General features: G+C 48.0%; 1 pseudogene; it reads left to right on the forward strand.

The window, feature by feature from the left end:
- The first annotated feature begins 26009 nt into the window (after positions 1–26009).
- On the forward strand, positions 26010–161466 carry LOC144806831 (uncharacterized; annotated as a pseudogene).
- Positions 161467–288358: the final 126892 nt, after the last annotated feature.

A 288358-nucleotide genomic window follows, 5' to 3' on the forward strand; every position in this document is an offset into this window, starting at 1 on the left:
TCAGCTGCACCAGTCGGAGACGCGCCGGAATCGCAACTTCTTTAGGGGAGGATATTGCAGCTTGCCAGTCCTCGTCGTCCAACTCCAGACCATCACCAATCCACGCATCTCTTAGCTGTATAAGGAGGTCCGAACGGGCATTAATACGTTTTTTATATATGAGAGAGATAGTGCTGTCAGGGACATGCCCATCCAGCACTCTATCCTCCAGGGGTGAAGACTCAGGAATCGTAGTCCCAACAGGGAAGACCGACTCGAGTGCGTGGCGGACCTGAAGATATCGAAAATATTCCCTGTCACTCAACTTATAATCCCCTTTCAGTTCGTCAAAAGTTTTGACTCTGCTGGTGGCCCAAAGATCGCCTACTTTGCTGATACCGATAAGGTCCCAACTATCGAATCCCTTCGATGACCACAGACCACCCAATCTCTCAGCAGCATACAGGGGAGTTGCCCAAGTCAGTTTATCCGTCCAGCCCGTGGCCGATGTTGCACTGCCCCATACCCGTACCGCCACAGCAGTGGGGCCCGTCAGATTCCTCCTGGCGGTTCTGGAATAGAGCGCTCTATTGTAATCACCCCCCGGCAGTTGCCACCTGTCCATCTCATAGGCGGGATTCGGGATTCGGGACAGGACCATACATGGCGTGATTGATAGCACTCAACTGAGATGCCCAGTAATAACGTTTGACATCAGGCAAAGCTATACCACCGTCATACCACGGCAAAGTCAATTTTGCCAATGCTATGCGGGGCCGCCCGCCCCAAACCAACTTCCTCTGGAGGCCCTCAATTTCACGGAAATAGCTGGCCGGAACCAGATCGAGCGTATTCTGAATGGCATTCAGGAACCGGGGAAGAGACATCATTTTAAACAAGGCCGCTCTTCCCAAAGGGGACAGAGGCAATCCACACCACGCTGCAGCATCCGACCTAAGCCGGACAAGCGGAGGTAGTAAATTCCGCTCATAGCGCACCGTGGGGTCCATAGAAATGTAGATCCCCAAGTACTTGAAGCCAACTTCGGAAACAGGTATAGGGCAAATGCGGGGCAGAGAAGGTTGTCCACCCCTAAGTGGGTAAATGCAGGACTTAGCCCAATTGATAGCCAAACCAGAGTTCCTCCCGAAAGAACTCAGGATGTCAAACAGAACACCCAACGACTTACGGGGAGAAGTGAGATACAACAATATATCATCGGCATAAAGCGACACACGATCCTCGAAGGCGGGGGACCACCGTATGCCCTTGAGCGAGGGCTCCCAACGGATTCCAAGGGGTTCAAGAGAAAGTGCAAAAAGGAGAGGCGACAAAGGGCAGCCCTGCCTCGTGCCGCGCCCAAGAACAAAAGGTTCCGAGGCCCTTCCGTTGACCACCACCTGAGCCAGCGGTTGCTCATATAAAAGTCTAACCCACCCAATGAACTTAGGGCCAAAGCCAAACTTGGCAAGGGCAGCCCACAGATATGGCCATTCCACCGTGTCGAAGGCCACCGAGGCGTCAAGTGAGACCAAGATGGCCGCCTCCTCAAGAGACCCCGCCCTTGCCAAGACACCATGAAGACGTCGAAGATTCAACGCGGTATTGCGGTGGGGTATAAAACCAGACTGATCCGGGTGTACCAAATCGCCGATCACCGTAATCAGCCGGCTCGCCAAGAGCTTTGCAAGGATCTTGGGCTCGACATTAAAAAGCGAGATCGGCCGATATGACGAACAGAGTTCACGAGGCTTGCCATCCTTGTGGATGACCACAATGGACGCCAGTCTCTGGTCCCGGGGAAGAAGCCCGAGATCTCGCGATGCCAAGAACATCCGGCGAAGATACGGCGCCATTTTGTCAGGGCTCAGCTTATACAGCTCGACCGGTATGCCGTTCGGGCCTGAAGCCTTGCCCGAACGAAGCGAACGGATAGCGAGCGCTACTTCATCGGTGGAAAAATCTGCCTCCATAAGCTCCTTGTCTGAGTCCGACAGACTAGGCAACGCTATATCGCGGAGCAACAAGTGCGAGTCCTCCTCCGGTCTGCCAGAGACCGGCGCGTAAACCTTCTGAAAGTGCTGGGCAAAGACCTCCACTATCTCGACCGGGTCCACCACTCGCACGCCATCCACTCTCTCAATAACAGGCACCACCCGACTCAATCTATCCCTCTTGTCCAGCCAAGCAATCAATTTTCCCGCCTTGTCACCCACATAACACAGACGACCTTGCTGCTCACGATTCAGTCACCAGAGCTCTGTATTCAGACTGTTTAAGTACCAAGGAGTGCAAGTCCTCAGGCGTAGTCCCAGACCCCATCCGTTCCTCCAACTCAGTGATGTCATTTTCCAGGCCCACCACTTCCATAGTTCTGCGCTTCCTCTCGCTGGCAATCAAAGATAGAGTCTGACCCCGGACCACAGTGTTGTATGCCTCCCATAAGAAACAGGGGAGGACACCGACCCTACATTTTCGGCAAAGTAGAGATCCATACACTTAACCACTTCCGTACCAATGTTGGGGTTGCGAAGATGCCATGGATTAATTGGAGAGACCCGACCCCCGGACTCTAGCCGCACGTCAATAGTGAGCCAGAGTGGGGAGTGGTCTGAGATCCCTCTAGCCAAATGCCTAATTTCCCTCACAGAGACCATCTGTGCCGCTGGTACAAGTATGTAATCGAGTCTCGAGAGACTACCATGCGCTCCGAATAGAAGTTATACTGGAGCTGTCCAGGGTGCAGCTGCCTCCAACAATCTGCTAAACCCAACGTGTACAAAAAATTCCCCAGCCATAGCTGCGACGTGGGGAGGGTTCTGCGAGGGCTACGATCCTCTTCCCCACTGACAACTGAATTAAAATCGCCACCCACTACCAACAGACCATCGGGGAGCCCCAGGACCACCCCGCCCAAATCAGAAAACGTGGTGGATTGTAGACCAGGGGGAACATACACAGACAAAATGGAGATCGTCTTCCCCTCCCAACGGCCCACAACAGCGGCATAGCGGCCCCTATCATCCAAAACCATGTCATCTATTTCGAGGGGGAGGGAGTTTCTAACCAGGATGCCCGCCCCCCTCGACCCAGTAGTAAAGCCAGAGTGGGCCACCAAACGGTAGCCCCGTCTATTCAACGCATGGCACGTATTTCCTACGAGATGAGTCTCCTGGAGTAAAACGATATCCGGGGAGTGTCGCTTCAAATACTGCAAAACTATCCCCCGTTTTATCCTATCCCCGAGACCATTAACGTTCCAGCTCAGCACCCTCAGCCCCCTACCCCCCATCCCAGAAATGAACAAACAGTCCCCCCGCCACGAAACAGGCACATAGGATAAAATACTGACCAAATCGTAGCCTCGAAACAAACAAACAAGAAAAGACCCCTCCACCACCCCCCAAGAACCCCTCAACACACATCCCCCCACCCTGCACCCCTGCGGTAGACCAAAAAGCCACCCCAACTTGCAGTGTGCCTGTCGCCCCATTTAACTAACCTACAAGAAGAGAGAGAAAGAAGTCCCCTGAGGAGGAAGAGTCCCGAATCCCCCTACCCCCGGGTATCAACACCATACAAACATAGCTATCACAGAGCCACTGCAGAGCGTCCATAAACTGGCTCGCCGGCGCAGACTCACTACTCCTGTTCTTCCAAGCCACCCTCGGCGCCCCTTGAACTCTCCGGGCTGGCAAGGTGCGTCGTCAAAGTGTCCAACCAGTCACTGGACCCCTCAGGGCGGTCGAAAAAGAATGTACGTTCGTTATGTTCAATCCTCAGGCGGGCTGGAAAAAGCATGGCGTACTTCAGTCCCATATCCCTGAGACCTCTTTTCACCCCCGTAAAGCCCATACATTGCTTCTGTACCACCTGTGTAAAGTCCGGGTAAAAACTGATCGACACATTCTCAAACTTAGTGGGACCATTGGCAAGCGAGGCCTGCAGGATAGCGTCTCTGTCTCGGAAATTAAAAATCCTGGCTATTATAGGCCTCGGAGCGGCTCCAAGCTTGGGCTTCCCACCTGGAATTCTATGAGCACGTTCCACCGCAAAAAGATTACTAAGACCCTTTGGTACCAAATGGTTCCGAACAAGGTCTTCCACCAGAAGATCCGCAGGCACGTCTGTGGAGTTCTCCGGAACACCTACGATGCGAATGTTGTTGCGCCTGGCCCGGCTCTCGAAATCATCCAGCCGACGGGCAAACAAGTCTCTGGCCGTTCGAAGATTGCGGACTTCGGCTTGGAGATCCGAGACGTCCGAAGTCAAGCTTGCGGTCTTGATGTCCAGGGATTTGACCCGCTCATTGGTTTTCCCCAAGTCCGTCCTGATAAGGTTGACCTCGATTGCCACCATGTCTAACTTAGTAGCTAAAGTTTCATACTGCTGGCCCATAGCAGTCCGGACACTGGCAATAGCGTCCATAACATCCTGTAAAGTCGGATCATCAGTCGCGGGCGGACCGTCAATGGTCTCCTCAGGGATCTTGCTTGCTCGGCCTGTGGATCCCTTTGGGCGAGTAAAGCGATCTATGGTCTGAGAGTGGGCAACCCCTCCTCGGGTGGCCTCTGGTGTTGCGCTTCTCAGCATCCGCCCTGCCCGCCATGATGAGCAACGAGCTCCGGCGGGACCTTTGGGATCTGGTCAGAATGATTCCCTCCGTGGCAGGCCTGCAGAGATTCGAGATGTCGAGGATCAACGGCCAGTGTGGGATTGACGACTAGACCAGGGCAGCAGTGTCGATCAGCAGCGAGTCAGCGCCAACAATGACCAAGAGCAAAACCGAAAGTACCACAGGGGCAGCGGAAGTATCTCTCCAGCCGTTGTTGTTCACTTGCCACCTGGGTACCTCGGAAACTCAAGCCCCCGGATAGCCTTCGATACAGGCCCCTTCCCCCCTTTCTTGTGAATCACCACAGTTATGGAAGACTTTCATGATTCTGGAATCACACCAAGAGTCATTACGATGGAAAATAACGCTGTTAAAGACCCTGAAGCACTGAACGTCTGAACTGGCTATCCCTGCTCTCCTCTGAATCCATGCAATAACGCTTAGTGAAGGTGTGGAGGAGGGAAGCCCATGTTACCTCACAGTAAATCTCAGCCACAGGAACACCCCTGACAAGTGCTGATGCAGAGGACTCTGCTCTTGGGGACTGAGCGCAGATTCTCTCAGTCAGTTCCTTTGTGATGCACAAGATGATGCAATGACATAAGGTCCTCTTCTGGGCAGAGGTGCCCTTCTTGCAGCCTCTACAGTCCACACCTAGGGTCAATATAAAAATAGACTTCCTTTTGGGGCTCTTACTGAGATGTTCATGCCCTTACGTGCCCGCATTGCTGCTCTGCTGTTTGTGCTGCTGCCTGGGCCCTTGTTGGGATATTGTGGCACCACCACAGGACTCCGTATTATTTCTTCTCTGCTCCTGAACACGGACCGCGGACTGCCTGGACTCCATGTCCCACAGGGCAGTGCGATCTTGCGTGAGGAGCAGCGCCAGCCAGTCACCGGGTCTATAAAACTCTCTGGGGGGATCCAACAGCGCGGGACGCGAGTGGGCCAAGGGCGGGCCCGTCCTTGCCCGTCAAAGCCCGGAGGAGGCTGGGCTGGGCCCCCCCTCTAACAAGTGGCCCTACATTATACCACCTCTATAACGACCTTCAGGTACAGATTTTAATTATAACTTTCTGTTGATTCGTGTGAAGCGGGATTGGTACTTAACGTCGTGGTGGAGTGATGTTCTGATGCATTTATAACGAGGGAAGAATCATTACTATGCCATGAGATAGAACTAACAGAGAGGCGTCTGTCTCTAGACCCCCTTTCTCATTCAAGGCGAACCTCATTAGGATTACATATTCCAGCAGGTATCTCCCAAAACTTAACCCAATCCTGCTTATCACCTTAAAACTTAGGGACACTACCAGTGGTCTCGGATGTGTTGGCCCTTGTACATGATGAGCCGCCAGCACTACAAATGGATATCTCTAACGGGCCAAGCATAGCCTCTAGAACCCGGACTTCCAATTCTTCTATTGGGGGCACAAAGGCTAAGCCGAAGGCAAAGGCATCCGTGAACCGTAAGAAGGGTAAGGGTCCATCAAAACAAAAACTTCAAAAGGAATCCGAGTGTGACTCCCAGACCAATACAGCGGTAAAGAGTTGCTCTGTAAGTACTCAGACCATGGATGTTTCATTGTCTACACAATTCTGCCCCAAGGAGGACGGCACAGCCATTAATATGACAGTATTGGACACTGCCCTTGGTCGGATCAGGGAATCTATAGACAAAAATGTTGCTTCATTGGACGGCCGTTTAAAGCTTCTGGAAGGTACATTGATTGATTTGTCTGGGCGCCTGGAGTCTTGTTCCATTTCCGAGATCTCTTTGGTGCCCAGTGAGGGGCAGAGCTCTGGCAATGCCCCATACCATCAACTTTCACTATCGGCCTCGGCCACATCAGAGAAACTGCTGGCAATGGCAATGACCCTGGCGATCGAGGAACTGTTGAGCAAAATACAGGGTGTAGGCACAAATAACATACCGCCCAGTTGCTTAGGGTGTCTAGGGAGCACATCAAATGGTGGAAATAAAGCCAACCCCCATATGGCGGACATCTCACAACCAGCCGTACAATCTGGGAGGGGTGTTGGACATACGAGTCATCTTAATTTAGATTATAATAAAGCACCATCTGATATAGCACCCGTTATTAATCAAAGACTGCCCAACCCCGAGATCACATATAGAGTAAGGGGCAGGGTAAATGAAGAAGGCCTGACCTTGAATCTACCTCCAGAAGCCACACCATATACAATAATATTGGCAAATGTACCACAATCCACATTCAAATCCATTGAATCCTGGGAGACTTTAGATAATTAGTCTCTTTGCAGGCTCGGGTCTAAAATTGGCTTAACTGATGCCCTATTTAGCGAATTTAAAATGGCAAGGAGAGTGGGATGGGCGGGGAAATGTGATAAGAGACTCCCGGGTGATTGCATAGTCCTCACTTTTAGAACACCAAGTTTAACACAAGAAATTTTGAGCCTACAGGGTTCCCTCTATGTGACCAATCATGGAATAAATGTACTCCCGTTGGGTTACTTGTATCCCCCCACTAACTACCTCCGACATGCAGGACAGAAGATGCAACTCCCAGCCCATTTCATGAATAACATGCACCACACTCAATTTAGCATACCTTTGACTAATAGATTTGAGGCCCTTTCTTCCCTGGAAGATAAAGATTGACTCAGTAACATTAATAGCAATAGGGTACAATGTCAATCAATAGGAACAATCTCGCAATGTACAGCTTTACTTGTAAATACTGAACAACCCGACATTAGGGAAAGAAATGCCGCTAATCATTGTAACAACTGTAATACTCAGAGTGAAATAACTCAGTCGAAGGCCAGCATTTCTTATAGTGAAACACCAAATAGCTCTGGTGGCCCCAACGTAGTCCCTGCCCCCACTGATTGTATATCACAGTCTGGCCCTAGACTGAAAGAAATAGAGATCCTGTTCTGGAATGTGGCAGGTCTTAAAGCTAAACTGTCCAATGCTGCCTGGCTGGAATTCATCCATAATTTTGACCTTATAAGTATTTAAGAAACTTGGTCTGATAACATCTTACATATTAATGGTTTTAAGACATTTTCCAGTTCAGCGCTGCCATCAAGTAAGGGAAGGAATAAGGGCGGCCTTTGCATCTATGTGTCCTACAGGTAAAATGCTCACAAGATAGACCTCATGAAGTCTAAAACCTGTTATCAGGTGTTAAAAATCAACTTAGATAATAAGTATTATTTAGTCTTGTCAAATTTTGATAATAATATACCAATTGCGGACACAAGACAAATCTTGGCGGGGATTTTAATTGTGGACCGTGCCCACATACAATGGGAGATGTTTGTGGTATAGACCCAGATGATGCAAATGATGCGTCCCATTTCTTGCACACTGCTTCTGGAGAATCATTTAATTTGCTAAAATATTCTATGGATTTGGGATTTGCAAATAGTGTGTGTTCGTCCCTAATTCCTTTTAATAGTACCTTTAACGGACGTGGCTTGTTTTCAGCCATAGACCATATACTGGTATCAAATAGATATGCGGACAGACTACACTATTTTAAAGTACATCCTGTTGCTTTTAGCGATCATTAACCGATTAGCGTCCTTTTAAAACTCCCTGCCAAAGCATTAACAAGTAAAACACTGGCAGCACACCTGGCAGGAGATGTTGCTATTGATAGACAAAATGGTTACACAGTCAAATGGGCGGCTGTAAATCAATCTGAACTTTGTAAGCACCTCTTAACCATCTGCAAAGATGATTTTACAGCTTATCTCGATGAAAACACTAACAAAACAGATATTCTTAGTTCTTTTGGGAAAATAATTCAGACTATACAAAATAGACTACAGGCAAAAAGTAAGGAATGGGCTGACAAGAGAAGCGGTTGGTTTGATGCCAAATGTTCCCAAACCCATGCAGCCTTGATAACCTCCTTACATAAACCCATAAAAGATCGAGCAGATATAAAAAGGGCAAGATTAGCCTATAAGACATCTCTTAAGGAACGCAAGGCAAACATAAAGTCCGAATTATGGCAAGATCTAAAACGAGCATCAGCCTTGAAAGAAACAAAAGGTTTCTGGAAGGCAGTGAATGCCCCTTTCCTTGCCTCGGGTAACCTGCTTAGTATCGAAATAGAGGTGGATAAATGGGTGTCCCATTTTTCTGGCCTTTATAATAATCAGGTGGATCAGCAGAACGAGGCGGCCATACGTTTAATCCCTCCAAACCATCTTCCTATTGAAATCAACGAAAGTATGGAGGGCAAAGCCCCAGGCCCCAATAGCATACCAGTGGACTTATTTAAATCAGATCCACTGAAATGGGGACCCCTGTTAGCCCTGGTCTTAAAAGCTTGCTTGGCCCTGGGATTTACAGCCACTTGGACGAAATCGATACTGGTCCCTATTTACAAGAAGGGGAATCGTGACGATCCGTCCTGCAATAGACCAATCTCATTACTAGATTCTTTTGCAAAGGTGGCTGGGCGTGTTGTTTTAAACCGCCTCCAGTTATGGGCAGAGGAAAACTGTATCATTTCTGAATTACAGTATGCCTTCCTGCCAAGGTGTGGGAACCATCGAACAATGCTTAAACCTGAACTTACTGGTTGGAAAGTATTTAAAAAGGCTAAAAGGGGGAATTTATTTTTATGCTTTGTTGATTTGAGTTCAGCCTTTGACTGTGTTAACCATCAGAAGCTATGGAGCATTTAGGCGCCATGGGGGTTGATCAACCCATTCTTAACTTTTTAAAACAGTCTTATTTAGATGCTAGGGCCCGGGTGCGCTATGGAAGGGGTGGTGAACTCAGTAAGACCCTATTGGTAAAGAAGGGGGTGAGGCAGGGGTGCGTGTTGGCACCCCTCCTGTTCACTCTTTATATTAATAACCTGGGAGCAAAATTATGTAGTGATTATCAGGACTTGCCATGCATAAACGGACGGCCAATAAGAGCTTTATTATATGCAGATGATGCCGTCCTATTGGCTCGTACCCCCATTGGCCAACAAAATGTAATTACCAGCTTTTCTGCCTATATGCTAGATCTTGACCTTCGTGTCAATATAAATAAAACATTTACAATGAAATGCTGTAAGCCCAGTACCAAGTGCCTGTGAATTCTTTTTTTGAAGACAGGAAACTCGAATTCACGGCTCATTTTTCCTACTTGGGCAATGTATTTGAAAAAAGGGGTCTGTGGTCTAAAGCTATTGAATCCAGGAAGTTATTATTTTGTAAAGCCACTGGTGCCATAATTAATTTTGCCAGGAAATTGGGGAGGTGCCCAGTTGCAGATTTAATAACAATCTATAAAGCCAAATGCATTCCTGTTGCCATGTATGGAGCAGGCATCTGGGGTCATGCCAATGCTGAGTGCCTGCAAATAGTTGAAAATAGGTTCCTGAGATATCTTTTAGCTGGACCCAGTAATACAGCCGCATTCGTATGCCATGCTGAGCTGGGGTTGCCTTATCTCCTAGACTCGATTAAACTGCAGCCCATCTTGTTGTGGCATAAAGTTTGGACTGGCACTTCTACTGGCTTGAACAGGGACCTGATCAATGATTGTCTGTCCCTTGATGGGGCCGATCGAATTTCCTGGTTGACCTATGTCAAACATTTTTTAGAGAGTCTAGGCGATCCTGAGTATTTCTCCAACCCTGACAGCTTGGACAATGTTACTAGAAATAGTTCAAAATCACTATGTCTGGACTATTTGGAGTCCATTAATCTATCTAGCAACATTGTAAAACCGTCAGTGAGTGCACACCAACTACTCTTGACTCAACCAGGAATACAACCATACTTATTAAACACTGCAGGAGCCTATGATAGATTGTTATTGACCTGCCTACGCCTTGGCAGCTTTCACACTAGGGTTACCTTCCCAAAAACAAATGACTGGTCCCGCACCCTATGTTTATGCCCGTGTGATAACATCTCTGCTCAGTCGACAATTCATGTTATTTTTTTTGCAAGTTTTGCTCTATGCCCAGGAAAAAATTGATTTTACCAATTTTAACGAGTTATGGCTTGAGACAATGCCGCCCGCCCTTCTAAAGCTGCAATATTTGAATGACAGATCTGTGACTGATCACATTGTTACATACTTGAAAGGGGTGGTTAGACAACGGCTGACAATGGATGGTCCCACTCCTTCTTAAAATTTCGTTTGAATTTTTATTTTGTATATATACATGAAATGCATGTTTTATTATTATGTATTGTGCTTTTATGGTTTAACATCTTCTTAAATCAAATAAAGCGTATTCCGATCTGATCTGATTTCGCCTCCTTTGGAGGTAGAAGGTGGGAAGGGTGACAGATCACCTCAGATGGAAAGAGGTCACCACCTTGGGAAGGAGAGGCGATACAGTTCTGAGGAATAATTCCTCCAGGAAGAAGCATGTGAAGGGTGGCTGCACGTTCAGTGCCTGTAACTCACTGATGCGCTGCAACGGAGTGATGCTATAAAGAGAACAAAGGTATACCCAAACTGCTAGACCAGGAACATGGGGGAACAGCAGATAACAAGTAGCAAGGCTTCGCTGTAGACTGATTTCTGAAAAATACCAACCCGATGACTGTGTGAATGACGCCGCTCTCCACGAGTGGTCAATTTACCAGAAATGTACAGTTTTAGCATTTGACAATTTGGAAAATACAGTTCAAAAGCAATGATAGAACAATCACACTTGATTCAATCTATTCACAGAATTTAGCAAATTAAATCAGCTATAATAGTGAAATAAAGTGCTCAAGATGTGAGCAGGTGCTCATGTGAATAAAGAAGTGAGGGGTACATTGAGACAAAGTGAAAACGTATGACTCGACTCCCCGAGTGACTTACAGGCGCTATAGACACTCCATTTTCATTCTGTGGTTTGCAAACTGTCTTCGTTCATAATAAGTTTACAGCGAAGCATTGTTGTTTGTTGTATATCACCAAAATAATAGCAATAAAATACGGTGTACAGGATCAATAACCATAGCTGGCATTTGTGGAAGGGCTCAGAAATGTGAAGACAAGTCCATTGACGCATAAGAAAGGGAATAGGTGCAAAGATATGTGCCAGTCCCTTCCAAATCTGACTATGATTGGAGATTGCATGCACATCGTCTACTGCACATCTCTCCAGGACCAGCGACGGAGAGAAAGAAGAGCCTTCGAAGGGTCCACGTTATGATTGACAGGTCAGACGATGTATGAGTTTTACCTTCCAGAATAGACTGACTAGGTGGAGGGGCAACAAGCTGATAAAATTATATCGACCACCTCCATTGGCAGCTGGAAGGAGCTCCGATGCCCCTTTCAATCTGCAGACATGAAGATGGAGGCTCTGCAGGGGGAGGTGCGGGTCCTGCCCCTCTCCATCTCCAGACTTTCCAATCTGCCTTTCAGAGTGGACCTTGAGAAAGAAGCTCCACTCTATAGAGGGTGGCACAAAGAGAGGCGCAGATGGTCCACATACAACAGCCTTTTGACCAGTCATGGGTGGTAAGAATTGCTTTGCACCAGTCATGGTGAATGTTCCTGAAAACTGGGGGAATTAAGGATATAGGAAGAAAGGTGTAGTGAAGTGGAAAACTCTACCTCAACCGAAATGTGTCCCCCAACATTTCCCATAGTGTAAACTGGAGGGCACAGAATTGTGGACAATGGGCGTTATCACAAGTTGCAAATCGGTCCACCTGAGGAGGATCCACAGGGCTAACACGTTCTTCACCAGAATCCAAAAGGAGATGCTGCTCGTGGTTGGCAAGATGAAGCCAACTCAGGCTGAGAGCTGACCAGATGGTTGGCACCTAGCCAGGTCCCGTGCTGGTGCAAGTAGAACCCAGAGACTGACACTTTTGTGCCTCAAGAATTTCACTTTTTTGATGTTCCAGCGGCACAATGTACCACTGAATATTTATAAGGCCACGTGAAGCTTTTCATGGCCTTATAAATATATGTGCCCCTTCCACGCTGAACACTGCATGAAACGTGAGTTCCGTGGGTGTTACTGTGGGTGCTCCCACACAACACTCATGGAACCTGACGCATTCTCAGATTTACGAGAAATTGTGAACCTGGGAATACGTCAGAATCTAAAGCCACCCCAGGGGGTGCATTAGGGAGGCACAACAAGGAGATTTATTTTTATTTCTCCCTGTGCTTTTCTTTTTCTATTAGTGTTGCATTCTGCTGCACACACAGAAAAATGGAAATTGCCTTTTGTGATTGACTTTGTGCAGGAAGGTCTCCCTTCCTGCACAAAATCAATCAACCCTGCAACGCAGGCACCCTTGCATTGCACCATGGTGAAAGGCTGCCTGTATTGGCGCACGGCAGCCCACTGTGCGCCTGCGCTGGGGAAAAGGACAGGAATGCGCTGTATCACATAGATACGCGCATTCCTGCCCTTTTGTTCTGACGTCGAGCAATGCAGCAAGATTCCTTGTGGTGCTGCCCTACCCAAAACCTCATAAATGAGGCCCAGAGTCTCTGAGCTTCCTGGCTGAAGAGGAGAGACCTCCAGCAGGACGGCGTTGGATCGACTGAATCCAGTCAAGCGTGAACTAGAAAAAGAAGAGATCACATTCTTTGGCCACATTTACACCGACACAAGATGTTTGGAAGAAAGAGCCCGACTACCCGTAGAATCATGAGACGACCATGAGCCAGACCACCCGTAGGATCATGAGACCACCATGAGCCGGACCACCCATAGGATCATGAGACCACCATGAGCTAGACGACCTGTAGGATCTTCAGACCACCATGAGCCGGACCACCCGTAGGATCATGAGACCACCATGAGCCAGACCACCCGTAGGATCATGAGACCGCCATGAGCCAGACCACCCATAGGATCATGAGACCACCATGAGCCAGACCACCCGTAGGATCATGAGACCACCATGAGCCGGACCACCCGTAGGATCATGAGACCACCATGAGCCAGACCACCCCTAGGATCATGAGACCACCCTGAGCCAGACCACCCGTAGGATCATGAGACCACCGTGAGCCAGACCACCCGTAGAATCATGAGACCACCATGAGCCAGACCACCCGTAGGATCATGAGACCACCATGAGCCAGACCACCCGTAGGATCATGAGACCACCGTGAGACAGACCACCTGTAGGATCAATGACCACCATGAGCCAGACCACCCGCAGGATCATGAGACCACCATGAGCCAGACCACCCGTAGGATCAATGACCACCATGAGCCAGACCACCCGCAGGATCATGAGACCACCATGAGCCAGACCACCCGTAGGATCATGAGACCACCGTGAGACAGACCACCCATAGGATCAATGACCACCATGAGCCAGACCACCCGCAGGATCATGAGCCCACCATGAGCCAGACCACCCGTAGGATCAATGACCACCATGAGCCAGACCACCCGCAGGATCATGAGACCACCATGAGCCAGACCACCCGTAGGATCATGAGACCACGATGAGCCAGACCAGATTACCCCCCGCCCATAGGACCATGAGACCACCATGAGCCAGACCACCCGTAGGATCATGAGACCACCATGAGCCAGACCACCCATAGGATCATGAGACCACCATGAGCCAGACCACCCGTAGGATCATGAGACCACCATGAGCCAGACCACCCAGAGGATCATGAGACGACCATGAGCCAGACCACCCGTAGGATCATGAGACCACCATGAGCCAGGCTACACGTAGGATCATGAGACCACCATGAGCCGGACCACCTATAGGATCATGAGACAACCATGAGCTAGACGACCCGTAGGATCTTCAGACCACCATGAGCCAGACCACCCGTAGGATCATGAGACCACCATGAGCCAGACCAACCCTAGGATCATGAGATCACCATGAGCTAGACGACCCGTAGGATCTTCAGACCACCATGAGCCAGACCACCCGTAGGATCATGAGACCACCATGAGCCAGACCACCCGCAGGATCATGAGACCACCATGAGCCGGACCACCCATAGGATCATGAGACCACCATGAGCTAGACGAGCCGTAGGATCTTCAGACCACCATGAGCCAGACCACCCATAGGATCATGAGACCACCCTGAGCCAGACCACCCGTAGGATCATGAGCCCACCATGAGCCAGACCACCCGTAGGATCATGAGACCACTACGAGCCAGACCACCCGTAGGATCATGAGCGCACCATGAGCCAGACCACCCGTAGGATCATGAGAGCACCATGAGCCAGACCACCCGTAGGATAATGAGACCACCATGAGCCAGACCACCCGTAGGATCATGAGACCACCATGAGCCAGACCACCCGTAGGATCATGAGACCACCATGAGCCAGACCACCCGTAGGATCATGAGCGCACCATGAGCCAGACCACCCGTAGGATAATGAGACCACCATGAGCCAGACCACCCGTAGGATCATGAGACCACCATGAGCCAGACCACCCGTAGGATCATGAGACCATCCTGAGCCCGACCACCCGTAGGATCATGAGACCACCATGAGCCAGACCACCCGTAGGATCATGAGACCACCCTGAGCCAGACCACCCGTAGGATCATGAGACCACCTTGAGCCAGACCACCCCTAGGATCATGAGACCACCATGAGCCAGACCACCCGTAGGATCATGAGACCACCATGAACCAGACCACCCCTAGGATCCTGAGACCACCATGAGCCAGACCACCCGTAGGATCATGAGACCACCATGAGCCAGACCACCCGTAGGATCATGAGACCACCATGAGCCAGACCACCCGTAGGATCATGAGACCACCATGAGCCAGGCCACCCGTAGGATCATGAGACCACCATGAGCCAGACCACCCGTAGGATCATGAGACCACCATGAACCAGACCACCCCTAGGATCATGAGACCACCATGAGCCAGACCACCCGTAGGATCATGAGCCCACCGTGAGCCACCCGTAGGATCATGAGACCACCATGAACCAGACCACCCCTAGGATCCTGAGACCACCATGAGCCAGACCACCCGTAGGATCATGAGACCACCATGAGCCAGACCACCCGTAGGATCATGAGACCACCATGAGCCAGGCCACCCGTAGGATCATGAGACCACCATGAGCCAGACCACCGGTAGGATCATGAGACCACCATGAGCCAGACCACCCGTAGGATCATGAGACCACCATGATCCAGACCACCCCTAGGATCATGAGACCACCATGAGCCAGAGCACCCGTAGGATCAGGAGACCACCGTGAGCCAGACCACCCGTAGGATCATGAGACCACCCTGAGCCAGACCACCCGCACCATGAGCCAGACCACCCGTAGGATCATGAGACCACCATGAGCCAGACCACCCGTAGGATCATGAGACCACCCTGAGCCAGACCACCCGTAGGATCATGAGACCACCATGAGCCAGACCACCCGTAGGAGCATGAGACCACCATGAGCCAGACCACCCGTAGGATCATGAGACCACCATGAGCCAGACCACCCGTAGGATCATGAGACCACCATGAGCCAGATCACCCGTAGGAGCATGAGACCACCATGAGCCAGACCACCCGTAGGATCATGAGACCACCATGAGCCAGACCACCCGTAGGATCATGAGACCACCATGAGCCAGACCACCCGTAGGATCATGAGACCACCATGAGCCAGACCACCCGTAGGATCATGAGACCTCCATAGCGTTTGAGCAAGAAACAACAGCTAAGACGCAGACATTCGCTGTATCAGAAGTCCACAGTGGTGGGTCGAGGAGATGCGGTCATGGAGTGACTCACGCGTATCCTCTTCCTCTAGCATTCTCTTTTTTGTGTTTTCTTTCTTTTCATTTCTCTCCTTCCAGTCTGTTTTTTTTCTTTCCCCACCCGGCCCGATGGTCCTAAATTCTTTAATTTATCAAAGAAGGGGTATAATGTTGATTAGAGCTTAATTTGAGCCGGTGGTTGCAGGTGGGGCCCATCTGCACTCTCGTTTTTGAGGCCGGCACTTATTTTCCCTCATCAGACTTTTACCCATAACAAGGGAGTGAAAAACACACGAGCGGGAAGAAAGAGGAAGAGAAAGATGAAAAAAGTGACAAAAGCCGAAAGTAGGGACTTACAGGAGTGAGATAAAGGAGCCAAGAGTGTCAGGGGTGGATGAAAGAGCCATGGGGTGGAATCAAGAGTGAGATAAAGGAGCCAAGAGTGTCTGGGGGTGGATTAAAGAGCCATGGGGTGGAATCAAGAGTGAGATAAAGGAGCCAAGAGTGTCTGGGGGTGGATTAAAGAGCCATGGGGTGGAATCAAGAGTGAGATAAAGGAGCCAAGAGTGTCAGGGGTGGATTAAAGAGCCATGAGGTGGGATCAAGAGTGAGATAAAGGAGCCGAGATTGTCTGGGGTGGATTAAAGAGCCATGACGTGGAATTAAGAGTGAGATAAAGGAGCCGAGAGTGGCTGGCGGTGGATTAAAGAGCCATGAGGTGGAATCAAGAGTGAGATAAAGGAGTCCAGAGTGTCTGGGGCTGGATTGAAGAGCCATGAGGTGGAATCAAGATTGAGATAAAGGAGCCGGGAGTGTCTGGGGTGGATTAAAGAGCCACGAGGTGGAATCAAGAGTGAGATAAAGGAGCTGAGAGTGTCTGGGGGTGGATTAAACAGCCACGAGGTGGAATCAAGAGTGAGATAAAGGAGCCAAGATTGTCTGTGTGGGTGAAATACCCCCTCCGTCCTCAGACCCCATCCACTGAGTGAGAGGCCCCTGTATGGGTGAAATACCCCCTCTGTCCTCAGACCCCATCCACTGAGTGAGAGACCCCTGTGTGGGTGAAATACCCCCTCTGCCCTCAGACCCCCTCCACTGAGTGAGAGACCCCTGTGTGGGTGAAACACCCCATCCATCCTCAGACCCCATAAACTTAATGAGAGACCCCTGTGTGGATGAAATACCCCCTCTGTTAGAATCAGAGGTCTCTGGTTGGCACAGGTATGCACTTGCGACAAGCAGAGGCCTCCTCCTCTAGTGTGGGCAAGGGAACTACTCCTTCGAATAACCCCTGCTCACCCTCTAGGTTGCGTGGCGCGAGCAGACAAGGCTAATCTTCAGGGCGATAGTTAGTTAAGCATTTATGATCACATACAGTAAACCCACTGACCCACCACAAATGGACACCAGTTGTTTAAGTTGTATCAAAAATACATAGACTTTATATAAAAAATACTTCAGATGCAGAGTTATCACAAGACCATATAACGTTTAGCGATTTGAGGGCCACCAGATTTAAATAGGCAATTGTTCTTTAAATGTTCGTTGTTCAGCAAGGTACGATGACAGGGAAAACAGAACGTTGCGGACCCTGGATCCGATATGAACTTGAGACAGAGTTCAAGTGTACCTTGCTTGTGGATGTCGGAGGCGTTTCAGGCGCAGCTACTGGTGAAGGCGGGCCCGGGACAAGGCCGACGGTTCTCCAGAGGATCTCTCCGGCTCGGAGCCCCCTCGAGGTGCGAGGCGGGTGAGCAGGACTGTGGAGGGTTGTGGCGATCCGGGGTCTGATGCAGCTCACGGGGTGAGGCGCCGTTCAGGCCTGCGGGGCGTACTACTTCTTAGCATGCCAAGTCATACCTGTGGATCTGTGAGGGGCCTCGCGTTCTCGGGCAGACGGATGCAGCACCAGGCTTCCAGTACCACTGTACGGGGAGGCCTTTCTTGAGGTGCGGCACGAGCCTTGGTATACAGGAGGGCAAAGCGAGACAGTCGGGTACGTTACGACGTACGGACCGTCCGAGGCTATCAGATGCATTCCGTGCAGATTTGGGCGGGAGAAGATGAGAGGCGCACAATGTGCTCCGTAGCAGGCGAGGTGACAGTAGAGCGGGCGGCCCAGTACTGAAGCGAAGAGCGACTCAGGGATGTGCGGGGCTCTCTGCGGCGGGGCGACCAGGCTCCGAGCTGTCACGACCTTAGGAGGGGCGAAGGCACCCGAGTCACAACTCCAGCGAGGGAATAAGAACTTAAGGCCCAACAGGAGACGGGCACAGGCAGAATGGAACCCAATGGTCCTGGGGTTCCGGTCAGGGGGCAAGCTCATGATCAAGCCCTTGGAGATCGTTTCAGGCACAAGTCTACAAAGTCCTCTCTGGTCTTTTCCTCTCCGTTCTCAGCAAGGCACCACTGCAGGACAGTCTTACAGGATACAGACTGGTTTCCGTCCTTCAGCTTCTCTTGGTCCTTCTAGTCAGGCAGAGGTTCATTGTGGTCAAAACTGGATCTGTTTTGTAAGGAGCGGAGCTCCTATATTTATACTGCATTTCTTTTGTCTTTGTAGGCCAGGGGGCCTGAGCCTAGTTCAACCCGGTTTTGGAGTACTCTGTTTACAGGAAGCTGCCGTCTTCTTTCAGGGTGCAGGGCAGAGACATCAGATACTCCGTAGGAGGTGGAGCCAGCATTGTGGTGGTGGAGCACAACCCTATTCAGAGTCAAGGACTACTCCGCCCACCCATCCTGGTGTAAGCACCCCATTCACCACCTGGTAACCCCGACTGTCCCCGGGAATCTCCCAGCCCTGTCACTCACACAATCCCAGACAGCAGATACACATCCTGGCAGAGGCGGGCTGAAATAGTTAGGCGAGCAAATGCTAACTTTCTAAAAGTAGCATTTGCAAACACAGGATATTAAAATAAACCTTACTAAAGGAAGTATTTTATTATTCTGAGTTCAAGCATACTAAACTCGCCGTGCCACCGTGTTCCCTGAGCCTGCTGGGACTATAGCGTGTAATAATTGCGGCAGCCCATCTTGGCCTAAGAGAACAGGCAGCCCTCCAATAGTGAAGAATGAAAAGGGCAGTAATTCACTACTAGGACATGCCACACACTAGGCTTGTCCTACCTTACACTTACAATGCACCCTGCCCGTAGGCCTACCATAGGGGTGACTGATATGAAGGTTAGGGAAGGTTTAGGGACTGGCAAGTGTGGGCACTTGCACAGTCAGCGTGACAGTACCAGACTGTACGCAGGGTCTGCAATGGCGGACCCGAGACACATGTTACAAGGCCGCTTCTGTGGGGGGAGCAACCAGCGCTGCAAGCCCACTAGCGGCATTTGTATCTACAAGCCCCGGCACTCCTCGTGCACGTTACTGGGGACTGACAGTAAACCAAATAAGCCAATCGTGGAATTCAATTACGGATACACTTCACATTGGGAGCACTTGCACTGCGGCACGGATTGGCCGTGGCGCAGTGCCCTGAGCATCGAATACCAGCATAACCTCTGAGGCACATCAGCAAAAAGTGGAAGGGAGACTCACGCCAAGGTGCCAGGTCTAACACCCTCGGTCCTCAGACCCCATCCACTGAGTGAGAGACCCCTGTGTGGGTGAAATACTCCCTCCATCCTCAGACCCCATCCACTGAGTGAGAGACCCCTGTGTGGGTGAAACACCCCCTCCATCCTCAGACCCCATCCACTGAGTGAGAGACCCCTGTGTGGGTGAAATACCCCCTCTGTCCTCATACCCCATGTACTGAGTGAGAGACCCCTGTGTGGGTGAAATACCCCCTCTGTCCTCAGACCCCATCCACTGAGTGAGAGACCCCTGTGTGGGTGGAACACCCCTCTATCCTCAGACCCCATTCACTGAGTGAGAGACCGCTGTGTGGGTGAAATACCCTCTCCGTCCTCAGACCCCATCCACTGAGTGAGACCCCTGTGTGGGTGAAACACACCCTCCATCCTCAGACCCCATGCACTGAGTGAGAGACCCCTGTGTGGGTGAAACACACCCTCCGTCCTCAGACCCCATGCACTGAGTGAGAGACCCCTGTGTGGGTGAAATACTCCCTCTGTCCTCACACCCCCTCCATTGAGTGAGAGACCCCTGTGTGGGTGAAACAACCCCTCCATCCTCAGACCCCATGCACTGAGTGAGAGACCCCTGTGTGGGTGAAATATCCCCTCTGTCCTCAGACCCCATGCACTGAGTGAGAGACCGCTGTGTGGGTGAAATATCCCCTCTGTCCTCAGACCCCATGCACTGAGTGAGAGCCCGCTGTGTGGGTGAAATACCCCCTCCGTCCTCAGACCCCATCCACTGAGTGAGAGACCCCTGTGTGGGTGAAATACCCCCTCCGTCCTCAGACCCCATGCACTGAGTGAGAGACCCCTGTGTGGGTGAAATACCCCCTCATCCTCAGACCCCATCCACTGAGTGAGAGATCCCTGTGTGGGTGAAATACCCCCTCCTTTAGACCCCATCCATTGAGTGAGAGACCCCTGTGTGGGTGAAATACCCCCTCCGTCCTCAGACCCGATCCACTAAGTGAGAGACCCCTGTGTGGGTGAAATACCCCCTCCATCAGACCCCATCCACTGAGTCAGAGGCCCCTGTGTGGGTGAAATACCCCCTCTGTCCTCAGACCCCATGCACTGAGTGAGAGACCCCTGTGTGGGTGAATTACCCCCTCCATCAGACCCCATCCACTGAGTGAGAGACCCCTGTGGGTGAAATAACCCCTCCTTCCTCAGACCCCATCCACTGAGAGAGAGAGACCCCTGTGTGGGTGAAATACCCCCTCCATCACACCTCATCCTCTGAGCGAGAGACCCCTGTTTGGGTGAAACACCTCCTCCGTCCTCAAACCCCACCCCATCTGAGCGAGAGAACACTGTGGGTGAAAAACCCCATCCATCAGACCCCATCCACTGAGTGAGAGACCCCTGTGGGTGAAATATCCCCTCCATCAGACCCCATCCACTGAGTGAGAGACCCCTGTTTGGGTGAAACACCTCCTCCGTCCTCAAACCCCATCCACTGAGTGAGAGACCCGTGTGTGGGTGAAATACCCTCTCCGTCCTCAGACCCCATCCACTGAGTGAGAGACCCCTGTGAGGGTGAAATACCCCCTCCTTCAGATCCCATCCATTGAGTGAGAGGCCCCTGTGTGGGTGAAATACCCCCTCCTTCCTCAGATCCCATCCACTGAGTGAGAGACCCCTGTGTTGATGGAATACCCCCTCCATCCTCAGACCCCATCCACTGAGTGAGAGACCCCTGTGTGTGTGAAATACCCCCTCCGTCCTCAGACCCCATCCAGTGAGTGAGAGACCCCTGTGTGGGTGAAATACCCCCTCCGTCCTCAGACCCCATCCACTGAGTGAGAGACCCCTTTGTGGGTGAAATACCCCCTCCGTCCTCAGACCCCGTCCACTGAGTGAGAGACCCCTGTGTGGGTGAAATACCCCCTCCGTCCTCAGACCCCATCCACTGAGTGAGATACCCCTGTGAGGGTGAAATACCCCCTCCTTCAGACCCCATCCATTGAGTGAGAGACCCCTGTGTGGGTGAAATACCCCCTCCATCCTCAGACCCCCTCCACTGAGTGAGAGACCCCTTTGTGGGTGAATTAACCCCTCCATCAGACCCCATCCACTGAGTGAAATACCCCTGTATGGGTGAAATACCCCCTCCTTTAGACCCCATCCATTGAGTGAGAGGCCCTGTGTGGGTGAAATACCCCCTCCGTCCTCAGACCTCATCCACTGAGTGAGAGACCCCTGTGTGGGTGAAATACCCCGTCTGTCCTCAGACCCCATCCACTGAGTGAGAGACCCCTGTGTGGGTGAAATACCCTCTCCATCAGACCCCATCCACTGAGTGAGAGACCCCTGTGTGGGTGAAATACCCCCTCTTTCCTCAGACCCCATCCACTGAGTGAGAAACCCCTGTGTGGGTGAAATACCCCCTCCGTCCTCAGCACCCCATCCACTGAGGGAGAGACCCCTGTGTGGGTGAAATACCCTCTCTGTCCTCAGACCCCATCCACTGAGTGAGAAACCCCTCTGTGGGTGAAATACCCTCTCCATCAGACCCCATCCACTGAGTGAGAGACCCCTGTGTGGGTGAAATACCCCTTCTGACCTCAGACCCCATCCACTGAGTGAGAAACCCCTGTGTGGGTGAAATACCCCCTCCGTCCTCAGACCCCATCCACTGAGTGAGAGACCCCTGTGTGGGTGAAATACCCCCTCCGTCCTCAGACTCCATCCACTGAGTGAGAGACCCCTGTGTGGGTCACACCTGATGGTTCTGTCTCATGACTTTATTGTGACTACAATCTGCTTCTTTCCTTGTTTTATGAGTGAGCCACTGAAGGGGGAGGTGAACAAGAAAGCAGCAGAGAAATGCAAACCCTGATGTGGTGCAAAGCAGCGGGAGAGTGTTGATTGTCGGAGGTAGTCATTGCGGCGCAGTCCGGCCCGCATAATCGCTGCTCCTCGAGAGGTATCAGTTTTATTCAAAGTGTACTTTACATTTTATTAATAGCGCTAGCGCAATGCCACTGCTGCCGTTCATAATACTTTCAGTGCCAGTTTGTGACCTGAGTTGTTTTTACTAAATAGTAAAAGGTTGTGCTGCTTATTCACAGCGAAACCCTCTTCTATGCAGTCCCGGCTATGTTTTTGCTTACTGGAGTGGCATCGTTCAATAAGAATGGAAAATATCTTCAATTTGTAGCGTTTCTTAAAAAGTAAAAATTTCTTTAATTGCAAATTGTCCTTGATTTATGTGTGGTACGACGTTCCCGTCGTGCGCTCTCTTTCATCATGTAACTAGCGTGTGTGACAGAGCTTTTTTTTTTACAAGACATGCGAATACATTGTAGGTGTCTTATTCCATTGTTGTAAAGACAGAGGCCTCATTTGTCACAATTGTCTAAGCTATTCAGCTAAGTTGTGCCAATGTAGCTTTGTTTTTAGACTGAATTAATCTATTTAGTAAACAGGTTCTCTTGGTTTCTTCTAGCGAACTTAATTCAGCACAGCTCACGTGCTCAGTATCTATGTTGTAGCTCTCCTTGACAGCAACTCTGAAAACAAATGTGTGCAGGGCCCTTCTGTTCATCTGGGCAGTGTGCGGGCTCTGCATTCACATCATAATGTTATGCAATTATTTCATAACCTATTGCAGAGGCCTGCTTGGGAATTGTTTAGCAGTGATACGAGTGTATTTAATACCGAACCTCTCATGTTTTGCACATACTCCGGTTCTTAGCTACATGACTGCGTTTTTGTCTAAACTATTGCATTTTATTTTCCATGGGCTGTTTCTTTAGTACATTGTAGCATCTTGAGGTCACCTAAAAGCGATCATGGGAGTTCTGTACTTCGTTTTCATGTTACACCTGACCTAGCGCTGTCATCCGTACTGGAGTGTGCACGTGCCCTGCTCTCCACATGCAGCCTGAGCAGAATATTGCTTGTAAGACCTGAACTCTTCTGTTTTTATAAATGACCAAACAAAAACCTTTTTTAAAAAGCAGTATGAAGACGGAAAAGGGAGAAATGGTCCCTTAAAAAAACCATGCTTGGACGCGTTACAGTTCACATTTAATGGTTCTAAAAATGATTTCTTAATTACCATGATTGATCATCTGTGTGCAATTTATATCCCATGAAGTTTTAAAACACATTCCTTTTGCTAGAAGGCCCCCTTCCAGAAACATTAATCTTAGAAAGGGGCTGTAGGTTAGTAAGTTTGCAATTCAGGGGCTACGCAGAAGCTTCAACGTCTTTCCAAAGCTTATTACTGTTTTAAAGGGTGTAATTTCTGATATTTAGCTTTTTCCATGGACTTACGTGTTTGGTTTTATTTCAGGGGGAAAATGTCTCTGTCACTGAGAGCTTCAGTCATGCGGCTGTCTCCGGTTAGTGCCTTTCTTTCCATTTCTGCTACTTTGCTGCAGTTTTAAAACCTTGTTAGAGTTTCTTGTTGCTCAAATGGGGGTAATTTCTGATATTTATCTGTTTCCCTAATCTTCATTACTTAATTTTGCCCGCCCCAAGACAGTGTTACTCATAGTCATTGAAATGTCACTCATACTTTCACTGAAATGATGAAAATGTCACACATAGCAATCTGAAACCTTGGTAGCTATGGCTTGGGGATTCACGGCCCTGCAAATATAAAGAATCACCCCCAGGAACATTAGAAATGCTGCTCAGCCTCATTGCAACAACTGTGTCTACATTGAACACATTGAATGAAATACAAGTCCTCATTTCAATTCACTCCTGAATATCATGTCTGTTCCTTTGCAGAAGTTAAAAAAATTAACAAATTGCTGGTATTTCACTGAGGGGGGGGGCAGAGCTGGCATGAGGGGCTGAATCTGAGGCTCCTCAAGAGCACACCATGCAACGGTGAGGCCTGTCATGGACTGCGAGTGTCTAAACACCCATGTCTGTGTCTTTGCAGGCCCCAATATTTGTTTCCCATAAGACCCATGTCTGTGTGTTTACAGGCGCCAATGCTTGTTTCCCATAACACGCATGTCTGTGTCTTTACAGGAACCAATGCTTGTTTCCCATAACACCCATGCCTGTGTGTTTACAGCGCCAATGCTTGTTTCCCTTAAGACCCATGTCTGTGTTTACAGGCGCCAATGCTTGTTTCCCATAACACCCACGTCTGGGTCTTAGCAGGCGCCAATGCTTGTTTCCCATGACACCTATGTCTGGGTCTTTGAAGGCACCAATGCTTGTTTCCCATAACACCCACATCTGGGTCTTTGCAGGTGCCAATGCTTGTTTCCCATAACACCCATGTCTGTGTCTTTACAGGCGCCAATGCTTGTTTCCCACACGAGGCCCTGTCCTTGGACTGCGAGTGTTTTGTGTCTTTGCAGGCGCCAGTGCTTGTTTCCCTGCTGGAGGCGGCGGTTCTGTCAGCGGCCACCAGAGGTCGCTCCTCGCCTGCTGATGAAACCATTGAGCTGCACATTGAATGGGAGGGAGAAGGGTTTCCTCTTCCGGGTCAGCGGCGGCAGAGATAGCACCAGCAGCGGTGGTGACATTACTTCCGGCCTCTCCTTGTGTGTGCAGCCTGCTGCCGAGGAGGAAGGAGCCCTTTCTGTCTGTGCAGCGACCTTTATCTACAGACCCCCACAGACCCCAGATCACCACCTGCCCCTGCCCCATCAGACCCCAAATTTGACCCCCTCAGACCCCAGATCTGCCCCCCTTAGATCCCAAATCTGCCCCTGCCCCCTCAGACCCCAGACCTGCCCCTGCCCCCCTCAGACCCCTGCCCCCCTCAGACCCCAGATCTGCCCTGCCCCCTCAGACCCCTGCCCCCCTCAGACCCCAGATCTGCCCCTGCACCCTCAGACCCCAGATCTGCCCCTGCCCCCTCAGACCCCTGCCCCCCTCAGACCCAAGATCTGCCCCTGCCCCCTCAAACCCCTGCCCCCCTCAGACCCCAGATCTGCCCCTGCCCCCCTCAGACCCCAAATCTGCCCCAGCCCCCCTCTGACCCCTGCCCCCCTCAGACCCCAAATCTGCCTCTGCCCCCCTCAGACCCCTGCCCACCTCAGACCCCTGCCCCACTCAGACCCCAGATCTGCCCCTGCCCCCCTCAGACCCCAGATCTACCCCTGCCCCCCTCAGACCCCAGATCTGCCCCTGCCCCTCAGACCCCAGATCTGCCCCTGCCCCCCTCAGACCCCAGATCTGCCCCTGCCCCCCTCAGACCCCAGATCTGCCCCTGCCCCCCTCAGACCCCAGATCTGCCACACTATTTTGGATGAGCCACAAGTCTTTGTTGAAGGTGAGTTTTTGAAGTGGGTTATCCAGTCAGTTTCGGTATCGCGTTTTTTTGGGGTTTCATGAATGCTTCGTGTGACGTGGAGGCAGTCAGAGGTAAAACAGGCAAATGTGTTGTATGAAAACAAAAATGGGAAGCGGTACGACAGGGGCAAAATCTATGGGAGTCCAGCCCGTATGTAGCGTCTAGCGGAGGATAGTAAACTGTCACAAATTACTACCGGCATGGAGGGCAGATATTAATAAAACCTGTGGGACATGTTCCGTATAAGAAACATACTAGAGTCTTGAGGATGTTGTCAAACATTACCACCTATTTGGTGGTTTAATATGGGTAACCACTCTACGACATACCTGCTGGATATGTTAACCAGTATGCAGTTTGAGACAGTGGGATGACAAACATTTTTATTGATTCAGTTTTGCTATATCTGAAGGGCTGGTTTACATTTAAATGCCTGAGTCCTAGATTTTAGTGTATTTTGGCATGGCTGTTGGTTTAAAATGCGACTGGGTCCCAAGCTTGGTTAGATATTACTTTCCTCCTCTTTTATTTTTATTTTCGTTGACAGTTTTAAAACTAGGTTACAAAAGGAGCCAAGACACTGGACCTCTGGCTGTGTGTGTACACAGACACGCTATTCTTAGAAGATCTTCCTGTTGGGAGTACCTCCATTTATTCAAGGTATTTTGTCCTGTCCTGAGTCCTTAAATGAGAATCCTTTTAACCACTGTACAAAAGGATGCCTTAGTCCAATAAAATCCTAGGAAAAATTGTCGCTTTCTAGGCGGAAACCCGATGGTACTACAGGGAGTTCCGTAGGTGCCAAATTTATATCAAAGCAACTATGGGAAAAGAAATATAATATTGTTGGTAAGAAAGCTGTCTATTAAAGGATGAGATGGGTTGTAAGGTCTCTTGTTTTAAAATTATCTGACTGTAATAGATCACCTCCTTCTCCCTGCTAGGAACCAGGCAGACCTTTTGAACGTTTACAGAGTATTGGGGCACACTAATCTTTAAGTGATGAGCAGTGTGCTCTTTGATACACAATACATTACAGTAAGTATCTGAGGACAAATGGGGTATACTATTGGTTTTCCCCCCTTTGCTTTCTTATAAGCCTAGGGATTATGGTGGCACAGATTAACAATTTGTGTTTTATTTTGTGCCTTAGTGAGCCTTATAGGATGAACACATTAGTATGACCTTGATGTTTGATGACACTATCTTTTCTGGATATAAGGTGGCACGTGTGTACGGTATCACACTTGACTTATGTACTGTATAACGTTTGCATCTGTTCGGTCCAATTAATGTCTATATATAAAGAATGTGTGTCGCTTTGGGCTAGTAACCGATGGACTTTTCCATCCATGCTTTTTCCAGGTCTTCCCAGGGTGTTTGAGAACTTTTTGGTGTGATAATCTGCAGGTCCTGATGAAGGTGGCCTTATTATCTCCGTATGCCACGAAACGCGTTGACCGTGTCCTTTTTCAAACCTAATCATGAGCAGTAGCCCAATATAGGGCCATTGAGACTAGAACCAACTAGGGGAGTTTTGGATGCGTAATGAATGTAATGTATATATGTGTGTGAGTGGTTTGTGTGGGTTGTTCTCTACCTGGGGATGAATAGATTATGTTTGTAGATTTTTATTTCTGCATATAATATGAATATGTATTTTTTATAAAGATTACAAATGAATTAAATCAATGAATCAAGACATAGTAAAAATAAATAAAAAAGTTGAAATGATTATGTTGTAATATGCTATTGCAATCACTAGCCCAGTATAAAATATATTTTGAAGTAGTAAGTAATACCATCTAGGTCGTGAGGGAGTTTTTCTGTGGTTAATTGTTGTTTTCCCCTATTCTCCCTGGCCTTGTCAAAGTATTTTTTATGGAGGGGGTCCCAGTACTTGTTGCATCGCATCCCTTATAAAGGCTTGAGGACTGTGACCCTCTGCAAGAAGGATGTTGTCGGTAGCTGATAAATGCGGGCAGAATATTGCCTTAAATTTGTGTGTATATCGCCCTCGATTAGTATTTTTACAATCTGAACACTAACTGGAGGATTTACATGTCAATCAGATTTTCAGACTGTATGTATTATTCAGGCTGATTCACCAACAGAAGTTCTCGAAGAATCTGGCGCACTATTTTCACTTCAGCTGGTCTGTCCACCAGCGCCGTCATCTAAGTCCTGTTCCGCAGAAGTATCCGTAGTTTGCAGGGCATTTTCTTTAGTTAATCAAATTCCTTTCTTACTTTTTAAAGTGAGTAATAGAGTTCAACCTTTCTCTTCCTTCTTTACACTAACCTCAGCGTCTTGTCCTGTTTTGCTTTTCTGATTAGTACACGCACTTTTCTGTGGTTTTCGGTCCGCCCACTCCTCTTGGCCCAAAAAGAATGAGAAGTAATGCTATTAGAATACAGATGCCAGTCTGGCTGTTATATTTTTGTACGGTCCGTTAAATTTTATCCACCTTGGCTGGACTTCTGAGTTGATGGAAATCCAGTCCTTTTCTTTTTGTGTTACTGTCTTTTTCGTCTTTTTATCTCCTTTCTAGTCTCTGGTTTAGTTTTTTCCTACCTCAATATTTAAAAGTGAGGAGTATTGTGCAAAAAGGTTTGCAGCTGATGGTTCACCAAGAATATATTAAATTGTTTATGCCTGGTCGGTCTAGGTCTTTTTTTGGAATTATATAACTGAGTGGAGGGTGACCAATGACCGATTTTTCCCTCTAAGCTCCTTTTTGTTTACTTAGTTTTTTCCTCACCAGAACCCTCAGTCTTATTTTTTGTTGTGAGCTGCGGTGTGATGGCTCGTGACCCCAAGGTGTGACGCCCACAGAAGTGTATGTTTCAAAATCATTTTAGGTGGCTCCTGTTCATACTCTTGAACAAGGATTGCTGCAGCCTCAGGCGCATAGCCAAAGCCGCTGCTTCTCGGTTCAGCATGATTGAAGAAAACTGTTTTAAGATTTCCCATTCATTTAATTCCTAGATCTCGGGAGGGTGCAGCCTTGTACTCATTTGTTCTTGCCTTAGTACATCGGTGTTGGAACTGGGGTCACCAGCTCCCCGAGGGTAGCATGGCACGAGCGGGTAGGCATCCGAAAGCTTCTGTGTAAAGCGACCATACAGCAACGCAACCACTGAGACAGAAAAATGGGCACGCAAAAAGTGACGCCACTCCAGTGATCTGGTGTAAAAACTCAAGTCAACTTTATTAAGATAGAGCAGGATCAGGGTATTAGGAATTCATCATAAAATTAGCTTCATAGCTCTCCTTCCAGACACCTGTGTGTCAACACTTGGCATTAAACTTCAGTTGCATAAATATTAGATATTCCATAAGTATTAAATATTGGATAAATACATTTTCAGTAAAACACAGGCCTGACCTATGCCTTGCCTTTGGTCAGCACCTGCATCAGAAACTTTAAGGAGACAACCAAAATGATAGATCATCTTATTACTCCCCAAGCAAAGCTGAGTGTCTCAGAACAGCAACATGTAAATAAATCACTGTAGGCTTCTGATAAATATAGCACTGCGTGGAAGTAAACATGTCATTAGGAATAAACAACCTCGAGGGTAGGTATAACCATTTCCTTAATCACTCCTAGTAGGAATAAGCATTGAGCAGGTTAACAGTTGAAGGAAAACTTTTCATTAGTTATGCATCAACCTTCCGATCAATATGCATTTCACCATATTATACATCAACACATTTCATTAGAGGCCAAGCATTTTATTAGCAGCAACCTTTTTACCCTACAGACTAAATTATCATCTAAGAGGGCATCAGCAGACCCCTAACTAGGGTAGAATAACCATCCTACTAGGTACGAACTAACATCTCACCACCCCCCCTGACTAAACAGGCCATTAACACTCAGGCAGGAAGGACCATCCCCTAAGCGTAGGTAAAACGTTTCCTTAGTCAGGAATAAACATTTCAGGGAATAGGAGTAACCCTTCCTCTGGAACAAAAATTGAGCTTTCGTTGACATTCAACAACTTCCCTATTTCATTAGGTATACTCTTGTTTGCAGGTGAGAATCAACATTCCATAGAGCCCACCTCTGCAAGAAATTCATGAGAATCATTTAGGCATGTTTCATGTAGAACTACACCTAACCTCCTATAGGCATTCAGGGGGTGTAACATTGAACAGGAGCCACCCTATTTCATTAAAGGTAGAATATTCAATTTCCTGTTGTGAACATTTCATAAGTGTATTATGTACATTTCTTTTAAATACAAAGCATTTCATTAAGCTACAAATACACTATGCGAAAAGGGCCTACATTTCAATAATCCCAAACAAGCCATGCATAAGGCTACAGTAATTGGCATTTAACAGTCTTCCAGGCAGGGGTTAATTCTCACCAAATAATGCCCTCACGGTGTTTAGGGGTCCTGGCCCAGGTCAGGGGACTCTCTGGGGCCAATTAGGGCCAACGTGGACCAGACACCAGGTTTCCCAGGGAGGGGCGAACTCGGGCCTTCCCCGGCCTTCCGCCCTCCTCCCCGGGGATTACCTTAACTTCTTCGGCCGCTCGGGGCCCTTGCGTAGGTTGGGCTGCAGATGAGGACTTCAACCCTCCGTTAGGCCCTACCCGGCCCAGTGATTCGGTGGGGCCGGTTGCAGGCCACAGGCAGTCCAGACGAGCCCCGCGCCGGTTGGAGGGGGGCTTCCAGGCTCCTCCAGAGCCCTCGGACGGTGTTGTTGCTGGTTCCCGGGCTTCAGTATCCTCCGGGGCCCAGAACCAGTCAGGTCACGGCCACGTGGGGGGTGCGGAGCCGGCCGCCAATGGCAGTGCGGCCGGCTAGGGCACAATCTCCCAGGCCAATGGAAATGCGGCGGGTGGGGTCCTGACGCGCCCCCGTCACATGATGCAGGGCTTCGGGGCCTGTCAGGTCTAGCGCAGCCTGAGAGAAATTCCGGCGGCCCTCTTCTAGCACCGGGGGCCGCCGGAACGACATACCCCACGGGGGAGCCTCCTCAACCCAGTCGCCGGACCGGGGCAGCGATGAGGGCCGCAGCAGGTCTCCGCGATGGCAGCAGACAGCGCCTCGCAGATATAGTGCCTCAGGGTCACCAGGTCGCTCGGCAGCACCACACAGGACGTCGATGTCAGCGCTTCGCCAGAGACAGAAGGTGAGCGCTTGGGCAGAGTGTAGTGCCTTGCAGGCAATAAGGTGCTTGAAGAGAAGCGCGCTTCGGGATTCTAGCGCTTCACAGAGGGCTACAGTGCCTGAGTCTTTAATAGCTCAGTCAGCTCAGGGCACAGCGCGGGAAAGCAGTCCACAGCACTTGGGGGGCCTCAGCAGGCTAGGCAGGACACAAAGCAGAGCAGCACTCAGCAATCTCAGCACTACTCGAGGCAGCAACTTCCTCTGGCACCTCAGCGCTCCTCACAGGGACAGCAGGAGAGCGCTGGGAGAGCAGGGCTGACAACACGATCAGCACAGGGTGCTAGCGCTTGGTAGTTTCCTTCGAAGCGCTTTCCCAGCACAGTTCACAGCAGGCATTCACCACAGCGCTGAGCAGACACAAAAGTCTCCAGAACCACAGCGCTTCGCAAGGAGGCTGATCACAGCAGTCCAGGCACAGGTCACAGTGCTTTTTAGGCGCAGGCAGTCTTTAGCACTTTGTAAGGGTTCTAGCTAGGGATGCAGCAGGACAGCCGTCCCAATAATAATTCAGTTCAGCGCCTGGCAGTACCGGTAGTTTAGTCAGGGAGAGCTAAACACAGCTCAGGCAGAATATGTAGTTCAGTAGAGCCAACAGGACAGACCACATGTCTGTGGCAAACCAGAAAGAGGGATCCCAGATGGCGTCAGGGGGCACAAGGAGCAACACAGCGCCAATACCTGGGTGGTTCTTCAAATGTCCTGTGGTGATTCAGTCTCTTCTGGGCGCTGTATGTTCTGGCGCCCTTGTAATTAGCAGTTGGTTTCTTGTTTCCTTGAAGGGGGTTAAGTTGGTGGCTGGTGTTAGATCTCCTCAGCCAATCTCCTCAAGTGGTCCCTGGGGGTTCCCTGCCGCAGGGCTAGATCAGAGGGGGGGTACAGGATACCTCAACACTTGAAAGGCAACACCTAGGCCCTGTCTCTTCCAGTATCATAAGTCCCTGTCCTGACCCTCACTGCCTATCCTCCTGCGTAGGTTCTTCCCCAGGTCTCTGACAGGAAAGTTTCCCTCCTTCTCCTTTTATAGTGCCAGTTGACAGTTGGTAGTGGCAGTTGGTGTCACCTCACCTCTTCCAGAAGGTTCCAGAGGCTTCCAGGAGGTTCCACCACTCTACCTATGGGCAGGCTGGCAGGCTAAGATGGATACATTGCCTGAGGGTTCCAGCCAGCCCCTGGCTACTAGAATGCGCCAACGTAGACCTCGCTGCAGCAGCAGAGGTCAGTGGCGGCCATGTTAGGGGTAGGAAGTACCTGTACTTTAACACTAGTTTTACACTACACAGGCCTTTCTCCACTACACAAGGCCTACACACTGTTGTTTCAATAGGGGCATTCTAAATTAAAAGGGGTAAAAAGCAAAAAATTTCTGGGGAAAGGGCCAAGTCCCACAATCGGGTAGTACCGCTTATGACGGCGTGCCATGGGTAGTACGGTTGATACTTCATCTCATTCCTAGATCTAGGGCTGGTGCAGCATTGTACTCATTTGTTCTTGCCTTAGTACATCGGGTAGTACCTCCCATGAAGGCGTGCCATGAGTAGTACGGTTGATACTTCATCTCATTCCTAGATCTAGGGCAGCCTTGTACTCATTTGTTCTTGCCTTAGTAGCTCGGGAAGTACCGCCCATGACGGCGTGCCATGGGTAGTACGTTTGATACCTCATCTCATTCCTAGATCTAGGGAGGGTGCAGCCTTGTACTCATTTGTACTTTCCTTAGTACATCAGGTAGTACCACCAATGAGGGTGTGCCTTGCGTAGCAGTGTAGATACTTTCCCAGGTGTTGTACGCCTCTGACGATGGCACCATTCCAAGGGGACGTCTCATCGCCACAGTGCTGCTCCTCTGGTTGGTGTTGCAAGCGATCCAGAAGGCAGTTTTGTTGCTTTTTACGGGCACTTTGCCCGTAGTGGTGCTTATAGTCCGTGGACAGATTGCTTGTATGGAACCCTGTGTCTGTGGTACAGATCCCACTCGACCCGCTCGGCCTGCTTTGTTCTGCAATACATATTGTCTGAGTCACCTATATAGGACACTGTTTGTACCGAGCCAGTACGGTATCAGGTGATCCCACATTAGCGAACCCTGTCTGACATTCTGAGGTATGTGGGGGGTAAGTGACCAACAAACCAATCTTGTGAACTGGACGGGTGAAAGAGTCCACCGGGTCGTGATATGCGTGGGGCTGAGTAGGAATGGCTGCATCTCTATTGGAGTGGAAAGCATAGTACCGGCATCTATAGGATCAAAGTTCACCCATGAATAAAACATTTCAAAGGCATACACTGCATGTGCATGTACAACAAATGTTACTGCACCCCTGTGCTCAGAGTTGCCTCTGTTTTCACAATGTTGTGTAACTTCTGCCCTGTAATTGACTCCGATCAAACCAGGAGCTTCATGTTTAAAGAACCCTTTCAACTAACGAAAGATCCAATGTGCAAATACCACAGATTTGTTTGGATTAGTAGTTTTGTGCTGAAAAATTCCCCTAATTGTTCGCTCTGGAAAAAAAATCTACCTGAAAGGTTTGTTGACTGCTCACATTGACCCCTTAAATGCTGGCCCTTCTCTCTCCCCTCCCGCACGTGCTGAGCAATTTCTTTTAACGTATTTTGGGTAGTTTGTGCTTAGGGTACATAACTTTTTTTCACAAAAGGTACCCATGGCAAATTTGGCACCCTCTTATGTCTAACATCCAGGGGATTGTAAAGGTACCCAGGGTTTTTCGATTCCCCTGGAGGGGACCCAGAAATATAGCAAACTGTTTACATTTTTTGAAAAACTAGGGAAAAAGTGCTCCAGAGAAAACTGTTTTTTTCCTATAAATGACTTTGTTGTACATTTGCTGTGCTAAGGTCACCATCTTCCCAGCTTGTAGGGACAAAAACAGCTTTTTTTTACAACAGTTTTAGCCCATTTTGCCTATTTTTTGTGCTCTCAACTTTATTCCAGTTTTTGGTGGACTCCACTGTGAAACCCAGGGGGGGTCCAGGAAAGGTGCAGATTTATGAAAGTAGACACAACTCAGAATTCAGAAAGGGGTCATACGTGTAGATCCCTCAAGATTTTCCCAAAGATGCTGACTGTTGAAATAACGAAATATTGAAAATGAGTAGGACAAAAATGCCGTTTGTGACAACATTTTCATCTGTGAATATCTGTCACACTGGCCAATTTACAAAACTGTTATTTGTACATCTCTAAATTAGAGGGTGCCCATACTAGAATATGATTCAGAGGACGAGTCTGGCTGAGGTGTTCTGGTTGGTCTGGAGTTTGTGTAGCAGGGTTTTGTTGATTCCGGCGTAGAGGGCGTTGCCGTTGTCCAGTCTGCTCGTTATGAGTGCATGGGTGACGGTCTTTCTGCATTTTGTGAGGATTCACTTTAAGGTCTTGCAGAGGATGTGGAGGGAGTTGAAGCAGGTGGAGGCGACGGCGTTGATCTGGCGGGTCAAGGTTTGCTATCTATGACGATCCTGAGATTCTTCGCATGGGTGGTGAGGGTAGATGTTCGTCCTATCTTTAGTAGCCAGCAGGTGGAGTCCCACGCTGACGTGCTTTTACCGAAGATCACGGTTTAAGTCTGTCAGTGTTTTAGACAGTTGATCTTCACCCAGAGGGCAATTCCAGTCATACAGGAATAAAACTTAATCCGGGCACTGGGCGTCTTGGCCATGAGAGACAGTTGTGTGTCAGTGTAGGAGAGGACCTTGATGTTATGAGAGTGGATGATTCTAGCTAAAGGGAATATGTATGCATTGAAGAGAGTCAGGCTCGAGGAAGATCTGCGTGGAACTCAGCAGACAAGGTCACCTGCATGCAACGTGTACGGTGACAGGATGTCTGACTTGGTTCTTCCAGTCAGGTAGAAGCAGATCCATTGGAGTGCGTCTCGTTGGATTCTGATCTGGAGGCGTTGGATAAGGATGGGGTGGGAGACTGTCTCAAACTCTACAGAGAGGACCAGGAGAATGATATCACCATGTCTCTTGTGTCCAGAGTCATGCAGATGTCATCCATGGCGGGGATGTGGACAGTTTTCAAGCTGTGGTTGGGGCTCAAAGCAGACTGAGTGGTTTTGAGGAGCTGGTGGTCCTTGAGGTATTCAACAAAGTGTCTGTTGACCATTTTCTCCAGGACGTAAACCGAGAATGGTAGCAGGGGGATCGGCCTGTGGTTGGTGAGCGCTTAAGGGTTTGAGGGGGTTTCTTCAGCAGTGGGAGGACAGTGGTGTCTTTCTCTCAATCAGTTCTTCCTCGGGGTCTGTAGTAAGATCGAGAGATCCACCCCTAGGCACCACCAACTCTGAATGCTGTATTAGCGCAGAGTATTGGAGTGGCCAGGCAAGGGAAAGGGGTTTAGGAGATAGGAACTGCGAGGAGCGAGATTTCAAAAAGAGAACACACATAATATTCAGATGGAACTTGAGTTTTGAGTTCCCCATGAAACTTCCCCCGCTTTTGAAGGATTAGGTTTTTTACCCTGTTTGGTGAACTTAGAAGAACTCTCTCTCTCTCTCTCTATTCTGCTTTTTTGAGGGTTTCTGCTTCTATACTGGCTCTCTTAAACTAAGGCTGTAAGATAAAGGTGATAAGGTGAAGTCACTTGTTCAACGCTAACCTTTTAACACCTTAGCTACACCCGATTCTAGACACTGCTACAAGGATACATTCCGCAAAGAGTTTCATTAAACATTTCTCTCCCTCTTCTTCAATATTTCAATGCCCCAGGTTAAGTCATCTGGCTGCGAAAGATAGTTATATGAACTGAACAATAATATTCATGAATCATGTTCTTTACTCTTCAGTCAAACGGGTTTGTCTCTATGGAGCTGCCTTCCCTGGAATTGTTTTGACTAATAATGATCTTTAGTGGTAGCACAAGAAATCAGGTTACATTTTGTCTCTTACTTCGAGTAAGAACCAAAACTATGACGAGGCTTGAAATGCCAAGGAATCAGCTCTCTCTGCCTCTATCAGCCCTCACTAGGGGGGCATCCACTCTGTCCCAAGTGATGGCTGGATCACTCACAGCGTGAGCGTACTCACCACCAAAGAGCTCAGCTGAAGAAACGTTGGCCAACAAACTCCGTCAATAAAATTGAGTAATCCAGTTTATCGCGGGAGCTCAGGAAAGAAGGGATTACTCCGATCATTTCCTGGAGTAGTAATTGTAAGTGAGAGCACTGTTCCAGTCCTTGTCAGTGAGGCTGTTCTTGTTTTTGCGGGCTGGTCTGGTGGGGGTGTGTGTGTTGGACCAGGATGCTGAACTTGATGAGGGCCTGGTCTGTCCAGGAGACTGGTGAGGGCTCCTCGAATCTGATGTTGTTAAAGGTGGTGAAAATAGGATTCAGGAGTCCAGTGACTTGGTTTGGTCCCTGTACTCTTTGGGTTAGACCCATGTTTGCAAAGTCTTATTTATAGTTGGAGTTGTCGTAGCCTTCCAGATAGAACTTCTTGTCTCCGAGTTGGATGATATTGCTAGTGTCCAGGGCTAGTGGTGTGACGATGTCCGTTATGGAGCCAGCGATTTTTGTGTGCGGTCCTGGTGGTCTGCAGATGAAAATGCCGCTTAGGGTGAAGTTGGCTGTGATGTTGTGTCTTTGGAGGTGGTGCCGCTAATGGAGTTCTTGTGGATGATGGTGATTCCGCCTCTGAGCTTGTGAAGTCTGTCTTGCCTGGTGATCTTACACCTGGGGGAGGTGGTGGCTGCGGAGATGCCAGGTGCTGATGTAGGGTTCAGCCAGGTTTCTGTGAGGAAAAGAAGGTCAGTGTTTTGTTGTGCAGTAGGTCCCAGATCTCTGTGGCTTGGTTGGTGAATGAGCAGATGTTGATGAACTTGCATTTGTGTGCGGAGTGTTGTGTGACTAGTTGCGAGACTGTGTGTTTGAGAGAGTGGGGTGTTGGTTGCTGCTGGTGCGGATGCGGTGAGTGTTGGGTGTGGGTAAGTGCATGAAAACTTGCAGGAAGCGCAAGAGAACGCTCCCTCGATGTTGTGTGGGGCAGTGAGGCACCAGCATGTGGAAGGGTGGCTGGGATTAAGGGTGCGGAGGGTCGCAGTAGGCAGTAGTGGGAATGGACAAGACCAGGGTTCCTGTCACTGGGCATCGTCCATGCATGGATGGGCGCAGACTGGCTTGCCTTTGGCATGCCTTCAGGACATATGGCCATGTCTGAACTGGGGTGGCGGAGTGAGCTAAAGAATGATGATGGAATAAACCCAGATCAGTTGACTGGGGCTGAGTGCTAGCAATGTTCAACACTCCGTCCATCATCCCCTTTGGTATCGCTTTGTTGGCCCTAAGTTGGCAGGGTATGCCCAGACGTGGGTCCCGTGCTCACTTTGCCACTGAATTCAAGCTAGCCTGGCTGATGACGGCTGATTAACCAGAAACCGGTCCTAGGATGCTTGCTTCCGGTCCAGGGAAGACATGGCTTGGCAGTTCGGGCTGGACTGTTCCCATGAGGCACAGGGTCAGACTGATTTGCATATGGCCATGTCTGCACTGAGGTGGCGTAGTGAGCTAAAGAATGATGATGGACAATGGGAAGATGCATAAGATCCCCTCACCCTTTAAACTTATATTAAGGAAAGAAACCAGTGGCTGTCTGTGGCATCAGTTGCATGACAGCTACTGCAAGACAGTCCGGCTCAAGACCATCTTGAGTGTTTTTAAAGCATGGAGTGCTTCACGGACAGCATGTGGCATTGGTAGATTATCATTCCACACATCCTTAAATAATAATTTTACTCTCCCAGAAGTATTTAGAGACACTTGTATGGGAAAATGCAAGAGAGCGGAAGTAAATAGAATTGTCTGTTCCTTTTCCCCCACTGATCTTCGATCCTTCGAAGAACTGAAAGAAGATTTTACTTTGAATTGGTGGGATTTTTTAAAATTTCTTCAAATTAGAGATCTTCTTGAACGGAAAGGAGGGGGACAGGCTAAATTTGGGAAAGTTTAAATTAATAAAAGGATAATCCAAAATAAAGTGAGCAGCCCTCCCAGATGATATGGACAAACCTCCCAAAAATGAAAGGTGAAGGTTGGAGTGTCCGACGAGACATTTTTTATGCTCATGAGTTATTGCATTCGGTTTTGATATCTGCTAGGTCACAGGCACAGTTTTATAAAACGTGTTTCTTTTTGTATGATACACCTGACAAAATCTCGAAATGGGGTTGAGGGAAGGGAACATGTTGTCCTCACTGTGCACTCTGTAATGCAGAGAGGGTTCATATTTTTGCATCATGTCAGGTTTTGCAGAAATGTAATAAAGATATCATAAAGTTTTTATCAGAAGTGTTAAAAACTGAAATAACACATAGTGGCTGATTCTGATGCGGGTTGGAAAGGATTCCCACCCAGGGCCTGATTTTGATGCGGGTTGGAAAGCATTCCCACCCAGGGACTGATTCTGATGCGGGTTGGAAAGCATTCCCACCAGGGCCTGATTCTTATGCGGGTTGGAAAGCATTCCCACCCAGGGCCTGATTCTGATGCGGTTAGGAACATGTGCTCAACCAAATCGTATCTGGAAGCATCCGGATGCATCGTACTTGGTCGGTCGAACTCTCACGATACGAGTGGGTCGGAAACCATTTGCAACCCGATTCGGTCGGGAAGTGTGTAATCCTGCTCGGGACTTTTGAGACTAATCGGCGTAGGGCAGGGCATAAACTGATTTTTATTCCTATGGCGGTTTTACGAATGTGTATTGCGGCTGCCTGGGTGGATGCTAATGCACCGACATTTCAACAATGGCTTGGTAAGTAGTTAGCAATGTCTAGAAACAGCCATATATAGGCGAAAAGGGAGGAATCCGCGTAATAAAGGTATGAAAATCTGGGACCCTCCACGTGTCTGGATTCAAACTCAAAGTGGAGATTGAAGATGAGTAAGAATTTGCACTTTATTGAATCTGCAAAAATCACATTAGGATAAATCTTCTTCTCCGGGATTATTTTAGTCTTTTTTAGTAAATTCTATTGTAATTCGAAATTTGAGATGGAAGCAGTTTATTGCCTTGCATGAAATAATGTAAAGAACTTTGGGAAGTAGGTGATGTATTAACTCTTACTCCTATGTGAGAAAATATATTTCCTAGGCAATTAATAGATAATAATAACAGTACTACATGGAGGACTCAACAGAAACCAGGGAATCAATGTCTAAAAATTGCAGTATATTTAATTATGAATTATAACAATAATACAGTGATATACAAAAATGAATCAAAACAAAACATCAAATCCATTTATCTGAAACAATACATTAAGATCTTCAATTAAAAACCTATGTAGAAAAAAAGGTAAAATACAGTAGTAATTATCGACGCGCGTTTCGGCGTAGCAAACGCCTTCTTCAGGAAATTACCACACCTGTAATAAAATAGAAATATTATGAGGAAAATAAAAAAAACATTTATGTAAACATAGCATTTCCCAACATAGTATCAATACACATGGTCCAATGAATTCATTTACCTAGTATGTTCTTTATAAAGGAATTAATGTTTCCGTATTGCTATACATTAAAACATAATTACTATGAAGACATAATCCCGTTTTCAAGAGCACCGCTATAAGTTATTTGTATATAAACAGCGCAGATGCATATCATATGCCTGTCTATTTTGAGTAAAACATTGCATCACCAAAGGGAAGGGGAAAACAAGTAAGACACCAGAAGAATTGATGCTTTTCCCTTGTAAACTTAATTGTATGGTGTAAGAACATGCAAAACTGAGGTGGTCTTGCACTGTTAAGTGAACATGATAAATTTCTGAAAGGAATGAATTTCTGAAAGAAGTACAAAGATGAACTTAGAAATGAGATACTGGAAAGTACTCAACAACATGTATTAAATCTCTTCTTACAGTATTGTAAGGGTCAACTTACTTAAAAACTTGGAAACACAGCAAGGTATAGATGGCTTTGTTATATTATCTGAAGGGATGTAATTCTCAATAGGTATGATTCTGGAAAGCACAACATAATATTATTTAGAGAGGCGTTTAATAAGTGTAACAAAATAAAGGCGACCACTCTAGCTATCATATTTTGTCATGTGACTTACTTGAGAGGCTGTTCTATACCAATAATCCGTTTCAGTGATATCTTCAAAAATTACACGATAAAGATAGAAAGAGGTCATGAATAAAGACCACGTTGTCTTTGTGAAGAAATAAAATAAAATGAGCTATTATCTAATCGTTTGATGATTCATGGGCCCTGAATACCATATACGATACCTGATTTTTACACTGCTATGGAGCCATGGTTGTTAAAAACATAAAAAATGGCTCGAATGGGAACTACCTTAACGGGGAAGTACCCCGTTATAATTCCTCAACTATAGCATAAGGAATCATTCAGCTATATAATAGGTAATCACTCTATGGAGCATAATTTATATTAGTGAGTGAATCTATATGCGGCAGGCGTTGTATAAATTGATAAAAGACATCTGAGCCCTAACCGAAGTTTCAATTGTTAAACAAACACCGCCACTGGCCAAATGGATAAGAAACTTCCGACTGATGTTAGCTATTGGTATGTTAAAACTCATAAGTCTTCTATGAAGTAGTCCATCTCTTATGAACCTTACTTCATGTCGGGACAGATATTTAAAACACAATAAGAGAACTCAATACATAAACTAATTATGATTGTCCACGAAGAGTATTGATTTACCTTTAAATGTATAAACGGACAGGCGTCACGGAGCTAGAACGGGTGTTTTAATAATTTGAATACACCGTCATGGAACTTGGAATACAACTGATGGTCCAAATAATTAATGCCGGTACAGATGGATGAATCAGTCACGGCATCGGTATAAAGACTTGCTACTAAAATAACAACATAAAAAGAAAAACGGGCCACAGCCACTGATAGAGAATGGCAGAAATGATTATGTACCTATGTTTACAGCGCGACGAGCATAGAGAGGCACACAGCTCAAAATACCTTTTTTCTGATGCTTACTGCAACATAGCTCCGATCGTCGAACTTCCAGCGTCTGACGTCACGAACGGAAGTGGTCTGTTAACCAAATCCAGGTGATTTCAGGCTATATATAGTCCGCTTTCAGTGTCTATTGGTAGATTAAACGATAAAACGAAAAACATGCCTAATTTAAGTGTATAATGTACCAACAATGGTCGGGACCGAAAAACTAATATATAAATAGAATATAATTGTAAAACAGAGCCTGCAGTGCTCTATAAATATTTTTATTTTGACGGGTGTGTTTTGTGTCTATAGGGCATAGACATAGAAAAAGGACAAACGAGAACAAACCAAAACGAAAAAAGGATATTAATCATCTAGTCAAACATTACAAAATATTGTCAAAAGATGAAGATACCAAACAGATCACTTGGATCTTAACACAGAAGAAAATACTCCTAATCTAAAAATTATAGGAATTCATGATCAAATAATGGCATTCTCCCAAGGAGTATCACTGATCAAACCATTCTTATGGGTGTCTAGAGAGAATATCCAGAATACTTCTCGTTTCTTTCGGACTTTGAGACCTCCTTTATGGTCTGGAATTCTGATTTTTTCCAATATTCTCCATTGGAAATCGTCAGGTTTGTATTCCATTTCCAAGAAATGTTTCACCATTGGTGCTAAGATCTTTTTAGTTCTAATTGCTGACCGATGTTCTGTCAGTCTTGTCTGAATAGATCGAGATGTCTTTTCTATATATCCTTGTGCACAGGGGCATAGGATAAAGTAAATGATGTTGGACGTTTTACGATTCCACATTCCTGTGGCTTTACTTGTATAACCATTATAGGTAAAAACTCCACCTTTTATAATGGTGTCACATGATTTACATGTGGACCATCTTATAGTGCCTCTTACTGGTGTAGTGCTGTCTATGGATTTCTGTATGTAGTTACCGTTCGTGGTTTTATCTTGAAACCTGGAACGCACTACCAGATCTTTGACGTGCTTGTTCCGCCGATGGGCAAACAAAGATTTCAATAATTTCCGGTTGTCTGTTGGATTACTATTCAAAATGTGCCAATTACTGTTGATGATTTGTTGATTTTTTGCATCCAAGGTGGAATGTCTGGTCACGCATACAAGTTGCGAATTCGGGGGGTTGTCTCTAGATTTTAAAAGGCGGTCTCTATCGAAGAATCTGGCTCGCTTATAGGAGTCCCTGATTAATCGATGTGGATACCCATGATCGAGGAATTTTTTTCTCATAATGGCTGCTTGTCTATTTTACTTTGAATTCGCGGGATTTTTTTTTTAATTCAAATGAGAGATCTTCTTGAACAGAAAGGAGAGGAACAGGCTAAATTTTGGAAAGTTAAAATTATTGAAAGGATAACCCAAAATAAAGTAAGCGGCCCTCCCAGATGATATGGACAAACCTCCAAAAAATGAAAGGTGAAGGTAGGAGTGTCCGACGAGACATTTTTTATGCTCATGACTTATTGCAGTCGGTTTTGATATCTGCTAGGTAACAGGCACAGTTTAATAAAAATGTGTTTCTTTTTGTATTATACACCTGACAAAATCTCGAAATGGGGTTGAGGGAAGGGAACATGTTGTCCTCACTGTGCACTCTGTAATGCAGAGAGGGTTCATATTTTTGCATCATGTCAGGTTTTGCAGAAATGTAATAAAGATATCATAAAGTTTTTATCAGAAGTGTTAAAAACTGAAATAACACATAGGGGCTGATTCTGATGCGGGTTGGAAAGCATTCCCACCCAGGGCCTGATTCTGATGCGGGTTGCAAGGCATTCCCACCCAGGGCCTGATTCTGATGCGGTTAGGAACATGTGCTCAACCAAATCGTATCTGGAAGCATCCGGATACATCGTACTTGGTCGGTCGGACTCTCCCGATACGAGTGGGTCGGAAACCATTTTCAACCCGATTCAGTCGGGATGCATTTCCAACCCGCATCAGAATCAGCCCCTGAGTGTGTAATCCTGCTCGGGACTTTTGAGACAAATCGGCGTAGGGCAGGGCATGAACTGATTTTTATTCCTATGGTGGTTTTACGAATGTGTATTGCGGCTGCCTGGGTGGATGCTAATGCACCGACCTTTTCAACAATGGCTTGGTAAGTAGTTAGCAATGTCTAGAAACAGCCATATATAGGCAAAAAGGGAGGAATCAGTGTATGAAATTCTGGGACCCTCCACGTGTCTGGATTCAAACTCAAAGTGGAGATTGAAGATGAGTAAGAATTTGCACTTTATTGAATCTGCACAAATAACATTAGGATAAATCTTCTTTTCCGGGATTATTTTAGTCTTTTTCGTAAATTCTATTGTAAATTTGAGATGGAAGCAGTTTATTGCCTTACATGAAATAATGTAAAGAACTTTGGGAAGTAGGTGATGTATTAACTCTTACTCCTGTCTGCGTGGCGGAGGGGTGGGGTGAAAAATGCAAAATGATTATAGATTCACCTTGTCAAGGGACGCTATTCGATACATTAAAGGGGCTGAAAGATGCGAAATGGATCAGGACATTTCCCTCATTTCCCTCATTCTGAGGTCGGATGAACACGTGCATCGTGTGTAGCGCCTCGAGTCTGGGGTGTGAGATTAAAGCGCCTCGGTCCAAGCCACAGTCCTGCCCCCGGGGGGCGCCTCTGGGCAGGTCCAGGGGAGCAGTGTCTCTCTTCGGGGCCTGTGCATAGCGCCCGAGGCTCAGGGCGGAGTCAGAGGCGCTGGATGGGGTGGAATGAACTCTGGGCTCCCCTGTCCTGAATGAAAATCCTTCACCGAGAGGCCTGTCCAGAGGAGGGGCAGAGGAGGAGAGGCCTGTCCAGGGGAGCAGGTGAGGTGAGGCCTGTCCAGAGGAGGTGCAGAGCAGGAGAGGCCTGTGCAGAGGTGGGGGAGAGGAGGTGAGGCCTGTCCAGCGGAAGGCAGAGGGGTGAGGCCTGTCCAGGGGTACAGAGGAGGAGAGGCCTGTCCAGGGGTACAGAAGAGGAGAGGCCTGTCCAGGGGAGGGGAGGCCTGTCCAGAGGAGGGGCAGAGGAGGAGTGGCCTGTCCACGGGCGCAGAGGAGGGGAGGCCTGTCCAGGGGAGCAGTGTCTCTCTTCGGGGCCTATGCATAGCGCCCCGAGGCTCAGGGCAGAGTCAGAGGTGCTGGATGGGGTGGAATGAACTCTGGGCTCCTCTTTCCTTAATGAGAATCCTTCACCGAGAGGCCTGTCCAGAGGAGGAGCTGCCTGTCCAGAGGAGGAGCAGAGGAATTGAGGCCTGTCCAGAGGTGCAGAGGAGGAGAAGCCGGTCCAGGGATAAGAGGAGGAGAGGCCTGTCCAGGGGGCAAAGGAGGTGAGGCCTGTCCAGGAGTGCAGCGGAGGAGAGGCCTGTCCAGGGGTGCAGAGGAGGAGAGGCCTGTCCAGAGGAGGAGAGGAGGAAAGGCCTGTCCAGGGGCAGAGGAGGAATTCCTGTCCAGGAGTGCAGCGGAGGTGAGGCCTGTCCAGGGGGCAGAGGAAGTGAGGCCTGTCCAGGGGTGCAGAGGAGGAGAGGCCTGTCCAGGGGGCAGACGAGGGTAGGCCTATCCAGGGGGGCAGAGGAGGAGAGACCTGACCAGGGGTGCAGAGGAGGTGAGACCTGTCCAGGGGTACTGAGGAGGTGAGGCCTGTCCAGGGGTGCATGGGAGGTGAGGCCTGTCCAGGGGTGCAGAGGAGGTGAGGCCTGTCCAGGGGTGCAGATGAGGTGAGGCCTGTCCAGAGGTTCAAAGTAGGTGAGGCCTGTCCAGGGGTGCGGAGGAGGAGAGGCCTGTCCAGAGGAGGGGCAGAGGAGGAGAGGCCTGTCCAGAGGAGGCGATACAAAAGGGGATGATGAACGGAGCGCTTGAACAAATCAAACACTCACCCCCAGTCAACTGATCTGGGTTTAATCCATCACCATTCTTTAGTTCACTCAGCCACCCCAGTTCAGACATGGCCATATGCAAATCAGTCTGACCCTGTGCCTTGTGGGAACAGTCCAGCCCGAACTGCCAAGCCATGTCTTCCCTGGACCAGAAACAAGCATCCTGGGACCGGTTTCGGATTCATAATCCTCATCAGCCAGGCTATCTTGAATCCAGTGGCCAAGTGTACAAGGGACTCACGTCTGAGCATACCCTGCCACACTTAGGGCGAACAAAGCGATACAAAAGGGGATGATGAACGGAGCGCTTGAACAAATCAAACACTCATCCCCAGTCAACTGATCTGGGTTTAATCCATCACCATTCTTTAGTTCACTCAGCCACCCCAGTTCAGACATGGCCATATGCAAATCAGTCTGACCCTGTGCCTTGTGGGAACAGTCCAGCCCGAACTGCCAAGCCAGGTCTTCCCTGGACCGGAAACAAGCATCCTGGGACCGGTTTCGGATTCATAATCCTCATCAGCCAGGCTATCTTGAATCCAGTGGCCAAGTGAACAAGGGACTCGCGTCTGAGCATACCCTGCCACACTTAGGGCGAACAAAGCGATACAAAAGGGGATGATGAACGGAGCGCTTGAACAAATCAAACACTCACCCCCAGTCAACTGATCTGGGTTTAATCCATCACCATTCTTTAGTTCACTCAGCCACCCCAGTTCAGACATGGCCATATGCAAATCAGTCTGACCCTGTGCCTTGTGGGAACAGTCCAGCCCGAACTGCCAAGCCATGTCTTCCCTGGACCGGAAACAAGCATCCTGGGACCGGTTTCGGATTCATAATCCTCATCAGCCAGGCTATCTTGAATCCAGTGGCCAAGTGAACAAGGGACTCACGTCTGACCATACCCTGCCACACTTAGGGCGAACAAAGCGATACAAAAGGGGATGATGAACGGAGCGCTTGAACAAATCAAACACTCACCCCATGTCAACTGATCTGGGTTTAATCCATCACCATTCTTTAGTTCAATCAGCCACCCCAGTTCAGACATGGCCATATGCAAATCAGTCTGACCCTGTGCCTTGTGGGAACAGTCTAGCCCGAACTGCCAAGCCATGTCTTCCCTGGACCGGAAACAAGCATTCTGGGACCGGCTTGGGATTCATAATCCTCATCAGCCAGGCTATCTTGAACCCAGTGGCCAAGTGAACAAGGGACTCACGTCTGAGCATACCCTGCCACACTTAGGGCGAACAAAGCGATACAAAAGGGGATGATGAACGGAGCGCTTGAACAAATCAAACACTCATCCCCAGTCAACTGATCTGGGTTTAATCCATCGCCATTCTTTAGTTCACTCAGCCACCCCAGTTCAGACATGGCCATATGCAAATCAGTCTGACCCTGTGCCTTGTGGGAACAGTCCAGCCCGAACTGCCAAGCCATGTCTTCCCTGGACCGGAAACAAGCATCCTGGGATCGGTTTCGGATTCATAATCCTCATCAGCCAGGCTATCTTGAATCCAGTGGCCAAGTGAACAAGGGACTCACGTCTGAGCATACCCTGCCACACTTAGGGTGAACAAAGCGATACAAAAGGGGATGATGAACGGAGCGCTTGAACAAATCAAACACTCACCCCCAGTCAACTGATCTGGGTTTAATCCATCACCATTCTTTAGTTCACTCAGCCACCCCAGTTCAGACATGGCCATATGCAAATCAGTCTGACCCTGTGCCTTGTGGGAACAGTCCAGCCCGAACTGCCAAGCCATGTCTTCCCTGGACCGGAAACAAGCATCCTGGGACCGGTTTCGGATTCATAATCCTCATCAGCCAGGCTATCTTGAATCCAGTGGCCAAGTGAACAAGGGACTCACCTCTGAGCATACCCTGCCACACTTAGGGCGAACAAAGCGATACAAAAGGGGATGATGAACGGAGCGCTTGAACAAATCAAACACTCACCCCCAGTCAACTGATCTGGGTTTAATCCATCACCATTCTTTAGTTCACTCAGCCACCCCAGTTCAGACATGGACATATGCAAATCAGTCTGACCCTGTGCCTTGTGGGAACAGTCCAGCCCGAACTGCCAAGCCATGTCTTCCCTGGACCGGAAACAAGCATCCTGGGACCGGTTTCGGATTCATAATCCTCATCAGCCAGGCTATCTTGAATCCAGTGGCCAAGTGAACAAGGGACTCACGTCTGAGCATACCCTGCCACACTTAGGGCGAACAAAGCGATACAAAAGGGGATGATGAACGGAGCGCTTGAACAAATCAAACACTCACCCCTAGTCAACTGATCTGGGTTTAATCCATCACCATTCTTTAGTTCACTCAGCCACACCAGTTCAGACATGGCCATATGCAAATCAGTCTGACCCTGTGCCTTGTGGGAACAGTCCAGCCCGAACTGCCAAGCCATGTCTTCCCTGGACCGGAAACAAGCATCCTGGGACCGGTTTCGGATTCATAATCCTCATCAGCCAGGCTATCTTGAATCCAGTGGCCAAGTGAACAAGGGACTCACGTCTGAGCATACCCTGCCACACTTAGGGCGAACAAAGCGATACAAAAGGGGATGATGATCGGAGCGCTTGAACAAATCAAACACTCACCCCCAGTCAACTGATCTGGGTTTAATCCATCACCATTCTTTAGTTCACTCAGCCACCCCAGTTCAGACATGGCCATATGCAAATCAGTCTGACCCTGTGCCTTGTCGGAACAGTCCAGCCGGGCTGAAGACGGCTGGAATGCCAGAAACCGGTCCTCGGAAGCTTGTTTCCGGTCCAGGGAAGACATGGCTTGGCAGTTCGGGCTGGACTGTTCCCATGAGGCACAGGGTCAGACTGATTTGCATATAGCCATGTCAGAACTGGGGTGGCAGAGTGGGCTAAAGAACGGTGATGGATTAAACCCAGATCTTTTGACTGGGTGTGAGTGCTTGATTGATTCAGAAGCTCCGTCCATTACCACCCCCTTTTGTACCGCTTTTGGCCGCTATAAGTGTGGCAGGGTATGCTCAGACGTGAGTCCCTTGCTCACTTTGCCACTGGATTCAAGGAAGCCGGGCTGAAGACGGCTGAAATGCCAGAAACCGGTCCTCGGAAGCTTGTTTCCGGTCCAGGGAAGACATGGCTTGGCAGTTCGGGCTGGACTGTTCCCATGAGGCACAGGGTCAGACTGATTTGCATATAGCCATGTCAGAACTGGGGTGGCAGAGTGGGCTAAAGAACGGTGATGGATTAAACCCAGATCTTTTGACTGGGTGTGAGTGCTTGATTGATTCAGATGCTCCGTCCATCACCACCCCCTTTTGTACCGCTTTTGGCCGCCATAAGTGTGGCAGGGTATGCTCAGACGTGAGTCCCTTGCTCTCTTTGCCACTGGATTCAAGCAAGCTGGGCTGAAGACGGCTGGAATGCCAGAAACCGGTCCTCGAAAGCTTGTTTCCGGTCCAGGGAAGACATGGCTTGGCAGTTCGGGCTGGACTGTTCCCATGAGGCACAGGGTCAGACTGATTTGCATATAGCCATGTCAGAACTGGGGTGGCAGAGTGGGCTAAAGAACGTGATGGATTAAACCCAGATCTTTTGACTGGGTGTGAGTGCTTGATTGATTCAGATGCTCCGTCCATCACCACCCCATTTTGTACCGCTTTTGACAGCCATAAGTGTGGCAGGGTATGCTCAGACGTGAGTCCCTTGCTCACTTTGCCACTGGATTCAAGCAAGCCGGGCTGAAGACGGCTGGAATGCCAGAAACCGGTCCTCGGAAGCTTGTTTCCGGTCCAGGGAAGACAAGGCTTGGCATTTCGGGCTGGACTGTTCCCATGAGGCACAGGGTCAGACTGATTTGCATATAGCCATGTCAGAACTGGGGTGGCAGAGTGGGCTAAAGAACGGTGATGGATTAAACCCAGATCTTTTGACTGGGTGTGAGTGCTTGATTGATTCAGATGGTCCGTCCATTACCACCCCCTTTTGTACCGCTTTTGGCCGCCATAAGTGTGGCAGGGTATGCTCAGACGTGAGTCCCTTGCTCACTTTGCCACTGGATTCAAGCAAGCCGGGCTGAAGACGGCTGGAATGCCAGAAACCGGTCCTCGGAAGCTTGTTTCCGGTCCAGGGAAGACATGGCTTGGCAGTTCGGGCTGGACTGTTCCCATGAGGCACAGGGTCAGACTGATTTGCATATAGCCATGTCAGAACTGGGGTGGCAGAGTGGGCTAAAGAACGGTGATGGATTAAACCCAGATCTTTTGACTGGGTGTGAGTGCTTGATTGATTCAGATGCTCCGTCCATCACCACCCCCTTTTGTACCGTGTCCAGAGGAGGGGCAGAGGAGGAGAGGCCTGTCCAGAGGTGCAGAGGAGGCGAGGCCTGTCCAGGGGTGGAGAGGAGGAGAGACCTGTCCAGGGGGGCATAGGAGGAGAGGCCTGTCCAGGGGTGCAGAGGAGGTGAAGCCTGTCCAAGGGTGCGAAGGAGGTGAGGCCTGTCCAGGGGTGCAGAGGAGGAGAGGCCTGTCCAGGGGTGCAGAGGAGGTGAGGCCTGTCCTGGGGGGCATAGGAGGAGAGGCCTGTCCAGGGGTGCAGAGGAGGGGAGGGCTGTCCAGAGGAGGAGAGGGCTGTCCAGGGGTGCAGAGGAGGTAAGGCCTGTCCAGGGGTGCAGAGGAGGAGAGGCCTGTCCAGGGGTGCAGAGGAGGAGAGGCCTGTCCAGGGGTCAGAGGAGGAGAGGCCTGTCCAGGGGTGCAGAGGAGGAGAGGCCTGTCCAGGGGTACAGAGGAGGAGAGGCCTGTCCATGGGTGCAGAGGGGTACAGAGGAGGAGAGGGGTGCAGAGGAGGAGAGGCCTGTCCAGGGGTGCAGAGGAGAGGCCTGTCCAGGGAAGGGGCAGAGGAGGTGAGGCCTGTCCAGGGGTGCAGAGGAGGAGTGGTCTGTCAAGGGGGAGCAGAGGAGGTAAGGCCTGTCCTGTGGAGCAGAGGAGGAGAGGCCTGACCAGGGGTGCAGAGGAGGTGAGGCCTGTCCAGGAGTGCAGAGGAGGAGAGGCCTCTCCAGGGGTGCAGACGAGGAGAGGCCTGCCCAGGGGTGCAGAGGAGGAGAGGCCTGTCCAGGGATGCAGAGGAGGAGAGGCCTGTCCAGGGGTGCAGAGGAGGAGAGGCCTGTCCTGGGGTAGAGAGGAGAGGCCTGTCCAGGGAAGGGGCAGAGGAGGTGAGGCCTGCCCAGGGGGAGCAGAGGAGGTAAGGCCTGTCCAGGAGTGCAGAGGAGGAGAGGCCTGTCCAGGGGTGCAGAGGAGGTGAGGCCTGTCCAGGGGGTGCAGAGGAGGTAAGGCCTGTCCAGGGGGTGCAGAGGAGGTGAGGCATGTCAGGGGGTGCAGAGGAGGTGAGGCCTGTCCAGGGGTCAGAGGAGGAGAGGCCTGTTTATGGGTGCAGAAGAGGAGAGGCCTCTCTAGGGGTGCAGAGGCGGTGAGGCCTCTCCAGGGGTGCAGAGGTGGTGAGGCCTGTCCAGGGGTGCAGTGGAGGTGAGGCCTATCTAGGGCTGCAGAGGCGTTGAGGCCTATCTAGGGCTGCAGAGGAGGTAAGGCCTCTCCAGGGGTGCAGTGGAGGTGAGAGGAGGTGAGACCTGTCCAGGGGGTTGGGGAGGAGGTCAGGCCTGTCCAGGGGAACAGTGTCTCTATTCGGGGCCTGTGCATAGCGCCCCAAGGCTCAGGGCGGAGTCAGAGGCGCTGTTTGGGGTGGAATGAACTCTGGGCTCCTTTGTCCTTAATGAGAATCCTTCACCGAGAGGCCTGTCCAGGGGAGCAGAGGAGGTGAGGCCTGTCCAGGTGTGCAAAGGAGGTGAGGCCTGTCCAGGTGTGCAGAGGAGGTGAGGCCAGTCCAGGGGTGCAGAGGGGGTGAGGCCAGTCCAGGGGAGCAGAGGAGGTGAGGCCTGTCCAGAGGTGCAGAGGAGGTGAGGCCTGTCCAGGGGGTGCAGAGGAGGTGAGGCCTGTCCAGGGGTGCAGAGGAGGAGAGGCCTGTCCAGAGGAGGGGCAGAGGAGGAGAGGCCTGTCCAGAGGTGCAGAGGAGGTGAGGCCTGTCCAGGGGTGGAGAGGAGGAGAGGCCTGTCCAGGGGGGCATAGGAGGAGAGGCCTGTCCAGGGGTGTAGAGGAGGTGAAGCCTGTCCAAGGGTGCGAAGGAGGTGAGGCCTGTCCAGGGGTGCAGACGAGGAGAGGCCTGTCCAGGGGTGCAGAGGAGGAGAGGCCTGTCCAGGGGGCAGATGAGGGGAGGCCTGTCCAGGGGGGGCAGAGGAGGAGAGACCTGTCCAGGGGTGCAGAGGAGGTGAGACCTGTCCAGGGGTACTGAGGAGGTGAGGCCTGTCCAGGGGTGCATGGGAGGTGAGGCCTGTCCAGGGGTGCTGAGGACGTGAGGCCTGTCCAGGGGTGCAGATGAGGTGAGGCCTGTCCAGAGGTGCAAAGGAGGTGAGGCCTGTCCAGGGGTGCAGAGGAGGAGAGGCCTGTCCAGAGGAGGGGCAGAGGAGGAGAGGCCTGTCCAGAGGTGCAGAGGAGGTGAGGCCTGTCCAGGGGTGGAGAGGAGGGGAGGCCTGTCCAGGGGGGCATAGGAGGAGAGGCCTGTCCAGGGGTGCAGAGGAGGTGAGGCCTGTCCAGGGGGGCAAAAGAGGAGAGGCCTGTCCAGGGGTGCAGAGGAGGAGAGGGCTGTCCAGAGGAGGAGAGGCCTGTCCAGGGGTGCAGAGGAGGTGAGGCCTGTCCAGGGGTGCAGAGGAGGAGAAGCCTGTCCAGGGGTGCAGAGGGGGAGAGGCCTGTCCAGAGGTCAGAGGAGGAGAGGCCTGTCCAGGGGTGCAGAGGAGGAGAGGCCTGACCAGGGGTACAGAGGAGGAGAGGCCTGTCCGTGGGTGCAGAGGGGTACAGACGAGGAGAAGCCTGTCCATGGGGGTGCAGAGGAGGAGAGGGGTGCAGAGGAGGAGAGGCCTGTCCAGGGATGCAGAGGAGAGGCCTGTCCAGGGAAGGGGTGGAGGAGGTGAGGCCTGTCCACGGGTGCAGATGAGGAGTGGCCTGTCCAGTGGGAGCAGAGGAGGTAAGGCCTGTCCTGGGGTGCAGAGGAGGAGAGGCCTGTCCAGGGGTGCAGAGGAGGTGAGGCCTGTCCAGGAGTGCAGAGGAGGAGAGGCCTGTCCAGGGGTGCAGACGAGGAGAGGCCTGTCCAGGGGTGCAGAGGAGGAGAGGCCTGTCCAGGGGTGCAGAGGAGGAGAGGCCTGTCCTGGGGTACAGAGGAGAGGCCTGTCCAGGGAAGGGGCAGAGGAGGTGAGGCCTGTCCAGGGGTGCAGAGGAGGAGTGGCCTGTCCAGGGGGAGCAGAGGAGGTAAGGCCGGTCCTGGGGTGCAGAGGAAGAGAGGCCTGTCCAGGGGTGCAGAGGAGGTGAGGCCTGTCCAGGAGTGAAGAGGAGGGGAGGCCTGTCCAGGGGTGCAGAGGAGGAGAGGCCTGTCCAGGGGTGCAGAAGAGGAGAGGCCTGTCCATGGGGGTGCAGAGGAGGAGAGGCCTGTCCAGGGATGCAGAGGAGAGGCCGGTCCAGGGAAAGAGCAGAGGGGGTGAGGCCTGTCCAGGGGTGCAGAGGACGAGTGGCCTGTCCAGGGGAAGCAGAGGAGGTAAGGCCTGTCCTGGGGTGCAGAGGAGGAGAGGCCTGTCAAGGGGTGCAGAGGAGGTGAGGCCTGCCCAAGGGTGCAGAGGAGGAGAGGCCTGTCCAGGGGAGCAAATGAGATAAGGCCTGTCCAGGAGTGCAGAGGAGGAGAGGCCTGTCCAGGGGTGCAGAGGAGGTGAGGCCTGTCCAGGGGGTGCAGAGGAGGTGAGGCCTGTCCAGAGGTGCAGAGGAGGTGAGGCCTGTCCAGGTGTGCAGAGGAGGTGAGGCCTGTCCAGGTGTGCAGAGGAGGTGAGGCCTGTCCAGGGGAGCAGAGGAGGTGAGGCCTGTCCAGGGGTGCAGAGGAGGTGAGGCCTGTCCAGGGGAGCAGAGGAGGTGAGGCCTGTCCAGGGGAGCAGAGGAGGAGAGGCCTGTTCAGAGGTGCAGAGGAGGTGAGGCCTGTCCAGGGGGTGCAGAGGAGGCAAGGCCTCTCTAGGGGAGCAGAGGAGGAGATGCCTGTACTCGGGTGCAGGGGAGGTGAGACCTGTCCAGGGGTGCATGGAAGGTGAGGCCTGTCCAGGGGTGCAGATGAGGTGAGGCCTGTCCAGGTTTGCACGGGAGGTGAGGCCTGTCTAGGGGTGCAGACGAGGTGAGGCCTGTCTAGGGGTGCAGAGGAGGTGAAGCCTGTCCAAGGGTGCGAAGGAGGTCAGGCCTGTCCAGGGGTGCAGAGGAGGAGAGGCCTGTCCAGGGGTGCAGAGGAGGTGAGGCCTGTCCAGGGAAGCAGAGGAGGTGAGGCCTGTCCAGGGGAGCAGAGGAGGTGAGGCCTGTCCAGGGGAGCAGAGGAGGTGAGGCCTGTCCAGGGGAGCAGAGGAGGAGAGGCCTGTTCAGAGGTGCAGAAGAGGTGAGGCCTGTCCAGGGGGTGCAGAGGAGGCAAGGCCTCTCTAGGGGAGCAGAGGAGGTGAGGCCTGTCCAGCGGGGCATAGGAGGAGAGGCCTGTCCAGGGGTGCAGAGGAGGAGAGGGCTGTCCAGAGGAGGAGAGGCCTGTCCAGGGGTGCAGAGGAGGTGAGGCCTGTCCAGGAGTGCAGAGGAGGAGAGGCCTGTCCAGGGGTGCAGAGGAGGTGAGGCCTGTCCAGGAGTGCAGAGGAGGAGAGGCCTGTCCAGGGGTGCAGACGAGGAGAGGCCTGTCCAGGGGTGCGGAGGAGGAGAGGCCTGTCCAGGGGTGCAGAGGAGGAGAGGCCTGTCCTGGGGTACAGAGGAGAGGCCTGTCCAGGGAAGGGGCAGAGGAGGTGAGGCCTGTCCAGGGGTGCAGAGGAGGAGTGGCCTGTCCAGGGGGAGCAGAGGAGGTAAGGCCGGTCCTGGGGTGCAGAGGAAGAGAGGCCTGTCCAGGGGTGCAGAGGAGGTGAGGCCTGTCCAGGAGTGCAGAGGAGGGGAGGCCTGTCCAGGAGTGCAGAGGAGGAGAGGCCTGTCCAGGGGTGCAGAAGAGGAGAGGCCTGTCCATGGGGGTGCAGAGGAGGAGAGGCCTGTCCAGGGATGCAGAGGAGAGGCCGGTCCAGGGAAAGAGCAGAGGGGGTGAGGCCTGTCCAGGGGTGCAGAGGACGAGTGGCCTGTCCAGGGGAAGCAGAGGAGGTAAGGCCTGTCCTGGGGTGCAGAGGAGGAGAGGCCTGTCAAGGGGTGCAGAGGAGGTGAGGCCTGCCCAAGGGTGCAGAGGAGGAGAGGCCTGTCCAGGGGAGCAAATGAGATAAGGCCTGTCCAGGAGTGCAGAGGAGGAGAGGCCTGTCCAGGGGTGCAGAGGAGGTGAGGCCTGTCCAGGGGGTGCAGAGGAGGTGAGGCCTGTCCAGAGGTGCAGAGGAGGTGAGGCCTGTCCAGGTGTGCAGAGGAGGTGAGGCCTGTCCAGGTGTGCAGAGGAGGTGAGGCCTGTCCAGGGGAGCAGAGGAGGTGAGGCCTGTCCAGGGGTGCAGAGGAGGTGAGGCCTGTCCAGGGGAGCAGAGGAGGTGAGGCCTGTCCAGGGGAGCAGAGGAGGAGAGGCCTGTTCAGAGGTGCAGAGGAGGTGAGGCCTGTCCAGGGGGTGCAGAGGAGGCAAGGCCTCTCTAGGGGAGCAGAGGAGGAGATGCCTGTACTCGGGTGCAGGGGAGGTGAGACCTGTCCAGGGGTGCATGGAAGGTGAGGCCTGTCCAGGGGTGCAGATGAGGTGAGGCCTGTCCAGGTTTGCACGGGAGGTGAGGCCTGTCTAGGGGTGCAGACGAGGTGAGGCCTGTCTAGGGGTGCAGAGGAGGTGAAGCCTGTCCAAGGGTGCGAAGGAGGTCAGGCCTGTCCAGGGGTGCAGAGGAGGAGAGGCCTGTCCAGGGGTGCAGAGGAGGTGAGGCCTGTCCAGGGAAGCAGAGGAGGTGAGGCCTGTCCAGGGGAGCAGAGGAGGTGAGGCCTGTCCAGGGGAGCAGAGGAGGTGAGGCCTGTCCAGGGGAGCAGAGGAGGAGAGGCCTGTTCAGAGGTGCAGAAGAGGTGAGGCCTGTCCAGGGGGTGCAGAGGAGGCAAGGCCTCTCTAGGGGAGCAGAGGAGGTGAGGCCTGTCCAGCGGGGCATAGGAGGAGAGGCCTGTCCAGGGGTGCAGAGGAGGAGAGGGCTGTCCAGAGGAGGAGAGGCCTGTCCAGGGGTGCAGAGGAGGTGAGGCCTGTCCAGGAGTGCAGAGGAGGAGAGGCCTGTCCAGGGGTGCAGAGGAGGTGAGGCCTGTCCAGGGGTCAGAGGAGGTGAGGCCTGTCCAGGAGTGCAGAGGAGGGGAGGCCTGTCCTGGGGTGCAGAGGAGGAGAGGCCTGTCCAGGGGTGCAGAGGAGGAGAGGCCTGCCCAGGGGTGCAGAAGAGGAGAGGCCTGTCCATGGGGGTGCAGAGGAGGAGAGGCCTGTCCAGGGATGCAGAGGAGAGGCCTGTCCAGGGAAAGAGCAGAGGGGGTGAGGCCTGTCCAGGGGTGCAGAGGACGAGTGGCCTGTCCAGGGGAAGCAGAGGAGGTAAGGCCTGTCCTGGGGTGCAGAGGAGGAGAGGCCTGTCAAGGGGTGCAGAGGAGGTGAGGCCTGCCCAAGGGTGCAGAGGAGGAGAGGCCTGTCGAGGGGGAGCAAAGGAGATAAGGCCTGTCCAGGAGTGCAGAGGAGGAGAGGCCTGTCCAGGGGTGCAGAGGAGGTGAGGCCTGTCCAGGGGGTGCAGAGGAGGTGAGGCCTGTCCAGAGGTGCAGAGGAGGTGAGGCCTGTCCATGTGTGCAGAGGAGGTGAGGCCTGTCCAGGTGTGCAGAGGAGGTGAGGCCTGTCCAGGGGAGCAGAGGAGGTGAGGCCTGTCCAGGGGAGCAGAGGAGGTGAGGCCTGTCCAGGGGAGCAGAGGAGGTGAGGCTTGTCCAGGGGAGCAGAGGAGGAGAGGCCTGTTCAGAGGTGCAGAGGAGGTGAGGCCTGTCCAGGGGGTGCAGAGGAGGCAAGGCCTCTCTAGGAGAGCAGAGGAGGAGATGCCTGTCCTCGGGTGCAGGGGAGGTGAGACCTGTCCAGGGGTGCATGGAAGGTGAGGCCTGTCCAGGGGTGCAGATGAGGTGAGGCCTGTCCAGGTTTGCACGGGAGGTGAGGCCTGTCTAGGGGTGCAGACGAGGTGAGGCCTGTCTAGGGGTGCAGAGGAGGTGAAGCCTGTCCAAGGGTGCGAAGGAGTTCAGGCCTGTCCAGGGGTGCAGAGGAGGAGAGGCCTGTCCAGGGGTGCAGAGGAGGTGAGGCCTGTCCAGGGGAGCAGAGGAGGTGAGGCCTGTCCAGGGGAGCAGAGGAGGAGAGGCCTGTTCAGAGGTGCAGAAGAGGTGAGGCCTGTCCAGGGGGTGCAGAGGAGGCAAGGCCTCTCTAGGGGAGCAGAGGAGGTGAGGCCTGTCCAGCGGGGTATAGGAGGAGAGGCCTGTCCAGGGGTGCAGAGGAGGAGAGGGCTGTCCAGAGGAGGAGAGGCCTGTCCAGGGGTGCAGAGGAGGTGAGGCCTGTCCAGGAGTGCAGAGGAGGAGAGGCCTGTCCAGGAGTGCAGAGGAGGATAGGCCTGTCCAGGGGTGCAGAGGAGGTGAGGCCTGTCCAGGGGTCAGAGGAGGAGAGGCCTGTCCAGGAGTGCAGAGGAGGAGAGGCCTGTCCAGGGTTGCAGAGGAGGAGAGGCCTGTCCAGGGTTGCAGAGGAGGAGAGGCCTGTCCAGGGGAGGAGAGGCCTGTCCAGGGGTGCAGAGGAGGAGAGGCCTGTCCAGGGGTGCAGAGGAGGAGAGGCCTGTCCAGGGGGTGCAGAGGAGGACAGGCCTGTCCAGGGGTGCAGAGGAGGCGAGGCCTGTCCAGAGGTACACAGGATGTGAGGCCTGTCCAGGGGTGCAGCGGTGGTGAGGCATGTCCAGGGGTGCAGAGGAGGAGATGTCTGTCCAGGGGGCAGAGGAGAAGAGGCCTGTCCAGGGGAGTAGAGGAGGTGAGGCCCGTCCAGTGGTGCAGCGATGGTGAGGCATGTCCATGGGTGCAAAGGAGGGGAGGCATGTCCAGGGGTGCAGAGATGGTGAGGCTTTCCAGGGGTTCAGAGGAGGTGAGGCCTGTCCATGGGTGCAGAGGAGGAGGGGCCTGTCCAGAGGTGAAGAGGAGGTGATGCCTGTCCAGAGGTACACAGGATGTGAGGCCTGTCCAGGGGTGCAGCGGTGGTGAGGCATGTCCAGGGGTGCAGAGGAGGAGATGTCTGTCCAGGGGGCAGAGGAGAAGAGGCCTGTCCAGGGGAGTAGAGGAGGTGAGGCCTGTCCAGGGGTGTAGAGGAGGTGATGCCTGTCCAGAGGTACACAGGAGGTGAGGCCTGTCCAGGGGTGCAGCGGTGGTGAGGCATGTCCAGGGGTGCAGAGGAGGAGTGGTCTGTCCAGGGTGCGGAGGAGGAGAGGTCTGTCCAGGGTGCAGAGGAGGAGAGGCTTGTCCAGGGGTGCAGAGGAGGTGAGGCCTGTCCAGGGGGCAGAGGAGGTGAGGCCTGTCCAGGGGGCAGAGGAGGAGAGGCCTGTCCAGGGTTGCAGAGGAGGGGATGCCTGTTCAGGGGTACAGAGGGGGAGAGGCCTGTCCAGGGGAGCAGAGGAGGTGAGGCCTGTCCAGGGGTGCAGAGGAGGTGAGGCATGTCCAGGGGCGGAGTGGTGTAGAGGAGGAGAGGCCTGTCCAGGGGTGCAGAGGAGGTGAGGCATGTCCAGGGGTGGAGGGTTGCAGAGGAGGTGAGGCCTGTCCAGGGGTGCAGAGGAGGTGAGGCATGTCCTGGGGTGCAGAGAAGGGGAGGCCTGTCCTGGGGTGGAGGGGTGCAGAGGAGGCGAGGCCTTTCCTTTTTGGGATGGGGTTGCAAAGGAGGTGAAAATCACCTGTTCTACAAGTTCCCAAATGCTGAAAGTTATCAATCCCAGCTTCATCTAGCAAAGACCTGAGTCTAGTCCTGATTCTATCAAGAATGGATTTCTGCCTCCCTTTATACGAAGGCATATCTAAATGTTCAAGGCATGTGGGCTGCTGAATTCATATCTGTGCATACATCGCCGCCTAGTGTTGGGTCCGGATGATTGCACATTGTTGTCCTGGAAGAGTCTTCGAAGTATCACGAGATAGGTGGCTCCTCCCTTGGACTACAGTGCGCATGGGCATCCTCTCCATCCCCAGATTGTTTTTTTCCGCCATTGGGTTCGGATGTACGTTCCAGCACTCCAAGTTCGGAATCGAAATAAATGTTTTCAAAAAGGCCAAAAGGCCTTCGGATTCGTCGGTATTGTTTTCGATCGGTACCGATAGGCTTTCTTCGCCATTTGCTTGCACTCCGGTCGTCGAATCGGGCCGTTAGGCCTTCTCGACGCCACGTGGACCGACGATCGATGGAACGAAGTCCATTCAAATATTGCCCGCAGTGCAACTCCAAGTTCCCGCACACACATAAGCATCCCGTGTGCAACAAATGTTTATCACCAGATCATAATGAACATAATTGCCTAGCTTGTGCCCAGTTCCGGTCCAAAAAGACGATCCGAATCGGCGGGCGGCAAGGCAAGAAATGCAGAGGTCGGCACCGGAGTATCTTCGACGATGAGGAAGAACTAGTTGACGCCGAAAACTCGTATCTAGAGGAAGATCAATACTCCGAGCACGACTCAGAATATTATATCGACGAGGATGAACGAATCATCGATGTCGAAGAATACTATCAAGACATCGTAGCTATCGAAGACGACTCCGATTACAACAGGGGGTGAACCGTGAGTACACCGCCCCATACATACACTACACCAATATCAGAGACTCAGGTCGAGGCATCGCGAACAGGCCTTAGCCAAGATCTAAATACTGGGTTCGAGGCATGTGGGCTGCTGAATTCATATCTGTGCATAGATCGCCGCCTAGTGTTGGGTCCGGATGATTGCACATTGTTGTCCTGGAAGAGCTTCAAAGTATCACGAGATAGGTGGCTCCTCCCTCGAACTACAGTGCGCATGGGCATCCTCTCCATCATCAGATTGTTTTTTCTGCCATTGGGTTCGGATGTAATTTCCAGCACTCCAAGTTCGGAATCAACAAAACTTTTCTAAAGGCCAAAAGGCCTTCGGATCCGTCGGTATTGTTAAGCGCTCGGTACCGATACACTTCTTCAACATCTGTTGCACTCCGGTCGTCCAATCGGGCCGTTAGGCCTTCTCGACGCCACGTGGACCGACCGTCGATGGACCGAAGTCCATTCAAATACTGCCCGCAGTGCAACTCAAAGTTCCCGAACACAGATAAGCATCCAGTGTGCAACAAATGTCTATCTCCAGATCATAATGAAGATAGTTGCCTCGCCTGTGCCCAGTTTCGGTCCATAAAGACGATCCGAAATCGACGGGCGGCGAGGCAAGAAATGCAGAGGTCGGCACCAGAGCCCGAGAATATCTTCGACGATGAGGAAGACCTAGTTAACGCCGAAGACTCGGATCAAGACGATGAACAATACACGGAGCACGACTCCGAATATTACCTCGACGAGGACGAACAAATCCTCGATCTCGAGGAATACGATCAAGACATCGTAGCTGTCGGAGACGACTCCGATGACGACGAGGGGCGAACCGTGAGTACACCGCCCCATATAGACACTACACCGATATCAGAGACTCAGGTCGAGGCATCGCCAGCAGGCCTTAGCCAAGATCAACATACTGGTTCTATAGCCCCGCCATACCGCCCGGCTAAGTGTAGGAAGGTGGATATCTGACTATGGTTGCCCCCAACTTTTTTGCCTGGTGTTTTGCTGGTTTCTCGACTTAGTTGACCTAGGGCCCTGCTATTCAGGACCCCAGGCCCACTGCTCTCTCTGTAAAATGGATTCCATGTACCCTAGGTACATACCTAATTGGATATTGAGTCACCTTATCAGCCCCTGTACAGTATACCTTAGGTACCCAGGGCATAGGTGCACACAGGGCCTACCAGGGGCTGCAGCATGTATTATGCCACCCCTGGATGGCCATCCAAAACAGACACAACTGGCTGCTTGACAGCTGGGAGCAAGGTGGTGTAATCACCCCTGCTTTAGATATAGTATACCTATATCTAAACCTAAAATGGCCACACAGATCTCCTATCAGTCACTCCTATGGCAGGCCTTAACAATCCTGGAGGCAGAGTGCTTCGAATCGTGTGAGATAGTGCTCTGGCATGAGCTGAGCCTGTCTGCGGCCTTCGGGATCTATCCCTTAGCCGTTTCCATGATAGCGTCAGACCATATACTCTTAAGTGTCTTATAATCCTCGCGGTTATGGTAACTTTGGTCTGACATTATCTAAACATGTCGTGTAAGGTGTCATACACTTTGGAATACTACCCCCTCGCCAGTTCTGGCGACGGGGGTAGCATTCCACCCCTCTAGAGGGAGAAGACATGTTGGTAGCTGTAACCCCGGTTAAAGTTGAACACAGCCTCAGCTCTACAAAATGGATGCTGCCACCGAGACACAAGTCTGCCCTCCTGCTGCTGGGAGTCCTTCCAGCGAGGAAGGCCTGGACAAAGGGTTTCCTGTCAGGGGCGGTGCCAGAACCATCCCAGACAGGATTTTGTGTATCCCAGGTAGGCAGGGCTGAAAGGAAGGTGACTGCAAGTGGCACCCCGGTGCTCACTGTGCATATGCCGGCTCAAACCAGTTCCAGAGGCACACCAGCCCCTGAGCTGGGGAGAGACCGGACAAAGGAGAGGGGTGTAACCACCCCCCTCCTGGTCCCACCCATGGGCAGGACCTAGTCGCGTGGCAGCCCCTTTTTTTAGAATAAAGATAGGAGCAGGCCCCCTTCCCAAATTGGATAATCTTGAAACTTGAACTACTTTCCACGAAAGGAACTCTTGACTTTCTCTGAAGACTCTCCCTTGTGGCTAAGGAGTAGCCACCCTGCACCAGCAGGCACCATCAAAGCGCTTGCGGTTTGCTGGACGTCCATCCTCCGGATCAAGACTGACCAGCTCGACGAGACCCGGATTCCCTGCCATCTCTGACCTCTACCTGCATCATCAGCCCAGCTGAGATTCGTGGGTGTGACGAGACCCGAGGGACCGGCCATCTTCAAGACCTGCACGACGCTTCACCAGCACGACCACCGAGGGACCCTCGAGTGAGTGCACTGGGGTTTGAGAAGCTCCAACCCTGAGCAGCTCCAGCACCGAAGTCCAGCCCCCCAGCATCCAGGAGATTTGCGTGGGGCCCTTCTGCTTCCTCGCTGCTTGCCACGTTGTCCGGTCACTTGCCCGTTGGCTAGTGGCCCTCCTGACGACGTACCACGACGATTTCACCGCTGGTCTAGGTCCCCTAGACTGGCCCTTGCTCCTTGTTCAACAAGGAGTGCCCTGGACCCTCCTGGTCCACTCCAGACGCCATCTTGACTCCACCGCGTGGGCTTGCCTTTGCCAAGGTTTGTTGCTCCTATCCTGGATCCAGCATCGCCGACAGCAGACACCATCGTGGGACAGCTCGCACCTCCAGCCTGGTCGCCGACAACGCTTCCTGGCCCGTGTGCCTGCAGAGTCCAGCGTCACCCACTCACCTGATCGCGGCAACTTCATCCGGTGCCATCCTGGTGCCCACACAATCACTGGCTAGTGATTAAGAACTGAGTCCCCTCTGCTTTCAGGTCGTCCTCTTCACTGATCCAGCCTTGGATCACACCGAACTTCTTCACTGGTCGCCTGCCAGCAACATCTTCTTTCAGGCTCCATAGACTACAACGAGGATTCCCGACGTCATTTGAACCCTATGCAGCCGCAGCCCCTGGGCTAGGTAACTCGAGCATTTTGGTGCTCCAGCACAGGTTCACTATCCTAGTGTCCAGATCCTTTTTCGTTTTTAGTCTACCTAGTCGGATTCGTCCGGAAACAGTAACTTTAGAATTGCTAGCATCCATAGACTTTGTCCTGCATCCCGCGTAAGAGTTCCCACTCTGCACCCGGGTTCCCTAGGCCTCCTGCTCCTAACCTGAGGGTTCAGTAAGGTAGTCCTAGCGGTCCTAAAGCCCCTGGATCGTGTTACTTACCTGCTAGTATTTCACATTCCACTTTTAGAGTATATGGTTTTTCGTGCCCCTCGGGCATTTGTGTAAATTGTGCGACTTGCAGTATTTTTGTAAGAGTTTTGTGTTGTGTTTAGCTCCCTGACTCATAAAGAGTTCAGGGTAGTCTTGTTATAAATAAATATACTTTATTTTCATAACAACTTATGTGGTGTCCTTTCACTTGGTGTTCAAGGGGTATATGTGATGGTAAAACAGCTTGCTTAACGCGCCCTCTAGAGTTTAGCCTAAAGACTGCTCTTGTCCATGCTACTAGGATAGCTGGTCTATCAGGTTGACTTACAACCAATCATCAATAAGGGTTGTTTGGTATGATACAAAGTGATCACTAGAATAGTGAGCACTATATATCAGGCCAACTTCTCACATTGGTGAGCAGCGGTTGGGATTTGAGCTTGCTGTTGTTTTACCACACGTATCCTAAGAATATCATTTGAAAGATCACATAAGTACCAAGGTACATATAACTTAGCTTAGAATACTCTGAGTTCTACTGAACCAGCTGTTGTAGTGTAACAGGGCTTAGCACACCCTAACTACAACTCTAGCAAGGGATCAGTAGGTAAACCCATAGTGTAGGTAGGTGCATCACTTACACCACACTAGAAGCATGTCTACCCATGGGGAGTCTTCAGAGACTCCCCTAGTGGTTAGTGACCCTCCACAGGTCCTTTCCAGATATGCAGCTCTCAGTTTCCAGGAGATGAGACAATTGTGTACCTCCAGGAAATCGAAACAGGGTTCTAACCCTACCACTCCTTTTCTGTTAGGTCTCTTAGAGACATATGATGCTAGAAAAGCTTCTCATACAGAGGGGAGCATGCCAGCCTTAGAGGGTACCCTTGGTGATCCAGACCTCCTTGACACTGAAAATGTAGCTGAGGAGGAGGATGAAGAGGATCCTTCTGGGGATGAGGCAGACAACAGGCCTGAGCTAGTCAGCAGACTTACTAGGGCCAACTTAGACCTACATAGGGAAGGATCTGGGGGACCTCCAGTACTGACCGTAAGCAGGCCTAACTTTGGAGTTCGAAGAGATAGATCTCATTCTAGGGACTCCAATAGATCTGTGCACTCTCATGCCTCTTCCCAGAGGAGAATGACTTCTCCCCAGAGGAGAATGACTTCCCCTCAGAGAAGAGAACATGAAGCAAGGATGAAACAGGCTAATCTGAGGATCCAGAGGGAAGAACTTGCCCTTGCCAAGGAGAAGCTTGCCTTTGCTAGAGAGCAACAGTTGTGTGGGGTAGTCCCCACTGGTGGCAGCATTATCCCTAGAGATAAAGACAGGAGTTTAGACACTAGACACCTGAGTAAAATACTGCCCCCCTTTATACAAGGGGATGACATCCACAAGTGGATGACTGCTTTGGAGAGGGCCTGCACTGTCCAGTGCATCCCCCAGAGTCAGTGGGCAGCTATATTGTGGCTCTCCTTTGAAGGTAACGGTAGAGATAAGCTCCTCACTACTAGAGCTGAGGATGCTAACAATTACCAAGTCCTGAAAAATACACTGAATGATGGGTTTGGCTTAACAACTGAGCAGTACAGGTTGCTGTTCAGGGACACCCGGAAAATTCAGTCTCAGGATTGGGCTGACTTTGTTTATTGTGCCACTAAGGCTTTGGAATGCTGGTTACTGGGTAGTAAGGTTACTGATTACCAAGGATTGTATAATCTAATTATGAGAGAGCAAGTCTTAAATAATTGTCAGAACCAGTTATTACACCAGCACCTGGTAGACTCTGATATGACCTCTCCACAAGAATTGGGTAAGAGGGCAGACAAATGGGTCAGAACCAGGATTAGGCCTAAGAACCAAGGTGGTGACCAGAAGAAGGAATCAACCAAGCCTCAAGAGAAGGGTGGGAATAAATCTACAGATCAAACCACATCAGGGCCCCAAAAATCCTCTGAGGGGGGTGGGTCCCAGAATCCTTCCAATACCCAGAAGAAACCTTATTGCTATACCTGCAAACAGGTAGGCCATTTGAAAACTGACAGCAGTTGCCCAAGGGCCAACAACAATAAGGAAAACATACCCCCAAGTAACACTTCCAAGCCTCCTGTTACTACTAGTAGTAATCCCCCAGGTGGTGGGAGTGCCCCCAAGAATTTGGGTGGATTCACTTTGGGAGTTCCTGGGGACTCTGGCCTAACCAGGTCCCCTAACTCAGATACTCTTGTCTGTGAGACTGGCATGGGGTTTGCCAACTTCACTGATTGTCCCAACACTTTGGGCAAGTACAGACAGGAGCCCCTCCTCAATGGTCTGAAAGTTGAGGCCTATAGAGATACAGGGGCTAGCATCACCATGGTGACTGAGAGCCTAGTCCCCTCAAGGCAACGTATACCTGGTGCCACATACCAGGTGACCAACATTGATGGAGTGCAGAGAGATCATCCCATAGCAGTGGTAAATCTCAGCTGGGGAGGTGTCACTGGCCCCAAGAGAGTGGCAGTGTCATCAAACTTGCCTGTAGATTGCCTACTGGGGAATGATTTAGAGATCTCAGCCTGGGCTGAGGTAGAGCAAGAAACCCATTTTAAAATGGTAAACCTCCATGGTAAGGTTAGTGGGGCAGTGATAGCCACAGCCCCAGTTCAAGATGTCCTCCCTGAACAGGTCAGGAGGGCTGAGCCAGTCACAGCCCAATCTCAGACAAATTCCTTCCCAGAACAGGTTGGCAAGGCTGTGATGGTAACATCCCATACCCAAACTGAGTCCCTTCCTGAAAAGGTTGGTAGAGTTGTGATGGCCACAGCTCAAACTCAGACAGATAATAGTGTTGTGAAGCCTGAAACTATGGATCACTCCACTCAGACAGAGAGCATTGAGGAGGAAGAGAAATCTCCCTCCCACCAGACTTTAGGAAAGGATCAGCCTCCTCAGGGAACTGATCTGACCCCTTGTGAAGAAACTGCCCCAGAGGTAGTCAGGCCTAGCCTGGCAGAACCCCTGATGTCAGTGGACCCTTCCAAGGTGGGACCCAGTCTGGAGCAGGTAACCTGCCCCTCTCTACCCTGCCTCAGTCAGCCCAGGGCTGTAGAGGTCATGGAGGCCAGTGGTGGACCCCAAAGGGCCCCCTGTCCAAAAGAACTCCCCAATCAGCAGATTAAGGGCACTGAAGCTAGTAGACCTAGCCAAGTGAAAATAAAACAAACTCCTGAGGGAGCCCCCTTAAAAACAGTTAGGGACCTCCCACAGATGGACACTGTTGAGCACAGCCAAACCTGGGACCTAAGGGCCCCAAACCTGACCTGTCCCTCCAGTAAGCCAAACAGAGGGACCCAGCCTCCAGCTTTAGGTAGCCAGAGGTTGACCCTGAGAGCTCAACACAACTCAGTCTTGGAAAGAAAGGCCTCTATGGTGGATAATGATTGGAGGAAGCTGAGCCCAAAATTAGTGGAGCCTCACTTCAGTACTCCATCTCAGCACCAGCCTTTTACTTTGCCAAAGCACACCACAGGTAGAGATTCCCTATGGTGGAGACCCGCAGATACCCTTAGGGTGAGGGATTGCTTAGTGGACCATGAGATAGGGGGTAACCATGCCAGTGCATATACCACCTCATATGGCCACTCAGGCAATATAGGCTTACCTGGTCAAGGATAGCCTTATCTCCTTTCGTTTGGGGGGGGGGGGGGGTATGTAGGAAGGTGGATATCTGACTATGGTTGCCCCCAACTTTTTTGTCTGGTGTTTTGCTGGTTTCTCGACTTAGTTGACCTAGGGCCCTGCTATTCAGGACCCCAGGCCCACAGCTCTCTCTGTAAAATGGATTCCATGTACCCTAGGTACATACCTAATTGGATACTGAGTCACCTTATCAGTCCCTGTACAGTGTACCTTAGGTATCCAGGGCACAGGTGCACACAGGGCCTACCAGGGGCTGCAGCATGTATTATGCCACCCCTGGATGGCCATCCAAAACAGACACAACTGGCTGCTTGACAGCTGGGAGCAAGGTGGTGTAATCACCCCTGCTTTAGATATAGTACGCCTATATATGTGGAGAAGTGTGGCTCAGGGGTTAGAGGCAGCAGACCCGGAAGCTGAGATCGGTCCTGGACCAGGGTTCAATTCCCCGCCTCGGCGGGTCTTGGCCTAAAAAAAAACATTCCACGGACTCGATAATTCTCGCCCCGGTGCCTCCTCGAATCACGGGTTCACACTCTGCGACTCTGGGCAATAGCTTGCTTAATCTCCACAACGGCCCCTCGCGGCGGGATGCCTGACTTTCACCTTGTGGATACCCTGCTATCTCACAGGGGAATACCAGGAAGGGTTCCCTAAGCAAGCGCCGGGAAACCCACTGCGGGTAGCTGTGCGCTATATAAGCTCAACTACATTTACATTTACATTTACATATCTAAACCTAAAATGGGCACACAGATCTCCTATCAGTCACTCCTATGGCAGGCCTTAACAATCCTGGAGGCAGAGTGCTTGGAATCGTGTGAGATAGTGATCTGGCATGAGCTGAGCCTGTCTGCGGCCTTCGGGATCTATCCCTTAGCCATTTCCATGATAGCGTCAGACCATATTCTCTTAAGTGCCTTATAGTCCTCGCGGTTATGGTAACTTTGGTTTGACATTATCTAAACATGTCATGTAAGGTGTCATACGCTTTGGAATACTACCCCCTCGCCAGTTCTGGTGACGGGGGTAGCATTCCACCCCTCTAGAGGGAGAAGACATGTTGGTAGCTGTAACCCCGGTTAAAGTTGAACACAGCCTCAGCTCCACAAAACGGATGCTGCCACCGAGACACAAGTCTGACCTCCTGCTGCTGGGAGACCTTCCAGCGAGGGAGGCCTGGACAAAGGGTTTCCTGTCAGGGGCGGTGCCAGCACCATCCCAGACAGGATTTTGTGTATCCCAGGTAGGCAGGGCTGAAAGGAAGGTGACTGCAAGTGGCACCCCGGTGCTCACTGTGCATAGGCCGGCTCAAACCAGTTCCTGGGGCACACCAGCCCCTGAGCTGGGGAGAGACCGGACAAAGGAGAGGGGTGTAACCACCCCCCTCCTGGTCCCACCCATGGGCAGGACCTAGTCACGTGCCAGCCCCTTTTCTTAGGATAAAGGTAGGAGCGGCCCCCCTTCCCAAAGGGGATAATCTTGAATCTTGAAACCCTTTCCACGAAAGGAACTCTTGACTTTCTCTGAAGACTCTCCCTTGTGGCTAAGGAGTAGCCACCCTGCACCAAGCAGGCACCATCTAAGCGCTTGCGGTTTGCTGAACGTCCATCCTCCGGATCAAGACTGACCAGCTCGACGAGACCCGGATTCCCTGCCATCTCTGACCTCTACCTGCATCATCAGCCCAGCTGAGATTCGTGTGTGCGATGAGACCTGTGGGACCGGCCATCTTCAAGACCTGCACGACGCTTAACCAGCATGACCACAGAGGGACCCTCGAGTGAGTGCACTGGGGTTTGAGAAGCCCTAACCCTAAGCAGCTCCAGCACCGAAGTCCAGCCCCCCAGCATCCACGAGATCTGCGTGGGGCCCTTCTGCTTACCTGCTGCTACCACGTTGTCCGGTTACTGGCCCGTTGGCTAGTGACCCTCCTGACGACGTACCTCGACGTTTTCACCGTTGGTCTAGGTCCCCTAGACTGGCCCTTGCTTCCTGTTCAACAAGAAGTACCCTGGACCCTCCTGGTCCACTCCAGACGCCATCTTGACTCGACTGCGTGGGCTTGCCTTTGCCAAGGTTTGTTGCTCCTATCCAGGATCCAGCAGTGCCGACAGCAGACACCATCGTGGGACAGCTCGCACCTCCAGCCTGGTCGCCCTCAACGCTTCCTGGCCCGTGTGACTGCAGAGTCCAGTGTCACCCACTCACCTGAACCTGGCGACTTCATCCGGTGGCATCCTGGTGCCCACACAATCACTGGCTAGTGATTAGGAACTGAGTCCCCTCTGCTTTCAGGTCGTCCTCTTCACCGATCCAGGCTTGGATCCACCCGAACTTCTTCACTGGTCGCCTGCCAGCAACTTCTTCTTTCAGGCTCCATAGACTTCAACGAGGATCTCCGACGTCATTTGAACCCTATGCAACCGCAGCCCCTGGGCTAGGTAACTCGAGCATTTCGGTGCTCCAGCACAGGTTCACTATCCTAGTGTCCAGATCCTTTTTCGTTTTCAGTCTACCTAGTCGGATTCGTCCGGAAACTGTAACTTTACATTTGCTAGCATCCATAGACTTTGTCCCGCATCCCGCGTAAGAGTTCCCACTCTGCACCCGGGTTCCCTAGGCCTCCTGCTCCTAACCTGAGGGTTCAGTAAGGTAGTCCTAGCGGTTCTAAAGCCTCTGGGCAGTGTTACTTACCTGCTAGTATTTCGCATTCCACTTTTGTAGTATATGGTTTTTCGTGCCCCTCGGGCATTTGTGTAAATTGTGCAACTTAAAGTATTTTCGTAAGAGTTTTGTATTGTGCTTAGCTCCCTGACTCATAAAGAGTTCAGGGTAGTCTTGTTATAAATAAATAACCTTTATTTTCATAACAACTTGTGTGGTGTCCTTTCACTTGGTGTTCAAGGGGTATATGTGATGGTAAAACAGCTGGCTTAACACGCCCTCTAGAGTTGAGCCTAAGACTGCTCGTATCCACGCTACTAGGATAGCTGGTCTATAAGGTTGACTTACAACCAATCATCAATAAGGGTTGTTTGGACTGATGCACAGTGATCACTAGAATAGTGAGCACTGCACATCAGGCCAACTTCTCACAATACATGACTCTCATAGAGAGCCTCAATCATTTATTTTAGTTTCTGAAAGTCATAACTCCTTGCTATGACATCAAAACAGTTGATAACAAAACTGGTTACCCACTGCTGTGTTGTCATATAGGCCTCGCGGCCAGTGGACAGAGCTCGCTGGCAGTCGGTCAGCACAGCGCTGCTTGTCTGCTCCGACTGACAGCCGAGAGCACAGCTGCAGGAGGGGGAAGGGAGGCAGGGACGGTAGTGGGTTTCCGTTAAGAATAGCAGGTAAGATATTTATTTTTCACATTTGCGTCAGTGAGGAGACGGTCTGTTGTGTGTAGCTCTCCCATTATCTTCTGCCCATGTGCAGTAGTTGAAATCAGGACAAATGATTTTGGGGGCCATACATAACATACAATTCTAGACGGGTAAAAGGTGAATTATGGGGATGTTTTTCACCTCTCATAGTCTATTTGATGTCACTAAGACCCCTCAGTGAAAAACACCCCCCAACATTCACTGTTACCCATCTATAATTCTATATGTAATTAACTGAAGGTGAAAGGCCAAGAAAGTTACAGACTATTTTGTTTTTTAGCCATGACTCTGACCCTGACCCCATTAAGTGTAGGATCACAGTTTCCATACTTTATTTTGCACTTCGATCCCTGATTTCACAGCTGTATCCTGCTCGGTGCCCTGGACTGGCATGGGGTCTCCTCTGCTCGTGAACCTTTGAAAAAATACAGACTGACCCCCTTCATGTCAATGAAATGCTGAGTTCTCCCACACAGTGTGATCTAAAATAATGCTGTTTGCTACCACACATTGTAACTTAGGGTAATGTAATCCTCTTACCACTATACATTGTTATGCGCTGTGATGCTGTGCACAGCCACATATTGCAATGTTGTGTACAACCACACATACTGGAATGTGATGTTGTGTGGTTATACTATTGTGCACACTGACACACATTGCAATAAAATGTAATGCTTCTCTTACCAAAATCCCTTCCCCTCCATCCTTCACCGACTTCCGCCTTGCTGCTTCATATTGCTTTCAGTAAAGCTTGGTTTTGTTTTGTGAGCTAAATTGTTAGTAATGGTTTGGATTTCATCATTTTTGCTATAATTTTTACAAAAATATTTGCTTTGCTCCATTTAAATGATTTCACCTTTTTAACATGTTTTCTTTGCTGAGATATTAAGACCCCTTGCTTCTTTCCACAGTCTTTATGGAACGGCTCCTCTTTCACCACCTGTGGCTCCGCCTTTTATCCTTTGTTTTGTAACCATCTTCTGCTTTCCATCCTTTATTTTATTCCCACCCCTGGTTGTTCGTCATCTGGACTTGTTATGATTCCAGTCAACCTGTGCACATTTCTGAGCCTGTTTGTTAAGTTTCAGGATGTCAAAATTAAATTTATGGAAATCAGTCATTGCCCCTGTGTGCTCATTGTGATATGTTCTAAATGCTGTAAAATGTTATCAGTGTAACACTCTCTTTGATTGGAGCTTAATGCAAAAACTTTTTTTGCTTCAAATAAAGACAACTTGAAAAACGAAACACCTCAGAAGACTCTGCCTACCCAGACCACGCCCACCATACAATGCTGAGTGACATGTTTGGCATTTTCTTAAACACGATTAGTCCTTTTTGCTGTGTTACAGAACCTGTGACTTGACTGTGTTGTGCGGCTTAGCGCTTCAGCGTGCACCTGGATTCACTGATGACCTCATAATAGTTATTCAGGTCCCATAATCCTACGCATAGTTCGGTTTTGGGGCATAATCCCTGCAATACCCCTCCCAGGTAGAAGTACTGGAAAGTATGCCGCAGTTACAATAATAACAGACATTAAAAGTGCAAACAGAAACACATAAACACAATTTGAAAACCGCCACAGTCTAACCTAAAAATGTCCTAATGCACTCAAAGACATTAAGAGCAGAAAAGATGTGTCAGTAGCCTTAGCAGGATGAAATCAGCTGCGTCCGTGCAGCTGCCATGTTTAAATATCCCACCTAGAAGAGGGCGTGGCTAAGGCATATCGGACGCTGAAAACATGGGGCCAAAGTAAACTAAATGTAGCCCAGCAGCTCCCCTCCCAGGTGGAGTTACTGGAAAAGAATGCTGCATTTAAAATAATAATAGAAGAGGGTCCTTCAGGGCTGAAGCACAACTTGTGCCACCCCAGAGATACCTCACCAAGACTATACAAACTGCCACTGCAGGCTGTGTTTCTTGGTGCAGAGAAAAGCAGCGTCAACATGGTACACAGTCATGTGTGCCATGCCCACTGTTAGACCTGTCTGGCCCTTTGCGTAGTCCCTCCTATTATTTATTTTTTTTGTCCCCTTTTTGCCCCTCATGCCTTTATATCTTTTGTGTCCACTAAATTTTTATGGTGTTGGTCTGGGGGATAGATGCTCTTTTGCCCTCATAAGTTTTCACTTCAGGCCAAGAGGCCTTTCCTGACAGGAATTAATACAGATCCACAAAATGGTGGCTTCTAACTGTCACAACTGACACACCTGAGGCCTGTCCCATAGGATAGAGTAGGGCATTCCAGAACCTTCTGGTCCCTTCTGGACCTCTGAGGGTCAGCCTATAAAAGGCGGAATGCTGGGCAACCATTTTGTCTTGTTAGTGAGGAGCAGCTGGAGTATAGGTTAAGGGTCTGGTAAGGGAAGGGATAGGATCTTCACAGGGTAGCTTACCTCTCAAGGGTTGCCCCTTCTAGGATTCAACCCCCCTCCAACTCTGTAGGTCTGACCCAGTTAGTTACATCCTGCTGACCCTGGACAGGGGGATTCCAGCCCAGGAGGGTGTGAGGTGTAAAACCAAGTCTTTACCCACCCTTGTCCAGTATGAAGGGATAGAGCAATTTGCAGGAGTTAAAGGATTGGAGGCTTTACCCCTGATCAGTTCTTCCTTGGTGTAAAACCGGGACCCCATTGCTTGTGGGAGAGAGCGCAGCCAGAGTCATCTCTTCCCACCTGTGGAATCTGAGGTGGGAGATCAGGCGCTGCCGCGAAGTTGGTGTGAAGCGGAGTGTGACGCTGGCTGTATTCTGGCAGCGCGCTTCTGCACAGACTCTCGGCGGTGATCACTGTCCTTACAGGAGGGGCCTAGGACCGAGCAGGCCCAGAGGTGAGCCACTTCCCGTGCTGTCAAGGGGAGCAGCCGCCGTCCCGAGCCGCTACTCTCCCGCGCGTGCGCAGGAGCGCTGCCGGAGAGTGAGTTGACTGAGGTAGACCGAGACGGGGAGCGGGCCCCACACGGAGCGTGAATTTAGCGCGAACTCCTCCCGGGGCTGGCAGGTGCAATCTGGAAACCAGCCCCGAGGTACGCGCTGGTAGAGGTCAGCGGAGGCCCCAGAAGTCGGAGCGCAAGCCGGAGAGAGAGGCACGTTTACTGACACAAGTAAGAGGAGTGGGGAAATTGCGATATGCCTAGACTTTCCCCCCCTTTTCATTCAGCAAAGTGATTAGGAGCACCAGAACTCGGGGTAAAAGTTCAATTCTGGTATCCCAAAGGATTCCCTTACAGAATTCAAAAGAGGCGGAATAAGAGAACGTTTCAGAACTGAGAAGGGTCAACGGAAGAACACTGTTAACTTACTGGGGAGCAGTCTGGGTAGAATGCCTGTGGTTCTTTAGAGAATTGTCAAATCGAACTTGTTACATCTAAGGCTCACTCATTAGATATTGTATTCGCCTGCTATAAAAAAATCTGATATGGGAAAGTGGTCCTAACAAATCTGTTTACTTCTATCTAGAGAGAATTTGACCACAGGAAACCATCAGGCAGAGAATCCATTGGGGGGAAGGAGGGAATTGCAGTGTTGCTGTAAGAGTTGGCTTTGTTAACCGTGAGACCCCATACTAAGGTACCTGGTGACTGATAAGGAAGTAATTCCTATGAATGTTTCAGTGCTGACGATTTAAACACTGCTCCCTGGAGACTAATGTAATGTGCTGTTAAGCTGAGAGGCTGATTAGTGAAATAGTTTGGCAACTGTTGAGAGATTAATAATTTACCTACTTGACATATGGTATTGAACTGCGTTTACTGAAGATTGAGAATAGACAAAAGAGCAAAGTATATTTTTATAAAACAGTTCATATTTTTAAACAAACTTTGGTGTAGTGTCATTTTTGAGTGTTATTGCATTAAATTACTGCTGGGTGGTGTGCAACCTTTACACATGTGTCTCTGTTGATATTGTCTTACCCTAGGCCAGGCTACCCTAGGTGACCTGACATCATTAGGTTCCAACACCCACATACACTGAATGAGATGTAGGTAAGTCACCACAACTGCAGGCCTTATATCTCTAAGGCAGGGTGCACTATATCACAGATGTGGACATATCTGTGTTAGAATGCGTGGTGTGGAAGGGCAACTCCCTCCTACAAATGAGTGCGCTGTTTTTCAATGAAACTCTTGGGTTTCTTCTCCACTTTTTCAAAATTCATACTCAAATTATTCCATATATAACAAATTTGTAATCCATGTTGGTTTTACAATTGATTTGTAGTTTTATTTCACAGTTTCATGTAGGATAATATGCCAATTATCAATACATCTTATATTCCCAATGCATTTCGGGTCTCATACTTCGGACCCTTCATCAGGGGACTAGAAAATGAAAGGAAACAGGACCAATTAATTCACTGTCCATAATATACACATTCTATATAACGTTTTAAGTACTCAAACTCAATTACAGTTCTCCAACATAGAATCAGTGCATAACTCCTCCGTTCTACTGTGTGAATGCAATACAGTTTCCCTTTCCTAATAACGAGCTTTAAGATATGAATCTATTTTATACAAACACATGAACTAATAGTGCGCGCGCTCATGGCTATACTGAACATCACAACCCTCCAAACGTTTTCCTCTTCTACTTACATTCGACCATCCGGTCTGCTACATAGAATGTACTGGCGTCTCAGCGTTGCAGTATTACGCGCCAAAAGTCAAGAGCTATCTATCGACTACAGTTCCGTCCACGTGATGGGAACATCTTCCAATCACGGCAGAGTGTTACTCCGGTCATGTGACTGGGTCCGTTCTGGCTTCACGGACATGAAAATAAATGAAACAACTCGTTATTTATGTGTATTGCGGGAATTATACTCCGAGTCGAAATCACTACCTTATGTTTTATCATGACAATAAGAATGTATTAAAGAAATAAAAAGAAATAAAAATCAACAACAATATACTCAAAGTGAATTGAGTCATTAAAGTTCAAATAACGCTTCAAGGCTCACGGATATACTACAAGTCCATAGTTGCGATTTATAGAAAACATGAATGTTCAATTCTATCGTTAAGCCCCATAGGATGGGCCGAATTAAGTTTTTTGATCCAATAGTATTCACATCTGAGTCTTTGCTTGGTGGGATCCAGGTCGCTGCGTGGGACAATTCTCTCTAAGACCATGTATATTAGTTGGGAAATTTGATGACGTGCTTCAAGCCAATGGCATGCAATGGTAGATTTGGAGTTCATGAGTCTGATGTTGCTCTTATGTTCAGTTATACGTGTTTTTACTTTTCTCTCGGTTTGTCCTACATAGGTTTTGCCACACGGACATTTGATGACATACACGCAGTTCATTGTATCACATGTACTGTTATGTTTCAATTCAATAAGATGCCCTTTAGTGGGGTGAGTAAATTGGTTTCCAGTGATCACATTTCCACAATGGATGCAGTTTTGGCATTTTTGCATGCCTTTAAAGGTTTTTGTGAGTTTCTTCGGTGTGTTCAACATTTCTTTTATGTTTTTCGATCTTTGAAATGCGAAAGTTATTTTTTCGTTATACAGGTCTTTCAAATCCGGCTCTTGCTGGATGAGTCTCCAATGTCTGTTCACTATTTTTTTAATTTTAGGTGCATCTGTAGAGAATTTAAGTACACAAACAGTTTTAGTCTCCTGAATTTTAACTGTTTCTCTTAACATGCTGGTTCGAGATTGATTAGCCACTCTTTCAATGGATGTTTGCAGTACATCATTAGGATATCCTCTTGCTTGATATTTCTTTACTTGTTCTTGCAAAATTTTTGACAACTCATCTTAATTTGAGGTTATTCTTTTCATTCTTATAAATTGAGAAGTCGGTAAGTGCTTTTTCAACGCCATAGGATGAAAACTTTGAAACAGTAAAGATGAATTTTTATCTGTTGTCTTAATGTGTACCTTAGTCTCAATGCTGTTGTTAATGATCGATACTTTCACATCAAGGAATGCAATACTTTGTTCATCTATGGCGTGGGTGAATTGTATGCGTTCATTGCACGCATTGAGTGCAATGATATTGTTTTCAAGGTCTTCTTTAACGCCTCTCCATATTATGAATAAATCATCAATGTACCTTTTGTACATAATCAAATGGTCTGTCCATTGCAAATTTTTCAGAATGTGGTCAGTTTCGAACTTGTTCATAAAGATATTTGCGTATGAGGGCGCCCCCCCAAAGCCCATAGATGTCCCGCTACTTTGGTTGTAGTATTTTCCATCCCATTCAAAATAACTGCAAAACAATGCGAATTCCATGAGTTGTATGATTAGTCATTTTTGTTCTTCTTGAAGATCACTGTTTATAAGACTCCATTCTAATGCCTCTAAGCCCTCATTGTGGGGGATAGAGGTATAGAGGGCGGTTACATCAATGGTACACAGTAGGTAAGTTTCATCCATCTTAAGCTCAATCTTTTTCAATAAGTTCAAAAAAGCTGTCGTGTCTTTGATGTACGTGGCTGAATTTTTTACAATCGGTTGCAAAAACCTATCAATGAATTTCCCTATGGGCTCAGAGATTGACCCACACGCAGAGACGATGGGTCTAAATGGCGGATTTTGCAAATTTTTGTGTATTTTGGGTGTCATATACAACTTAGGTCGTCTGGGATATTTTATCTCAAAAAACTGTTTGGTTTTGTCATTAATCCACTTCATCTCATGAGCGTGGTTGATGATCTTTTGTAGAATTTGCTGGTATTCTTGAGTCGGGTCCGATTCTAGTGGAAGATATATATCAGGATTATTCACATGATCATTGACACTTTTGATGTAAAAGTCCGTGTCCATGACTACAAGGGCCCCTCCCTTGTCTGCCTTTTGAAAAGTCAATTGTTCGTTATTGGTTAAATTTTTCAAGGTATTCCATTCACTGGTTGTGAGGTTGCTTTTTTTAGGTTTGCTATACGTAATTTTTTGCACATCTGTTAGTACTGATCTCTCAAACGCTTCAATGGTTTTGTGGGTAAATGGAGCACAAAATGAACTTTTTGGTCGAAATTCTTTCTCCCAAGTTTTTTCAGCTTGAACTTCAGTTGCATCTTTAAAGAAGTATCTTAATTTCAAAGATCTAAAAAATTTAAATAGTGCAATGTCTGTTTCTGCTGAATTGGAGGAGTATGTAGGTACAAATGTCATTCCTTTATTGAGAATCTTAGTTTCAGCTTGTGTAAGTTGTTTGGATGAAATATTCACAATTAGTTGGTTTTCGCTTTCTGACTCCTGGTCCTTTCTGCTATGTTTTTTTCTGTTTCTGCTTCCTCGTCTAGTGGGTCTATAGTTATCGGTGGAGCGTTTGCCGCAGGGCTGATCTCTAAAAAACTCACTTGCGGAGTCACATTACTAGTGGATGGTTTTTCAGTGGGAATTGTGGTTTTCGTGATCGGTCTCCTCGTAGATGCTATCTCTGAATCAGATACTACACTTTCTTGAGATGAAGATGTGGTGGGTTTTTTTGATTGTTGCTGCTGGGGTTGCCATTTCTTTTGATTGTAAATATCGGCCCAAGTATACACCTCTTCCAATTTGTAGTCTAAAGTGTCTCTGCGGTATTTACGCACCTTTCGTTCATTTACTTCTTTAGCATACTTGTCTAATTTACTGTTCACATCTTCTAAAGTTGTTTGTAGATCTGCAATTGTACTAATTTGTGTTTTCAACAACTTAATTTCTTCTTCAATTTCTGTTAATGCTTTTGACAGTTCTTCCACTATAAGCAGGATCAGATCCAACGAACATTTATTTAAAATTTGATACCACCGTTCAATGAATTTTTTACTATTTTTACACAACATGGGCTTGAGGGCTATCCGGAGGCCTCTAGGTATTCGTTGATTTTTATGATAATGGATAAGCGTGGTGGCGTGCATCCTCTGGTTTATTTCTTTTTTGCTCAAATATTCAAATTGTCGTATTAGCTGTGCTGTAGTGGTTTTTTGAGGAGTGAATTGTCTGGTCTCCTGGATCAGATCATAAATTTCTTTTGCTGTTTCTGCAGTGAAAGCTAACGTTTCCGCTTTATTGGTGGTGATTAATGCAATCTCGTCTAGTTGCATATTTGTACGCTGGTGCTACCTAGGATCAGTAGGGCAGAAAATGAATAACTGTAAATTTGTTATCCTGGTGCACTCTGTAATGATACAGCTTTAGTCAACGTGTGTTGTAGGGATTCTTAGTTAGCGCAACTCATGTCACAAGGCGTCCTGCCCTTGTCTTACAATAATAGAATGCGTGGTGTGGAAGGGCAACTCCCTCCTACAAATGAGTGCGCTGTTTTTCAATGAAACTCTTGGGTTTCTTCTCCACTTTTTCAAAATTCATACTCAAATTATTCCATATATAACAAATTTGTAATCCATGTTGGTTTTACAATTGATTTGTAGTTTTATTTCACAGTTTCATGTAGGATAATATGCCAATTATCAATACATCTTATATTCCCAATGCATTTCGGGTCTCATACATCGGACCCTTCATCAGGGGACTAGAAAATGAAAGGAAACAGGACCAATTAATTCACTGTCCATAATATACACATTCTATATAACGTTTTAAGTACTCAAACTCAATTACAGTTCTCCAACATAGAATCAGTGCATAACTCCTCCGTTCTACTGTGTGAATGCAATACAGTTTCCCTTTCCTAATAACGAGCTTTAAGATATGAATCTATTTTATACAAACACATGAACTAATAGTGCGCGCGCTCATGGCTATACTGAACATCACAACCCTCCAAACGTTTTCCTCTTCTACTTACATTCGACCATCCGGTCTGCTACATAGAATGTACTGGCGTCTCAGCGTTGCAGTATTACGCGCCAAAAGTCAAGAGCTATCTATCGACTACAGTTCCGTCCACGTGATCGGAACATCTTCCAATCACGGCAGAGTGTTACTCCGGTCATGTGACTGGGTCCGTTCTGGCTTCACGGACATGAAAATAAATGAAACAACTCGTTATTTATGTGTATTGCGGGAATTATACTCCGAGTCGAAATCACTACCTTATGTTTTATCATGACAATAAGAATGTATTAAAGAAATAAAAAGAAATAAAAATCAACAACAATATACTCAAAGTGAATTGAGTCATTAAAGTTCAAATAACGCTTCAAGGCTCACGGATATACTACAAGTCCATAGTTGCGATTTATAGAAAACATGAATGTTCAATTCTATCGTTAAGCCCCATAGGATGGGCCGAATTAAGTTTTTTGATCCAATAGTATTCACATCTGAGTCTTTGCTTGGTGGGATCCAGGTCGCTGCGTGGGACAATTCTCTCTAAGACCATGTATATTAGTTGGGAAATTTGATGACGTGCTTCAAGCCAATGGCATGCAATGGTAGATTTGGTGTTTATGAGTCTGATGTTGCTCTTATGTTCAGTTATACGTGTTTTTACTTTTCTCTCGGTTTGTCCTACATAGGTTTTGCCACACGGACATTTGATGACATACACGCAGTTCATTGTATCACATGTACTGTTATGTTTCAATTCAATAAGATGCCCTTTAGTGGGGTGAGTAAATTGGTTTCCAGTGATCACATTTCCACAATGGATGCAGTTTTGGCATTTTTGCATGCCTTTAAAGGTTTTTGTGAGTTTCTTCGGTGTGTTCAACATTTCTTTTATGTTTTTCGATCTTTGAAATGCGAAAGTTATTTTTTCGTTATACAGGTCTTTCAAATCCGGCTCTTGCTGGATGAGTCTCCAATGTCTGTTCACTATTTTTTTAATTTTAGGTGCATCTGTAGAGAATTTAAGTACACAAACAGTTTTAGTCTCCTGAATTTTAACTGTTTCTCTTAACATGCTGGTTCGAGATTGATTAGCCACTCTTTCAATGGATGTTTGCAGTACATCATTAGGATATCCTCTTGCTTGATATTTCTTTACTTGTTCTTGCAAAATTTTTGACAACTCATCTTCATTTGAGGTTATTCTTTTCATTCTTATAAATTGAGAAGTCGGTAAGTGCTTTTTCAACGCCATAGGATGAAAACTTTGAAACAGTAAAGATGAATTTTTATCTGTTGTCTTAATGTGTACCTTAGTCTCAATGCTGTTGTTAATGATCGATACTTTCACATCAACGAATGCAATACTTTGTTCATCTATGGTGTGGGTGAATTTTATGCGTTCATTGCACGCATTGAGTGCAATGATATTGTTTTCCAGGTCTTCTTTAACGCCTCTCCATATTATGAATAAATCATCAATGTACCTTTTGTACATAATCAAATGGTCTGTCCATTGCAAATTTTTCAGAATGTGGTCAGTTTCGAACTTGTTCATAAAGATATTTGCGTATGAGGGCGCCCCCCCAAAGCCCATAGATGTCCCGCTACTTTGGTTGTAGTATTTTCCATCCCATTCAAAATAACTGCAAAACAATGCGAATTCCATGAGTTGTATGATTAGTCATTTTTGTTCTTCTTGAAGATCACTGTTTATAAGACTCCATTCTAATGCCTCTAAGCCCTCATTGTGGGGGATAGAGGTATAGAGGGCGGTTACATCAATGGTACACAGTAGGTAAGTTTCATCCATCTTAAGCTCAATCTTTTTCAATAAGTTCAAAAAAGCTGTCGTGTCTTTGATGTACGTGGCTGAATTTTTTACAATCGGTTGCAAAAACCTATCAATGAATTTCCCTATGGGCTCAGAGATTGACCCACACGCAGAGACGATGGGTCTAAATGGCGGATTTTGCAAATTTTTGTGTATTTTGGGTGTCATATACAACTTAGGTCGTCTGGGATATTTTATCTCAAAAAACTGTTTGGTTTTGTCATTAATCCACTTCATCTCATGAGCGTGGTTGATGATCTTTTGTAGAATTTGCTGGTATTCTTGAGTCGGGTCCGATTCTAGTGGAAGATATATATCAGGATTATTCACATGATCATTGACACTTTTGATGTAAAAGTCCGTGTCCATGACTACAAGGGCCCCTCCCTTGTCTGCCTTTTGAAAAGTCAATTGTTCGTTATTGGTTAAATTTTTCAAGGTATTCCATTCACTGGTTGTGAGGTTGCTTTTTTTAGGTTTGCTATACGTAATTTTTTGCACATCTGTTAGTACTGATCTCTCAAACGCTTCAATGGTTTTGTGGGTAAATGGAGCACAAAATGAACTTTTTGGTCGAAATTCTTTCTCCCAAGTTTTTTCAGCTTGAACTTCAGTTGCATCTTTAAAGAAGTATCTTAATTTCAAAGATCTAAAAAATTTAAATAGTGCAATGGTCTTAGAGAGAATTGTCCCACGCAGCGACCTGGATCCCACCAAGCAAAGACTCAGATGTGAATACTATTGGATCAAAAAACTTAATTCGGCCCATCCTATGGGGCTTAACGATAGAATTGAACATTCATGTTTTCTATAAATCGCAACTATGGACTTGTAGTATATCCGTGAGCCTTGAAGCGTTATTTGAACTTTAATGACTCAATTCACTTTGAGTATATTGTTGTTGATTTTTATTTCTTTTTATTTCTTTAATACATTCTTATTGTCATGATAAAACATAAGGTAGTGATTTCGACTCGGAGTATAATTCCCGCAATACACATAAATAACGAGTTGTTTCATTTATTTTCATGTCCGTGAAGCCAGAACGGACCCAGTCACATGACCGGAGTAACACTCTGCCGTGATTGGAAGATGTTCCGATCACGTGGACGGAACTGTAGTCGATAGATAGCTCTTGACTTTTGGCGCGTAATACTGCAACGCTGAGACGCCAGTACATTCTATGTAGCAGACCGGATGGTCGAATGTAAGTAGAAGAGGAAAACGTTTGGAGGGTTGTGATGTTCAGTATAGCCATGAGCGCGCGCACTATTAGTTCATGTGTTTGTATAAAATAGATTCATATCTTAAAGCTCGTTATTAGGAAAGGGAAACTGTATTGCATTCACACAGTAGAACGGAGGAGTTATGCACTGATTCTATGTTGGAGAACTGTAATTGAGTTTGAGTACTTAAAACGTTATATAGAATGTGTATATTATGGACAGTGAATTAATTGGTCCTGTTTCCTTTCATTTTCTAGTCCCCTGATGAAGGGTCCGATGTATGAGACCCGAAATGCATTGGGAATATAAGATGTATTGATAATTGGCATATTATCCTACATGAAACTGTGAAATAAAACTACAAATCAATTGTAAAACCAACATGGATTACAAATTTGTTATATATGGAATAATTTGAGTATGAATTTTGAAAAAGTGGAGAAGAAACCCAAGAGTTTCATTGAAAAACAGCGCACTCATTTGTAGGAGGGAGTTGCCCTTCCACACCACGCATTCTATTATTGTAAGACAAGGGCAGGACGCCTTGTGACATGAGTTGCGCTAACTAAGAATCCCTACAACACACGTTGACTAAAGCTGTATCATTACAGAGTGCACCAGGATAACAAATTTACAGACATATCTGTGTTAGCAGATATGACCCTACAATATCTAAGTCCATTCTTGGATATTTTAAGTGCCCAAGGAAGCCATAGAGAGTGCATGGGCTGAATACTTGCCATTACGAGTTTCCAAGCTCCATGATGGCTTCACTGTACCCTAAGATGTTTGGTACCAAACATCTCGTCTTAATTAATCTTCACTGATGCTAGTGAGGGATTTATTAATAAATGCACACAAGATACCCTTTAGAGGGTCCCCTGAAAACCTACGAAGCACTGGTGTGGCCTCTGACTAGTCCTGGCCAGCCTGAAACCAACAGACACGTTTCTGACCTCATGGGGTGAAGGCCAATACTCTCAGAGGCCAAGAACAAACCCTGCTCCAGACGGAGGTGCTTCACACCTCCTCCATGGCCCTGAGTCTGCCTTTGAAATGCAAACCAGACATCCCCAGGTAGGGTAGGATGCCAACCTCCCTGTACTGCTCCACATTTGGCGGGAGGACAGGCGAGAAAATTAGTTAGATTGGGAAGTGTGCCCACAGTCAGCCAGCACTACCCCTAAGGTAAGGCAGGGATGTGGACATGCCTTTTCCAATTCCTCTATTTTGGGATGGCAATAATCAAGCTATCAGGGCTAGGGTAGTGCCCCTTACCACAGGAAGTGGTCACTTGCAGGGCGTAGCCAACCTAAAGGTAGGTTGCCCTTTGACTACTACCTATCTCTCCCTTTAACACCCCTAAATGTAGTACTGAGGTGGCATGCCTGGACTCTGAACTCAGATTCAATGGACACAGAGAAGAAAAGGACACAGAAGGGCTGCTGACCCAAGGGCTGAAGCAGTGCTGCAGAACACTGGTGCCAAACACAGCCTGCCGCCTTAGGACTCAACAATTGTGGCCTGTTGTCTCGCCCTGCAACTGTGAGGCCTCCAAAGAATCCCGGTGTCAGAATGTGAACCGGTTACGCGCTGGCTGCACCTCTAGCGCGAACCAGGAAGTGCAGGGGTTGGAGGACTACAATCCCCGGCTTACAGTGCGAGTCACGTCCCACGTGACCGCGGGATGACGTCGAAGGCAGGGTAAATGGCGGCGGCCGAAGGAAGACGTTGCCAACTATTCTGAAGCCTGCGGTGATTTCAGACTTCTCCTGCGAACTGCAATTAAAGGTGATAAGAGTGCATTTTGCACACATTGTGGTACCGCATTTCTCCTGAGTGAGAAGCAGAGTGTTTCGTGCCTCGTCATTCTCCCCTGCTTCTCCTACTCTGTTGGACGAGTCCGGCTGTTTTAGGCTCTTGCAGAGGAGGCTACCGGAAGCAGGGATTACCTGGCGGATATGCTTTCCTTTGTTGGCGGGGACCGGCATGATACGGTCCCTTGTAGAGGATCGCTTACAGTCTTTTGGGGGCATTATTTGGCCAGTTCTAGATCCTGCTTGCAGAAACCAGTCCCGTTTCAATCAGGATCAGGTTCTTGATATCTGGTTCAAGAACTTGCCTAGACTTTCTTTTGGACTATTGGTTTACCAAACGGAAGGGTCACACTGGTACTTTGTGTTACGTTTTCTTCATGCCCAGGATATAGTGGAGTCTCAACGTACCTGGGCTTATTTCTATGCCGGGCATTTTGCAAGACTGTGAAGGAAGTTGGCCCAACTTTTTTTACCTTTGCTATTGGTTGTTCTTTGTTTTCTATATATTTCCAGAACAGAGAGTTCAACGAAGGGGGTGCGGTTCTCAGTGCTGTTCACTCATGGCCAAAACTGCCTGTACCTATGGGTAGGGGATTCATGGGTTTTATTTTAAGCATACTAAAAATAGGTATCGATTAGATAGAAGTGTTTACATTGTATGCTCTCTGTTTTCTTTCCAATAGTTTCAGGTTGAGGAACATGTAATCATCCTGCTCTCTCCTGGCATCGCTCCCTAACTTCTTTATTAATTCAGGTAGGGTGTGAGATGTAATACAATTGGAATAAGGAAACATATCTTATTAATACTGTGTAGGACTATTGAAGTATAATTCCTCATCGTGTTTCCTGTGTCATCCTCAGATCTCTCTCCCAGCTGTTCCTACCCTTTCCTTCCCCCGTTTGATGATTCCAACAGTCTGTGAGTATCTCAGACTTGGGATTATTGAGAGGTGAGCCCCCATAGAGCATCAATACCACTCTGAGGATTCTGGAAGGAAGAGCCTGACAGGCGGTACCGTTCCCCTGCAGCTGTAGGCACTAAACTGCAGAATCCAGTTGTACCTACTTGCTGCTCGCTGGCGACTCCAATGCAGCATCTGAACCAAAAGTGGTACACCAGCTCTGGAGGGTCAGATCTGTTTTCCCACCAAGCTTTGAGACATCAGTACTTACCGGAGCCGTGCCACACCAAAACCTGGGGTACCGGACCCTCTGCAGCAATCATCGGGACGAAGAGTCCAATCCAGACTCCAACTGCCCATGAAGCAAGCACCTATTGAGGGACATCAAGATGCATGAGACCCACTGTCCCAAAATCGGCTGCGCCTGACCACAAGGACATCTTGACACGAGCCCCCATCATGACCTATCTATTCTGCACCCAGCCCGCCCAGAGAAGTAGCTATGCTCCTGTGGTTCTGAGGCCCTTGCAACTTGATCCCTTGAGTGGGACCCCCCGGACTTACCTGTAAGTCTCTTTGTGGAGTGTGTTTTCAGATGCTCCCCTTCTTCGTAGTGCACCAGCTACCAGCACTCTGCTTCCAGCCAAATCTGGAAACCTACCGAAAATACGCTGGTGTAACATTGGGCTGGGCCTTGCTACTTATCTAATATAAGAAAGTGAACCTTGAGATCCAACTATATGATTTTATTTTAATTTTTCTAGTTTCTCCTGTTCACTTCAATGGTGCGTAATGGTGATTGATTTTGCAAACTTTGAAAATTCATATTTTAAAAAGTACTTACTTTATAACAAAGTTCTTGGTCTTATAAATGACACTAAAATCGATGTTATTTTGGAAATTGATCATGGATTTATTCTTGAGTGTGTGTGTCATTTATTGCCTTTGTGAGTACAGCAAATTCTTAGCACTACCTTCTGATAAGCCTAGCTGCTCCCCCACAATACCACAAATAGAGTGTTAGTGTTATCGGCTTTTGCCTCTGTGTACCAATCTGGGACTCACTGGACTCTCTGCACAGTGTACTTCTTTTAGTGCACTATATACCTGCTGTTAGACCTGTCTGCATCTGGGGATACTCTAACCAACATTATTTATTTTTTGTCCCCCTTAGCCTCCCAGAGTTTCTGTTTTTATTTTTTATACATGTCCACCAGGATTTTTCAGTGCTGTCAGGGGGCTAGGTGTTCCTTGGTTATGACGCCATTTTTCCCTCATAACCTGTGAGGCCTAGTTATGCCCCTTGAAAATCTAGGGACACCCAGAAACCTAAAATGGTGTCCACCAACTGCCATAATGGACACTACTGGAGAACAGGCCTATAGGCTAACATGAGGAACTTTCTAGAAGCATCCAGTGACTTCTGCAGGTCTCAGGCCACCCTATAAAAGGCCAGTGACCCGCAGCCATTTTGGAGTAGTAGTAGTAGTCAGGAGTGACCAGTGAGGAGAGAGGCGACTTGTGGAGGAGGATTGCGCACCAGAGGTGACCAGATCGACCTGTGGGCCGGCTGTCGCGTGTTGGGAAGTGCCCCCTTTCAGGCTGACCGAACCCCACTGTCACACCAGCCATAAAGTGTGACCAGAGACTTTGTATTCAGTTTGAAGAACCGGGTCGTGTTGGGAGAAGACCCTCATTATTGCAGCCAAGCGGAATCAGCTGTGGTGCATACCTGCTCAAAGCGCCGTCAGCCAAGCCTGTCCCACATGCGTTTGCAGGGACCAGTTGTCCGTGAGAGGATTGAGGGAAACGTCACTGGAAGTGAGGCGGAGCCCAGCTGATCACCTGCGAGGCGTGTGTGGAGAGCCCAGCTGATCGCCTGTGAAGCGGAGAAGGACGCCGTCGCGTCAGAAGAGGTGCGCCAAGCCGGAACCGGTAAGAAGCACCCCGCGCGTCGGAGGAGGCGGGCGCAAGGCGGAGTCAGGAAGGGCCGGCCGCGTCACCAGAGGGGCGCCGCGGCGGAGTCCCAGTCAGCGGGAACATCGAAGGAGGCAGAAGCGCCTCATCGGACGCCTCGGTGGAGCGCCTCGGACTGGGGTAGGCTTCCCTGTCTCCTCACGCCCACGTCGACTGCTGGAAGACACCACCGACACCGCGTGAAGCAGGCAACGCCAGCTAGCTCGCCTTCAACCCAAAAGTAAGCCGGGAAGTGAGGGAGCGGGAGGCGGCTGTGCCGGCACTCGGTAACCCCGGTGACTGGAAAACAAACGTGGTTACGAAGCGCTGAGGCCTTCCAAATAGACCTTGGGGGAACTTGACTCCTGGCCGCTGATTCCAGACACAAACCGCTAGGTTTAAGTACTTGTGCCAGTGGTTGAGGGACTGGGCCAGAGAAATACATTAAAGTTTGGAACTCCCTGTCAGGATCTCTACAAGCCATTAAACCCCTGGAGTTAGATTCACTATCAGAGCGGTGTAGCCACTAAGTAAACAAAAGGGGAAGCCGTATTAACACCTCTTGTCTCCTGTTTAGCTTTTTAGTGGGCTGTGACCTCTGAGAACAGCGCTGTTGGGGGTAAGAGACTGACGTGCTGGAACAGATCTCTGAGAACAGAAGGGTAATGAAATGTACATGCCAGGTCTGTAATGTAAATGTGTAACCTGTATAGTGAATATTCCTTGCTGTGATATCTGCTGGAAGAAGTAATTTTGTGGGAGTGATAATCATTTATTACAAGGGAACTGTACCTATGAATTAGTCTTCCTAGAGTGTGAAATATACTAAGGTTGGTGTAACATATGTGCGATGTTGCTAAGCTAATTGTAAACCTATTTTGCATAAGAAACAGAGTCATATTATTTTTATAAAAGGTACTGGTATTTTTCAAAAATTGGTGTTGAGTCTTTTATTTTAGTGGTCAATCACTGAGTTACTGTGAGTGGGTCTTGTAAGCACTTAACCAACGCCTTGAGTTTAGCTGTGTCCACTACTGTGCCAGGCTACCCTATGTAGTCTAGGATCCCCTAGGTCTAACATAATTGGTGTTTCAGCGGTGGGATTGCGGATTTGTGCTTACACTCACTTAGTAGTAACGCAGTCCTTACCACGGGACGACACCTGGAGTTTTCTCCCTGCGGCCTTCCTAATCTGAATTTTGTTTTTTCTAAATTTACTCCTGGTGGTGGGTGGAGGTGACCCTCAGAGTTTCCTATCCTTGTAACTTACTTTGGGGTGGCTGTCCACACTCTTCACTGTCAAGATGGAATTCGAAATGTCAGAGCTGGAGACCTATACTGTGGCACAGCTCAAGGATTTCTGTCAGGAAAGGGGAGTGTTCATTAGGCGAGGGGCCAAAAGAGAAGAGCTCCGTACTAGTCTGCGAGCCTGGGTGGAAGCGCACACGGAGGGAACGGTAGAGGAGGAGGAATCGGACAGAGGTACTGTCATTGATAGGACTGCGGAATGTCCCCCGGGGGTGGGTGAGATGTCAATCAGCCCCAAGGCAACCTCAAGGGAGGGCAGCAGTGTGTCATCGAGAGGGTTGTCAGAAACCGAGTTAGCTGACAGGAGAGAGGAAAGACTGTTAAGATGGGAAATAGCAAAGATGGAGTTGGAAGAAAGGAGGGAGGGGAGGAGGTTGGAACACGAGTTCAAGCTACGAGAGCTCGAATTCCAGGCCCCTAACATCACTCCAAATGGTGGCAGCGAAACCAAGGTGAACACCAGAGAACCCAGACCCTATTTACCCAAAGATGTCATGGCAACCTATGTACCAGGTGATGATATTGCAAAATGGCTAGCCGCCTATGAGGTCTCATTGAGGGCCCATGGGATCTTGGAGGCCCACTGGGGGGGTAGGTTATACAAATACATGCCACCTGCTGGCAGGGATACCTTATTGGCCCTGGAGCAGAGTGAGCAAACCTACTACCCTGCCATGAAGGTGGCGCTGATAAGGAAGTTTGGGCTAACCCCTGAGAAGTATAGGCAGAAGTTCCGGGGAAGCCACAAACTGGGCACGCAGAACTGGGTGGACTTTTTGGACTATGCCCGAAAGGCCTTAGAGGGTTGGGTGAAAGGCAGCGAGGTAGGGGACTATGAAGGTTTATATGACCTCATACTCAAGGAACACCTACTCGAGAAATGTCTTCCCGAGCTACGACAGCATCTGGTGGACAGCAAGCTGACCAGCCCCAGGAAGCTTGCTGAGGAGGCGGACATCTGGGTTAGTACCCGGGTGTCATCTAGGGGGACTTAAGGGGATTCCCAGAAGTCTGGACAGGGCACCCCCCAGAAGAAAGAGGGCGGGGATAATAGGAGGGAGTTCTCAAAAGGTCCACAAAATACTTCACAAGGAAGGGGCAGAGGATTCATCCCTAAGAGTAACCCCCCTCGCAACCCTAATCCTGGCCCAAGCCAGCAGCCAAGGGTTGTTCATTGTTTTGAGTGTGGTGGTGTGGGACACTATAAAGGAGATGTGAGATGCCCAAAAAGACCACCCCCTCCCACTGGAGGAAAAACCCCGGGAATAACTAGTGTAGTGCTCGGGGAGGGGATGCCTTTGGGTAACGGAGGGGAGCGGGCGGGTGTCACTTTAGTGTCCCTGGGAGATAAGGAGATGGTTCCAAAGACCCAACTGCCCTCTAATACTACTAAGTATGAGCAGTGGGTCACCATCAACGGCCGTAGAGGGGAGGCTCTGAGAGACACAGGAGCCAGTATGACTATGGTAAGGAGTCAGCTGGTGTCTCCAGAGCAGGTCATCCCAGATGTACTCCATCCCGCCGTGATGGCTGACGGCAGATTGGGCCAATACCCTGTGGCCGAGGTTCCCTTTGAGTGGGGAGGGGTTGCAGGTCCACTTCGAGTTGCCGTAAGCCCTGCCGTGCCTGTTGACTGCCTGTTAGGGAATGATATGGAGCACAATGCTTGGAGGAGGGTGGAGTACCAGACTCACTCTGAGATGCTGGGACCCCCTGACTGGACTTGTGTCAGCACAAGGTCCGCGACTGCCCGAAGGGGGAGTTCACTTACGCTGGAGCCTGGAACAATGGCCCAGCCGGCTGCCAGAGAGGAGAAGGACAGGAGGCTGGAGGACCCTGCCTCGACATCTTCACCTCGTGAGACAGACGGGCCACCTGCGGAGGTGGATCTGGAGTCCACAGGGGAGAATGTTGCTTCCCTGGAGAACCTACCCATCCCTACTGAATGGCATGTGGAGGGAGGTCCTTCCCGGGAAGAGTTCTGCAAAGCTCAGAAGGAGTGTCCTACTCTCGAGGGGCTGCGGCAACAGGCCAAAGCCCAGGCAGCAGGGAACATTGTAGGGAGCTACCAGATTTACTGGGAGGATGGACTCCTCTACAGTGAGCCCAAGGCACCCGGACATGGTTCATCCAGGGCCTTGGTGGTCCCTCAATGCTTTAGAGCCTTTCTTTTGGAACTGGCTCATGAGATACCATTGGCAGGACACCTAGGACAGGACAAGACCTTTGCCCGGCTTGTCCCCCACTTCTACTGGCCTCGAATGAAAGTGGCGTCTGATACATATTGTCGGACGTGTGTGTCTTGCCAAGCCAGTGGGAAAACAGGGGTGAAGCTAAAAGCTCCCCTGGAACCACTACCTGTCGTTAGCACCCCCTTTGAGAGGGTGGGCATCGACATTGTAGGGCCATTGGATCCACCAACTTCAGCTGGTCACCGGTTCATCCTGGTTTTAGTGGATCATGCCACCCGGTACCCAGAGGCAATACCTTTGAGGACCATCACTGCACCTGCAGTGGCAAGGGCCCTGATGGGGATCTTCACCCGAGTGGGTTTCCCCAAGGAGGTTGTGTCCGACAGGGGGACTAACTTCCTTTCAGCATACATGCGGGCTATGTGGAAGGAGTGCGGCGTTACCTATCGGTTTACCACTCCTTACCACCCACAAACCAATGGTCTTGTGGAAAGGTTTAACAAAACCTTGAAAGGTATGATAAGGAGTCTACCTGAGAGCCTGCGGAGGAAATGGGACGTCCTCCTACCCTGTCTCTTGTTTTCCTACAGGGAAGTGCCACAGAAGGGAGTGGGCTTCAGCCCCTTCGAACTTTTGTACGGGCACCCTGTACGGGGACCTCTCAGCCTGGTGAAAGCTGGATGGGAACAGACTCCCAGGAAACTTCCCCAGGACGTGGTGAGCTACATGCTGGCCTTCCGGAGCCAAATGGCTAAGTTGTGGAAGCAAGCTTCAGACAACTTGGAGGCCAGCCAAGCAGTTATGAAGGAGTGGTATGACCACAACGCTCACCCGGTGGAACTGGAGCCTGGACAAAAAGTGTGGGTGATGGAACCTGGAGAGCTAAATGCCCTCCAGGACCGTTGGACAGGCCCCTTTGAGGTATTGGAGAAAAAGGGTAAATCCACCTACCTGGTGGATCTTAAGACCCCGAGGCAGCCCCACAGGGTGCTGCATGCCAATCGCCTCAAGCCACATCATGAGAGGCCCGAGGTTGTCTTAATGATGGTGACCGATGGAGCAGAGGAAGAGGAAAGCGAACCTCTCCCTGATCTCCTCTCGTCCCAAGAAAAGGATGGGTCGGTGGAGGGAGTGATTCTCTCGCCATCCCTGACTCCTGAACAGCAGAGTGATTGCCGCCAGATTCTGGAGCAATTTTCTTCTCTGTTCTCCCTTGTCCCGGGTAGGACCCACCTGTGTACCCATGACGTGGACACAGGAGACAGCCCACCTGTGAAGTCTAAGATCTACCGGCTGTCAGACAAGGTGAAGGCCAGCATTAAAAGTGAAGTCACCAAGATGCTGGAGCTAGGAGTGATTGAACCTTCTAGTAGCCCTTGGTCTAGCCCGGTGGTTTTGGTACCAAAAGCTGCCCCACCAGGCACCACACCCGAATTGAGATTCTGTGTGGACTACCGAGGCTTAAATTCAGTAACCAAGACTGATGCACATCCCATCCCACGGGCGGATGAGCTTATCGACCGGCTGGGAGCTGCCCAATACTTAAGTACCTTTGACCTAACTTCAGGGTACTGGCAGATTTCCCTTACCGAGGGGGCGAAGGAAAGGTCAGCCTTCTCTACACCTCAGGGACACTACCAATTTCGTGTGATGCCCTTTGGGCTCAAGAACGCCCCTGCCACTTTTCAGCGGCTGGTGAACAGGGTCCTTTCTGGTATGGAAGCTTTTTCTGCTGCTTACCTGGACGACATTGCTGTCTTCAGTAGCAGCTGGGAGGACCATTTGCAGCACTTGCAAGCTGTTCTTCATGCCCTGCAACAGGCTGGCTTGACAATCAAGGCCAGCAAGTGTCAGATTGGGCAGGGGTCGGTGGTGTACCTAGGCCACTTGGTGGGCAAAGGGTCGGTGCAGCCCCTCCAGGCAAAGATTGAGGCTATCATAGCCTGGGAGCCCCCCAAGACTCAAACTGAGGTCCGAGCCTTCCTGGGCCTCACTGGATACTACCGTCGCTTCGTGAAGGGGTATGGCACCATCGTGGCACCCCTCACTGAACTTACTTCCAAGAAACAACCCCGACGGGTAGTCTGGACAGAGGCTTGCCAGCGAGCCTTCATGACCTTGAAGCAAGCATTGTGTTCCGCTCCCATTCTCAAGGCCCCTGATTTTGCTAGAGAATTCATTGTCCAAACAGATGCGTCAGAACATGGCATTGGGGCAGTGTTATCGCAGCTAAATGATGAGGGCTTGGATCAACCCGTGGTCTTCCTGTCTAGGAGACTACTCCCCCGGGAGAGGAGGTGGAGTACAATTGAGCGAGAAGCCTTTGCGGTGGTTTGGGCACTGAAGAAGCTGCGGCCATACTTGTTTGGCTCGCACTTCCTGGTTCAGACTGACCACCGCCCCCTTCGTTGGCTAATGCAAATGAAGGGGGAGAATCCCAAGTTGTTAAGGTGGTCCATCTCCCTACAGGGAATGGACTTTAGGGTGGAACACCGGCCTGGATCGGACCATGCCAATGCAGACGGTCTATCCAGGTATTTCCGCCTTAGTGATGAGAACTCCCAAGGGATTGGGTAGCTCTCCCCACTTTCAGCTGGGGGGGACGCGTATTAGACCTGTCTGCATCTGGGGATACTCTAACCAACATTATTTATTTTTTGTCCCCCTTAGCCTCCCAGAGTTTCTGTTTTTATTTTTTATACATGTCCACCAGGATTTTTCAGTGCTGTCAGGGGGCTAGGTGTTCCTTGGTTATGACGCCATTTTTCCCTCATAACCTGTGAGGCCTAGTTATGCCCCTTGAAAATCTAGGGACACCCAGAAACCTAAAATGGTGTCCACCAACTGCCATAACGGACACTACTGGAGAACAGGCCTATATGCTAACATGAGGAACTTTCTAGAAGCATCCAGTGACTTCTGCAGGTCTCAGGCCACCCTATAAAAGGCCAGTGACCAGCAGCCATTTTGGAGTAGTAGTAGTAGTCAGGAGTGACCAGTGAGGAGAGAGGCGACTTGTGGAGGAGGATTGCGCACCAGAGGTGACCAGATCGACCTGTGGGCCGGCTGTCGCGTGTTGGGAAGTGCCCCCTTTCAGGCTGACCGAACCCCACTGTCACACCAGCCATAAAGTGTGACCAGAGACTTTGTATTCAGTTTGAAGAACCGGGTCGTGTTGGGAGAAGACCCTCGTTATTGCAGCCAAGCGGAATCAGCTGTGGTGCATACCTGCTCAAAGCGCCGTCAGCCAAGCCTGTCCCACATGCGTTTGCAGGGACCAGTTGTCCGTGAGAGGATTGAGGGAAACGTCACTGGAAGTGAGGCGGAGCCCAGCTGATCGCCTGCGAGGCGTGTGTGGAGAGCCCAGCTGATCGCCTGTGAAGCGGAGAAGGACGCCGTCGCGTCAGAAGAGGTGCGCCAAGCCGGAACCGGTAAGAAGCACCCCGCGCGTCGGAGGAGGCGGGCGCAAGGCGGAGTCAGGAAGGGCCGGCCGCGTCACCAGAGGTGCGCCGCGGCGGAGTCCCAGTCAGCGGGAACATCGAAGGAGGCAGAAGCGCCGCATCGGACGCCTCGGTGGAGCGCCTCGGACTGGGGTAGGCTTCCCTGTCTCCTCACGCCCACGTCGACTGCTGGAAGACACCACCGACACCGCGTGAAGCAGGCAATGCCAGCTAGCTCGCCTTCAACCCAAAAGTAAGCCGGGAAGTGAGGGAGCGGGAGGCGGCTGTGCCGGCACTCGGTAACCCCGGTGACTGGAAAACAAACGTGGTTACGAAGCGCTGAGGCCTTCCAAATAGACCTTGGGGGAACTTGACTCCTGGCCGCTGATTCCAGACACGAACCGCTAGGTTTAAGTACTTGTGCCAGTGGTTGAGGGACTGGGCCAGAGAAATACATTAAAGTTTGGAACTCCCTGTCAGGATCTCTACAAGCCATTAAACCCCTGGAGTTAGATTCACTATCAGAGCGGTGTAGCCACTAAGTAAACAAAAGGTGAAGCCGTATTAACACCTCTTGTCTCCTGTTTAGCTTTTTAGTGGGCTGTGACCTCTGAGAACAGCGCTGTTGGGGGTAAGAGACTGACGTGCTGGAACAGATCTCTGAGAACAGAAGGGTAATGAAATGTACATGCCAGGTCTGTAATGTAAATGTGTAACCTGTATAGTGAATATTCCTTGCTGTGATATCTGCTGGAAGAAGTAATTTTGTGGGAGTGATAATCATTTATTACAAGGGAACTGTACCTATGAATTAGTCTTCCTAGAGTGTGAAATATACTAAGGTTGGTGTAACATATGTGCGATGTTGCTAAGCTAATTGTAAACCTATTTTGCATAAGAAACAGAGTCATATTATTTTTATAAAAGGTACTGGTATTTTTCCAAAATTGGTGTTGAGTCTTTTATTTTAGTGGTCAATCACTGAGTTACTGTGAGTGGGTCTTGTAAGCACTTAACCAACGCCTTGAGTTTAGCTGTGTCCACTACTGTGCCAGGCTACCCTATGTAGTCTAGGATCCCCTAGGTCTAACACCTGCTTTCTACAGTATCCCAGCCTGCTCCCATTCATTAACCCCGGATCACGACCGTCAATGATTCTCAGACTATCGCTACCTATGTAGGGCCTTGGTTACATGGGGAGAAGTCATGAATCGCTTCCCTTAGGAAGTCACAGAAGACCCATGTTGTGCAGCAGCTTTGGGCAGAGCCGCTCTGTGGGAACAGGGCCTTCCCTCTTCCCCAAGTGCAGATGCAGCATGAGTGGGTTGTGGCCAGAGTATGTATGGGCTAAGTACTCCGAGTGTGTGCCTAGGTCGGCCATTGAGGGGGCTGCTGAAAGACCGTCTAATCACGCATGGAGGTCATGAACTGGAGAGTATAAGGAATACTCCCGCCTCTGGCCATGCTAGAACCGCCAGACGTCCAGCAGGACCCAATCTATCATCTATTGCAGAAAAGAGGAATCTAAACTCCGGGCAGGAGAGTTTAGGATTAGGGGGTGGACCCAGCCCTGCCAAGTGTCACACATCCAGTGTGACACTAATGCATTTTAAGTAACATTACCGCATGTGAAATGATTGTCACGCAAATCAGTGTTCTTAAAAGCCGAGTGTATTACCGGTATTTGAGGTTCATAGAGTCTGATATTTCGTTAGGTTACAGAAACGCCAGCTGTCACTGTCAAGCCTGACTGAAGCTCTGAGAGTCTGCGGCAGCCGCCGCCTGTGGCTTGTGCGCTGTTCCAGCAGGCTGGGGTTCAGCTGATCTAACAGCGGGGCCGCCTGGACAGAATGGAGGTGGAGGTCCCTCCTCCTGTGAGGTTAGTGAAACTCTGCTATCACCTCACGTCTGACTGTTCGTGGTCAGTGGGAGAGACACTGAGGGCCAAGGCTCCTCAGCTGCATCCTGGGCCAGTGCTGCTCTTCAATGTTTTGAAGCAAACACACCAGGGCAGGATGCAAATCAAGTAAACCCCCTGTGCCTTAAACACACATCTGGCCTGGTGTGGTATGAGCTAGAGTAAAGCGCTCTGAAGCCTCCAGTGAGCGGTGAGGCGCCTCCAGGGCACACAGGGAGGCTTGCTCCTCGTGCTCCGGGCCTGTGCAGCGCCTTGGACGGCTCTGCCTCACTTCTAGGCACACCCGGATTTACTGCTCCTGCTTCCGGTGTGCTCGGTGTCGCGCGAGATTCTGCGCACGCGCAGTCCGGTATACGCGGGCCGTATCAACGTGCTGGGCATGCGCAGTGCAATGGTTTGGGAGTGTCTCATGATCAGCACATGCGCAGTAGGTGTCTCGTGTTCTGCACATGCGCAGTACAGCAGAGCCGGTTTGTTTCCGGAAGCTCCTCTGCAGCCCTCTCTCTGCTCCCGGGATCAGGATAAGGGCGCGGGCTTGGAAACTAAAATCCGGGGCCACATGAAACGCACCTCGAGCCCCGCCTCGGGCCCGGTAATGACTCTGCTTTCTGATATGAGCTGCCCTGGGGCCCAAAGCGCCCCCTCTAAGCCCGGGGCCTGCTCCATGCGATGACCCCCCCAGGACCCCCAGAGCAGGAGTCCATGGAGGGAAGCGTCCTCCTCACCGAGGAAGGCCGGGGACACTCAGGGGGTGAGGCCTGCAGGGCTGGGGGTCACCTGGAGCGCACACTGAGTCCAGACAGGGCAGCTCTTCCATGGGCTCCCTTCCATGGCCGTCTTTGGGCCCCCCCAGCACTGCCCTTGCAGGCCCCGGCCTCAGAGGTGGCAGCATCAATGCCAGGCACCCCAGGGCAGCTCCACTCTTCTGTTTTTGTTGCTGTCAATTCTTCATTAAATGAATAGTGAATATAAATGTGTTCTTCGCATGCTCCCCCGCTGCCCCTTGCACTTAGGTGAATTGACGTTCATGTTACTTTGCCTCCTAATGCCCCCCCCCCTCTAGCTGTGTCTGGCCGCTGCTCCAAAGCACACATTCTGCCCCCGAACAAGCAACGCAGAGACACAGGGTCTGTCAGCCCCTGCCCAAATAGCATAGTACCCACACCATCAGTGCTTACTCCGCCCTGCGCACATACACTTACGTACCAAGGAAACCATGAGACATATTTGTGGGAAAGCAGTGATGCAGGTTTATTTCGTACAACACAGCTACTGATAGGTGGGTCATCTTACAGGCGATCCAATGCGGCAGCCTCTCGCTGACCTGCATGCCCAAGGAGCCATCTTGCACGGCGAGTCGATGCTCAGACGGTGCAGTACATTATCACTTTATTTCGTTAGACTCCCGCCCCCCCTGTCAGGGCGGGGAGCTGAGGCACACCCCCGGTCGGTTCAGGCCCCCCGACCGCCCGAAGGACTAACGGGGCGCCGACGCTGTTTCATGAAACCCCCTCGGCTCCAGGTTCTTGGCTCGGGCACCCTACTGTGCCAGGCAGAGGTATTTAGACTGTATCCTTCTGCCGCAGAGGTACCCCTACTGTCCATCTGCTTCCAGATCGCCCTGTACTCCGCCACAGCTCTGGAGGAGGCCCCCATCGATGACAGAGCCCCCCACCCACCTAGCTACTTTTGGTTGCTGTTTAGTGCACCTTTAACATAGTACCCTTCCGCTTTGGGATGCGTGATGCTATCAAATGATAAAGTGGGCTATTAGTTCGATATTTTAAGTAAGCACCGGCGCAGACAAAGACAACTGGATTTCTTACGGTGCCTGCACTTATATATGGAGTGAACAGGCTGACAAGCTGTGTCCCTTCGTTTTCCCCAGGAACCCGATGGTACTGCCGTTCACATATTCGCATTGCTATCACATGTGTCTCCACCCTGATTGGCACAGGGAGGTCTAAGGAATTTATAGGGAGTGCCACTGATTCCCTCCCTATTGTCTATGTACATTGCACTTTGGGTGTGTGATTTAGTCTCACATCCTAACTCGACCCTTACCGTTCTACCCAGGAACCCCTCATCCCAGGCCTCCCAACTGAACTCCATGTTCCCCTCCTTTAAGGGCACTACCAATACAATACTGCTCTTCCTATTATCTGCGGAAGGCCTTATCCTTCTAGCAAGTTCTATTTACCATGACCTTGGGGGTGACTTCCCATAGCGTTCTTGGTTAGAGAGTCTGCCATTTAAACAGTATTATCTGTCTACTTGTTCTTGATACTCTTCGTACCTGTATGTCACCTTTTCTCAACACACACTGTTTGCTACCCCTTCCTCGTGTTTGCTTTTGGTACCTGGACAAGTGCCACGCTTACTTCCTTACATTTGTTCTTGTGTATACTTGTACTTTTTGACTCATGCACTCTATGTCAGTTTTTCCCCCTGTGGAGCACCATTTGGAGTGACTGTATTGGTGACTGGTCCTACCGGAAGAAGAATGGTCACACCTGGCATGTTTTCCTGTAGATTGTATCATTGCTATATGGCAATGAGCTTATTTACAGGAGCTTCCTGCCGCTACATCGCTGAGCTAATCTGGTTGATACCCCGAACATTGTTGCTCCTCCAGCACAATCCAAGCTTATTGCTCATGGCTATGCGCCCCTTTCACTAGTGCAACGTAGTTAGGCACCCCCAAAACCTGTGGATCCGGCAAAACCCTTCCTCGTGGCGGCTGCACACTCAGAAGACTCAGGAGTAACCCTGACACATCTCGTGCCATGCTTACTTCCTGCCAATTCAGCCACTAGAAGCAGCGAGGTCTGTGTCACTGAGGGAGTAAGAAAGATACCTAAGCCTACCTAGAGGGCTTAGATCAAGGCATGTATGGGAAATTGGATCACAAGATCCCGATTTTTAACTGTGTTTGAAATGTTATAGGTTATACCGTTAGTTCTGACCGAAAGCACATCAGTGCATCCAATACAACGACATTTGCGGCGCTTTAAACAACAGCGTCCCAGCTCTTCAGACCCCATGTAAGTGCGCATTAGCAGATTTCGTGCCAAATCGGAACCCTGGCTGTAAATTCAATTTTATTTACCAGCAGAAACATACATAGTTCCAATGCCCGAGGACTATGATATAAGGACGAGGTGTTTGTTTCAACTTACTAGTATACATTCTACTGTAAAGTGACCTAATAGCAAATTTTTCGACGACCCATATTTCCGCTAGTTTGCTGGTCACCTATGCTACTGACCGAGGCAGCCACTATTACATAGAATTGTACAGGCCTGAGTCCCCGAGTCCCCGAGTGCCAGCGTTGTTAACCATCGTTAACCATCGTTGCGCCTTGCAAGCAGTTCTAACTCCAGGGACTGAGTGATTCGACAGGTCTTGTACCTCACATCTGTAACACGTACTAACGGGGTAAACTTCCCGCATAGCTTGCCGAAACCGAACTGTTACACCCAATACTTACGTCAGAACGAGACACCTACCCAGTGAAGAGAATGACAAATCTACCATGAACCTCACTGGAAGACCGCAGGCGGGTGGCGCCTCGCTCGCGGCAGGGACGCGGCCCTGAGCCCTTGTGTGGTGCAGTCTCACTATGCAAACTGAGAAATTTGCTGAGGTATGGTGCAGAGCATAATGTCTTGGTTTCTGGTATTTTATTTGTATTTATTTGCTGAGTTTTATATAGCGCGAGCTAGATTCGGATCGGTATCAGAGCGCTTTACATATCACCAGTTACCTTGCATGGGGATGCACATTCATTAGGCACGAGGGGATTAAGTGATTTGCCCAGGATCACAGGATGATGGCCGAGACTCGAACCCAGATCCCCAGGTCCGAGGTCGGCACCCTAGCCGTTAGGCCAACTCCTATCTAGCAGCCAGGCCTTAACCCGCCGTCCCCTACTCTACGTGCTAAGTCACAGTTGCTTCTTACTGCTGTACCTCGGTGAGGGCTCACCGCTCACCTGGCCTAGGCCATAATTCCGAAAACACTGACCGCAGTGTTCTGTCAGGCCTAGTAATGGTAAAACTGTGCTGCAGTGCCACCAGGTGGCCTGACTAGCTCAAGGCACCAATGCAATGCTCGACCCTTTTGGCGAAGAACGAACTTGTGAGTTGTTCATCCTGCCTACCTGTACAATCTTCGTTATTTCAATAGTATGGAAACCCTTGCTGTTATGGTAGGACGACTCTACTTGGAAGTTGAACTGTATTCACAGAAATGGGGAAAACACAAACAATCATGTCCAATACCGATCTCGTAAATGCCAGCAGGCTGTACTGCTGAGAGTTACAAACCATTTTTGTAATAATTTATGGTTTACCTTGATACTCAAAATATGCATTGCTGCCCCGTGACTCAATGTCGCGTGTGGCTATATTTATTCAATCCTGGGTAACTATCTAGCGCGTTCAATACTGGGAATTTTTTTTTTTTTTTTTTTATGTGCATCAATGATCAAATCTACAAGTTGTAGAATGCCAGAATACTATTAGCTAAACAGTCATGGTTACTGAAACACGATAAGGTGAAAGGGGTGAATCCACCTGTTTGAGGTCTTTCTTGCAACTATTAAATGCCCTCGAACCGAGTCCAACCTGTCAAAGTGCTGAGGAACGATAACTCGCTGGGAAGGTTATTTGCGTGCCCAGCACTGCTTCTACCTGCCCCCACCCAAACGGCTATATTAAGACAACGAAAATTGATTGCGATGGCAGGGGCGCCTATTCTTCCAAGAGCATGGATGATTAGATATGCGAGGCAAAGACGTGCAAGCTAATTGCACCGTTTCCCCCGGCAGGGAGACATGAGCGCTGTGAGGTCGTATTCGAACCTAATTAATCATAGGCCCACCGAACGATTGGAAACCTGATGGATGGTACCTAGTTGTATGTGTAGGAACCCGCGCACTTCACTACTCAAGGTGCTCACGTTTGGCCCTCAGTTCGCACAGCTTCATTATCTGGCTGGCGGCAGCAGCAGACTGAAGAGAATGATGTTGGCATAGCAAGAAAACTAGTGCCATTTTAAATTCCTGTCCCATATTTTCGCTAATCACCTCTGAACAATACTCAGCTTTAGGATGTCTTTTCCCCGTCACCACTGTCCGTCCCTATGTGTGGTGGGACTGGGACTGCAAATAACAAGCCGTGGAGGAGGGAGGAATACCTCTCCCCCAAACGATTTTAACAGTAGTGTTAAGGGATAAAGGGGGAATGCTGCTGAGGGAAGGGTGGTACTGTCAGTCATTTGCTTGCATACTCTTAGAAAGGAACACAAACGACAACCTTTCCATTTAAGGGATTATGGACGGATTTGTGGTAAATTTATAATTTACACGGGACCCCTGGTCCCGCCGAGATTCCGAGCTGTCCTGATACTTCTATCTGGGTTCGTTCCAACACCCCTTACCCCACACCGTCCCCAAGCCTGTGTGCCGTGTCTATTGTGCTTGCGACGACGGGTAAATGGATGATGCTGGCTTTGGGTGGCCGAACGTCATCGGCAGCATGCCATTCCCCATCACATCATGGTTACGGGTGTTATGCGAGGAAAAAAGGGCACCTCTTGTGCTGCAAGGGGCGACCTTGTGGGGCTGGCGGGGGTCATCGGGCGGTAGCTACTACACATTCGAGATGAACTCTATGCTAGGCACAGTTTTTTGCAGGGGGTGCAACATCGTGATCTCAGGCCACCACTCCGCGCATGATGAGGGTTGTTAACCAGCTCTCTTGCGTCAGCTTCTAACCCGCCTCTCACTCCCCTTCCGTATGCCTGAGAGCACGCTGTACAAGGGACTCTGCCACAGGTGTTCACAATCCTGACTGCCTATCATGCCAATTACAGAACCTCCGCGCCCCGCCTGTCGATCCATCCATCCGTGATAACGAATGCAATTTTGCTGCATTAAGCGGTTGTCTAAATCAACCATACAGGGAAAGGGCTTATGCGCGGCAGCATGTTTCTATGGAGTTAAAACCGTGCTAGTCGTCTGCTTGTACACAGCAGGTATCTTTCGGTTACAAACTGCCATGACCTATGTTGCGGCCAGGTCCCTGGTATTCGGTATTATCGGTCTTCCTATCCGAACGACATGTACTGAGAGGTGAAGCGTCTGAATAACTATAGGTTTATCCGCACTATTTCCGGATGCAACGCCCTATATAATGCCTTTAAACTATTTTAGTTGATCCACTATCACATGGCATCTGTCACAACCCACTGCCCTCTAGGGTGTGGGGCATCTAACCAGATACCCGTGGCCTCTGGCGAGGCCGCTGTAAATTGGCGCCAACGGGACACCGTTGCCGCTTACCTACCAGGTTCGTGGTTCAACGCATATGTAACCGTAATGGTATTGCTAAGGGGGTTGGACCAGACTGCTCGGGCAACACGCTGGGACAATTAGACAGAACCCTGGGTCTCTGAAGGTTTCCTCGATACGTAGTATCATATAAATTAGGCAAACAACTTCTCCCCCACATGCCACTTAACTTGAAATGGGTGGCTGTTGTTGCTTCACTATGCGACCGTCCCAGCGCCATAACACGCGTGCGGTCCAGGCCCAGTTCGCGCGCTAAATTTAAAACTCGCGCTACAAACCAGATGTACTGACGTGAATGCTTCTGCCCGTTAAGAATGAGACATCATATTTTGCAGGCAGGCTGCTTGTTTCCTAACCTTGAAAATGGGGCTCGTCCGGGCTTTTGCGCCGCCTAGTCTCCGCATCCGTGTCCCGTGTAATCCCAATAGTAACAATTGAGTAACATTGGATCACTTCTTTAAACATTTCGGCTACCAAGAAGGCAACACTGGTATAAGCTCCCGACGGTAAACCTGCCCCACGTACACCGCTTTTAAGGTCACTTGGCAAATATGGGCGACTTCCCCATCCCTACAGGCAATGGCCGCAACACGGGTAGCTGAATCACATTTTAGTTCTAGTAGCAGTAAATCTCCGACACCGAAAAGGGGCAGCTATCACCGCGCCGCATGCAAGCCACACCGCGGGCAGGGCACAGCAAAAGCCCACCACGGCCGGAGGGGAAGACGAGGCCGCTCACGGCCGGAAATCGTGCCCTGGATGGACTCATCCGCCTAGGCGAACCCGATAAAGGCGGCTAGCCGGGGAGGGGGTGAGGCAAAGGGCTTAGAATTGCAAATATCTGTAAATACGGCTGCTCAACCCTAAAGCCCGTTTCCATCAAAACACACCTCATGTTGAAAAATCGTCTAGAGGCAAAATAGGGCAGTTCTGGTTGGACGCTGCTCTCTGCCTGAAGCTATCTTCTCTAAATCAGTGTACTTAAAAGCCGAGTGTATTACCGTTATTTGAGGTTCATAGTCTGATATTTCGTTAGGTTACAGAAACGCCAGCGGTCACTATCAAGCCTGACTGAAGCTCTGAGAGTCTGCGGCAGCACGCCGCCCGTGGCTTGTGTGCGCTGTTCCAGCAGGCTGGGGTTCCGCTGATCTAACAGCGGGGCCGCCTGGACAGAATGGAGGTGGAGGTCCCTCCTCCTGTGAGGTTAGTGAAACTCTGCTATCACCTCACGTCTGACTGACCCGTCACAAGAATTACAGAATCTATATCACCACTGACCAGACCCGTCACAAGAATTACAGACTCTATGTCACCAACTGGGGAGGCAGCAGCTCGCTGCGGCTATTTCTTTGGTAATGGTCAAATACTGAATAATTGCTGCTATTTTCCGAGCTGCTATTTATAAGTTTCATACTGTATGCAGTCTGCAGATTTTGTTACCCTTCACAACATAACCTGCACTGTGAAGTTTCCTTCCAAAAAAAGATTTGTTTTTGAGAATTGTCTTACAAAAAGTGAAATTTCTTCACCCTGTTTTTCTCCAGATATTCCTGCCTTCTTGGTGATCAGTCATTACATCACAGATAAGAACATCTGGAGTAATTGTATAACAGCAACTACATCAGGAGTCGCTCCATCAGGAATACCTTTAGAGCACACCTTGGCAGGTACTTTTTAAATTGTTCTATATTTGTAAATATATTTATGCTAGCTCTGTAGACTTTGAAACAGGACAGCTAGGTTTGAATCCTGGCTTGGCTCAACATTCTGTGAGTCTGGGCAAATCGCTTAAACCATAAACACAGAGTTAAAAAATCTGTCATTTTGGTGCATACTCTGCTTCTGATGTAAAGTGCTCTAATGCACTTGGGCAAAATTTGCACTATTTAAATCTATTAAAAATATCTACACACATATACTTATCAATGCCCAGTGTTTTGGGCGCAATAAATAGAGAATTTCTTGCATCTACATGGTCCCGGTCTTGTCTTATTGTGGTGTGTGTGTATATATATATATATATATATATATATATATTACCTACTGGCGGTCGCCAGTAGGTTTATATAGTTAGGACCTAGTTTCCATAGGAAATTCGCAATATTCTATTGGGAATAACTTTGGCGCCGGTTGTTGAATCTTCAAGAATTTCTCAAAGAAGATGGCCCGCTCCGCTCCTTCCCGGGAAGATTCGTCAAGCGGGGGCCGAGAAAAAAGGGGGGGTCCCAAAACGTGATTTCCCCATTTTAATTTCCATAGGACGATTAGACGCGGCTACAGCCCGAACCGCTGAACGGAATTACACCATATTTTGCAAAATGGTAGAGTCTGATTCGCAGATCACCCTTTTGTTTAAATGGTGTTAATCCCTCCAGTAGTTGTTGAGAAAATCGAATTTGAAAAAATGTATATATCTATAAGCGCGCACCGTACGCGCACGGGTCCGCGTACCGTGCGCGCACCGTACGCGTACGTGCACGGACCTTCGCGTGCGCGAGCTGCATGCTGATTGGCTGCCAATGTCTGTCAACACTCCAAAACAGAAATTGTTGGCAGCCATCTTGTACCTCGGTAGACTGAGGCACAAGAAAGCAGAAAAACAAACGTGTAGAACTCAAAAAGGGGGCAGTGTAGAAACACCCTGACCCCCTAGGCCTGCTCAGGGGGTCCCACAAGGACCCCCAAGGCCCCAAAAAATTATTTTTTTGTGAAAAATCGCGGGGTACGTGCACCGTGCGCGTACCTCGCCAAGGTACGCGTACGGTGCGCGCACCCCGCAATTTAAAAAAAATAATTTGGGTGGGGTCCTTGTGGGACCCCCTGAGCAGGCCTAGGGGGTCAAGGTGCTTCTACCCTGCCCCCTTTGCGTGTTTTCCATATTTGTTTCACTGCTTTCTTGTGCCTTGGTTCTACAGAGGCACAAGATGGCTGCCAACACTTCCTGGTTTGGAGTGTTGACAGACAGTGGCAGCCAATCAGCATGCCTTCCAGAGAAAGCAGCATGCTAATTGGCTGTCAATACTTCTAACCAGGAAGTGTTGGCATCCATCTTGTGCTAGGTAGACCGAGGCACAAGAAAGCAGAAAAACAAATTTGTAGAAAAAAAAGGGGCAGGGTAGACACACCATGACACCCTAGGCCTGCCCAGGTGGTCCCAAAAGGACAAAAAAAGGCTCAAATTTTTTTTAAAAACCGGCCTGTTTTTTTAAAAATAACCTCCCGGGGGGATCAAATCGCGAGGGCATAGTGATAAAGAAGTGTGGGGGGACCCCAATCCCCCCCCCCACACTGCCCCTGAGACCGCTGCCCCCCGGGGCAAAGCAATGCAGCCTACTGGCGCATACTGGAGGTTCCAGGTGGGCTAGTTGGCCCACAGGGACCCCCAGTATGCAAGGGGAATTAGTTTCCCCTCTGCAAACGCGCCAGGGGGCTGCGTTGCAGAGAGGTGTAAAAAAGGGTGTGGCCTCTACACCTTTCTGCAATGCAGCCCCCTGGCGCATACTTTAGGTTCCAGGTGGGCCAGTTGGCCCCCAGGGACCCCCAGTATGCAAGGGGAATTAGTTCCCCCTCTGCAAACACGCCCGGGGGCTGCATTGCAGAGAGGTGTAAAAAGAGTGTGGCCTCAATACACCTTTCTGCAACGCAGCCCTCTGGCGCATACTGGAGGTTCCAGGTGGGCCAGTTGGCCCCCAGGGACCCCAGTATGCAAGGGGAATTATTTCCCCCTCTGCAAACACGCCCGGGGCTGCGTTGCAGAGAGGTGTAAAAAAGAGTGTGGCCTCAATACACTTCTCTGCAATGCAGCCCCCTGGCGCATACTGGAGGTTCCAGGTGGGCTAGTTGGCCCCCAGGGACCCCTAGTATGCAAGGGGAATTTGTTTCCCCTCTGCAAACGCGCCCGGGGGCTGCGTTGCAGAGAGGTGTATAAAGGGGTGTGGCCTCATTACACCTTTCTGCAATGCAGCCCCCTGGCGCATACTGGAGGTTCCAGGTGGGCTAGTTGGCCCCCAGGGACCCCCAGTATGCAAGGGGAGTTAGGTCCTCCTCTGCAAATGTGCCAGGGGGCTGCGTTGCAGAGAGGTGTAAAAAGGGGCGTGGCCTCATTACACTTTTCTGCAACGCAGCCCCCTGGCGCATACTGGAGGTTCCAGGTGGGCTAGTTGGCCCCTAGGGACCCCCAGTATGCAAGGGGAATTAGTTCCCCCTCTGCAAACATGCCAGGGGGCTGCGTTGCAGGGAGGTGTACAAACATTTTTTTTAAATTTATATTAAAAATATGTAATGTAATTAAAAAATAATATATCTAAAAATAAATAATTTATAATAATGTAGTAAATCAATATAAAAAATATAACAATTATTACATTTGAAAATTATCATTTGAAAAACCTTTGAAATTCACTGAAAAAACCATAGGTTTCAGGCACGTTATAGTTAGGAATTAGCATTTAAAAAACCATTGAAATTCACTGAAAAAAACATAGGTTTTAGCCACGTTATAGTTAGGAATTAGCATTTAAAAAACCTTGCAAATTCACTGAAAAAACCATAGGTTTCACACACGTTATAGTTAGGAATTAGCATTTTAAAAATCTTTGAAATTCACTGAAAAAACCATAGGTTTCAGCCACGTTATAGTTAGGAATTAGCATTTAAAAAACCTTGCAAATTCACTGAAAAAACCATAGGTTTCACACACGTTATAGTTAGGAATTAGCATTTTAAAAACCTTTGAAATTCACTGAAAAAAACATAGGTTTCAAACATGTTATAGTTAGCTGGACATTACTGGTCTAAAACATATGTACTTACTCATAAAGACAGTATTGAGACAGTCATTCACTCACTAACACACCTATACACACACTCATCCACTCATACAGTCCTGCACACATGCTGTCTTCAAAACACATATAAACAGTGAGTCACTCATTAATGCATCTATGTGCTAAGTAATATCCCCCACCAAACCATGTAAACACTCAGACACTCATACTGATACTCAAAAAACCAACTAATAACCTATATAGGCATTCATGTAGCTACTCACTAACCCATGCAGCCACTTATTCAAAAAATGTGTGAGACTGATACAGATATTTACATATTTAAACATTACTCACTAACCCATGTATTAACTAACATACAATTAATCAGTCAGTTATACAATCAATTTTACAAAAAAGTCATCCATTTATATACTTACTTACCCATTTATTCTTCCATCGACCTTTAGATATACATGTATAAAAAATATTTATTTTTCAGAAAGACACACATTCACTGGATGATGTCATCAGTGATGTCATTTGAGATGTCATCAGTGATGTCATGAGTGATTTTTTTTTTTGCCTTGGGGGTCCTGTGGGACCCCCTGAGCAAGCCTAGGGAGTCAGGGTGCTTCTACAATGCCCCCTTTTTGAGTTCTAAAACTTTCAGAGCACGAGCTGCATGCTCATTGGCTTTCAACACTTCAAACCAGGAAGTGTTGGCAGCCATCTTGTGCTCGGTAGACCGAGGCACAAGAAAGCAGAAAAACAAACGTGTAGAACACAAAAAGGGGACAGGGTAGAAACACACTGACCCCCTAGGCATGTCCACTCTACAGGGCGCGTTTGCACAGTTTAAGATGGGGGAATTCATTCCTGTTCAATCCAGAGGTACCCTAGAGGGAACTAGTCCAACAGGTATCTCCAGTATGCGCCATGGAGCTGTGCTGCAGAGTGTTGTAAAAAGGGGGCTTGCCTTCTGAACACCTGCCCGCAAAAATATAGTAAATCAGTATAAAAAAATAACAATTAATACATTTAAAAATTGTCTTTTAAAAAAACATCGAAATTTACCAAAAAAACATAGGTTTCATGCCTTATATAGTTAGGAATTAGCATTTTAAAAACCTTTGACAGTCACTCAAAAAACTATAAGTTTTAGGGGTGTTAGAGTTAGCTGGACAATTCACTCATACAAAACCATTGAAATTGCTCCTATATAGTTAGTTGTACTAACTATATTTCGCGCACCCGCAATCCACTGCTGAAGATGTCACATATTACATCATTCATGACATGGTCAGTGACATCACTGATGACATCTCAAATGACATCACTGATGAAAACAGAAATGTTTACAAAATACTCACACTCACTGGATGATGTTCTGATTAATGTCTGTTGAAATGTAATCCGTGATGTCACTGACCATGTCATGAGTGATGTAATATGTGAGGTCATAAGTAGTGCATCGTGGCGGCAGAAGTTATAATTAACTCATGTAACTATAACTGCTGAATTTCAGTTGTTTTGCACCAGTGAAATCTGAGCATAACTATAACGTCCCTATAACCTTTGTTTTCTTTAGGTGAGGTATAATATACAAATATTGATAGAGAGAGAGTTATAAAAGTGTTTATACATAGATATGTTAGAACCCCTTTCAGGCGCCACAGGGCAAGTACGAGCTACTGGGCCCAACCGTGGTGGCGGAGGTCTTTTACTTCTTATGTCCCAGCGTCCGACCTACTATGGGTCCTAAGCAACTGGGAGCAATGGGTCAAGAACCCCTTCAGCCCTTGACTCTCAGTAGTAGTGCAGGTCAAGCAGGCCAAGGCTTCCCCGGTGGTAGGTGGGTGCAAGGTAAACAGATGGGCATGGCTCCAAATACATAGAGCAACCCCAATACATAAATATCCAGCCAGATACACCCTTTTTTGACAAAGTAGTATTTATATACGAACACAAAGTGAAATATGGCATACACAAAAAATATACACAGCCCTCGTAAGGTGGCACTCTATCATCCTGAGTCCCTCTTCCCTTTCATTTGGCAGCTGTTATTCCCCATTTACGATAGGAAACAGTCAGATTAAACCCCACTACAAGTCAAAGTCTTAGTCTTAGAAGTCCGAGTCTTTGATATTCCACTATGGATTTCTAGAAGTCAAAGCCTACTAGCGCTGTAGGGAAATGAGGCGGAGCCAATTCAAACACAACACACAAGGAAGGTCTGGGGAGGTTTAAAGACCAGCAGCGGACAACTCCCCTCTAACATAAGCAGAAATACACAAAATAGGATCCCTTGGGTCTGGGTTTCGAAAACTGAGAGGGAGAGGGCTGGGGTTTCCATCACCTACACGCAGGTGGCATGCTTCATCATAGGGTAACCTTCTTGCACTGGGAACCTGGTTGCAGTGTGGTCTACAACCCATGCTCTACGAGGGAGGAGCTCAGCGATGTTTTATTTTGTCAAGCAATAGAGGTATACTAACACCTGTAGGTGAGCAGGGTGTGGTGAGGGGCAGATAAGGAAGTGTGTGAGCTAAAACATACTCTCAGGTATGTCAAAAAAGCTTTATTGGGGCGTCCCGAGGTTAGCTGTACTTGTTCCCACTGGTTTACAATACAGAAGAAGTCAGCAGTGTTCAGCACAACGGCTTCACAGTAGACTGAAGCAGATGCCAGCACCAGCGATGAACGGTAGTCACGTTGCTGCAGGCAAGGTTACTGGTCATCCATGGCGCTCCTCGGATGATGCTTTAAGTTCCTCTGATCCTGCGGCATGTTGGTGGCCGTAACCCGGCTTCGAATGCTTCATTCCAGGCACTAGGGTCAGAGCCCGGTGCTCTTAGTGGACACACCCTGTACATGTTGATGGACCTCCCTCTTGCCACAAGGGGCGGAGCCCGGTGCTCTTAGTGGTCACACACTGGTACATGTTGATGGACCCCCTCCTGCCACAAGGGTCAGAGCCCGGTGCTCTTAGTGGTCACACACTGGTACATGTTGATGGACCTCCCTCCTGCCACAAGGGTCGGAGCCCGGTGCTCTTAGTGGTCACACACTGGTACATGTCGATGGACCTCCCTCCTGTTACAAGGGTCAGAGCCCGGTGCTCTTAGAGGTCACACACTGGTACATGTTGATGGACCTCCCTCTTGCCACAAGGGTCAGAGCCCGGTGCTCTTAGTGGTCACACACTGGTACATGTTGATGGACCTCCCCTCCTGCCACAAGGGTGAGAGCCCGGTGCTCTTAGTGGTCACACACTGGTACATGTTGATGGACCTCCCTCTTGCCACAAGGGTCGAAGCCCGGTGCTCTTAGTGGTCACACACTGGTACATGTTGATGGACCTCCCCTCCTGCCACAAGGGTCAGAGCCCGGTGCTCTTAGGGGGTCACACACTGATACATGTTGATGGACCTCCCCTCCTGCCACAAGGGTCAGAGCCCGGTGCTCTTAGTGGTCACACACTGGTACATGTTGATGGACCTCCCTCCTGCCACAAGGGTCGGAGCCCGGTGCTCTTAGTGGTCACACACTGGTACATGTTGATGGACCTCCCTCCTGCCACAAGGGTCGGAGCCCGGTGCTCTTAGTGGTCACACACTGGTACATGTTGAAGGACCACCCTCTTGCCACAAGGGTCAGAGCCCGGTGCTCTTAGTGGTCACACACTGGTACATGTTGATGGACCTCCCTCCTGCCACAAGGGTCAGAGCCCGGTGCTCTTAGTGGTCACACACTGATGCATGTTGATGGACCTCCCTCCTGCCACAAGGGTCAGAGCCCGGGGCTCTTAGTGGTCACACACTGGTACATGTTGATGGACCTCCCTCCTGCCACAAGGGTGAGAGCCCAGTGCTCTTAGTGGTCACACACTGGTACATGTTGATGGACCTCCCTCTTGCCACAAGGGTCAGAGCCCGGTACTCTTAGTGGTCACACACTGGTATATGTTGATGGACCTCCCTCTTGCCACAAGGGTCAGAGCCCGGTGCTCTTAGTGGTCACACGCTGGTACATGTTGATGGACCTCCCTCCTGCCACAAGGGTCAGAGCCCGGTGCTCTTAGTGGTCACACGCTGGTACATGTTGATGGACCTCCCTCCTGCCACAAGGGTCAGAGCCCGGTGCTCTTAGTGGTCACACACTGGTACATGTTGATGGACCTTCCTCTTGCCACAAGGGTCAGAGCCCGGTGCTCTTAGTGGTCACACACTGGTACATGTTGATGGACCTCCCTCCTGCCACAAGAGTCAGGGCCCGGTGCTCTTAGTGGTCACACACTGGTACATGTAGATGGACCTCCCTCCTGCCACAAGGGTCAGAGCCCGGTGCTCTTAGTGATCACACACTGGTACATGTTGATGGACCTCCCTCCTGCCACAAGGGTCAGAGCCCGGTGCTCTTAGTGATCACACACTGGTACATGTTGATGGACCTCCCTCCTGCCACAAGGGTCGGAGCCCGGTGCTCTTAGTGGTCACACACTGGTACATGTTGATGAACCTCCCTTTTGCCACAAGGGTCAGAGCCCGGTGCTTTTAGTGGTCACACACTGGTACATGTTGATGGACCTCCCTCTTGCCACAAGGGTCAGAGCCCGGTGCTCTTAGTGGTCACACACTGGTACGTGTTGATGGACCTCCCTCTTGCCACAAGGGTCAGAGCCCGGTGCTCTAAGTGGTCACAAACTGGTACGTGTTGATGGACCTCCTTCTTGCCACAAGGGTCAGAGCCCGGTGCTCTTAGTGGTCACACACTGGTACATGTTGATGGACCTCCCTCCTGCCACAAGGGTCAGAGCCCGGTGCTCTTAGTGGTCACACACTAGTACATGTTGATGGACCTCCCTCCTGCCACAAGGGTCAGAGCCCGGTGCTCTTAGTGGTCACACACTGGTACATGTTGATGGACCTCCCTCCTGCCACAAGGGTCGGAGCCCAGTGCTCTCAGTGGTCACACACTGGTACATGTTGATGGACCTCCCTCCTGCCACAAGGGTCAGAGCCCCGTGCTCTTAGTGGTCACACACTAGTACATGATGATGGTCCTCCCTCTTGCCACAAGGGTCAGAGCCCGGTGTTCTTAGTGGTCACACACTGATACATGTTGATGGACCTCCCTCTTGCCACAAGGGGCGGAGCCCGGTGCTCTTAGTGGTCCCACACTGGTACATGTCGATGGACCTCCCTCCTGCCACAAGGGGCGGAGCCCGGTGCTCTTAGTGGTCACACACTGGTACATGTTGATGGACCTCCCTCCTGCCACAAGGGTGAGAGCCCGGTGCTCTTAGTGGTCACACACTGGTACATGTCGATGGACCTCCCTCCTGCCACAAGGGTCGGACCCCGGTGCTCTTAGTGGTCACACACTGGTACATGTCGATGGACCTCCCTCCTGCCACAAGGGGCGGAGCCCGGTGCTCTTAGTGGTCACACACTGGTACATGTTGATGGACCTCCCTCCTGCCACAAGGGTGAGAGCCCGGTGCTCTTAGTGGTCACACACTGGTACATGTTGATGGACCTCCCTCTTGCCACAAGGGTCAGAGCCCGGTGCTCTTAGTGGTCCCACACTGGTACATGTTGATGGACCTCCCTCCTGCCACAAGGGTCAGAGCCCGGTGCTCTTAGTGGTCATACACTGATACATGTTGATGGACCTCCCTCTTGCCACAAGGGGCGGAGCCCGGTGCTCTTAGTGGTCACACACTGGTACATGTTGATGGACCTCCCTCCTGCCACAAGGGTCAGAGCCCGGTGCTCTTAGTGGTCACACACTGGTACATGTTGATGGACCTCCCTCCTGCCACAAGGGTCGGAGCCCGGTGCTCTTAGTGGTCACACACTGGTACATGTTGATGGACCTCCCTCTTGCCACAAGGGTCAGAGCCCGGTGCTCTTAGTTGTCACACACTGGTACATGTCGATGGACCTCCCTCCTGCCACAAGGGTTGGAGCCCGGTTCTCTTAGTGGTCACACACTGGTACATGTTGATGGACCTCCCGCCTGCCACAAGGGTCAGAGCCCGGTGCTCTTAGTGGTCACACACTGGTACATGTTGATGGACCTCCCTCCTGCCACAAGGGTCGGAGCCCGGTGCTCTTAGTGGTCACACACTGGTACATGTTGATGGACCTCCCTCTTGCCACAAGGGTCAGAGCCTGGTGCTCTTAGTTGTCACACACTGGTACATGTTGATGGACCTCCCTCCTGCCACAAGGGTCAGAGCCCGGTGCTCTTAGTGGTCACACACTGGTACATGTTGATGGACCTCCCTCCTGCCACGAGGGTCAGAGCCCGGTGCTCTTAGTGATCACACACTGGTACATGTTGATGGACCTCCCTCCTGCCACAAGGGTCAGAGCCCGGTGCTCTTAGTGGTCCCACACTGGTACATGTTGATGGACCTCCCTCCTGCCACAAGGGTCGGAGCCCGGTGCTCTTAGTGGTCACACACTGGTACATGTTGATGAACCTCCCTTTTGCCACAAGGGTCAGAGCCCGGTGCTTTTAGTGGTCACACACTGGTACATGTTGATGGACCTCCCTCTTGCCACAAGGGTCAGAGCCCGGTGCTCTTAGTGGTCACACACTGGTACGTGTTGATGGACCTCCCTCTTGCCACAAGGGTCAGAGCCCGGTGCTCTTAGTGGTCACACACTGGTACATGTTGATGGACCTCCTTCTTGCCACAAGGGTCAGAGCCCGGTGCTCTTATTGGTCATACACTGATACATGTTGATGGACCTTCCTCTTGCCACAAGGGGCGGAGCCCGGTGCTCTTAGTGGTCACACACTGGTACATGTTGATGGACCTCCCTCCTGCCACAAGGGTCAGAGCCCGGTGCTCTTAGTGGTCACACACTGGTACATGTTGATGGACCTCCCTCCTGCCACAAGGGTCGGAGCCCGGTGCTCTTAGTGGTCACACACTGGTGCATGTTGATGGACCTCCCTCTTGCCACAAGGGTCAGAGCCCGGTGCTCTTAGTTGTCACACACTGGTACATGTCGATGGACCTCCCTCCTGCCACAAAGGTCGGAGCCCGGTTCTCTTAGTGGTCACACACTGATACATGTCGATGGACCTCCCTCTTGCCACAAGGGTCAGAGCCCGGTGCTCTTAGTGGTCACACACTGGTACATGTTGATGGACCTCCCTCCTGCCACAAGGGTCAGAGCCCGGTGCTCTTAGTGGTCACACACTGATGCATGTTGATGGACCTCCCTCCTGCCACAAGGGTCAGAGCCCGGGGCTCTTAGTGGTCACACACTGGTACATGTTGATGGACCTCCCTCCTGCCACAAGGGTGAGAGCCCGGTGCTCTTAGTGGTCACACACTGGTACATGTTGATGGACCTCCCTCTTGCCACAAGGGTCAGAGCCCGGTACTCTTAGTGGTCACACACTCGTATATGTTGATGGACCTCCCTCTTGCCACAAGGGTCTGAGCCCGGTGCTCTTAGTGGTCACACGCTGGTACATGTTGATGGACCTCCCTCCTGCCACAAGGGTCAGAGCCCGGTGCTCTTAGTGGTCACACGCTGGTACATGTTGATGGACCTCCCTCCTGCCACAAGGGTCAGAGCCCGGTGCTCTTAGTGGTCACACACTGGTACATGTTGATGGACCTCCCTCCTGCCACAAGGGTCAGAGCCCGGTGCTCTTAGTGGTCACACACTGGTAGATGTTGATGGACCTCCCTCTTGCCACAAGGGTCAGAGCCCGGTGCTCTTAGTGGTCACACTTTGGTACATGTTGATGGACCTCCCTCCTGCCACAAGAGTCAGGGCCCGGTGCTCTTAGTGGTCACACACTGGTACATGTTGATGGACCTCCCTCCTGCCACAAGGGTCGGAGCCCGGTGCTCTTAGTGGTCACACACTGGTACATGTTGATGAACCTCCCTTTTGCCACAAGGGTCAGAGCCCGGTGCTTTTAGTGGTCACACACTGGTACATGTTGATGGACCTCCCTCTTGCCACAAGGGTCAGAGCCCGGTGCTCTTAGTGGTCACACACTGGTACGTGTTGATGGACCTCCCTCTTGCCACAAGGGTCAGAGCCCGGTGCTCTTAGTGGTCACACACTGGTACATGTTGATGGACCTCCTTCTTGCCACAAGGGTCAGAGCCCGGTGCTCTTATTGGTCATACACTGATACATGTTGATGGACCTTCCTCTTGCCACAAGGGGCGGAGCCCGGTGCTCTTAGTGGTCACACACTGGTACATGTTGATGGACCTCCCTCCTGCCACAAGGGTCAGAGCCCGGTGCTCTTAGTGGTCACACACTGGTACATGTTGATGGACCTCCCTCCTGCCACAAGGGTCGGAGCCCGGTGCTCTTAGTGGTCACACACTGGTGCATGTTGATGGACCTCCCTCTTGCCACAAGGGTCAGAGCCCGGTGCTCTTAGTTGTCACACACTGGTACATGTCGATGGACCTCCCTCCTGCCACAAAGGTCGGAGCCCGGTTCTCTTAGTGGTCACACACTGATACATGTCGATGGACCTCCCTCTTGCCACAAGGGTCAGAGCCCGGTGCTCTTAGTGGTCACACACTGGTACATGTTGATGGACCTCCCTCCTGCCACAAGGGTCAGAGCCCGGTGCTCTTAGTGGTCACACACTGATGCATGTTGATGGACCTCCCTCCTGCCACAAGGGTCAGAGCCCGGGGCTCTTAGTGGTCACACACTGGTACATGTTGACGGACCTCCCTCCTGCCACAAGGGTGAGAGCCCGGTGCTCTTAGTGGTCACACACTGGTACATGTTGATGGACCTCCCTCTTGCCACAAGGGTCAGAGCCCGGTACTCTTAGTGGTCACACACTCGTATATGTTGATGGACCTCCCTCTTGCCACAAGGGTCTGAGCCCGGTGCTCTTAGTGGTCACACGCTGGTACATGTTGATGGACCTCCCTCCTGCCACAAGGGTCAGAGCCCGGTGCTCTTAGTGGTCACACGCTGGTACATGTTGATGGACCTCCCTCCTGCCACAAGGGTCAGAGCCCGGTGCTCTTAGTGGTCACACACTGGTACATGTTGATGGACCTCCCTCCTGCCACAAGGGTCAGAGCCCGGTGCTCTTAGTGGTCACACACTGGTAGATGTTGATGGACCTCCCTCTTGCCACAAGGGTCAGAGCCCGGTGCTCTTAGTGGTCACACTTTGGTACATGTTGATGGACCTCCCTCCTGCCACAAGAGTCAGGGCCCGGTGCTCTTAGTGGTCACACACTGGTACATGTAGATGGACCTCCCTCCTGCCACAAGGGTCAGAGCCCGGTGCTCTTAGTGATCACACACTGGTACATGTTGATGGACCTCCCTCCTGCCACAAGGGTCAGAGCCCGGTGCTCTTAGTGATCACACACTGGTACATGTTGATGGACCTCCCTCCTGCCACAAGGGTCGGAGCCCGGTGCTCTTAGTGGTCACACACTGGTACATGTTGATGAACCTCCCTTTTGCCACAAGGGTCAGAGCCCGGTGCTTTTAGTGGTCACACACTGGTACATGTTGATGGACCTCCCTCTTGCCACAAGAGTCAGAGCCCGGTGCTCTTAGTGGTCACACACTGGTACGTGTTGATGGACCTCCCTCTTGCCACAAGGGTCAGAGCCCGGTGCTCTTAGTGGTCACACACTGGTACGTGTTGATGGACCTCCTTCTTGCCACAAGGGTCAGAGCCCGGTGCTCTTAGTGGTCACACACTGGTACATGTTGATGGACCTCCCTCCTGCCACAAGGGTCAGAGCCCGGTGCTCTTAGTGGTCACACACTAGTACATGTTGATGGACCTCCCTCCTGCCACAAGGGTCAGAGCCCGGTGCTCTTAGTGGTCACACACTGGTACATGTTGATGGACCTCCCTCCTGCCACAAGGGTCGGAGCCCAGTGCTCTCAGTGGTCACACACTGGTACATGTTGATGGACCTCCCTCCTGCCACAAGGGTCAGAGCCCCGTGCTCTTAGTGGTCACACACTAGTACATGATGATGGTCCTCCCTCTTGCCACAAGGGTCAGAGCCCGGTGCTCTTAGTGGTCACACACTGATACATGTTGATGGACCTCCCTCCTGCCACAAGGGTCAGAGCCCGGTGCTCTTAGTGGTCACACACTGGTACATGTCGATGGACCTCCCTCTTGCCACAAGGGTCAGAGCCCAGTGCTCTTAGTGGTCACACACTGGTACATGTTGATGGACCTCCCTCCTGCCACAAGGGTCGGAGCCCGGTGCTCTTAGTGGTCACACACTGATACATATTGATGGACCTCCCTCCTGCCACAAGGGTCGGAGCCCGGTGCTCTTAGTGGTTACACACTGGTACATGTTGATGGACCTCCCTCTTGCCACAAGGGGCGGAGCCCGGTGCTCTTAATGGTCACACACTGGTACATGTCGATGGACCTCCCTCTTGCCACAAGGGGCGGAGCCCGGTGCTCTTAGTGCTCACACCCTGTACATGTTGATGGACCTCCCTCCTGCCACAAGGGTCGGAGCCCGGTGCTCTTAGTGGTCACACACTGGTACATGTTGATGGACCTCCCTCCTCCCACAAGGGTCGGAGCCCAGTGCTCTTAGTGGTCACACACTGGTACATGTCGATGGACCTCCCTCTTGCCACAAGGGTCAGAGCCCGGTGCTCTTAGTGGTCACACACTGGTACATGTTGATGGACCTCCCTCCTGCCACAAGGGTCAGAGCCCGGTGCTCTTAGTGGTCACACACTGGTACATGTAGATGGACCTCCCTCTTGCCACAAGGTTCAGAGCCCGGTGCTCTTAGTGGTCACACACTGGTACATGTTGATGGACCTCCCTCCTGCCACAAGGGTCGGAGCCCGGTGCTCTTAATGGTCACACACTGATACATGTTGATGGACCTCCCTCCTGCCACAAGGGTCGGAGCCCGGTGCTCTTAGTGGTCACACACTGGTACATGTTGATGGACCTCCCTCTTGCCACAAGGGGCGGAGCCCGGTGCTCTTAGTGGTCACACACTGGTACATGTCGATGGACCTCCCTCCTGCCACAAGGGTGGGAGCCCGGTGCTCTTAGTGGTCACACACTGGTACATGTTGATGGACCTCCCTCCTCCCACAAGGGTCGGAGCCCGGTGCTCTTAGTGGTCACACACTGGTACATGTCGATGGACCTCCCTCTTGCCACAAGGGTCAGAGCCCGGTGCTCTTAGTGGTCACACACTGGTACATGTTGATGGACCTCCCTCAGAGCCCGGTGCTCTTAGTGGTCCCACACTGGTACATGTTGATGGACCTCCCTCTTGCCACAAGGGTCAGAGCCCGGTGCTCTTAGTGGTCACACACTGGTACATGTTGATGGACCTCCCTCCTGCCACAAGGGTCAGAGCCCGGTGCTCTTAATGGTCACACACTGGTACATGTTGATGGACCTCCCCTCCTGCCACAAGGGTCAGAGCCCGGTGCTCTTAGTGGTCACACACTGGTACATGTTGATGGACCTCCCTCTTGCCACAAGGGTCAGAGCCCGGTGCTCTTAGTGGTCACACACTGGTACATGTTGATGGACCTCCCTCTTGCCACAAGGGTCAGAGCCCGGTGCTCTTAGTGGTCCCACACTGGTACATGTTGATGGACCTCCCTCCTGCCACAAGGGTCAGAGCCCGGTGCTCTTAGTGGTCATACACTGATACATGTTGATGGACCTCCCTCTTGCCACAAGGGGCGGAGCCCGGTGCTCTTAGTGGTCACACACTGGTACATGTTGATGGACCTCCCTCCTGCCACAAGGGTCAGAGCCCGGTGCTCTTAGTGGTCACACACTGGTACATGTTGATGGACCTCCCTCCTGCCACAAGGGTCGGAGCCCGGTGCTCTTAGTGGTCACACACTGGTACATGTTGATGGACCTCCCTCTTGCCACAAGGATCAGAGCCCGGTGCTCTTAGTTGTCACACACTGGTACATGTCGATGGACCTCCCTCCTGCCACAAGGGTCGGAGCCCGGTTCTCTTAGTGGTCACACACTGGTACATGTTGATGGACCTCCCTCCTGCCACAAGGGTCAGAGCCCGGTGCTCTTAGTGGTCACACACTGGTACATGTTGATGGACCTCCCTCCTGCCACAAGGGTCGGAGCCCGGTGCTCTTAGTGGTCACACACTGGTACATGTTGATGGACCTCCCTCTTGCCACAAGGGTCAGAGCCCGGTGCTCTTAGTGGTCACACACTGGTACATGTTGATGGACCTCCCTCCTGCCACAAGGGTCAGAGCCCGGTGCTCTTAGTGGTCACACACTGATGCATGTTGATGGACCTCCCTCTTGCCACAAGGGTCAGAGACCGGGGCTCTTAGTGGTCACACACTGGTACATGTTGATGGACCTCCCTCCTGCCACAAGGGTCAGAGCCCGGTGCTCTTAGTGGTCACACACTGGTACATGTTGATGGACCTCCCCTCCTGCCACAAGGGTCAGAGCTCGGTGCTCTTAGTGGTCACACACTGGTACATGTTGATGGACCTCCCTCTTGCCACAAGGGTCAGAGCCCGGTGCTCTTAGTGGTCACACACTAGTACATGTTGATGGACCTCCCTCCTGCCACAAGGGTCAGAGCCCGGTGCTCTTAGTGGTCACACACTGGTACATGTTGATGGACCTCCCTCCAGCCACAAGGGTCAGAGCCCGTTGCTCTTAGTGGTCACACACTGGTACATGTTGATGGACCTCCCTCTTGCCACAAGGGTCGGAGCCCGGTGCTCTTAGTGGTCACACACTGGTACATGTTGATGGACCTCCCTCTTGCCACAAGGGGCGGAGCCCGGTGCTCTTAGTGGTCACACACTGGTACATGTCGATGGACCTCCCTCCTCCCACAAGGGTCAGAGCCCGGTGCTCTTAGTGGTCACACACTGGTACATGTCGATGGACCTCCCTCTTGCCACAAGGGGCGGAGCCCGGTGCTCTTAGTGGTCACACACTGGTACATGTCGATGGACCTCCCTCCTCCCACAAGGATCAGAGCCCGGTGCTCTTAGTGGTCACACACTGGTACATGTCGATGGACCTCCCTCCTGCCACAAGGGTCGGAGCCCGGTGCTCTTAGTGGTCACACACTGGTACATGTCGATGGACCTCCCTCCTCCCACAAGGGTCGGAGCCCGGTGCTCTTAGTGGTCACACACTGGTACATGTCGATGGACCTCCCTCTTGCCACATGGGGCGGAGCCCGGTGCTCTTAGTGGTCACACACTGGTACATGTCGATGGACCTCCCTCCTGCCACAAGGGTCGGAGCCCGATGCTCTTAGTGGTCACACACTGGTACATGTCGATGGACCTCCCTCCTCCCACAAGGGTCAGAGCCCGGTGCTCTTAGTGGTCACACACTGGTACATGTTGATGGACCTCCCTCCTGCCACAAGGGTCAGAGCCCAGTGCTCTTAGTGGTCACACACTGGTACATGTCGATGGACCTCCCTCTTGCCACAAGGTTCAGAGCCCGGTGCTCTTAGTGGTCAAACACTGGTACATGTTGATGGACCTCCCTCCTGCCACAAGGGTCGGAGCCCGGTGCTCTTAATGGTCACACACTGATACATGTTGATGGACCTCCCTCCTGCCACAAGGGTCGGAGCCCGGTGCTCTTAGTGCTCACACACTGGTACATGTTGATGGACCTCCCTCTTGCCACAAGGGTCGGACCCCGGTGCTCTTAGTGGTCACACACTGGTACATGTCGATGGACCTCCCTCCTGCCACAAGGGTCGGAGCCCGGTGCTCTTAGTGGTCACACACTGGTACATGTTGATGGACCTCCCTCCTCCCACAAGGGTCGGAGCCCGGGGCTCTTAGTGGTCACACACTGGTACATGTCGATGGACCTCCCTCTTGCCACAAGGGTCAGAGCCCGGTGCTCTTAGTGGTCACACACTGGTACATGTTGATGGACCTCCCTCAGAGCCCGGTGCTCTTAGTGGTCCCACACTGGTACATGTTGATGGACCTCCCTCTTGCCACAAGGGTCAGAGCCCGGTGCTCTTAGTGGTCACACACTGGTACATGTTGATGGACCTCCCTCCTGCCACAAGGGTCAGAGCCAGGTGCTCTTAGTGGTCACACACTGGTACATGTTGATGGACCTCCCCTCCTGCCACAAGGGTCAGAGCCCGGTGCTCTTAGTGGTCACACACTGGTATATGTTGATGGACCTCCCTCTTGCCACAAGGGTCAGAGCCCGGTGCTCTTAGTGGTCACACACTGGTACATGTTGATGGACCTCCCTCCTGCCACAAGGGTCAGAGCCCGGTGCTCTTAGTGGTCCCACACTGGTACATGTTGATGGATCTCCCTCCTGCCACAAGGGTCAGAGCCCGGTGCTCTTAGTGGTCATACACTGATACATGTTGATGGACCTCCCTCTTGCCACAAGGGGCGGAGCCCGGTGCTCTTAGTGGTCACACACTGGTACATGTTGATGGACCTCCCTCCTGCCACAAGGGTCAGAGCCCTTTACTTTTAGTGGTCACACACTGGTACATGTTGATGGACCTCCCTCCTGCCACAAGGGTCGTAGCCCGGTGCTCTTAGTGGTCACACACTGGTACATGTTGATGGACCTCCCTCCTGCCACAAAGGTCAGAGCCCGGTGCTCTTAGTGGTCATACATTGGTACATGTTGATGGACCTCCCTCTTGCCACAAGGGTCGGAGCCCGGTGCTCTTAGTGGTCACACACTGGTACATGTTGATGGACCTCCCCTCCTGCCACAAGGGTTGGAGCCCGGTGCTCTTAGTGGTCACACACTGGTACATGTTGATGGACCACCCTCTTGCCACAAGGGTCAGAGCCCGGTGCTCTTAGTGGTCACACACTGGTACATGTTGATGGACCTCCCTCCTGGCATAAGGGTCGGAGCCCGGTGCTCTTAGTGGTCACACACTGGTACATGTCGATGGACCTCCCTCCTGCCACAAGGGTCGGAGCCCGGTTCTCTTAGTGGTCACACACTGATACATGTCGATGGACCTCCCTCTTGCCACAAGGGTCAGAGCCCGGTGCTCTTAGTGGTCACACACTGGTACATGTCGATGGACCTCCCTCCTCCCACAAGGGTCAGAGCCCAGTGCTCTTAGTGGTCACACACTGGTACATGTTGATGGACCTCCCTCTTGCCACAAGGGTCAGAGCCCGGTGCTCTTAGTTGTCACACACTGGTACATGTTGATGGACCTCCCTCCTGCCACAAGGGTCAGAGCCCGGTGCTCTTAGTGGTCACACACTGGTACATGTTGGTGAACCTCCCTTTTGCCACAAGGGTAAGAGCCCGGTGCTTTTAGTGGTCACACACTGGTACATGTTGATGGACCTCCCTCTTGCCACAAGGGTCAGAGCCCGGTGCTCTTAGTGGTCACACACTGGTACGTGTTGATGGAACTCCCTCTTGCCACAAGGGTCAGAGCCCGGTGCTCTTAGTGGTCACACACTGGTACGTGTTGATGGACCTCCTTCTTGCCACAAGGATCAGAGCCCGGTGCTCTTAGTGGTCACACACTGGTACATGTTGATGGACCTCCCTCCTGCCACAAGGGTCGGAGCCCAGTGCTCTCAGTGGTCACACACTGGTACATGTTGATGGACCTCCCTCCTGCCACAAGGTTCAGAGCCCCGTGCTCTTAGTGGTCACACACTAGTACATGATGATGGTCCTCCCTCTTGCCACAAGGGTCAGAGCCCGGTGCTCTTAGTGGTCACACACTGATACATGTTGATGGACCTCCCTCCTGCCACAAGGGTCAGAGCCCGGTGCTCTTAGTGGTCACACACTGGTACATATCGATGGACCTCCCTCTTGCCACAAGGGTCAGAGCCCGGTGCTCTTAGTGGTCACACACTGGTACATGTTGATGGACCTCCCTCCTGCCACAAGGGTCGGAGCCCGGTGCTCTTAGTGGTCACACACTGGTACATGTTGATGGACCTCCCTCTTGCCACAAGGGGCGGAGCCCGGTGCTCTTAATGGTCACACACTGGTACATGTCGATGGACCTCCCTCTTGCCACAAGGGGCGGAGCCCGGTGCTCTTAGTGCTCACACCCTGTACATGTTGATGGACCTCCCTACTCCCACAAGGGTCGGAGCCCGGTGCTCTTAGTGGTCACTCACTGGTACATGTCGATGGACATCCCTCTTGCCACAAGGGTCAGAGCCCGGTGCTCTTAGTGGTCACACACTGGTACATGTTGATGGACCTCCCTCAGAGCCCGGTGCTCTTAGTGGTCCCACACTGGTACATGTTGATGGACCTCCCTCTTCCCACAAGGGTCAGAGCCCGGTGCTCTTAGTGGTCACACACTGGTACATGTTGATGGACCTCCCTCCTGCCACAAGGGTCAGAGCCCGGTGCTCTTAGTGGTCACACACTGGTACATGTTGATGGACCTCCCCTCCTGCCACAAGGGTCAGAGCCCGGTGCTCTTAGTGGTCACACACTGGTACATGTTGATGGACCTCCCTCTTGCCACAAGGGTCAGAGCCCGGTGCTCTTAGTGGTCACACACTGGTACATGTTGATGGACCTCCCTCCTGCCACAAGGGTCAGAGCCCGGTGCTCTTAGTGGTCCCACACTGGTACATGTTGATGGATCTCCCTCCTGCCACAAGGGTCAGAGCCCGGTGCTCTTAGTGGTCATACACTGATACATGTTGATTGACCTCCCTCTTGCCACAAGGGGCGGAGCCCTGTGCTCTTAGTGGTCACACACTGGTACATGTTGATGGACCTCCCTCCTGCCACAAGGGTCAGAGCCCGGTGCTTTTAGTGGTCACACACTGGTACATGTTGATGGACCTCCCTCCTGCCACAAGGGTCGGAGCCCGGTGCTCTTAGTGGTCACACACTGGTACATGTTGATGGACCTCCCTCCTGCCACAAAGGTCAGAGCCCGGTGCTCTTAGTGGTCATACATTGGTACATGTTGATGGACCTCCCTCTTGCCACAAGGGTCGGAGCCCGGTGCTCTTAGTGGTCACACACTGGTACATGTTAATGGACCTCCCCTCCTGCCACAAGGGTTGGAGCCTGGTGCTCTTAGTGGTCACACACTGGTACATGTTGATGGACCACCCTCTTGCCACTAGGGTCAGAGCCCGGTGCTCTTAGTGGTCACACACTGGTACATGTTGATGGACCTCCCTCCTGCCACAAGGGTCGGAGCCCGGTGCTCTTAGTGGTCACACACTGGTACATGTCGATGGACCTCCCTCCTGCCACAAGGGTCGGAGCCCGGTTCTCTTAGTGGTCACACACTGGTACATGTCGATTGACCTCCCTCCTGCCACAAGGGTCAGAGCCCGGTGCTCTTAGTGGTCACACACTGGTACATGTCGATGGGCCTCCCTCTTGCCACAAGGGGCGGAGCCTGTGCTCTTAGTGGTCACACACTGATACATGTCGATGGACCTCCCTCTTGCCACAAGGGTCAGAGCCCGGTGCTCTTAGTGGTCACACACTGGTACATGTTGATGGACCTCCCTCCTGCCACAAGGGTCGGAGCCCGGTGCTCTTAGTGGTCACACACTGGTACATGTTGATGGACCTCCCTCTTGCCACAAGGGTCAGAGCCCGGTGCTCTTAGTTGTCACACACTGGTACATTTTGATGGACCTCCCTCCTGCCACAAGGGTCAGAGCCCGGTGCTCTTAGTGGTCACACACTGATGCATGTTGATTGACCACCCTCCTGCCACAAGGGTCAGAGCCCGGGGCTCTTAGTGGTCACACACTGGTACATGTTGATGGACCTCCCTCCTGCCACAAGGGTCAGAGCCCGGTGCTCTTAGTGGTCACACACTGGTACATGTTGATGGACCTCCCTCCTGCCACAAGGGTCAGAGCCCGGTCCTGTTAGTGGTCACACACTGGTACATGTTGATGGACCTCCCTCTTGCCACAAGGGTCAGAGCCCGGTGCTCTTAGTGGTCACACACTAGTACATGTTGATGGACCTCCCTCCTGCCACAAGGGTCAGAGCCCGGTGCTCTTAGTGGTCACACACTGGTACATGTTGATGGACCTCCCTCCTGCCACAAGGGTCAGAGCCCGGTGCTCTTAGTGGTCACACACTGGTACATGTTGATGGACCTCCCTCTTGCCACAAGGGTCAGAGCCCGGTGCTCTTAGTGGTCACACACTGGTGCATGTTGATGGACCTCCCTCTTGCCACAAGGGTCAGAGCCCGGTGCTCTTAGTTGTCACACACTGGTACATGTTGATGGACCTCCCTCCTGCCACAAGGGTCAGAGCCCGGTGCTCTTAGTGGTCACACACTGGTACATGTTGATGAACCTCCCTTTTGCCCAAGGGTCAGAGCCCGGTGCTTTTAGTGGTCACACACTGGTACATGTTGATGGACCTCCCTCTTGCCACAAGGGTCAGAGCCCGGTGCTCTTAGTGGTCACACACTGGTACGTGTTGATGGACCTCCCTCTTGCCACAAGGGTCAGAGCCCGGTGCTCTTAGTGGTCACACACTGGTACGTGTTGATGGACCTCCTTCTTGCCACAAGGATCAGAGCCCGGTGCTCTTAGTGGTCACACACTGGTACATGTTGATGGACCTCCCTCCTGCCACAAGGGTCGGAGCCCAGTGCTCTCAGTGGTCACACACTGGTACATGTTGATGGACCTCCCTCCCGCCACAAGGGTCAGAGCCCCGTGCTCTTAGTGGTCACACACTAGTACATGATGATGGTCCTCCCTCTTGCCACAAGGGTCAGAGCCCGGTGCTCTTAGTAGTCACACACTGATACATGTTGATGGACCTCCCTCCTGCCACAAGGGTCAGAGCCCGGTGCTCTTAGTGGTCACACACTGGTACATGTTGATGGACCTCCCTCTTGCCACAAGGGTCAGAGCCCGGTGCTCTTAGTGGTCACACACTGGTACATGTTGATGGACCTCCCTCCTGCCACAAGGGTCAGAGCCCGGTGCTCTTAGTGGTCCCACACTGGTACATGTTGATGGATCTCCCTCCTGCCACAAGGGTCAGAGCCCGGTGCTCTTAGTGGTCATACACTGATACATGTTGATGGACCTCCCTCTTGCCACAAGGGGCGGAGCCCGGTGCTCTTAGTGGTCACACACTGGTACATGTTGATGGACCTCCCTCCTGCCACAAGGGTCAGAGCCCTTTACTTTTAGTGGTCACACACTGGTACATGTTGATGGACCTCCCTCCTGCCACAAGGGTCGTAGCCCGGTGCTCTTAGTGGTCACACACTGGTACATGTTGATGGACCTCCCTCCTGCCACAAAGGTCAGAGCCCGGTGCTCTTAGTGGTCATACATTGGTACATGTTGATGGACCTCCCTCTTGCCACAAGGGTCGGAGCCCGGTGCTCTTAGTGGTCACACACTGGTACATGTTGATGGACCTCCCCTCCTGCCACAAGGGTTGGAGCCCGGTGCTCTTAGTGGTCACACACTGGTACATGTTGATGGACCACCCTCTTGCCACAAGGGTCAGAGCCCGGTGCTCTTAGTGGTCACACACTGGTACATGTTGATGGACCTCCCTCCTGGCATAAGGGTCGGAGCCCGGTGCTCTTAGTGGTCACACACTGGTACATGTCGATGGACCTCCCTCCTGCCACAAGGGTCGGAGCCCGGTTCTCTTAGTGGTCACACACTGATACATGTCGATGGACCTCCCTCTTGCCACAAGGGTCAGAGCCCGGTGCTCTTAGTGGTCACACACTGGTACATGTCGATGGACCTCCCTCCTCCCACAAGGGTCAGAGCCCAGTGCTCTTAGTGGTCACACACTGGTACATGTTGATGGACCTCCCTCTTGCCACAAGGGTCAGAGCCCGGTGCTCTTAGTTGTCACACACTGGTACATGTTGATGGACCTCCCTCCTGCCACAAGGGTCAGAGCCCGGTGCTCTTAGTGGTCACACACTGGTACATGTTGGTGAACCTCCCTTTTGCCACAAGGGTAAGAGCCCGGTGCTTTTAGTGGTCACACACTGGTACATGTTGATGGACCTCCCTCTTGCCACAAGGGTCAGAGCCCGGTGCTCTTAGTGGTCACACACTGGTACGTGTTGATGGAACTCCCTCTTGCCACAAGGGTCAGAGCCCGGTGCTCTTAGTGGTCACACACTGGTACGTGTTGATGGACCTCCTTCTTGCCACAAGGATCAGAGCCCGGTGCTCTTAGTGGTCACACACTGGTACATGTTGATGGACCTCCCTCCTGCCACAAGGGTCGGAGCCCAGTGCTCTCAGTGGTCACACACTGGTACATGTTGATGGACCTCCCTCCTGCCACAAGGTTCAGAGCCCCGTGCTCTTAGTGGTCACACACTAGTACATGATGATGGTCCTCCCTCTTGCCACAAGGGTCAGAGCCCGGTGCTCTTAGTGGTCACACACTGATACATGTTGATGGACCTCCCTCCTGCCACAAGGGTCAGAGCCCGGTGCTCTTAGTGGTCACACACTGGTACATGTCGATGGACCTCCCTCTTGCCACAAGGGTCAGAGCCCGGTGCTCTTAGTGGTCACACACTGGTACATGTTGATGGACCTCCCTCCTGCCACAAGGGTCGGAGCCCGGTGCTCTTAGTGGTCACACACTGGTACATGTTGATGGACCTCCCTCTTGCCACAAGGGGCGGAGCCCGGTGCTCTTAATGGTCACACACTGGTACATGTCGATGGACCTCCCTCTTGCCACAAGGGGCGGAGCCCGGTGCTCTTAGTGCTCACACCCTGTACATGTTGATGGACCTCCCTACTCCCACAAGGGTCGGAGCCCGGTGCTCTTAGTGGTCACTCACTGGTACATGTCGATGGACATCCCTCTTGCCACAAGGGTCAGAGCCCGGTGCTCTTAGTGGTCACACACTGGTACATGTTGATGGACCTCCCTCAGAGCCCGGTGCTCTTAGTGGTCCCACACTGGTACATGTTGATGGACCTCCCTCTTCCCACAAGGGTCAGAGCCCGGTGCTCTTAGTGGTCACACACTGGTACATGTTGATGGACCTCCCTCCTGCCACAAGGGTCAGAGCCCGGTGCTCTTAGTGGTCACACACTGGTACATGTTGATGGACCTCCCCTCCTGCCACAAGGGTCAGAGCCCGGTGCTCTTAGTGGTCACACACTGGTACATGTTGATGGACCTCCCTCTTGCCACAAGGGTCAGAGCCCGGTGCTCTTAGTGGTCACACACTGGTACATGTTGATGGACCTCCCTCCTGCCACAAGGGTCAGAGCCCGGTGCTCTTAGTGGTCCCACACTGGTACATGTTGATGGATCTCCCTCCTGCCACAAGGGTCAGAGCCCGGTGCTCTTAGTGGTCATACACTGATACATGTTGATTGACCTCCCTCTTGCCACAAGGGGCGGAGCCCTGTGCTCTTAGTGGTCACACACTGGTACATGTTGATGGACCTCCCTCCTGCCACAAGGGTCAGAGCCCGGTGCTTTTAGTGGTCACACACTGGTACATGTTGATGGACCTCCCTCCTGCCACAAGGGTCGGAGCCCGGTGCTCTTAGTGGTCACACACTGGTACATGTTGATGGACCTCCCTCCTGCCACAAAGGTCAGAGCCCGGTGCTCTTAGTGGTCATACATTGGTACATGTTGATGGACCTCCCTCTTGCCACAAGGGTCGGAGCCCGGTGCTCTTAGTGGTCACACACTGGTACATGTTAATGGACCTCCCCTCCTGCCACAAGGGTTGGAGCCTGGTGCTCTTAGTGGTCACACACTGGTACATGTTGATGGACCACCCTCTTGCCACTAGGGTCAGAGCCCGGTGCTCTTAGTGGTCACACACTGGTACATGTTGATGGACCTCCCTCCTGCCACAAGGGTCGGAGCCCGGTGCTCTTAGTGGTCACACACTGGTACATGTCGATGGACCTCCCTCCTGCCACAAGGGTCGGAGCCCGGTTCTCTTAGTGGTCACACACTGGTACATGTCGATTGACCTCCCTCCTGCCACAAGGGTCAGAGCCCGGTGCTCTTAGTGGTCACACACTGGTACATGTCGATGGGCCTCCCTCTTGCCACAAGGGGCGGAGCCTGTGCTCTTAGTGGTCACACACTGATACATGTCGATGGACCTCCCTCTTGCCACAAGGGTCAGAGCCCGGTGCTCTTAGTGGTCACACACTGGTACATGTTGATGGACCTCCCTCCTGCCACAAGGGTCGGAGCCCGGTGCTCTTAGTGGTCACACACTGGTACATGTTGATGGACCTCCCTCTTGCCACAAGGGTCAGAGCCCGGTGCTCTTAGTTGTCACACACTGGTACATTTTGATGGACCTCCCTCCTGCCACAAGGGTCAGAGCCCGGTGCTCTTAGTGGTCACACACTGATGCATGTTGATGGACCACCCTCCTGCCACAAGGGTCAGAGCCCGGGGCTCTTAGTGGTCACACACTGGTACATGTTGATGGACCTCCCTCCTGCCACAAGGGTCAGAGCCCGGTGCTCTTAGTGGTCACACACTGGTACATGTTGATGGACCTCCCTCCTGCCACAAGGGTCAGAGCCCGGTCCTGTTAGTGGTCACACACTGGTACATGTTGATGGACCTCCCTCTTGCCACAAGGGTCAGAGCCCGGTGCTCTTAGTGGTCACACACTAGTACATGTTGATGGACCTCCCTCCTGCCACAAGGGTCAGAGCCCGGTGCTCTTAGTGGTCACACACTGGTACATGTTGATGGACCTCCCTCCTGCCACAAGGGTCAGAGCCCGGTGCTCTTAGTGGTCACACACTGGTACATGTTGATGGACCTCCCTCTTGCCACAAGGGTCAGAGCCCGGTGCTCTTAGTGGTCACACACTGGTGCATGTTGATGGACCTCCCTCTTGCCACAAGGGTCAGAGCCCGGTGCTCTTAGTTGTCACACACTGGTACATGTTGATGGACCTCCCTCCTGCCACAAGGGTCAGAGCCCGGTGCTCTTAGTGGTCACACACTGGTACATGTTGATGAACCTCCCTTTTGCCCAAGGGTCAGAGCCCGGTGCTTTTAGTGGTCACACACTGGTACATGTTGATGGACCTCCCTCTTGCCACAAGGGTCAGAGCCCGGTGCTCTTAGTGGTCACACACTGGTACGTGTTGATGGACCTCCCTCTTGCCACAAGGGTCAGAGCCCGGTGCTCTTAGTGGTCACACACTGGTACGTGTTGATGGACCTCCTTCTTGCCACAAGGATCAGAGCCCGGTGCTCTTAGTGGTCACACACTGGTACATGTTGATGGACCTCCCTCCTGCCACAAGGGTCGGAGCCCAGTGCTCTCAGTGGTCACACACTGGTACATGTTGATGGACCTCCCTCCCGCCACAAGGGTCAGAGCCCCGTGCTCTTAGTGGTCACACACTAGTACATGATGATGGTCCTCCCTCTTGCCACAAGGGTCAGAGCCCGGTGCTCTTAGTAGTCACACACTGATACATGTTGATGGACCTCCCTCCTGCCACAAGGGTCAGAGCCCGGTGCTCTTAGTGGTCACACACTGGTACATGTCGATGGACCTCCCTCTTGCCACAAGGGTCAGAGCCCGGTGCTCTTAGTGGTCACACACTGGTACATGTTGATGGACCTCCCTCCTGCCACAAGGGTCGGAGCCCGGTGCTCTTAGTGGTCACACACTGATACATGTTGATGGACCTCCCTCTTGCCACAAGGGTCAGAGCCCGGTGCTCTTAGTGGTCACACACTGGTACGTGTTGATGGACCTCCTTCTTGCCACAAGGATCAGAGCCCGGTGCTCTTAGTGGTCACACACTGGTACATGTTGATGGACCTCCCTCCTGCCACAAGGGTCGGAGCCCGGTGCTCTTAGTGGTCACACACTGATACATGTTGATGGACTTCCCTCCTGCCACAAGGGTCGGAGCCCGGTGCTCTTAGTGGTCACACACTGGTACATGTTGATGGACCTCCCTCTTGCCACAAGGGGCGGAGCCCGGTGCTCTTAATGGTCACACACTGGTACATGTCGATGGACCTCCCTCTTGCCACAAGGGGCGGAGCCCGGTGCTCTTAGTGCTCACACCCTGTACCTGTTGATGGACCTCCCACAAGGGTCTGAGCCCGGTGCTCTTAGTGGTCACACACTGGTACATGTTGATGGACCTCCCTCCTGCCACAAGAGTTGGAGCCCGGTGCTCTTAGTGGTCATACATTGGTACATGTTGATGGACCTCCCTCTTGCCACAAGGGTCGGAGCCCGGTGCTCTTAGTGGTCACACACTGGTACATGTTGATGGACCTCCCCTCCTGCCACAAGGGTTGGAGCCCGGTGCTCTTAGTGGTCACACACTGGTACATGTTGATGGACATCCCTCTTGCCACAAGGGTCAGAGCCCGGTGCTCTTAGTGGTCACACACTGGTACATGTTGATGGACCTCCCTCAGAGCCCGGTGCTCTTAGTGGTCCCACACTGGTACATGTTGATGGACCTCCCTCTTGCCACAAGGGTCAGAGCCCGGTGCTCTTAGTGGTCACACACTGGTACATGTTGATGGACCTCCCTCCTGCCACAAGGGTCAAAGCCCGGTGCTCTTAGTGGTCACACACTGGTACATGTCGATGGACCTCCCTCCTCCCACAAGGGTCAGAGCCCGGTGCTCTTAGTGGTCACACACTGGTACATGTTGATGGACCTCCCTCTTGCCACAAGGGTCAGAGCCCGGTGCTCTTAGTTGTCACACACTGGTACATGTTGATGGACCTCCCTCCTGCCACAAGGGTCAGAGCCCGGTGCTCTTAGTGGTCACACACTGGTACATGTTGGTGAACCTCCCTTTTGCCACAAGGGTCAGAGCCCGGTGCTTTTAGTGGTCACACACTGGTACATGTTGATGGACCTCCCTCTTGCCACAAGGGTCAGAGCCCGGTGCTCTTAGTGGTCACACACTGGTACGTGTTGATGGACCTCCCTCTTGCCACAAGGGTCAGAGCCCGGTGCTCTTAGTGGTCACACACTGGTACGTGTTGATGGACCTCCTTCTTGCCACAAGGATCAGAGCCCGGTGCTCTTAGTGGTCACACACTGGTACATGTTGATGGACCTCCCTCCTGCCACAAGGGTCGGAGCCCAGTGCTCTCAGTGGTCACACACTGGTACATGTTGATGGACCTCCCTCCTGCCACAAGGGTCAGAGCCCCGTGCTCTTAGTGGTCACACACTAGTACATGATGATGGTCCTCCCTCTTGCCACAAGGGTCAGAGCCCGGTGCTCTTAGTGGTCACACACTGATACATGTTGATGGACCTCCCTCCTGCCACAAGGGTCAGAGCCCGGTGCTCTTAGTGGTCACACACTGGTACATGTCGATGGACCTCCCTCTTGCCACAAGGGTCAGAGCCCGGTGCTCTTAGTGGTCACACACTGGTACATGTTGATGGACCTCCCTCCTGCCACAAGGGTCGGAGCCCGGTGCTCTTAGTGGTCACACACTGGTACATGTTGATGGACCTCCCTCTTGCCACAAGGGTCAGAGCCCGGTGCTCTTAGTGGTCACACACTGGTACATGTTAATGGACCTCCCCTCCTGCCACAAGGGTTGGAGCCCGGTGCTCTTAATGGTCACACACTGGTACATGTCGATGGACCTCCCTCTTGCCACAAGGGGCGGAGCCCGGTGCTCTTAGTGCTCACACCCTGTACATGTTGATGGACCTCCCTACTCCCACAAGGGTCGGAGCCCGGTGCTCTTAGTGGTCACTCACTGGTACATGTCGATGGACATCCCTCTTGCCACAAGGGTCAGAGCCCGGTGCTCTTAGTGGTCACACACTGGTACATGTTGATGGACCTCCCTCAGAGCCCGGTGCTCTTAGTGGTCCCACACTGGTACATGTTGATGGACCTCCCTCTTGCCACAAGGGTCAGAGCCCGGTGCTCTTAGTGGTCACACACTGGTACATGTTGATGGACCTCCCTCCTGCCACAAGGGTCAGAGCCCGGTGCTCTTAGTGGTCACACACTGGTACATGTTGATGGACCTCCCCTCCTGCCACAAGGGTCAGAGCCCGGTGCTCTTAGTGGTCACACACTGGTACATGTTAATGGACCTCCCCTCCTGCCACAAGGGTTGGAGCCCGGTGCTCTTAATGGTCACACACTGGTACATGTCGATGGACCTCCCTCTTGCCACAAGGGGCGGAGCCCGGTGCTCTTAGTGCTCACACCCTGTACATGTTGATGGACCTCCCTACTCCCACAAGGGTCGGAGCCCGGTGCTCTTAGTGGTCACTCACTGGTACATGTCGATGGACATCCCTCTTGCCACAAGGGTCAGAGCCCGGTGCTCTTAGTGGTCACACACTGGTACATGTTGATGGACCTCCCTCAGAGCCCGGTGCTCTTAGTGGTCCCACACTGGTACATGTTGATGGACCTCCCTCTTGCCACAAGGGTCAGAGCCCGGTGCTCTTAGTGGTCACACACTGGTACATGTTGATGGACCTCCCTCCTGCCACAAGGGTCAAAGCCCGGTGCTCTTAGTGGTCACACACTGGTACATGTTGATGGACCTCCCCTCCTGCCACAAGGGTCAGAGCCCGGTGCTCTTAGTGGTCACACACTGGTACATGTTGATGGACCTCCCTCTTGCCACAAGGGTCAGAGCCCGGTGCTCTTAGTGGTCACACACTGGTACATGTTGATGGACCTCCCTCCTGCCACAAGGGTCAGAGTCCGGTGCTCTTAGTGGTCCCACACTGGTACATGTTGATGGATCTCCCTCCTGCCACAAGGGTCAGAGCCCGGTGCTCTTAGTGGTCATACACTGATACATGTTGATGGACCTCCCTCTTGCCACAAGGGGCGGAGCCCGGTGCTCTTAGTGGTCACACACTGGTACATGTTGATGGACCTCCCTCCTGCCACAAGGGTCAGAGCCCGGTGCTTTTAGTGGTCACACACTGGTACATGTTGATGGACCTCCCTCCTGCCACAAGGGTCGGAGCCCGGTGCTCTTAGTGGTCACACACTGGTACATGTTGATGGACCTCCCTCCTGCCACAAAGGTCAGAGCCCGGTGCTCTTAGTGGTCATACATTGGTACATGTTGATGGACCTCCCTCTTGCCACAAGGGTCGGAGCCCGGTGCTCTTAGTGGTCACACACTGGTACATGTTAATGGACCTCCCCTCCTGCCACAAGGGTTGGAGCCCGGTGCTCTTAGTGGTCACACACTGGTACATGTTGATGGACCACCCTCTTGCCACTAGGGTCAGAGCCCGGTGCTCTTAGTGGTCACACACTGGTACATGTTGATGGACCTCCCTCCTGCCACAAGGGTCGGAGCCCGGTGCTCTTAGTGGTCACACACTGGTACATGTCGATGGACCTCCCTCCTGCCACAAGGGTCGGAGCCCGGTTCTCTTAGTGGTCACACACTGGTACATGTCGATGGACCTCCCTCCTGCCACAAGGGTCAGAGCCCGGTGCTCTTAGTGGTCACACACTGGTACATGTCGATGGGCCTCCCTCTTGCCACAAGGGGCGGAGCCTGGTGCTCTTAGTGGTCACACACTGATACATGTCGATGGACCTCCCTCTTGCCACAAGGGTCAGAGCCCGGTGCTCTTAGTGGTCACACACTGGTACATGTTGATGGACCTCCCTCCTGCCACAAGGGTCGGAGCCCGGTGCTCTTAGTGGTCACACACTGGTACATGTTGATGGACCTCCCTCTTGCCACAAGGGTCAGAGCCCGGTGCTCTTAGTTGTCACACACTGGTACATGTTGATGGACCTCCCTCCTGCCACAAGGGTCAGAGCCCGGTGCTCTTAGTGGTCACACACTGATGCATGTTGATGGACCACCCTCCTGCCACAAGGGTCAGAGCCCGGGGCTCTTAGTGGTCACACACTGGTACATGTTGATGGACCTCCCTCCTGCCACAAGGGTCAGAGCCCGGTGCTCTTAGTGGTCACACACTGGTACATGTTGATGGACCTCCCTCCTGCCACAAGGGTCAGGGCCCGGTGCTGTTAGTGGTCACACACTGGTACATGTTGATGGACCTCCCTCTTGCCATAAGGGTCAGAGCCCGGTGCTCTTAGTGGTCACACACTAGTACATGTTGATGGACCTCCCTCCTGCCACAAGGGTCAGAGCCCGGTGCTCTTAGTGGTCACACACTGGTACATGTTGATGGACCTCCCTCCTGCCACAAGGGTCAGAGCCCGGTGCTCTTAGTGGTCACACACTGGTACATGTTGATGGACCTCCCTCTTGCCACAAGGGTCAGAGCCCGGTGCTCTTAGTGGTCACACACTGGTACATGTTGATGGACCTCCCTCTTGCCACAAGGGTCAGAGCCCGGTGCTCTTAGTTGTCACACACTGGTACATGTTGATGGACCTCCCTCCTGCCACAAGGGTCAGAGCCCGGTGCTCTTAGTGGTCACACACTGGTACATGTTGATGAACCTCCCTTTTGCCACAAGGGTCAGAGCCCGGTGCTTTTAGTGGTCACACACTGGTACATGTTGATGGACCTCCCTCTTGCCACAAGGGTCAGAGCCCGGTGCTCTTAGTGGTCACACACTGGTACGTGTTGATGGACCTCCCTCTTGCCACAAGGGTCAGAGCCCGGTGCTCTTAGTGGTCACACACTGGTACGTGTTGATGGACCTCCTTCTTGCCACAAGGATCAGAGCCCGGTGCTCTTAGTGGTCACACACTGGTACATGTTGATGGACCTCCCTCCTGCCACAAGGGTCAGAGCCCAGTGCTCTCAGTGGTCACACACTGGTACATGTTGATGGACCTCCCTCCTGCCACAAGGGTCAGAGCCCCGTGCTCTTAGTGGTCACACACTAGTACATGATGATGGTCCTCCCTCTTGCCACAAGGGTCAGAGCCCGGTGCTCTTAGTGGTCACACACTGATACATGTTGATGGACCTCCCTCCTGCCACAAGGGTCAGAGCCCGGTGCTCTTAGTGGTCACACACTGGTACATGTCGATGGACCTCCCTCTTGCCACAAGGGTCAGAGCCCGGTGCTCTTAGTGGTCACACACTGGTACATGTTGATGGACCTCCCTCCTGCCACAAGGGTCGGAGCCCGGTGCTCTTAGTGGTCACACACTGATACATGTTGATGGACCTCCCTCCTGCCACAAGGGTCGGAGCCCGGTGCTCTTAGTGGTCACACACTGGTACATGTTGATGGACCTCCCTCTTGCCACAAGGGGCGGAGCCCGGTGCTCTTAATGGTCACACACTGGTACATGATGATGGACCTCCCTCTTGCCACAAGGGGCGGAGCCCGGTGCTCTTAGTGCTCACACCCTGTACCTGTTGATGGACCTCCCACAAGGGTCGGAGCCCGGTGCTCTTAGTGGTCACACACTGGTACATGTCGATGGACCTCCCTCTTGCCACAAGGGTCAGAGCCCGGTGCTCTTAGTGGTCACACACTGGTACATGTTGATGGACCTCCCTCAGAGCCCGGTGGTCTTAGTGGTCCCACACTGGAACATTTTGATGGAACTCCCTCTTGCCACAAGGGTCAGAGCCCGGTGCTCTTAGTGGTCACACACTGGTACATGATGATGGACCTCCCTCCTGCCACAAGGGTCAGAGCCCGGTGCTCTTAGTGGTCACACACTGGTACATGTTGATGGACCTCCCCTCCTGCCACAAGGGTCAGAGCCCGGTGCTCTTAGTGGTCACACACTGGTACATGTTGATGGACCTCCCTCTTGCCACAAGGGTCAGAGCCCGGTGCTCTTAGTGGTCACACACTGGTACATGTTGATGGACCTCCCTCCTGCCACAAGGGTCAGAGCCCGGTGCTCTTAGTGGTCCCACACTGGTACATGTTGATGGATCTCCCTCCTGCCACAAGGGTCAGAGCCCGGTGCTCTTAGTGGTCATACACTGATACATGTTGATGGACCTCCCTCTTGCCACAAGGGGTGGAGCCCGGTGCTCTTAGTGGTCACACACTGGTACATGTTGATGGACCTCCCTCTTGCCACAAGGGTCAGAGCCCGGTGCTCTTAGTGGTCACACACTGGTACATGTCGATTGACCTCCCTCTTGCCACAAGGGTCAGAACCCGGTGCTCTTAGTGGTCACACACTGGTACATGTTGATGGACCTCCCTCCTGTCACAAGGGTCAGAGCCCGGTGCTCTTAGTGGTCACACACTGGTACATGTTGATGGACCTCCCTCCTGCCACAAGGGTCAGAGCCCGGTGCTCTTAGTGGTCACACACTGGTACATGTTGATGGACCTCCCTCTTGCCACAAGGGTCAGAGCCCGGTGCTCTTAGTGGTCACACACTGGTACTTGTTGATGGACCTCCCTCCTGCCACAAGGGTCGGAGCCCGGTGCTCTCAGTGGTCACACACTGGTACATGTTGATGGACCTCCCTCTTGCCACAAGGGTCGGAGCCTGGTGCTCTTAGTGGTCACACACTGGTGCATGTCGATGGACCTCCCTCCTGCCACAAGGGTCAGAGCCCGGCGCTCTTAGTGGTCACACACTGGTACATGTTGATGGACCTCCCTCCTGCCACAAGGGTCAGAGCCCGGTGCTCTTAGTGGTCACACACTGGTACATGTTGATGGACCTCCCTCTTGCCACAAGGGTCGGAACCCGGTGCTCTTAGTGGTCACACACTGGTACATGTTGATGGACCTCCCTCTTGCCACAAGGGGCGGAGCACGGTGCTCTTAGTGGTCACACACTGGTACATGTCGATGGACCTCCCTCCTGCCACAAGGGTCGGAGCCCGGTGCTCCTAGTGGTCACACACTGGTGCATGTCGATGGACCTCCCTCCTACCACAAGGGTCGGAGCCCGGTGCTCTTAGTGGTCACACACTGGTACATGTCGATGGACCTCCCTCTTGCCACAAGGGGCGGAGCCCGGTGCTCTTAGTGGTCACACACTGGTACATGTCGATGGACCTCCCTCCTGCCACAAGGGTCGGAGCCCGGTGCTCTTAGTGGTCACACACTGGTACATGTTGATGGACCTCCCTCCTCCCACAAGGGTCGGAGCCCGGTGCTCTTAGTGGTCACACACTGGTACATGTCGATGGACCTCCCTCTTGCCACAAGGGGCGGAGCCTGGTGCTCTTAGTGGTTGTGAGAAGTTGGCCTGATATGCAGTGCTCACTATTCTAGTGATCACTATGTATCAGTCCAAACAACCCTTATTGATGATTGGTTGTAAGTCAACCTTATGGACCAGCTATCCTAGTAGCGTGGATACGAGCAGTCTAAGGCTAAAGACTCTTGAGGCGTGTTAAGCCAGCTGTTTTACCATCACATATACCCCTTGAACACAAAGTGAAAGGACACCACACAAGTGTTATGAAAATAAACAGTTATTTATTTAAGTCACAACAGCCCTGTACTCTTTATGAGGACAGGGTACTAAGCACACAACAAAAACTCTTACGAAAATACTTAAGTTGGCACAGTATACACAAATGCCCGAGGGGCACGAAAAACCATATACTCTAAAAGTGGAATGCGAAATTACTAGCAGGTAAGTACAGTACTAATAGGCTTTGGAATCGCTAGGACTTGACTATAGAATCTTTAGATTACTTCTAGGAGGCCTAGGGGACTCGGGTGCAGAGTGTGCACTCTCACGCGGGATGCGGGACAAAGTCTATGGTAGCTAGTAAAGACAAAGTTAGTGTTCACGGGCGAACCCGACCTGGTAGGAGGAAAACGAAAGTGGATCCTGACCCTTGGATAGTGAGGCTATGCTGGGGCACCGAAATGCCGAAGTTACCTAGCCCAGGGGCTGCAGCTGCATATGTCTCAAAAGACGTCGGGAATCCTCGTTGCCGGACCAGGAGCCTGAAGGAAAGGAGTTGCTGGCAGGCGACCAGTGAAGAAAGTTCGATGGACCCAAGCCTGGATCGAAGATAGATGACACCTGAAAGCAGAGGAGACCAAGTTCGAGACTACTAGCCAGTAGTCAGGTGGCACCAGGAGGGCACCGGATGGTAGTCACCTCGACTAGGTGAGTGGGCGACGCTGGGCTCTGCAGATCTCACGGACCAGGAGGCGTTGTCGGCGACCAGGATGGAGGAGCGAGCTGTCCCACGATGGATGAAGCTGTCGGCGTCGAAGGACCCAGGATTGGGCAACAAAGCCTTGGCAAATTCAAGCCCACGCGGTGGACTCAAAATGGCGTCTGGAGTGGACCAGGAGGGTCCGGGATGCTCCTCTTTTGGAGGGGAGCAGGGGCCAGTCTGGAGCAACCAGACTAGCAAGTTGGATGTCGTCGGGCGTCGTTCGGGAAGGCCACAAGCCAACGGGCTAGTAGCCAAACAACGCGGTGAGCCGCAAAAAGCAGAAGGGCCCCACGCAGATCGTGGAGATGCTGGGAGGCTGAACTTCGGTGCTGGAGCTGCTCAGGGTCGGGGCTTCTCGGACCCCAAAGCACTCACCAGAGGATCCCTCGGCGGTCGTGCTGGCAAGAAGTCGTGCAGTCTTGAAGATGGCCGGTCCCTCGAGGTCTCGTCGCACCCACGGTTCTCAGCTTAGCTGTAGAGGTGGGTAGAGGTCAGAGGTGCCAGGGAAGCCGGTTCTCGTCGAGCTGGGCAGTCGGATTCCGGAGGAAGGACTTACAGCAGACCGCAGTGTTCTTAAGATGGTGCCTGCGGATGCAGGGTGACTACTCCTTAGTCACAAGGGAGAATCTTGAAGAAGAAATCTTGATGTCCTTTCGTAGAAAGTCGTGTCTTGATTCCAAAGATGATCTCATTTGGAAGGGTCCCCTCTCCTGCCTTTATTCTAAAGAAAGGGGTGGGTACGCGACTAGGTCCTGCCCTAGGGGTGGGACCAGGAAGGGGGGTGGTTACACCCCTCTCCCATGCCAGACTTCCCCAGGCCAGGGGCTGGTGTGCCCCTGGAACTGGTTCTGGCCGGCCTATGCGTAGTGAGCACCGGGGTGCCACTCAGCAGTCACCTTCCTGTAAGCCCTGCCTACCCAGGATACACAAAACCCTGTCTGGGATGGTGCTAGCACCGCCCCGGACAGGAAACCCTTTGTCCAGGCTCCCCACGCTGGAAGGACTCCCAGCTGCAGGGGGTCAGACTCGTGTCTGTGGTGGCAGCATCCATTTTGTGGAGCTGAGGCTTCAGTTAACTTTAACCGGGGTTCACAGTTACTATCATGTCGTGTCCCTCTAGAAGGGTGGAATGCTAACCCCGTCGCCAGAATTGGCGAGGGGTTAGTATTCCAATTCGTATGACACCTTACTCGACATGTTTTGATAAAGCGATACCAGAGTTGGCATATAACCGCAAGGATTATAATGCACTTAAGAGTATATGGTACGCGTTATCATGGAACAGCTATTTGGACTTGGTTCCGCAAGCTGCAGACAGGCTCAGCTCATGCCAGAGCACCATCTCACATAATTCCAAGCACTCTGCCTTCAGGATTGTTAATTATTTTTGAAAGACAAGGGAAACCCAGCGGGTAGCCAAGAACCATGGGTATAACTGCGTTATAGAAACAAGGGTTCCTAGCTTATTTTAAATATTCACAATACAGTATAGCACACAATGGACTACTATACGATAACTTTCCACTGCCCAGCCGGGCAGGGAATTTATTTATCAATCAGTATCAATTTCAACACAATATTTTTCAGACAGGTAGTATGACACAAGCCTGTGCCGTACTTTGAAAAGGAGAAGATAGAGAAAAGTGAAAGGGGTATTTTCAGGCAAGGAAAAAGAGCAAAACAGGGCACTTTATAATTGAAAAGAAATAATGACAGTGTCGCCTGGAGTGAAACAAACAATATCAAATTTTAAAATGCTACATGTATGTACACTCATAGGTGTCGACGTTTCGATCCCTTCGCTCAATTAGTTAATTGGGATCATCATCAGGACTTAAAAATTAGAGTTGCCTGGATGTAACAAAGCCTCTTTGTTGCGAGGTATTGAGTAAGGCGTCAGACTTTCTTCGGGCGCCCATGGGTAGCGTCCAGGGATACAGTACTGGTCCTGGTTGAAGGGTTTAGATATATCCCATCGCGGCTTTAGGCCGAGCCATTGTGAGCTTGTTTTAATTCGTATACGTTTCCAAATGAATCTTGGGGTAAGAAGTAAAGTTTGAGCTCGCGTCTGGCCGGGATGCTTCGTTTTGAACCGGCATTGAAACGAAGCATCCCGGCCAGACGCAAGCTCAAACTTTACTCGCGCAACATTGACGACATTGATCGAGTATAGAGTGCACAACTGTTCACCAGTTACCCCGGCCATCGAGCCCTCAGTGTACCACTCAAGAACGCAAAATAAGCCAGTTAATTAAATCGGCACTGTCAGAAGTCGAACCTTCTTACCCCAAGATTCATTTGGAAACGTATACGAATTAAAACGAGCTCACAATGGCTCGGCCTGAAGCCGCGATGGGATATATCTAAACCCTTCAACCAGGACCAGTACTGTATCCCTGGACGCTACCCCTGGGCGCCCGAAGAAAGTCTGACGCCTTACTCAATACCTCGCAACAAAGAGGCTTTGTTACATTCAGGCAACTCTAATTTTTAAGTCCTGATGATGATCCCAATTAACTAATTGAGCGAAGGGATCGAAACGTCGACACCTATGAGTGTACATACATGTAGCATTTTAAAATTTGATATTGTTTGTTTCACTCCAGGCGACATTGTCATTATTTCTTTTCAATTATAAAGTGCCCTGTTTTGCTCTTTTTCCTTGCCTGAAAACACCCCTTTCACTTTTCTCTATCTTCTCCTTTTCAAAGTACGGCACAGGCTTGTGTCATACTACCTGTCTGAAAAATATTGTGTTGAAATTGATACTGATTGATAAATAAATTCCCTGCCCGGCTGGGCAGTGGAAAGTTATCGTATAGTAGTCCATTGTGTGCTATACTGTATTGTGAATATTTAAAATAAGCTAGGAACCCTTGTTTCTATAATTCAGGATTGTTAAGGCCTGCCATAGGAGTGACTGATAGAAATACATGTGTCAATTTTTAGGGTTAGATATAGGGATACTATATCTACAGCAAAGGGTGATTACACCACCTTGCCCCAGCTGTTGTGCAGCCAGTTGTGTCAGATTTAGATGGCCATCCAGGGGTGGCATAATACATGCTTCAGCCCCTGGTAGGCCCTGGGTACACCTATGCCCTGAGTTACAGGGTCTGATAAGGTGGCCCAGTACCAATTAGATATGTACCTAGGGTACATGGAATCCATTTCACAGAGAGAGCAATGGGCCTGGGGTCCTGAATAGCAGGGCCCCAGGTCAACTAAGTCAGAAAACCAGCAAAACACCAGGAAAAAAAAGTTGGGGGTAACCATAGTCAGGTATCTACCTTCCTACAGTGGTCACACACTGGTACATGTCGATGGACCTCCCTCCTGCCACAAGGGTCAGAGCCCGGTACTCTTAGTGGTCACACACTGGTATATGTCGATGGACCTCCCTCCTGCCACAAGGGTCGGAGCCCGGTGCTCTTGGTGGTCACACACTGGTACATGTTGATGGACCTCCCTCCTCCCACAAGGGTCGATAGCTTGAAACCATCAGATAATAATCAATGAGTATAATGTGTGAGATTTTGAAAACGTAAGACTCGATTACATTTTGCACCTTTATAAGTTGTATTGATGAAAGCTGTAAAATGACACGTTTTATCTCCCCCTTACTACGCCCATATACAAGTATCATACGCTACTAACAAGGTAATAGAAAATAACATAAATACCCACATAAACCTGCTGGTGAGCATCACAAAAACATTGGTGAAATGATTATAATGGAACCAAAAAGATTGAAAGCGCTGCAACCAAATGGTCTGCAATTTTCTCTTTTTAAAGAGCAGCGAGAATTGTACTCCCACCTTCTGTTCCCCTTGTATTAAAAAAAACAGTTTGGAAGACAAGCAATGTATGGCTCCTGGTGGGTTCAATATTGTATCCCATGTATAACGGCTCTCATACAGTGCCAGCCAATAATAAGCTGATATCCCTTCCTGATGTTGAAAATATTTATTGAAAAATTACCGTTGAACAAATTACAATCCTGTTTAGAAGCCAGAAAATGTTTGCCACTTTGTGAAACAGGTTTCCGTAATGGCCATTGGCTGCAGATAATATTGTTGCAAAAGCAATACTTGTACCTAGATAAGTGTTTTGCAGACTAAACTGTTATATGTCGTGGCATAGCTTATGTATGTGGTATTTCTGGAGCATGAACATAGCCAAGAGGCAGTCGAGCGTTGTACAGGGTCAGAGGCAAGCATTAAGCCAAGGGGTGGTAGGAGAGGTAGCCGGGCTGTGGATGTTAACGCATGCAGCTACCGTTGTTCAAGGAGGTCTCTAAATATTGTGAAGAATGCCACAATCAGAGGTATTGGCTTCTGTATTCTAATTCCTGGGTGCAGGTCAGACTGTGCAAAGGTTATCAGGTAACTAACTATAATCAAGGGAGAGTGCAGTAGCAGTATGCGGATAACACATCTCTTCTAGTTTTAGTTGTATGCGATTTGTAATATCTGCTTTTTCAACCAATAAATAACATGAGATGGTAACCAACCCCTCAAAGACAACAAAACATTGTTTTAAGGGAAGAGGAAAGTAAAGTTGAAATGGCATCTGCCAGGAATCCAAGGCTATCCCTGCCGGGAAATGCAGTTTGGTGTTGCATAGTGCCTTCTGCATACAACACGAAGCCTCAGGTTAGACCACACTGTCACTCTGCTGGGACAGCAAATCTTTCCTTTCCAGGGAAAGACTTAACACAAGCAGGTGAGGAGGACACCAGTTTCCAGATAATAAGCAGAATCATTATTCATGACAAGAGTCAACAATATATTGTTTGAAAATATCTATTTACTTCATTGTTGTCATGGACGGTGCATATGAAAAGCATAACATTCATTTTTGCAGGAGGAGCCATCTCTTGGATTAAATCTTTCCTTAGTGGCAGGACGTTTCAGGTCTTCTCGGGGGAATCCACCTCTGGGCCTTTACCTCTTAACTACGGAGGGCCCCAGAGATCCTCTCTAAGTCCCACGCTTTTCAACGTATATATGAGGCCACTGGCCGAGGTCATCCAGCCGTTTGGGATTGAAGTAGTCACTTACGCAGATGACACTCAGCTGGTGGTATCTCTAAACCATCTGCCAGACTGATCCTTCAAACCTGGAACTCTGCCTGGAAAAGTTGCCTCTTGGATGCAACACTCATGCCTCAAACTCAACAGAGGGATACAAAAGGGGATGATGGACAGAGCGTTTGAGCAAATCAAACACTCACACCCAGTCAACTGATCTGGGTTTAATCCATCACCATTCTTTAGCTCACTCGGCCACCCCAGTTCAGACAAGGCTATATGCAAATCAGTCTGACCCCGTGCCTCATGGGAACAGTCCAGCCCGAACTGCCAAGCCATATCTTCCCTGGACCAGAAACAAGCATCCTGGGACCAGTTTCGGATTCATAATCCTCATCAGCCAGGCTATCTTGAATCCAGTGGCCAAGTGAGCAACGGACTCATGTCTGAGCATACCCTGCCACACTTAGGGCGAACAAAGCGATACAAAAGGGGATGATGGACGGAGCGTTTGAGCAAATCAAACACTCAACCCCAGTCAACTGATCTGGGTTTAATCCTTCACCATTCTTTAGCTCACTCGGCCACCCCAGTTCAGACAAGGCTATATGCAAATCAGTCTGACCCTGTGCCTCATGGGAACAGTCCAGCCCGAACTGCCAAGCCATGTCTTCCCTGGACCGGAAACAAGCATCCTGGGACCGGTTTCCGATTCATAATCCTCATCAGCCAGGCTATCTTGAATCCAGTGGCCAAGTGAGCAAGGGACTCACGTCTGAGCATACCCTGCCACACTTAGGGCGAACAAAGCGATACAAAAGGGGATGATGGACGGAGCGTTTGAGCAAATCAAACACTCACCCCCAGTCAACTGATCTGGGTTTAATCCATCACCATTCTTTAGCTCACTCGGCCACCCCAGTTCAGACAAGGCTATATGCAAATCAGTCTGACCCTGTGCCTCATGGGAACAGTCCAGCCCAAACTGCCAAGCCATGTCTTTCCCGGACCGGAAACAAGCATCCAGGGAGCGGTTTCGGATTCATAATCCTCATCAGCCAGGCTATCTTGAATCCAGTGGCCAAGTGAGCAAGGGACTCACGTCTGAGCATACCCTGCCACACTTAGGGCGAACAAAGCAATACAAAAGGGGATGATGGACGGAGCGTTTGAACAAATCAAACACTCACCCCCAGTCAACTGATCTGGGTTTAATCCATCACCATTCTTTAGCTCACTCGGCCACCCCAGTTCAGACAAGGCTATATGCAAATCAGTCTGACCCTGTGCCTCATGGGAACAGTCCAGCCCGAACTGCCAAGCCATGTCTTCCCTGGGCCGGAAAAAAACATCCTGGGACCGGTTTCGGATTCATAATCCTCATCAGCCAGGCTATCTTGAATCCACTGACCAAGTGAGCAAGGGACTCACGTCTGAGCATACCCTGCGACACTTAGGGCGAACAAAGCGATACAAAAGGGGATGATGGACGGAGCGTTTGAGCAAATCAAACACTCACCCCCAGTCAACTGATCTGGGTTTAATCCATCACCATTCTTTAGCTCACTCGGCCACCCCAGTTCAGACAAGGCTATATGCAAATCAGTCCGTACCTGTGCCTCATGCGAACAGTCCAGCCCGAACTGCCAAGCCATGTCTTCCCTGGACCGGAAACAAGCATCCTGGGACCGGTTTCGGATTCATAATCCTCATGAGCCAGGCTATCTTGAATTCAGTGGCCAAGTGACCAAGGGACTCACGTCTGAGCATACCCTGCCACACTTAGGGCGAACAAAGCGATACAAAAGGGGATGATGGACGGAGCGTTTCAGCAAATCAAACACTCACCCCCAGTCAACTGATCTGGGTTTAATCCATCACCATTCTTTAGCTCACTCAACAGAGACAAAACTGAAATCATGTACTTAGGCAATACAGCCAATTTAGCCCCCACACTGTCCTGGCCTTCGGGACTGGGTCCTGGCCTCCATGCCTGGGCTCCCCCCAGTCCCGAAGGCCAAGATAAAGAGCCTTGGCGTGTGGCTGGATAAATCTCTCAAACTTGACCAGCAAGCAGTGGCCGTGTCAGTGGTGTGTCACGGCATCCTCAGAATGCTGCGGAAAGTCCTCCCCCTGCTGCCCCTGTAGGCAAAGAGAGTCGTCGTCCAGCCCCTGATTTTTCGCGCCTGGACTATTGTAACTCACTGTATCTGCGAGCTCCAAAATCTACCCTAAGGAAGCTTCAGGTGGCACAGAATTGTGCTGCACGACTTCTGACTGGCTCTACCCTACACTGGTTGCCGATTGAGGAGAGGATTTCCTTCTAGGCCTTATGTACTGCTCACAAGACTCTTTTGGACACAGGCCCTCGCATCAACCAGTCTCTGATCACCGCATACCTTCCTAAGAAGTCTCTCCGCTCGGTGAATTTAAATCTAGCCTGCATCCCAAAAATGAATAGGAAGCGTAGCGGAGGCCGCTCCTTTTCCTACAACATAGCCAGATTGTGGAATACCCTCACCCACAATCTACGTTTAGAAACGTCCCACCTTACCTTCTGGAAGTGTCTTAGAACCGGGCTATTCCGGAAGAGTAATTGCTAGCCGCCTACTTTCACCCGTTCTGCCGTTAGCGCTGGGATGCCTTAGCGTAGCCATGCACTCAATAAATGCTAAGTGATAATAATAATTATTCAAAAAATATATTAAAGCAGATCAACCCCTTAAAGTGGATTGGCAGCTTAATCTCTCTATAGCAGAAGACGGTATAGCCTTACCAGACTTACACTGGTATTACAGGGAAACAATTGGAAGCCAAATTGCTGAAGCAATGAACTCTTAACAGGGCGGTCCGATTCACACCTTCAACTGCCTACTTATACTTATCGTGTACACACCAACCACCTCTTTACATTGAATTGCCCAAAATTCTTTAAACAAGTTAGGCTGTAGTCATTTTAGGCATTAGGAGCAACCTTCCTTTTCATGACCCTGTAGAAGTAATTCCCCCCTGGTCGAGTGACATTAACACCATTGAATTCTGGCCTTCCTTCACCTTGGAATCACTCATTTCCACCCTTAAAACAGTCAAATCAGACTCCCCCCGCGATCCGATACCTGTCTCTGTTCTCAAGAAATTGGATGTCCCCTCCCTGACCATTATTGCCGAAACTATAAACTCTTCCCTCCAGCTCTCTGCAGTGCCCTCACTCTGGAAACACGCCATGATCAGCCCACTCCTGAAAAAACCCACAGCCAACCCTGAACTCCTCGCGAACTATCGACCCATCTCTCTTCTCCCCATCTTTTCAAAACTGCTGGAAAGGCACATTCACTCTGCTCTCACCCTCTTCACCGAAGATAACTCCCTTCTTCACCCATTACAGTCCGGTTTCAGAGCAGGTTTCTCTACCGAAACAGCCCTACTAGGAGTAACAGAAAACATCAGGAAACTCCTAGATGATGGTCAGACAGTCGCACTCATTTTGTTAGATTTGAGTGCGGCTTTCGATACCATTTCCCATTCCAAACTTCTGGCCACACTTGGGAGAAACGGCATCCGGGGTGATGCGCTCAAATGGATTGAGTCCTTTTTGTCGCACAGAACATTTCAAATCACATCCCAGATCGCCTGCTCCGATACGGTTAGCACCTCCCACGGAGTACCACAGGGCTCCATCCTGAGCCCACTGTTTTTTAATCTCTACCTTAGACCCCTGGCTGATTTAGCTGATAAATCAGGGCTCACTCTCATGACATACGCAGATGATTCCCAAATCATCTTCTCCCTGTCAGAGTCAAACCCACTGGCCCCTTCCCGTCTTAAACAGGGTCTCCAAAATATCTTCAGCTGGATGTCCACTAACCAGCTGAAGTTAAACGGAAATAAGACCGAAATCCTCCTGCAGGGGAAAAATAAAGACCTATGGAACGCAACTCACTGGCCCTCTGAGCTTGGTACAATCCCCACTCCAGCCACTCAAGTAAGACATCTGGGGGTTACCATTGATAACACCCTGTCCATAAAGCAACAGGCAAATAAAGTGGTTGGCCTTTGCTTCACCATCCTGAAATGGTTAAAAAAGATCCTTTGGATGCTGCCCCTTGCCACTCAAAAGTCCGAAGTCAACGCACTCATTACATCTCGTCTTGACTACGGCAACATTCTTTACCTGGGCTCAAACCAATCCGTCATTAAACGCTTACAACTGGTCCAGAACTCAGCAGCAAGACTACTTTGCAACATCCCAAAAACTTCCAGTGTGTCAAAACATCTGAAAGACCTACATTGGCTCAGGGTAGACAACCGCATCAGGTTCAAAGCCCTGAGTTATATGTTTAGGATCAAATCCGGCACGCACCTAAATATCTACAAGCCCTTGCAACCCCCTACATTCCGGCAAGAGCACTACGCTCCCAAGACTCTGCAAATTTCACGACCCCGAGGTTCAAACTTGCGAGAATGGGAGGAAGATCTTTCTCTGTCCTAGGGCCCACTCTCTGGAACAAACTCCCTCTCCATATTCGCAAAGAAGACAGTTATGTCAGTTTTAGAAAGCACCTGAAGACCTGGCTTTTCCAGAAATAACCACCCTGTCATGTGGTCACCTTTCCTAAATCGCTTCAGTCTGCCATCGGCGCCGGGAAACCCTTGTTGGGTAGCTGCGCGCCATACAAATGTAAAAATAAATAAATAAATACATAGAACACTTGCTCTCACTAGGTCTTGGGAATACATTTTGCATACTTTTCGGGCCAACTATTAAATTTGACTCCTCCTATTTGGGACTAATCTTTCTCCTCCTCTATCGTTAGTTCACCTTTGGCAATAGCAAGGTATAAATACATTGCCCAGATCATGTGCTTGAATCATCTCTGTGAGAAGTTGGCCTGGCATATGCTGTCCACTAGTTGTAGTGGGCGCCTTGCACCAGTCCAGACAGCCCCTTAGAGGTGATAGGTTAAAGACAACCTTTATTGAAAGCCATCCTAGTGGTAGCTGTGGAGAGCAGCCTTCAGGCAAAGTCTTGAAGGAATGTAAAGCAGTAGGTTTTACCAGTCTATAATCTCTTGTTGCGTTACCATGCGGACCTTTTTCTACATTTGAGTTCCGTGGTACTTACTTCTTACCTTGGATATACTTTGAAGACTGAATCCTTGTGTTACTGGATTGGCTTTTGGCTCCAATTTTTGAGCACCTACCCGTTCTTTTAGCTGAGATTTCACCAGACATGTTCACGGTATTTTGCCTTCGTAACTCATTCTGATCGCTTTGGACCAGGACGCTTTTTACTTTTCATGTTTATCATCCTATTACACTCTAAACCTTTCTTTTCAGCCTTGAGGAAGTTGTGGTACTTACTTGTACTAACGAAACACGTGTCAGCTGTTTCTATTGTGATGATAATTCTTAGAATAAACGGAACAACGGTTTCCAAAAAAAGAACATTGATTTGACTCTCTTGTTTCAAGAAAGGAAAATTGAGGGATACATATGTGCTGAACAACATGTGTTTAGAGATATTGTCATTAATATGTCACAGCTCTGTTACTAAATTTAGGATGGTGCGCACTTGACCCAATTCTGTTTTATAATCTCTTGAATAACCAAATGAAAGGAGAACCACACCAGGTATATATATAAAATATATGTTTTTATTCTAAACACACCCTACTATTCTCTTTATGAGGCTAGAGGTCAAAACACATAAGTTACACTTAATAACACACAGTAAATTAGCACACTATACATTGAGCCCTAGGGGCATACCAACCCATATATTAAGAAAGTGGTATAAGAACCACGACTAGACTAGACACAAGGCCTAGAGCCTGTAGAATCACTGGGGCCACAAGGAACCACCCAAGGTAGTGACACAGTGGACCCACGGGGGACGCATGCAGTGTCAGCACACAGCCGCGAATCGCCATTAGCTTCTATGGGGAAAGTTGCGGTTGAAAATCTAAAGAAAAGGGCCACTTAGGAGAGGACTTTGAGCAAATCCCTTTAGACTTAAGGGGCTCTAGAACCAACACCCACGGGAGTACCAGAGTACTCTATTTACCTCACCCAGGGAAGCCGGGTGCATAGGTGTCCTTTGGTGTCGGGAATCGTCGTCGTTTTCAATGGCGATCTGCTGCAAAGTGCTGCTGCCGTCGAAGTGGAAAGTGTCCGGTGTGATCCAAGCCTGGATTGAAGATGATAAGAACCTGAAAGCAGAGGGGACAGAGTCTGGGTCACTTGCCAGTGACCAGGGGCACGATAGTCGAATGCCCACCGATGTCGGGTAATGTCAGGTGAAAGCGGTGAAGCTTGACTCTTCAGCCACGAGGACCAGGAGGCGTCGATGAAAACCAGGATCTGAAATCGAGCTTTCCCACAAAGGATGTTGAGTGCTGCGGTGTTGGTGACCGGATTGGACCCAACAAGCCTTGGCAACAGCAACCCACGCAGAAAGTAAAGAAATGCTTTGGTGTTGATCAGCAAGGTCCGAGGGACTCACCACGTGGTGGGGAGTCAGGGCACATCTGGAGCAACCAGGGAAGCCCAAAGAAAATCAGAGTTGCCTTCGTAGGGACCCACCAGTCGATGGACCAGAGATCGCAAAGGAGCCTTGAGCGGGAATGCAAGAAGCGGGCTCAAGGAACACTTGTGGAGTGTAGGTCCACAATCTTCGGAGCAAAAGGTACTCAGGGCTTGGGCTACAAGTAACCCAAAGCACAACTTCAAGAGATGTCGGGAAGTCAATGCACTTGCAAATGTGCACTGTGTCAAGGAGTTCCGGTTCCACGTCACTCACGAGGGCTGCGGGTCTCAGCTTTGCTGGGGACTCGGGTCGGCCTCTGAGAACTCTGGAAATCCACCTCTGGTGTTGTAAAGGTGTTGGTGTCCGGCGGGAGCTTCGGAAATGCAGACCGGCAAGATTTGTCTTTGGTGCCTGCTAAGCAGGGGAGTCACTCCTTGACCCCAAGGGAGATTCTTCCGTCCTCTAGTCTTGAGTAAAGCGTCGAAGTTCCAGGATTCAGTTGCAGAGTTTCGTCCATGAGTAATCTAAAGTCCTGTTGCCAGGGGATCCTTACTTATACATAAGAAAGGGGTTGGACTAACTCTGTGGACCCACCTCTGGGAGGGTTTGGAAAGAGGGGTGGCTACACCCATTTCCTTGGTCCAGTTTCACGCCAAAGCAGGGGCTGGTAGCCCCTGCAACCGGTTTGAAATGGGCTATGCACAGGGACACCAAATGTGCCCCCCGTGCAGACTTCAAAGCACTCTCAGAGTGCACCAACCCAGCCCCAATCCACTAAGGCCTGGCTAAGTGGTGGTTACACCTCCCTATGATAGGAAACCTATTGTCCAGGCCTCCCCTGCCGAAGTTTCGGTCAGCAGCAGGAGGCCAGACTCATGTCCGTGGCTGCAGCATCCATTTTGTGATGCCAGGGCTGTGTTAAACTGGTAACGGGTATAGCGTTGTGTACATGTCTCTCCCTCTAGAAGGGTAGAATTCTACCCCGCCGCCAGGACTGACGGGGGAGTAGGATTCCAAAGTGATTGACACCAAACACGACATGTTTCAAAGTTAACATTTACTGCAAGGTTATAAGGCACTTAAGAGTATATGGTCTGGCTGCATCACAGAACAGCCTCAGAGAATAGGCTCCGAGCACTGCAGAGGGGCCCTGCTCATGCATGGGCACCCTCTCACACGAAACCAAGCACCCTGCCTTCAAGATTGATAAGGCCTGCCATAGGGGTGACTGATAGGTTTCTATGTGCAGTGATATAAGGTAGTAATAGGTAGCCTATATCTAAGTAAGGGGTGCATGCACTACCATTCCCAGGCTGCAGTAGCAGTCTTGTGGTGTCATTTTGGAAGGCTTCCCAGGGATGGCACAATACATGCTGTAGCCCCTGGTAGGCTTCTGGGGTACCTATGCCCTTAGTACCCTCATATACAAGAGACTCACAAGGGTACCCCAGTGACCAAACTGGAGTGTACCTAAAATACTTGCAATCAATTTAGAGAGGAAGCAGCTAGCCTGGGGTCCTGGATAGCAGGGCCCCAGCCAGACTAAAGTTGAAAAACAGTGAAACATCAGCAAAAAGTGGGAGTAACCATAGGAAGCAGATCCTACTCTCCTACAATCTCATAACCTTAAAAGAAGTTTCACCATGTATATGGTCTCCCCTGCAATGTAATCTTCAAATTCATCCAGTTGAAACAGAGTCTGAAATTACTTTTCCCCGTTGCCTTGACCTCATAGCATTCATATATTTATAATGCATGGAATTTTGCAATCCCTGTATAAACGCCTGGCTCTAATTCTTTATAATCGACTGGTTGTGACACACCAAGTCACCTGTTATAAAGAAAAGACGTCAGAACTGCACTGTAATAAGTTATCGCAGTTGAGTCCTGAAGTCACAGTGCCTGCTGCCAGAGTCAGCAGCCAAGGCGAAAGGCAGGTCACAGAGCAGCTGCGTACAGCTGAAATGTTGCTTTTCTTTCTTCTGCTCTATTTTTCTAGCTTTAAATGGGTAGCAGAAAGAACATGATTATTTTTTTTCATCCTTAGATAATTAAGGAAAAGTTGGAATCTTTCTACATGTTTCTACACATTCTCATCTACTGCAGCTTTTATTTTAAACTTACTTTTGTTGAACTTGTTTCTTATATCTTTTTGCCACAAATATCTAACAGGTTTATCATGTGCTTAATTTTGAAACTTGACCAGGAACACTTTTTATCTTGGTACTGTGTCATTCTTAAAAGTTAAGGATTAGACATTCATTCAAGTACCTAAATACACATAGTAATAAATCTCTCCTATTTTCAGAATTTGAACAAAACAAATCCCTTGAGCTACGTCCTTTTGGTATGACTCCACTTCAAAGGGGAGTATAAAACAAGGCGTTACGTTGTCTTGTTGCAATTTCTTAATTTATTTATATTCTTTGTAGACATAAATTTGATCAGCCCAGCCAACACGTTTTGTCCATTTGGACTTCATCAGGTCTGAAATATTAAAAAGAATACAAAGAATTGATATACTACATGTACACATTCACATACCAATTCACCTATATAATCTTTCAAGCCAAAACATGGACACGTTACTCCAACCTACAACGTACCTATGTAACAAACATTTATGATCATTGAATGTATACCAGCGCATGTTATATTTGCATATACATCACTGAGAGTGCCTTGGTCTTGGGGATTGGTCTCCCACTGACTCTTCTCTGTCTCCTGCATCACCCTTTCTGGTGATAATTTGGGGAGCAGGGGACCCCAGACAATATATCCACCAAGGGACCCCAGAGAATTCATCCACTATTTCCTTGGACCTAGCTTGTGCTAGACCTTCCAATCCTAGAGTCTCCCAATTGTTCTCTCTTATCTCCTGGCCGTCACATCCCTTGCTTGGACCTTCCAAGAGGAAATCTTTCATCATCGCTCCCGGTCCGCACGAAAAAGACTGAAACCCTACAGAAGTGCGTTCAGGCATCTCCCCTGCACTCTCTCTCACTGCCACTCTCACAAGTAATTCGACACGTCTAGAGCACTCTGTAAGAAAGTGCCCTCTTTTGCATGGTTGTCCCCACTTTTTACTGAACTGCTGAAGTGCTATGACTGAGTGTGCCCTGGGCTCCTACCAATCAGATACCCATTTGTGGAAGAAACAAGGGAACCCAATAGGTAAATTAAGGACCTTGGGTGGCAATTTGTGTAACAACAGTGGTCCTTAAAAAACTTTATAGAACATTTAAATGAGCTATCCAGAATAGTTAACACACTGATAGAACACAATGGTTGACTGTGTGTAACTATATAAGTGGTCAACGGCGTTTCGATCCCTTTGAACGGGTAATGGGATCATCATCAGGACTGCATGTATCACTTGCCTGAATAATTATTAACTGCTTGTGGGAAAAGTTGGGGAAAAAGGCAGAGAAAGTATTTCAACGAGATAAACAACCAGCATTGTAAACACATATTTAGGGAAGGACCATGTAATGTCAGGCACCCTGCGAGAAAAATTGCTAACTACATGCTGAATAAGGAATAGGGAGAACAATAAGATTACAGTGAAAGAATGAGGCATTTGTGAAACCGTTAGAAGCTCTCCTGATAAAAAAAATGACAGAGCATCTTGCAGTAATGACCTCAAGATGCTGTATGAAAGGTGAAAATAGGAACGCATCCTAGCGGATACAGCAAATAAAAGTAAAGTATAGGAGTTTACTGGAATTATGATTACAGGGCAGCAACAAGCGTAAGAATTCACAGTCGAAGCGCAACCAAGGTGGCGTAGAGTGAGCCGGCAATGCCGAGAACAGATGCCAGTCGGTACAAGCAATCTGTCAATAAGGGGCAAGTGCCGTGGCTTTACAAAAGTGTCAAGAGCTGAGATAACCATGTGAAAAGAAAGAGTGAGCATGCCAAAACGGGGATGCAGGACTACCCTAGAGTGTACGTGCAAAGATTGAGAATATAGGACTTACCTCAATGGCAACGTAGTGTGCAATCTGATAAGGTGTTATGAGCACACACGATCCCTGTGGTTGGAACAAAATTTGTTCGTGATTACGAGCCTGTAGAGAAGGAATATGACACACTACAATAAGGAGTGCAAACGGGGAAAAAAGTGAAGTGCCAGTATACCTGAGTCCAGGGCTGTTGGGGAACAATAGTTAAGGATAGTAATTCCACGTGACGGTTGAACCACGCGGCTGGCGTCTGGAAAGGACGATGCCTATGGGAGGGGAATTAAAGAAAAATGCACACAGCGGGCATTTGAAAAATGACCTAACACTAGTGTCTAGGCTGAGTGGCTGCTCCCCAGCTGCTACCACGAGACATGTTTCTGGACCCCTGAATCCAGAGCCTGCTCCTCTCAAGGGCTTGAAAAAATGCACATCCTGGGACGAGGTGCCAAGCCTCCTCCCCCAGGATGGGCAGGGTCCCTGAAGGGGAAGCTTCAAAGGCTTGCCGCCTTTGTGAGCTTCCCCAGGCCTTTTGCTGCTCCCAGCAACTGATCCCCACCGGTTCTGACCCACACTTTGGGTTGGAGAACCGGCGGGAAAACTAAGTGAGGAAGGGAGGTGTGTCCACCTTTGCCAACCCCACCCCGCAGGTGGGGGAGGCAAAGTGAAGCACAAATCACAGTCCCATCTTGCAGATGGGGGGACCTAGCCAACCCACTGGACGGTGGCATAATAGGGGGTGTACCCCCCCCCCCAGGAAGAGACCCATTGGTCCCAACCTTTTACTTACCTGTAAGGCCCCTACATTTAGTATTTAAGGGCACCCTGAATCCTGCCTCCTCAGAACAGCAACGACCAACAAGAAAAGAAGAAGGACGAACAGCTGTGCCGAAGCTAAGAAGAGGAGGACGCCTACTGACTTGGCCCCAGCCCTACCGGCATGTCCCCACCTCAAACCTGTAGAAGCGAAACCCCGGTGTGTCCTGCAGCCAGGAACCTCAAGAACCCCGAGGACCTGCCCTGCCATCCCAGGAAAAGACTTTCTCTCCCTTGAACACTGGATTTGTTCACCAACAGACTCCAGCTCTGGCAGAATCCGCAACTCTGCACCCGATGCCCACGGACCCAGTTTGAGTAGCCCAACACCACTGTTAGATTTGGGGGTCTCTAGTTGGTACCGATAGGTACTTGTGACACATAGGGACCCACTCCTCTAGTCAGGGTAGGGGTATTACACTCCTAAAATAACCCCTGCTCACCCTCTAGGTAGCGTGGCGCGAGCAGTCCAGGATTATTTCAGAGGCGTTGTAAGTTAAGCAGTTGTGACCACATAAAGTAACCCAGTGACAACACTGCAAATGGACACCACACAGGTTTTATATAGAGCTACCAAAAGACCATAAACGACAAAAATACACACTATGATTACTTTAAGATGGTAGATTTAAGCTTATGTCAGTTCAGTTCTTAGAAGCGACACTCTGCGTCAATGTACCTTAAGTTGCGTTGCACTTCACGACAAGCAATGTCGCAGCGATGGGAAATGCAGCAAAGTTCAGATACAAAGAAATAAAGACGTGAAGATCTTCCAGATGCGGCACGCTTATCGGGGATGCGAGAAGTTATCAGTTCGATGCATGAACTACAACGGTGACATTCAAGACGCCACGGCAGCAGCTCCAGCGGCGACGCTCTTCTCCCATGATGCGTGAAGCTTCCGCTCGATGCGGCAACTACAGCAGCGACATCCAAGATGTGACGGCAGCAGCTCCGACGGCAGCGCGCTTCTCGGGGATACGAGGTGCTCTTGTTCGACGCGGTGCAATGCGACAGTTCCAGCGGCGACACCCTCTTTTGGAGTTGCGACGGCAGGCTCAGCGACGCCGACACACTCCGACTTCGTTGCGAGATTCTTCTCCTAATACGGTGCAGTGCGACAACTACAGCGGCGACACACTCCTCCAGAGTTGCGACGGCAGCAGCAGCAACGCCGACATGCTTCCTCTTTGTTGTGGCACGCTTCTCTCCGATGCAGTGCAGTGCGACAGTTCCAGCGGCGACACCCTCCTTCGGAGTTGCGACGGCAGGCACAGCGACGGCGACATGCTTCTTCTCGTTGAGTCGCGCTTCCAGCTCCTTGCAACACGCAGTTTCTCCGAAGGCCCAAAACAGCAGCAGGCACTTCCACAAGAACTCTGGGGAGCTGGGGGTGAAGTCTGTTGTCCCAGAGACTTCAGCAGGAGGCAAGCTCTTTTCCAAGCCCTTGGAGATCCTTCACAAGTTGAAAGCAAAGTACACAAAGTGCCTTTCTCCTTCCTTTGGCAGTAAGGCAACCACTGCATGCCAATCCCCCAAGCAGCACTTACGCTTGGGAATAGTCTCTCCTCAGTTTCTTCAGGTTCCTCTCGTCAGTAAGGGTTTCTTCTTGTAGTCCAAAGTGATCTAATTTCATGGGATCAGGGTCCCAATATTTATACCCCAAAATCCTTTGTTCTTTGAGGGGAGAGGGGCCTTTGTCCAGTCCAAACCAGTTCTGAAGCACTCTTTTTACCAGACTTCTCCTTTTCTTTCACAGTGCAGGGCAGAAACATCAGACGCCCCACAGGAGATGGAGCCAGCATTGTGGAAGGCAAGTACAGTCCTGGAGCACTCTGTTTACAGGACTCCTTCTCTTCTTTCAGTGTGCAGGGCACAGACATCAGCCGCTCCCCAGGGGGTGGAGCCAGCATTGTGGAAGGCAGGCACAGCCCTATTCAAGGTTCAGGTGCAACTCCTCCATCCCATCTAGATGCAGATCTCTCTATTCACCACTGGGTGACTCAGCCTGTCTCCTAGAATTCACCAGCCCTGTCACTCACAAAACCAGACAAAGGAATACACAACCTAGCAGAGGCAGGTTTGAATGGTTAGACAAGCAAATACCTACTTTCTAAAAGTGTTATTTGCAAACACAGAATATTAAAATAAACTTCACTAAAATATGTATTTTATTATTCTGAGTCCAGGCACTCTAAACTCGAATTTCTACCATGTTCTCTGAGACAGCTGGGATTATAACATGTAATAACTCTTAGTCCATTCTGGCCTATAAGAACAGGTAGCCTTGCAATAGTGAAAAACGAAAATGGCTGTAATTCATTATTAGGACATGCCACACACATCAGGGATTGTCCTACCTTATACTTACAATGCACCCTGCCCTTGGGTTTACCATAGGGGTCACTAATCTGAAGAAAGAAGAAAAGGGAAGGTTTAGGGACTGGCAAGTGGGTGCACTTGCCCAGTCAGCATGACAGTACCAGACTGCTTGCAGGCTCTGCAATGGCATGCCTTAGACACATTATACAAGGCTGCTTCTGTGGGTGGCCCAACTAGTGTTGCAGGCCCACCAGCAGCATTTGAATTTACACGCCCTGGCACACTCAGTGCACTAGACTAGGGTCTGACAAGTAAACCAAATAGCCAAACATGGAACCACTGATTAATACATCAATTTACAATAGGGAGCACTTGCACTGTGGCACTGGATAGCAGTGGCACAGTGCCCAAAGCATCTAATACCAGCAGAAATACATGAGGCAACAGCAAAAATGGAAGGGAGACACACGCTAATGGCACCAGGTCTAACAACAACGATAAGGTCTCCCCGGCGATCCTGACCTGAGATCCAGTGATTCCCTGACCTGCTTCAAGCTTCCAGCCGACGCCTGCAGCCTCAATCTGGAGGGTCCCCCCAACCGTGACCAGGAGCTGGTAAGAAGATTCAACCCTAAAAGACACCCCTGCACCCGACACCCCACAGCCTTGGGTGGCCCAACCGATGGTGTCTAACCAACCCCCAGCATCCCAACTTACCTCTCCAAGTGGTGATCACTCCCAGAAGACCTTCGTCCCTGAGCCTGCAATGTGTTTGCAAACCGGAGAAACCCATTGAAAGTAACAGGGCACCAGACAACAAACCATCACCCTACACTCTTCCACCCTAGTGCCGTTGTGAGTCTTCCTTCGGTGCTAACTTGAAACCTCATTTGCCCTAAGCTGAGGTCCAGGGGCTTTGCTCCCACAACCTTGTGGCCTGCTCGTGAGCAGCCACCATCTAGAGGCCCCCATCCCCCATTGGATAACATTGGGCCTCAGCACTCTGCACCCGGCCACCCTAGTGTCACTGAGGGTGCTTTGAGAGTGCATCCTCGACCCCGGAAGACCCCTGAGTCTAACCCCAGAAAACCAACTCCCACAACAAAGTACTTACCTGTTAACCAATAACTCTATTTCCTCCCATCGGATAACATTGACTCTTACCTATGAAAAAGTTTCTAAGTGTTGAGTTGGAAAATCTATAAAATCCTATATAACTCTGTACAAATAACCAAACACATTTACCTATTTACAGAAAATGTCCCAATCCAGTATCCAGGTATACTACACTGTGTAAGAAAAGTAATCTGCAAAGTCATCTACATGACATCATATTGAAAAGTCATTATAAAGTATATGTACAATAGTTTAAGGTATTGCGTTTCCAGTAATTCTACTGTAATCAAACCAAAGTATATATACAACTGCAAACCAAACTGTATTGATACTGCAAAGTATAAATCACTTACCTGTGCCAGGTTTGGTTGGTTCTAAGAAATAAACATACCTAAATAATATTTTTATACAAAGCAAATTGGTCTAAGTGCAGTCTTTGAGTGTGTGCAATCATTTGCTGATTGAGTGTGTACAACAAATGCTTAACACTACCCTCTGATAAATCCTTACTGCTCGCCCACACTACCACAGATAGAGAGTAAGGTGCTATCTATTTTTAACTCTGCCTACCTTTGGGGTTCCACTGGACACTGTGCACACTATACCTCACTTTGGTATAGTACATACAGAGCCAGCTTCCTACATACTCACACTGCTGTCTTGTTCAGACACTCTTCTGCATACACACCTTGTCATTCACCTGCAGGCAGTGCAGCTAAGGCCAGACGCAGCCCTGGCATACGCAAGGACTCACTTTTCCTGATGCAAAAAGTGGCCAGGGATCTCTGAATCTGGCTGCACTAACTTCTCTTCAAACGCTAGCTCTCATCAAGCTTGTGGCCAGTGTTTTCTAGGTCCCGATCTCTATAGCACCACAAAGCCCTTTACTTCTTAGACAAAGCAATTCAAATAGTTGTCATTCTCCCTTCTCACAATTCTATCATTTTGCGTTAAATCAGTTCATTAATGTTATTCATCTGTGCCGATTTCTGTCCATTAACAATCTGATTTTCATTCTGCAGATGACTGAAGAATGGACAGCAAAGCAACATGTTAATTTGCTAACATGCAACACAAAGTTAACACTGTCAAAAAGTTTTTTTGAAGAGGTGAAGAAGCCTCAGAGCTTGAAAAAGGAAACAATGACTCAAATCCAGGAGTGATGAGCAACTGGAAATCCTCAAGTACTGAAAACTACTGAATACAAACATTGTTTTTCTGACTCAATACCCTACATTGAACATTAACAAAGCTCCTAAGTGAAAATAACCAAAATAATTAATAGGGATGAGCTCTTTGCACTAAACAGCCTCTGAAATGGAAAAGGAACACGTGTAAAATGAGAGCTCAGTGCACGTACTATTTGTAAGAATATTTTGTGTCAAAAGAGACCTTTGGAAAGTCATTAAAGCTGAACACAGTGCACCTGAGAATAACTTCTGTTATAGCTTCAAACTGATGGTACTGGAAGAATGCAGCAGAGAAGATAAAAGCAACAACATTTTATCCCCGCACAGAAAGTGGGAGCTTTTGTTAGCAATACCAACCCCCTCAACATAATGAAACAAGATGTATTTGAAGTCTCCATCCTATTTAAGATGAGAGAACAAAAGCAGTGCATAAAAAGTCATTGTTAAAGATCTTTCAAAGACCTCAACAAAGCAAAGACGGCAGAGCACAACATTCAGTGTAGAAAATACACGCATCCACCTCTTTCTCGACCTCCTCATAACTACGTAGAACCTTCACAATGAAGGACTTTCTTGGTTGATGTTTGTCTCGTTCGGAAAAGGGAAGGTAAAAGGGACCTTCTGGTGATATTGAATGCTATTATCCTTTACAAGCCTATTTCCTACCTTGACCTGAATGAAAAAACCTAGCTGATGTGTTAACACTAAACATGTCAGATGCCTCATCAGTGCTTTATAAAATTCAAAATATGTAAACGTGTGTAAATCTTAGAGTTTCAACATGATTATAATTCTGTATGAGAACCTACAGGGGCATACATTGGAGACATCCTCATAGGTGCTGTGGCCCAGCTCAGTAAAAGTTTATAGGATTACGTAGGCTAGCCCTAGAGGTGACAACATAAGCACTCCTTGGCATGTATGTGAGACAAAACCAAGCCTGGAGACATTAACTCCAGAAGACAATGTTATACCTGTTTTGAATTCAATAACAGCTTTAGTTGTCAATCTTATCTCAATCAAAATTAGATAACACACGGTGGGGAAAAGCCTTATCAGTGCATTAAATGCCAGAAAACCTTAATTCAGAAAAGCAGTTTCACTTACCAGGAGAGAACAGACACTGGGGAAACACCCCAACATTGCTTTGAATGCCATAAAATCTTTAATCAGAAAATCCATTTCACTGAGCATGAGAGAATACACATTTGAAAAACCTTATCCTTGTTCTGAATGCAATAAAAGCTTCCATCGGAGAAGCAGTCTTACTCAACATGAAAGAACACACACAGGGGAAAAACCTCATAAATGTTCTGAATGTCAAAAAGGCTTCATTAAGAAAATCGGTCTCATTCACCACGAAAGAACACATACTGGCGAAAAACCTTATCAGTGCTCTGAATGCCAAAAAACATTCCATCATAAATATATCCTCACTCAACATGTGAGAACACACACTGGGGAAAAACCTTATAAGTGCTCCGAGTGCCAGAAAGGCTTCATTCAGAAAACTAGTCTCACTTACCATGAAAGAACACACACTGGGGAAAACCTTATCAATGCTCTAAATGCCAGAAAAGTTTCAGCCAGAAATCCAGTCTTACTTACCATGAAAGAGCTCATACTGGGGAAAAACCTTATAAGTGCTCTGAGTGCCAGAAAGGCTTCACTCAGAAAGCCAGTCTTGCTTACCATGAAAGAACACATACTGGAGAAAAACCTTATCAGTGCCCTGAATGCCAGAAAAGTTTCACTTGGAAAACCAGTCTTACTAAGCATGAAAGAACCCACTCTGGGGAAAAACCTTATCAGTGCCCTGAATGCCAGAAAAGCTTCATTCAGAAAACCAGTCTTACTAAGCATGAAAGAACCCACTCTGGGGAAAAACCTTATCAGTGCTCTGAATGCCAGAAAAGATTCATTCAGAAAATCACTCTCACTCAGCATGAAAGAACACATACTGCGGAAAAACCTTATCAGTGCCCTGAATGCCAGAAAAGTTTCACTTGGAAAGCCAACCTCATTCGACATGAGAAAACCCACACTGGGGAAAAACCTCATCAGTGCTCTGAATGCCAGAAAAGATTCTGGCAGAAATATAATCTAATTATACACAGGAGAAAACACACTGTGAAAAATGTATGAGTGCTCAGAATGCCCCGAAAGCTTCCATCAGAGCCGGTCTCACTCAATATGAGATGACACACACTTGGGAAAAAACTTATCAGTGCTACGAATATTGGAAAATCTTTAATTAAAAAGTGGATCTCATTTAAATTGAGATAACAAACATTGAACAAAAAATGTATGTGTGCTCTGAATGCCATAAAGTCGCCATCTGCCAGAAAGTGTAACATCTTTGCAAATTATGTTTTCACACACGATGTTTGAGGGATCTCTATAATTCTTATGAATATAAATGGCAGTTTGCCATAAAGTGCATGCTCTGAAGTGCTATATAACGAAGAGCTGTTGAGATGAACTAATTCATGACATTTGACAAATTATTTAGGAAAGGCCTTTACAAATGATCATTATGTGCTGGCTTTTCATTGGACTTGGGTATGGTCCTGGAGTGCTTATACAGTGGAGAAAGTGCAAATTGTTCTTAGCAACCAAAGATAGATTTTTAGGAGGTGCCCCTGAAACGAAAAGATGGGATTTGGCAAGATAAAGCTCATAGTCCCTAGCAGACCGGCATGTCTATAGGCCCTTTGTGTTGCTGTTGTTAACTAGCAGTCCTTCCAACAGTGGAGCGGAGTAGACTTGAATTGAATGTGCCCAAATAACCCAGCCATTCCATCATCCCTTCCAGTATCCTAACTTGGCTAGTGGCCTTATCCGCAAGATGAGTAGTAGATGTCTCTTTGACAAGGACCTTGAAGGTGTCCATAATTTGCACAATTGAATGTTCAGGATTACGTTCTTGGGATCAAGTGATTCTATTGTGGGCGATCTGCACAATTAATCCCTAGTGTCTTGAATTCCTTCCTTAGCCGAGTCCTTCGCACGTAGTTTAGTCGGGCAGATGCATAGAACGTGCAATAACGATTCCTTTGACTGATGGCACAAACGTCATTCCATATCCCTCAATGTTCTTTCTCCTGCCATTTTTTTAACAAATCCCGTGTGGTGATCTCCCCCAACCTCAGTGACCAAAATTTCTGTTTACCTTCCAAGAATAGGTAGCCTCAAGCAGACGTGAGGCCTTTTGAACATTGTAAGAGTTCAACAGCATCCATCCGTATGAGTGTTTGGGAACTACGCCTTAGTTCTCGATCCAGCTTTGCAGTCTTATAGATTTGTTTACAGTCCTTTTGAATACTTGGGTGGCTGTGTCTAAGCCCTATATATCACCCAGCCCTAGTTTCTTTATACTGTCATCAAGGTACATTTTATAGACATTGTTTCTTTTTTAGAGGTTAATTTCGGACCAGACTAGGCTGGCTAGCGAGCCTTCAGGTGCACTACTCAACTTATGGAAGCATTTCACAAATGCTCCAGGCCTGGCCAAGTCCTGCCTGGTCAGCCAAATTCCTACCTCACTTGGCGGGTTATGCTAATCTTGGCAGCCGGAAATAATGTATATTGGTTTTTGTTGTTATGTGATCTAGTAACCTGGTGTCTGTGCCTGCCATTGTTTCACCTCCGTATGATAAGGATGGTATCAATCTTACCTTTTTTACCACTGCCAATGGGTGGAGGTTATGACCCAGTCGTTTTTTTGCCAAAGTTGAAAAAGCACAATTCTGTGTTCGCGCTTTTTCCTTAAGTGTTTCCCTTTGTGGTGCAAATGAGTTCTTGTCATCCAGATTGGTGTACGTCGATGTCTCATCCATTGTGGCTCCATTAGGATACCGTTTATATTGATTTAAAATAAAGCAGTTTAGTGAGATAACTTAGTTTTTTGAGGTTAACCTCCAGGTTGTTTCCAACTGTGTATCTTGCCAGGCAGCTGATTAATCTCTGCAAGCCCACCCTAGTGTTACTGAGTAAAAGAAAGAAGTCCGCATACAGGATGTTTGGTAGCTGGTTACCACCAAGGCTCGGGCTTGTTATGTCAACGCATCCAGTGCCGGGGAGAGGTTGGAAATGTATAAATTAAAAAGAAGGGGCGCAAGGACATCCCCTGTCTCAATCCAATGGGTGTCCTGACTGCTCTTGATAGATGGGTGTCATTCACAACCTTGATCTTCACCTAATTGTATGTATAGAGCAGTTTAATCACCTTTAGTAGATTGGATGGAATACCCCACTGCTGGAGTTTTTACAAAGTTTGTTACTGCCTTGAAATCCACAAAACGTGTATAGTGGTGTGCCAGCGGTCTTTGCTTTATTAAGAATGTATCCTGCTGCCATGAGGTTAGACAGTGTACCTTTCTTCCTCTTGAAACCAGTCTAGTTCAGAGGAAGCCTACCTGTGTTTGACACCCATGCCTCAAGGTCTTGTAGTAGTACGTTTTTTTTATTTTTGTTTGTTTTTTCCTCCAAGGAGCATCAATGTACATCATACATGTATTAACTTTTTTTACACGCATGTCATAGTTGCTCTGTACTTACAATAATATATAGAGAGATGAAACGTATAATACAATCCATGGCATACAATACAGTATCTATTGGCCTAATGGCTAGGGCCCTCGACCTCTGACCTGGGGAACCCAGTTTGAGTCTCAGTAATGTTGCTCAAACATCCTGTGATTCTGGGCAAATCACTTAATCCCCCGTGCCTAACAAAATGAATGCGTGTCCTTGTGTAATGTAACTGGTGCTATGTAAAGCGCTCGGATACCCGGTTTGGGTCAAGTTCGCTCTATATAAAACTCTGCAAAAAATATATATAAAAATCAGAAGGATTACAAACAAAGGATCTCGCGTCTTAATCTCCTGTGCCATAGCTATGACCTGACATGTCGTTTACATGAGAGCTAAATTTGCTAAACGTCAAGTGTCCCCCTCTCGTGTCTATGTTGACCCCTGTGTCCTGTAGTCAAGGTTCGTCTTGTGTCTGCTTCAGAAAATCCATTAGTGGTTACCAGAAGTCTCTGAGTCTGGAGGCCTGAGGTAATTCCTCCGCATACGCCCCTAGTGTTTCTTTACAGTATATCATGTCTGTTATCCAATCTTTGAATCTAGGTGGTCCTTTGCTACCCCACTTCATAGCTATTCGTCTTTTTGCGAGTAAAAGTGTTACCATTTACGTCTTTTGGCTAGTTTGAGTTTGCGGATACCCAGCAGACATACCAGTGGTGTGTTTGGGATTTGCTCGGCTAGCATATTCAATAATGTATCTGTGATTTCCTGCCAATACTTGTGCAGACTGGGGCATACCCATCCCATGTGTAAGAAGTCAGCCTTGGGTGCGGTACAGCGCAGACATTTGTCGGTGTAATTTAACCTGCGTGTAATATGTTTGATGGATAAACTTAAAATGAGTGATCCGTAAGTTGCAATTTGGTGTCAGTAAGTGTAGTTGAGCACAGCTGTAACTCCAATCCTCTTCGGATATTGTTCACCAGTTGTTTCCTCCCACCTCTGGAGCGATCTATCAGGCCCTAAAGTCTGTTCATTCTGGGAAGCGGTATATAGTCGTGTGACAAAATTTTTGCATGTGGGTGCTGTCAAGAGTATCTGTAGTGCGTTTAATGGTATGGGTTCTTCCGGGGACGACTCGTACAATTCTTTGACTGCTGAGCGTAGTCTTAAGTATGCGAACATCTTTAATGGCGTTTGATGTGTACATAGAGATGGGTTGTTTTGCAGGATGAATTTATTGTGTGGAAACAACGTACCCATTGTCAAAAAAAACACTTGTACCGTTTGCATTTTCTTTTCCTGTGTGACCGAGAGTTTGGGGTGGTTTGCCAATGGGAGCACCGCAGCATATAGAGGGAGCTTCGGTGCTCGAAATGCCAGAATATGCCAAACTCTAGACGTGCATTTGACCGTTTGTATCGTGTCCCTGGGGTAAAATCTAATGGGATCTGGTATGTAGTTTGTTAGCTGTTTTGGAAGGACGCTGTCTCTCTCCACTGCAATATATGGGACATGTGAGTGTGGTTGTATCTGGTCGTGTGCGTGGTGTGCTTGCGCAAAATAGTAATACAATTAAAGGTCTGGGGCGCCAAACCCCCCTTGATGATATGGTTTTGTTAATATCTTCCAGATGACTCTCGGTTGTTTCCCAGCCCATGTGAGGCATTGTAGCGCTGTTCGCAATCTAGAGAAAAATGTCTGTGTGAGCCATATCGCGATATTCCAGAATAGGTATACAAATCTAGGTAGGACTATCATTTTCTGGAGTGCAATTCTATCTGCTAGTGATAGAGGTAGTTTAATCCATTTTTCAACCTGTTCTTCGAGTTTGTTCATGGCTTTTCCGTAATTTTCCCAGACCACTATGTCTGGGTTACGGTGGACCCAGATTCCGAGATATTTTACCTGTTCGGTGTGCCATTGTAATGGATAGTCTAAAGTGGGCTGTGGGGTCTCTAATGTTAGTGGAATTACTACTGATTTATCCCAATTGATACTAAGCCCGGAGTATTTTTCAAATCTTATATATTCTCTTATGAGTGGATTTAAAATGGTATCCAGAAATCTGGTGTATATTACCATGTCGTCTGCATATAAAGAAATTCTGATAAGACGAAGATTACATTGTAGGGCCGCTTCGGGGTGCTTTTGTCTGAGGCTAGTGGTTCTATCGTGAGCGCACATAGAATAGGGGACAAGGGGCTTGTAGCAGTAAGGTTGAGAAGTACTTAAGGTCCATCCAATAATGCTATTAAGTGACAATTACTTAGGGATGAAGCAACTCTTCCTTTAATGATGGGATGAATGATTGAGCCTTTCCAGCTTTCCGGGATGGACCAGTCTCCCAAAATAGTACTAAACATACCAGCGAGATAATTTGCCTATCGTGTGGTATACTCTTTGAAGATAGCTTGAGGGATTCTGTTTGGGCCGAAAGCGCAGTCTGAACGGGATTTCTTGATAATTTTGGTTACGATGTGAGCCGTGTATGTTAATGGTCCAGTTGGGGCAATTACCCTAGCAGTCTCCTCTGGCTGTGTGAATTCAACCGCATTTGGCATGTTTCTTGAGAAATGTGACTTGAGGTGCTTTACCCATCAGTCCTCAGTTATATTTGCGTTGCAAGATGCCCGTGGACCTTTATCTATATCATTGACCAGCTACCAACATTTCTTTGAATCTCTTAGTTTGGCAGCGTGCAGGACTTTAGCCCATAGGGTTTCTTGCCCATTCCTTTTGAAAGCCCATATTTCTTTTTTCAACATTCTTGACTCTTTTCGCAATGACTTTAGCAACTCTAGGTCCTCTGTGGAACACGGTAGCTGCCGAAGCATTCTATTAATTTTGATTTCCGTCAATTGGATAGGTCTCTGCAGGACTGGTGGTGTATGGCGCCCTATGTATGGAGCCTTTTGCTGGATAGTTAGATATCAGTTAGTGCCCAGGCTGTTACCAGGTTAGTGTCACCGCCAGCGGGTAGCTTAAGGGGTTCCACAGCATCTTCCTCTGGTCTTTTTGCAGGGCATGAGCTCCACTTCAAGCGCTTTAGAATTTCAATCCTGGCATCTTCAAGCAGAACCCGACCTGGCTCTTGTTTTCACTTGCTGACCCCAATCACTATTACTTGTGGGTGATGGTCGCTGTCTTGTAGATGGATAATTCTGATGTACACCATTTGCTTATATAGTGAGGGGTTTACCAATGTTTATTCTTGGTAAGAAATGGACTTGTCGGTTTACCTGGTCATCTTGGCGGTGTATTGCCTGGTTGACACCTATTCAGGGTGTTGAGGCAAGCCAGTTCTAATGCTCTTAGTAATTTTTCCCAGATCCTTTCTCGTTGCTTATTTTGTGGCAGACATTGGACCCGGAAGTGGCCCTATTCCCTCAGCGTGCTTCTCACTTCAGGGATGAAACACGTTTAAATTGAAGTCTCCAGTGAGTAACGGGTATGATGGATGACATATTTTTTTGTTGGGGCATGTTTGCAATAAGCTTGTCCACCATTGCCGGTTTCTCCTTTGTATTGATGTAAACATTTACAAGCACTAACGACTTGTCTGGTTTCTGGGCCCAATTATTCAGTCACAGGGACAGAATCCATTGTTTTACTGCTGTTAATTTTACGATTTTTACAGGCAGGCTGAGTTAACGTAGACTGGCAGGCTTCTGTTTGGCCTTCCAAAAGGGCTACTTTTCTGTGCCAATTTGCTGTGCTCTATGGACCGTATAAGTATAAGAGGAACATAAGCTTGAACCTATGTCTCCTGCAGTATTATTGTGTCGAAGCAACTCTTCAATAGGGCTCTGTGTTATGCTATCGCCTTTTTTCAACATTTGGTTCACCTCTCAACTTGGCTTTGCTACTGGGCTAGCGTTCTCGTTACTCTCTTTGCCTTGTAAAGTAATCTCGGTAGCATGTGCTGGACCTTCGTTGATTACTTGGATGCCTACTATTGGATGAGGACTCTCCTCATTGCCTCTTCCTCCGTACAGGGCTGGGTGGTTATTGGTATTAGCGTACCAGAGGCTCTAAAATTGGCATTATTCCTACTCTTTTTTGTTTGCTCTTCGCCTGATGTATGGATAGGGGGTCTATGTACTGGGCGGGGATTGCAAAACTCCACTTGTATGTTAGCTTCTACGGGGGTGGTTTGGACAGCTTGGCAGTCCACTTTGCTCTCCATCCCCTTAGCAATATGGCTGCATGTCTGTACTGCAGCTAGGTCTTCCATGTTCAGCCATGGTGGAGGGTATAGATTCTTTAGTATGTTAACGCTGAGTGACAGGGGAATTTGAGAGATCGTTGCACTTGCGGCCACTGTTTTTCCATCTGCTATAGTGGAAAAAGCAGTGTTGCTACATGCTGTTAGGTTGTCCGCGGGGTAACCTTCTTCAGCAGGCTGACTGTACCACAACTGCATCAGCTGTAACTGTAACCCCACTGGCTCTCAAGGTTTAGAAAAAGTATGTTCTTTTTTTCGCTATTAACTTACGGGCGGCCAAACCATTATACCATCCGAGGTTGACTTGTTTCCAGGATTTCTTTGTCCGAAGAGCTCCCAGGACTCCCTTGTACAGCAGTGTCCTTTTCTGTACCTGGGTTGCAATGATCGAGTGCGGGGGTTTCTGCTGTTGCGCCTCTGAATCTCCTTTTTGCTGCTGCCCCTGTCCTTGGCTCCCACTTCCTTTTGTTGGACCCTGGGGCCTGTTCTCTCATTTTGCCAGACCTCATCCTGCTTGCACTATGCAAGGACGTTAGGTAAGGAGCTGCTTCTGGTGATGTGTGCATGCTTCCTTTGTCTGCAATAAATGTGGGCTATTGGTCTTTGGCTTTCTGATATACTTCTGGGTTTCCAGGCCTCCAGTTGTATGAATGCCACCTCAACCCCCCCCCCCCCCCAGATATCACTTGTAACTTTACAGGAGAGGGGCACAAGCACACTTGAGCCGCTGCAACCCCTAGGTGGTATTCTGTAGTATTGGTTGGCGGTTAATTGGGGTCTTTGATTTTTGCTTTTTGTTATGGTTCGTTCTCCGAGCCACCAGACATGTGGGTCACCATCTCGTCCCCCCTGGATGTCATTCGCCTCTTAAGGGGGGCAGACGCATGCTTGTTCACTGTCTCACTCCCCCTGAATGTCGCCTAATTCCTCACTTCCTCTTATGTTGTGACTGGGGGGGAGCACGGGTGAGTTCATAATTATGGAGTTTATGGAGGTTGGTGGATTATGGGCTGGAAGACTCACCAGGGGAAGGGGTTGGTTGCCTCTTCTAAGGCAACTGTGCAAACCGAGGTGCGGACCTCCTCCAGGCACTCCAAGTCCAGCTACTCTTTGTTAAAAACCAAGACAAACACGGGCTGTTTGATATCAAGCCACAGTGTCAGGGGAAGATTAGGATGGGATGCGGTTATTATTGCTCATGCTTGAATGACAAGACCCACCCAGATAATTTTATTTGGAAAACTCATCTCACTCTCCATGAGAGAAACCACACTGGGCAAAAGCCTTATCAGCTGCCTGAAAGCCTGAAAGGCTTCAGTTCAGAAGCCTATTCAGGGCTCGAAAAAAAAAAAAACAATTGTACTAGTCCTGCAGGTCTAGTACCTTAAAAAATGTCCTCGACCTAACTGCAACCTACTTGCCCTCCGTCTCTGAAAGCGGAGCAAAGGTGACAAGATAACAAGATTTAAAGGCATTTTTATTGCTCATTAACTTTGTGAGCAATAAAAATGCCTTTAAACCTTGTTATCTTGTCACATTTGCTCCGTTTTTGCAGGCAGAGGACAAAAGTTGTTTTGTTTTCTTACTCGCCAGAAAGGGCAAGTAGGACCTAAAAACAGCTCAACCTTGTTAAATTTAGCTCAACTATGCGAGCGGTCGAGTGGAATTTTCGAGCCCTGCTATTTTACAAAAACTTGAGTGAACACACTGGAGAAAACCTTAGCAGTGCTCTGAGTGCCAGAACTACTTCTCACACTGAATCAGCCTAACTCTACATGAGGCTCCCCATACTGACTGTAAAAAACAAAGACATGGGTGAATGTGCAGCAGGTAAGAGAATAAAAATCAACAAAGACTACTGCAGAAATGTAAAACCATTTTCTTTTTTTTTTTAGCTCTGATAAGGTTAATCCCAGTTTGTAAATATACGCTGTACATCAGTTTGTAGCTTCCGTTCTGCCCTTAGATGAGTTACTACTCGAAATGAACCAACGGAGTGAAAACAAGGAAATTGCTGCATACCCATTCCTATTATTGAAAGCTTCAGGCACAATCGCCTTATGCTATCCTGTTACTCATATCACAATTTTCTTGTGCAGCGGACCCTGTCGTGAGTCCCTCTTGAGGTGCGTTTTTCATGATGTTGTACCCAAGATCTAGACTGTGCTGGATTGTGGGGGCGACTATCCCTGTGACCACACTATTAACATGACCATCAGATGCAGCTGATTGTGGCGGTGGAGCAGGTAATGCCTAAATTATTCCACCCCCCCCCCCCGGAATTGCAGAAAACACTGGACCACACCCATTTATCATGAAATGCCTAAGATTTCCAGGTGAAGAACCCATTTCATGAAAAGCCTTCCAAAAAACATTATTTTGAATAGGTACATAAACACCTTTAAGCATCCAAGCAAAGACACTGTTGACCAAAAACATTGCAAAGAAAGTTGCAAAGAGTAGATGTTTGAATATTTCATGTCATATCCAGTAACTTATGTTTTCAGTTACTGTCTTACAAAAGATATTTGGTTTGAAACTTATCACCAATGGAACTGTTGTTATGTTTTAATTCTTCCTTTATATACTTGTTTCTCAGTTAATAAAGGGGAGTGGGCAGATAACTAGAGATGGCCTTGAGCTGGGGATCATGTAATGTAAGAAAATAAGGTAGAAATATAAGGTGTTTAAGATAAGTTAGATAATATGAGGGTTTATTGTAGCAGGTTTTATATAGCCATGAGCACTGTTCATATTGCATACTTTATTAAAAAGAAGATTGTTATATTCTACTATTGCTCATTTCTATGCATGTCTTTATTGACTTCATTGCTTTCTAGTGGAATGCCTTTGGAATGCCTCTGCTCTGTGTTTCATCATAGAATGTTGGGTGGAGGTTGAAAGGAACACACAGTTATGATGGGGCTGAGCTGCCTGCTGGTGGCTCCTGGTGGGTTCTTGTTCTTGACTTATTCCTGATTACTTAACATCTTCATAAATACCTCTTGAATACCTCAACTCGGCTGGACTTAGTTACTACAAAGATGTATAAATGTGTTACACATTTTGTTTAATTGTTTCAAAGGGGATGGCAAAAATAAACGGAGGAAAGACAAAACGAGAAACAATGGTTCAGCTTTATCTTAAAATGAAGGCAGTGGAAGTATTTGGTAGTTCCTGTTATAGTTTTTACAGAGGGGTTTGAAAATACTTTTATGTGTTTAAAAGATTTTATTGGTTGCTTGGAGCAGCAGAGAGCGCCAGAAAGCGGAACCAGCGAAACGTTCCAGACCGGAGCAGAGCAGAGCGAGCGAAGCGGAGTGAGAGCCGCAACGGAGCGGGAGGCTCGACTTATCACCGCGACCATAATACCTCCCGCCCGCCAGCCGGCCCCCGCAACGCGACCAGTAGACAGCGGTGCCTGCCCGCTCCAGCAGTGTTCGCGGTAACCGGGACCACGCAGCCCGGTCCCGGCCGCGCGGAGCAAAAGGAACAGAGCGGGAGCCGGCACCCAAACGTAATCCCGCCCATCCTTCAATCCGCCGGGCACCCGCAGCGTGACTCGAAGCTGCAGCCGGTTCCCCAAGCGCGGGTCACAGCCTGCAACCACCCGATAGCACCTGGGGCGGGGCCGAGCCCCAGGACATAATAGCTCGAAGCTCAGGGCGGCGACGGCCCTAGAGAAGAAAGCGACCTGTGCTGTTACAGGCCTACCATCGACCTATGGAACAGAAGCGATCGGGGATCTTACAGAGGTGGACCGGAGTGGAAGGAGAGAATCACTGATGGCGCACCGAAGCGCCAGCACCGCACTAGCACCGAAGTAGTCTGAGGAGTCAGAAAGGAGCCCCGGGACCAGGCAGACACTGAGGAAGGAGGCGGATGGCTCGAGAGGAGGCCTCTGACAGAAGGGACGGTGAGAGGGGTGCCTGGGCTTGGGGAAGGGGGTGGTGGTGATTTGAGCGGTCAGCGCTGCAATTCCCCGCCCGGGTGAACCCCCATCCAAGGTACCCTACACCACTAAAAAGTGCCCACCCAACCTCTCGCCTTGCGCCCAGAGGGATTGTCTGGCTCCCCTTCACAGCCTACAAACTTGTCAGGTACCACGTGGGGCAACTTAAAACAAATACCCTCCCCAGGAAGGCGAAACTATTGCCGCCCTAAGATAAGGAAATGGCTATCAAAAAACTGAGGTCCCGAACCATCTTCATGAAACGAATGGGAACAGAAGAGGCCATCAGGAAATCCTCTAATAAAGTGGTGAAAAGCGGACGATTAACAAGGACTCCGGCAATAACCAATTATTTTTCCACTTTTACTACCAATGACCAAATAGAAAGTCAACCGCCAATCAAAGGGATCAAACCTGAGATGAAGGAGGGCGGAGAAAACATACCGGGAGCGTCACGGGAACAATCAGGTGATCATAACCTAACAAAGACAGATCTTGATCTAGAACAAAAAATCAGTCTATTAACTAAAGAGGAATCCCCCACGGAGTATGACTTATTTGGCCCAATCTCCCCTAGTCCATTAAACATTCAAAGCAGTACTGACCGTAACAGCTCATGTATAGAAATAACTGCCAAGGAGGGCGAAAAGAAGCTCGAAACGCAAATAAGGCCCGAGGAGATACTTACCAGCACACTACAAAAATCCCCGGCAGATTTCGAGTATTCACCAGACCTTCACCTGTTTAAATCTTTTAGCATAATTAATCACAATACACCTGTGTCTAAGTCACTTCTCACTCTACAAGACATTTTGGAGTCTGTCCTTTCTTTTTTAGGCCATATCCTGGAGAATTCAGACCAAACCCTTGATGCCCAAATAGGAATTTTAAAATTCCTAGTGGAAGAAAAAAGACTGCATCGAGTCCACAAAAACAAAAGAAACCCCAGTAACTACTCAAGAGGCAATAAGTAATAATAACATCAACAACACGTTACAAGACCAGGTAAAAAGCGACATCAGCACTCAAACGAAAGGGACATCAAACAAGAGGTCCCAGAACAACCTCCAGGAGCCAATTACATATTCCTTAAAGAAACTCTTCAGAGAAGACACAACAAATGTACACAACCTATATCCTGTTTTTGCAAACACCAAAAATAATTCAATAATACCCAACTCGGCGACTGATTCAGGAAAAAAAGCTAACACCATACTTGACGGAAAACAAGAGAGGGACACACAGCAAATTAAGAAGAATCACGAAGGAGCCGGGAAAAAAGAGGAAAACCTCTAAGAAGAATCAAAAAGAAGAAAGCGCGTAGGCTCAAATTTCAGAAAGCAATTATCCCTCCCTCACCACAGCATGAGCCCGAAAAAAACACGAAAACACTGACTCCCATGAAGGGAACAAATCGAAACGCGGCAGTAAACACAGACACAAAAATTTCTCAACTAAATACCACCTTAAACCCAAGAGCCGAAAAATTTCATCCCAATCGAACAACTTTAGGGACAAGGGAGCGCTTCAAAGGGTCAGAAAATCATGATAAAAATCCTCCATCTGGGGAAGAAATATTGACTAAATATTTACAAATTACAGAACTCTTTCCCACAGATAGTGTCCCATTAAACCGCGGTAGAATAGTCAATCTACTCCAACGAATTACTACGTTGCACACCTTAACAAGTAAAGAAATTGACTTTGTAACATTCCCAGATAGAGAAAACACCAAAACCGCGGTGGTAGTATTTTGGTCGCCGGTATTACCAGGGATCATCCTTAAAGAACAGGAAACCCTACATAAATTTGGCTATGATCTGATTCCAATACTCGAAATCACAGTTAACAATTCGAAAAAATGGCACAAAGGAACCTCATGGGAAAACCCCCATACTTACACCAAAATTACCTATAATACCGACGACTCAGTAACTAATTCAATTCCAAATCAAAATCTAAGGATCTTAGTAAAAAACGGAGAAAGAGAAGTTTGGAGTCAAGATACGGAAGCAAAGGAAACAGCAAAATTACTCCAGTCATGGTCATGGATTTCTGAGTCACTAAACGGAGGGAAAAGCGTGAAGTATCCGACCCATTCCGTTTAGCAACGGCCTCTTGATAACATCATGGAATATGGCAGGGAAAACCATAGATAAAATGACGGAAGCCACAAAAAATTGTCCGGATATACTGACACTACAGGAAACGTGGTCAATAAAAACTTTTAACCAGGATGGTTACTTTGTGTACGATATTCCTGCGCAGGAAACCAAACGGGGACACGCAAAAGGAGGGATAGCTATCCTACTAAGGGATGAGTATCTCTGGGCCCAAGAGATTCTTTACACCAACTCTAAGCAATTTCAGTGCATAAAGATCAAGACGGAGACTCACTCCTCAGACCCTCATAAAGGTCTACTCCTTTTTAACGTTTACGTCCCCCCCGGATCAAAGGACAATATCCAATTTGAGGAAACCCTTGATGCCATTCAGCAAATAATTGAAGCCCAATCTTACCCGCCATACCTAATCATGGGTGATTTCAACGGTAAAATATCAAACATCGAAATCTCCAACTAGGCGACCTGGTATAAGGATGAACCTCTAGAAATACCGGTGCCGACATTCCCGACTAATAGTAGGGCCGACAAAAGGGGGAAAATTCTACTAGCGTCACTCCCAATATTTAATGGAACTATATTGAACGGGAACGTAGAAGGAGACATCCCCGCATCCTATACACGACGGGGAAATGGCACCCTTTCAATTCTAGATTACATGATCTGCAGCATGGAGTTGTACGAGACAGCTACATATTTGCGCACCTACTTCTCAGAAGAGAGCGACCATGCAATCTTGTCACTACATTGAGGTTCCGTGAGAATCAGGATGACGTTTTCGACTCGTTCGAATATGGACGAGTTTGGTATCAATGGACCGCAAATGACGAGTTTAGTGGGTGTACGCGTTTTCGCTGTACTACCATGTATCGTTCGTCTCATTCGTGGGTTTCTCCATTTGAACCCACGGGTTCCATTTTAGATACACCATCCATTTTGTCTCTTGCCCTCAAGTAGCCAGCGAACGGACACTGTCCGCTTCGTGACCCTGGGATTCCCAAGCTCTTGCGGAAGACACGTGTTCCTTTGAGGGTGACTTTATGACGGGGGGGTGACACAGCAAAGGCAGATGATTCCGCTCGAAGCGCATCTTGCCGGCTGGTCTATTGTTTCAGTTGTGCATGCATATGGCACGAATCCTTTGATCCTGCAATCTTGTTTCCGATACTGCCCCCACACCCTCTTTCAATCTGTTGGACTGTCTTCCTTGCTCCTGTTCCTGTCTTTTCTCTTTGCTCATTTACAGCCTCATGGAATGTACTTACTAATGAAATGATGTGCTTTTACAGTTGGGAACCAGCGATGTTATTGTAATTATGTTCCGGGTTTCTGAAACATGAAAGCGACCCTTTGGTCATTTACTGTGGGAACTGAGTCATAATCTTTTGTTCACATGTTGTGCAATGTCGGAAAGATGTATAAAAGGAGCGACCCACTTAGTGGAAGTCGAAGCAGACTCGTAGAACCTACACGTGTTGTACTTCTTGTGACTTCTGCATTCCCTGCAGTAAATAAACCTCGATCTTTGACGCCGAAGGAAGTGTCCCGTGTCTCTGTAATTTGTGCGCCGAACAGGTAACTCACGAAGGTTTTAGGTGTTGCTACCTGGCACCGCTGGGCCTTAAATTAGCCAAGTCCTTCAGTTGGCGCCCGACACGTGGGGCGACATCAGTGGTACCGGTCCGAAGCCTGACGATCTTGAGGAACTTCGTGTGAAATCTCCGAGGGAAGGTGCACCCCGCTTCATCGATCCTGTTGTCGAAATAAGTGGCCCAAAGACTTTTCCCGCGAAGATTCCCGCCTCCTGACGGCTGCGACGGACTGATGCCCTGACTGTCGACCTGGTTTGGTGCCTGGCGTAGACCTTTGTACAGCGAGACGATAGACGGGCCTTCCTGGTGACGCCATTGTTCTTTCAGTTAAGTATTTTTGGGTCGCTCCCAGTCCTTAGTTGTGGGTTCCTTTACGGGACTTTTGCTTCGTTGTTGATACTTGGTTGTTTGCATGGTTCCATTGCATTTGTGGTTCTTAGTTGTTGGTTCTTAGTTGTTGGGTCTCCTTTGACGATTGCAATCGCCAAAACCGAGGGTCTTGCATTTTTGCGAGGACATCGTAATTCGATAAACCCTTGAAGTTTGTAAGACGGTTAGTGTGCACGATGCCTGGCCGTAGTTCTTTGTTTGGTTTCTTTATATGCCGCGGTTCGGATTCCCGACTGGAGGATTCATGTCCGATACCTCCAGTTGGAACTCCAATTTATGAGCTCTATAGCCGTCACGGAGTAGGTCCTATTATATATAATGATCTCTGGATCCGTTATACTAAACATGATGGTGTTCTTAGTTGGCCACCTCATGGAAGTTTCGAACTTGCAATTTTGGATAATCTGGAAGCTAAATTGTTTAAAAAGAAAGCTAGGCCGGCCATGTTTGATTCTTTTTGGTTATGGCGGAAAGAGGCCAAGCAGAAAGAAATCAAACAGATTAAGAAAAATAAGAGGGAAGGTATTATTACGGTAATGAGAAATGCGGAGCAGTTTCAGCGAGACAAAGAAGAGAAAGAAAAATAAGTCTTTGCTAGATTGCATCATATGGCGGTGGATAAATGTTATCCGGTTTTACCGTCTAGTTCTGATAAGAAGGGAGAGGACTCGACGGAGGATCCTTTGTTGTCCTACTTAATGAAATCACCACCTCCGTATGCACAGGATACTACAGTCCCTGTGATTCCTCCTGTCCCTCAACCTGTTGTTCCGGCAGCTGCTGGCCAGCCTGCCGTAGGTCCTGTTCTTCCGAATCCCCTTGGTCCTCAAATTGTTCTTCCTCCCATACCTGCTCCTATTCCTACTGCTCCTTTACTTGTACCTGCTCAGTCTATTGTTCCTGTTACTTCTACTGTTTCGACTGCTCCTACTGCTCCTACGTTTAGCCCCCATGTTGTTGCTCCTGCACTTCTTTCATCTTCTCCTTCTGTTCGTAATCGTATACCTAATGTTGTCGCTCATCTTTATTCTCCACTAGTCGGACCGATTTTTGGGTCCGATGTTTCTGATGTCTCTCAGAGACGAAGTCAAATTCCTGGTGATAGGGAGAGTGAGACGTTAGCGACTATGGCACGCAAATGGATTAGACATCCTGTTAAATATACTCCACGTGTAGTTTATGAGACATTCTCTCAATTTAATGAGCCCACACTAAGGTTTGTGTTTGAAGATATGTGCAAATCATTGAAGGAGGAATGTGACGAGGATGAATTAGATACTCTACCGTCTGAAATGACTGAACTTCAGAGTCAATTTTCGAGCGGTATGATTGTCGACAGTAATGTGCGACGCGCTTTAGAGCGGTTGTTATCTTTCCGGCCTACAGTGCATCCTAGGGCATTGTTTGGCAAAGAAACTGAGGAGTGGATGGCAACACCTGGTCAGTATCCCATGCGAGAAGTTCCACCAGTGTGGATGCTGGGTAATCCTAATGCAGCCCCTCCCGTTTTGCCGCACTTCCAGAGAGTTTGGATACACCTCCCATGGAAGCGATCAGAGGTTTTACAGGTGAAGCAATCCTTGCCTGATCCCCGAAAGAATCCGGCGGGTTATTATAAGGAGCTATCCCAACTTGTGGATGCTACTATCATGAACCTTGCTGATATTGACATGTTGTTTGGTAACGTAGTTCCGCAACCAATTTGGGCAAAAATTCGTCAACAACCTCACGCAGCCGAGTTAGGCGGTGATTGGGCTGCTATTGCCGCGGCCGACGCATTACAAGTCGGTGGAGCTAAACCTGATCAGTTGATTACGGATCTGCCCCAAAGAATTTTTGCGCTCATGAAAACGCTTATGCCAGCGATGAGAGTTAACTGGGACAAATTATCCGCGTGTAAGCAAAAGAAAGACGAGAGTGTCTCTGATTTCTTTACCAGATTTGAAGAGGCATTTGTCGATCATAGTGGTCAAGACATGGGCACTGAGGGAGGTCAGCGACTGTTCGTTGATAAATTTGTGTCGAACTTATTGCCTGACCTCAGTCACAAGTTGAAAAATTCCGAAAGTTCTTGGGCTGTTTCTACCACTGCTCAAATATTGGCTATGGCTCAATATTATGAAAATAGAGAGAAAGAAGAAAGTGATAGATAATGAAAGTGTAGATAAGAAAACGAAGGAGCTTAAAACTAAGGTTTTGTTGCAGCAAGCGTATCCTCCGCGCTCGAATCAAAATGACTCGCAACAGCAAAATCGATCGCAACCACAGTCTTCTAGGACGCAGTCGCGTGCTGACACCTCTACACCTAGATCTATGCTTGGTTATAATCAATGTGCGTATTGCAGACTTGATGGTCATCTGAAATTTAATTGTCCTGCTCTACGTGACCGAAATAATGGTGCTCCGGTACGAGGTGGACGTAGTGGTCCTCAACAGGCACCATGAGGTAGAGGTCGGGGTACTTCTCAAAATCAGAACGAGCGTTCTACGTCCTCATCGGATTCGAACAATTGTTTTGATCGACATGATTCATCATCTGGTAGATCTGCACAGTACCATGTGGACGACCATTACGTCGAGCATGACATTGATGCAGATGATCATTACTAGGACAGCCATAGACAAAGAGAGGGAGTAGTATCAGTTCCGGTTGATCAGAGTGGGCCTTACGTCGCAGTTGCTACATCAGGCGTAGTTGAGCCTTTTCTGTTGGACACTGGTGCGACAAAAAGTTCCATCATGCATTCGAAACTCCCTGGCGCACCTTTGTCTGGCTTAACGAATGTTTCCGTTGGATTCTCTGGCGCCCCCGTTAGCAATCCAGTCTCTAGCCTGTGGTAAATAAATTAATTACCCTGTCGGAATTTCTATACATTAACAAGGAGCATGCATATAATGAGAGGCAGAGTCCGTGGTGTCCGATTCAGAAGGGCTTTATTTCTCTGACTCGAGTCAAAGGAGAATCGGGTTCCATCACCACTAAGGTTCAGGAAGGATCGTCATCTGAAGTTTATTCACAGAGTACATCATTTATAGTAAAACATACATTAACTTGCATGGAGAAGGTGGAGCAAGTGAAAGAGAGAAAGATAAGAACACATGGGCGTGTAAAGAGGCGTACATGTGGGTGTTCCCTTGATGAGTCATAGGTGTGTCATAGGTGGGTGGATACATGAAGGGGATCTATAGGGGCAGCTGGAACCTTTACCCTACTTGTGTGCGTAACCTAATCATGACGTGTAATTGACGTGTAACTGGGGGAAACAGGAGGGAGCTGACTTTCAGTCTAGTAGAGAGGCCTTCAGTGTCAGGGCGACCTGCACATCGAGTAATATCTGATATCGTTAGTCCGGGATGTATTATCTGGAGCAAAAGGTCGCTCTTCACCAAGAGCCGGTGTGGGCATATATTTCTTCGATCATAGCATGGGGGCTGTGGGCTTTCTATGGATGCGAGCTCTGTAAATCAATTGAATGGAGACAGGAAGGCTAGGCCCTATCTTCTGCAGACGGAATATGTTTACCCTTTTCATTAGGCAGGAATGTGTTTCTGTGGAACGGAGCAGATAACTTTAAGCAAAATACTGTCTTGGCAGGCCAGGCTGGGCACCTCTCGGCTGAGCAGGAAGTATGTGAGAGGTCAGGGATACATAGCTAGACTGCAGCTTTCAGAGTTTCAGGAGGCTTGAAGCCTGAATTCGGGTCCTGGCTCGGCTGGGCCACAAAACGGGTGCATCTCGATATTAAACGTGCACCATGCAAATACATTGGCAACATAGGCCTTAAAGCAGAATTATCATTTCTTTCCTGGAGGGCCTGGTAACTGACATGCTAACGTTGGACGCAAATACATATGCGTCATCATTTTGGCCATGGAGGGGAAAATGCATGGATGTCATGTGCATATACTACACGTTGGGGTACACGATAGGGGACACATAGGCCATATAAGATTTCATTTACCTCATTCCCTCCTTGTCCCCTACGTTCCCTTCAAGTCACATCTATTTGCATAAGACCTTGTATATGGTCATACAGTATCATTTGCTCTTCTATTCTCTTCTGGATACGTGGATGGGGAATACAGGCAGTGGCACACAAGCCGCAAATCACTGGGCCACATTGAAGACAAAGACAGCAACTGAACATGATTAACAGTATTATTCCTAGGAACGTTAATACCGTCCAGCCCCATCCTGATATAACACTCCAGAGCCAACTGGACCAGGTCCCTGGGTCTTGATGTATCTCACGGGCTATCTTGTGGAGTCTTGTTATTGCTGCATACACGGATGGCGCGTTATTAGGAATAAACACGCAACAACTGGAGCCGATCACTCTACAAGCTCCGCCCCTATCTGCCAGGATGACGTCAAGAACAAGGCGGTTCTGAAGAACAACAAGTCTCATAGCAGACTGCTCTTCTGTTAAGTTCGCTAGAGCAGACGCAGTCTCATTCACTACTGCTTCCAGGGTTCTTGTTAACCTGCGTATAAGTTTACTGTTTTGGACGGAACCTATGAAAAAAAAGAATCCTCTATTGAAATCTGTATATTTCTCCCAAGCTGTCTCGGTCTGATCAACAACTGGGGAATTTGTCTCCCTCTTGTGTCTAACATGTACTAGTCGGGAATCTCGATGATAATGGGATGGGGCTAAGAAGACTGGTGGCAACAGGAATGATATATAACACGTCCCACCCCAGTCTAAAGGCAGACGTACATAGGCTGTCTGACCACAAATGAAATAGGAATGGCGGGAAGCTTTGAAAGAAGACTGTCCTTTATCATTGAACTTGACTACAGTATTACAATCACTGTGACCTAAATGTACTGATCCTTTCTTTCTAACGCATAATTCACCTTTAACTGGTAAGACTGTTATGAACGGTGGACCTGTACCTTTCTCGGACTGGGTATTTAAAATCATGAAGTTAAGTGAAACATTTCCTTGTTCGTACACTTCATTTTCTAGATCTGTTCCTTTCCTCTGGGGAAAACCATCTTTGTCTGGGTAACATACTTCATTCATGACTTTATTCAGGTTTCCATGTATCCAGTCACCCTGGTAAACTATGGACTTTCTGTCTATTGATGTCATTAAGGCAAACCATGCTCTGCATGAACCATTGTGTGAGAACGGAAAAGGAAAAAGTGGCAAAACACCCTTCGTTTTCTGGTAGGGTGGCAGTCGGCCACATACCCAGCAATTCGTTACATTGCTGGTCTGATGAGAATGGTGCAACATTCGAATAAAGGTATTGTTGCGCAGTGCTAGGCGATATGATAGTTCGTGGGGTGGCAGGTCACTGAATGTATGCTCTACAGTATTGTTGGAGGAAAAATGCATATGTGAAGCAATAGGAGGAAAGAAAACATGTAGTGTCAAACTGATACATATAATCGTTATGCTTAAAAGGAACATAATAATCAGAGTTACTATACATCTACTGCGTAGAGTCTTGCAATATATCTCTTTCTTATCTCTCTGTCTACTACTATTCTGGTCTACGATCTTATTCATGTCAGAAACCTGTCTAACCGATTCACCACAGGGTGGACTTAAACAATTAAACGCTGTCTGACTTACTAGACCGTAATTTACACTTATACTCCTGTTGCGGAGTTTTTTCTAGAAAAGGAGGCTTTGAGTCACTGGTTTCGAGGCAGTCCTTGGGTTTAATTACAGTTTCACTTTGTCCATGGAATTTTTTTATATGCTGGGCGTGAATCCAGCCCTTTCTTCCCTCGACCTTGACGGCAGTCCTTGTGGTGAGCAGTACCAACTTTGGCGTCTTCCAGCGGGGCTCGAGCGGACTTGAACGGTCAAAATTTCTTACAAGCACCAGGTCTCCGGGGACGATAACGTTGTCCTTAACCTGGGTGTTGTCTGGGAAGGCGGCTGCAACCTGTGAACGACAAGAGAGTAGTGCAGACATCAAGGAAGCCAGGTAATCTGTCAGCATATTACTGTCAACATCGGTAATTTTCTTAGGCATCGGCGTACCCCACATATTCGGTGGTCTACCAAAAACCACCTCGTAAGGGGACAGTCCTGTTCTGGAATGTGCTACCATACGCATGTAAAAGAGGGCAACCGGCAAGGCTACCATCCAATCCACGCCTTTTTCTGCACAGACTTTCGCTAACTTTGTCTTAAGTGTCTGATTATGTCGCTCGACGAGTCCAGCTGCTTCTGGATGTCGTACACAATGGAACTTCCACTGGTACCCTAACAGAAGAGATACTTGTTTCATTAATTCAGAGGAGAATGGCTGACCGTTATCTGAGTACACGACACGGGGCAATCCGTAGCGTGGAAAATACTCTCGAACCAATTGCCTGGCAGTTGTTACAGCGGTGTAATCTGGAACTGGGTATGCTTCTGTCCATCTGGATAGTGCACATACGACTACTAGGACGTATTTATGACCTCTACATCTGTCCATCTGGATATAATCCATCTGGAGGACTTCAAAAGGGTGGTCAGGGGGATGGAATCCACCTTGTTCCACCGGAATGCCTTTACCTGGATTGAACTGGCAGCAGATCATACAGGTGCATACTTTCGGTTTTGCTGCTGCACGCAAGTGCTTGTTGAACCAGATATTCTGTAAACTGTCTAGCATAGCTTTTTCTCCTAAGTGTGCTGGACTATGTGCTGTGTTTATGATTACTTGAACCATAGAGTCAGGGAGAAACCATGTGGCTTTGCCTTTTGTCATCCAACCTTGGTCAGTCTGGACCCCTCCTTGTTCAGTCCATTTCTTTATTTCGTCTGGAGTGGCATGTGTCTGTATATCGAGTACATCTTGTGAGGGATCCCTGACTGTCATGCTATTCGTCAGTGATGGTACTTCTGTCCTTGTCGTGTCCGTTGGAGTCTGAGCTGTAAGTTTAGCTGTTCGATCTGCCAGGTCGTTACCCTGGGAAATGGTGTCTGTAACTTTTGTGTGTGCTTTGCATTTCATGATGGCTATGGCAGTAGGCAAATGTATGGCTTCTAACAGAGCTTGAATAAGGGGACCATGCTGAATTCTGGCCCCATGAGAGGTCAGGAAACCTCTTTCCTGCCATAACACTCCGAAGTCGTGAACGACTCCGAAAGCGTACTGTGAGTCTGTATAAATGTTTACTTTCAAGTTCTTGGCTCGTATGCAGGCTTGTGTCAGAGCGATGAGCTCTGCTGCTTGAGCGGACAGTGTGTCTATTCTTTGTGTCTCTATGACTTCAGTATCAGTGGTCACAGCATTTGCGGCCACTAACTCTCCTGTACTTGTTCTCATACATGAACCATCTACATAGAGTGTCAGGTCGGGGTCGGGAAAAGCAATGTCTGTCAGGTCTTGTCTTGGCTTCGTTACTGTATTAATTACTTCCACACAGTCATGTGGTGCAGTGTCTGCTGTACTTGAGGGCAAGAGTGTAGCAGGGTTCAGAATGTTGCATCGTCTGATCTCTATGTGTGGCTGGAACAATGTCAGTTCATATCCTGTCAGTCTTGCTATAGTCAAGTGCTGTGTCTGTGTTCGGTTCAAGAGAACTTCAACTGCATGTGGGACCTGTACTGTTAGGGGATGGCCTAACACAATCGAGTCGCTTTGTCTTATAGCTAGGGCTGTTGCTGCAACTGATTTCAGGCACGCAGGCAAAGCCTGGGCCACTGGATCCAATGTACTAGAAAAATAAGCACACGGCTTGTGTTTTCCTGCTTGATCTTGTGCAAGAACAGATAATGCTGTTCCATCTCGTTCAGTGACAAAAAGCGTAAAAGGCTTGCTGTAACAAGGTGTCGCTAGAACTGGTGCTTGACATAAGGCTTTTTTCAGTTCTTCAAATGCAAGTGTATGTTCTTGTGTCCATGGGAGGACAGTCGAAGACGCTGCCTCCTGTGTTGTCAGCTGTATGAGTGGTTTGGCTAGATATGCATACTGGGGAATCCATTGTCTGCAGTACGAAGTGAGGCCAATGAAGGCCCATACTTCTTTCTGTGTCTTGGGCTGTGATAGATTTGCAATTAACTGAATACGGTCTTGTGTCAGCTGTCTACCCCTCTTGGATAGCAAGTGTCCAAGGTATACCACTTGCTGTCCACAGAATTGTAACTTCGAAGGGGACACCTTGTGCCCCTTGTCTGCCAGAAAGTCAGAAAGTATAAGACTGTCAGTGATGCACGTTCGCAGTCTGGTTCTGTACGTGCTGTGATCAGAATATCGTCAACATATTGGAGCAGTGCGGTGTTGACAGGTAAGTGAATACTGTCTAGTTGTCTTTTTAATGCTTGACTGTAAATACTAGGACTTTCTGTGAAACCTTGAGGAGCCCTCGTAAATTTAAAACTGCGTCCATTTAAACAGAATCCGAAGAGGTATTGGCTCTCAGGATGTATTGGGACACTGAAGAAGGCGTTCTTTAGATCAATTACAGTGAAGAACGTCGCTTCGGAATCAATGGCAGTCAGTAAGGAAGAAATGTCTGGGACCACTGGGTATTGCGGTATTATACACTTGTTCAGTTCTCGAAGGTCAATCACTAGTCTGTAGACTGGTGGTGCATTAGGGTCTGTTCGTTTGAGAATAGGGATGACAGGTGAATTACATATATTCGAGTCTGTTTCTACTACCACTCCTTGAGCAATGAGTTCGTCAACAATTTTCAGTAATGCTACTACGGCATCAGGTGGCAACTTGTATTGTCAGATTCGGGGCAGTACTACTCCTTTCTTGAGAGTGACACGGTATGGTGTAATGTGCATGTAACCTACATCAGTCGGACCTTTTGCCCATAAATGCTGTGGTACATTCTGGAGTCTGTGATCAAAATCTTTCAACACATAATGTCCTTTAAAATCACGTAAAAACAATCGCACTCCTTCCGGAGAACAACAAATAACAGCTCCTAGTTCTTTCAATGTCTTTATGCCAAGCAAATTTTCTGGACATGACTTAGTCAGTAACAAGTCTGTAGTACGGGACAATGGACCGACTCCTAGGGAAACTGGCTTTGACACTTCGTTAACAATAGGCTTTCCTGAAAAACCCAGGGAAACATTCTGTGAGCCTGAGAGGGGTGCCCCTGGAACTTCGTCATGACTGATGGTAGTTCTGCTTGCCCCTGTGTCAATCAGAAATTTTCTGTCTTTTCCTAATACACGACTATGTACATAGGGACCTTCTTGATCTACAGGAACCTCAATAAGAGGCAAGCCAACCTCCCTCTCTAGGCTATTTCATGAGTACTGCTGGAATTCTGGATAGTCTGATTGTGCGTACTGGTACATTTGTTGCGTGACCTGTTGTGTGGCAGCGATTGGTTGTGGTAGGGCTACTGTCTGTTGCGTGTTCTGTGGGGTGCTATTCTGTCTAGGAGGATGCGGTCTTTCTTTTGTCTTGCCTGTAGCTATATTGTGTTTCATGACAGCACATTCATTCACATAGTGACCTGGTTGCTTGCAATAATTACAATTCCCTTTCACAGGTGTCGTGCCCTTTTTATTCCCATTAACTGGTACAGATTGTGCAACTAGCACTTTCATTTTCGTATCTTTCAGACGTTTCTTTTCATGTTCTTGTTCCTCTCTAATCCTGTTCTGGTGGTACTGTAACATTTGTAACATTTGGGAAGGACTATTTGCTTGCCAGGTACTCTCAACCTTCAGTACTCTATTCTTGATCAGGGGTGCGGAATTCTCTACTAGTTTGCTCACAAAAAGATGTGGATATGATTCACTACTTGGCTTAAGGCCACTATTAATAGAAAAACATTTCTCGAATCTAGAATAAAAATCACTAGTGTCTTCATCTGGTTTCTGTTTACAGGCTGAAATAGCATCCCAATCTTCCTTTTTAGTAATCAGTAATCTCGGCAGAACCTGTATCAAGAGTTCAGGTAATGCTCTGGCTTGTTCCCCAAGACCAACACCAGGGAGCCGTCCTTTATCCTCTGTTTCCAATTCTGTCCAATTTATCTTTTTCTCTCCCAATTCCCAGTCTTTCTCTATAAGCTTTTCATAAATACCAGCAGGTAATAGTACTTTCAATAACTTAATAATGTCAGCATACGTGTAATCCCCTATGCGGAGAATATCTTTTAATTCACGGTGGAGCCCCCCCGGGTCTTTATCATGACAAGGCAGCATCTTTTTCATTTCCAGTATTTCTAGTTTCGTCAAGGGTGTGTAAACATATACTCTTTGGAGCGCACCATCAGTGTCTTTTACGGGGTGGACCTCTCGTAGGGGGTTCTGTCTGTCTATGTGGAAACACTTTCTGTCGTGATGTGGGGCAGGAATCATGCAAGTTGATAGAAAAGTCACGTACTTATGTCGCTGGTCCAGAATGACATTAATTAATTCGGTACCTGGGCCTACCCATTTGTCTAATAAGATATCGTCCAGTAATTTGTACAAGGGACCGGAATCAGAATACTGACTCTCGTACAACGTGATCAAATGTTGAACCATGTAAATACCAGCCAAACGCTGTTCGTTCGGAGGAAGGCTCAAAAAGGTCTGAGCCACTACGTCATTTTTATATATACTAAAGTTAGACACCCATTGAACGGCTGACCGGGCTAATTCCTGTTCGTGTAGAGTGTGGGGTCTATCGCACTCTATTCGTTTTTTCAGTGCGTTCTCAGTAGCTTGAAACAGATTTTTGATGGAAAATCTTTCTTTTCTGTGAGGTCCCTTTTTGCGGTGGTCGAGGCATATATTCTTGTCAAATGGTCGCGCTCTGCCTACATAATTTATTCTACCTGTTTCCTCTATTTCATCGTCTTCTGAGGCTGAATCCTCTTTCTCTTCAGACTCCTTCTTGTGCAAGTTTAGAATCTCTTTTCGTATTTTCCTATACATACATTCTGTCTTTCCTACTGTATCATGTTTACCGGCAGATATGTTGTCACTCCAATCAGTCATAGCTTTAGTTACTCCTCTGTCTGGTTGATCTTGTTCCCTGATCAGACAGTTAATCAAAAAACGTAAAATCATGTTTTTAACTTCTACCTTTCTTTGTTTCATGGCATCTTCTATACTCTCGGGTCCTTCCCCTGTTCGAATGAAATGGTATATTCTGTCTAAATTTTCCTTCATTCCTGGTAATGTAACCAGATACTCTACAGCGCGTCTCAATCGTAATGAGAACACGAGCAAACCACCCGTACCTGGTACAGGATCGTATATACAATGTGATACTGTTACATTAAGCCTATAGGGTGATGCTGCTGCTGGTGGCGTTCGTTGCAGACTTAAATCTTGCAATGTACGTGTTGCTGGCGGTGTTTGGGGTGTTGCTGATGACCCCCCTCCCACTGCCCCTTGTCCTAAGTCATCTCTCACAGTCGGTGGGGGAAGCAATTGTGTAGGCTGATTCTGTGGTGCGGGCGGAGGGAGGAAAGGATTGTTGACGGGAATGACAGGAGGAGGAAATACTGCGTTTACATAATCCGGAGCAGGCTCCGCTAGATAGGAAGAAATAAAAGCTTCAGCTTCCGTCTGCCTATGCCTATGTACTTTAGTCGGTATCAGTGGTGGCGGTAAATTACTAGGTACTTCTGAGGAGGTCACGGTAGCTAGTCCGTCAGCGAGGACGGGATACATGCCTGTAACAAGGGCATTTCTTTCTTGATCTACTTGTTCTGTCTTGACCCGTTCCCCCTCTTCCTTTAGTTCTTTTTCTCTGGCTTTTTCTGCTGCTTCTTTACTTCTCTCGCCATGAAACCGCACGGTATAAGCGCGCTCAATAAATGTTTTTAAATTCAAATTTTTTTTTAAATTCTCTCTGCTTTGTGGTATTCTTTCTCTGTTCTCCTATGCGCTTCTTTACGCCATAACTCAATGGCATCTTTCTGGGACTGTCTAGCTTTCTTTTTCCATAGTGCTTCCTCCACTCTCATAATGCAGTCAGAATCCCATGTTCCTGAGACAGGCCATCTATACTTTTCATCTAGATCCTTCGTGTAATCTACCCATAAGTCTAAGAACAATATGGCATCTAGCCCATGCTTCTGATACATGAAATGACCAGGAGTGTCTCTAGGCGGAACAGGAACTGACTCTTCAAGTATCCCTTTTCTAGTCCCTATCTGACGTAATTTCGAAAACAGTGGCATGTTGGAACAAACTCTAATGAAAACACAATATACACAAGAATAGACTGAAAACAACCATTCACACAACAATACTAAAACATTAAGAACAGATACATAAACATGATCCTGGAAAACTGCTTACTTTATGTACTGCAAAACAGCACAATCATACCGGTCTCATAAAGAGACACGTCTTTACCGCGCCCACACAAGGGGACACATCTTTACCGTGTCTGTGTACCCAAACACGTCTTTACCGGGCTCAAATAAATGAACCCGTCTTTATGCGTTCCCAATAATGGTACTCACCGGGAAGCAGAACTTGGACTTGAAGGCCTCAGACACTCGATACTTCGCGACTGCTACGGCTGCGTCTACTGCTGCTGCTTGCTAGCACCTTGGAACAGGTGGGCTTCGGGATACCTCGGACCTTGCTCTCTCGACTTGGGCTCTGGTTGGGATGGTCCGCAATCCTCACCGCCTCGTGTGGATGCCTGGTCGCAGTCTCCGTCTCCTCCGTGGGCCTGAGGGGGTAGGCAGGAAGTCCCGCTGTCGTGTACACTTGAAGTCCGTCACGGCTGTGGAAGGGGTAGGGGGCTGGACCTACATCGCCGGCGCGTGGGGAAGGGGACTGGTTCCTGTTCGGGCGCCATTTTATGTGGTAAATAAATTAATTACCCTGTCGGAATTTCTATACATTAACAAGGAGCATGCATATAATGAGAGGCAGAGTCCGTGGTGTCCGATTCAGAAGGGCTTTATTTCTCTGACTCGAGTCAAAGGAGAATCGGGTTCCATCACCACTAAGGTTCAGGAAGGATCGTCATCTGAAGTTTATTCACAGAGTACATCATTTATAGTAAAACATACATTAACTTGCATGGAGAAGGTGGAGCAAGTGAAAGAGAGAAAGATAAGAACACATGGGCGTATAAAGAGGCGTACATGTGGGTGTTCCCTTGATGAGTCATAGGTGTGTCATAGGTGGGTGGATACATGAAGGGGATCTATAGGGGCAGCTGGAACCTTTACCCTACTTGTGTGCGTAACCTAATCATGACGTGTAATTGACGTGTAACTGGGGGAAACAGGAGGGAGCTGACTTTCAGTCTAGTAGAGAGGCCTTCAGTGTCAGGGCGACCTGCACATCGAGTAATATCTGATATCGTTAGTCCGGGATGTATTATCTGGAGCAAAAGGTCGCTCTTCACCAAGAGCCGGTGTGGGCATATATTTCTTCGATCATAGCATGGGGGCTGTGGGCTTTCTATGGATGCGAGCTCTGTAAATCACTTGAATGGAGACAGGAAGGCTAGGCCCTATCTTCTGCAGGCGGAATATGTTTACCCTTTTCATTAGGCAGGAATGTGTTTCTGTGGAACGGAGCAGATAACTTTAAGCAAAATACTGTCTTGGCAGGCCAGGCTGGGCACCTCTCGGCTGAGCAGGAAGTATGTGAGAGGTCAGGGATACATAGCTAGACTGCAGCTTTCAGAGTTTCAGGAGGCTTGAAGCCTGAATTCGGGTCCTGGCTCGGCTGGGCCACAAAACGGGTGCATCTCGATATTAAACGTGCACCGTGCAAATACATTGGCAACATAGGCCTTAAAGCAGAATTATCATTTCTTTCATGGAGGGCCTGGTAACTGACATCCTAACGTTGGACGCAAATACATATGCGTCATAATTATGGCCATGGAGGAGAAAATGCATGGATGTCATGTGCATATACTACACGTTGGGGTACACGATAGGGGACACATAGGCCATATAAAATTTCATTTACCTCATTCCCTCCTTGTCCCCTACGTTCCCTTCAAGTCACATCTATTTGCATAAGACCTTGTATATGGTCATACAGTATCATTTGCTCTTCTATTCTCTTCTGGATACGTGGATGGGGAATACAGGCAGTGGCACACAAGCCGCAAATCGCTGGGCCACATTGAAGACAAAGACAGCAACTGAACATGATTAACAGTATTATTCCTAGGAACGTTAATACCGTCCAGCCCCATCCTGATATAACACTCCAGAGCCAACTGGACCAGGTCCCTGGGTCTTGATGTATCTCACGGGCTATCTTGTGGAGTCTTGTTATTGCTGCATACACGGATGGGGCGTTATTAGGAATAAACACGCAACAACTGGAGCCGATCACTCTACAAGCTCCGCCCCTATCTGCCAGGATGACGTCAAGAACAAGGCGGTTCTGAAGAACAACAAGTCTCATAGCAGACTGCTCTTCTGTTAAGTTCGCTAGAGCAGACGCAGTCTCATTCACTACTGCTTCCAGGGTTCTTGTTAACCTGCGTATAAGTTTACTGTTTTGGACGGAACCTATGAAAAAAAGAATCCTCTATTGAAATCTGTATATTTCTCCCAAGCTGTCTCGGTCTGATCAACAACTGGGGAATTTGTCTCCCTCTTGTGTCTAACATGTACTAGTCGGGAATCTCGATGATAATGGGATGGGGCTAAGAAGACTGGTGGCAACAGGAATGATATATAACGCGTCCCACCCCAGTCTAAAGGCAGCCGTACATAGGCTGTCTGACCACAAATGAAATAGGAATGGCGGGAAGCTTTGAAAGAAGACTGTCCTTTATCATTGAACTCGACTACAGTATTACAATCACTGTGACCTAAATGTACTGATCCTTTCTTTCTAACGCATAATTCACCTTTAACTGGTAAGACTGTTATGAACGGTGGACCTGTACCTTTCTCGGACTGGGTATTTAAAATCATGAAGTTAAGTGAAACATTTCCTTGTTCGTACACTTCATTTTCTAGATCTGTTCCTTTCCTCTGGGGAAAACCATCTTTGTCTGGGTAACATACTTCATTCATGACTTTATTCAGGTTTCCATGTATCCAGTCACCCTGGTAAACTACGGACTTTCTGTCTATTGATGTCATTAAGGCAAACCATGCTCTGCATGAACCATTGTGTGAGAACGGAAAAGGAAAAAGTGGCAAAACTCCCTTCGTTTTCTGGTAGGGTGGCAGTCGGCCACATACCCAGCAATTCGTTACATTGCTGGTCTGATGAGAATGGTGCAACATTCGAATAAAGGTATTGTTGCGCAGTGCTAGGCGATATGATAGTTCGTGGGGTGGCAGGTCACTGAATGTATGCTCTACAGTATTGTTGGAGGAAAAATGCATATGTGAAGCAATAGGAGGAAAGAAAACATGTAGTGTCAAACTGATACATATAATCGTTATGCTTAAAAGGAACATAATAATCAGAGTTACTATACATCTACTGCGTAGAGTCTTGCAATATATCTCTTTCTTATCTCTCTGTCTACTACTATTCTGGTCTACGATCTTATTCATGTCAGAAACCTGTCTAACCGATTCACCACAGGGTGGACTTAAACAATTAAACGCTGTCTGACTTACTAGACCGTAATTTACACTTATACTCCTGTTGCGGAGTTTTTTCTAGAAAAGGAGGCTTTGAGTCACTGGTTTCGAGGCAGTCCTTGGGTTTAATTACAGTTTCACTTTGTCCATGGAATTTTTTTATATGCTGGGCGTGAATCCAGCCCTTTCTTCCCTCGACCTTGACGGCAGTCCTTGTGGTGAGCAGTACCAACTTTGGCGTCTTCCAGCGGGGCTCGAGCGGACTTGAACGGTCAACATTTCTTACAAGCACCAGGTCTCCGGGGACGATAACGTTGTCCTTAACCTGGGTGTTGTCTGGGAAGGCGGCTGCAACCTGTGAACGACAAGAGAGTAGTGCAGACATCAAGGAAGCCAGGTAATCTGTCAGCATATTACTGTCAACATCGGTAATTTTCTTAGGCATCGGCGTACCCCACATATTCGGTGGTCTACCAAAAACCACCTCGTAAGGGGACAGTCCTGTTCTGGAATGTGCTACCATACGCATGTAAAAGAGGGCAACCGGCAAGGCTACCATCCAATCCACGCCTTTTTCTGCACAGACTTTCGCTAACTTTGTCTTAAGTGTCTGATTATGTCGCTCAACGAGTCCAGCTGCTTCTGGATGTCGTACACAATGGAACTTCCACTGGTACCCTAACAGAAGAGATACTTGTTTCATTAATTCAGAGGAGAATGGCTGACCGTTATCTGAGTACACGACACGGGGCAATCCGTAGCGTGGAAAATACTCTCGAACCAATTGCCTGGCAGTTGTTACAGCGGTGTAATCTGGAACTGGGTATGCTTCTGTCCATCTGGATAGTGCACATACGACTACTAGGACGTATTTATGACCTCTACATCTGTCCATCTGGATATAATCCATCTGGAGGACTTCAAAAGGGTGGTCAGGGGGATGGAATCCACCTTGTTCCACCGGAATGCCTTTACCTGGATTGAACTGGCAGCAGATCATACAGGTGCGTACTTTCTGTTTTGCTGCTGCACGCAAGTGCTTGTTGAACCAGATATTCTGTAAACTGTCTAGCATAGCTTTTTCTCCTAAGTGTGCTGGACTATGTGCTGTGTTTATGATTACTTGAACCATAGAGTCAGGGAGAAACCATGTGGCTTTGCCTTTTGTCATCCAACCTTGGTCAGTCTGGACCCCTCCTTGTTCAGTCCATTTCTTTATTTTGTCTGGAGTGGCATGTGTCTGTATATCGAGTACATCTTGTGAGGGATCCCTGACTGTCATGCTATTCGTCAGTGATGGTACTTCTGTCCTTGTCATGTCCGTTGGAGTCTGAGCTGTAAGTTTAGCTGTTCGATCTGCCAGGTCGTTACCCTGGGAAATGGTGTCTGTAACTTTTGTGTGTGCTTTGCATTTCATGATGGCTATGGCAGTAGGCAAATGTATGGCTTCTAACAGAGCTTGAATAAGGGGACCATGCTGAATTCTGGCCCCATGAGAGGTCAGGAAACCTCTTTCCTGCCATAACACTCCGAAGTCGTGAACGACTCCGAAAGCGTACTGTGAGTCTGTATAAATGTTTACTTTCAAGTTCTTGGCTCGTATGCAGGCTTGTGTCAGAGCGATGAGCTCTGCTGCTTGAGCGGACAGTGTGTCTATTCTTTGTGTTTCTATGACTTCAGTATCAGTGGTCACAGCATATGCGGCCACTAACTCTCCTGTACTTGTTCTCATACATGAACCATCTACATAGAGTGTCAGGTCGGGGTCAGGAAAAGCAATGTCTGTCAGGTCTTGTCTTGGCTTCGTTACTGTATTAATTACTTCCACACAGTCATGTGGTGCAGTGTCTGCTGTACTTGAGGGCAAGAGTGTAGCAGGGTTCAGAATGTTGCATCGTCTGATCTCTATGTGTGGCTGGAACAATGTCAGTTCATATCCTGTCAGTCTTGCTATAGTCAAGTGCTGTGTCTGTGTTCGGTTCAAGAGAACTTCAACTGCATGTGAGACCTGTACTGTTAGGGGATGGCCTAACACAATCGAGTCGCTTTGTCTTATAGCTAGGGCTGTTGCTGCAACTGATTTCAGGCACGCAGGCAAAGCCTGGGCCACTGGATCCAATGTACTAGAAAAATAAGCACACGGCTTGTGTTTTCCTGCTTGATCTTGTGCAAGAACAGATAATGCTGTTCCATCTCGTTCAGTGACAAAAAGCGTAAAAGGCTTGCTGTAACAAGGTGTCGCTAGAACTGGTGCTTGACATAAGGCTTTTTTCAGTTCTTCAAATGCAAGTGTATGTTCTTGTGTCCATGGGAGGACAGTCGAAGACGCTGCCTCCTGTGTTGTCAGCTGTATGAGTGGTTTGGCTAGATATGCATACTGGGGAATCCATTGTCTGCAGTACGAAGTGAGGCCAATGAAGGCCCGTACTTCTTTCTGTGTCTTGGGCTGTGATAGATTTGCAATTAACTGAATACGGTCTTGTGTCAGCTGTCTACCCCTCTTGGATAGCAAGTGTCCAAGGTATACCACTTGCTGTCCACAGAATTGTAACTTCCAAGGGGACACCTTGTGCCCCTTGTCTGCCAGAAAGTCAGAAAGTATAAGACTGTCAGTGATGCACGTTCGCAGTCTGTTTCTGTACGTGCTGTGATCAGAATATCGTCAACATATTGGAGCAGTGCGGTGTTGACAGGTAAGTGAATACTGTCTAGTTGTCTTTTTAATGCTTGACTGTAAATACTAGGACTTTCTGTGAAACCTTGAGGAGCCCTCGTAAATTTAAAACTGCGTCCATTTAAACAGAATCCGAAGAGGTATTGGCTCTCAGGATGTATTGGGACACTGAAGAAGGCGTTCTTTAGATCAATTACAGTGAAGAACGTCGCTTCGGAATCAATGGCAGTCAGTAAGGAAGAAATGTCTGGGACCACTGGGTATTGCGGTATTATACACTTGTTCAGTTCTCGAAGGTCAATCACTAGTCTGTAGACTGGTGGTGCATTAGGGTCTGTTCGTTTGAGAATAGGGATGACAGGTGAATTACATATATTTGAGTCTGTTTCTACTACCACTCCTTGAGCAATGAGTTCGTCAACAATTTTCAGTATGGCTACTACGGCATCAGGTGGCAACTTGTATTGTCGGATTCGGGGCAGTACTACTCCTTTCTTGAGAGTGACACGGTATGGTGTAATGTGCATGTAACCTACATCAGTCGGACCTTTTGCCCATAAATGCTGTGGTACATTCTGGAGTCTGTGATCAAAATCTTTCAACACATAATGTCCTTTAAAATCACGTAAAAACAATCGCACTCCTTCCGGAGAACAACAAATAACAGCTCCTAGTTCTTTCAATGTCTTTATGCCAAGCAAATTTTCTGGACATGACTTAGTCAGTAACAAGTCTGTAGTTCGGGACAATGGACCGACTCCTAGGGAAACTGGCTTTGACACTTCGTTAACAATAGGCTTTCCTGAAAAACCCAGGGAAACATTCTGTGAGCCTGAGAGGGGTGCCCCTAGAACCTCGTCATGACTGATGGTAGTTCTGCTTGCCCCTGTGTCAATCAGAAATTTTCTGTCTTTTCCTAATACACGACTATGTACATAGGGACCTTCTTGATCTACAGGAACCTCAATAAGAGGCAAGCCAACCTCCCTCTCTAGGCTATTTCATGAGTACTGCTGGAATTCTGGATAGTCTGATTGTGCGTACTGGTACATTTGTTGCGTGACCTGTTGTGTGGCAGCGATTGGTTGTGGTAGGGCTACTGTCTGTTGCGTGTTCTGTGGGGTGCTATTCTGTCTAGGAGGATGCGGTCTTTCTTTTGTCTTGCCTGTAGCTATATTGTGTTTCAGGACAGCACATTCATTCACATAGTGACCTGGTTGCTTGCAATAATTACAATTCCCTTTCACAGGTGTCGTGCCCTTTTTATTCCCATTAACTGGTACAGATTGTGCAACTAGCACTTTCATTTTCGTATCTTTCAGACGTTTCTTTTCATGTTCTTGTTCCTCTCTAATCCTGTTCTGGTGGTACTGTAACATTTGTAACATTTGGGAAGGACTATTTGCTTGCCAGGTACTCTCAACCTTCAGTACTCTATGCTTGATCAGGGGTGCGGAATTCTCTACTAGTTTGCTCACAAAAAGATGTGGATATGATTCACTACTTGGCTTAAGGCCACTATTAATAGAAAAACATTTCTCGAATCTAGAATAAAAATCACTAGTGTCTTCATCTGGTTTCTGTTTACAGGCTGAAATAGCATCCCAATCTTCCTTTTTAGTAATCAGTAATCTCGGCAGAACCTGTATCAAGAGTTCAGGTAATGCTCTGGCTTGTTCCCCAAGACCAACACCAGGGAGCCGTCCTTTATCCTCTGTTTCCAATTCTGTCCAATTTATCTTTTTCTCTCCCAATTCCCAGTCTTTCTCTTTAAGCTTTTCATAAATACCAGCAGGTAACAGTACTTTCAATAACTTAATAATGTCAGCATACGTGTAATTCCCTATGCGGAGAATGTCTTTTAATTCACGGTGGAACCCCCCCGGGTCTTTATCATGACAAGGCAGCATCTTTTTCATTTCCAGTATTTCTAGTTTCGTCAAGGGTGTGTAAACATATACTCTTTGGAGCACACCATCAGTGTCTTTTACGGGGTGGACCTCTCGTAGGGGGTTCTGTCTGTCTATGTGGAAACATTTTCTGTCGTGATGTGGGGCAGGAATCATGCAAGTTGATAGAAAAGTCACGTACTTATGTCGCTGGTCCAGAATGACATTAATTAATTCGGTACCTGGGCCTACCCATTTGTCTAATAAGATATCGTCCAGTAATTTGTACAAGGGACCGGAATCAGAATACTGACTCTCGTACAACGTGATCAAATGTTGAACCATGTAAATACCAGCCAAACGCTGTTCGTTCGGAGGAAGGCTCAAAAAGGTCTGAGCCACTACGTCATTTTTATATATACTAGAGTTAGACACCCATTGAACGGCTGACCGGGCTAATTCCTGTTCGTGTAGAGTGTGGGGTCTATCGCACTCTATTCTTTTTTCAGTGCGTTCTCAGTAGCTTGAAACAGATTTTCGATGGAAAATCTTTCTTTTCTGTGAGGTCCCTTTTTGCGGTGGTCGAGGCATATAGGCTTGTCAAATGGTCGCGCTCTGCCTACATAATTTATTCTACCTGTTTCCTCTATTTCATCGTCTTCTGAGGCTGAATCCTCTTTCTCTTCAGACTCCTTCTTGTGCAAGTTTAGAATCTCTTTTCGTATTTTCCTATACATACATTCTGTCTTTCCTACTGTATCATGTTTACCGGCAGATATGTTGTCACTCCAATCAGTCATAGCTTTAGTTACTCCTCTGTCTGGTTGATCTTGTTCCCTGATCAGACAGTTAATCAAAAAACGTAAAATCATGTTTTTAACTTCTACCTTTCTTTGTTTCATGGCATCTTCTATACTCTCGGGTCCTTCCCCCGTTCGAATGAAATGGTATATTCTGTCTAAATTTTCCTTCATTCCTGGTAATGTAACCAGATACTCTACAGCGCGTCTCAATCGTAATGAGAACACGAGCAAACCACCCGTACCTGGTACAGGATCGTATATACAATGTGATACTGTTACATTAAGCCTATAGGGTGATGCTGCTGCTGGTGGCGTTCGTTGCAGACTTAAATCTTGCAATGTACGTGTTGCTGGCGGTGTTCGGGGTGTTGCTGATGACCCCCCTCCCACTGCCCCTTGTCCTAAGTCATCTCTCACAGTCGGTGGGGGAAGCAATTGTGTAGGCTGATTCTGTGGTGCGGGCGGAGGGAGGAAAGGATTGTTGACGGGAATGACAGGAGGAGGAAATACTGCGTTTACATAATTCGGAGCAGGCTCCGCTAGATAGGAAGAAATAAAAGCTTCAGCTTCCGTCTGCCTATGCCTACGTACTTTAGTCGGTATCAGTGGTGGCGGTAAATTACTAGGTACTTCTGAGGAGGTCACGGTAGCTAGTCCGTCAGCGAGGACGGGATACATGCCTGTAACAAGGGCATTTCTTTCTCGATCTACTTGTTCTGTCTTGACCCGTTCCCCCTCTTCCTTTAGTTCTTTTTCTCTGGCTTTTTCTGCTGCTTCTTTACTTCTCTCTGCTTTGTGGTATTCTTTCTCTGTTCTCCTATGCGCTTCTTTACGCCATAACTCAATGGCATCTTTCTGGGACTGTCTAGCTTTCTTTTTCCATAGTGCTTCCTCCACTCTCATAATGCAGTCAGAATCCCATGTTCCTGAGACAGGCCATCTATACTTTTCATCTAGATCCTTCGTGTAATCTACCCATAAGTCTAAGAACAATATGGCATCTAGCCCATGCTTCTGATACATGAAATGACCAGGAGTGTCTCTAGGCGGAACAGGAACTGACTCTTCAAGTATCCCTTTTCTAGTCCCTATCTGACGTAATTTCGAAAACAGTGGAATGTTGGAACAAACTCTAATGAAAACACAATATACACAAGAATAGACTGAAAACAACCATTCACACAACAATACTAAAACATTAAGAACAGATACATAAACATGATCCTGGAAAACTGCTTACTTTATGTACTGTAAAACAGCACAATCATACCGGTCTCATAAAGAGACACGTCTTTACCGCGCCCACACAAGGGGACACGTCTTTACCGTGTCTGTGTACCCAAACACGTCTTTACCGGGCTCAAATAAATGAACCCGTCTTTATGCGTTCCCAATAATGGTACTCACCGGGAAGCAGAACTTGGACTTGAAGGCCTCAGACACTCGATACTTCGCGACTGCTACGGCTGCGTCTACTGCTGCTGCTTGCTTGCGCCTTGGAACAGGTGGGCTTCGGGATACCTCGGACCTTGCTCTCTCGACTTGGGCTCTGGTTGGGATGGTCCGCAATCCTCACCGCCTCGTGTGGATGCCTGGTCGCAGTCTCCGTCTCCTCCGTGGGCCTGAGGGAGTAGGCAGGAAGTCCCGCTGTCGTGTACACTTGAAGTCCGTCACGGCTGTGGAAGGGGTAGGGGGCTGGACCTACATCGCCGGCGCGTGGGGAAGGGGACTGGTTCCTGTTCGGGCGCCATTTTATGTGGTAAATAAATTAATTACCCTGTCGGAATTTCTATACATTAACAAGGAGCATGCATATAATGAGAGGCAGAGTCCGTGGTGTCCGATTCAGAAGGGCTTTATTTCTCTGACTCGAGTCAAAGGAGAATCGGGTTTCATCACCACTAAGGTTCAGGAAGAATCGTCATCTGAAGTTTATTCACAAAGTACATCATTTATAGTAAAACATACATTAACTTGCATGGAGAAGGTGGAGCAAGTGAAAGAGAGAAAGATAAGAACACATGGGCGTATAAAGAGGCGTACATGTGGGTGTTCCCTTGATGAGTCATAGGTGTGTCATAGGTGGGTGGATACATGAAGGGGATCTATAGGGGCAGCTGGAACCTTTACCCTACTTGTGTGCGTAACCTAATCATGACGTGTAATTGACATGTAACTGGGGGAAACAGGAGGGAGCTGACTTTCAGTCTAGTAGAGAGGCCTTCAGTGTCAGGGCGACCTGCACATCGAGTAATATCTGATATCGTTATTCCGGGATGTATTATCTGGAGCAAAAGGTCGCTCTTCACCAAGAGCCGGTGTGGGCATATATTTCTTCGATCATAGAATGGGGGCTGTGGGCTTTCTATGGATGCGAGCTCTGTAAATCACTTGAATGGAGACAGGAAAGCTAGGCCCTATCTTCTGCAGGCGGAATATGTTTACCCTTTTCATTAGGCAGGAATGTGTTTCTGTGGAACGGAGCAGATAACTTTAAGCAAAATACTGTCTTGGCAGGCCAGGCTGGGCACCTCTCGGCTGAGCAGGAAGTATGTGAGAGGTCAGGGATACATAGCTAGACTGCAGCTTTCAGAGTTTCAGGAGGCTTGAAGCCTGAATTCGGGTCCTGGCTCGGCTGGGCCACAAAACGGGTACATCTCGATATTAAACGTGCACCATGCAAATACATTGGCAACATAGGCCTTAAAGCATAATTATCATTTCTTTCATGGAGGGCCTGGTAACTGACATGCTAACGTTGGACGCAAATACATATGCGTCATCATTTTGGCCATGGAGGGGAAAATGCATGGATGTCATGTGCATATACTACACGTTGGGGTACACGATAGGGGACACATAGGCCATATAAAATTTCATTTACCACAAGCCCTTTGCCCCTCACAATTGGACCTATAGAGCTAGAGGCTCCTTTGATTTTGACTACTGGTTGTGGTGAGAATCTTTTGGGCCTGGATTTGCTGAAGCGGTTATATGCGACTTTGTATTGTTCTCCTGCGGGAGTGGAGCTTACACTGGGTCAGAGAGTGATCTCTCCCATGTACTTGTCAACAGATAAGCTCCCACCGGAATTGAGTTCTCTTCCTGAGTCTTTGTGGGCAACAGGTCCGAATGATGTGGGCCTGTTAGACATATCACCCTATGTTGTTCAACTGAAATCGAATGTGCGATTACCACGTATTCCCCAGTACCGTATCTCTCTTGATGGTGAACGTGCGCTGTTAGCGATCATTTACGATTTGATTGAGAAGGATGTCATTGAAGAAACTAGAGGAAATGTGTGTAACAGTCCTGTGTTACCCATTTTAAAATGAACTGATCCCTCTAAGCCTCCTGTGTACCGTTTTGTCATCGATTTGAGAGAGGTGAATACAATTGTGATTCCACAATTTCCTGTGGTGCCTGACATTACGGCTTTACTGACCCTGATTCCAGCCTCTGCTTGTTGGTTCTCGGTAATCGATCTGAAGAAGGCTTTCTTTAGTATTCCGATTGCTGAGGAAAGCAGAGATCTATTCGGCTTCTCATTAGGTCGTCGCAGCTTTAGATTTAAACGCGCTCCTCAGGGCTACTGTGAGAGTCCATCGATCTACAGTCAAGCTCTTAAGGGTCAACTTGACGCGTTTGTGTTACCGGCTGGTGCGGCCTTGATACAGTACGTCGATGACTTGCTGGTGGCTGCTGACACGAAAGAAATCTGCAAAACAGCTACAGTATTACTGTTACAGCATCTATGTGATTTACATCACAAGGTGTCACCTTCTAAGCTGCAATATTGTTGTCAAGAAGTAACCTACCTAGGTCACTTATTGTCAAAGGAGGGAAGAAGGTTGACCCCAGAGAGAATTGCAGCGATTGCTCGAATGACTGTGCCAACGACTCAGAGAGATGTACGTGCCTTTCTAGGTGTTACGTCATATTGCAGGCAATGGATTCCGAATTTTTCATTACTAGCGAAGCCATTGGTAGCTCTCACGTGCAAGGATGTCCCGACTCCTTTGCCATGGACTGAAGAGTGTCAGAAAAGTTTTTCTGAATTACGTAATGCGTTGTGTTCGGCTCCTGTGTTAGGTACTCCTGACTACAGTAAGCCGTTTACACTATACGTTCACGAGAGAGAAGGTTGTGCGTTGAGTGTTTTGACGCAACAATTTGGCGGTAAGCAGCGTCCATGTTCATATTTTTCCTCGACCTTGGACCCAGTAGCTAGAGCATTGCCGAGTTGTCTAAGAGCGACAGCGGCTGCTGCGGTGTCCATCCGACAATCTGCAGGACTGGTCATGGATAATATGCTTACTGTAATGGTTCCGCATGCAGTTGACACTCTTTTGAACCGGACAAAAACTCAGCATCTGACGAGTGCGAGATTGTCTGGTTATGAGTTGACGCTTTTGGCAAGTCATATACAGATTAAGCGCTGTAATGTGCTTAACCCTGCAACATTGTTGCCGACTAATATGGAATCGGACGATGTACCTCCACATGATTGCTATTTGAGAACCGAAGAAGAAACGAAAGGTCGTGTTGACCTGAAAAACACTCCATTGACAGATCCCGATGGTACTTTGTATGTTGATGGTTCATGTTTTAAATTGCCAAATGGTGATGTGACGATCGCATATGCTGTGGTGACGTTGAGTACGGTTGTGGAGACTGCGAGATTGAGTCAGAGTTCTGCGCAAGCAGCGGAGTTGATTGCATTGACGAGAACGTGTGTTTTGTCTAAAGGAAAGCGAGTGAATGTGTTTACCGATAGCCAATATGCGTTTGGCGTTGCACATAGCTTTGGTCGATTGTGGCGAGAGAGAGGCTTTATGACATCGCATGGTACCAAGATCCAACACGGACAGCTCGTGAACGATCTTTTAGACGCACTCACATTGCCCAAGCAGGTGGCAATCATTAAATGTAGTGCGCATAGGAAGATTATGGATGATACTGGTCGCGGTAATGCGTTTGCGGATGAGATTGCTAAAGAGACGGCTAGAAACCTTGCAACCCGAATGTATGTTACGAGTTCAGTAAGGTGGCCTGCGGAGACTAGTATGTGTGAGGATACTTTTGAGAGCGTGAAGGTGATTCAGAATGAGGCCACTGACGCTGAAAAGACTAAGTGGAAAGAGAGCACAGGAAAGTTAGATGGAAATGGATGTTGGGTTGATTTGTCAGAATGTCAGAGGTGGATGTTACCGGACGCATATGTGCTAGCCGTTGTGACTATGGCTCACGGCTTGTCGCATATTAGTGCAAAAGGCATATGTAAGCTGCTATCCCCTGTATGGAAGAATGATGGGATTGCTAAGTGTGCGGAAAGAGTGGTTAAGAACTGTATGGTGTGTTTGATGTATAATCCTGGTAAGGGCACTCCCACTCCACCTGGCCCTTTTGCTCCTCCTACATGTCCCTTTGAAGTTATCCATTTGGACTTCATCCATATGGAGAGATGCAATAACCTGAAGTACGTTTTAGTTGTGGTTTGCGCATTCTCTAGATGGATCGAGGCCTACCCCCTTAAGGATAATACTGCCCTGTCCACAGCGAAAGTCCTACTGAAGGAATACTTTCCTCGGTATGGAATGCCACGGATTGTATGGTCAGATAACGGAAGTGAGTTCGTGGGAAGTGTGATGAAGAGTGTATGCAAGGGCCTTGGAATTCGACAAAAATTTCACAGCGCCAATCATCCCCAGTCAGCAGGTTTGGTGGAAGGGTACACTGGCACCCTGAAACTGAAACTCGCCAAGATTCAAGCCACGACTGGTCTGTCTTGGCCTGACGCTTTGCCTTTGGCCCTTTTGTCGACCAGGGCGACTGTGCTCTCTCGAGTAGGGCTTAGCCCATATGAGATTGTGTTCGGCCGTCCTGCAAATGTTTGGGGGGTTCCTAGACCCAGTTCATTCACGAATCTTGAATACCCAATGCTAATTGATTACCTTCATGATCTGACTGCTAAACTGAGGTTAATTCATCAACAGGTTTTTGAAGCACTGCCGGCGCAGACGGAGGGTTCAGGCCACCAGCTCCAACCCGGAGACTGGGTGGTAACTAGAAATTTCGGCCGGAAGCGAAACCTCGAGCCAAGGTTTATTGGACCCTTCCAGGTGTTGCTCGCCACGAGAACCGCTGTTCGTTTGGAGGGCCGCAAGCATTGGGTGCACGCCACCCACACCAAAAAGGTACCAATACCTTTACCAGTGGACTCGTGGGTGAGGACTGTCATTGCTGCAACAGAAACAGAAGTTTTGCCAAAATTTGTGCCGTTCAGTGACGCTCAGCCTGTGGAAGATACTTCAGTGCAATCAGACAATTTTGTTGAGCATCTGTCGTTGGAGAATTCAAGATCTGAACTATCGTCGGACCGACAGGACTCTGTTCCACAATCCGATCAATTATTTGAAGAGCAGACTCGTCCTGGAAGAAGCAGATATTTTCTTCGGTCCAATACCAGAGACAAATAAATATTTTTGCTTTTCTTTTTGAAATCCACGTTACCCCCATTATCATTTTGAACATTTTTTAATAATTGTAGTTTCAGTTTACAGTCTGAGTTCTTTTCCACATATGTTTTTCTTTTCCACAGCTAGGAGATTGTTATTAAAATCAAATGTTTAATTAAAAAAGACCTTTTCATCTAGGTTAGCCGTAAGGCCGTGCGGGTACTTCCTTCTGTTTGGCAGGTTTCTGACACTAGGTCGATAACTTTTGTCGATTTCTGGGAACTCCTGGGAATTGACAATCGCTACTCAGAACGAAGTGCGTCAAGAACGTCACGGACGGTTGTTAGGGGATAGAGTTCTCTAAGCTGTCGGAAGTAGAAAGAATGTTAGTGTCAAGATCCAGGTTTCGTCAGATCGTTCAAACCAAACGTTTTCTGTTTCAACTGTTCCTATTATTCCTGACTGTTTCCATGTTACTAGTGGGTGGAGTATATTTTGGAATACAATTACTATTGCCTTCTGTTTCACCTACTTCCTCTTCTATACCAAAATCTACTCCCACTGTTTCTCCACATTCCTTTCATCCTCTACCCCAACATGAGCAAATCAGACGTGCGGAATTCATGAACAACTCCTTTGTGCAACTCCTCCATCAACATCAGTTGGTCATGAACACCACTAACTGTTGGGTGTGTGGGTTAATGCCACATACCATGGATAAGGGTATTCCATATCTGGTTCTTCCTTACAGTCCCCAGGGGTCAGCTCGAGCATTCCAAACTATGTTCCGTAGTGCACTAGATTCCTACCACAATCGAGAGCCGCGTTCCCCCCACTGGGGTCCTGGCCCGTACCACAAGTCTCTGGCGATAGCTATTGCTGATTTAGATAGGGATATTTTTGACGCATCGCTTATCCCAGAGGAGGAGGTACAGGCATACAAGGATCTGAGCGAGGCTGAGTATAGTATATCAGTGGGTGAAAGACAGCTTAAGAGCTCGTCTCCAATCTGGGTCGTACCTCATTTAGGCCACTTTTGTCTGCAAGGTCGAGGTCGAAGTCCGCGAGCTCAGCTTGGGAAGAGTGCATGTGCTGAGACGTATGTTTTACCGATGCTCTCTTCCCCTGTCTTTTTGACTGCCAAGGGTACATACTTTGTGTGTTATGATCGTGCATATACATGGCTGCCCCATGACTTCTCGGGCACCTGTTATATTGCGAATCTTTTGCCACCGACTTTTACAGTTGCCTCAGACTATCACAAGACTAGAGTTGTGAGAGGTGTTGTTAGTGAAGAGGACACTGCCGGTCAAGAAGCAGGAGACTTCTTTAAGGGTTTTCTACCGTTTTGGGGACCTATGGTCAATAGTAGGAACCTAAGACAGTTAACCCGAATAGTAGAAGCGACTGCCAACATAACTGCAAGTGCCCTTGGTAACTTGACAGCGGAGCTTCAGGAGGATAGACTTATGACGTTACAGAACCGTATGGTTCTAGACGTTGTTCTAGCAGATAGAGGTGGTGTGTGCAAGGTGATCCATTCGAGCTGCTGTATTTTCATACCTGATAACGCTCCAACTGTATATCAAGCCATCTCGAAGTTGCATAAAATCTCCGAGTCCATACACGTGGACGAAGGTGGTTGGACGCTTCTAGGATGGTTTTGGGGCCTGATGTCGACTTGGGGTTGGAAGATTCTGATGATCATCGGAGTTGTTGTGACGTTCCTATTTACGTGTTGTCTTTGTGTACAGTGTGGTCCTGCCTTATGTGGCCTCTGTGCTACAACGTGTATAAGACGGCCATCTGTTACCAAGGAGACATTGATGGATAGGATGATGTTCCAGCAACAACTGAATGATCTGATGAATATCGAGATTGATTCTGATATCGACTAGTGCTTGCCTACATGAGGGCAAAAGGAGCGTCTGAGGTTCCGTGAGAATCAGGATGACGTTTTCGACTCGTTCGAATATGGACGAGTTTGGTATCAATGGACCGCAAATGACGAGTTTAGTGGGTGTACGCGTTTTCGCTGTACTACCATGTATCGTTCGTCTCATTCGTGGGTTTCTCCATTTGAACCCACGGGTTCCATTTTAGATACACCATCCATTTTGTCTCTTGCCCTCAAGTAGCCAGCGAACGGACACTGTCCGCTTCGTGACCCTGGGATTCCCAAGCTCTTGCGGAAGACACGTGTTCCTTTGAGGGTGACTTTATGACGGGGGGGTGACACAGCAAAGGCAGATGATTCCGCTCGTGGCGCATCTTGCCGGCTGGTCTATTGTTTCAGTTGTGCATGCATATGGCACGAATCCTTTGATCCTGCAATCTTGTTTCCGATACTGCCCCCACACCCTCTTTCAATCTGTTGGACTGTCTTCCTTGCTCCTGTTCCTGTCTTTTCTCTTTGCTCATTTACAGCCTCATGGAATGTACTTACTAATGAAATGATGTGCTTTTACAGTTGGGAACCAGCGATGTTATTGTAATTATGTTCCGGGTTTCTGAAACATGAAAGCGACCCTTTGGTCATTTACTGTGGGAACTGAGTCATAATCTTTTGTTCACATGTTGTGCAATGTCTGAAAGATGTATAAAAGGAGCGACCCACTTAGTGGAAGTCGAAGCAGACTCGTAGAACCTACACGTGTTGTACTTCTTGTGACTTCTGCATTCCCTGCAGTAAATAAACCTCGATCTTTGACGCCGAAGGAAGTGTCCCGTGTCTCTGTAATTTGTGCGCCGAACAGGTAACTCATGAAGGTTTTAGGTGTTGCTCCCTGGCACCGCTGGGCCTTAAATTAGCCCAGTCCTTCAACATACGCAATGGAAAATAAGCCACTGCTCACCTAGCCAATTCATGAACAAATATGGCACAGTTGAGACAAAAATAAACCAAAGACGGATCTACTGGAACTCAACCATGTTAGACAAAATAACAACTTTAATTGATACTAACCATCTACTATCCATGGAATACTCTGCTAACCTAATAATGAATTTTGAAACCATCATTGAGAATCTAAAGCAAGTCTTTCAAAACAAATTGAAACAAGCGACATCAGAAAAAAATAAAAACAGAAATCATATTTTGAACTCTGCAATTGCAAAAAAACTAAACAAACTTATTAGAGCCCAATACGTGGATCGCTCAATTTCAAGACAGGTAGAAATAAATAAACTGAAAAATCAACTCAAGCGGGAAAGGCGTCGTCTAAAAAGAATAACGCAGGATAAAAACTGGGTTGATTTACAAATCGCGGCAAAAATGCGCAACCAACGATCATACTGGTCACTAATCGCAAAGGAAACCGGGACAAAAAAGGCCCTGCATTCCATCCCAGTGTCACCTCAAGACTGGGAAATCTATTTGACAGCTTTGTACAAAGAAAACATGAGTAGCGAAGCCGCCGAAAACACAGGGAGCAACAGTGAAAGAAACAACGATCCGATTGGACACACCTCCCCGCTCTCAATAGAAATGCACATCCGAAAGGCAAGATCTACAGGGGCATCCGGCCCAGACCAAATACCAATCAAGGTCCTACAGGCAGACCCTAAGGGTTGGAGTAAGTTGCTCTCTCCCCTCTTTAACTACATCTTTAAAACAGCAACAGTGCCAAAATCGTGGAAGGGGAGTATTATAATACCGATCTTTAAAAAAGGATCAAGACATCAGGCCGGCAACTATCGCCAAATAGCATTACTAGATGCCACGGGTAAAATCTTTGCCGCTAAAGTGCTGGACCAACTCAAAAACTGGGCATTCTCAAAGGATCTAATCCCTTTATATCAGGCGGGTTTTAGGCCAAAGCACTCGGTTATCGACAACATCGCGATATTACAAACTATCCTCGACAAGTATGTGGTAGGAAAGTCCCAGCCGGTATACGCAGCTTTTATAGACTTTTCTACCGCATTTGATCGAGTAGACAGACCCTCCCTCTGGAAAAAGCTGAGGAAGCTAAGAATCCCAGAACAACTACTACAAGTCATAATTACACTACATTCGCATACGTGGTGCCAAGTGCAGATGGGGCGTGATAAGGGCCTGACCAACACAATTCCCACAGCAAATGGACTAAAGCAAGGGTGCCTTCTAGCCCCCTTGTTATTCTCACTATACCTTAGTGATCTGCCTCAGCATTTGCAACAAGTACCTAGTCTGCCCCCAAAGATCGCCGCCCAAAACGTTCACGTCCTCCTATACGCAGACAATATCGTAATGTTAGATCTTACGCCCTTTGGTCTGCAAAGACTTTTAGACTCTTTGAATAAATACACCCAGGAAAACTACTTAGTTCCAAATCTTACAAAAACAAAAATAGTTTCCTTCTCAGGAAGAAAAAGGAGTACCAAATTCTGCTGGAAACTCGGAGCCGGAATAATAGAAGAGATAGATGAATATACCTACTTGGGCAGGATCTTCACTAAGACATTAAAAAACAACATACAAGTTAACAACCTGACCAAGAAATCTGAGGTGCATGCTGGAGCCCTTCAAAGACTTTATACTGCCTCAGGTAATAGACACTTTTCATCTCTTCTCAAAGTTTATAGCACAAAGATACCCCCAGTTCTATCATTTGCTTTGGGACACATTCCAATAAAACAGTGGTCATTCCTGGACCAAACAGAAGGGAAGATACTAAGGAAAATGCTGAAGGTATCACAATCTACTCCGGTGCAAGCTCTCCGCCTCGAATTTTCTCTCACCAGTTCATTTTCAAGAGCCATTGCAAACGTTATCAGGTGGGCATATAACCTGCTACACGCAAAGGATGGAACCCTCCGTTCACTACTCAAAGCCGAGACCTTCGATCATGGTGCCTCAAAACAAGTATTCTTTAGCAACATGACCACCGCATTTAAACTAGCTGAGATCAACGTCAACCTGTTGCTTACGTGAACACCACCACAACTGAAACTCTTTTTAAAATGTTTAACCCCCAGACTCAGTTACGATTTTGATTTTTCACATTGTGCCAAACTGACTTTGTATAAAAACTTTGCGGAAACATTGGCCCCAAAGCAAGTGCAACAATATATAGATTTTAATCTTTCGCACGGCGCTAGGAGAACAATTACTCTGTTACGGCTTGGCATTCTACCAACACTATCTTTAACATCAAGATGGAACTCAAACGGTTCTTCATTATGTAATCTTTGCAATGGAGGAGAGCAGGATGTAGAACATCTTTTATTTACATGCCCAAATCCAAAATTAGTGGCAGCGAGGAGAAAATATCTGAATCCTATATACATCAACTGCTGTATCACTACTGTAAAGGACTTGATTATAGTATGTAAATCTCCGCCCAATGAATTAGTTTGTTTTAACTTTTATACATTTTTAAAACCTTTTTTAGCTTTGTACTAATACGAAACTCTAAAAGTATCTGTAACTGAATTTTATCGTACAAAATTTGTGGTCCTCAGTAGAGTACCAAAACAAATAAAATAAACTTGTAACTTGGTTGCTTTCTGAACAAATAAATACACAGATATACATAAATATAAACACAATACTACAAAATAACCTAAATAGCAAAGAAAGAAAGGAAATATTAACACAAATCATACACTACCAGTAAGCATCTACTTATGTCATGCAACAACATAGTACAGATGAGTATAACCCACGCGAGGAATGAACCAATACAAGCCCTGTTTAGCTAAGAAAGCTGTTTGGTAGAGTTTAAAGTCTGCTAGGTTTACTCCCCCAAGAGATTTGTCCAGCCTGAGTTTTTTCAGACTAATTCTGGCCTTTTAACCTTGCCATGGGAACTTGGAAATGAGGACATCTAGCTTACGATGGAACTCCTCCGTCAATGTAAGAGGAAGCATGGTTATTAGGTAGTTCACTAAGGGCGTAATCATCATCTTGATGGTTTCGATTCTACCCCACCATGTGATGAATCTTGGGGACCATGTATCTAGAAGGTGTTTAATTTTCCCCAGTGTGGTGGTTTCATTCCGTTGTAAAGAATCTAGGATATTACTGCCAAATTCTATCCCTAGGTATTTAATAAATCCCGGCTGCCAGGCAAGGCCCAAGACACCTAGTATGGCTCTAGTGCAATAGATATTGAGGGGTTTGACTTCTGACTTATCTCTGTTCAGCTTGTAGCCAGAGTGGGACGAGTAGACTTCTAGGGTTTTCATCAGGGCTGTAACGGAAGAGCATGGGTCCTCCGTGACTATGAGAATGTCGTCCACGTAAGTGGCCAGTTTCACCTGGAGATCTTTAAAGCTTACACCTTTTATTCCATGGTTCTGTTTAATATCTTGAAGTAATTGTTCAAGGGCTAGGAGAAAGAGGGAAAGGGAAAGTGGGCAACGTTGTCTAGTGCCCTGCTCAATTATAAAGGCATCTGATAAGGTTCCATTGATCGCGATGCGTGCAGTGGGTTCTGAATGCATCGCCATAGCCATGTTGACGAATGAGCTACCTAGATCAAAAGACAGCATGCAGTGTCTCAAGAATGACCATGAGACTCTGTCGAACGCCTTTTCCGCGTCTAGGGTAATTGCAATAGACGGGTCAGGTTTTTGCGTTGACTGTTCAAGTATGTGACTTAACAAGCGGGTGTTGTTGTTAGACATTCGATTTTTGAGGAAACCACCTTGGGAGTTGCTAATTATTTTAGGGAGAACCACATTCAATCTTGCTGCTAAAATTTTGGCGTAGATTTTGCAATCGACATTAATCATTCAAATTGGCCTGTAGTTTTTAGGTAAAAATTGATCTTTCCACTCTTTGGGTATGACAATGATAGTGGCTTCTTTCATTGACTTGCGTGTTCGTCCTTCCTGGGCAATGGTATTAAAAACTTTTAACAGGGTTGGTTGTAGAGATTCGCCAAATGTTTTGTAAACAAATGCCGAGAATCCATCCGGACCCAGGGCCTTATTAGTAATCGAGTTAAATTATTTCTATTTCTGCGATGGGTTTACCCAGAGCTTCACCATTGATAGGTGTGGAAGTTTGAGAGTCTAAATATCTGGCTCACTCTTCTGAGTTTACTGTTTGTGTATTTTTATAAAGATCCTCGTAGAAGGATTGAAATGCGTTCAGAATCTCTTTTTGTTTATTTTGGATGGACTTAGAGGAGTCTTTTATCAAGGAGATAGTAAACTGTCTCTGCTTGTGCTTAAGATAGGAGGCTAATAGTTTCCCTGCTCTGTTTCCTTCGCACAGTTTGAGTGCCTTAAATGTGTTAATCCACACCCATGCCCTCTTAGTTACGATTTTGCTATATAGATATTTTTAGGTCGAACCTGACCCAGCACTATTGCGCTGGTCTGGCCAGACCTTAAGTAAGAAGGGCTTGAGAAAATGCTACCCAAAAAATGCACCTGCTACAGCTTGCCGTGCATGTGTGCGGGCGCCCGCTTGAGCAGAGGTGCCATATGGCATTCCTCATGCTCATTAAGCGCATTGCTCGCCGCCTGCTTGATGGCGATCACTTTCGCTGCCGCGTGTTTTTTTTTCTTTCCTTTGGGTGAGGGCTTGTTTTAAATAGGTTTGTTCTGCCATTCAGTGACACAGCGCACTTTCAGTATGGCATTTCCGAGGCCCCGCTTTATCTTTTATTATGGCGGTGTGTCTTCCTTTTATTCTCTCCCCACAGTGGGCTCGAAGGGTGACTTTTCACTTCGTTAAACGCTGTTGCAGGCAGCAGTACGCACTCAGTGAGACAGACACAGAGCACTTCAAGCCTGATGCAGTGCTTTATCTTTAATTATTCGAGCCCATCATTTATTTTATTTTCCACGGTGTATCTGCAGGATGACTTTCACTTTGTCAAACGTGGGCCCCGTAACCGAAAAACACCAATACAAACCGCAACTCTTTCTGTCGCTTCGGAGCGCTGTCGGAGTGCCGCGCAGCACCACTTCACAGTGCCTACAGTCATCATTATGCACAGCTCTGGCCCTGTCCTCAAGGCGCACCAACATCTCCCGAATCAGCCGTACTATATAAATACAGGTACTACGGGGCCAGGGCAAGCTCGACTGCGTCTACCTGGGTAGCGGAGGTAGGCGACCCGGTTTATTGCCATTCCGACCTCTCTGATTGTTAAGCAACATACCCAACACTGGAAGAGGTGACTGGGATACATTTAGGAAGATTAACGTAAATGCTCTAAAACAAGTCCTGCTGATTTTTTGGTGCATTGCTGTATCAGTGAAAGAGCGTATCCAGTCACTAACTTAATGTATTTTTTTTTCTTCAGACAGCATATTACTTTTGTTTGAGCATATTACCCATGTTTTAGATGAGCTTCTGGCCGCTGCTCAGCCAGGCGGCTGTTTGGTCACTAACAAGCAACAGGTGGTTATATGCATGAACAGTCACTGAAAACATTTACAACTCTCAAAACATTTTTTGAGCCTCAATAAACAGGCTTTGTTTAGGACACTTGCCAGTAAGTCCATGGTTAAACATGGAAGGAAAGAAACCAGAAGAAACCTGAAATGGCAAAAAAAATACTTTTCTGTGCTTTTTTTCAGCTGCGGCCAAGGCAGCTGCTGCCTATGTGAAGAGCCGCCTTTCCTGTTGCACTGGAACTTGTATTTTTAAATTCAAAGATACGATTTTCTGTTCCTACCTCAGTGTGCTCCGGACATTTAGAGATGAGCATCACTTTTGGAGTAGGATTGCCACATAGTGTCATTGTTCCGGTCCGGCTATTTAACAAATCATTTTGTTCTGGGATTTGTAGTTTTTTTCTCCATTCAATTAGAGTAATGAATTTTGAATCACTGTGCTGCCGTCAGTGAGTGTGATCAGGAAAGCAGATGTGAACAGGCACTGTGGTTATTGGGGTGCCTGTGTGGGACAGGGACAGTGAGAGATAAGGGAACTGCTCTAGCCCAGTTGCCTAGCTGATTATTCCCTTCACCCAGCACTTTTACTTTTAGTTAGTGAAACTTTGCATTCTAGGAACTGTAGTTTAGCTTTGTACTCAGAAGGTGTCTTTTTTTATTTTATATTTATATCATACATGTTACTTCTAAATTGTGTTGGAACATCTATTTTTTTCTTTGATTAGGGAAGAATGGTGCAGGCAACCAACTTGGAGGCCTGAAAGTCCCAGCACACTGCTGGCTCAGAGCCCAAATTAGCTTCATATGTTACATCGGGAAATGGGACCACATGACCAAAAAGCGTGCCCCATTCCTGTGAGTCACTCCGCTTCTTGACTAGCAGTTTTGGGGCTGGTGCGACATACAACGAGAGAGTGGGAGGAAAGACCGGAAGAGAGGCGAATGCAGTGAGAACAAGCAGTGGCATAGCGAATAGGTCTTGCCTTTGGGACATTATAAGTGTTTAGCCATGCAACAGTTGATGTCGCACGAAGGATATTGTGCTGCATAATTAAATACTTATAAGGTCCCAAAGGCGAGACCTATTGGCTATGCCAATGCTTGTTTCTTTACTAGTTGGTCAAATATGTCTCTATTTTCTATCGCATTGGCATGTGATACTTCCAGGAGTTTAATCTTCCTTCTAAAGCATTTAGCTCTGAATTCAATTTCCTATTGATTCTTGCTTTAATCCTAATGAGTACCCCCCTGATGGTTGCTTTAAGCGCATCCCACAAGGTGAACGCGCCTGTATCTGGGAGATCATTGTGCATGATATAGTCATGGATAGCAATCTCTATCTGTTTTTGATCGGCTGGGTCAGAGAGTACCTCCTTGTTAAATTGCCACCGTTTAGGGGGGAGTGTGGGGTGAGTACCTGCTAGTTTTGTAGTAATACAAGAATGGTCTGACAGTAGTATAGGGGCAATGTCTGTTTGGTCAATAAGATGGGTAAAGGAGCCTGATATTAAAATATAGTCAATCCTAGTATAGCAGTTGTGTGGGGCTGAATAAAAGGTGTAATCGCGTGTGTCTGGGTGCGGAAGGCGGCAAGCGTCCTTGACATTGAATTTGGAACAGATTTTATGGAGAACCTCATGTGATTGGGTTGTTTGATACTTACATTTGGATTGTCTATCAATTAGGAGATCTAGGGGTAGATTGAAATCCCCTCCTACTATGACAAGTTTGTCTTGGGGAAGGCTACTTACCTTATCCGATATCTTTTCCCAGAAGCTGGGCTCATCGGAGTTAGGACCATAAATATTGAGAACGTGGATTGCATCCTCCCCTTTCTTAAAATGTGATTAACAATCTCCCTTCATCATCATGTGTGTGTGATATATTGGATATATTTGATTTTCTGGATTAAGAGTGATAATACCTTTCCTCTTATGATCGGCTGGTGAACAGAAAATATGGGAGATCCAGTTGTGTTTAATAAAACTGACCTCCTCTTCTGAGAGTTTCGTTTCTTGGAGAAGAATAATGTCACCCTTTGTTTTGGCCAGGTAGTCTAAGATTTTCCTATGCCTAATAGGGTGGTTAAGCCCCTTCACATTTAGGGATACTATATTGATATCCTCTATTATAGTTTTATTTTGAGCCATCCTCTGGTCTATTGTTGGCTGCTTGGTTGAGCATACTCCTAAGGGTAGCGTACATTTCCCTCTAAAGGCCCACAGTCGTACACTTAGCGTCATAGGAGCAGAAAGTCGGTGACTGCTTTTACCTTTGCAGGCCATATGGGCCATGGGCGTGAGTTTGTATCTGGAGTAGAACATGCTTGTCATTGCAACATATTTGAAAAGGCAAAATAAAGATAAAAGCACATACAATACATATAATACAAGAAAGACAATCACATTTCCCTCCCTGTCCCTCCCCCCTCCCTCCCCTCCCTACCTGAAGAATTCGAGAGTAGGAGCGGCAACGGCAGATCCGTCAACTGGCAGCCGGGAGGGTATAAAATAGGTTGTATCTAATCTGGATGAATCCTAACTAGGAACTGTTGGGTTCTTACTATTTACCCGTAAGAAAAAATGTGATAGAACCATAGTGACGGACTCCGGTCATAGGTGGAATTCTGTAATCAGTGCTTAACATTCCTATATTTGTAAACAAACAATTGCAACCCACGTTCTAGAGAGGTGAAGCACATGTATTATTGTGAAACAACCCACCACCCGCACTTAGTGACTTGTTCCCATTGGGCAATTGGACCAGAAGGTACTTAGCTTATTAAGTCACAATCTACCTTAGCACACTTGGTTTGCAGCTCGTGCAGTTACGGCAGGGATAACTAGAGAAAACGGGGCAGAGCGAGTGTGAGAGCTTGCGGCCACGAACCTGCGGAGAAAGAAGTGAGGGAAAAAAACAAGCGAAAAAGGAGAGAAATATCGGAGTGAGAGAATGGAGACAGAAGTCCACTGGACCACCAGGGATGAGGCACAGGGGAAACCTGCGGGTGGAGGAGGGCCTTGAACACCAACACTCGAGAGTGCAGGGGCTCGGGGGAAGGCCTAACTTAATGGTGGAGCTGTATCTTAAAATGAAGGCAGTTGAAGTATATGGTCGTTCCTTTTATAGTTTTTACAGAGGGGTATGAAAATACTTTTAAATAGGTAAATTTGCATGGCTCATGAATGTAAAGCTGAGTGAAGTGTTGTGTCGTGGCATGTGCGAAGTGTGAATAGACAGTCTAGATGGAAAAGATGGGGTGCATCATTCATCGAGTGGATGCATGACACACAGCTGTCAACATGCTGATGCCACCGCATAATATCAGATGGTTTACCATGGACCAGCGACACAATACCAATCCAACAAACATTGAGAAACACAAATATCAAAAATGTTATAGTGAGCACACAAATATCGGTAACAAAATATCGTTTTTTACAAGTATCAATAGCAAAAATATCTGAAACACAAGTATTGTTACCTATAAATAAATGTATACCATGTCAAAAATGTAGATTACCACAATATCGACTACAAAGTTATCGTCAACATTACTATTAAATTCTATTTAAAAAAAACAAAAAGCCAATTTTCACATAAACCAATCACTTCAAATAAACCTGAAACTTATAATAAACATCTATAAAATATATTCCATCACCCAAAAATGTAATGTTCTTCCCATAAAAATAGTACACCTTTAAAATATACAATAAATGCATCTAAAAGATTATTTACTATAAACATTTAAATACAAATAACTGTATAACCGGAACTTTGGGGAGGGAGATGGTGGCCAGGGGATTTGGGTCCTACACCTCTCCCAGTCTCCGAGCTTAAAAACCTTGGAGTATGGCTGGATCCCTCCCTTACGTTTGTATGTCATACCAAACGTACGGCGGCCTGCTGTTTTGGCATTCTACGGGGACTACGTCCGGTGCTTAAGTTTTTTGATGCCGCCACCCGGCAACTCGTGATCCAAGCCACTGTCATCTCCAGGCTGGATTACGCGAGCTCCTTATTCGCTGGTTTAAACCAAGCAGAAATTGGTCGTCTGCAGCGGATTCAGAATGCCGCTGCGAGAGCGGTGGTAGGACTACCTAGATCATGTCCGACCTCCAGTACCCTGCGATCGCTGCATTGGCTCCCGGTGGCTCAGCGGATTCAGTTTAAGGTCCTCTGTGTCGCTTACAAAATACTCAAGGGATCCCCAGCCATGATTTTGTCCAAACTCCTGGCTCACTACACCCCTGCGCGAGCATTAAGATCTGCTGACTTGGAACTAGCGGTTGTCCCTCGCTTTAAGCGCAGCAGAGCCGGTGGACGTTCCTTCCAAGTCCGCGCAGCTATGCTGTGGAACTCCCTTCCCCCGGCGATTTGCGCCCTTAGGGACTTGCTCTCATTCCGTCGAGCGGTGAAAACTTTCCTGTTCCCTTAGCTTCATCCCACTGTGTTTTTATCTCGTTGTGTTGTGCTGCTACCTTGTCGCGGCGCCAGGACGCTCCTTCGCTGGAGCAGCTGTGCGCCTAATAAAAGTGCATAACATAACATAACATAACATAAAATATTATATTAAAACAAAGAAATTCATAGTTAAACACAATTATATATAATACTATTTAAAGAAAACATAAATTAGCGTTTACTAAAGACACAGCTGATAAGAAATATCAAATTATACTAAACCAGCCAATAAAATCACACTATAAACAACTTTAACCAATAATCGTCCACGTCCGGCCACTGCTGTACCACCTATGCTGTTGTAGACGCAACCGATGGAAAGTTGGACTCTTATCTGTTTCCATAGACTACTCAATGCCCCACCATGGACCTGGCAAGGGGTCTGGGGTCCCTGGGCCAAACACATTTGTGGGACCCTTTTTCGGAACTTTTTCAAATGTATAACCCAAATACTGCTCTATGATAGCCTTTTTGACCAGATCACTGACACTGCATAGGCACACTCTACACAAATAGACATGTGATTACCTCCCATAATCGGTGATGGTGATGTGTGAATCAAATTGCATCACACAACATCACCTCCTCATCAATATAACACCTCTCAATCTCTGTGACACCCTCTCATTGCACACATCCTAGGTCCTTTTGTGAGATCAAAGATACTTCTGTATGGATGTGTCATGAAACTGAAACACACCTTCCCTGCTACAAATCAGTTAATGGAAATACAAATAGCCTGTGTGAGAAACCTTGAATGAGCACAATGTAAACACTCTGCATAATGGGTATGCCTCTACCAGGGAGAAGCCAGTAAGGCTGGGGCCCTGGTCCACAGTCCATTTTGCACATGGCTTAAAACATCTATGTGCACAGGACCTGTGGCTTGAAATATATCAGAAACAACAAATAGAATAACCAAGTGCCATGCATGTGTAGGTAATGTGTAAGTGTAAGTCACGAAAGCAAACACAGCACTAATCGCATTTGTCACACACCTAGATACATGAGGTCTATGGTACAATTACACACACGGAAATAGACACGTCCATACAAATGTCCACAAAGGTGTGAAAATTTAACACCCTCCATATGTGGACAACCAAATATCTAACTTGAACACATCAAACACGTATCCAACCTACATCATAGGGGGTAGTGTAACCCAAATGATTTTGACATTGACCAGGCCAAGCGGAAATACTTACCATATAATCTAACATCCAATGAAATGTTAGTGTCAATTGGGTCTCATCACACATCGACATCCATTCAACATGTGCACTTGTCCTGTGTAACTCCAGCACTGGGGCAGAGGACAGATCCTAATAAGCACTTCAAATGGATCAGCATTCAGGGATGAAACAAATGCTACTGTACTCACACATCACTAACTATACAATAACATCAAATAAGTAGAAAGGTAATGGCAGGACTAATGTATTCTAACTATGAAATTATTTAATCAATGAATAAGAAGCATAACGCATTCTTGATCTGCTTAGGGGTATGGCTGGGGTAGGAACTAGGTTTCTCAGGGGTTGATTGGGATGTGGGAGGTATGGGTTGGGATTTGGAAAATGTTTTTTTGACTTTGGGAGGTGGGGAAGGGTTGTCGGCACACAGGAAAGGGCAAGGGCAAACAAGACATATTCATGGGGAAAATGGGTAGGATGTTCGGAAGGGAGTTGGGTTTGGGAGGTCAAAGGAGTGGAAGTGAGAGGTGTGTGTGCTGTATCTCCTGTGTGTTCTGTTGTGTGGGTGACTGTGAGCATTCACATTCTTTTAGTTTCCCTGGACATGCTGTGTGTTGTCGAGGGGTCTGTGGGTGTTGGTATGGTGCATGTGTGAATGATGGGCATTGGGATGGGTCTGTAGCTGTTGATGTAGTGTCTGTGTGAATGATGGGTGTTGTGAAGGGGTCTGCGACTGTTGGTGTAGTGTCTACATGAATGATGTGTGTTGTGGAGGGGTTTTTGGGTGATGGTGTGGTGTCTGCGTGAATGCTGGGTGTTGTGGAGGGGTCTGTTGCTGTGGTATCTGAGGGTATGTTGATGTTGGCGAGTGAGTGAGTGGTGGCATGCCTGCGGTTTTTTATGTGGTGTTTGTGTGTGTGTGTGTGTGTGTGCGTGTGTGCGTGTGTGTGTGTGTGAGGTGCTTGGTTCTGGTGAAGTGTGTGCGTGTGAATGTTTGCATTTGCCTGGGACAGGTATGGGAAGAAGCGGGAAGTGGGGCAAAAGGTTAGGATAGGTGGAAGGCTGCCGTGAGTAAGGAGGCCAGAGCCTGAAAAGACCACTATAAGCCAGACATATCACAGTGGATGCCTTCCAGGTAGGCCACCATCTGTGTCAGCTGGCTCCCTTGCACCTGGATGACATTCAAGAGAGCGGTCTGACCCATAGAGATGTTTCTCAAGAGGTCAATAGCCCCCTCACTCAGGGCAGTGAGGTACCAGGGGCAAGGGCTGAGGTGCCTACAGCAAAGGAGACGGCTCCCCTCTTAGGGGAGAGGGGCCAGCCAACTGGTTGGTAGACAACAAGGAGGGTGGTGATGGAACTGGGGTGGCGCCCAAGGATGTAGGTGGAACTAATCCTGTAGGGCCTGCCACCACACAGGATTCACTGTTGGAGGAAGACCCGGATGATTAGGAATTTGAGCTTGTGTCCTCCGTGGCACTTCCCACTCCCTCCTGGTCACTGGGTCTCACCATGACTGTGCTGCCACATCCAGAACCACTGTGACCAGGTGTGTCCAAACTGACTTTGGCACTTTCTCCTTTGCTGTCCCTGGATGAATCTGAAATGACATGTATAATAGGTTTTTTGCAACTGCGTTTCCACACTTGACCATCACATATCACAGAAAACATTTGTTAGGTGCACAAATCACAACAGCTTCATGGTTCACAGTATGCACTTCACCATTAGCTTGAGCACACATATGCATGCTACATAACCTGCAAACAGTTGGTTCCACTTATGTTATAGCCCCAGACAGCTCCAAATGCGTTGTTGGACTTGTCTATACTCTGTCCTTAAGGCCGTACTAGGATAGTTGATCACCTTGCGTACTCTGGCACTTTTAGTATACCATAGTAAAATGATGTTACCAAATATGATGGGTAAAAATGTTATATTTACACAATGTTCGCAGAAGGCCCAGATTAAAAATAAATCAGTTTCATTCACACACGTCATGATGTCTTGAAGGTCAAGATAAAGGCCAATGTACCATCATGTGATGTAGCAGAAATCATGTCACATGCAAATGCTCATTGCACAGGGATGCCACTTTTAACTTGAAACTTCATCATATGTCCACTACATTAAAAGTCTAACAAAAGCTGGTCACATGTAGTTTATCTCCGTATCGCATGTAGCATAGAAAAGTAGCCTGAAAGCAATGAAGGACAATTGTTTTGGGAGATAGATCCTCCAAAAGCACACAGCATAATACTTCTCATAGCCAAATTAACATGCCCAATGCTTCTTGGCACAGGTGATAACAACATTCACAGAATTCATTCCTACAAGCCAGTATGTCTTTGAATGTTGTGTTGTGTCTGTGAATATCTATCACATGAAGAGGTCGAAGAACTACAGGTCTAATGGGTTGGCACATATCAGCACCATTTTGGACAGCAAACACAAATTGGCTTGTAAGTAGGCCTGGGTGTAAAATTCCAATTCACTCGCAGAATTTTTCCCGCTCCACATGGAGCGCAGAGTTTGGAAAAACTGCGGTGCAGAGCAGAGTTTTGCCTCTTATGCGGCTTGCAAACGTTAAGTTTGTGAGTGAGGAAAATCGTACTCTAGACCACGTACCGGTGAGATTTCTCAACACAAGTGGTCGCATTGAGAAACCTGCTGCTCTCGTTAAGGAAGCTGCAGCTTGAGTAGAAGATCTACTCAAGCTTCAGAAAGAAGCAACACCCTCTTGCAATGCATGTGATGCCATTTGTGATGACTTTATAGCACGGGACAAACTTGCAGCGCTAAAAATCAATGTGAGCAGTGCAACTTACCTCACTGCACCGCTTGAGGAACTCGGCAGAGCTCGGCAGCGTTTTTTGGCACTTCGTGGAGTTTCACATATCAGAATTCTGTGAACTCCACCCAGGACTACTTATAAGACACTCATATAAGATCTCTACATTTCTACATCTCACTCCACAATGCAGGGAAATGAACACTGGGCAACATGTAGCCACTAATGGTGATGCCACCAGTGATGGATGCACACTCATGTCACTGTTGAATCCCAGCTTACCAATAGGAAGTGCACTGTATGCCATGTCACATGTAATATGGCCACCATCACATGAGAGACAGTAGTGAGGGAACAGCTTCACTACTGGGGGTAGTAGTTATTTGTTTGTTGGTTTATATGGTTTAGGAGATCAAGGTAGGTACTGCATTCTTTATTAGGGAGTAATCAATCATGGCATTTGTAAAGCGCACTACACACCAGCGAGGGTCTCAAGGCGCTGGGTGGGAGGTGGGAAGCTGCTATGTTCGAAGAGCCAGGTCTTGAGAAGTCTTCTGAAGGTCAGGAGGTCTTCGGTTTGCCGTAGGTGGATGGGGAGGGTGTTCCATGTCTTGGCGGTGAGGTGGGAGAATGATCTGCCGCCAGCAGTCACTCTTCGGATGCGGGGGACGGTGGTGAGGGCGCGGTCTGCGGAGCGGAGCTGGCGGGTGTGGGTGTAGAGGCTGAGACGGCTGTTGAGGTATGTTGGTCCGGTGTTGTGGAGTGCCTTGTGTGTGTGGGTGAGGAGTTTGAAGGTTATCCTCTTGTTGATAGGGAGCCAGTGTAGGTCTCTCAGGTGGGGTGTGATGTGTCTGCGGCGAGGGATGTCGAGGCTCAGGCGTGCAGATGTGTTCTGGATGCGCTGAAGCCGTTTCAGGAGTTTGGCCGGGGCTCCTGCATAGAGTGCGTTTCCGTAGTCCAGTCTACTGCTGACCAGGGCCTGGGTGACCGTCCTTCTTGTTTCGGTGGGGAGCCACTTGAAGATCCTGTGAAGCATGCGGAGGGTGTTGAAGCAGGAGGAGGAGATGGCGTTGACCTGTTTCCTCATGGAGAGGGTAGAGTCGAGGATGACCCCAAGGTTGCGTGCGTCGTCGGTGAGTGTTGGGGGTGTTCCTAGTGCAGTCGGCCACCAGGAGTCGTCCCAGACCGAGGGGGTGGATCCGAGGATGAGGACCTCCGCCTTGTCCAAGTTCAGCTTCAGTCAGCTGTTCCTCATCCAGGTGGCGACGGCCTTCATTCCTTCGTGGAGGTTGGTTTTGGTGGTGTGGGGGTCCTTGGTGAGGGAGAGGATTAGCTGGGTGTCGTCGGCGTAGGAGATGATGTTGAGGTCGTGCCGTCGTGCGACGTGGGCGAGCGGTGCCATGTAAACGTTGAATAACGTTGGGCTGAGGGATGAGCCTTGGGGTACGCCGCAGATGATCTTGGTGGCTTTGGAGCGGAAGGGGTGGGAGGCGGATGCTCTGTGTTCTGCCGGAGAGGAAGGAGGTGGTCCAGTCCAGGACCTTCTCTTGGATTCCGGCATCATAGAGGCGTGTTCGTAGTGTGCGGTGGCAGACCGCGTCGAAGGCGGCTGACAGGTCCAGAAGGATGAGGGCCGTGGTTTCTCCGTTGTCTAGCAGGGACCTGATGTCATCGGTGGCAGCGATGAGGGCAGTTTCAGTGCTGTGGTTGCTGTAGAACCCAGACTGGGACAGGTCCAGGATCATGTTCTCCTCGAGGTAGCGGGTCAGCTGTTTGTTGATGGTTTTCTCGATGACCTTCGCCGGGAACGGGAGCAGGGAGATGGGCGGGAAGTTCTTGAGGTCCCTCGGATCTGCCTTGGGGGTCTCGAGCAAGGTATTGATCTTGGCATGCTTCCAGCTCTCCAGGAAGGTCGCAGTCTCGAAAGAGATGTTGATGGCCTTGCGGACATGGAGGGCGATGGTGACACTGGGTTTGTTGAAGATGTGGTGTGGGCACGGGTCTGATGGTAAGCCGGAGTGGATGGTGTTCATGATTTTTATGGTGTTGTCATCATTGATGTTAGTCCAGGTGAGCAGGGGGTCGCTGTGGGTGGTGGCCGTGGGGTCTGAGGTGTCATTGGCTGTTGTGGTGGTCTGGTTGTCAAAGCTGTCGTGGATGTCTGCAATCTTGCGATGGAAGAAGGTGGCAAGGGAGTATCACAGGTCTTGCGATGGTGGAATGTGGTTGGTGTTGGAGCTGGAGTTGGAGAGTTCCTTCACGATGTTGAAGAGCTCTTTGCTGTTGTGTGCATTGTTGTCGAGGCTGTCTTTGAAGGAGGTCCTTTTGGCGGATCTGATGAGGTGATGGTGTTGGCGCAAGGCGTTCTTGTGGGCGGCGTGGTTCTCCGGTGTCTGTTTGCGGTGCCATTTCTTCTCTAGTTTTTGGCAGGTTTGTTTGGAGGTCTGGAGGTCCGCAGAGAACCAGCTGGCATTCTGGTTGGTGCGTCTGTTGGAGGGTTTATTGATCGGAGCGAGAGTGTTTGCACAGTCATCAATCCAACGCCTGAGGCTGCTGGCGGGGTCGGTAGGGTTGGCGGGTGGGCTTCGGGCAAGGGCGGTGTTTAGCTGGTCTTCAGTGATTTTGCTCCAGTTGTGGTGGGGGATCTGTTGGGTACGGTGGTGCGTGGTGGATTTCCGGAGGTGAAGTGGATGCAGCAATGGTCTTAGCGGCGTCCTGCATCCTGGCATTCGCGGGGGCCAGGGGGTCTGGTGCTGGGCGCGGTCAGGCGTGGACGGGCGCAGACGGGCTTGCCTTCGGCACCCCAGCGGTGCAGCCGTGCATCGACCACCATATAAAGGGAGGTGGGAGGGAGGAGCAGCTGGGAGGCAAGGAGCGGGCGGCGAATGGGCGAGCAGGGGGGCGGGCCGCAGGGGATGCAGCGGTGGGAGAAAATAAATGGTAGAGCAGGCGGGGGATACAGAAGGCAAAGAGGGCACAATAAAGGAGTAACGGGTTAAATAAATCAATACCACAAAAACGATGCAACAAAACAATGCAGACCAAGACAAATGCAGGCAGACAGCACAACCACGGCAAAAGGGGGCATTTGGAGACCTGATCTATTTATTATGAAATGTAACAATGAAGAAAATATTTTGTGAAAACATATGTTAAAAGTAGAAGGCATTTAATTATTATTACTGTGTATAAAAGCCTACAGACAGGTATTTTGTTACATTGAATCTCACTGATGACCATAGTAGGCCAGGGTTGCCACCTTTGACAAACTCTGGTTATTGTTTCAAAATATTCCAATACCATTGACCTGGGGATTCGTCCGCCGTTTACAGTCCTCTGAAATACCCAAATGAAGATGCTATGGTGGTGGTATTTAAAACAGACCAAAACAAAAAGGGTAGCTATGAAACCATACATATACCACAATTCACATAGACAGCTTCTAGAGAAAACAGTCCAAGGCAAGATTTTAAGTTAAACAAATCAACACTAACAAAACAAACACCTTTAATGAATAGCTTCATCATGCGAGTGTTTTCCATGAACATACTCCTCACATCATAACAAAAGTTGCTTTAATAATCAGTCATGATATCTTACAACATACTTAGACTCATGAAAAGAAGTTGTCAATGAGATCTTGACGCAAGTCAGATCTTTCCTCTTCACCGCTATCATCATCATTTGGCATTTCAGATTCCTCACGTGGTGGCTCTTCATTGTCTCCATCCCAGCGCCGAGACACCTTCGGGTATTTGTGCGCAGTATAAAATGCATAAATAAATCCTCTGCGATATAAGGAATGTCCCATCACAGGGCGATGTTTTGGAGCATGCAGCAGGCCACAGTGATCTGACACACCTTCCCAGGTGAGTAGAGGAGGGCTCATCCAGTCTTGTCGAGACATCTGAATCTGGCCTCCAGGAGCTCAAAAGCCCGCTCCACTAGCCGCTGTGTTCTTCCATGGGCCTCATTGAAGCAGACTTCCCCTGGCATTGTTCAGTTCCTCAGCGGTGCCAACAACCATGGACAGTTGGGGTATGTGAAGTCTAATAGATGGAAGATAGACAGAAGTGCAACAAAACGTTACACACTTTCTGATTATATTACATGATTTTACACATACAAAGAAAGAACAGATAAAACTTACCAACAAGTTAGGCCCTATCCGGTAGCAGTTGTGACATCAGCTGGGGTATGTGCAATACGAAGGAATCGTGGGCTGATCATGGGAAACGGGCACAGACATTTGAGATGTACAAATCCGGGTAACAGACAACTTGAACATTGAGAGAATGGAAGTGCTTCCAGTTATGGTACACTTGTTGCCTGGCTTGGGGTGGCATTAAAGCAATATGGGGGCCATCAATGGCTCCAACCACTTGAGTGAGACGAGCAAATGTATAGAAGTCAACCTTCACAAGGGTTAAATTCTCACGTCTGGGGAACTGTATGTAGATGTAAATGCGTTTCATCATTGCAGAAAGCATATCTTTGAGTACACCACTGAACATTGGTTGTGACATACCACCAGATATAGCCACAGTGTATTGGAAAGAACCTGTGGCAAGAAAATGTAATACTGCCATAAGTCTCACAAAAGGTGGAATACATGTGGGATTAGTGTTTAGAGGACGGGGATCAGGCTCCAACCGATGACATAAATCCTGTATTGTTTGCCTGTTAAAAGCAAACTTCTTGATTACATGACATTCTTCCATGGTCTGAAGGTCTAGAAATGGCGTCACTGGAAGCTGTCGTATCCTCCCTCTCCCAGGGTACCTATGTGAGGAGTGAAATCAATTTAGAACATTGGTAACAGAGTCCAGAGTAACATATAAATATAAAAAGTAAGCCAAAAGTCATGGGACAAAATAGAACTGCTTCTGAACGCATTAAACATGTTTCACATGATCATTGTTTGCTCTTCAACATTCACCAATAATCCACATAGTGGCCTTCACACGTGTCTGTAACATAAATGTGCATACCATCCGTGCAGATATTTTAAATTTGCAAAATAATGATTTCATGAAATTTAAGGTAATAAAATGTCAACCGTGGTCTACAGTGCACAGCAAAAATGTTGCCTTTATACACAGTAATGCAATTATTTAAAATGTATTCCGCCAAAAGAAGAGAAGTTTTAAAAATACCAGCAGCTAGCGCTAATGCTTCCTGCAGTCACGAGTCAATAGATGAATACACAGATTATAACGGCAATTCTTAGTGTATCTGTTTGTTCAACACACATTTGTTATACACCTAGCACAATCATTAATCAATAGTTACCACACCAAATGTGTCAGTCTCACATGCTAAGCACTACAAAGACATGAATTCACACGTTTGCACTTATCTGATGACTACAAACGAGCCTGGTCATGACCTACATGGACAGGCAGCCCAATAACATCATAAAGACCAGGGCCATCCAACATGTACTGTGACCTGAGATACTATGAAACACAACACACCATTGTGAGCTTCTGAAGGGTGAACTACTTTACAGCCAGGCCCATTGACTTGATGCATTCGGTTCATATAGGGTGGTACCATAGACTACAGCCGAAGACTTGGGTTACAGAGAACGGACTAAGCGCCGCGATGCCCCCGCGAGGCCCCCGGGTAGTTTGGCGCTATATAAATATAATTTTTCATTTAATTTAATTTCACATATGATTGTGTAGTGTAATTGACATGTGAATGGAGTATTTTAAATGTAAAAAGATGATCCCTCATTTGTAGTGGTGTTAATGCACTTAACAGTCACCAATACTGTGGTTCCAACCGCTAAAAGGGCGTATGCCTGACCTCGCATATAGGACATTTTTAACTACTGCCGCGGTGGGGGTCGACCGTGTGGTGGGCCGTTTCATCCACAGTGGACACATTGGAGGATAACATTGGTGATTGTGAAGGTCGCAGCCCAGTGGCTGTGAGTGGCTATGCTGATGACCACGTATGTGGCATACATGTGTGCCGCGGTTTGGAAAAGAACTCACTTGCCTCCTGATACTGCTGCTATCAACACCTTCTCCATTTTAGCTGCTGTTTGTCCTCCTAAAGGAGCAATCATGCCAGGCCATGCAGTGGCGAAGGCCCGTTCATTCTCTCCAGAGGAGCTGGAGAAACTTGTGAAAGAGGTCCTTCCCAGGTATGGCCAGCTCAATGGCCGACCAGAGAATCAGGTAACTATCGCACATACATATTTTCTACTCATCCTTCTAGACCTATCAGCGGCATTCGATACAGTGAACCACGTGAAGCTACTAAACAGGCTACAAGATAGGATGGGAATATCCGGTACGGTGTTGAAATGGTTTGAATCTTTCCTTCAGGACAGAACACAAAGATTCTCAGTCAATCAATCGCTTTCATCATCACGTCCTAACACGATTGGAGTACCACAAGGATTCACTCTATCTCCTTCACTATTCAACTTATACATCGAACCACTCACTGTAATTTTGCGTAACTCCAAAATCTCCTATCACATGTACGCAGACGACATGCAGTTATACCTCAAGATCTCGTCATTGGAAGACATCAGGTTAATGAATGAGGCTTTAGAAGTAACGTTAAAATGGCTAACAATCAATCACCTAAAATTAAATGCTCAAAAGACAGAATTCCTTCTAATTTCGCCATCTAAGAAACACACAGAAGTAAAGGATTGGGCTAGAATTATCACTGCGCTAAACTGTACCCCTACATTGGTCGACTCAGCTAAATCTCTGGGAATTTCATTAGATGAGAACCTGAATATGAAACTACATATCAAGGCCATGGCAAGAAGCGCCCGTTTCCACCTGAACTACCTAAGAAAGATGAAACCTTTCATTTAAGAAGCAGATCTCAAGCTAGCGGTCCAATCACTGGTCATCACTAGGATTGAATATGGTTGCTCTACGCTAGCAGGCTTACCACAAATCTCCACTGCTCCACTAAAAGCTTGCCTCAACGCAGCAGCTAGACTTATAACCGGCTCAAGGAAGTTCGACCATATCTCCCCACACCTCAAAGCTCTAAATTGGCTACCCTTAAAGCCAGAATTCAGTTAAAAATAGCATGTATCACCCACAAAGCACTTCACTACAACACTCCAAGATATCTTGCCCACAAGATAGTTCTATCGGGAGGAGACAGACCTGCGAGGAGTGCTAAGGAGATGGTACTGAGACCACCCTTATTCAAGAAGAAAAAAACTTATGATAGAGCATTCTCCGGAGCAGCTCCTAGAATTTGGAACTCTCTTCCACCTAACATCAGAAAGATAACAAACACAGCAGCATTCAAGAAGGAAACAAAAATATTTCTAATGAGCAAATTCCTGCCTTAACTCTAGCTGGCTACTCTATAACTTAACAGCAGAGTTATACTACAAGGGCGGAGAAGATGGAAATTAAAAGCCCAGATACAGGACTTAATTTACCAAAAATCAGATTATCATAGGCCTCAGAAAGAATAATGTAGATATTGTAATTAATTGTCGTTTATTGTCATATATACTTTTATTCTGTATTGCTGCTATCTCCTCACTACCTCATAATATGTAAAGCGCTCTGATACCCAAGGGTCCTGTTCGCGCTATATAAAACTCTTAAATAAATAAATAAATAAATAAATAAATAAATACATTTTATACTGTTCAACTCCATCCTTTCCATTCCCACAGGCTACAATGCGCCTCTGAGTCCAAGTGTGAAATAGGATTACTGTTGTAAATATGTGTACTGTCCTACATATCACTCGGCCCACATCAGGCTTTGCAAACCTGTTGTCTGGGAGCTAGCTATCCCTCACAGACCCCTTCAGAGTACCACACTACCCCAAGGTCACTTATTGGATGGCCAAAAGATGTACATTTATGTTTGGAAGTGTTTGAAATGTGAGATTCATGTGGGATCAGTATGCTCAGTCTGCAGAGGACAAGGTCTGACAATGAGTTGTGCCCAGTCTGGGCCATGGCCCAGGCTGGGACAGAGTTACTGTGGCAAGACAACTGATGCACAGAGTAACCTCCCTGTAGACCTACAGATAATTGGATGCTCACAAAAGGGTAGTTTTCAGAACCAAGAGTAGCCCAGATTCGTTGTACATGGAATGGTGGCTGCGGTAACCCCTTGACCTGATACTTCTTTCCATTGGCCCACATTGTCCATGTTTGCCATTTACATGGGACAGACCTCTCACTCCCACACATCCGGTGTCACTTATCCATAAGTAATGCTTGCATTCTACATGCCTATTGCACATGTGACACATTAACAGTGAATATAGTTGGTTACTTCAGAAGAGATTTTGATGTGTGAATCACCAACTTTCTTACAATCAATCAAACGAGACATACAATTGTATTTTGAAGTCATACCTGTAACAGTGCCACATATGGCAAAAGGTGAGTTCTGTGATGGCAGTACATACCACACAATCTCCATCAGGTGTATGATATCCCATTATGTGCTCCACATGTCCACACATCCCCAGTGAGGTGCTCTCCAGGACACAAGCTAGTCCGTTCTCTGTAACCCAAGTCTTCGGCTGTAGTCTATGGTTCCACCCTATATGAACCGAATGCATCAAGTCAATGGGCCTGGCTGTAAAGGTGTCTGTACAATCATGATAAAGTAGTTCACCCTTCGGAAGCTCACAATGGTGTGTTGTGTTTCATAGTATCTCAGGTCACAGTACATGTTGGATGGCCCTGGTCTTTATGATGATATTGGGCTGCCTGTCCGTGTAGGTCATGACCAGGCTCGATGGTAGTCAGCAGATAAGTGCAAAAGTGTGTATTCATGTCTTTGTAGTGCTTAGCATGTGAGACTGACCCATTTGGTGTGGTAACTATTGATTAATGATTGTGCTAGGTGTATAACAAATGTGTGTTGAACAAACAGATATACTAAGAATTGCCGTTATAATCTGTATATTCATCTATTGACTCGTGACAGCAGGAAGCATTAGCGCTAGCTGCTGGTATTTTTAAAACTTCTCTTCTTTTGGCGGAATACTTTTTAAATATTTGCACATTTCCCTACCTGCTTTCTTCTGCCGTTTGCTCCCCAGTCCACCACGGGTTCGCCCGATTCTTGTGGAGGGAGCAGCAGTCTTCCATCTTCTGGGAGGAGGCAGGGGGAGGCGGAGCGCTGACGTCAGCAGACAGCTGACTTGTAGGCTTTAAAATTCATGCCTCGCACTCCGCGCAGCAGACACGCGACTGCAGGAAGCATTAGCGCTAGCTGATGGTATTTTTAAAACTTCTTTTCTTTTGGCGGAATACTTTTAAAATAATGCACATTCCCCTACCTGCTTTCTTCTGCCGCTTGCTCCCCGGTCCACCACGGGTTCGCCCGATTCTTGTGGAGGGAGCAGCGGTCTTCCATCTACCGGGAGGAGGCAGGGGGAGGCAGAGCGCTGATGTCAGCAGACAGCTGACTTGTAGGCTTTAAATTTCATGCCTCGCACTCCGCGCAGCGGACGCATGCAGCGGGCATGCCGAAGGCAAGCCCGTCTGCGCCCGTCCTCGTCCGACCGGGACCAAGGGCCACAACCCCGGCCCCTTTCCTTAAAGTTTAAGGAAATATTCCCCCGTCTTTTACATGGATTAAGAAAAAGACCAAAAGCTGATTGCATTTCCCTCAAACCCGGCAGCCCCATTATATCATGCCCTTGCTGTAATTTTACCTGCACTTCTCTACATAAAAAGACACAATCACAGAATACTGCTATCCTGCTGAACTCTACCAAACAACCACCAGTTGGGGGTAAAACTATTATAACTCATACTAAAGAGTTTACATTTTTTATTTAAAGTGTAAATCCTTCGCTAAGCATAAGGAGGATATTTTTGATATTCTTTATAACTCACAGCCACAATTAGACGCAATTTTCCTCACATAAACTTGGTTACACGAAAGCTCAGGCCCCGACATTGTAGCGGCCCTGCCGCCAACTTACACAATTGTCAGGAAAGATCGAGAAGATAAAATTGGGGGCGGTATCGCAATAATTTTCAAAAAATATTATTTGTGTAAATGGGAGATGCCACCCTGTGAAGGTTGTGAACCTGGCTTTTTTAGACTCCTTACACCTCGGTTCACGCTGACAGGCTTCTTGGTGTATCGCCCCCCGGTGCAGCGGGGCCATGGGCAGCGAGCTTCCAGACATGATTGCTCCTTTCTTGCTTAATGCAGCCAACTTTACCATCGTGGGTGATCTTAATATTCACTTCAACGATCCTCTATGTAAGATTGGCTCTAGCTTGATCGCCGATCTAGAAGCCATGAACATACCACTCTGTCATTCGGGTCCCACTCACAGGGGGGGGGCACTTGGTGGACCCCATCTTTTCAAACTTACCAAATATCTCAAGCCAAAAAGCTCTTCCCTTACTTTGGTCTGACCATTTTTTGGTAAGCTTTAAGGTGATGATCGATTTACGTCCTAATAACCCGCTCATCTCCTTACCCAAAGTCAGGAGTAGAAACTGGAAGAATCTGGATATTGACTCTCTAAATCAACATCCTGTGAGCAATATTCCTGATTTTCCTTCCATTAAGATCTCAGATGCAGCTGCCATCCACACTTGGATCATGGCATCTGTGAATACCTGCCTCCCTACTTCACTTAAGAAACTAAATATTCACCCTCATCCTGCTCCATGGGTCACTGAAAAATTTAAATCTGAAAAAACAAAGTGTAAAGCCTTGGAAAGATGCTGGAGGAAGGACTATGCTTTAGAATCTAAACATCGTTATAAAACTGCTAAGAGAGAATACAATTCCCTATGTAAAGCAGCGCTTGCTGAATATGTGAACAAAACAATTGCATCAGCACATAATAATGCTAAAATCCTGTTCAAATTAGTTGGGGAGCTCTCGGGAGCAACTTGTCAACCGACACCCCTGATACTTGATGAAGCACACTGTGAAGTTATGGCGAAATCTTTCATCGAGAGAGTAGAAAAGATCCATGCAGAACTTGAGACGGTAACTATCAATGCGGAACAGCAAATAATGAACGCATCCCCCACTCTAAGCTGTGACAACCCAGTCAGGCCCCCTGATTCTGTATCTACTCTTTGAAATTAACGAACTGGCAACCTTTAAACCCTTGTCTTTCAATGTTATTCTAAATAGCCTTAAATCAGGCTTCCCTAACAACCCACTTCCAGTCAATATTCTCGAAAAAATTAAATCATCCTCATTGCAGATCATTATGAAGCTACTCAATGCTTCATTGAGGGAAGCTATCATACCAGCAGAGTGGAAACACGCAATGGTTATTCCCCCTTTTGAAGAAACCAAATGCGGATCCGGCCAAACCTTCCAACTTCCGCCCGATCTCCTTACTCCCTGTTTTCTCAAAATCCTGGAAAAACACGTGAACCAACAGCTTTTGCAGTTTGTGGATTCTAACAACATCTTACACGGATCCCAATCAGGCTTTAGAGCTGGGTACTCCACAGACACTACTCTCTTGGGAGTCACAGAAACACTACGCCAGCATCTGGACAAAGCGGAACCTGTGGCACTCATTCTATTAGACTTGAGTGCTGCCTGTGACACAGTGTCTCATTTTACCCTTCTAAAAACACTTCAATCCCTGGGGATCACTGGCTCAGCTCTGGATTGGATTAAAAACATCCTTACCGGAAGTAGTTTTCAGGTCTTCTCCCCATCGGCTTGCTCCAAGACCTAAGCATCTTCTTACGGAGTACCACAGGGCTCGATTCTCAGCCCTGTGTTATTCAATCTCTAGGTCAGCCCTTTAGCTACCATCGCGGAAGAAGCTGGGTTGTCGATATTCTCTTATGCGGATGACACCCAGCTTCTCTTTTCTTTATCCACTAATGAAAACTCCAGAGTTTCGTTCTTACAGGTAGGGCTGTATAAAATTGCCAGCTGGATGCACACTAACTGACTAAAGCTAAATGGGGGAAAAACGGAGGTCTTGATCATGGGGAAAGATAATGATCTCTGGGGCCCTCACCACTGGCTGCCAGAAATGGATGAACTTCCCAAACCGGTGCAAACTGTACGTAATTTGGGCATAGTGATTGATGATCAGCTGTCAATGAAACAGCAAGTAGCTAAGACCACATCTGTTTGCTTTACTATTCTTAAATGGCTCCGTAAGATACTTTGGATGCTGCCTGAATCCACTCAGAGAACTGTTACTCAAGCCTTAATCATGTCGAGGCTGGATTATGGCAACATCCTATATTTAGGAGCAAATAGGGAGTTAGTACGCAAATTGCAAACAGTCCAGAATTCTGCAGCCAGGTTAGTCTGTCATGTACCCAAAACATCCTCCATCACAGGCACTCTCCGTGACCTCCACTAGCTCAGGATTGAGAACCGGACTAAATTTAAGGCTTTATGCTATATACATAAGATTAAACTAGGCACAGCACCCCATTATCTTTGCTCCCTAGCCCAGACACATCTCCCTACACGTCTACTCCAATCCTCCTCCCAAGCCAAGTCATTAGTCCCCAGATTTAAACTATCACGTAGGGGCGGACGTTCCTTCTCCTATTTGGCCCCAGTGTCGTGGAACTCACTACCTTCATCACTTTGTCATGAAGTTAGCCACAAGATCTTCTGCAAAGGCCTTAAGACCTGGCTATTTAACCAGTAAATGCTGTTTTTTCTGTTGCGATCTGTCCTTGGCGCCGGAAAACCTCTGGTAGCTGTGCGCCTTATAAATTTAATTTATTAATAATAATAATCCATACAGGCCAACGCCCATCAGAAGCAGTCCATTTGGAAAGCCATCACCCAGAAGGTGCGGAGACTGATGGTCTTTCGACTGCACAGTGTCCATTGTCGTAAAAGGTGGGTGGATCAGGAAGATCGTGGCGGTCCAGCAGGGGCTGTCCTCCAAACTGGACAGGGCACACGCTGGACCCTGCCCACCCTAATGGTCCGCATACTGGTGGTGGCATACCCGCAGCTTGATGCGGGCCCAACAGCATTGACAAGGGTGTGAGTCCTGGCCAGAGTCAGACATGTAACATTGCCAACTTTGTGTTACAAGCAGGCATTTCCCATCATTATTGGGGTTGGGCCAGGTGCGACGCACAAGAGGAGTTACTGTTTGTGTTGGTCCAGGAGAAGGTGCATGCGGATATGATGTGCCTATTGTCTTTAAGACCAGGAACACAGCCGAGTTCTGTCCACTACCAATTTCCTGTCTTGAGCAGACACATGGCTGAGTGAAGTAACAAATCTGCTCATGTTCTTTGAAGTTCATGGTGACAATTGTACCAAACAAGCCACTTGTTTTCCTTATGAAAGGAGTGGTGTTCCCTCACGACTGTCTCTCATGTGATTGTGGCCCTATTACATGTGACATGGCATACAGTGCACTCTTTATGCAGTGACTGGACACTTCACATTGGTGAGGTGGGATTCAACAGTGACATAAGTGTGCAACCATCACTAGTGCCATCACCATCAGTGGCTACATGTTGCCCAGTGTTCATTTCCCTGCATCGTGGAGTGAGATGTAGAAATGTAGAGATCTTATGCGAGTGTCTTACAAGTATGCCTGGGTGGAGTTCGCAGAATTCTGCTACACGGAACACCACGAAGTGTCCAAAAAACGCTGCCGAGCTCTGCCGAGTTCCGCAAGCGGTGGAGTGAGGTACGTTGCGCTGCTCACGCTGATTTTGATCACTGGGAGTTTGTCCTGCGCTATAAAATCAGAACGAACGGCACCTTGCGCTGCGCAAGAGGGCGCTGCTTCTTTCTGCTGCTCGAGTAGATCTTCTACTCGAGCTGCAGCTTCCTTAATGAGAGTGGCAGGTTTCTCAAGTATTATGCTGTGTGCAAGAGGGTGCTGCTTCTTTCTGCTGCTCGAGTAGATCTTCTACTCGAGCTGCAGCTTCCTTAATGAGAGTGGCAGGTTTCTCAAGTATTATGCTGTGTGCAAGAGGGCGCTGCTTCTTTCTGCTGCTCGAGTAGATCTTCTACTCGAGCTGCAGCGTCCTTAATGAGAGTGGCAGGTTTCTCAAGTATTATGCTGTGTGCAAGAGGGTGCTGCTTCTTTCTGCGGCTCGAGTAGATCTTCTACTCGAGCTGCAGCGTCCTTAATGAGAGTGGCAGGTTTCTCAAGTATTATGCTGTGTGCAAGAGGGTGCTGCTTCTTTCTGCTGCTCGAGTAGAACCTCTACTCGAGCTGCAGCGTCCTTAATGAGAGTGGCAGGTTTCTCAAGTATTATGCTGTGTGCAAGAGGGTGTTGCTTCTTTCTGCTGCTCGAGTAGATCTTCTACTCGAGCTGCAGCTTCCTTAATGAGAGTGGCAGGTTTCTCAAGTATTATGCTGTGTGCAAGAGGGTGTTGCTTCTTTCTGCTGCTCGAGTAGATCTTCTACTCGAGCTGCAGCTTCCTTAATGAGAGTGGCAGGTTTCTCAAGTATTATGCTGTGTGCAAGAGGGTGTTGCTTCTTTCTGCTGCTCGAGTAGATCTTCTACTCGAGCTGCAGCTTCCTTAATGAGAGTGGCAGGTTTCTCAAGTATTATGCTGTGTGCAAGAGGGTGTTGCTTCTTTCTGCTGCTCGAGTAGATCTTCTACTCGAGCTGCAGCTTCCTTAATGAGAGTGGCAGGTTTCTCAAGTATTATGCTGTGTGCAAGAGGGTGTTGCTTCTTTCTGCTGCTCGAGTAGATCTTCTACTCGAGCTGCAGCTTCCTTAATGAGAGTGGCAGGTTTCTCAAGTATTATGCTGTGTGCAAGAGGGTGTTGCTTCTTTCTGCTGCTCGAGTAGATCTTCTACTCGAGCTGCAGCTTCCTTAATGAGAGTGGCAGGTTTCTCAAGTATTATGCTGTGTGCAAGAGGGTGTTGCTTCTTTCTGCTGCTCGAGTAGATCTTCTACTCGAGCTGCAGCTTCCTTAGTGAGAGTGGCAGGTTTCTCAAGTATTATGCTGTGTGCAAGAGGGTGTTGCTTCTTTCTGCTGCTCGAGTAGATCTTCTACTCGAGCTGCAGCTTCCTTAGTGAGAGTGGCAGGTTTCTCAAGTATTATGCTGTGTGCAAGAGGGTGTTGCTTCTTTCTGCTGCTCGAGTAGATCTTCTACTCGAGCTGCAGCTTCCTTAATGAGAGTGGCAGGTTTCTCAAGTATTATGCTGTGTGCAAGAGGGTGTTGCTTCTTTCTGCTGCTCGAATAGATCTTCTACTCGAGCTGCAGCTTCCTTAATGAGAGTGGCAGGTTTCTCAAGTATTATGCTGTGTGCAAGAGGGTGTTGCTTCTTTCTGCTGCTCGAGTAGATCTTCTACTCGAGCTGCAGCTTCCTTAGTGAGAGTGGCAGGTTTCTCAAGTATTATGCTGTGTGCAAGAGGGTGTTGCTTCTTTCTGCTGCTCGAGTAGATCTTCTACTCGAGCTGCAGCTTCCTTAATGAGAGTGGCAGGTTTCTCAAGTATTATGCTGTGTGCAAGAGGGTGTTGCTTCTTTCTGCTGCTCGAGTAGATCTTCTACTCGAGCTGCAGCTTCCTTAATGAGAGTGGCAGGTTTCTCAAGTATTATGCTGTGTGCAAGAGGGTGTTGCTTCTTTCTGCTGCTCGAGTAGATCTTCTACTCGAGTTGCAGCTTCCTTAATGAGAGTGGCAGGTTTCTCAAGTATTATGCTGTGTGCAAGAGGGTGTTGCTTCTTTCTGCTGCTCGAGTAGATCTTCTACTCGAGCTGCAGCTTCCTTAATGAGAGTGGCAGGTTTCTCAAGTATTATGCTGTGTGCAAGAGGGTGTTGCTTCTTTCTGCTGCTCGAGTAGATCTTCTACTCGAGCTGCAGCTTCCTTAATGAGAGTGGCAGGTTTCTCAAGTATTATGCTGTGTGCAAGAGGGTGTTGCTTCTTTCTGCTGCTCGAGTAGATCTTCTACTCGAGCTGCAGCTTCCTTAATGAGAGTGGCAGGTTTCTCAAGTATTATGCTGTGTGCTTTTGGAGGATCTATCGCCCAAAACATTTGCCCTTCATTGCCTCCAGGCTACCTTTCTATGCAACATGGGATACGGAGGTAAACTACATGTGTCCAGCTTCCATTAGACTTTCAATGTAGAGGACAAATGAGGAAGTTTCAAGTAAAAAGTGGCATCCCTGTGCAATGAGCACTTGCATGTGACATGATTTCTGCTACAGCACATGATGGTACATTGGCCTTTATCTTGACCTTCAAGACATCATGACGTGTGTTAAGGAAACTGATTTTGTTTTGATCTGGGCCTTGTGTGAACATTATGTAAATGTAAAAATTTTACCCATCCTATTTGGTAGCATCATTTTACTTTGGTATACTATAAGTGGCAAAGTATGCGAGGTCATCAACTATCCTAGTATGGCCATAAGGATGGAGTATAGACAATAATAATGTTTTATTGCATATAGTTCATTAAAACCATTACAATTTTTCACTAAAATCATCAAATTATCAAAGAAAAAAATGAAAGAATATTAAAAAAAGATATCCTTTTTTACAAAGTTCAGCATTAGTCAGCATTAATCATTAAGCAAACTATTTCTCAATTTTGACCATTCTTTGTTCTATGGCTAAAATCATGTGCGATACACAAGTATGTACTAAATATTACTGATCCTCTCCTTCACAGCTGGGATCATGGGCGAAAAAGCAATATAACTATAGACAGTGACGCTAGTTTTAGGTCGTCATCACGTTTCATTACATTGATTGTATACAAACATGCTAAAACCCTCAAATGCATAGCTAAAATCACGAGCAAAGTACAAATGTAAATTAGGTATTAGAGGTCCTCAAATTCCTGTCAGATATCATGTGCAAAAGGTGCAATTGAACTATACACAAATTAATTGCTAGATGTAACTGTCGCTATTTTCATTGTTAAAAAGCCATTTGCAAAAAGCAGGTATGCATATCACTATGACAATAAAATAGGCTTTGCACTAATGACATTCAGACGTATAGTATGATGTGTCGCATAGTTTTGATGTCAGACTGATATGCATGTGACTGTATTCGTGATGATGTATGGTGTGTTGTATTGTTTGGTGTCAGAGTAGTATGCATATGATTGTATCTATGATGATATCTTCAATCAGTCCAGCCCTAACAACCTTAAGTCTGTAGCATGGTGTGCTTCTTGGTTGGTGGGAATCAAGTGAACACAGTGAGTCTGTCCTGGTCCTTTTATAGCATCCACCAGGATGCTAGGTATACTAAGTGTATGGCTACAGAGGCGGTCATATGTGCTAGGCAACAACTCATGTAAATGCTATGTGTTTGATTTTAATAATAATGAACTAACTTTCTGCAAAAATCTGGCGGCCCTGCATGAGGTCGGTAGCGAATTGCTATTCAGTAATAACATTATGGCCGGTCGACATGATCTAACTTGAAAAGAGTGAAATACATGAAGTAAATAATGCCGCCTCAAATTGTTCACAGCTGAGCAAATACACAAAAGGTGAATGAGAGTCTCTTCAGCCTGGACGCAAAGTCTACAAAGCATAGTTGTAATAGAAGAAGAGAACTACCCTGCCAGGGAATGATTATATGGTCCCTTCAGCGGGATCCAAGGGATGAAGGGGGGGGGGTGACAAAGATTAATGCTTCGGAGCCAATGATATATCAGACACAATCAGAATCAATAGTGAAAAGGTAGAATTTTTTTTTTTTTTTTATTATTTTTCTGGAGATGACAGTTCATAAATAGAGTCCATGAGGCAACATTCTAAAGCATATATACACGCACAGGAGAGAGGTTTTCCTCCTAGGGCTGAATAAGTATAGTCATTAAAAAGTTCATACAAAAAATACGAATTTATGGACGTCCACACACTCCCACAGTCATTCACTAAGCATACACTTCTCACTTTCTCTCACAATCAGAATAATACAATCATAACCATACAAACATAGAGGGACCTGGGGACCTGCAACATCACAATTAATAGTTGCTAGGATAAAAAGACCAACATGGAGGCAGTTAAAGATGGGGTACAGTAAATGGTGATACACTGAAGGCCATCCATGTAGATCATGCCAACGCGCGTTTCAATGCAAGGCCGATTTGGGCTGCATCTTCATCAGGGCATTGGAGACCAGGGAGGGGGACAAACATAAATTTTTCTCATAGGAGAAGTTTTATCATCATAAACTCTTCAGCAATTCAAAAGATGTTCCCGCAGCGAGGGATTTCTCACGGCTCTATCTGGGTGAAAGCCAAGCGAGCTTCCGGATTTAAACAAGTCCTAATGAAAAATAGGAAGACGGGCACATCTTTTACTGGTTTCCTTCACCGGCAGCACATCTCATTTAGAAAAGACTCTGGGGGTGAAAAAACCGTGTGTTGATTATTTAAACGTTCTGTGAATGATCACTGTAGGTCTAATCTGGCAAAGTCAGGATCGAAAAGGCCAGGTAGGAAAAATCATGTCATCAATAAATACCCAGCGGCCGCCGGGTTCGGCTTCCCGAGCCGCGATCAGGCTATAGGGTAGAGCCCTTCAAAGATCCTCCAGGCAATCAGGGGATAAGGAGGTCCGAATTCGAGGATCAGAGTGGAGGGGGGAGCAGAGACGGATCGCAGGGTCGGCGTCCTCTCTCGTCGGCGGCAGGAATGGGACAAAGCATAGTTGGCCATGATTGTTTCCATGTTGGGACCTGATCTTTTGAGGTGAAGGCTCCCAACCAGATCAAAAGTAGCAAATGCTGGATTGATGGAGTTATATGCTGGACAAGATATGGCTGGGGCGTTCGAATCTCGTTTTAGGATAAAACCATCCAACCATGTTTTTTCTTCGATAGAGTCGCTTTGTCCATTATCCAAGCCTTTTGTTTTGCTGCGTTGTTAGCTATTTGTTTGAATGCAATAAAACTATTGTCGGTTTCCCAGGTATTGAGCATATTGAGTGTTGTTAATGTTCAAGTACTGTGTGCCAGGCTTTTCTTCCTTTAGGTTGGTCCTGTATTTCCATCCAACAATGCCCCAGTAAGGATTCCTCTTGTGCTGCTTTTAATTTCCAACACATTTTTAATACTGCCGCTTGCCTGACAGGATGTTGGTTTAATAACCCGAATTCCAAGCGGACTTGTACTTGAGATGTAAACTGCGGAATCCGAAAGGTTTGTTTAAATAGGCCTGATTGTTGGAGATTTAGGAAGTTGGCATCTAGGCCTTTAAATAGTTCAGAGCCCTAAGTAAGAGTTAGGAGGATCTTGGCAGCAATGACTTTTAGTAGATGTGAATTTGATGGACACTTTAATTTAAATTTTAATATATTTAATGCAAATCGTAGTTTGTTTGCTTGAGCTCTTCTGGTGATTAAAAGCTCTTTGTTATGTTATGTTAACAGGTATTTATTAAGCGCACGTACACCCTTGGGTTTCTTTAAGTGTGAACCTTGAATCAACCACTACTCCCAGGTATTTATAGGAGGCACTCTGCTCCATTCTGTTTCCTAAGAGGAAGTGAGGAATTAGGCAACATTTAGGGGGGAGTGAGATGCGGAACGAGCATGCTTCTGCCACCCCGTAAAAGGTGAATGACATCCAGGGGGACGAGATGGTGCCCCACATGTCTGGTGGCTCGGAGAACAAACCATAACAAAAAGCAAAAATCAAAGACCCCAATTAACCGTCAACCAATACTACAGAACACCACCTAGGGGGTGCAGCGGCTCAAGTGTGCTTGTGCCCCATTCCTGTAAAGTTACAAGTGATATCTGGGGGGGTGGAGGGGGAGGGGTTGAGGTGGCATTTATACAACTGGAGGCCTGGAAACCCAGAAGTATATCAGAAAGCCAAGGACCAATGGCCCTCATTTATTGCAGACAGAAGCATGCACACATCGCCGGAAGCAGCTCCTTACCTAACGTCCTTGCATAGTGCATGCAGGATGAGGTCTGGCAAAATGAGAGAACAGGCCTCAGGGTCCAACAAAAGGAAGTGGGAGCCAAGGATAGGGGGCAGCAGCAAAAAGGAGATTCAGAGGTGCAACAGCAGAAATCCCCTCACTAGATAATTGCAAACCAGGTACAGAAAAGGACAATGATGTACAAGGGAGTCCTGGGAGCTCTTCGGACAAAGAAATCCTGGAAACAAGTCAACCTCGGATGGTCTAATTGGTTGACCGCGCGTTAATAGCGAAAAAAAGAAAATACTTTTTCCAAACCTTGAGAGCTGGTGAGGTTACAGTTACAGCTGATGCAGTTGCAGTAAGTGGAATCAGCCTGTTTACAGTGGGCTACCCCACTGTAAACCTAACACTATGTAACCACACAGCTTTTGGCACTTTAACAGATGGATAAAACGGTGGCTGCAAGTGCAAAGATCTCTAAACTTCCCCTGTCACTCAGCGCTGTCACACTAAAGCAGGCGTATCCAACCGGTCGATCGTGAGCTACCGGTAGCTCGCCAATGCCCCGTAGGAACATGGAAGAGCTGGCTGCAGTACAGACATGCAGCCATGTTGCTAAGAGGATGGAAAGCACAGTGGACTGGCAGGCTTTCCAAACCACTCCCTTAGAAACAAACATGCAAGAGGAGTTTTTCAGTCCCAGCCCAGAATGCTCAAGATGTTCTGAACCCACCTTTTGCTCTTTCCCTGAGTTTAAGTTCAGCAATATTGTGGACCTAATCTGCTGGATGGAAGTCACAGCACTAGTTTCCTTTGCACCATGCAAATACCAGAGGAAGAATGCATAACGCCCCAGGCTCTACATCAAAACGGCAGGAAAAGGTCAGAAGAATTTAAAGGCGTTGCACAACGGGTGTCTGACTCCAACAAATTGTGGGCAGTTATTTTGAGCTCTATGCAAGCGACAGCAGTGGCCCTCAATCATCACGCCAATAAAATGGACATCCAGGTGGATCTATTCAACACCCTGGAAGTCTTTGTATCAGGCATTGATGAGAAGCTTGAAAAACTCAACGCCCTAATCACACGGGTGCAAACGAACAAGAATGATTTTCTGGTATTTTCGTATAAGAAGGTAGTTGACAAGCTGGCTCCCAGTGATTTTTGAGGGAATGCTGGAAGAATTAAAAGCTAACTCCAAATCAATGGGCCTATGCATTAACTCCACTACTCGCCCCGTATCCGATAAGCATACAACCAATAGACCTATGCTGCAAAAGGGAAGGAAGAGAGGACTCGCCAAGCAAAGAGCCAGCAGGTGTGGGGAGGGAGCAGTCCCAAACATCCAGCCCACAACACGACATCGCCAGTATTCTTCATCAGCACTTGTACATTGTCCGCTTACCCACACATCAGACAAAGAGCAGAGAAAAGCAAACAAAAAAGAGCAGGAATAAAGCCCATTTTGGAGCCTCTGGCACACTAATCCAAATAGCCATCCAGCCCCCTATGGAGGAAAAGGCAATGAGGACAGTCCTCATCCAACAGTAGTCGTCCCAGTACAAAGGTCCCGCAACTGCTACCGCGATAACTATACAAGGCAAAGAGAGTAACGAGAACGCTAGCCCAGTAGCAAAGCCAATTTAAGAGGTGAACCAATTATTGAACGAAGGAGATAGCATAATCCACAGCCCTATTGAAGAGTTCCTTCGACTCAATAATGCTGCAGGAGACATAGGTTCAAGCTTATGTTCCCCTTATATGGTTGATGGAGCACAGCAAACTAGCACAGAAAAGTAGCCCTTTTGGAAGGGCAAAGGAAAGCCTGTCAGTTTACGTTAACTCCTGCCTGTAAAAATTGCAAAATTAACAGCAGTAAAACAATGGATTCTGTCCCTGTGCCTAAATCATTGGGCCCAGAAACGAGACAAGTCGTTAGAGCTTGTAAATGTTTACATCAATACAAAGGAGAAAGCGGCAATGTCGGACAAGCTCACCGCAAACATGACACAACTAAAAAATATGTCATCCAGTATACCAGTTACTCACTGGAGACTTCAATGTAAACTTGTTTCATTCCTGAAGTGAGAAACATGCTGAGGGAATAGGGCCCCTTCCGGCTCCAATGTCTGCCACAAAATAAGCAACAAGAAAGGATCAGTCAAATGTCATGAATTAGTTCATCTCAACAGCTCTTCGTTATATATGGCACTTCATAGCATGCACTTTGTGGCGAACTGCCATTTATATTCATAAGAGTTGTAGAGATCCCTCAAACATCGTGTGTGAAAACATAATTTGCAAAGATTTTACACTTTCTGGAGGATGGCGACTTCATGGCATTCAGAGCACACACATTTTTTGTTCAATGTGTGTTATCTCAATTTTAGTGAGACAATTTTTAATTCAAGATTTTCCAATATTCGTAGCACTGATACGGTTTTTCCCCAGTGTGTCATCTCATATTGAGTGAGACCAGCTCCGATGGAAGCTTTTGGGGCATTCTGAGTACTCATACATTTTTCACAGTGTGTTTTCTCCTGTGTATAATTAGATTATATTTCTGCCTGAATCTTTTCTGGCATTTAGAGCACTGATGAGGTTTTTCCCCAGTGTGAATTCTCTCATGTCGAATGAGGTGGGTTTTCCAAGTGAAACTTTTCTGGCATTCAGGGCACTGATAAGGCTTTTCCCCAGTATGTGTTCTTTCATGCTGAGTGAGAATGGTTTTCAGACTGTATCTTTTCTGGCATTCAGAGCACTGATAAGGTTTTTCCCCAGTGTGGGTTATCCCATGTTGAATGAGACTGTTTTTATGACTGAAGCTTTTCTGGCATTCAGGGCACTGATAAGGCTTTTCCCCAGTATGTGTTCTTCCATGCTGAGTGAGATTCGTTTTCTGACTGAAGCTTTTCTGGCATTCAGGGCACTGATAAGGCTTTTCCCCAGTATGTGTTCTTTCATGAGAAGTGAGACTGGTTTTCGAAGTTAACCTTTTCAGGCATTCAGAGCACTGATAAAGCTTTTCCCCAGTATGTGCTCTTTCATGGTAAGCGAGACTGGCTTTCTTCATGTAGCTTTTCTGGCATTCAGAGCATTGATAAGGTTTTTCCCCAGTGTGTATTCTTTCATGGTAAGTTAGACTGGCTTTCTGACGGAAGCTTTCATGGCATTTAGAGCATTGATAAGGTTTTTCCCCAGTGTGTATTCTTTCATGGTAAGTGAGACTAGTTTTACGAGTGAAGCCTTTCTGGCACTCGGAGCACTTATAAGGTTTTTCCCCAGTGTGTGATTTTTCATGCTGAGTGAGGCTATATTTATGATGGAAGCTTTTTTGAGATTCAGAGCACTAATAAGGTTTTTCCCCAGTATGTGTTATTTCGTGGTGAATGAGGCATATTTTCTGACTGAAGCCTTTTTGGCATTCACAGCACTTATAAGGTTTTTCCCCAGTGTGTGTTCTCTCATGCCGAGTAAGACTGACTCTCTGCTGGAAGCTTTTTTTGCATTCAGAACAAGGATAAGGTGTTTCAAATGTGTATTCTCTCATGCTCAGTGAAAGGTGAGGTTCCGTGACGATTTTACTCGTGTTTATAACATTGTCGTAAATACATAATTTTGGTATCAGTGAACCGCAAATGATCCATTTAGTATATTCTGATGTTTTCGCTATGCTACGAGCAAGAGCACTCCTGTTACCAACACATTTGTGATTTACCCATGGCATCCATTTTAGAACACGGAAGCCATTTTGTATTCCTTGCCCTCACATAGTCAATGGACACGCAATGGCCCCTTTTCATTTAAGGACACGTAGGCGTTAGCCGGCGATTCACCTTGCGAGTGACACGTGCACCTTAGGCCAGCAACTCTGTGGCAGCATGACTCGGCAAGAACTGCCTCCCCAGCCTGAGGCCAGCCCTGCTATACTGGTTCTTGTGTTCGTTGGCCTGATCATGATTAGGCGGCCGAAGCTGGTAACCGTGCCCATTTACGACCCACAAACATTTCTTATCCTGTCTTTCTATCTTCTACACCTGGCTCTGCTCCTTTCCTTCTGGGCCTTTATTAGGGGGAGGTAACGAAATTTACGATGAGGCGGTCCGGGTCTTGAATGAAGAATTGACATGGGATTATGATGGACTAGTGGGAACCCCTCATTCGTAATGTTTTGACATCAGATACTGTTGACGATTTCTGTGCAACGCCAAATATTTATTGTTTAAGACACGAATGTTTAGAACTGTGGTAACATGTAAAGAATTTGCCCCGAGCAGAATATTTAGTATATAAGGAGCAACCCTCTTTGCACAAATTGAACAGGCTCCTAGATACTGCCCATGTGTAGTTTCTGTGACTTCTGTGTCCCTGCAGTAATAAACCTTTGGTCTTTGACGCCACCATCGAGAAGCCCGTGTTTCTGTTTGTTTGTGCACCAAGACAGGTGGAACTCCGGGGTCTTCGGGTGTTATCCCTGACACCTCTGGACGGAACCAAAAAGTCCAGAACTCCAATTGGCGCCCAACGTGGGGCGACGTCATTCGGTACCGGTCCAAAAGCCTGAAGAGTTCGAGGAGCTTCGTGTGAAGATTTCAGAGGGAGGCGCCCCACTTCATCGATCCCGGCATATCGCAAAAGTGGCCCCGACGTTCTCTTCCACGAGGGTTCCCGTTCAGACGGCTGCAGTGGTCCGTTGCCTTGACCGTCGCCCTGTCTTGGACCCGAGGTGCAGTCCTCAGTACGGCGAAACGTGACGGGTTTCTCCTTGGTGACGTCTTCAGTGCCTCAGTTAAGTATTTTGTAAGGGTTGCTCCTATTTGGATAATCCTTTTTAGTTCTCAGTTCAGTTCAGTTCTGTAAGGTTATCGCTGGTTATTCTGGTTACGATAATCATTCTGTTCAGTTCAGGTATCGATACATTTGTCAGTTCTGGTAGGCCTAAGTTCTTGGTTCGAGTGCGCATCTTTTCTGTTTGTGTCTTGTTTGTTTTGTGTTCCGGATTATAAAATGGTAAGTCGGAAAAATTGTATGTTGTCTTGTTTTAGTTGCAACAGTGATTCCCAGTTGGAGGACTCGTGTTTGGTTCCTCCGATTGGAACTCCCCTTTATGATCTTTATTGCAAGTTTGGTGTGGGCCCTATCTCTTATAACGAGGTATGGATCCGCTACACAGAGAAAGATGGTGTCCTTAGTTGGCCACTACATGGTAGTTTTGAACCTGAAGTTCTCGATAATCTAGAAAGAAGGTTGTTTAAGAAGAAAGCCCGGCCGGCAATGTTTGATTCTTTCCGTTATTGGCGAAAAGAATCTAAACAGAGAGAAATTAAAAAGTTGAAGAAAGAACAGAAAGAGCAAGAGTTGACTTTAGAACAGTCTGCTAGGCAGCTGAAACTCAACGAGTCTGAGAAAGCGATGGAGGTGGCCGGTAGAGAGCGTAATTTAGCGATAGACAAGTGCTATCCTGCTTTGCCATCGAGTACGGCTAAGATAGTAGAGGACCCTGAAAAGGATCCCCTGTTGTCTTACTTGTTACGATCACCCCCACCGTATGCACAGGGTGCTACGGCTCCACCCATACCGAATGTTCAATTACCGGTTGCTGGACAACCTGGTGTCCCTGTTCCCGCTCCCCTGAATCAAGTTCCTGTACCTCCTGTGGTCAATATTAATGTTCCTTCGACAACCCCTTTTCTAGGGTTGCCGGCTTCTTTACCTATGCCTGTGTCGCTCACACCTGCTACTTCACAAGCTATCTTGCCTGCTACTCCTACTGTTCCTGATCTATCTGTTCCAACTGCTACTCTATTCACTGCCTCTGTTAATATTATGACTCCGCTTTCTGTTCGTCGAAGAATCACTGATTCTGTCTCTAATATTCTATCTCCCTTCTATAAAACTCTGATTAAGACTCCTACCTCTGACTTTGTGCAGAGACGTAGTCAGCTTCCCAGTACTGAAGAAAGAGGAATATTAGATTCCACGGCTCTTAGATGGGTTTCAAAAGTTGGAAGATATAATGTACAAAATGTATTAGATACATTTATGCAATGGAACGAACCGACACAACGATATGTGTTCGATGAAATGTGTTTCCTTCTACGTGAGGAATTGGAAGAGGATGACCCTGAATCAAATCTAGGAGAATTAATTAATGTTCAGAAAGAGTTTGCTGCAGGTATGATAGTTGGTCAAAATATAAAAGAAGCGATGGAACTGGTTCTAAGTTATAGGACCGACTCATCCTTTCGTTCACCGAGAGAATTAGAGAAACGTAGTACGAAACAAAATCGTCAATATCCAATGAGAGAGGTTCCACCAATTTGGCGTGAAGCTGTGCAAGCTAATGCAAACCTTGGTATTGCAGCCACTCCGGCCCAATTCCAGAGAGTATGGATACATATTCCATGGAAACGAGCTGAAGTGTTAGCAGTGAAACAGGCCTTGCCAGATCCGCGTAAAAATCCTGCAGGGTACTACAAAGAGTTGGCTCAAACAGTTGACGCTTGTGTATTGAATTTGGCTGATATAGATCTGCTATTTGGTAATGTAGTACCGCAACCAATTTGGGCTAAAATTCGTAAAGAGAATCATCCAGTTGCCCTAGGTGGTGACTGGGCAGCTATAACTGCAGCGGATGGTCAACAAATAGGGGGTTCCAAACCTGAACCTTTAATTGCTAATTTGCCTGGTAGAATAATCGATTTAATGAAAACCTTGATGCCTGCATTGCGCGTTAACTGGGACAAATTGTCCGCGTGCAAACAGAAGAAAGACGAAAGCGTCTCCGACTTTTTCACAAGATTCGAAGAGACTTTCGTGGATCATAGTGGTCAGGATATGAGCACAGAAGGAGGCCAGAGATTATTTGTTGATAAATTTGTGCACAATCTGTTGCCAGAACTTAGTAGTAAATTAAAGAATTCTGAAAGTGCGTGGGCTGTCTCTACGACTGCGCAAATACTTGCGACTGCTCAGTACTATGAAAATAGGGATAAAGAAGAGAAGGAAAAATCAGATAAAAAGACGAAAGATTTAAAAACTAAAGTACTTTTACAGCAAGCTTATCCGCCTCGCATGAATCAAACTAATATGCAGCAAGGGTCATATCAAAAAACGGATTATAATTTTCAAAGGCCACAATACCAATGGAATCAATGTGCTTATTGCAAAAGGGAAGGTCATTACAAAAGTGAATGTCCAGTTCGAACGCAAAATAATGCTGCGGCAGCTCAGAGAGGTCGTGGTAGTTCTATGCAAAACTCTAGAGGTCGAGGACGAGGTGCTATGCCTCCACAGACAAGTGATCGCCCCTCTAATTATTTCGACCAGCGAAATGGACAATCTGCCCAACAGAATAGGTCTCCGCAGTATCATGTCGAAGACTATTATGAAACTAGTGAGGACGTTCAGCAAGATGAATACTAGGACAGCCATGGACAAAGAGAGGGAGTAGTATCAGTACCAGTAGATCAGAGTGGGCCTTATGTCGCAGTAGTAACATCAGGTATAGTCGAACCGTTTCTGTTGGATACTGGTGCAGCAAAAAGTTCTATCATTTATGCGAAACTCCCTGGCGCACCTTTGTCTGGCTCAACAAACGTTTCAGTAGGTTTTTCGGGCGCCCCTGTTCATAACCCTGTTTCTGGTCCTTTGTCTATTTCTGTTGGACCCCGTCAATTGAAAGCACCCCTGATTTTGACGACAGGTTGTAACGAAAACCTGCTTGGTTTAGACTTGTTAAAACGCCTGTACGCGACATTGTACTGTTCTCCAGCAGGAGTACAGCTTACGTTGGGTAAAAGAATAATCTCCCCGATGTACTTGTCGATGGATGCGCTCCCACCAGAGCTGCGTTCACTCCCTGATACTATTTGGGCGACTGGTCCTAATGATGTAGGTCTATTGGAAATTCCACCCTATGTAGTAACTTTGAAAGCAAATGTTAAACTTCCACGAATTCCACAATACAGAATCTCTAGTGAAGGTGAGCGTGCGCTCCTACTGATAGTACAAGACCTGATCAAGAAAGACGTTATAGAAGAAACTAGAGGTAATGTCTGTAATAGTCCTGTACTGCCTATTTTGAAACGAACTGACCCTACAAAGCCTCCAGTATATAGGTTTGTAATTGATCTCAGAGAGGTTAATAAAATTGTGATCCCACAGTTTCCTGTGGTACCAGACATTACTGCGTTGTTAACGTTGATTCCTGCTACAGCAGCATGGTTTTCAGTTGTCGACTTGAAAAATGCCTTTTTCAGCATTCCGATAGCCGAGGAAAGCAGAGATATCTTCGGTTTCTCTCTAGGAGGACGAAGTTTTAGATTTAAACGCGCTCCACAAGGTTATTGTGAAAGCCCATCCATTTACAGTCAAGCATTAAAAAGCCAGTTAGATTCCTTCGTACTTCCTCGTGGTTCTGCTTTAGTACAGTATGTCGATGATCTTCTAGTGGCCGCCGATGACAAGGAAACTTGCAAAACAGCTACGATTTCTTTATTGCATCACTTGTCAGATTTGAATCACAAGGTGTCACCTTCAAAAATGCAATACTGCTGCCAAGAAGTGACCTACCTAGGTCATCTCTTGTCAAAGGAGGGAAGGAAGTTGACCCCCGAGAGAATAAAAGCAATTACACAGATGAATGTTCCTAGCACGCAGAGAGAAGTACGTGCCTTTTTAGGTATTACCTCATATTGTAGGCAATGGATCCCAAATTTTTCTCTTCTAGCAAAACCATTGGTAGCCTTGACTGGGAAAGGTGTTCCGAGTCCGGTACCATGGTCTGCTGAATGTCAGCAGAGTTTTTCTGAGTTACGAAATGCACTATGTTCAGCTCCTGTATTGGGTACACCCGATTACAGTAAGCCATTTACGCTCTATGTCCACGAGAGAGAAGGTTGTGCATTGAGTGTTTTGACGCAGAAATTTGGTGATAAACAACGCCCTTGTGCGTATTTTTCATCAACATTAGATCCAGTAGCTAGAGCATTGCCTAGTTGCTTGAGAGCTACAGCCGCAGCTGCAGCTTCCATTCGACAATCTGCTGGTTTAGTAATGAACAACATGCTAGTAGTTATGGTTCCTCATGCTGTGGATACACTCATGAACCGAACCAAGACGCAACACCTTACCAGTGCTAGATTATCAGGTTATGAACTGACACTGTTAGCTAGTCATATTCAGATCAAAAGATGCAATGTATTGAATCCAGCAACATTGTTGCCGACTAGCCAAGAGTCGAGTGATTCCGAACCACACGACTGTTGTTTCAAAACTGAGGAAGAAACAAAAGGACGAATCGATCTCAAAGACACTCCGTTGTCAGAACCAGATGGCACGTTGTATGTTGACGGGTCTTGCTTCAAATTGGAGAATGGTGATGTGACTGCTGCTTATGCAGTAACGACTTTGAGTACGATTGTGGAGACTGCAAGAGTGAGTCAGAATTCTGCCCAGGCTGCAGAATTGATCGCGCTAACAAGAGCGTGCGTTTTAGCTAAGGGAAAGAGAGTGAATGTGTTCACAGATAGTCAGTACGCGTTCGGCGTGGCCCATAGTTTTGGCCGTTTGTGGAAAGAAAGAGGTTTCATTACGTCCCATGGGACTAAGATTCAACATGGTCAGCTAGTTAATGACTTGTTGGAATCTCTAACCTGGCCGACTGAAGTTGCGATTGTAAAATGCAGTGCTCATAAAGCAATCACGGATGATGTTGGTCGTGGGAATGCTTTTGCTGATGAGATTGCAAAACAGACAGCTAGAAATATGATGAGTAGAATGTATGTTGCAACGTCTGCAAGATGGATTTCTGAGTCTGGAATGTGTGAGAACACAGTGGAAAGCGTGAAGGGAATTCAGAAAGAGGCGACTGAGGAGGAAAAACTTGCATGGAGAGAGAGCACGGGTAAATTGGACTCGAGTGGGTGTTGGATTGACTTGTCGGAACAACAGCGTTGGATGTTGCCTGATGCGTATGTGCTTGCAGTAGTAACGATGGCACATGGAACAGCGCACATCAGTTCAAAAGGGATTTGTAAGATGTTGGCTCCGGTCTGGAAGAATGACGGGATTAGTAAGTGTGCAGAGAGAGTGGTGAGGAATTGTATGGTATGCTTGATGCATAATCCTGGCAAGGGAATCCCCACACCTGCAGGTCACTTCGCTCCTCCTTCCTGCCCCTTTGAGGTGATCCAGCTAGATTTCATTCACATGGATCGTTGCAATAATCTGAAATACGTCCTAGTGGTAGTTTGTGCTTTCTCCAGATGGATCGAAGCATACCCACTGAAGGACAATACTGCCTTATCCACTGCCAAAATTCTTCTTAAAGAATACTTCCCCAGATACGGAATGCCACGGATTGTATGGTCAGATAACGGAAGTGAGTTCGTAGGGAAAGTTATGCAGAGTGTGTGTGCCGGCCTAGGGATTAGACAAAAATTTCATAGTGCGAATCATCCCCAGTCCGCGGGTTTAGTCGAAGGTTACAATGGCACCCTTAAACTGAAACTCGCTAAGATACAAGCATCCACGGGTTTGTCCTGGCCAGACGCATTGCCTTTGGCTTTGCTATCAACAAGAGCAACTGTGCATTCTAGAGTAGGGCTTAGTCCTTACGAAATAGTTTTTGGCCGTCCTGCAAATGTTTGGGGGGTACCTAGACCGAAAGAATTTAAGCAGCTGGAATACCCAATGTTAATTGATTACCTTTTCGACTTGACTGCTAAATTGAGTCTTATTCACCAACAGGTTTCCGATGCATTGCCAAAGCCACCGGAGAGTCCAGGCCATCAGCTGAAACCGGGTGATCAGGTGGTCATCAGAAATTTTGCAAGAACGAAAAATCTTCAGCCCAGATTCATTGGCCCTTTCCAAGTCCTGCTAGCAACGAGAACTGCTATTCGTGTGGCCGGAAGGAAACATTGGATCCATACGACACATGCTAAACGTGTGCCTCTGCCACTTCCTTACGACAACTGGGTAAAGAAAGGAATCGGTGCCTCTGAAACGGAACAAGCCCCCAGGTTCATACCTTTCAGCGATGCAGAACTAATCACGGATTCACCAAATTCTGACTCTCCTCCTGAAACTGCTCTTTTGAACCCTGAACATTTGTCATCCACACCCAATGAACATTTGCCATCTGCATCAAAAGAACATTTGCCATCGGCGAACGTGAACATTGCAACGTCAGCTGAGAATACATTGTTTCCAGATCAGACAGCTCCTGCAAAACTGAGATACAACTTACGTTCTCGCAATATGGACAAATAAAGCAGGAAACTGCCTATTTTCAGATTTGAATTTGCTATACATTGCCTCCAGCCAGGAAGTTTGCTAATACTTTGTATTGTTTTTTTGTTTTAAAATTGCCTTGCCGTCTGGGTAGCCGTAGGGTCGTGGCTGTGTGCCTAGTTGAATCTGCGGGGGTCTGACACAAGGTCGATCTTTCTGTTAGTTCTGGGAACTCCCAGGGCTGATAGAGGCATTTTCATCTACGTACACATCATCAGTGGTCGCGAACGGTCGTAGAAGATGGAGCTTCCTGAGCTACAACGAGAAAATGTAATTTATGTTCGCAGAAATAGACTGTACAGAATACTTCACAGCAGATGCTTTCTAATGCAATGTGCAGTTACATTTTTAATTGTTTTGATAACATTGGTGGGTGGAATCATCTTTGGTGTACATTTGATTTTTATGCCAGTAACTACAGTACCTCCCCTTGATCCTACTACTTCTACGGTTTCTTCTATGCATTCTTTTCACTCATTTCCTGAACACGAACAAGCTCGACGCTCAGAATTTATTAACAATACATTTGTACAGCTCTTGCATCAACACCAACTGATAGTTAATACTACAGACTGCTGGGTGTGTGGCTTGATACCCCACACTATGGATAAAGGCATTCCCTATCTAGTCTTGCCTTTCAGCTATAATGGATCATTTCAGGCCTTTCAGACCATTTTTTCATATGCCCTTGAAACCTATCCTCCGCGTCCACCACGGTCCACTAAATACAACTCAGCCAACAAAGCTTTAGTCCAGGGAATTATTGATATGATTAAAGACGTCAATAATACTCCATCTTATCCTAGAGATGAATTACTGGTGTATCTGAGTTGGAACTCTACAGAGTATCGCCTTAGTTTGGGAGAAAGCAAGCGTAAAAGCTCCACTTCAGTTTGGGTCGTGCCTCACCGAGGTCAGGTCTGTTTGCAAGGAAATGGGAGAAATCCGAGAGCTCAGCTAGGGAGCAGTGAGTGCGTTGAGACTTACGTATTTCCGTCTAACTCCTCCCCTGCCTTTCTGACTGCTAGGGGTACCTACTTCATTTGTCAGGACAGAGCATATACATGGCTGCCTGCTGACTTTTCAGGTTCATGTTATATTGCTCGATTGTTACCCCCGACATACACTGCTTCTTCAGATTATCACAAAACCAGAGTAGCAAGAGGTGTCTTCAGCAAGGAAGATACCGCTGGTCAAGAAGCTGGAGACTTTTTCAAAGGTTTCCTTCCGTTTTGGGGGCCTATGGCCAATAGTAGAAATCTTCGTCAACTAACACGGGTAGTTGAATCTACAATCACAGAAACTGCAGGTGCCCTTAGTAACCTAACAGCTGAGCTTCAGGCGGATCGTCTCATGACGTTGCAGAACCGTATGGTTCTAGACGTAATACTTGCAGATCGAGGTGGGGTATGCAGAATGATCCAATCGAGCTGCTGTGTCTTTATTCCAAATAATGCTCCAACAGTCTATGAAGCAATCTCTAAGCTACATAAAATTTCCGACTCTATACACGTAGATAAGGGAAACTGGTCCTTCATGGAGTGGTTTTGGACTCTAGTATCAGCGTGGGGATGGAAGGTTCTGATGGTCATTGGTGTCATCCTAGTATTTCTGTTCTCGTGCTGTCTTATTATCCAATGCGGTCCCGCTCTGTGTAGCCTCTGTGCTGCAACCTGTTTCAGAAAACCACCTGCATTAGGAGAAAAGGCACGAGACAGGATGATGATACAACAACATGTCACTGACCTAATGAGCATAGAATTAGACTCTGACTCTGATATAGACTGAGTAATTGCCTATGTAAGGGCAAAAGGAGGGTCTGAGGTTCCGTGACGATTTTACTCGTGTTTATAACATTGTCGTAAATACATAATTTTGGTATCAGTGAACCGCAAATGATCCATTTAGTATATTCTGATGTTTTCGCTATGCTACGAGCAAGAGCACTCCTGTTACCAACACATTTGTGATTTACCCATGGCATCCATTTTAGAACACGGAAGCCATTTTGTATTCCTTGCCCTCACATAGTCAATGGACACGCAATGGCCCCTTTTCATTTAAGGACACGTAGGCGTTAGCCGGCGATTCACCTTGCGAGTGACACGTGCACCTTAGGCCAGCAACTCTGTGGCAGCATGACTCGGCAAGAACTGCCTCCCCAGCCTGAGGCCAGCCCTGCTATACTGGTTCTTGTGTTCGTTGGCCTGATCATGATTAGGCGGCCGAAGCTGGTAACCGTGCCCATTTACGACCCACAAACATTTCTTATCCTGTCTTTCTATCTTCTACACCTGGCTCTGCTCCTTTCCTTCTGGGCCTTTATTAGGGGGAGGTAACGAAATTTACGATGAGGCGGTCCGGGTCTTGAATGAAGAATTGACATGGGATTATGATGGACTAGTGGGAACCCCTCATTCGTAATGTTTTGACATCAGATACTGTTGACGATTTCTGTGCAACGCCAAATATTTATTGTTTAAGACACGAATGTTTAGAACTGTGGTAACATGTAAAGAATTTGCCCCGAGCAGAATATTTAGTATATAAGGAGCAACCCTCTTTGTACAAATTGAACAGGCTCCTAGATACTGCCCATGTGTAGTTTCTGTGACTTCTGTGTCCCTGCAGTAATAAACCTTTGGTCTTTGACGCCACCATCGAGAAGCCCGTGTTTCTGTTTGTTTGTGCACCAAGACAGGTGGAACTCCGGGGTCTTCGGGTGTTATCCCTGACACCTCTGGACGGAACCAAAAAGTCCAGAACTCCAAAGGGATTGTTTGATTAAAGGTTTTCTGGCATTCAAAGCACTGATGGGGTTTTTCCCCAGTGTCTGTTCTCTCCTGGTTAGTAAAACTGCTTTTCTGAATGAAGGTTTTCTGTCATTTAATGCACTGATAAGGCTTTTCCCCACTGTGTTTTGTCACATTTTGATTGTGATAGGATTTACAACTAAATCTGTTCTTCAATTCAATACACTTATAAAATTGACTTCTAGAGTCAATGTCTCCAAGCTTGGTTTTGTCTCACATACATGCCAAGGAGTGCTTATGTTGTCAACTTTTACTGAGTTGGGCCACATAACCTATGGGGATGTCTCCAATGTATGCCCATGTAGGTTCTCATACAGAATTCTAATCATGTTGAAGCTCTAAGATTTACACACGTTTACATATCTAGAATTTTATAAAGAACTGATGAGGCATCTGACATGTTTAGTGTTAATACATCAGCTAGGTTTTTTCATTCAGGTTAAGGTAGGAAATAGGCTTGTAAAGGATAATAGTATTCACTATCACTAGAAGGTCCCTTTTACCTTCCTTTTTCCCAACGAGACAAACATGAACCAAGAAAGTCCTTCATTGTGAAGGTTCTACGTAGTTATGAGGAGGTCGAGAAAGAGGTGGATGCGTGCATCTTCTACACTGAATGTTGTGCTCTGCTGTCTTTGCTTTGCTGAGGTCTTTGAAAGATCTTTAACAATGACTTTTTTGCACTGCTTTTATTCTCTCATCTTAAATAGGATGGAGACTTCAAATACATCTTGTTTCATTATGTTGAGGGGGTTGGTATTGCTAACAAAAGCTCCCACTTTCTGTGCGGGGATAAAATGTTGTTGCTTTTATCTTCTCTGCTGCATTCTTCCAGTACTATCAGTTTGAAGCTATAACAGAAGTTATTCTCAGGTGCACTGTGTTCAGCTTTAATTACTTTACATTATTGTATACATCTCGAAATGTCTCTTTTGAGAGGAAATATTCTTACAAATAGTACGGGCACTGAGCTCTCATTTTACACGTGTTCCTTTTCCATTTCAGAGGCTGTTTAGTGCAAAGAGCTCAACCCTATTAATTATTTTGGTTATTTTCACTTAGGAGCTTTGTTAATGTTCAATGTAGAGTATTGAGTCAGAAAAACAATGTTTGTATTCAGTAGTTTTCAGTACTTGAGGATTTCCAGTTGCTCATCACTCCTGGATTCTAGTAATTGTTTCCTTGTTCAAGCTCTAAGACTTCTTCACCTCTTCAAAAAAAGCTTTTTGACAGTGTTGACTTTGTGTTGCATGTTAGCAAATTAACATGTTGCTTTGCTGTCCATTCTTCAGTCATCTGCAGAATTAAAATCAGATTGTTAATGGACAGAAATCGGCACAGATGAATAACATTTATGAACTGATTTAACGCAACATAATAGAATTGTGAGAAGTGAGAATGACAACTATTTGAATTGCTTTGTCTAAGAAGTAAAGGGCTTTGTGGTGCTATAGAGATCGGGAACTTGAAAAAACTGGCCACAAGCTTGATGAGAGCTAGCGTTTGAAGAGAAGTTAGTGCAGCCAGATTCAGAGATCCCTGGCCAATTTCTGTGTCAGGAAAAGTGATTCCTTGCGTATGCCAGGGCTGCGTCTGGCCTTAGCTGTACTGCCTGCAGGTGAATGACAAGGTGTGTATGCAGAAGAGTGTCTGAACATTAGAGCAGTGTGAGTATGTAGGAGGCTGGCTCTGTATATACTATACCAAAGTGAGGTATAGTGTGCACAGAGTCCAGTGGAACCCCAACGGTAGGCAGAGGTAAAAGTAGATAGCCCCTTACTCTCTATTTGTGGTAGTGTGGGCGAGCAGTAAGGATTTATAAGAGGGTAGTATTAAGCATTTGTTGTACACACTCAATCAGCAAATGATTGCACAAACTCAGAGACTGAAATCAGACCAATTTGCTTTGTATAAAAATATTATTTAGTTATGTTTATTTCTTAGAACCAAGTAAGCCTGGCACAGGTAAGTGGTTTATACTTTGCAGTAACAATAGAGTTTGGTTTGCAATGGTATATATACTTTGGTTTAGTTACAGTAGAATTACTGGAAACACAATACCTTAAAATATTGTACAAATACTTTATAATGGCTTTTCAATATGATGTCATGTAGATGACTTTGCAGATTACTTTTCTTATACAGTGTAGTATACCTGGATACTGGACTGGGACACTTGCTGTAAACAGGTAAATGTGTTTTGGTTATTTGTACACAGTTCTATAGGCTTTTATAGATTTTCCAACTCAGAGCTTAGAAACTTTTTCATAGGGAAATAGTCAATGTTATCCGATGGGAGGAAATAGAGTTATTGGTTAACAGGTAAGTACTTTGTTGTGGGAGTTGGTTTTCTGGGGTTAGACTCAGGGGTCTTCCGGGGTCGAGGATGCACTCTCAAAGCACCCTCAGCGACACTAGGGCGGCCGGGTGCAGAGTGCTGTGGTCCAATGTTATCCAGTGGATAGGGGACCTCCGGATGGTGGCTGCTCACGAGCAGGCCACAAGGTTGTGGGAGCAAAGCCCCTGGACCTCAGCTCAGGGCAAATAGGGGTTCAAGTTAGCACCAAAGGAACACTCACAACGGCACTAGGGTGGACGAGTGCAGGGTGATGGTTTGTCGTCTGGTGCCCTGTTACTTTCAATCGGTTTCTCCGGTTTGCAAACACATTGCAGGCTCAGGGACGAAGGTCTTCTGGGAGTGACCACCACTTGGAGAGGTAAGTTGGGATGCTGGGGGTTGGCTAGACACCGTCGTTTGGGCCACCCAAAGCTGCGGGGTGTCAGGTCGAGGGGTGTCTTTTAGAGTCGGATCTTCTTACCAGCTCCTGGTCAAGGTTGGGGGGAACCTTCCAGATTGAGGCTGCAGGCTTCGGCTGGAATCTTGAAGCAGGTCAGGGATCACTGGATCTCAGGTCAGGATCGCCGGGGAGACCTTATCGTGGTTGTTAGACCTGGCACCATTGGTGTGTGTCTCCCTTCCATTTTTGCTGTTGCCTCATGTATTTTTGCTGGTATTAGATGCTTTGGGCAATGTGCCACTGCTATCCAGTGCCACAGTGCAAGTGTTCCCTATTGTAAATTTATGTATTAATCAGTGGTTCCATGTTTGGCTATTTGAGTTACTTGTCAGACCCTAGTCTAGTGCACTGAGTGTGCCCAGGGCGTGTAAATCCAAATGCAGCTGGTGGGCCTGCAGCGCTGGTTGTGCCACCCACAGAAGCAGCCTTGTAAAATGTGTCTAAGTTCTGTCATTGCAGAGCCTGCGTGCAGTCTGGTACTGTCATGCTGACTGGGCAAGTGCACCCACTTGCCAGTCCCTAAACCTTCCTTTTTCTTCATATTAGTAACCCCTATAGTAGGCCCAAGGGCAGGAAGCATTGTAAGTATAAGGTAGGATAAACCCTGATGTGTGTGGCATGTCCTAATAATGAATTACAGCCATTTTCGTTTTTCACTATTGCTAGGATACCTGTTCTCCATAGGCCAGAATAGGCTGTTGGAGTTATTACATTTTATATTCCTAGCTGTCTCAGAGAACATGGTAGAAATTCGAGTTTAGTATGCCTGGACTCAGAATAATAAAATACATCTTTTAGTGAAGTTTATTTTAATATTCTGTGTTTGCAAATACCACTTTTGAAAGTGGGTATTTGCTTGTCTAACCATTCAAACCTGCCTCTGCTAGGTTGTGTATTCCTTTGTCAGGTTTTGTGAGTGACAGGGCTGGGGAATTCCAGGAGACAGGCTGAGTCACCCAGTGGTGAATAGAGAGATCTGCACCTTGAATAGGGCAGTGCCTGCCTTTCACATAGCTGGCTCCACCCCCTGGGGAGTGGCTGATGTCTCTGTCCTGCACACTGAAAGAAGAGAAGGAGTCCTGTAAACAAAGTGCTCCAGGACTGTACTTGCCTTGCGCTCCACCTCCTGTGGGGCGTCTGATGTGCCTGCCCTGCACTGTGAAATAAAAGGAGAAGTCTGGTAAACAGAGTTCTTCAGAACCGGTTTGGACTGGACAAAGGCCCCTCTCCCCTCAGAGAACAAAGGATTTTGAGCTATAACTATTGGGACCCTGATCCCATGAAATAAGATCACTTTGAACTACAAGAAGAAACCTTTACTGAGGAGAGGAACCTGAAGAAACTGAGGAGAGACTATTCCCAAGATGAAGTGCTGCTTGGGGGATTGGCCTGCAGTGGTTGCCTTACTGCCAAAGGAGAAAGGAACTTTGTGTACTTTGCTTTCAACTTGTGAAGGATCTCCAAGGGCTTGGAAAAGAGCTAGCCTCCTGCTGAAGTCTCAGGGACAACAGACTTCACCCCCAGCTCCCCAGCGTTCTTGTGGAAGTGCCTACTGCTGTTTTGGGCCTTCTGAGGAACTACATGTCGCAAGGAGCTTGGAAGCGCGACTCAACGAGAAGAAGTGTGTCGCCGTCGCTGTGCCTGCCGTCGCAACTCCGAAGGAGGGTGTCGCCGCTGGAACTGTCGCACTGCACCGCATCGGAGAGAAGAGTGCCGCAGCAAAGAGGAAGTGTGTCGCCGTCGCTGCTGCTGCCGTCGCAACTCCGAAGGAGGGTGTCGCCGCTGTAGTTGTCGCACTGCACAGCATCAGGAGAAGAATCTCGCAACGAAGTCGGAGCGTGTCGCCGTCGCTGTGCCTGCCGTCGCAACTCCGATGGAGGGTGTCGCCGCTGGAACTGTCGCATTGCACCGCATCAACCAAGAGCACCTCGTATCCCCGAGCAGAGTGCCGCCGTCGGAGCTGCTGCCGTCGCATCTTGGATGTCGCCGCTGTAGTTGCCGCATCGAGCGGAAGCTTCACGCATCGTGGGAGAAGAGCGTCGCTGCTGGAGCTGCTGCTGTCGCATCTTGGATGTCGCTGCTGTAGTCCACGCATCGAACCGAGAACTTCTCGCATCCCCGAGAAGCGTGCTGCATCTGGAAGATCTTCACGTCTTTATTTCTTTGTATCTGAACTTTGCCGCATTCCCCATCGCTGCGACATTGCTTGTCGTGGAAGCGCAACGCAACCTAAGGTACATTGACGCAGAGTGTTGCATCTAAGAACTGAACTGAACTAAGCTTAAATCTACCATCTTAAAGTAATCATAGTGTGTATTTTTGTCGTTTATGGTCTTGTGGTAACTCTATATAAAGTCTACGTATTTTTTATATAAAACCTGTGTGGTGTCCATTTGTAGTGTTGTCACTGGGTTACTTTATGTGGTCACAACTGTTTAACTTACAACGCCTCTGAAATAAGCCTTGACTGCTCGCGCCACGCAGCCTAGAGGGAGAGCAGGGGTTATTTTAGGAGTGTAATCCCCTTACCCTGACTAGAGGCAAGGGTCCCTATTTGTCACAAGTACCTACCTGTGCCAACCAGAGACCCCCAAATCTAACAGTGGTGTTGGGCCACTTAAACTGGGGCCGTGGGCATCGGGTGCAGAGTGGTTCAGAGAGTTGCGGATTCTGCCAGAGCTGGAGTCTGTTGGTGAACAAATCCGGTGTTCAAGGGAGAGAAAGTCTTTTCCTGGGATGGCAGGGCAGGTCCTCGAGGTTCTTGAGGTTCCTGGCTGCAGGACACACCGGGGTTCCGCTTCTACAGGTTCGAGGTGGGGACAGGCCGGTAGGGCTGGGGCCAAGTCAGTAGGCGTCCTCCTCTCCTTAGCTTCGGCACAGCTGTTCGGTCCTTCTCCTTCTTTTCTTGTTGGTCGTTGCTTGTCTGAGGAGGCAGGATTCGGGGTGCCCTTAAATACTAAATTTAGGGGTCTTATAGGTAAGTAAAAGGTTGGAATCAATGGGTCTCTTCCTTTGGGGGGGTGCACCCCCTATTATGCCACCGTCCAGTGGGAGGGGGGCATATGCCTCGCTGTGGTTGGCTAGGTCCCCCCATCTGCAAGATGGCGTGGACTGTGAGTTGTGCTTCACCTTGCCTCCCCCACCTGAGGGGTGGGATTGGAAAAGGTGGGCACACCTCCTTTCCTCACTTGGTTTTCCCACTATTTCTCCCGCCAAAAGTGGGGCTCATAACCAGTGGGGATCAGTTGCTGGGAGCAGCAAAAGGCCTGGGGAAGCTCACAAAGGGTGCAAGCCTTTGAAGCTTCCCCTTCAGGGACCCTGCCTATCCTGGGGAGGAGGCTTGGCACCTCTGTCCAGGATGTGCATTGTTTCAGGCCCCTGAGAGCAGCAGGCTCTGGACCCAGGGGTCCAGAAACATGTCTGGTGGTGGCAGCTGGGGAGCAGCCACTCAGCCTGGACACTAGTGTTAGGTCATTTTTCAAATGCCCGCTGTGTGCATTTTTCTTTAATTCCCACTCTGGCATCAGTGTGGGTTTAATGTGCTGAGACATTTGATAACAAACTTCTCAGTTTTTAGTAAAGCCATTGTGGTACTGTGGAGTTCATAATGACAAACACCCAGCACCATATACTCTTAATGGCATTACTGCACTTACAATGTCTGAGAATTGGCTTAGACACTGTAGGGGTACAGGGCTCATGCACCTGTACCCTCAACACTGGTATAGTGCACCCTGCTAGAGGGGTGGCTGATCATTGCCAGGGCAGTGGGTAGTAGGCATGGTACACAGGGATGTTTGCCATGTCGACTCTTCACTTTGTTCTGCACCAAAACATGCAGCCTGCTTAGGCAGTGTGTGTGTGTGTGTGTGTAAAGGTACAGGTCCTGTAAGGGTGGCAGAATAAGTGCTACAGCCCTTAGAGGCCTTCCCTGGCCACAGTGCCCATGGTACCTGCGGTACCATTTACCAGGGGCTGACCTTGGCCAGAGAGTGCCAATTGGATTTGGTCTTCAATACCGTTTTAGGGAAAGAACATAGGCCCTGGGTATCTGATTGGTAGGGGCCCAGGGCACACTCAGTCAAAGCACATCAGCAGTTCAGCAAAAAGTGGGGACAACCATGCAAAAGAGGGCACTTTCTCACAGAGTGCTCTGGACGTGTCAAATTACTTGTGAGAGTGGCAGTGAGAGAGAGTGCAGGGGAGATGCCTGAAAGCACTTCTGTAGGGTTTCAGTCTTTTTCGTGCGAACAGGGAGTGATGATGAAAGATTTCCTCTTGGAAGGCCCAAGCAAGGGATGTGGCGGCCAGGAGATAAGAGAGAACAATTTGGGAGAATCAAGGATTGGAAGATCTAACACAAGCTAGCTCCAAGGAAATGGTGGATGAATTCTCTGGGGTCCCTTGGTGGATACATTGTCTGGGGTCCCCTGCTCCCCAAATTATCACCAGAAAGGGTGATGCAGGAGACAGAGAAGAGTCAGTGGGAGACCAATCCCCAAGACCAAGGCACTCTCTGTGATGTATATGCAAATATAACATGCGCTGGTATACATTCAATGATCATAAATGTTTGTTACATAGCTACGTTGTAGGTTGGAGTAACGTGTCCATGTCTTGGCTTGAAAGAGTATATAGGTGAATTGGTATGTGAATGTGTACATGTAGTATATCAATTCTTTGTATTTTTTTTAATATTTCAGACCTGATGAAGTCCGAATGGACAAAACGTGTTGGCTGGGCTGATCAAATTTATGTCTACAAAGAATATAAATAAATTAAGAAATTGCAACAAGACAAGGTAACTCCTTGTTTTATACTCCCCTTTGAAGTGTAGTCATACCAAAAGGACGTAGCTCAAGGGATTTGGTTTGTCAAAATTCTGAAAATAGGAGAGATTTATTATTATGTGTATTTAGGTACTTGAATGAATGTCTAATCCTTAACTTTTAAGAATGATACAGTACCAAGATAAAAAGCGCTCCTGGTGAAGTTGCAAAATTAAACACATGACAAACCTGTTAGATATTTGTTACAAAAAGATATTAGAAACAAGTTCAACGAAAGTAAGTTTAAAATAAAAGCTGCAGTAGATGAGAACGTGTAGAAACATGTAGAAAGATTCTAACTTTTCCCTAATTATCTAAGGAATTAAAAAATAATCATGTTCTTTCTGCTACCCATTTAAAGCTAGAAAAATAGAGCAGGAGAAAAAAAAGCAACGTTCCAGCTGTACGCAGCTGCTCTGTGACCTGCCTTTCGCCTCGGCTGCTGACTCTGGCAGCAGGCACTGTGACGTCAGAGCTCGACTGCGATAACTTATTACAGTGCAGTTCTTTATAACAGGTGACTGGGTGCGTCACAATCTATTGATTATAAAGAATTAGAGCCAGGCGATTATACAGGGATTGCAAAATCCCATGTATTATAAATATATGAATGCTATGAGGCCAAGGCAACAGGGAAAAGTAATTTCAGACTCTGTTTCAACTGGATGAATTTGAAGATTACATTGCAGGAGAGACCATATAAGTGGTGTAACTCCTTTTAAGGTTATGAGATTGTAGGAGAGTAGGATCTGCTTCTTATGGTTACCCCCACTTTTTGCTGATTTTTCACTGTTTTTCAACTGTAGTCTGGCTGGGGCCCTGCTATCCAGGACCCCAGCCTAGCTGCTTCCTCTCTAAATTGATTGCAAGTACTTAGGGTACACTCCAGTTTGGTTACTGGGGTACCCTTGTAAGTCCCTTGTATATGGTACACCAGGTACTAAGGGCATAGGTACCCCAGAGGCCTCCCAGGGGCCGCAGCATGTATTATGCCACCCCTGGGAAGCCTTCCAAAATGGCACCACAGGACTCCTACTGCAGCCTGGGTATGGTAGTGCATGCACCCCTTACTTAGATATAGGTTACCTATATCTACCTTAAATCACTGCACATAGAAACCTATCAGTCACCCCTATGGCAGGCCTTATCAATCCTGAAGGCAGGGTGCTTGGTATTGTGTGAGGGGTTGCCCATGCATGAGCAGGGCCCATCTGCAGTGCTCTGAGCCTATTCGATGAGGCTGTTCTGTGATGCAGCCAGACCATATACTCTTGCGGTAAATGTTAACTTTGGAATGGCTGCATGGAAACATGTAGTGTTTGGTGTCAAACACTTTGGAATCCTACCCCCCCCCCCCACCCCCAGTCCTGGCGGTGGGGATATAATTCCACCCTTCCAGAGGGAGAGACATGTACACACCGGTATACCCGGTAGCAGTGTAACAGATCCATGGCATCACAAAATGGATGCTGCAGCCACAGACACAAATCTGGCCTCCTGCTGCTGACCGAAACTCCAGCTGGGGAGGCCTCGACAATAGGTTTCCTGTCACAAGGAGGTGTAACCACCTCCCAGACAGGCCTTAGTGGATTGGGGCTGGGTGGGTGCACTTTGAGAGTGCTTTGAAGTCTGCACTGTGGGCACATTTGGTGTCCCTGTGCATAGCCCATTTCAAACCGGTTGCAGGGGCTACCAGCCCCTGCTTTGGCGTAAAAATGGACAAAGGATATGGATGCAGCCACCCCTCTTTCCAAACCCTCCCATAGGTGGGTCCACAGAGTTAATCCAACCCCTTTCTTAGGTATAGGTAAGGAACCCCTGGCAACAGGACTTTAGATTACTCCTGGACGAAACTCTGCAAATAAACCTGGAACTTCAATGCTTTACTCAAGACTAGAGGCCGGAAGAATCTCCCTTGGGGTCAAGGAGTGACTCCCCTGCTTGGCAGGCACCAAAGACACATCTTGCCGGTCTGCATCTCTGAAGCTCCCGCTGGACGCTGACAACTTTGCAACTCCAGATGTGGATTTCCAGACTTCTCAGAGGCTGACCCGAGTCCCCAGCAAAGCTGAGACCCGCAGCCCTCGTGAGTGACGTGGAACCCGAACTTCTAGACACCGTGTACATTTGCAAGTGCATTGACTTCTTGACGTCTCTTGAAGTTGCACTTTGGGTTACTTGTAGCCCAAGCCCCGAGTACCCTTTGGACCGAATATTGTGGGCCTTTTCTTCATGATTGGTCCGTGAGACCGCTTCTTGCATTCCCGCTTGAGGCTTCTTCATGATCCCTGGTCCGTCGACTGGTGGGTCCCTACGAAGGCAACTCTGATTTTCCTTGGGCTTCTCTGGTTGCTCCGGATGTGCCCTGACTCTCCACAGCGTGGTGAGTCCCTCGGACCTTGCTGGTCCACACCGAACATTTATAAACTTTCTGCGTGGGTTGCTGTTGCCAAGGCTTGTTGGGTCCAATCCGGTCACTGACACCGCAGCACTCGACATCCTTTGTGGGACAGCTCGATTCCAGATCCTGGTCATTGTCGACACCTCCTGGTCCTCGTGGCTGAAGAGTCAAGCTTCACCTCTTCCACCTGAAATCACCCGACATCGGTGGGCATTCGACTATCGTGCCCCTGATCACTGGCAAGTGACCCAGACTCTGTCCCCTCTGCTTTCAGGTTCTTCTCATCTTCAATCCAGGCTTGGATCACACCAGACACTTTCCACTTCGACGGCAGCAGTACTTTGCAGCAGATCGGCATTGAAACCGACGAGATTCCCGACACCTTAAGACACCTATGCACCCGGCTTCCCTGGGTGAGGTAACTAGAGTACTCCGGTGCTCCTGTGGGTGTTGGTTCTCGAACCCCTTAAGTCTAAAGGGGTTTGCTCAAAGTCCTCTCCTAAGTAACCCTTATTTTTAAATTTCCAACCGCAACTTTCCCCATAGAAGCTAACCGCGATTCGCAGCTGTGTTCTCACACTGCACACGTCCCCCGTGGGTCCCCTGTGTCACTACCTTGGGTGGTTCCTTGTGGGCCCAGCGATTCTACAGGCACTAGGCCTTGTGTCTAGTCAAGTCGTGGTTCTTATACCACTTTCTTAATCTATAGTTAGGTATGCCTCTAGGGCTCAACGTAAATTGTGGTAATTTACTGTGTGTTATTACGTGTAACTTATGTGCTTTGACCGCTAGCCTCATAAAGAGACTAGTAGGGTGTGTTTAGAGTAAAAACATATATTTTATATATATATACCTGGTGTTGTTCTCCTTTCATTTGGTCATTCAAGAGATTATAGACTGGTAAAACAAACTGCTTTACATTCCTTCAAGACTTTGCCTGAAGGCTGCTCTAATTAGCTACCACTAGAATGGCTTTCAATAAAGGTTGTCTTTAACCTATTACCTCTAAAGGGCTGTATGGACTGGTGCAAGGTGTCAACTATAACTAGTGGACAGCATATGCCAGGCCAACTTCTCACAGAGATGATTCAAGCACATGATCTGGGCAATGTATTTATACCTTGCTATTGCCAAAGGCGAACTAACGATAGAGGAGGAGAAAGATTAGTCCCAAATATGGGGAGTCAAATTTAATAGTTGGCCCGAAAAGTATGCAAAATGTATTCCCAAGTCCTAGTGAGAGCAAGTGTTCTACAGCCTAACTTGTTTAAAGAATTTTGGGCAATTCAATGTAAAGAGGGGATTGGTATGTACACGATAAGTATAAGTAGACAGTTGAAGGTGTGAATCTGACCGCCCTGTTAAGAGTTCATTGCTTCAGCAATTTGGCTTCCAATTGTTTCCCTGTAATACCAGTGTAAGTCTGGTAAGGCTATACCCTCTTCTCCTATAGAGAGATTACGCTGTCAATCCACTTTAAGGGGTTGATTTGCTTTAATATTTTTAAAAAATATATATTATTAATTAGCATTTATTGAGCGCATGGCTACCCTAAGGCATCCCAGCACTAACGGCAGAACAGGTGAAAGTAGGCGGCTAGCAATTACTCTTCCGGAGTAGCCCGGGTTTAAGACACTTGCAGAAGGTAAGGTGGGAAGTTTCTAAACGTGGATTGAGAGTGAGGGTATTCCACAATCTGGCTATGTTGTATGAAAAGGAGTGACCTCCACTACGCCTCCGATTCATTTTTGGGATGCTGGCTAGATTTAAATTTGCCGAGCGGAGAGACTTCTTAGGAAGGTACGCGGTGATCAGAGACTGGTTGACGCGAGGGCCTGTGCCCATAAGAGTCTTGTGAGCAGTACATAAGGCCTTGAAGGAAATCCTCTCCTCAATCAGCAACCAGTGTAGGGTTTTCAGACTGAACCTGGCTAACTGCGTTCTACAAGAGCCAGTCAGAAGTCGTGCAGCACAATTCTGTGCCACCTGAAGCTTCCTCAGGGTAGATTTTGGAGGTCCCAGATACAGTGATTTACAATAGTCCAGGCGCGAAAAATCAGGGGCTGGACCACGACTCTCTTTGCCTCCATGGGCAGCACGGAGAGGACTTTCCGCAGCATTCTGAGGATGCCGTGACACACCCCTGACACGGCCACTGCTTGCTGGTCAAGTTTGAGAGATGTATCCAGCCACACGCCAAAGCTCTTTATCTTGACCTTCGGGACTGGGGGGAAGCCCAGGCATGGAGGCCAGGACAGTGTGGGGGCTAAATTGGCTGTATTGCCTAACTACATGATTTCAGTTTTGTCTCTGTTGAGTTTGAAACATGAGCGTTGCATCCAAGTGGCAACCTTTTCCAGGCAGAGTTCCAGGTTTGAAGGATCAGTCTGCAGGGATCACTGACATAATATCGACGACACAAATATCGAGATACACAAATATCGAGTCAAAAATATCGATTGACAAAATATCGACTCCCTATCTTCAAACAGGTAAGTACCAAAATATCGACTCCAAAATATCGACTTACAAAAATATAGACTGTCAAAATATCGATTTTTTTAAATGTCTTAAAATTAAGTTAAAACTAATATAGTAATAAATATATTTAATATAAACTTAGAAATAATTAATAAAAAAATCTAATTTTAATAAATAATTTATATAATTAAAAAAATTATATCACCAAAAATTACACACACACATATATATATATATATATATATATATATATATATATATATATATATATATATATGTATATTATATATATATATATATATATATATATATAAACATATTATTAAATAAACATATATAACATTTTAGAAAATGTTTAAAATTTATTGTTACAACTATAGTGAGTTCAACATTAGCAAAAGTGTTGGATAGCGTAGAGGTAAAATTTACTACTCCCACTCCAGTGGGTGCAACAGTAGGGAAAGCGCTGGATAGCGTAGAGGTTAAAATTACTATTCCCACTCCAGGGATGTATGACGTTACAACGCATACTTTTACAACGCCTACCATTACAACAAAACCTTTACAACGCAAAAACTTTTACAACGCATACATTTACAACGCAAGATTTTACAACGCATATACCTTTACAACGCATACCATTACAACGTAAGTATTGGTAAGTATATAATAATTTTTTGAATATAAATTAATAAAAAATATTATAATATAATTTAATATAATTTAATTTTATTAAATAAATTTAATTTAAATATAATTTTACTTTCTTTTTACAAAGTACCCCTGTACCCCAAAAACCCCAAACTGACCCTGAACCCTAAAAATACCCCTTTACCCATAAACTGAAAACTGACCCTGAACCCTAAAAATACCCCTTTACCCGAAAACTGACCCTGAACCCTAAAAATACCCCTTTACCCCAAAAACTGAAAACTGACCCTGAACCCTAAAAATACCCCTTTACCCCAAAAACTGAAAACTGACCCTGAACCCTAAAAATACCCCTTTACCCAAAAACTGAAAACTGACCCTGAACCCTAAAAATACCCCTTTACCCCAAAAACTGAAAACTGACCCTGAACCCTAAAAATACCCCTTTACCCCAAAAACTGAAACTGACCCTGAACCCTAAAAATACCCCTTTACCCCAAAAACTGAAAACTGACCCTGAACCCTAAAAATACCCCTTTACCCCAAAAACTGAAAACTGACCCTGATCCCTAAAAATACCCCTTTACCCCTTTACCCCAAAAACTGAAAACTGACCCTGAACCCTAAAAATACCCCTTTACCCCATAAACTGAAAACTGACCCTGAACCCTAAAAATACCCCTTTACCCAAAAACTGAAAACTGACCCTGAACCCTAAAAATACCCCTTTACCCAAAAACTGAAAACTGACCCTGAACCCTAAAATTAAAATATTTATCAATTAATCAATTATAATTAATTACCAATTATATTTTAATTAATTACCAATTAATAATGAATTAACAATTAATTCTAAATAAATATCAATAAATAAATTAACATATTTAACTAATTATAATTAAATTACTTCCCACCCTATTCCCCTATAAACCCACAACCCGCTACAGAAAATAAATTACTAAAATTAAAATATTTATCAATTAATCAATTATAATTAATTATCAATTATATTTTAATTAATTACCAATTAATAATTAATTAACAATTAATTCTAAATAAATATCAATAAATAAATTAACATATTTAATTAATTATAATTAAATTACTTCCCACCCTATTCCCCTATAAACCCACAACCCGCTACAGACTTATATTACACAAAAAATAAAAATTATTATTAACTTACCTTAAATTCGATATTTTTGTGGTCTATATTATGTCTAGTCGATATTATGTCCATTCTATATTTTTGATTCGATATTATGTCCATTCTATTCGATATTAATTTTCTCTAGTCGATATTTTTGTTGTCTATATTATGTCTAGTCGATATTATGTCCATTCTATATTTTTTACTCGATATTCTGTCCAGTCGAAATAAAAGACTCGATATTATGACTGTACACCAGTCTGCAGATGGTTTAGAGATACCACCAGCTGAGTGTCATCCGCGTAAGTGACTACTTTAATCCCAAACGGCTGGATGACCTCGGCCAGTGGCCTCATATTTACGTTGAAAAGCGTGGGACTTAGAGAGGATCTCTGGGCCCCTCCGTAGTTAAGAGGTAAAGGCCCGGAGGTGGATTCCCCCAAGAAGACCTGAAACCTCCTGCCACTAAGGAAAGATTTAATCCAAAGATGGCTCCTCCTGCGAAAATGAATGTTATTTTTTTCATATGCACCGTCCATTACAATAATGAAGAAAATAGATATTTTCAGATAATATATTGCTGACTCTTGTCATGAATAATGATTCTAATTATTATCTGGAAACTGGTGTCCTCCTCACCTGCTTGTGTTAAGTCTTTCCCTGGAAAGGAAAGGCTTGATGTCCCAGCAGAGTGACAGTGTGGTCTAAACTGAGGTTTGTATTGTATGGAGAAGGCACTATGCAACACCAAACTGCATTTCCCGGCAGGGATAGCCTTTGATTCCTGGGAGATGCGGTTTCAACTTTACTTTCCTCTTCCCAAAAAACAATGTTTTGTTGTCTTTGAGGGGTTGGTTACCATCTCATTTTGTTTATTGGTTGATTAAGCAGATGTTGCAAACCGCATACGACTAAAACTAGAAGAGATGTGCTATCCGCATACTGCTACTACACTCTCCCTTGATTATAGTTAGTTACCTGATAACCTTTGCACAGTCGGACCTGCACCCACGAATTAGAATACAGAAGCCAATACCTCTGTTTGTGGCATTCTTCACAATATTTAGAGACCTATTTGAACAACGGTAGCTGCATGCATTAAAATCCACAGCCCGGCTACCTCTCCCGCCACTCCTTGGCTTAATGCCTGCCTCTGACCCTGTACAACGCTCGACTGCCTCTTGGCTATGTTCATGCTCCAAAAATACCACATACATAAGCTATGTAACGACATATAACATTTTATTCTGCACAACACTTATCTACGTACAAGTACTGCTGTTGCATCACAATTATCTGCAGCCAATGCCCATTACAGAAATATGTTTCACAAAGTGGCAAAAATGTTCTGGCTTCTAAACAGGATTGTAATTCGTTCAACAGTAATTTTTCAATACATGTTTTCAACATCAGGAAGGGATATCAGCTTGTAATTGGCCGCACGGTATGAGAGCCATTATACGTGGGATACAATATTAAACCCACCAAGAGCCATATATTGCGTGTCTTCCTAACTGTTTTTTTTTTGTTTTTTCCCCCTAGTCTTGCATGTTGAATGCAATTAGAATTGAGTTTAATAATATGTCTTGAGAGATGGCAGCTAATTCCGGAATAATACATTTACATGGTTATTTAAAGTCTTATTGAAATATTTAAGTTATCAATAACGGTCTTGCGTGCAATTATTAATGGCATGAACTAACATTGTCATCTTTTTTTTTTTTTGTGTAAGACTTTATTTATAGTTGCCAATAATACGATACATTATTCATTAAATCAAGGGTTTGTCGACTATTAGTCATCATCATATCGACAGTGTTATACAGCTATTCAGCCGACAACCTTCCGGTCCGGCAGCAAATGCTAGCGTAGTACATAAGGCATTCCAAGAATAATTGGTTAATACGCATCGTCTTACTTTTTTAATTATTCTAACAAAACTGTAGACTCATTAAGATCAGATAGTCACTTATAACCATTACAACGTATCTTCAATATCACTAGCCGGTTCAAGGTGCCCGGGCTGTTGTCCCATCCCTTACCAATCCCAGGCCATGCAGTACCTCTAGTGCCCGGTTCCCAATCTGCCTCCCATCTCCTCCCTGCCTCTTAGTATCTCAATCATCCATCTCTTCCTCATCCCCTGAGCTATCTACCTCCTCTTCAGGAAGTGGTTCGCATAGGTCCCCTCTGTATCTGTTCCATGATTGCCAGACCATGTTCCATTTGCGGGAATTAGCTCTCATTTTATAGACTGCACGCTCAATCAACATGAGTCTGTCCATCGTCCTGCACCATAACGCTAATATAGGTGTTTCCGCCACTCCCCACCTCTGTGCAATGTCTCGCTTTGCCACCATGGTCCCGATCGTAACCCATTGCCGCTTCCGATGCGTCAGATCAGTCTGCTCCCACACATTCAATAGACATACACGCGGGTCCGGCGCCAGTGAGATCTCAAGAGTAAATGTAGTTGAGCTTATATAGCGCACAGCTACCCGCAGTGGGTTTCCCGGCGCTTGCTTAGGGAACCCGTCCTGATATTCCCCTGTGAGATAGCAGGGTATCCACAAGGTGAAAGTCAGGCATCCCGCCGCGAGGGGCCGTTGTGGAGATTAAGCAAGCTATTGCCCAGAGTCGCAGAGTGTGAACCCGTGAGTCGAGGAGGCACCGGGGCGAGAATTATCAAGTCCGTGGAATTTTTAGCCCAAGACCCGCCGAGGCGGGGAATTGAACCCTGGTCTTCAGGACCGATCTCAGCTTCCGGGTCTGCTGCCTCTAACCCCTGAGCCACACTTCTCCCAGATGGTGCGCATTACTTGTCTCCAATACCCCGAGATAGCCGGACACTCCCAAAGTGTGTGCAGCAGTGTCCCCTCCTCTCCACACCCTCTAAGACAGTACGGGTTTTCTGCCCTGTGCATTTTATATAAGGTGGTTCTGGTGTAGTATACCCTGTGTAGTATCTTGAATTGTACCAGTCTGAACCGAGCTGAGACACCCGCCTCTCGTGGTGACGCCATTGCGGCGTTCCAGTCTGTCTCATCCATGGCTCCTAGCTCAGTTTCCCATTTCTCTTTTAATTTAAGCAAAGGGTCCGTTAGATTATTGAGTAGATTACGATAAGTGAGTGAGGTGGCGCCGGTCTGCATGAAGTCCGTGAGCAGGCGGTCCTCCAGCGGTGAAGAGTCCGGGACTTTTGACCCCGGCTCAATGGCTGCCAGTAAAGCATGTCGTATTTGCATGTATCGGTAGGTTTCAGTGGGGCCTAACGCGTATTGCTGCTGCAGGTGTGAGAAAGGGACCATCCCAGTACCGGACCACAAGTCTCCTACTGTCGAGATTCCAATGTTATCCCATTGGGTAAATCCCTTGCTGGATCTAAGACAGCCTAGTTGTTTAGTGTCCCACAACGGTGTAAGCCCAGTTATGACCCCTTTCCATTTAAGTCGCGACTGCGCCTTATGCCAGAGTAGCACGGTGTGCTTGGTCGGGCCAATCAGTTTCGACGTGAGTCCCTGATTGTACAATGGGGCCAGCAAGGTGTGCGTACCCAATTGTGTTCTATCCGCTAAATATGCCGGGTCATCATGCGGGGCGTGTATCCACTGATTAATGACTTTAAGCTGCGACGCCCAATAATACAGCTGCAGATTCGGCAAAGCTATCCCCCAACCGTACCACCCTCGGTTGAGTTTGACATGCGCTATTCTAGGCGGGCGTTCTCCCCATAACAGATCTGTCACCACCGCTGTTACTCTCCGAAAATAGGGAGGCGGTATCAAGACTGGAGTATTCTCCAATACATATAGTAGGCGTGGTAACGCCATCATTTTAAATAACGCCGCTCGTCCCAACAGCGTCAGAGGTAGAGCTTTCCAGTGTCTCACGTCCGCCCTTAGGCGAGTGTGTGGCAGCAGTAAGTTCTGATCATAAAACACAGCTGCGTCACGAGCGACGTGTATACCCAGATACTTAAATGAGGTGTCGACTATTGTCAATGGGCAGTTGTCAGGGAGATTTGGTGCAGGACCTTTCAATACATAAATGACTGATTTTGTCCAGTTGATTGTATATCCGGAGTTTAGACCGTGTGCGTCACATAGTGCCAGCAACTTAGGAATGCCTGCCTCAGGGTCGGAAAAATAGATCAGCATGTCGTCGGCATACAGGGAAACTCTATCCTCCCAGCCGTCTCCCCATTGCAGCCCTTTTAATAACGGGGTAGTCCTAATAACAGTAGCCAGTGGTTCTAGGACCAGCGCGAACAGTAGGGGGGAGAGTGGGCATCCTTGTCGTGTCCCCCTAGCCAGAGGGATTTCTCGGGAGATGTGGCCATTGGCCACTACATGCGCAACAGGATTCGTGTATAACAGTGTAATCCAGGAAATACATTTGGGGCCAAATCCCATACGGGTTAACACTGCGAACAGGTACTGCCACTCCACCATGTCAAACGCCATTCTGGTATCCAATGATAGAATGGCAGCCGGTTCCGTCAGCAGGGGGGCTCGCGCCATTGCTCCGTGCACACGTCGGAGGTTCAATGTCGTGCTTCTATGTGGCATGAAGCCCGATTGGTCCGGGTGAATTAGGTGTGGTAGGTGCGGAGTCAATCTGCTTGCTAACAATTTCGCCAAAATTTTTGCTTCGGCGTTAAGCAGTGAAATTGGGCAGTATGACGCACAGTCTGTGGGTGGTTTACCTGGTTTCGGGATGGCCACTATGGTCGCCATCCGCTGATCCAGGGGCAGAGTCCCCCCCTCCCGACACTCCACGTACATGGCCAGCAGAGGTGAACTCAGAGCGTCTGTCATAGTCTGGAACCACTCAATCGGGATCCTGTTGGGGCCCAGCGCCCTGCCAGTGTGCAGCGCGTTAATTGCCGTCTGTATCTCGTCCACTGTCAGGTCTGCCTCCAGTTCATCCACCGCCTCCGGTGGTAGAGTCACGATCTGTGCATCCCGAATCGCTGACATTGCCGCTTCCGCCGTGACTTCTACTCTTGGGGTATAAACGTCTTGGAAGTGGTCAGCTAAGATTTCTACAATCTCAGAGGGACGCGAATGTGATATCCCCTCTGAGTCCTTCAGTTGTAATATGTGTCTACAGCCCTCTCTTTTTTTATCTAACCATGCCAATAATTTACTGGCTTTGTCCCCTATATCATAGACCCTTTGCGCTGTCGTCTCTATGTTTTCTACTGTCCGTCGCTTAAGGAGGTCGTCATGCAACTGTTGGCAAAGGTGGAGTGAGTGAAGTGTATCCTCTGATGGGTGTGCCATATGGTCCGCGTTTGCTTCTTCTAGTTTCAGTTCTAAATCTAGCAGTTCCTGTCTTTGCGTACGTTTGTGCCCCGCTATTGTCGCAATCGTTTGCCCTCTAAACACTGTTTTGTACGCCTCCCATAAGGTCGTTGGGGACGTCACCGAGTCAGTATTCTCCGCAAAGTAGTACCTGGTTGCTTTTTTTAGTTCTTTACGGACATGGGGCACCTTAAGATACCCCGGGTAAATTGGGTAAACTCTTCTACGGGCTATTGCAGAGCATGATAGAGTAAGTGTCAAGGGGGAGTGATCTGAGATACCCCGGGGCCTTATCTTTGCATCGTATATCGTAAGGCGGCCGTCCCCCAACGTAAGGAAGTAGTCAATACGGGACAGGCAGTTGTGGGTTGCCGAGTAGTAAGAGTATTGCTGATCGTCGGGGTGTAGGCGCCGCCACACATCTACCAGTCCCTGTGCCTCTATGAACTCACTGAAGCGGGACGGGCCAGGCGTCTGTGCCCGAACCGGGAACCTATCCCGTGTATTATGGGCCACCGCGTTAAAGTCCCCTCCCACTACTAGGTCTCCCTCCGGGAGCTCCAACAGGAACCTTCCTAGGTCCGGAAGCGCAGTCGCATGCAGTGCCGGTGGAATATATACTGACACTACGTTGAGGGACTTTCCTTCCCACTGCCCACATGCCGCTGCAAAGCGGCCATGACTATCAGTCTTGGTAGTCTGTAGTATGAATCGGGATGCTCTTTTCATTAAAATGCCTGTTCTCCTGGACCCTGAAATGAAGTCTGAGTGTGTTATCATGCGGTAACCTCGTCTATCCAGAGCCTTGCTAGCTGTACCCACTAGATGCGATTCCTGAAGGAGGATCAGATCATGATTCAGTCTCCTAATACTCTGGAGCACCAACCCTCTCTTTATCTTGTCCCCTAGTCCCCTGACATTCCATGATATCAACTGCAACGGCGGCACCGGCCCCGTGTCAGGACTTCCTTCTACGATATCAGACTGTACCAAGTGTGCCATTGTGTGCTTGTAAAAATGGACACGGTTCCCGTAGGGTGTGGTGTCTGTGTTCCTGGCCTACACCCACCCCCATGGACGCCTGCAGTCGCCAGCAATGACGGGCCCGCTGTCTTTGGGTTGACTCCGGCTTGTCCGGCGTGCATACTCCAGCTTACCGTGCTCGTTGTGGTTCTTCGTGCAATCTTTAGAGTCAAACATTTCAAACAATTAAACATTGTCTCCCCCCCTATCCCCTGAATTCCCCCCCTCCCTGCTCCCCTGCTACACGGACTTTGAACTGCCCGCCACCCCAATTTAGCAGAGTGCCTGACCCCACCCAAATAGAAACACAGAGTTACTTGCTCGTTGGGGGTGAAGAGTACTCCGGAGTCAGCGACCCCTCTTACCCTCTATGGAGGTCCTTAGCCCAGTGTCCATGGCAGCCCACGCGGCAGTCCCATTATCAATTAAAGTCTTGTACCTGCCGGAGTGTCAATCCTCCACCTCCAGATCTCCACTAACATTGTCTCTCATTGATGAGCTTCTCTCTTCTACCGGCCCCTCAGTTCGGACGTCCTCACGGTCTCCTATACGCTGGTTTTTGTTAGTCCGTCCTGTGCGGCGGGGTTGGGAGGTTGGTCGCCAGCCATCCAACCAGTCCCGGGCTATTTCCGGATTGTCAAAAAACCACGTCCTGTTTTCCGCCACCACTCGTAGTTTAGCCGGGAATAGCATGGAGTATTGGATCTCTCTTTTCCTCAGTTCCTTTTTTATGTCCAGAAACGTCTTCCGTTTTCGGGCCACCTCCGCCGTGTAGTCCGGGAAAAAGGCCAGTGTGGAGTTCTGAATCTTCACGGGGGGATACCCATGCCGCTTGTAGGATGGCATCCCTATCCCGGAAATTGAACAGTCTCGCCAGGATAGGTCTTGGAGGCGCCCCTGGTTTTGGCTGGTCGCCTGGCACTCTGTGTGCCCGTTCGACTGAGAAGAATGCCGACAGTCCCTTAGGTTGGAGATGCGACTTAATGACTTCTTCCACAAAGAGATCAGTTGCTCTAGTACCTTCCGATTCAGGAACTCCAAGAATTCTTATATTATTCCTTCTAGAGCGCCCTTCCTGGCCATCCAGCTTTTCCTTTAGCATTTTATTCTCCGCCGCCACTTTCTCCATCGCCGTCTGGAGCTCCGATACATCTTCTACCAGTGATTTCGTGACCAGTTCCAGCGATCCCACCTTTTCGGTCATTTTGTGGAGATCTGCTCTAATGAGAGTTATTTCGGTAGAGATGGAGCCCACAGTGTTCTGCAACTGCGTTAGTGCTCGCATCACGTCATCCAATGTCGCTTTTTTGGTCCCCACACCGTCAACCGTTTTTGTGGAGTTTTGCCTTCCTTCCGCTGGAGGGGACGTAGTTTTATCGCAGGTGTATCGCAGGTGTATCGTTCGATACGAGTTTGCGTCGCGCCGCCTTTGGAGCCCCTTCCCGCCATGATCTTCTACGGATGCTCCACTGGTGGCCAGCACAATTGGCTTTCAGGAGGGGCGGACCAGGGGGGGAACAGCCACGGTTTCGGTCCAACCCGTGTCCCAGCTCAGCCCCTGTAGTGCCTTGGTCAGGCAGCCAGTTCAATCTGGGTCAGGGTCTTTATCCGAGTTATTCCGGACCTCTATGGAGCTGCAGCCTCAGCGCATATGTCCAGCGCGGTGATTAGTCCCCTCTGGCCACACACCTATCTCACTGCCCGCAGCGCAGGGTCGCAGCTGCCCCGGTAAAGGCAATCCTCGGTACTGTGTGGAGCAGGGCTGCGCTCTCGATCCGCAGCGAGTGGCTCCCTGCCTATGTTTGGGACAGGTGCGCCCCTCGGCGACTTTACGGCCTTACTTGATTGTCAGTGCATTGTGGCCCGATGTGTTACCCAAGCTCCCAGTGCACGGGGTCACACAACTACTGGCCTGGTCTCCCGTCTGGTTCCTCCAGCACCTGTGCTGTTCACCACTGTCCCCCCGGCCCGTGCTCGGTTTACGGCCTCCAGGTCCAGAAACTGGGAGTTGCCTATAGAGACGAGTCCAGATATGTTAAACAGCCGTGTTATACTCTTTTGCAGAAGTTGGTGGTATTTTGTGCAGCTCTGGTGAACTGGCAGTGAAAATCCCAGGAGGAATGTCGTTTGGCAGACTAGCCTTTTTCACTTCTGTGTTAGCTTATCAAAATGTATGTTCTTTTTGCCCCCTAAGATTTTGAGAGACGTTCCAAGGGTTTCCAGTTATTAATTGTGTGTAGCTTTACTTACTCCGTATTTAAGCATGGAAAGCAAAACTATTGCAAGACATCAGCAACCGTGTGAAAGATGGCACATTTAAACGGTTTTTAGTCCGTTCCGGCGTGAAGGGGGAGGAGGAGAGCTTGCCGGGCCACCCGCTGTTCCTGCGGATCACTTTCCCGCTCCGCCGTGTCCCAGTGTCGGCGCCTCACCTCCCGGCCGCACTCGGCTCTCACACAGCACGCCGGTGGCGCTTACCTCCGCCGACACACCGTCGGCAGTGCTGTGACGTCCGGATCGGTCCTCCGCCTTATCTGGGGTCAATGGTGTAGTCCGGCGGGCCGTTCCCGATGCCGCTCCCTGGTCCCAGGCCACTTCCGGTCCGCCCCTGCCGGCCAGGCAACACCTCCGGTCGGCACCTCCGACCACTGGACTCCCCGGACTTTGGCCCACGTCTAGGTCGCGTCAACACTCGGCTGTATCTTTGCCGTCCGACGTCCGATTTACACCTGGGTTCTAGCCGCCAGCACCGCCCGGTCCTAGGCCTTCGGTCCCTCCGTCCGAGGTCAGGTTGAGCCACGGATTATGTTACGGATTGTTGGAGAGGCCGTTTCTCTTCCGGAGCTGGTCTTCTAGGCTGCCGCCATGCTCGGCTGCTAGCCACGCCCCCCTCCAAACTGTTTTTTAATACAAGGGGAACAGAAGGTGGGAGTACAATTCTCGTTGCACTTTAAAAAGAGAAAATTGCAGACCATTTGGTCGGAGCGCTTTCAATCTTTTTGTTTCCATTCCAATCTAGAGTGCCTGCAATGGAGAGTTTTAACAGGTAGACTGTTTTCATATAACCAAGAAAGTAGAGAGCACCTATGCTGTTTAGTACTGTGTCAGAGTGTTCAAAAACGCAACAGCAGAATCAGTTATACGGAAAGCGCCACTTGATACTGGAAAAATAGGTAGTCCCCCCGATGATTGTAACAACTTGCATATGGCATGGCGTTTCTCGAAGTGGACTTCATATGCAAGTTGTTACAATCATCGGGGGGAACTACCTATTTTTCCAGTATCAAGTGGTGCTTTCCGTATAACTGATGCTGCTGTCGCGTTTTTGAACACTACGACACAGTACTAAACAACAGAGGTGCTCTCTACTTTCTTGGTTATATGAAAACAGTCTACCTGTTAAAACTCTCCATTGCAGGCACTCTAGATTGGAAGAGACCACCATCCACATCTTTGAAATTGTATACAAATACATCTTATCATCATATTTGGATCAGAGACAGTCTGATACAGCTCAAACCGAGATATAATTCTTGTCTGCCTTATACAAGTCGCTTTAAAACTCAAAGAGACACCGTGAACTTACAACGCCTTTTCTACAACCTTTTAGCCTTGAAAAATTTGTCTCAAGACGAAACACGTGTCGGCTGTGAATTTCTCTTTGTCTACGTGTCAACTGTGATGAAGATTTGAAAATTAAAGAATTTTCTACTTTTGGACACATTTTTTTTTAATTGTGCCATTTATTATGTCACGGGCTCTCCGACGTACTTAAGTCATTGTGGCAATAAACTTTTGGGTTGTGCTCTGTCTAAGTAAATATTTGATCTGGTGTGACACAACTGGGTAGCAGTCGACAGCAGCGCAAACTGAAGTAGCGGGGCGAAGAGCCGCGATAACATGGCGGTGCCCTGTTCGATAAATAGCACTGGCCTCTACACAGTAGAACGAGCAACAACACGCAAAGTTGGCGCCCCAGAGCCTCTCAGCCTACAAGCAGAGACCGCCTCTAGGTGTGATATGCCCCTAACTTTCCTAGAACTTTGTGTGCATCTGAGCGGGGGAAGGGATGACGCCTGCGGTTCCCCGAAAATGAGCGCGAAAAGCCCAGCGCAAAATGGCGGCACCCGACAACTTTGAAATCTGATTAAGTGACTTAAACGTCCAACCTGCTGTTGACAACGCTACACTACGGCGGGACCGCAGACCTTTGCTTTGTTTAAAAACAGTCAACAGGAGGTCTGTAAATGGTGCAGTGCTGTGGTGCCACTGTGCGTTGTACGGCCAAAGCTGGCGGGACTGAAATAGAGGTCAAACAGGCAGTGTGATGAAGACAGAGGTCTACAGCGCTCAGATATGCTTGGACTGTGTGTAGAGGTTCTTCGCCCATAAATAATTCATACTGCACAACTGGGATCGGGAGGTTGATCTGCTTGGCTGGAGTGGGCCTGTCTTGTATGCACGAGTGCAAACGTCAACTGGGTGCTACCTACAGGCCCTGATCCCCGTGCTGAATCTGCCAAGCCGCTGCACTGCTACTACCCTGGACTACATCGTTTAGTGCATGTCTCTACTGATGAAACAGCGCTCATAGAAGACTCTTATTGTGACAGGCGCCATTATCAAGCCAACCTTCACAGTGACTGACACTAAGTTCCCCTGACGTGTTGCTGCGTAGTGGTGCTGATAAGTGAGGGCATCTGCCTCAACACCCCTTCTGGACATATAAATACGAGCGGCCCTGCTTATTCCCCATGCGTGGGTGTATGCGCTCCTCTCTGGATAGTAATTGTGCTGGAAGATAGCACCACTCCGAAGTGGCATAGATTACAAACGAGTGCAGATCACTTTGTCGTGGTCAGGTGGCGTGCAAGACCCTTAGCTTGGGCTGTGACTCGTAATATCATTCATTGAAGGTGCCCCCACGCCTCATCTAGGGCTAACCAGACAAGCTGCAGCCGAAAGTCACATTTGAATCATGGAGGCAGGCAAAGGGTGCGCCTGTGCATTCCGACACTGAAGTAGATACGGAGGCTGCAACAAGTAGCACCATGGAGTCCGTTCTTAAAGCAATTCAATCCAGTCTACAAGATATTAATGGGAAACTGGACCACCTCACTCAGCGCGTAGACAACATGGCGTCGAAACAAGACAAACATTGGGGCGACTGGATGATGCCGAAACCCGAATTGCAGCAGTGGAGGATGAAGCGCATGCCACTACAAGTAAATGTACAGGGATGGAAAATATTCTAGACGTGATAAAAAACAAAGCCGAAGACTTAGAAGCGAGGTACCGCCGGAACAATGTTCAGATCGCAGGTGTACCAGAATCCACCAACACCGGCCGGATGGAAACACACGTGGAGGAGATGTTTCGAGCTGTGTTTGGGGCTGAACACTTTTCTTCGGTCTTCATTGTAAAGCGTGTGCTTAGGTCGCTGGCGCCACGTTCACCTCCAGGTGCTTCCCCCAGGCCCGTAGTGGCTCGTATCCTGAATTACAGGGATAGAGACAGTGTTTCAAGGTTGGCGCGTGAAAAACAAGAGGTGACATATCAGGGCAACAAACTGGAGTTCTATCCGGATTACACGATGGCTGTACAACAAGCTCGTAGAGAATTTGCACCAGCTAAGGTGAAATTGCGCGAGATGAATGTGGAATACGCCATGCTCTATCCAGCGTGCTTGAAAGTGACATGGGACGGTCGATCAACGATCCTCCAAATGCCGAAAACTGCTCAGGATCTCATTAAGAAAATTGTCACCAAACGCAAGGAGCAGAAACGCAATGACCAACATCAGGATTCGGACTAAGATATCAGCACAAAGAACTGTGTCAAAGGGCGGTACTGGCAGCATAGAGATAATTTCCAGTATGCTGTAAGGCCATTAGACCCTGTTGGCCCAATTAATACAGACTTCCAATGAACTGGTATGCTTTTGTGCGGTAAGTACAATATATGAACGATGGGTATGTAGTGAACCGTGCTGCAGGATTGCGTGCTGCATCTGAAGGATGAAGTCCCGTGGTGGGGTCTGTCTAACGTGAAGATGGAGGAAGCACTATTGCTTGGCTACTGTGAACAATATAGTGTGCCACAACTGACATGGACACTCGCTGGGAATTTTGATCATGGTTGCCACATGCGGTAAAAGAGATGCACGCTACTGAAATGAAATGAAAGGTAGATTTATGCAGCGCGATTGCTGCCCGGGGGCGTCCAAGCGCTAGGAGCCAACAGAGGTGGCCTGGCAGAATTGCTAGCAGAGAATTAATGAGGAAGGTTGAATAGGAATGTCTTTAACTGTTTGCGGAATGAAGAAAGGTTGGGGTTGGCTCTAAGATGTAAGGGGAGTATATTCCATGTCTTGGAGGCATTGTAGGTGAACGTCCTGCCGCCAGACCTAGTCTTTTTTATTCTTGGGGCGGAAGCCATGAAGGCCTGGCTCGAGCGGAGACTTCTGCTAGGTTGATAGTGGATGACAAGGTCACGGGTGATCATAGGACCTGTGTCCCAAAAGGCCTGGTGGGCAATGCACATGGCCTTGAAGAGGATTCTCTGACGCACTGGCAGCCAGTGTAGGCTGATCAGACCAGCTTTAGCTGATTGTCTGCGTGGAAGCTGAAGCAGTGTGCGAGCCGCACAGTTCTGCACTTTCTGAAGCCTACGCAAGGTGTATTCTGGAGCACCAAGGTAGAGGACGTTGTTAAAATCTAGGCGGGATTGTATCAGACCCTGGATGGCTACCTGCTTAGCCACCATGGGTAGGAGGGGGAGAATTTTCTTTAACATCCTGAGATGGCCAAAGCAGGTAGCCGAGAGTTTAGTAGCCTGGATGTTAAATGAAAGGGATCTGTCCAACCACACCCGAGGCTCTTGATGTTATCCTTGGGTAGTGGAGGGGTGCCTAGGCAGGGGGGCCACAAAGAGTTGAAGAAACTGGGGTCAGAGGGGCCCAGGAGCATCAGCTCCGCTTTGTCCCCATTTAGTTTTATGGATGTTGAGGACATCCAGCTCTTTACCTCCTCTAAACATTTTCTAAGCCCGCCTAATTTTGGCATGTCGGCCTCCTGCGCCAATGAGACCACCAGCTGTGTGTCGTCCGCGTAAGAAATAATCTTAACCCCAAAAGGACGGACAACCTCAGCCAGTGGCCTCATATAGATGTTGAAAAGCGCAGGGCTTAAAGAGGAGCCCTGTGGGACCCCGCACCTCAATGGTCTGCTAGTGGACACTGACTCACCATCGAATACTCGAAAGGATCTGTCCTTCGAGAAGGACTTGAACCAAAGCCAGGCTTTATCCTTGATTCCGACATTAGACAGACGGTTTAGCAAGATGTCGTGGCTGACCGTATCGAATGCCGCGCTAAGGTCGAGGAGGATCACTGCCACTGATCCTCCTCGATCTAGGATTTTTCTGGATTCCTCAGTGACCACAAGGAGGGCGGACTCAGTTCCGTGTTTGGGTCTAAAACCCGTCTGGGTGGGGTCTAACAGTTGGTAGTTTTCTAAGAAATTCACCAGATGGAGGTTAATGTATCTCTCCAGGATTTTGCTCACCCAGGGGAGCAGGGAGATAGGCCGGTAATTGCTAAAATCTGAGGGATCCAGATTGGGTTTCTTTAACAGGGCTCGGACCATGGCCTGTTTCCAGACAGGAGGGACAGTGCCGGAGGTGATGGATACGTTCAGGATGTCCATTATGGTTGGCAATGTGATCTGGGATGCTGCCATTATGATATCTGGTGGGGCTGGATCGTCAGGGGATCCAGATTTTACTTTCCGAGCCACAGATTCTAGAGATGCAAAGTCTAGACGGGGGAAGTGATCCAGTGTGGGTGGAGGCAGTAGTGGGGGGTGTGCCGTAGTTGTATTGGCCTGAGCTAGGGGGGTGGTAGCTAGGGGGGGAAGGATGAGTACATTTTATTGACTTTTTGGTGGAAAAACTCTGCTACGTCATTACAATGGACTGTTGATTTTGTCTTGTGCAGGCTAGATGGAGGATTGGTAAGTTTTTTCACGATTTGGAACATTTCTTTGGGTTTTGATTTGGCCAAAATAATTCTATTAGAGAAGTATGCAGCTTGGGCAGCTTTGACTTCTGTTTTGTAGTCATTGATTGAGTCTCGGTATCGAATTTTTTCCTCCGGAGAATAATCTAGACGCCATTGCTTTTCCGTTTTTCTGCATTGGCGTTTCTTTTCCCTGAGAGCCTCTGAGTACCAGGGGGCGGTTTTATGGGAGCGTTTCAGCGTGATTTTACTTTTAGGGAGAGTGTCTACGAGGGTTTGTGTAATCCAATATTCATAAGCCTGATTGGCTAGACAAGGATCCTCATTGTGGAGGGGTTGGTTGCTGGCGAGCTTAGTTGTCCATTCGTCGACTGGGAGGCGTGACCAGGCTCTGGCGAGTCTGATCGTGGGTCTGGTGGGTGGGGGCTTAAGTGTGGTCCAGGTGAAGGGGACCAATAAATGATCCGTCCACGGGAGGGGAATTGGTGGTCCGGCTACAAGGTCTACACAATTGCTGAACACGGGGTCCAGCAGATGGCCCTTAACTTGAGTTGGGGTCCTGACATGTTGGATTAATTGCAAGGCAGCTAGGTCATCTACGAGAGTAGTGACTGTATGGTCCAGTGCAGAGTCGAAATGAAGGTTGAGGTCACCTAACAGAGTGAAGTTAGATGCAGTGCTAACGCGTTCAGCCACAATCGAAGGAAGATGATTGTGGAATTGCTTAGGGGGGCCTGGGGGGCGATAAATTAGTGTTCCTGAGAAGCAGTTATTAGGAGAAAGTTCGGCACTGAAGGCTAAGCTCTCACAGTCAGGGATTGTTTCCGAAATCACTCGGCAGTGAAACTGTTCTTTATAAATGATTGCTAGGCCTCCTCCTTTTCCCTCAGGTCGGTCCTGCCGAGTAATTTGGAAGCCTGGAGGGAGGGCTGTTACTAGGGCAGGGCCGGAATCTGTGGCGAGCCACGTTTCCATCAGGAATACTACGTCTGGCATGCATTCTTCTAACAACAGGGCAATCTCCACCCTATGTTTAGGCAGGGATCTGCAATTTAACATAAACATACAGTACTCGTGTGTCAAGTCTAGGGCCAGCTTAGGTTTAAGGGTTAATTTGCATTTTGGACAGGTTTGTGGAATGTCTTCTGCGTGATAAAAATGCCGATAGCAGTTCGCAACAGGGGGCCTAATACTGTGAAGGGTTTCCGCGCTGTAATGCCTGGTCTTTTGAGACTGAGATGTAGGGGGTATGGCCCTAGGCCCGGACTCGGCGCGGACGAGCGCAGACGAGCTTGCCTTAAGCGCGCCTCCGGCGCGCAATCATCGCGCCCGCTGTGCCTCCGGTAGTTGCACATGTTTATAGGGCGGTGAGAGGATGCGGGGGGCGTGGCCTCACAAGTGGGCGTGTCTTGTGGCTAGGCGTGGGGAATGGCGGCAAAAGAGACAGAGAGACTCTCCCGCGTCAGCGCTGATTCCGCTGTGCGGGGATGCCTGCACCAAGTAGATCGGGTGCCAAGTAGGTTGGTGAGTGATTTTAAAAACAGATTTTCACACAAGTTAAAAAGTGAAATGCGAGCGAATTCTACTCCCGGCTGTGCCTCAGGAGGTTCCAATCATCTAATGCGACGCTTGTATTCAGCGCGCTTTAAATAGTTGGTGCGGTGGCGTGGCCTCACAAGTAGGCGTGTCTTGTGGCTAGGTGTGGGGAATGGCGGCAAAAGAGACAGAGAGACTCTCCCGCGTCAGCCCTGATTCCGCTGTGCGGGGATGCCTGCACCAAGTAGATCGGGTGCCAAGTAGGTCGGTGAGTGATTTTAAAAACAGATTTTCACACAAGTTAAAAAGTGAAATGCGAGCGAATGCGACGCTTGTATTCAGCGCGCTTTAAATAGTTGGTGCGGGGGCGTGCCCTCACAAGTGGGCGTGTCTTGTGGCTAGGCGTGGGGAATGGCGGCAAAAGAGACAGAGAGACTCTCCCGCGTCGGCGCTGATTCCGCTGTGCGGGGATGCCTGCACCAGGTAGATCGGGTGCCAAGTAGGTCGGTGAGTGTTTTTAAAAACAGATTTTCACACAAGTTAAAAAGTGAAATGCGAGTGAATTCTACTCCCGGCTGTGCCTCAGGAGGTTCCAATCATCTGTGCCTCACTGGGTCCCTATATCGTCTTTGATGGGGTGGTGACCACTGGATGATTCACAAACATTTTTCCTTCTCTTTGTTGTTCTGCTAATCTTCCTAAGTGGCAAGAAAGCATTGTATGACCCTTACTGAAAAGACTGCACCTCTGGTATATACTCTGCATTATAATGTCGGAGCAAACTGGGTGGAGGTACATTGGGTTGTGATGACTGAACAATGCTTGACTGCTCACATTTAAAACAACTCGCCTAATGAGTACCTGATATATGCCAGGGCAGCGGTAGGACCTTTCTTTGATTTCAGGAAGCGAGCTCATTAAGCTTAGTAATGACAGATCGAGGATAGGGGAGAGTCTTCTTGAATTGCCATATATCAAATAACAAGCTGCTTCCTGGGTTGAGAATTGCATGGGTATTGAATACTTTACACTTCTGTTAGTTATGTGACTATACAACACTACCTAGTTCCCCCTATGGGAACGGGGGGTGTACCCCTATTGTTGGTTGGCTGAACTGTCAATGATGTAAGCACAAAAATGTATACAAGACGGAATATGGCGTGAAGCCTCATGTGGGGTGCAAGTTACTGTCAATTCAATTTCAAAGCTTTTATTCGATTTGTTAGTACAAATCATACAAGCAAAACTTATATAACAAATCATTACATTAAAATTATTATAAGAAGGCTAAATTGTAAAAGAGAACTCCAGAAATATGCGGAGAGGACATAATAAATAATAACAAATCTAGGTATTAATTCATATTTCTAGATATGATGATAACTAAAAACGCAGGGGTTCACGTATAACAGAGGTTATAAACATCTCATGTGATACATATACTGACAACTATAATTTTTGGAACGAAATCCAGGCCAAGGACATGAAACATTATAAATAACAAAAATAAATTTGAAACAAAATAAGTACAGACAGGACGGTGTAAAATATGGCAACTCTAAACACTTCCTGGCAGCTGTACTTTTCCAAATAAGGTAACTACGGGTGCAATAAGTACATAAAATAATAATTAAGCATTAAACATTAGAGACTAGGTGGCAGGGGAGTGTAGCTATGAAAACAAAGCCAAAAAATGGTTTATCACAGAAAATACTCTTCCTGGCACTATACAGTTTAAGTCGGGCCGAGAATAAAGAGAGCAATTTGCATAATTATTTGTAACATACAATATATAAAACATAAGGTACAGACAGGAACATATAAGAATTATGACAATACAATACATTTCCTGGCAGCTGTACATTTCAAAATAAAAGTAGCAGTAAAAAAACAAATATCCTCATTCTCAAGTGCTGATAATAATGCAAGGGCATTCTTAAAAGACCGTATGTTATATTTGATAAAAATAGGTTTTAAATACCTGATTCTTAAAAACTGATAAAATTTGCAAAAGAGTAAAAAATGGCAGCAACTCTGGCGTGAAATGTTGTCACTTGGGCAGGGAGTTTCTGATTTAAGTTTCTGTACTGGAAATGCCACAAGGTGGTGTACAATACCCAGCCTAACACGAGTTAGGACAAATTGATGAGAAGGGCGGTTGACCACTGAAAGGTAAGCTTGGAACCCTGATGGTAAACTGAGTTCCTTGTAGAATTTCACAGTAGCCAACTTGCCAGACACCTCATCGCGACCTTTCTTTTTATACTTTAAAAAAGTTTGTTTGATTTCTTTTTTGGGTATGTCAACCACCGATTCAGGGTCAAGGAAAACATCGATGTCAAACATCTTTTTATACCAAAAGTGGATATATTTCAGCCAAAGGATACGTGATGAGAAGTCCAAGCCTATACAATCAAGAATAATTTCTTGAGTGAATCGAGTCTCTGGCTTAGCCCAAATAGAACGCCATAATAAAAGTGGGCGAACGGCTGCTAAGTCAGAAATAAACTCGACCCCGACCTCATCATGGACTAATTGAACAGAAGCAGAATGGGGGAGGCACAACACTCTTTTTAAAAACTTATTTTCATCTTTTTGTAAAAGTGTGCCATCTGTGTGGCCCCACACACCCGCCCCGTACAATACAGAAGGAACACAGCGTATATTATATATATTAATCATATCTCGGATACTTCTTGATCCGAGTTCAGAAGCAAAGCGAAATACGCTGCTTGTAGTTCGCATCATTTTCATCCTGATATTATCGAACTCGGATTTCCAGGATCCATCATTGGCATAGGTGATACCTAAATAACAAAATGATTTAACTTGGAGCATTTTGTCATTGTCTAAATAAAAACTAGACTTCAATTTATTAGCGGACTGACCACACAGCATAACAAAGGTCTTTGATTTATTGACACAGAGTCTCCTATTTTTGATGAACAGCATAAAACTGTTTATGAGACGCTGTAAGCCTATCTGGGTGCGAGATAAAAGGACAGCGTCATCCGCATATAATAAGATTGTGACAGGATTGCCACCAATCAGCGGAGCGTCTGCCGGTATAGTAGCTAAGGTGCGATCAACACAATTAATAAAAAGAGAAAATAAAAGAGGGGCTAATACGCATCCTTGCCGGATGCCCCTTGATACTTTAAAAAATGGTGTGCATTCACCACGGGTACCGTATCGGACTTTACAAGAAAGTTTCTCATAGAGCCTTGCCAAAAAATGGACTATTTCTGACGGTGCTCCTAACTCCAGTAAAACCTGCCAAAGAATACTATGATCGACTAAGTCGAACGCGCTGCTCAAGTCAGCAAAACATAAAAATAAATTGCCCTTTTTAGCTACTGTATATTTGTTGATTAAAAGATCCAGATTTACGCATTGCTCTAAAGTGCCCATGCCTTTCCTAAATCCATATTGCACCTTGGTTAAAATATTCATGTCTTTGACCCAAGTTTCTAACCTTATGAGCAGAATTCTGCTCATAACCTTTACTGAGGCGTCCAGTAAAGAAATAGGTCGATAGTTGGCGGCCTCAGATTTGCTTCCTTTTTTAAATAAAGGGATAATAACCGATTGGCCCCAGGAAGGGGGAATGTTACCTTCAGCTGCGCAATTGAAGGTCCTCACTAAGATGGGGGCCCACAATTCAGGTGCATCTTTTAATAAGTCCATTGGGACCCCATCGGGGCCCGGGGCCTTCCCTCCCTTGCTGTTGGTAAGGCCTTCCAGTCCCTCATCCAGGGTTATCCCCAGAGGTAGCGGTGTCCATATGGACGATTCAACAAGGGGTGGTGTTAATAAAGTCCCTGCAGGGTTAAAAATTTTTGTAAAATGGGTAATCCACTCCTCACATGCAACATGAGAGGTGATTTCCTGGATGCCTTCTGTATTTAAAAATGGGCTGTTGACTGTTTCCCAATAGAGTTTGCTGTTTTTTGTCTCAACTGCTTCGTTCAACTTATCCCATGCTTCTCTCTTTAAGACCTTTTTCCTGTTAGTAATGGCCATTTTATAATTGGTCCTTATTTGTTTAATTCTATTGCCGTCTCGTGGTTTAGACTTTAAGGCAACCTTCAGATCCCGAAGTGCTACAGTACAAGAGATATCAAACCAACCCAATTTTACAATTTTGTTGGTTGACAATTTTTTCCTGAAGATACCCTCAATGACAGCATTAATACTGATAAATTGTGATAACAAGAGATCAGGATCAATAACGTCATTCAGACAGTAACTAATCTCAGCTTTGCAGCTAACAACGACCTCCCTTTGTTTGGCCGCAGAATTGGCCCCTGTCCATTTAATCCTCGGGCCATTAGGTCTGCTGGAGACAATT

The sequence above is a fragment of the Lissotriton helveticus genome, chromosome 1_2, assembly GCF_964261635.1.
Source record: "Lissotriton helveticus chromosome 1_2, aLisHel1.1, whole genome shotgun sequence".
Taxonomy (NCBI): Eukaryota; Metazoa; Chordata; class Amphibia; order Caudata; family Salamandridae; genus Lissotriton; species Lissotriton helveticus.